General features: G+C 54.9%; 13 protein-coding genes across 15 annotated transcripts; 6 read left to right on the top strand and 7 right to left on the bottom strand.

Annotated features, from left to right (window-relative positions):
* Positions 1-9,084: 9,084 nt before the first annotated feature.
* Positions 9,085-33,200, bottom strand: LOC311195080 (mucosa-associated lymphoid tissue lymphoma translocation protein 1-like). Its single transcript, XM_084268387.1, has 14 exons — positions 33,134-33,200; positions 32,790-32,908; positions 32,324-32,477; positions 30,946-31,124; positions 29,373-29,469; positions 27,128-27,154; positions 26,192-26,395; positions 20,188-20,365; positions 17,702-17,776; positions 16,963-17,090; positions 16,550-16,681; positions 16,259-16,410; positions 11,828-11,953; positions 9,085-9,902 (listed from the first exon to the last, which is right to left on the bottom strand). Exons 1-14 carry the CDS (start codon positions 33,141-33,143, stop codon positions 9,543-9,545), a joined length of 1,941 nt encoding a protein of 646 aa, XP_084124513.1. The 5' UTR covers positions 33,144-33,200; the 3' UTR covers positions 9,085-9,542.
* Positions 33,201-39,635: 6,435 nt separating this feature from the next.
* On the top strand, positions 39,636-79,572 carry ALPK3 (alpha kinase 3; the record flags this gene model as incomplete). Of its 2 annotated transcripts, XM_084268383.1 has the most annotated exons (14): positions 39,636-39,844; positions 49,171-49,209; positions 52,392-52,513; positions 63,933-64,050; positions 65,326-66,355; positions 70,478-72,344; positions 73,599-73,746; positions 75,141-75,268; positions 75,492-75,527; positions 75,634-75,908; positions 76,873-76,961; positions 77,187-77,404; positions 77,605-77,653; positions 77,824-79,572. In XM_084268383.1, 14 exons carry the CDS (start codon positions 39,636-39,638, stop codon positions 78,143-78,145), a joined length of 4,650 nt encoding a protein of 1,549 aa, XP_084124509.1. In that variant the 3' UTR covers positions 78,146-79,572. The 2 variants fall into 2 exon arrangements, with proteins under 2 accessions (XP_084124509.1, XP_084124510.1); XM_084268384.1 differs by lacking the exon at positions 49,171-49,209.
* A 302-nt stretch (positions 79,573-79,874) lies between these two features.
* Positions 79,875-89,146, bottom strand: LOC311195079 (sodium/nucleoside cotransporter 2-like; the record flags this gene model as incomplete). The annotated part of the gene is made up of 17 exons (XM_084268386.1): positions 79,875-80,216; positions 80,300-80,411; positions 80,826-80,924; positions 81,408-81,489; positions 81,936-82,133; positions 82,305-82,473; positions 83,143-83,273; positions 84,482-84,607; positions 84,774-84,854; positions 85,201-85,281; positions 85,635-85,712; positions 86,092-86,205; positions 86,914-87,055; positions 87,350-87,539; positions 87,951-88,042; positions 88,905-88,999; positions 89,078-89,146. The coding sequence occupies 17 exons, from the start codon at positions 89,144-89,146 to the stop codon at positions 80,093-80,095; spliced, it is 1,983 nt and encodes a 660-aa protein (XP_084124512.1). The 3' UTR covers positions 79,875-80,092.
* A 20,639-nt stretch (positions 89,147-109,785) lies between these two features.
* SHF (Src homology 2 domain containing F) lies at positions 109,786-130,257 on the top strand (the record flags this gene model as incomplete). Of its 2 annotated transcripts, XM_084268388.1 has the most annotated exons (7): positions 109,786-110,274; positions 117,520-117,649; positions 118,515-118,733; positions 120,270-120,407; positions 123,628-123,799; positions 124,118-124,237; positions 129,769-130,257. In XM_084268388.1, the coding sequence occupies 7 exons, from the start codon at positions 109,786-109,788 to the stop codon at positions 129,953-129,955; spliced, it is 1,455 nt and encodes a 484-aa protein (XP_084124514.1). In that variant the 3' UTR covers positions 129,956-130,257. The 2 variants fall into 2 exon arrangements, with proteins under 2 accessions (XP_084124514.1, XP_084124515.1); XM_084268389.1 differs by lacking the exon at positions 120,270-120,407.
* Positions 130,258-139,354: 9,097 nt separating this feature from the next.
* LOC311194879 (mitotic-spindle organizing protein 2B-like) lies at positions 139,355-151,710 on the top strand. The gene is made up of 3 exons (XM_084268116.1): positions 139,355-139,508; positions 139,596-139,735; positions 151,491-151,710. The coding sequence occupies exons 1-3, from the start codon at positions 139,363-139,365 to the stop codon at positions 151,649-151,651; spliced, it is 447 nt and encodes a 148-aa protein (XP_084124242.1). The 5' UTR covers positions 139,355-139,362; the 3' UTR covers positions 151,652-151,710.
* A 7,051-nt stretch (positions 151,711-158,761) lies between these two features.
* Positions 158,762-169,222, bottom strand: LOC311194705 (uncharacterized protein; the record flags this gene model as incomplete). Its single annotated transcript, XM_084267905.1, has 3 exons — positions 158,762-159,757; positions 167,832-167,836; positions 168,298-169,222. The coding sequence occupies 3 exons, from the start codon at positions 169,220-169,222 to the stop codon at positions 158,762-158,764; spliced, it is 1,926 nt and encodes a 641-aa protein (XP_084124031.1).
* Positions 169,223-177,279: 8,057 nt separating this feature from the next.
* On the bottom strand, positions 177,280-178,221 carry LOC311195007 (olfactory receptor 12D2-like; the record flags this gene model as incomplete). The annotated part of the gene is made up of 1 exon (XM_084268273.1): positions 177,280-178,221. The coding sequence occupies one exon, from the start codon at positions 178,219-178,221 to the stop codon at positions 177,280-177,282; it is 942 nt and encodes a 313-aa protein (XP_084124399.1).
* A 5,057-nt stretch (positions 178,222-183,278) lies between these two features.
* LOC311195010 (olfactory receptor 12D1-like) lies at positions 183,279-184,220 on the bottom strand (the record flags this gene model as incomplete). Its single annotated transcript, XM_084268276.1, has 1 exon — positions 183,279-184,220. The coding sequence occupies one exon, from the start codon at positions 184,218-184,220 to the stop codon at positions 183,279-183,281; it is 942 nt and encodes a 313-aa protein (XP_084124402.1).
* Positions 184,221-187,810: 3,590 nt separating this feature from the next.
* Positions 187,811-188,752, bottom strand: LOC311195009 (olfactory receptor 12D1-like; the record flags this gene model as incomplete). The annotated part of the gene is made up of 1 exon (XM_084268275.1): positions 187,811-188,752. One exon carries the CDS (start codon positions 188,750-188,752, stop codon positions 187,811-187,813), a length of 942 nt encoding a protein of 313 aa, XP_084124401.1.
* Positions 188,753-193,526: 4,774 nt separating this feature from the next.
* Positions 193,527-194,468, bottom strand: LOC311194704 (olfactory receptor 12D1-like; the record flags this gene model as incomplete). Its single annotated transcript, XM_084267904.1, has 1 exon — positions 193,527-194,468. The coding sequence occupies one exon, from the start codon at positions 194,466-194,468 to the stop codon at positions 193,527-193,529; it is 942 nt and encodes a 313-aa protein (XP_084124030.1).
* An 8,438-nt stretch (positions 194,469-202,906) lies between these two features.
* LOC311194703 (olfactory receptor 10A2-like) lies at positions 202,907-207,016 on the top strand (the record flags this gene model as incomplete). Its single annotated transcript, XM_084267903.1, has 2 exons — positions 202,907-203,869; positions 206,954-207,016. The coding sequence occupies 2 exons, from the start codon at positions 202,907-202,909 to the stop codon at positions 207,014-207,016; spliced, it is 1,026 nt and encodes a 341-aa protein (XP_084124029.1).
* A 2,252-nt stretch (positions 207,017-209,268) lies between these two features.
* On the top strand, positions 209,269-210,210 carry LOC311195008 (olfactory receptor 12D3-like; the record flags this gene model as incomplete). Its single annotated transcript, XM_084268274.1, has 1 exon — positions 209,269-210,210. The coding sequence occupies one exon, from the start codon at positions 209,269-209,271 to the stop codon at positions 210,208-210,210; it is 942 nt and encodes a 313-aa protein (XP_084124400.1).
* Positions 210,211-223,482: 13,272 nt separating this feature from the next.
* LOC311195011 (olfactory receptor 12D1-like) lies at positions 223,483-224,421 on the top strand (the record flags this gene model as incomplete). Its single annotated transcript, XM_084268277.1, has 1 exon — positions 223,483-224,421. The coding sequence occupies one exon, from the start codon at positions 223,483-223,485 to the stop codon at positions 224,419-224,421; it is 939 nt and encodes a 312-aa protein (XP_084124403.1).
* Between the last annotated feature and the right edge of the window lie 3,120 nt (positions 224,422-227,541).

The raw sequence follows: 227,541 nt of genomic DNA, 5'->3' as shown, positions 1-227,541 counted from the left end.
GGTTGGGTTCTGGGACAGCTCTGGGTGGCACAGCCTGAGCTGTGGGTTTGGTGAGAAACTGCATTGTGTAGCAACAGCTTCATAGATTTTTTGCTCTAAAGTTCTGTTGGCATTGTTATATTTTAGTAAACTGTCCTTATCCCAACCCATGGGCTTTTGGTTTCTTGGTTCTGGGGTTGTTATTTGCCCCTTCCTTTTCCCTTCCCTTGCCTCACACACACACACAACCCTTCCCCTGCTCTTTTCCTTTAAGGAGCAGGCAGCTGAGTGGATCTCGGCTCTCAGCCAGGGTAAAACCATGACAGAGCTCTGTGATCCTTGGGGTCCTTTCCAGCCCAGCCCAGTCTGTGATTCTATGATTCTAAGGAAGATATGAGTGTGGGGAAGCCCTGGCACAGGGTACCCAGGGAAGCTGGGGCTGCCCCTGGATCCCTGGCAGGGTTCAAGGCTGGGTTGCATGCATCTTGGGGCACCCTGGGCTGGTGGGGGGGTGTCCCTGCCCATGGCAGGGGGTGGCACTGAGGGAGATGATGACTCTGAGGTCCCTGCCCACCCAAACCATTCTATAATGCTGTGATTCTGGTGCTGAGGTTGCCTGTGACTCTAACACTCATTTAAAGACAGGTATTGATTTACCATCCCCCACAGAGGCAGGGACATGCCGGGGGGCTCTCCAGGATCATCCAGGATGTCTCTGGTGTTAGAGGTTGTGCCAGCCTGTCTTGGTGCTCTGCTTTTCTCTGGAAAGCAGTGGGGTCACCACCTCATCACACCCCCCCAGTGCGACATGGGGGGCTGTTTCAGGGCACCAGGGGATGGCTGAGTGAAAACCAAGGGGAAACAATACAACCCCCCCCCACCAAAACACAGGCAGGAGAGGGAAACATCCTCTGGAAGCACCTTCCCAGGGAGCAGAGCAAGGGGAGGGCCGTGGCTGTTCCAGCCATCTCCAGCTTGTGAGCTCCGCGTCCGCCCGGCAGGGTGGGAGCCCGTCCAGCTGGGCGGCTGCAGCCGGCTGGGCGCCCAGCCGCGTGCGCCCAGGCGTGTGTCCGGCCGCCGGCGCGCACGCAGATGCCTCGAAGGAAGGAAACCCCAAAACACATCCCCAGGGGTGCTCTGGAGCACAGCTGTGCCCCAGGGACCACAGCCAACCCATGTGCTCGTGCTCCACAGCGCTCAGCCCTGCGCCCTGCACGTGGCAAAGGCACTGGCATCAAACCCTGTTGGATTTCCAGAGCTCTCTGCTGCCCCAGCTCCCCTCCTGACCTCTAATATCACAACACAGAGGCATTTCCTGCCCTGGTCTGGCCCCACCTGGAGTGTTGTGTCCAGTGCTGGGCTCCCTGGGATAAAAAAGCCAGGGATCTCCTGGAGAGAGTCCAGAGGAGGCTACGGAGATGATGAAGGGCCTGGAGCATCTCCCCTCTGAGGAAAGGCTGAGTGAGCTGGGGCTGTTCAGCCTGGAGAAGAGACTGAGAGGAGATCTGATCAATGGTTATCAATAGCTGAAGGGTGGGACACAGGGGGACATGGGCAGCCTCTTCTCAGTGTCTGTGGGGACAGGACAACGGGCAATGGCTGCAAGTTGGAGCACAGGGAGTTCCACACCAATCTGGGGAAGAACTTTTCCCCAGTGAGGGTGAGGGAGCCCTGGGACAGGCTGCCCAGGGGATGTGGAGTCTCCTCCTCTGGAGATATTCCAGACCTGTCTGGACCCCGACCTGTGTGACCTGTCTCAGAGACCCTGCTCTGGCAGGGGGTTGGATCTGATGAGCTCTGGAGGTCCCTTCCCACCCCTACAGCTCTGTGAGTCTGTGATTCTGTGGTTTCTGTTCCCCAAGGGTTTTCCCTTCAAAATCAGCCCCAGGACCCCACAAGCAAGAACCCAAGGAGCTGTGGAGGCCTCAGACACCTGGAGATAACAGCAGTCATTAAAAAAGCATAAACAAAGGGCATGGTGATAGTTTTGCCACATCTTCATGCTCGAGAGGGGGCTGAAATAACCTTTCCATAATCCCATTAGCATTTCCAGTGAAAACAATGGCATTTTAGGAGGCAGAACAATGTCTTTTCTTATCATTCCGAAAGGTCAAAGGTATTTATCTGATTTAATATTTTATAATTGATACTCAGCAACACAGGAGAAGAAGGCAGACAGGGAGGAGATGGCTTCAGTGACATTGCTGAAGCTGCCCTCTCCTTTTCCAGTAACGTATCATCCAGTGGGGCTGGGCAGGAGCTGGGTCAGGGAGCAGCAGCCCTTCTCTATTGACTCTGCCTGAAAAAGGACTTTGTGTCACGCCCTGCCCTGGGAAGGACCCCAAAGGCAGCTCCCTCCATGTTCACAGTGTCACCACCACGTCTCCGTGGGAGCTGGTGCTCTGACCGCTGCAATCCCAGGGGATGAGACACCCTCAGAGTGCCTGTGGACTTCTGTCATAGAATTGTGGAATCCCAGACTGGTCAGGGCAGGAAGGGACCCCAAGGGTCACAGAGCTCCAACCCCCTGCCACAGGCAGGGACACCAACCTCCAGGCCTGGAGCTACACAAGGTTGCCCAGGGACCCAGCCAATCTGGCCTTGAACACCCCCAGGGATGGGGCACCCACCCCCTCTCTGGGCAGCCCCTTCCAGCCCCTCACCACTCTCTCTGGAAAGAACTTCCCCCTAATATCTCCTCTCACCCTTCCCTCCTTCAGCTTCACCCCATCCCCCTTGTCCTGCCCCTGTCTGCCCTTTAACAAGCTGATTCCCCTCCTGTGTCTCTGCTCCCTTCAGGGACTGGAAGGCTGCAATGAGGTCCCCCCACAGCCTTCTCTTCTCCAGGCTGAACCAGCCCAGCTCCCTCAGCCTCTCTCCATAGGGGAGCTGCTCCAGCCCTCTGAGCATCTTTGTGGCTCCTCTGCCCCCTCTCCAACAGTCCCACATCCAATCCCTCCTCACCCTGGTCGGGATGGGTGCTGGCACGGGCTGGCCAAACTGCTGCATCCTCCACGCTGGGAAGGGGTGAGGCACAGAGAAACCTGAGGAGAAGAGACCACCATGGGTGGGGGAAGGAGGATGGGGGATGATGGGGTCTCAAAGGCAGGTCATGGTGCCCATCAGGCCCCGTGGCAGTGAGCAGACATGAGGACATGCAGCGATGCTCTCTGTGACAACCACTCTGCATCCAGAGCAGCAGCAGGTCAGGACCAGCACCCCTCCTCTGGGTTCACAAACTGCCCCATCTCCTGGGCCCCACAGTCAGACAGGGACAAGCTGTTGGCATGGGGTGTCTCATGGCCACAGGACCTGTGACTTGTGTTGAGTACCCCCTGTACCCTGTCTCTGGTAGGGAATGGAAACCAGGGGGTTATTTCCTGGAGCATTCTGGAAAGGCAGAGCTGAAACCTCTCACTTGTCTCCTCCAGCTCTTTATTTTTACCACTTCAGAACACGTCTGTCTCCTCAACTGCTCCTGGCAAGAAAAGCCAGCCCAGTGAGGACAGCTTTATCAAAGGGACATCAGCTCCTTGCTGCTGTGTGACACCAGCTCAGCTCTCCTCCTGTGTCATGAAGTCTGGTCTGTAGTATCAAAGAGCATCTCCCATCGCTCTGAGGAGCCGCTCCGACCGATGGCCTTTGAAATCCTTGATTATCATGCCAAAAGGTTATCCAAGCTGTGAAGATAAAGAAGCAGCTTCAAGCTCTTCAAGGGTTCCCATTTGCTTGGTGAGAGGCTTTTCTCTTCTCTGCTGTGTGATGCCAGGGGCCTCGTTGGAGGTGATTAGTAACGGTGGCGAGACCGCTGCTGAAATCATCTCTGACAGGGGAGACAACTCAGGGGCCTTATGGAGATGCTGTGGTATCAGTCATTTCTCACTGTTAATGACGTCATAGGATCACAGTCTGGGTTGGAAGGGACCCCAAGGATCACAGAGCTCCAACCCCCCTGCCACAGGCAGGGCCACCAACCTCCAGGCCTGGATAAAGCCCCTGCAGGCTTCACCGTGGCACCAAACCTGCTCCTGCCTTTGCTTTCCAGAGGCACCCCAGCTCGGTGCAGGGGGGTGGCTTCCCTGAACAGAACCACCAGTGGTTCTCTCCCTTTTAATTGGAGTAAATCCCATTTCCAGCTGTCCTCCTGGTGTCACTGCAGAGCATCCCCACATGCTGGGGGAGCCTGGGACAACTGAACCCCACTCGATTCCCGCTTTGAAATGAATTCTGGAACCACCTTTCCCTGAAGGTTTTGGGTTTAAAAGCTTTGGAACCAGCCAAGCTGAACCAAAGTCCTCCCTTGCTTTTTGAACAGAGAGCTTGGATCTTTCTCTCAAGCAGAGCCTTGCATGTCCTAGTTTGCTGCTGTGCAGAACATGGAGTGTGTATTCTGGGAGCAGAAACATGGAAGTGTTGGTTGGAAGGAACTTAGTCCAACCTCCTGTTGGAAGCAGGAGGGTTGCCAGCCTTGGGAGAGAGGAGAGCACAGCTGTGGGTGTCTCCATGTGTGTGCAAAGCATGATGGAGAAAGCCATCTGGGACATGCTGCCTTCGATAGCACCACCAGGATCTAACAGCCCTCCTTAATTTAGGCAGGTTTAACAAGACCTCCTTACCAGTCCCAAGCTGGGTATCTCCAGTCCTGGTTTGTGTATGGTCCTGGCCTGCTTATAGGAATTAGATTGCAGCTACCTGGTATTTCAGAGGTGATCCTCAGGTAATGACCTAAACCATGCCACTCCTCTACCAGATCAGTTCAGGACATCACCCCATCCAACCCTTGCCCTCCAGAAAGGCAGCATGACTGCTAGAGAACATGATCACCTGCTCTTTGGGAAGGGATGGCCACCAAACGCCTCCAGGATCTCTCCTGCTACTTCCAGAATCCAGGGGAAAAGGGCCAAAACTACTTCTGAGCATTGTAGGTTCCCTGTACATCCCCCTGTGTGTCCCAGTATACGAAGCATCCTTCCCAGAAAGGGGCCACCCACACCCAGACCTAGGGTTCCTAGGGACCCTGCTCTGGCAGGGGGTTGGACCCGATGATCTCTGGAGGTCCCTTCCAACCCCTGTGAGTCTGTGGTGCTGTGATTAGGTTCCCTGCATACCAGGAGGAACAGCCAGGCCCAGGGGAACAGCCTTCAGCTGCAGGAAGGGGATGGAGAGGGGCTGGGAGGCAGAAATCCTTCCTGGGGAGGGGGGCACAGGGTGCCCGGAGAGGCTGTGGGAGCCTCTGCATCCCTGGCAGGGCTCAAGGCCGGGTTGGATGGGGCTTGGGGCACCCTGGGCTGGGGCAGGGGGTGTCCCTGCCCGTGGCAGGGGGACACTGGGGGGCCCTGAAGTCCCTTCCCACCCAAACCAGTCTGGGATTCTATGGTTTCTGTGTGTGCCTGATTCTTGAGGGGCAGAGAGACCCCTGTTACGCTCACCTCTCTCTTTGGTTCAGGCTGGAGAGTGGCTGATCCAGGACCAACCTGCCCTTTCCTTGCTCTGGTCACCAACAAGCTGAGTGAGACCCCCCTGAAGGGCCCTGCTGCTGCCAGGTGTGTGACACATGGAACAGGCTTCCCTGCTACATGCTGGGCCAGTGACTTCCCACTCACTGAACCAACTGGGCAGAAACTGCCATTTGTAGCCTCTGGGCACAGAACAGCCCCAAACCAGAAGCAGAGGGTGATGGCCATGGGCATGGAGGCAGAGAGGGAAAGTAAATGGGCTTTGCCTGCAGTTGGGCATCTCATGAAGGACCCTTCAATGGGTCTTGTAGTCCTCCTGGGAGAACCAAACCAAGTCAGGGAGTGGTTTTCTTACTAGAGGTGGGATGAAGAGGAGGCACAGGAGCCTGTCCACCCTGCCCAGGCATGGGATCTGCCCAAGCTACGGCCCTGCAAAGGAACTTAGTGGCACCCAGGGGATTTCCAGGGTTTGATGTTTGGGGGTATCACCTGCTGCTTCAGAAAATGCATGAAAAGGCACAGAAGCTGCTCAGAATGGGTGGCAGTGCAGGGGAAACCTGAAAGGCCACCATGGGATGGCTGGGACACATCATCAGGTGAGAAAGGGGAGGGGTAGGGTGAGTTATTGTTCAGCCTGGAGAAGAGGAGGCTGAGGGGAGACCTTCTCCCCACCTCCCCTGCCCTGCCAGGAGGGTGCAGAGAGGTGGGTGATGGTCTCTTCAGCCAGGGGACCTTCAGAGCCCATCTAGTGCCACCCTGCAGTGAGCAGGGACATCTTGTGTTTTGTTCAGCAGTAACAAGCTCAGTGTCCCCAGGAGGTGACATCAGCTGTGATGACCTGAGCCAGCACCACACTTTGCCCCAGGGGTGGTTCCACCCCCCTCACAGAGGGAACAGGACTCCCAGCCCCTCTGGCACAGCCATTCCCACCGACCTGTCCCAAGTTCCTGCTGCTGTTGAGTTGATCTTTGGTTCTTCCTCCCATGAGTTGGTTCTCCCCTGGTTTAACTTCTCTACCAGCCCATCCTATTGGAACCAAACCCTGGAGTTTTCTTGTTCTGAGCTTTACATTTTTTTTCCTGAGACCTTCAGGACTTCAGCCAGATGGGGCCTCTCTCCTGCTGCTTGGGTCCCACTCCTGGTGAGGAGAATAAAAGCCTCCTCTGTTCTGCCTGGACAGCTTTCCAGCACTTGTAGGCTGATTTCTCTGGGAAGAGCATTTCTTCCAGGCTGGAACACTGTAGACAGAGACACAAGCAACTTTGCTGCTGAAGGAGAACCAAGACTTAGAAAAAGCTCTTCTTCAGTCCCTCTTTTTGGACCAAGAGAGAAGACAGAGCTTGGCCACTCTCCCCATCCCACCATCCTTGACCTCTCAAGAATTCTTTCATCTCTGGGTTGTGCCTTTCACAGCACAACAGCCAGGAGGGACCTCTGGTTGGCCCTAGTCCAGCAGCCTCACAGCTTGGAGCAGCTCATCAGTAATTTCATCAGTCTGGGGGTGAGGGATGGAGATCCCCCCCCCCCATCACTGGGGTGACTGGTCCCTGTTGGACTATTGGGTCACCCTCTGGGGCCCTTCCTGGGCAATCACCTGGAGCTAAGCTGAAACCTTTAGCAACCAGGTGTTAGAGAAGCAGGTGGGAAGGGACTGTGCCCATTCCAGGCATCCTTTGGGCCCTGCTCACCTCCATCTCCCTGGGCAGCTGGTTCTCCATGCAAGGCAGTGCTTGAGGTCCCCCCCCCAGCACAGGCAGAGACAGGCACTTAGAAATGAAGCTTTCACTGAGAATGACCTTTTTTGGAGGTTCTTCCTCCTCCATCTTCATCTCCTCTGCTCCCCACACGCAGGAAATGCTGCTGCTGCTGAGAGGAACTCACACAGGACCTGAGAGCCCTGAACCCCCCTGTGCACCATACCAAGGGGCAGCTGCCTGGTGGGCAGGGCTGCTGGGAATGCTGACTCTGCTGGAGACACACACTGGTTATGACCTTCCTGTCCCTGGTGTCCTGGTTTTGGCTGGGCCAGAGTTCATTTGCTTCCCCAGCAGCTGGTTAGTGCTGTGTCTGGGGGCTGAGAGGAGAGCAGTGCTGAGAACACATGGAGACCACTGATGGGAACACATGGAGATCACTGAGAACATATGGAGAACACTGATAACACATGGAGATCACTGATGGGAACACAAGGAGATCAGTGATAACACATGGAGAACACTGATAACACATGGAGATCAGTGATAACACATGGAGATCACTGCTGAGAACACATGGAAGTTTCTAGATGCTGCCAAGCAGCCAAGGGATTTTGGCTCCTCCCATGGCCCAGCCAGTGAGAAGGTGGGTGGGATCCAAGGAGCTGGAGTGGTTGAGGGGACACAATGGGGACAGCTGACCCAAGCTGACCAAAAGGATGCTCCATGCCACATGACATCCTGCTCCATACATAACCAGGGGATGGGCAGGAGGTGGTGGGGCTCAGGAACCAGCTGAGCCACCGTGCTGTGGCCATTCACTCAGCTTTATTACCACTCTCCTTCTGCCCTATTGAGCTGCCTTTACCTCAGCCCATGACTTCACTCCCCATTTTGGGTGGGTTTTGTCTTGTTGTTTTCTTTGGGTTGGTTTGTGATTCTCCTCCCCCCACCCCAGGTACCAGCTGGGGTTAAACCACAACCCCTGGCAAACACCTGGTATAAATACACCCCTTAGAAACACAGAACCACAACCCTGCCCCAGCACAGGCTGGGATCCCAGGGAGAGATAAAGGAGGAGGGTGAGATGAGATATTGGGAGGAAGCTCTTTCCAGAGAGAGTGGTGAGGGGCTGGAAGGGGCTGCCCAGAGAGGGGGTGGGTGCCCCATCCCTGGGGGTGTTCAAGGCCAGGTTGGCTGGGGCCCTGGGCACCCTTGTGTAGCTCCAGGCCTGGAGGTTGGTGTCCCTGCCTGTGGCAGGGTGGTTGGAGCTCTGTGACCCTTGGGGTCCCTTCCAGCCCAGCCCAGTCTGGGATTCTATGATAACCACTTTGGAACCTCCAGAAGAAAGCTCAGACATTCACAGCTTTGCTTGGGTCCTTCATTGTGTCACTGCACAAGCGCAATGAGAACTGGCAGTTGTTGGGTTTTGAGGTGACATCACCACTGTAGCACCACTCTGTAGTGTTTGGGGGGTTCCATGAGCCAGCAGTGTGCCCTGGGGGCCAAGAGAGCCAATGGGATCCTGGGGGTCATCAGGAGGAGTGTGGCCAGCAGGTCACAGGAGGGGATCCTCCCCCTCTGCTCTGCCCTGGTCAGGCCCCACCTGGAGTGTTGTGTCCAGTGCTGGGCTCCCTGGGATAAAAAAGCCAGGGATCTCCTGGAGAGAGTCCAGAGGAGGCTACGGAGATGATGAAGGGCCTGGAGCATCTCCCCTGTGAGGAAAGGCTGAGTGAGCTGGGGCTGTTCAGCCTGGAGAAGACTAAGGGGGGACCTTATTAATGTTTATAAATATCTGAAGTGTGGGATGCAGGGGGAACTGGCCAGCCCCTTTTCAGTGTCTGTGGGGACAGGACAAGGGGCAATGGCTGCAAGTTGGAGCACAGGAAGTTCTGCACCAACATGGGGAAGAACTTTTCCCCAGTGAGGGTGAGGGAGCCCTGGGACAGGCTGCCCAGGGGGTGTGGAGTCTCCTTCTCTGGAGATATTCCAGCCCCGTCTGGACCCCGACCTGTGTGACCTGTCCCAGGGACCCTGCTCTGGCAGGGGGTTGGACCCCATGGGCTCTGGAGGTCCCTCCCAACCCCTGTGAGTCTGTGTTCCTGTGGTTCCTGACACCTCTAACGCTGCAAGCTTTGCCTCCAGCTCACAGCAGACATCAGCTGGTGGCCTCACTCGAAGCAACGTTGGGTGACAGCTTGTTGGGTGGCCCCATCCTCTGCCAGGCAGCACCACGACTCCTGGCCGCTCCCATGGGATTGGGGTTATTCCCAGCAGGCTCCAGACCCCATATACCACACGTGGGGGAACCCCCTTTGGCAAGGCAGCCCTGGCCTCGTGCAACGGGGTGACTGCCAGGGCTGGGCAGGACCTGAGGGTCCCCAAGGACCTGTCCCCTCCAGGTCCCTGGGGGTCAGCAGGAGTCCCTCCCGTGGCCAGCCCGGGGCAGTGCTGAGCAGAGCTCACTCAGCTCGTTCTCATCGTTCTCCTCGGGCTGGCTGCTGGAGTGGGAGGGGCTGGTGCTGGGCAAGCTGTGCCCAGAGCCTGTCCTCAGAGATGTTTGTCCCCTGGGGTCCCTCCTCAGCTCCCACGTGTCCCCGAGGCTCGAGCTGCCTGTGTAGTCAGTTCTCTGGGAGCTTGGCTGGGTGTAAGTCCTCTGGCTGAAGAAATGCCCCAGGAGAGGTTGCTGGAGGGTGGTTTGGAGGCTTTCACAAGTCCTCTGCTTGCTGCTCGCCTGGGTGTAATGTAAATCCAACCGCAGGACCACGTCCGTCTGGAAAGGGAGAGCAAAGGACCCAGAGTGAATCGGAGACCAAGAGGAGAAGCAGGAGCTGTTTAGGCTGGGCTGTGTGTTAGGCTGGGCTGTTTGTTAGGCTGGGCTTGGCTGCTGTCTGCAGGCTCACAGCCCCACGCTGTGGCGGGATGGAGCAGTGCTGCCGCCGGGGAAACCCAGCTCCCAGGCACTTCAAGGCGCTGATGAGCCTGAGCCACCCATGGCTTCTGGTTTTCAGGACTTCTCCTGCCATCAGGCCACCTCCCTGAGACCCCACGAGGGCACTGGCACTGACAGCATCGCCCCAGAGACGCTGGCACAGGGGAGCAGGAGGGGAGAGAGGCCAGCTGCCCAGGCAAGCTGCACCCAGGAGAGGAACACCATGGGGATGCTGCATGAGGGACAGGAAAGCCTGCAAGGAGGGACAGGGACCCAGGGGATAAAGCACACAGGGAGAGCCAGCAGCTCTGAACAGTGGTGCTCTGCAGGGATCTAGTGGCAGTCTGGCTCTATTTTAGGGTTTCCTAGAAGATGAAGCAATCAGGGAAGAACCAGGTAGGTGGCAGCCAAATCCCTGAGCTTCCTCCTGGTAGGAAGATTTTAGCAGTTCAGGGTCCAGGTGTCTGGTGTCTGCACTTCAAAGCAGCACTGAAAGCTTGGGATGGGTTCAGGAAAGAGCTCCAGGAAGAATCAAGGACTGGAGGAGTTGCCATATGCTGAGGGATGTCACACACCCAGCAAGCTGCAGGCAGATCCAGGCAGCAGCTTGTGAGCAGCGTTGGGTGTCAGCCTGAGTGGAGCAGAGGACAGAAGCAGCTGGAAGATCCACTGGCTGGGGAAGGGAGAAGGAAAAAGGAATGAGCTGAGAAAGGAGGTTGCACACTGCTGCCTGGGGAGAGAGGATCTGCTGGAAGAGCCAAGCCAGGGGACCAGCAATTTCACTTCTCTCAGGGTCTTTAAACAGCCTGGGAGTCTTTTGAAGTGTGGATCAGGCTTGGTGGTGACACCCTGGTGGTGATGAAGCCTCCCCCTGCTTGAGACTGTGAGCAGCCTGTGAGCCCATCTCCTGGTGAAACAGCCCTCAGCTGAACTGTCCAGGCTGGTCTGATCTCCCCCCAGCTGATACAGGCAAAGAATCACAGGGTCACAGCGTGTGTGAGGTGGGCAGGGACCTTCAGAGCCCCTCTGGTGCCACCCTGCAGTGAGCAGGGACATCTGCACTACAGCAGGGTGCTCAGAGCCCCATCCAGCCTGACCTTGAATGTCTCCAGGGATGGGGCCTCCCCCACCTCTCTGGGCAACCTGGGCCAAGGTCTCACCACCCTCAGAGGGAAGAGCTTTTTCCTAATACCCAACCTAAATCTCCCCTTTTCCAGTTTAACCCATCCCCCCTCATCCTGTCACTCCCTGCCCTCAGGAGCAGTTCTTCCCCAGCTTCCTGCAGGCACCTGTCAGGGACTGGAAGGGGCTCGAAGGTCCCCCCAGAGCCTCCTCTTCTCCAGGCTGAACCAGCCCAACCCTCTCAGCCTGGCTGCACAGGAGAGCTGCTCCAGCCCTTGGATCATCTTTGTGGCCTCCTCTGGACCTGCTGAAAGAGGTCCATGTCCTTGTGCTGAGGGCTCCAGAGCTGGACACTGTAACCAGGTGAGGTGTCCCCAGAGCAGAGGGGCAGAATCCCCTCTCTCCATCTGCTGACCACACTTCAAAGAACAGCCTCCCTGGCCTGGCAGCACAGAACAACAGGGTGAACCATGAGAAAGACACTGGATTTTGTCCCCTGGAGACCCACCAGCTCCTCTTGACATCGATCTGGATGTCACCCTGACACAGGGCACAGTCAGAAGGGCACATCCAGCTCAAGGCTGGGACCTGCCAGTCAGAGGAGGCTGCAGGAGAACCATGATTGTCACCTGGCTGTTCCCTACCTGGATTTTCTGCAGCCCACAGATGTGGAGGACACAGTCCAGCTCCTCCTGCTTGCACACAGAGGTCAGCAGGAAGCCCACCTGCTCCAGGCAGCTCTCCTTCAGGGCAGCCACCTCTGGGGTCTCCTGGGTCAGAGGAAACAAGAGGAAAGAAGACATGTCAGCCCCCAGCCCAGGCAGGGGGGGGTGCCCACCACCCATGGTGCTCCTGCAGTGCTGGGCTGGCCCATGTCCTGGGTGCTCTGGCTGGTGGGAACACTGGGTGCCCCTGTGGAGGTTCCACAGAGCACAAGACAGACAGGGCTTCACATGCTGCCTCCCTCTAGCAGTGGGAAGACCAAGCTAAACACCCCCTGATGGCATCTCCTGGGAGGGCTGTGGTACCATGGGGCTCCAGCAGCAGCCACCTGGCTTCACAACCAGCAGCACAGGCAGTCTGTGGAGGTGGGAGAAGGTTCTTCAAGGCATGGCTGGAGGAAAGCCCTGAGCTGTGCCCCTTCACCCTCTCAAGGACTGGTCATTCTTGCTCAGTCACTCAAACTTGCCCAAACAGCTCCATCTCTACAGGATCCTCTTCAGGAACACCTTGTCTTGGAGCTGCTGGCAGCACAAGGAGAAGGGAAGAGGTGCCTTCCAGAAGACCACCTTGCTTTGGGTTTGAGCCCCCTAGGGCAGGTGACAGCCCCTCCTGTGCAAAGACACTTCCCTTGGCCACCACAGCCCATCCTATCCCCCTGCCTTGGCCAGTGTGCTGGCCTGGCTTTGGCCATGGGAGCTGAGAAGCCCACAGCAGCCACACATAAAGCTGGTGGCACAGGAGGGTCCCACCCTTGCAGAACTTCCTTGCTGTTGGCAGAAGTTGCACTGGGTGATGAGGGAGGCTGTTAGGACACAGGTTAGAGAAGCCCTGGGAGCCCTGGCTAGCCTTTCCAGACCTTCCCTGGACTGGGACTGCTGCCTACAAGCACCCAAAGTCATTTGTTTCTGGCCAGGAGAACGTTGGAGGTTGAAGCTAAAGTGTTGGAGCCCAAATGCTGGCTGGAACCTGCTGACATCTGGAGCCACCCTTGCTTGCAAGGCAAGGAACAGGAGGAAACACCCCTGCTGATCCAGTAGGATCAGGAGACAGGCTGAAGAAATACCCTTTATTCTCTGTCCAGAGCAAAGCCAAATGCCACCTCTGCACTTGATGACTCTTTACTGGAAAGATCAGCTGGGAGGAGCTCAGGGAAGAGCAGGGCAGTGAGTGGAGCTGGCAGGTGGGAGGACACAGCTCAGGGGGATGAGCAGCTCTTCTGCTGGACTGGAATAAAGGGGCAGAGCAGCCCCATCACACCAGCCAGCTCCAGCCTCCAAGGGCACGTGGTGTGTGCTGCCAGCCCTGCCCAGGGTGACCCTACCTGCCAGCCTCCTGCCAGGGGAAAACCAGCCTTGTGCTGAGTCTGAGGTGGTGCCTGGGCTCTCAGGAGCCTTCATGGGCTCCTACAAAGGTGTCAAAGGTCAGTCTGGAACCCTGCTGGACTTGTAAGACCTACAACACCCCAATCACCAGGACAAAACTAGTCCATGGCCTGAAGTCTTCCTCAGTCACCCCACCTCTAGTCCCCTCTCTTCCCCATGGAAGTCCTTGATCTGCCTCTCCACAGATGGTGTTTGCCAAGTGAAAACACAAGGCTGGCAAGACACAGGGTGGGAGAGAACTGGACAACTGGACAACTGGAGAAAATGGATCAAGGCTAGAAAACCCCATCCTAATTCTCTCTGGCAAGGCTGAAAGCAAGCACAGCCCTCTGCTTAGGTCACTCTGCTGGTGGGAACTGGGTTCATTCCCCACACAGGGAGCCTGGTTTTGGTAGCCCTCAGCTCCTGCATCTCAGCAAGGCAACTGTGCCTCAGATCACAGAGTCACAGGTTAGGAGCTGGAAGGGACCTTGAAAGATCATCTAGTCCAACCTCCCTGACAGAACAGGATCACCCAGACTAAATCCCACAGGAACACATCCAGGTGGAGTTTGGATGTCTCCAGAGAAGGAGACTCCACACCCCCTGGGCAGCCTGTCCCAGGGCTCCCTCACCCTCACTGGGGAAAAGTTCTTCCCCAGGTTGGTGTGGAACTCCCTGTGCTCCAACTTGCAGCCATTGGCCCTTGTCCTGTCCCCACAGACACTGAGCAGAGGCTGCCCATGTCCCCCTGTGTCCCACCCTTCAGCTATTGATAACCATTGATCAGATCCCCTCTCAGTCTCTTCTCTCCAGGCTGAACAGCCCCAGCTCACTCAGCCTTTCCTCACAGGGGAGATGCTCCAGGCCCTTCAGCATCTCTGTAGCCTCCTCTGGACTCTCCCCAGAGAAGGAGACTCCCCAGCCTCTCTGGGCAGCCTGTCCCAGGGCTCCATCACCCTCACAGTGACAAAGTTCCTCCTCTCATTCCCATGGAGCCTCCTCTGCTCCAGCTGCACCCGCTGCCCCTTGTCCTGTCGCTGCCACCCCTGAGCAGAGCCTGGCTCTGGCCTCCTGACCCTCAGCCTCTGCATATTGACAGACAGTGATGAGGACACCCCTCAGTCTCCCCTTCTCCAGGCTAAAGAGCCCCAGCTCCCCCAGCCTCTCCTCCCAAGGAAGGGCTTCCCCTCCCTCATCACCCTGGTGGCCCTGCCTTTGAGGCACCCTGTGTCCTTCTGGAGCCGAGGGCCCAGCAGCTTCCCTCAGCATCCCCAAGGAGGACACAGCCAGCTTGCCCTGACAGACACCCAGCTGTCCCTGGTGCCTCTGGCAGGGCTGGTGGCACCAGGCAGACGTGACTGCCACCCAGTGACAGGCTGCGCTGCCACATCAGCAGCCGCCACTGGAGGTCAGTGCGAGCCAGCCCGGCCGCGGAGCAGGACAGGGATGGAGATGCTGTCACCCTGGCTCCATCGAGGTCCCTTTTTGGCCTCCCTAGTCCCCTCCTGAGCCAGCTCCAGAGGCAGGAGCAGGCAGCAGGGACCCCCTTTCCCCCCAGCTGCTGACACACAGGCGGTTTCCATGCGTGGGCAGGGAGCTCACGGGGGAGAAATGATGCTCCAGCTCTGCAGGGGGTGGGATCAGGCCCCAACCTCCAGCTGGAGGCACCACCCTGCACCAGTGAGCACAAGGGGACCTGAGGGGCATCACCCCTCCAGGGGAACCACTGGTTCAGCCAAAGGACTACAGGAAACCAGGGACACAGTCAGCAGCACAGGAAACCCCCACAGGTGGCATGGAGACCACCAGGAGAGACCACACTGGGCACGTGGGCTGATAGGAAAGGGGGGACAAGGGGAGCAAGGGAGGTGGTGGGAGCTTCACTGCAGAGGGTATGGGGAAGAGATCACAGGGTCACAGAGTCACCAGGCTGGAAAAGCCCTTTAAGATCATCAAGTCCAACTGTTCCTGTCCTGTGCTGACCCAGAGCCCTGAGCACCTCATCTCCCCTCTGTTAAACACACCCAGGGGTGGGGACTCAGCCCCCTCCCTGGGCAGCCTGTGCCACAGCCCCACAACTCTGCCAGGGAAGAACTTTTCCCTCCCATCTGCTCTGACCCTGCCCTGGGGCAGCTTGAGCCCATTGCCCCTTGTCCCATCTCCTGTCCCCTGGCTGAAGAGACCATCGCCCACCTCTCTGCACCCTCCTGGCAGGGCAGTGGAGGTGGGGAGAAGGTCTCCCCTCAGCCTCCTCTTCTCCAGGCTGAACACCCCCAGCTCCCTCAGCTGCTCCTCAGAGGATTTGCCCTCCAGCCCCTTCCCCAGCCTGGTTGCCCTTCTCTGGACTCACTCCAGGACCTCAGTGTCCTTCTGATGGTGAGGAGCCCAGAACTGGACCCAGCACTCGAGGTGCAGCCTCCCCAGTGCCCAGTCCAGGGGCACAATCCCCTCCCCAGACCTACTGGCCACACTATTTCTGACACAAGTCAAGATGCCATTGGCCTTCCTGGCTGCCTGGTCACCCTGCTGGCTCATGGTCTGTCACAGTCACCCAACACCCCCAGGCCCTTCTCTGCCTGACAGTCACATTAAGACCCAGTAGTGCAGCAGTCTAAGGGTGGGAGTGTTGGAAAAGCCAGATCTGCTTCCAAGCACAGCAGAGCTCTTCCCCTCAATCAAGTGAAGTGCAGTAATTTAATCAGGGAGACCAGAGCTCCATCTGAGGAGTCACTGGTTAAAGGCACTGGGACTGGCCCCAAATGTGTTCTGGGATGCTCTGGGAGCAAAGCAAGAGCCCCATTTGTGGAAGGAGCCCTCAGGGAGGTGTCTGCAGAGAGGGTTATCTGCACCAGATGGACTGGAGAAGGGGCTCCCTTCCCATGTGGGGCCCTGGGGCTCATCCCAACCCCCTCCCAAACTCCACCCCAGGGTAAGAAGCCCAGTGGGAACTGAGGGGCAGGGGAGCAGCAGGCAGTGCAGAGGACTCACTGTGGGCCAGCAGAGCTGGAGCTGGGTGTCAGGGCTGTGAGCTGGGGGGCTCTGCAGCTGGGCACACACGTGCAGCACGTTGGTGAAGAGGCGGTGGAAGCGGAGCTGCGCCTGCACCCCACAGGGGAACCTCACCCCCCTGCTCTGCACCTCTGGGGGGGGAAAACACAGCAGGGTCAGCCCTCTGCTCCTCAGGGGAGGGGTCCCAAAAACACCCCCTCCCCCTGCAGACCAGCAGGGGCATGGGGACTCTGCCCACCCTGTCCCTCCCCACTGCCCTGCGCAGCTCACCCTGGGCACGGCCCCAGCGCTCGGCGGAGGCTCCCGAGGGGCAGATGGGGTCGGTCAGGGAACGGGCTTCCTTCAGGGTGTGCTTGATCTCCATCACCTGCTTCCCAGCCACCAAGGGGTCCCTGCCAATGTCTGGAGGAGAAAAGTTCAGAGGCACAAAGGTCACCCCAGGCTCCTTACCCTGTCCCACTGCCTTCCAGACCCTACGTGAACATCTCCATCCTGCTACCAGGGGATGAAGAGCTCCCACACACCACAGCCTGTGAGTTGGTTTTTAGGGACCCTCATGCTCACTCCCTGCTGGGATGGGTGGGGTGGGGTGGCACAGAGCCACCCAGTGTCTGCTGATGCCTCTTCACAACACAGGCAGTGAAACAAGAGGTTCCCAGCTTGGGTTAAGAGCACTCCTTTACCTTCTAACACATCGTCCAGCATGTGTGTCACCTTCTTCTCCTGCAGAATATGTTTCTTCAGGTATTTCATGAAGATCCCAGAGCTGAACTCCCCATCCTGCAACTCATAGGCTTCTGCATCTTCACTCCTGCAAGGGTAAAGGACTCATCCTCACAGTTCTGCAGTGGGCACGAAGCCCTGGGGGTGGCTCAGGGCTTGTCAACTCCTCCTGAACTCTTGTTTGCCAAGCTTGAGTTAGCTCCTCATGCAATGGTGCAAAGGGCTTGGTTTTGTCCCAGGAGAGGGTGGGAAAGACATGGGGTGGGTAAAAGCAGTCAGGGAGGGGGGTAGGGGGAGAGCACAGCCTCTTCTGCCAGCCTGTGTTGGTGACAGCAATGAAAAAGCCAGCAGAACTGGCACTGGAGCAGGTAGTAATGCTCATCCTTAGCTCAGGAGGCTACAGGTGGCACTGGTGGCACCTCTGCTGTGGGAATCAGGTTCAGGAATGGAAGGACAGATCACAGGAGCTGATGGCACCTTCACACTGTAAGGTGGCACCTGTAAATGACACACAGGCTGCCACTGGCCATGGCAGGAGGGGGGAAACATGTGTCTGAATGGCAAAGGCTGGAGATGGAAGGTGAGAGCCAAAGTGAAGCATGGGCAAAGCTCTCTCTGCACCTTCCAAAGCCATCAGGCATAAAGGGACATGAGGAGACGTGGCTGTGCCAGGCTGTGGGCAGGGCAGAGGGCACTCACGTGGCGTAGCCGTACACGGTGTTGCCCCAGGGCTCCAGGGGCTGTATCTGGGACAGGGCACAGTCAGGGTTGTACCTGGGAGAGGAGACAAAGGCAGGACTCAGTGGTGACAACACCCACCCCACTGGTGTGTGTGCTGGGAGGGGACAGAGCCTGGGGGCTGCACCAAGCCCACCTCCCACACGAGGCAGGAAGGTCAATCCCCACACGGGACGGACCCGCCCACGTTCCTTGGGTGGCTGCAGAGGCTCCAGCCAGGAGTCCCACAGAGAACCCAACCCATGGGCAAAGGAGCAGACAGGGCCAGCTTTCACCTGTCTGGGCTGGTGAGCTGCTCCCTGCCCTGCAAGCAAGGCAGGAGGTGCAGCCATGCCTCCTCCTGAGGCTGGTCTGTCACCAATCCAGGCAGCAGCTCAGTGTGGAGCACCCAGAAGGGACACACCTCCAGATCATAGAATCCCACACTGGGCTGGGTTGGAAGGGACCCCCAAGGATCACAGAGCTCCAACCCCCCCTGCCACAGGCAGGGCCACCAACAGATCTCACAGAGATGGGAGTTGGGTCTCAAAACCCAAAACTGGTCCCAGCACCCTGGTCTAGATACAGCTCAGTGAGCAGAGAGCCTGTTTGTTCAGAGCTCAGGTAGGTCCAGGTTTGCATGGTTGCAGTGAAGGGCCAAGCATGGCTCATCTGACTGCAGCCAGACTGGTCAGCACAGGGACCAGCTGCCTCCAGTTTCCACCAGTGACTTGGAGCCCTTCCCAAATCACACAGGCATCAGCCACAGAGGGGGTGGGACTGGGTGGCATTCAGTTCCAGCACTGTTTCCTTGGCTCAGAGCTGGCACACCAAGGAGAGCAGAAGGGACAGTGGCACTGCCAGCAGCTTCTGGTGACACCAAGAGACCACTGCCACTCATGTAAGCAGCCTCCACAGCCCCACACTGCCCTGGACAGGCTGCACCAGCCACCCAGAGCCACACACCAACCAGCCCATCTCCAAGAACTATGTGGCTGGTGGTGGGGACAGCAGCAAAGTGCCACCATGTCTGCTGGGATAGTATTTGGCTCTCAGGGGCAGCAGGGAGTGAGAGGGAGGAAGGGGATGGTCACTCTGGGGCACTCAGGGTGGGTACCAAGGGACAGTGTGGACACACTGAGTGTCCACAGTGCTGCTGGGGACTCAGTCCCAGCACAGCCAGCTTGTGGCTCTCCAAAGGGAGGTGTTCCTACCTCTGCAGCTAAAAGGTATCAAAGGTTTAACATCCTTCAGCAGCTCCTTCCTGGCAGCAGGATCAAAATCCTTGTCATCTTTCTGGTTGTTTTGTCCAGGAACCACAGAAGGAAGGGGGAGACTTTGCTGCATTTGCTCTCCAGGTATTTTCTGACCTGTGAATCTGCCTCAGGAGGCCAAAAGAACTGAGCTAAAGGCAGCTTCTACTGAAATAGTCTACCTCCTTCTGCTGGAAATGGGCAGATAATGGATTTCTGCAGCCCATGAGCTGCAGGATGGGGATCTGCAGGCCAAGGGAGGATGGTTAGATATTAGGGGGAAGTTCTTTGCAGAGAGAGTGGTGAGGGGCTGGAAGGGGCTGCCCAGAGAGGGGCTGGGTGCCCCATCACTGGGGGTGTTCAAGGCCAGGTTGGCTGGGCCCTGGGCAACCTTGTGTAGCTCCAGGCCTGGAGGTTGGTGTCCCTGCCTGTGGCAGGGGGGTTGGAACTGTCTGATCCTTGGGGTCCTTTCCAGCCCAAGGAATTCCATGATTCTATGATGGTCTTTTCACAGAGAGAAATAGCTGATCCCTGACCTCAACAGCAGCCTGGGTCCCACTTCATGACACAACCACTTCACAAGTGTTTAAGGCCAGTAAAACCCAAGCAGCACAGCTTGAAGTATGTCCCTAATCATGCTGCTCTTCTCACTGAGACATCACCAAAACCACAGCCAGAAGAGAGGTCAGCTGAACCATCTCAGCCTGAGCACCTGAAAGCCCCAAGTCAGCAAGATGCTGCTACAGCCTGGCAAGGCCACAGAGTCCAGAAGGACAAACCCCACCCTGAGCTTCAGCCAAGACTTTATGCCAGGGCAGAGCCAGCCCTCTGGAAGCTTTGGGTGACTTGTCTGCATTTGCCAGGCTTCTTCACCCTGAAAAACCAAGGGAAGGTCTCCAGCCCATCCTCTCCAGCAGACCTCAGGCAGCATCTGATGCTCCCTGCAGCTAACAAGTGACCAGCTGGGCTTCCCAGGAGCTCCTTCAAGCCCTGCCAGGTTGCTCATTTCCTGGCACAGCCTGATAGACTTCCATCAGGGGCTTGGGTTCTGCAGCACAACGTGGGGACATGGCCCCAGCAGTCCACAGGCACAGCCCACATGGCTGTGCAGAACCTCTCTGCAGAAGCAGGGCCTGGAGCTGGGAGCTGGTTCCCCCCCTCCCAACCCCTCAAAACCTCATGTGCTGGGTGAGGAGAGGGGCAAGAGCACCTTACCACTTCCTGCAGGTGTCCAGCAGGATGAGGTTCAGGGCTGTCTGCTGGCTCTGCATCTTCTGGAGGATCCTCTGCACGCTGATGCAGTTCTCAGGGGCGTAGGGTTGTGGAGCATCAACAGGGACCATGTAGTTCCTCCCTGAATGTTCATACCCGTGACCAGCGTAGTAGAACAGAGCTGGGAACAGGGAGAGGAGAGGAGGAGTCATGATGTGACCCTGCAGCTCTGGGGAACAGCTCCCCATGGCCATGTCCCACCTCCTGAACTGAAGGGCAGGGCAGACCCAGACCCCATGAGCCTGGAGCTATGCTGACCTCACAGCTGGGACCTTTTTCTCCAGCCCAATCCCTTCAGCAGGGTTGGAAGGAGCCCTGAGAGCCTCTCCTGCACTTGTGGTTTCCAGCACCACTCAACAGGACACCCCAAAGTCACCAGCTTCAGACATTTCCATGATCACCTGAGCTACAACACCCAAGCTCAGCATCTGCCAGGCCCAACACCACCTTTACTACAAGTTCTGGTCAACCACCAGCTCACTGCAAGAACATGGCAAGAGACCAAGTACTTTATACATTAACAGCCTTGGAAGGAGGAGTTCCTCTGCTTCCTAATTTGGGAGGAGGAACCAGCCATGGATTAGGTGATGGGAAGCACCCTCCAGTTTTCAAAGGTCTGCTTGTATTTACACACCTATAAGCTGGTGAAAAGTAAGACAGAGAGATGAGTTCTCCAGGTGTGCAGAACACATGGACCAAGTGCTTCAACTACCTTAGCCCTGTATGGCAGGAGAGGACTCAGACTCATCAAGGTGTCTGCTGGGAAGTCCAAGAAGATTGGTGGATACCCAAGAAGAATTTTAGTTTCAGAGTTTTACTCTCAAGCACATAAAACTTCATCACAAGGGGGTTTTGCCTTCATGAGGTATGGCAACAGGGGGAGGTCCACCTTGGAAAGCCACCACTGAGGAGCTCAGCACAGCCCAAGCTGGTGCTTCTCCCTGCCCCTCCTGTTCAACCAAGGGCTTTCTGGCTGCCCAGGGGTCTCCACCTGGGCTGGAGCCTCCTGAAATGAATCCACCCCTCACCAGCACTGACACAACTGCTTGGGGGATGCTGGTGAAAGCCCCCTGGGGGAACTGAGAGGGGTTAAAAATCACCCAGGGAGGTGAGACAATGAGTTGAGGGACAGCTCATTGTTGAGGGACAACTCACTGCAGTTGAGGGACAGTGAGGAATGAGAGGTCAGGGACAGGAACAAGCAGCTAAGAGGCAGAAGCAGGAGAAATCCATCAACTTCAGCTGCTGCCTTCCTCCACTGACCTCACCCCTGATGCTGCAAGGGGCACAGTGAATGGGGCAGAAGCTGGAGGACTCAAAGCATGATCTCATCATAAGGGGGATGGAAAGCATGACCTCAGAGTAGGAAAGGCCTCAAGTCACCTTGGGTTCCTCCTCCTGGGGACAACGGAAAGTGACTCAAATGGCTGTTCTCACAGGTGCCCACAAGGTCTGGGTTCCTCTTCTGGTGGATCACCAGCCAGACACAGTGGGCTCTGGTTTGCAGAAGTTCTAAACTTTCATAATCAAAGCCACAAACCCTCCTCTGAGACTAGAAAGGAGCACAGGGTAGGAAGCCTGCTGGAAAAAATCAGATGCAGGCACTTCAGGTTTGGCCCCCACTTTGGTTCCCTGCATGCCAAAGGGAGGGAGGGGGTGACATCTGCTGCCAGCCAGTGTCACAGGCACTTGGGAAAAACTGAAATGTCCAGGAAAATCCCAGACTGGGCTGGGCTGGAAGGGACCCCAAGGATCACAGAGCTCCAACCCCCTGCCACAGGCAGGGACACCAACCTCCAGGCCTGGAGCTACACAAGGTTGCCCAGGGACCCATCCAACCTGGCCTTGAACACCCCCAGGGACGGGGAACCCACCCCCTCTCTGGGCAGCCCCTTCCAGCCCCTCACCACTCTCTCTGCAAAGAACTTCCCCCTAATATCTCCTCTAACCCTTCCCTCCTTCAGCTTCACCCCATCCCCCTTGTCCTGCCCCTGTCTGCCCTTTAACAAGCTGATTCCCCTCCTGTGTCTCTGCTCCCTTCAGGGACTGGGAGGCTGCAATCAGGTCCCCCCACAGCCTTCTCTTCTCCAGGCTGACCCAGCCCAGCTCCCTCAGCCTCTCTCCGTAGGGGAGCTGCTCCAGCCCTCTGAGCATCTCCATGGCTCCTCTGCCCCCTCTCCACCAGTCCCACATCTTTCCTGTACTGGGGGCCCCAGCTCTGGACACAGGACTCCAGCTGGGGCCTCAGGAGGGCAGAGCAGAGAGGGACAATCCCCTCCCTGTCCCTGCTGCCACCCCTCTGCTGATGGAGCCCAGGGTCCCATCACCCTTCCAGCTGCCAGAGCCACTGCTGGCTCATGGGGAGTTTCTCACCCACCAGCACCCCCAGGTCCTTCTCAGCAGGGCTGCTCCCCAGGAGCTCCTCTCCCAGTCTGTGTCTGTGTCTGGGATTCCTCCATCCCCACAGCAACACCTGACCCTTGGCAGTGTTCATCAGGCTCAGCCATGCCCACCTTTCCAGCCCACAAAGAACCATCCAACCATTAAAACCTTCCAGCTTCCCAGGTCTGTGCTGTGCACCAAGCTGCACAAAGCTTCACCTTCAAACCAAAACAAGGTGTTTCCCATCATCTGAGGAGCTTCACAAACCTCCCCTGGACTGAACCTCTCCTCCCCCTGCCTTTCTGACAGCCCTGTGCCTCAGGACACTCAAAATAACACGTGGAGGGGGGGATTCCTCAGTGGCCTGAGGGTTGCATAATGAGACCCCCCCACTTCAGTGGGTGTTTGGGGCCTTCAAAGACCCTCCACAGCTTTTCTGAGATGAGGTGTGGAGGAAAAGGGGCTGGATGAGCCACCACCTCCACACATGGTGAATGAGAGGAGCCTGTGGATCACCCTGCAGCCACACACACTCTCAGCCTGGGCCTGAAAAGTGTCTCAGAGAAGGCTGAACAACAAGAGGAACAAAGTCCTGCATGGGGACAGATAACCCCAGGGAGCATTTTGGCTGGGGCTGTGCACTGCTTGAGCAGCAAGCCTATGGTCAGAGTGGACACCATGCTGAAGATGAGCCAGATTGACTGGGGACAGAGCTATACTAGAGATGTAGGACCACCAAGGAAGCTGTCCCCACTCTCCTCGACCCCACACAGATCCTGTGTCCACCTTAAGTGACCTCAGCTCCAGAGGAAGGGGGAGAAGCTGGGAAAAGCAGAGGCTACCAAGGATTTGGGGCCCAGGGGCTGGGAGAAGAGGAGGAAGGATCTGGGCTGGGATGTTCTAGAGATGTGGGGGGTGAAAGGAGGTCTAACAACAGCCTACAGTTGCTGGAGGGGCAGTTACAGAGACAATAAAGCCCAACTCTCCTTGTTGGTGTGGACCACCAACTCATGGAGAGTCATGTTTGACAGGAGGAAAGACTTCTCTGGAGGGTGGTGCAGCCCTGGGATGAGCAGGTGGAGACTTCCAGCCCTGGAAATCTTCAAGACCTGATAAGGAGAGCCACTACCAATCCCCACCTTGTACTGAAGACCCCAAAGTCCCCTCCCACCAACCCCTGCAGACAAGTAAATCATAGACAAGTCAGCAAGGACACACAAGGGAGGACCAGCCACCCAGAGAAGCCTACAATAACAGAACAGCCTGGGGAGGTCACACATGCCTTCTTCAGCTCTTAGCAGCACCCTAAAGCTAAATGAAACTCTACAAGGCAACAAGCCCTGTGCTCAAACACTAACCCCATGGCTGTGTCCTCTCTTCTGACCTGCACCAGCAGAAAGAGGTTCTGAAGGCCCCAGCATCTGCCACTGGAGTTAAGAGCTTCAGAAGACAGCCAGCTTCCCTTCTCAGGGGTGCTGAGCAGTGTGCCTGTGTTACACCAGCTCCCCCACTTCATCCCAGTGATGCCTCTCACCAGCCAGTCCTCTCCCCCCAGCTCCCTGCTTTCCTCTCCTGACTTCAGCTGTGGAGGTTGCCACACAGGAGATGGCACCTCCAGGTTCCTTGAGCAAGAAAAGCCAGGTGGAAGCACCAGGATGCCTCTGTGCTGGTGGATGTACAGGACCAGCTGGATGTACAGGACCAGTTTCCACAGGTCTTTGCAGCTTTAATACTCTGCCCAGGTTGTTCCTGGAGCTCCTGTCTCCCCACTGCTCTCCCATGTGTATGTTACGTGAATCCTAAACCTCCTGGTCAGTTCTAGATGTTGATCCTGGAGCTCTTGCCTTGAGAAATTGCTATGTAGGGTGTAGGAGGAGTTGCTAGCTGCTTCTAGATGGTTTTGGTGGGGTTTTCTTATTAAAAAGACAAGTTAATGTCAAGGATTTGCAGTTTACAGGAGGTAAAAGGAGTGTGGCCAGCAGGTCACAGGAGGGGATCCTCCCCCTCTGCTCTGCCCTGGTCAGGCCCCACCTGGAGTGTTGTGCCCAGTGCTGGGCTCCCTGGGATAAAAAAGCCAGGGATCTCCTGGAGAGAGTCCAGAGGAGGCTACGGAGATGATGAAGGGCCTGGAGCATCTCCCCTGTGAGGAAAGGCTGAGTGAGCTGGGGCTGTTCAGCCTGGAGAGAAGAGACTGAGAGGGGATCTGATCAATGGTTATCAATAGCTGAAGGGTGGGACACAGGGGGACATGGGCAGCCTCTTCTCAGTGTCTGTGGGGACAGGACAAGGGGTGATGGCTGCAAGTTGGAGCACAGGGAGTTCCACACTGATATATAGAAGAACTTTTCCCCAGTGAGGGTGAGGGAGCCCTGGGACAGGCTGCCCAGGGGGTGTGGAGTCTCCTTCTCTGGAGAGATTCCAGCCCCGTCTGGACACCGACCTGCGTGCCCTGTCCTAGGGACCCGCTGAGCTCTGTGGGTCCCTCCCAGCCCCTGTGAGCCTGTAAAGCCCGAGATGTGAAGGGGATTTCAGAGAGTGACCACAACAGGAAGCCCCAAGTGGGGTGCCAGGAATGTGCTGTCTCAGATGACGTGCTCAGCCAGCGCAGCAGCCGCCCTGCGCTGCCCCTTCCCCTCCCCTCCCCACCAGCTCCGGCTTCCCCAGCGCGTCAGCGCTTCCCGGAACGGGGCGGCTCCCAGCAGCCCTGGCCCCTTCCATTGCACAACCTCCCACTCAGCACCAGTCTGGCACTGGGCTGGGGGTGGCTTCTGCAGAGCGTGCCAGAACGCCAGGCTGCTGGGAGGGCTTCCCACAAAGGTTGGGGAGCAAAAGGTAAGCCAACCTTCTGCTGGGGGGTGTGTTTTTAGGGTATCCCTCAGGTTGGGAGAACCTCAGAAGCCCTGGAGCAGCCACGTGCACCTCCAAAGCTGAACACCTGCCCTGAGACACAGCAGATGTGCTGGTTGGCTTTGTGTCTGAGGAACGCTTCCTACTGAGGAGAGCGCTGAGCTCCAAGCCTAACCTCAAAGCCACCTGCAATAGGGAATGTACTTCTGCAAAAAAAGGCTGCTGGAGGCTCAAATTAGATCCTCAGGAAAGAGAAACCAGGAAATTGTGGCTGGCTGTAGCAGTCAGAGCTCAAAAGAAGCTCCTCTCCTCACAAAGGAGCGCAGCGGGAACAAAGGACAGGACAATCTCCTCACCATTTCAGCTCAGGAAAAATCAAGAGACCTTCTCCCTTCTCTCCCACTTGCCATCAGAAGTGCTGAGACCTCAAAACCTCAGCCTGAGACCATGCTGTTGGAGCTGAGCCACCTGATGGGGAAACACCTCCAGTGCCTGCCCACAACCCAGCCAAAACGGAGCGGTGAGGAGCTGGGGGCTGCTGCCACGCCGGGCACAGGGCAGGCTGTGCCACAAGGTCACCCTACCTCACCTAAAGGAAAGTTCAATGTCTTCTAATCCAACAGCTCTTCAGAGAACTGCCAAATCCCTTCTCCTCCTCCTCCCTGGCACCACCTGCACAGTGAACCCCCCCTCCCCAAACTTCCCAGCTTGGCCTTACCATAGACTCCCTTTCCCAGGAGCTGCAGGAACCGACTGACTGCTGTCACCATCTCAGCTTTGTTCAGGTCCAGGAGGGAGACAACCTGGAAGCCCAGCTGCTTCAGGAGCCCACTCAGCTCAAACACATCTGTGATGGGAGCCATCAGGTTGGGGTGATGCTGGTAGCAGTTGTTGCCCACTAGAAGTGCGATCTTGCCTGTAGCTAGAGGGAACACCAAGCAACAGAGGTGTAAGTGCTCAGTAGGGAAGGTCTCCCCTCCTTCAGCTGAGCTAGGATATGGGACATCATTCCTTACATCCAGGCAGAAAGGACAAACCCTGTGCTGCTACACGCCTGCAGAGCCCTGCAGAAAGCCCTTGGCTTTCCAAATACTTGGACAAAACACCCAAAGCATCACTTGGAAAGAAAGACTTGAAAAGTCTTTACAGAGAAACCAAAATCCCAGGAGGGCAGGAGGATCTGTGTTAGCAAGGTTTATTTGGCACCTGCCCTATGGTGACCACAGGTCTTGTGTGGCAGCAGCACCCAGGAGAGGGGTGCACTGAGCCAGGACAAGACATCCTTTCCCTCAGGGGCTGAAGGAGAGAATCCCTGGGTTCCTGCTTTCACTCTACCCCCAGGAGAACTGGATTTGTGGTGCTCAGCAGTGGTGGGAGCAAGTTTTGCCCTGCTCTGAGGAGGTTAGTTCAAGGAAGGGAAAAGGTGGCACTTTTTAAACTCATGGAGGTCAAGACTGGGCTACTCCACATGCTGAAGCTGATGGGGGCTTGGCAGGGAAAGGGGCTCATCCTGTACCCTGCAACTCTAATCCCAAAAGCCAATAAAGGCTTGAAGCAGCCCGTGGAGGAATAAGCCCTGTCCTCCCATCCACCCTGGAGCCTGGCTTTTAATTAAGGGACTAATTGCTCAGGAAGGTAAGCTGACAGTACTCACCAAAGAACTTCTCAGAACGACATGTACCTGGAAAAGAAAGAGGGGAAACACTAAACCTGTGCCCAGCACACGGTGCCAGGTCCCCTCTGAGCTGTGGAACCTGCTCCAACATCCCCCAGCAACCCAAAACTGGATCAAACAGCACACAAGCAAGGCTCCTCCAGCAAGTCCTTCACAGTCTGACTGCTAAACTTCAAGGGGATTTTGGGAGGACTGATGAAATCCTGCCTGACATATGAAATCCTGAGCAGCTGGGAAGCAAAGTCTGGAGAAGGGGCAGGCCAAGGGAAGGAGGACCAGTGTGGAGGAGCTTTTACCCATCAGCTGCTTCTACCAGCCTTGCCTGAGCTGCTGTGCTTCCTGAGATGACCTGCCTGCTCCCTCCCTGCAGTGAAAGCAAGGGAAAGATTTAGGTTGGATATTAGGAAGAAATTCTTCAATATCAGAGTGGTGGATCCCTGGCCCAGGTTGCCCAGAGAGGTGGGGGAGGCCCCATCCCTGGGGACATTCAATGTCAGGCTGGATGGGGCTCTGAGTGACCTGCTGTAGTGCAGATGTCCCTGCTCACTGCAGGGTGGCACCAGAGGGGCTCTGAAGGTCCCTGCCCACCTCACATGATTCTATTCTATGAAAAAAGCAACAACTCAAGACCAGCAGCAGCTTCACACCAGAGAGCTGCTCCCCAGCAGCGGGGAGGAAGCCGACTGTTTGCTCTGCTTTGTGGTAACACTCCCAGAGCCTCTCACCACCCTGCTCTGCCTTTCCCTGCCCTGGAGCAGTTCCAGCTCAGGAAAGACACCCTAAGTGACTCACTTTCAGGAGCTGCACAAGCTCCCCTGCCCCAGTGCTCCCAGCCTCTTACAATCATCATCACCCTGACCGACTGCTCCAGCTTTTCCTATTTTAATTACAAATGAGAAGAAAGATCCAGCCCAAGAGAAAACCCTAAAGCCCTGTGGGCTCTAATGAAGGAAATTAAGGGCCTATTTGGAATGGTGTATATCTCAGAGACGTGGAAGACCTTTAGCCCCTGAACCAGTGCTGCTAATGCTTCAGGGATGCCTGGAAAGCCATCAGAACAAGCCCATTTATCCTTCTCTGCCTCTGACAGAGCTGCCTGTTGGATGTTAAAGTCACCCAGCCGTAACATTTTGAACACAACCTAATCCTGAGCCCCTTTCTCACTGCCTGTCTCATCCCAGATGCTGTTTTGGCAGCTGGGAGGAGGCAGGGAGAGCGCTCTCTGGGTACACAGGACCCATCTGCCCTGGGGAGCAATTTTCCAGCCAGCTGAAAAGGTGAGATGAGAAGCTTGTGACACAGAAAAAACTCTAGATGGAGTAAAGAGTCAGCACATCCAGCCTGTGCTATTCCTGCCTCACAGCAGGGCAAAGGCAGAGAGCCAACCATCCATCACAGTGAAGCTGGAGCACACTGGAGGCTCTGGGGACCCATCTTCTCCCTGGGATCCATCAAGCTCACGCAGCATCAGGCCTGGGCTGCCAGCCTGAGGGGCCTGAACCTTCCTGAAATAAACCACCATCCTTTCCAGCTCTGTGCTCCTGAGCACATTCCTTCAGCTCAGCAAGGCTGTTGATGAGGTTCAGTGAAGGACCCTGCTGTGATTTGGCCCAGGAGCCTCAGCAAGGCACGAAAACCCCAGTGAGCATCTGGGGGGTGCTCAATCTGCTCTATGGCAGCAGGTTTCTGACAGGCTGCAGGGCCCAGCAGCAAACCACAGCCCAGCACATCACAGGGGCCTGGGGTTTGGGTTTTTCCCCCTTTTACAGCCTCCACTTCCCTTGCTACCCCTGAACCCCCTTAACAAGGAATCCTACTCATCACCTGTGCCTGCTGCTCTGCTGAGACCATGGCACTCAGGGTGAGAAGCTGCTCTGCAGGCTGCTCCTGTGCCAGCCAGGACACTCCTGCTTCCCTGCCAAGCCCCACGCTGCTTTGCTATGCAGGAGTGTCTCCCATTCAGCTCCCTGCAGAAGCAGGGTTGCAAACCAGCTTGGTGAGATCCAGCCAAGCTGGGGCAAAGCACAAGTGGCAGAGCCAGGCACCCTACTCCCCCCTAACCCCCCACCCCAGAGCCCAGCTCCCCCTGCACCCACGGAGCCGCAGGGTGACACGGCAGCACCGTGCTCCTTCAGCAGCCCACTGAATCCCTGTCTGCCCTCTCATTTCTCTCCAGGCCAGAGGGGGATGTGCAGCACAGCAGGGGTGGGTTGGCTCTGCTCACCTATGTGGACATCCACAGCGCTGGTCCAGTGCTCCCCGTGGCTGTTGGAGGCACAGCAGAGGTACGTGCCGGAGTCACTGGCCTTGGCGTGGGGGATCTAGATGGATCAAAAGTGAAATCACATTATTTATGGGAAAAGTCCATGCCTTTCCCCCCTCCACACACACACACACACTGATATCTGCCAAAGGCACCTGTGTTCCTAGAATAAACAGCCTTTTTTCCTGCTCTATGCCAAGACTTCATTCATTTCCTCAAGGCCAAGAGCTTTCCTGTGACTTTTCTCTGCCTAAGAAACTCAGGAGAGCCACATGCTGAGGTCTGCTGCTGACCCCAGCTTCTAGACCACAAGAATCCTCTGCCCAAACGTGTTCCCTTCTTTTCCTGGAAGCCCCCAAACCTTGGGCCCTAGCCATGCTTTGCCCCAGGAGCCACGCTGGGAGGATGGTGCATGGATGACACCAGAAGGTTGCCTGTTTTTCCACTGAGGTGACACTTCCTAGAGCTCTGGTCATGCCCATTGCTCTCTTCTGGCAAGTTTTCAACACTTACCCATTTCTCTTGATGTGGAACAAGAAGCAGAGCTGTACTAGCTGGTGAGGACCTCTGGTTATCCTGCTCAGAGAGGTACTAAGGCCACCACTGGGCCAGGTTGGCCAGGGCTTTGTCTAGTTAAGAATTGAAAACCTCCAAGGACAGAGATCTCGCTGCCTTTCTGGTTCCAGAATGAAGAACCCACCTCCAAATGAAGAACCTCTTTCTAACCCCCAGCCTGAACTTCCCTGTGAAATATGGAATCTGGGGTCCCTATCCCCTATAAAGTCATCTATTGGTACTGAGAAGAAATTGGATCTCATCTTGGTTCCCCTCCACTTGATGGCCCAGGAGGAAACCTGCCTTCTCCCATTAAGGAGACAGCTCTGGTTCCCATTCAGCCAGCCACCCAAAAATAAATCCAAGCCTTCTGCTGTCTCCTTTGTCAGGACTAACCACCTTCCTCCCTAGCTCTGCTGCAGGCAGACAGCCCTTCTGCAGCTCCATCACCCCACAGGCCCCTCCACAGCCACACAATAGTGGGGCCACCGCTGCACAGGGGCAGGAGAGCCGTGCTGAGAGCCCCTGATGCCCCTGGGGATGGGTTACTCCTCAGAGCACCACCCCCAGCTGTGTAAGAAGCCCACAAAACACACTCCCTGTTCCCCCAGAGTCCTTCACTCAGCTCTCAGAGCGCCAGGGGGGAGCAGTGAAGTGCTTCCTCACAACCCCTGCAGCGTGGCAGGGAAAGGCAGCAGAGCCTGAGGCTGCTTCTCTGGAGGGACAGGGAGGACAGGCAAGGACACAGGGCTCTCTGCTGAGAGACCACACAGATCAAAGCATGACCCAGCTCTGGCACAGGGACACGAGCTAGGCTGAAGGACTGCTGCCCATCACATCCAGGATGACAATACCACACCTTCCAGCAGCCCTCCCCAGGGCTGCTGCAGCTCTCCCAAGCCCAGCACCCAACAACAAGCTTCTCCCATCCCCTCCCCATGGCACCCAACGTGTCTGAGCTATGACAAGGCAACATTACCACCAGCTTTTTTCTCTTCTGGTGTTCCAGCAGGTTCCCGTTGCGGTACCACTGGTAGGTGGGGGCTGGGACGCCCATGGCAGCACACTGCAGCTGCAGCAGCTTCCCCACCTCCACCCTCTGCTCCGTGGGGTTCAGCACGATGACTGGTTCTCCTTGCCAGAGCTGAGGGGGCAATCCTGTGAAGCAGGGACACAGGCTTGGTGTTCCTCTCAGCACAGATAGGAAATGGTGTTGATTCCCTTCCCCCACCCCCTCTTGTGTGTGCTGCCAGGAGAGTGAGCTTTTTATCACACAATCACAGAAGGGTTTGGGTGGGAAAGGACCTCAAAGCACAGCCAGTTCCAACCCCCCTGCCATGGGCAGGGACAACCCCCCCCAGCCCAGGGTGCCCCAAGCCCCATCCAACCCGGCCTTGAGCCCTGCCAGGGATCCCGGGGCTCCCACAGCCTCTCCGGGCACCCTGTGCCCCAAGCCCCAGGAAGGATTTCTGCCTCCCAGCCCCTCTCCATCCCCCTCCTGCAGCTGAAGGCTGTGGGAGGACATCCTGCTCTGGGTCTGGCCCTCCCTGCCCTGGGCACCAGCCCCTCTCCAGCTCTCCTGGAGCCCCTTGAGGGCTGGGAAGGGGCTCAGAGCTCTCCCCAGAAGCAGCCTTCTCTTCTCCGGGCTGAGCCAGCCCAGCTCTCCCAGCCTGGCTCCAGAGCTGAGGGGCTCCAGCCCTCAGATTACCATTTTTCCAGCTGCCCCCAGAGATGCCATCCCACACAAGGTCACTGGTGTGCCCTTCTGCTCCGGAAGCAGGGAATCTTTGAGAGTGACAGTGTAAATGACACACCAAAGCCCTGCCTCTGGCTTCCCAAACCTGACGCTTGTTCTTTCCTGCCAAGGGTGCAGTCACCCCACTGAGGTCAACCACACCCAGAGTTAATTTTGCTTGTCTTTGAAATAGCCTCTTCCAGTCCCTCTGCCCAACACAAAGGGGCAAATGCCCAGTGTAAGTCCAGGAAACCCACTGTGAGTGATCAGCAGCACAAGCAGGTGTGCATCCCTGTGGCTGAAAGAGGGGAGGAACCCAGGGATTCCTACTTTCCCTGCTCTTACCAGGGACCTGCTGGTGCCTTCTGCTACCAGGCAGGTAGCAGACCAGCAGCACATGCAGCTGGGGTGACTGGGAGCATAACAGGGACCTGAACCAGCCAGAGGATGGACACAGAGGTCTGGCTTAGACCTGCAGCCTCAGTCAACATCGCTGGAGCAATCTTTCTGTATTGCAATATTCAAGGTGGGAGGACATCCTGCTCTGGGAACCACACAGGATCACTGTTCCAAGGGTGGGCAAAGCCTAAAATACAGAAAAAGCTAGAAGATGTGCTTGTACCTCTGGCCACACACTGATGGACCTCCACCTTCACCCAGTCAGAGAAGACGGCGTTTCTGTAGAGGTCGTTGACTCTGCAGGTGTAGAGTTGGGTCTTCTGGGCAGTGATGGGCAAATCCTCCTTGGTGCCACCAGGGATCTGGCAGGAGGTAGACTAGAGGGAAAACATGGATGGTGGGCTGTGAATCCTCCCTCATCGCTGGCAGCAGAAGGCACCAGCAGGTTCCTTGGTAAGAGCAGGGAAAGTAGGAATCCCCAGGCTGCTGCAATCCCAGGGATGCAAGAGAAGGAGCTTCACCATTGCATGCTCCCTCCCAGCATCTGTAGAAGCCCTTGGCATGCCCATACCCCCTTATCCCCCTCTTCTCCTTGCCTCCTGGTTCCCACCAGGCCTGCCCGCTCCATCACTGCGGGCAGGGACCCAGCCTAGTGCCATGCCCAGGGCCACCTCAGCTCCAGCTCTCACCTGGTACTGACAAAACCACTGGTACTGCAGCGAGGTGCGGCCCTCGGCCCTGCACCGCAGCGTCAAGGAGTATCCCACCGGCACGGAGGCGGAGACGGGCTGCTCGGTGATCACGATGGCTGTGGAGGAACGGGGAGCAGAAGGTGGGACCCGCCAGGTAGGCGCAGCCCGGGAGGCGCAGGGATGCTGGGGGCTGCCGCGCCCAGGGGATGCGGAGGGGCTCTGCGGGGCCGCTCCGGAGCCCCGGCCGGACGGGCAGCGGTGTCGGTGTCTCGGTGTCTCGGTGCGGCGGGGCAGGGGGATGGGGATGGGGATGGCCCGGGCCGAGCAGCCCGCGGACTCACCTTCCTGCATCGCTTCGCCGGCGGTTTCAGCCCCAGCGGCCGCCGGCCGCACCCGCCGCGGCTCCTCTCCCGGGGAAGCAGCAGCGGCACCTGCGGCGGGGTCGGGGGGGGATAAAGCAGCGCCCGGAGCTCGGGGAGCGGCTCGGGACCGTCCGACGGGGCCGCTCAGCCGGTGCGCTGCCGGCCTGCGGGCCGGGCCCAGCGCCGGGGCGGTGTAGGCCCGGGCCTGGCTGCGCCGGGACGGGGCCTCGGCGGGCAAACCGCCCCCGTCCCCCCAACCCCGAGCGGGGCCGGGCCGCGGCCCCGTCTCACCTGCCGCCCGGGGAAGGCCCCGCCGGGCCGCACTTCCGCGCCGGCCGGGCCCGCCCCGCAGCCACGGCGGAACCGCGCGGGGCGGCGCTCGGCGAGGCCGGGGCTCCCCCCTCCCCGGGCCCCGCACGGCCCCGGCCCCGCGGGAGGCGCCTCCTGCTCGGGTACCGAGCTCTCACCTCTCTCCCAAGGCTCGTGGTGGAGCCGCAGCTCTGCTGCCCGCGGGGGATCCGGCCCACGGGTGCCCCCCCCGCCCTCCCCGCCGGTGGCCTCACAACATCCCCACGGCTGTCCTTGCCCCCGCGCCCATGGCTGTCTTCACATCATCCCACGGGTGTCCTTACCCCGTCTGTCCTCAAGGGAGTCCTTGCCCTGTCCATCCCCACGGGTGTCCTCCCTCCATCCCCACGGGTGTCCTCATCCCATCCCCATAGGTGTCTTCACCCCATCCCCCCATCCCCACAGGTGTCCTCATCCCATCCCCATAGGTGTCTTAACCCCATCCCCACATCCCCACGGGTGTCCTTCCCCCATCCCCACGGGTGTCCATCCCCCCATCCCCACGGGTGTCCATCCCCCCATCCCCACAGATGTCCTCCCCACATCCCCACGGATGTCCTCCCCCCATCCCCACGGGTGTCCTCCCCCCATCCCCACGGGTGTCCATCCCCATCCCCACGGGTGTCCTTCCTCCCATCCCCACGGGTGTCCTCTCCCCATCCCCACGGTGTCCTCCCCCCAAACCCATGGGTGTCCTCCCCCCATCCCCACGGGTGTCCTCCCCCCATCCCCATGGGTGTCCTTCCCCCCATGCCCACGGGTGTCCTCCCTCCCCCCCCGCCATGCCCATAGGTGCCCTCTCCTATCACCACGGGTGTCTTCACCCCATCCCCATGCCCACAGGTGTCCTCACCCCCATGGCCACGGGTGCCCTCGCCCCTTCCCCACAACCACAGCCATCTCAGCCCCACACCCATCCTTCCCCCCTTCCCCCGGGGCCGCTCTCACCTCTCTCCCAGGGGCAGCAGCCCCAAGGCTCATGGTGGAGCCGCAGCCCTGCTGCCTCCTCTGCAGGGCCGGGAGAACCCCTGCCAAGCTGCTTCCTCCGAGAAATCCCCGCCGCTGGGCTGGGCATCACGAGGGCCCCTGGGGAAGTGGTGCTGAGCCTGCCCAGAGGTTGCACAAGCCCCTCTGGGACAGGGCAGAACCCGGACAGCAGGGACAACGTGGTGGAAAGTGGCATGACTCATTACAGCTGTGCCCCTGCTTTTCATTTGCAAAGCTAAGGCAACGTGAAGTTAGGCTCCTTAAACCAAAACCTGGCACTCTCCAAGAGATGGGAGGACCTCGTGGAAGGCAGCTGGAGATCTGTGAAATGGCGAGTGTTGGGGATGGAGTGTGAACAGGGAGCAACTGGCTGATGTGCCCAGAGAACCAGAGGCGACTGGGTGAGGATGGAACAGGTCTGTGCTCAAGATGTGGGTGATCTTGCTGACGGGTTCCCTGCCTCAAGGCAGACAAATGACCACCAGACTGGCTTCTCCCCAAGCCAATGGTCCTGGGAAGCAGGTCTCCACAACACCAGGAGTGATGAGGATGAGGACTTGGGCACAAAGGAGGCCATGGACCATCTGGAGAAGAAGCTACAGGAGAGCCCCTTGCTCCTGTGCTGATATTTCTCCCCCCTCGGGGCTGCAGCAGTGGTTGTCACAGTAGCAATGGTGGGACTTGACCACCAAAAACATGATTCAGAGCAACCCCTGCTCCTACAGGGACTGGTCCTGTCCTTTCCTGGATACAGGGAAGGGGATGCTTAGCATAGGCTAGAAGGACCTTCCTTTGGGCTCCTCTCCCCAGCTGCCTCTGTGATTTCTACAGGGTCCAGCTGAGCATTTGAAAAGAGACCCTTGTAGGTGTGAAACCTGGTGCTTTCAAAGCACCAGAACCCGTGGCAGCCCTGCCTGTGGCACAGAGCTGTTGTAAGTGCAGCACGAGCAGCTAAGAAACATGATCACTGAATTAACCCCAGCACCTTCCCAGAGCTAAAGATGACACTTGTGGTGGATGCAGCATCTCTTCCAACAGCCAGAGGTTGCTGTGGGAGATGGGATGCTGTGTTCCCCACAGACTGTTCCTCTGGGCTTCAGAGAGAGCTTCCTCCATCAAATCCAGAGCTGAAAAGTCCCTCGTTGTGCTTGTCCTCTGCCAAGAGCCCTGCCCTGGCCCAGCCCACGTGGGTATGTGGTGAAGATCCAGGGCTGAGAGCTTGTTGATGTCATGTTAGAGAGCAGGAAGAAGCCCGTGATTTCAGAAAGGAAGGAGCCTCTGGGTGTGCATGCAGGCTGGGAAAGGGAAGGATGTTCTGGGTGAGAGGAGGCAGAGAACATCTGCAGCTCTCGCTGTGAGTCAGCAGGAGGTGGGGGAAAGCTCTGCTAACCCGGGGGGGAGCCTCCTGGCTGACTGGCTTTGACAACTAAAGGGTGAGAGAAGGCATCTCCTCACAGAGACAGGAGCAGAGGGCACTGTCACTCTGCACACACAACGATGGGAGAGTGGAGACTGTGAGAGGAAGCTCTGTCTCAGCCAGGCAGTGGGCACAGGAACCATTCAGAGCCGGAGAGGAGAGGAAAAAGTGCATCCCACGTGCAGCTGGGGGAAGGATCAAACCCACAGCAGGCTCTGTCCCACCACAGCTGAGCTCAGCCTGCGCTCACCACCCAGGTTTCCCTCTGAGGCACAGAACCTCATTGTGACTGGGGTGGGAAGGGAGCTCTGGGTGCCTCTGGTTCAGCCTCACACCCCAGCAGGACAGAGATCAGTTGCTCTGCACATTGTCCCATCCATACCTGACCGTCTCCCACGGTGGCTGGAGATCACCCACCTCTCTGGGAACCTGTCTGCACTTTCCTCCTTGTCACTTTGTTTCCTCTCAGCCCATCACTCTGCACTGCTGGAAGAGGCTGGCTCTGGGCTGCACCTTCCCTTGGGGTAGCAGAAGAAAGCAAGGAGGCCTCCATTAGCCCTCTCCTGATTACACCCAGCTTCTCTCATCCTCTCCTCCTATGTCATGTGCCTGAGCTCCCTCAACCACCTCAGTGACTTTCACTGGACTCACTCCAGTATATTAGTGTCTCCCCTGTGAGTTGGACACTGGACACAGTTCCAGGTCTGACATAGAGACCCACCTGTGCCAGACACCCTTCTGAAGATAGTCTGGGCTGTCCCTTCTCTCCGATTAACACCCTCAGAGACAGGGCTTTGTGGTGATGGGATGGTAACATAACATGTCATTCCCATGCTGGGGGTTGAGTTCAGGTTTCCTGGAGTTCAGGTTTCCTGGAGCTGTGGGACCCCAAAATCCTCCTCTCAGAGAAGACCAGGAGAGTGCCACCTTGGGCCCTCCCAGCCTAGCATCACCTCCCACACCAGGCAGCAGCTGGGGCGCAGCAAAGGGTGTGACACACACACAGAGTGAATATTCCTTTGCAGCTCAGAGACTTCCAGAACCAAAGGTAGTATCTGTGTCCTGAGTCAAGCTCAGGATACTTCCCTTCCATGGACTTGTCCTCTGGGATTTCTTAACCTCTACTGGCATGGAACAACCACAGCAGGGTGTAGAAGCAGCTTCATGCCAAAGTGCATGAGAAAGCACCTCTGCTTTACTGATTCTGATCTCCTGCTGCTCTCACTTGATGCCCCTGATCTTGTTCTCCCCATCCCTCACAGCTGTGTATGCTCCAGCTGTGTGTTCCTCCCAGGCTGAAGAGTCCCAGTCCTTGCAGTTACTCTTGGTGCAGCAGCCAGTCTGGACCTCTGGTCATCCTTGCTGCCCTTCTGGGAGTTTTGGGTTCCCTTTTTTCACTCCATTCTACTGGAGATGGATCATTCCTGAGGGGCATTAGCACACGCAGAGCCCATGGCTGCCTATCACAAAACAAGTAGCATCATTTCCCCTGTGGATTCATTAATTTTATGCAATTTCATCTGCAATTTTACTGCCTAGTGAAGGTGAGATCTTCAGTCAGCCCTCTGGGGCCACCTTCTTCCCCCACATTTCTTAGGACCACATTCAAATGTCTTAGGCGGTCCATCTCCTTTGCGTTTGCCAAGACCAAGTATCCTCTCTGGTGTCACAAATCCAGCTATTTACATGCCTGATCCTGTCATCACCTGCCATGCTGGCCTGCAAAAAGCAAGTCAAATCCAGTGCCTGCACCTGAGATGACAGAAAGCTCCTCCCTAAACACTGCTCAGATGCAAGACTGAGATCCGAGCTGAGAACAGCGTTTCTCCGGGGCTTGAGTGGATGAACTACAAGTCTGATAAGGCCACTGTCATGAGTGGATAAAGCCAGATTTGGAATGCTTGGGGCACCACATTGTAACTTCTGCAACCAAAAAGTATGTCTGACACAGTATAGACTGACTCTGACAGGTCACCAGGATCCAAGAAACCATATGAGAGTAAAATTCACATAAGGGTCCTGGCTTTGGACCTGGTGGTGTCTGCATGGCTGAATCCCCCACAGCCACCACCTCCCCCTCCAAACCTCTCCCAGACCCCTGGTCTACAGACATCACCCCCCTCCCATGCGCCCTGGCTTGGGCATCTGCTGGACTTGGCAGTTCTCCTGGTGGACATCAGTTTCTCCACATGCAGATCTCTGACTCAAATTGTAATCACGCCCCTTCCCTTTAGGCCAAGGTTTGATATACCAGTGACAAGAGCAACTTAGGCCAAGGCTAAGCCATATCGCCCTGATCCACACCCTGTGTGTGTCCGTGCACACCCCAGGCACACTCCTGTACCCACGTGCAGGTGACACACACAGTGCATATCCCTGCACATCCCCCTGCCTGTGCACAGGTGACACACACTGTATGTCAGTCCCTACCCAAAGTCACCTTCCAAATCACCATCTGTGCTGGGGAAAGGGACTCAGGGTGATCCCCGCAGCCACCTGCCGTGCTGTTTGCTGCCGCATTCATTATCCCTCCTTCCCCGGGGAGGCTCAGCTCAGAGCCTGCTGTCCTTGCAGGTCTGGGGCTCTCTACCATCACCTCCCCATCCCTGCAGCCGCTGTGCAGTCACGGGCAGGCGGCTGAGCCGCAGCAGATCGGCTCCATCCGTCAATCCCGTGCTGGAGAGCTGCGGTGCCACCAGCGACGTGCCTGGTGCATGACACAGCAGCTTGACAGGCGAGACAAAGGCTGGAACAAGAATAAATCCCCTTTTATTACACATTATGCTTTCAGTTGGCATTAAATCACTGCTGGTAATAGTTTGTGACATACAGCCACCTTTTATAGCCCTTTCCCGCGCTGTCCTTTTCACGGAGATGGAACAAATTACCAGCACAGCTTGGAAGGAAACCCAGGCAGCCGTGGCACCAGAGGCTCCTGATGCTAATGGAGGATGTGGCTGCTGTGAGGGTGCTGAGCGGTGCCTGGAGCCTGGTGCCTGTGAGGTACCGGGGACTGTCTGAGGTGCGAGAAATACCCCGTATCAAGGAGAGGAGATCATAGAATCACAGACTCACAGGGGTTGGAAGGGACCTCCAGAGCCCATTGAGTCCAACCCCGTGCCAGAGCAGGGTCCCTGGGACAGGGCACACAGGTTGGTGTCCAGATGGGGCTGGAATCTCTCCAGAGATGGAGACTCCACACCCCCTGGGCAGCCTGTCCCAGGGCTCCCTCACCCTCACTGGGGAAAGTTCTTCCCCATGTTGGTGTGGAACTCCCTGTGCTCCAACTTGAGCCCATCACCCCTTGTCCTGTCCCCACAGACACTGAAAAGGGGCTGCCCATTCCCCCTGCATTCCACCCTTAAGATATTGAAACATTAATAAGGGGCCCCCTCAGTCTTCTCCTCTCCAGGCTGAACAGCCCCAGCTCACTCAGCCTTTCCTCACAGGGGAGACGCTCCAGGCCCTTCATCACCTCCATAGCCTCCTAAATCTATGGATTTTAAGGGAGAGGGGGAAAAGGTGGAGCTTGTCATGAAAAGAGGAAACCCCAAACCCCGCTTTCTCCCAGAAGGATGGGCTCAGGCGGCCACTGGCGGGAGCAGCAGGAGGACAGCGCGAAGCCAGGCCGCAGCCTGGGCCCCCTGCCCCGGGGAGGCCGGGCCAGGCCGGGCAGCGTCACGCCGCCGCCGCCCCCGACTGACAGCGGCATGTGCGGGGCGGCTATAAATGCCGGCGGTGAGTGACGGGCCGGGCAGCGGCGGGGGCACGGGCAGCCGCAGCCCGGCCGCCGCCATGGGCTCGACCCGCCGGGCCCTCGCCGGCCTCTACGGGCGGGGAACCGGCAGCGTCGAGGGCGCGGAGGAGGCCGAGAACGCGGCCTGGGCCTCCCGTCCCGACCGGCGCAGTTACCTGCTGGGCATCCGGCCCCAGAACAGGTGAGGGCGGCCGGGCCGGGGGTGGGGAGGGAGAGGGGCTGCCGAAGGTGGGTGGCCCCCTGCCTGGCCGGGGGGTGTGAGGACGGCCCTGGGGTGGGGCAGGGGACCTTCCAAAGGCAGATGGAGGGCCGAGGTGTGGGGGGACAAGCTGGAGGTGAAGTGGCAGGAGAGCAGGCTGGCAGCAGCCCAGGCTGTAAGGCAATACCCTGTCCCTGAGCAGAGCGGGGTGGTGGCAGAGCTGGAAGCCCCGTGGCTGCCCAGACCTTTCCCCTCCCTGGGAGATCATCCCCGGGGTGGAAAATAAAAGCCCCATCTTGGGCTTTCCCAGGCAGCTTCACCTGCTCTGGGACAGGTTTCTGCTTCCCAGAGGAGGGCTGGTCTCTGGGTGGGTGTTGTTGGGGTGTGTGTGGGGGGGGTTGCATTGTTTTATAGCCAGGCAGGTGTGCTGAGTTGACTGTGGGCATCTGAAATCCTGATGGACACGGACTTCTGCGTCTCTGGGGTTAAACTGGTGTGTGGGATACAGCGCTGACCTTCCTGCCTTCATTGTGGCTTGTGTTATCGACACCAGGCCCTGAGCAAGGGGCCTGCTGCCTGTGTGCCTTATCTTCTTGCCAAAAAGGTATTTCTGCAATGTAGATAGGGGCTGAGCAGCGATGAGAATGGCATTCCTGGGTCAGGAATGGCCTGAGGCAGGGGGTCTGTGCTGGGAGGAAGGCTTTGTTTGCACAGGAGAAGCTATGATAAACATGCTGCCAACTGAGACTGGCTGAGGTTGGGGAAGATGAGGCAAGGTGCCAGCAAAAGCAAAGGTGTGGGTGATTGTGTTAGTTGTTCAAAAGAAAGCCTGTGGATTGCTTTGAATTCGCTAGGCACGCTCTTCAGTCTGTAAGCTCTTGAAATGAGTGTGCCTTTTCCCTGCTGATGATTTAGAAATAATCCATTTCCAGCGTGTCAAGGGTTGATTGATGCCTCAAAGAATCTGAGATTGAGGGGGAAAAAAACAAATCCAGGACCCAAAGAGATAATAAAAGCGTGCTGCCTGGCAGTCAGATGTTAAAGCTGGGGTAATGCCAGAGTCAAGTTGTCTTAATTCAGTTTCTTTGTGCTTGTCTCCTCCTGCATGTGATCTAACTCCTGTCTGTCTGCACAGCACAGCCTCTCCAACAAATGCCCACACAGCACCTGCAACCAGCCTGTGACCTGGGGCTGTACCACACAAAGGAAATCTCTATGTCAGCCCAGTGCCCCTGTTCTGTGGGTTATAAGTAGCACCTTTGTTTTCCACAAACTCTCCAATCCCTCTTTCAACCCACTTAACATATGTGGTCGTCCAAACCCAGGGTGAAGTAGTTTCATCTTGCCTGTCAGCTTCAGCGACTGCCTCTCCTCTTGTGAGAAGCAAAGTAGCAAAACCGACCTTTCCCTGTGTTTGTCCCATCCTCCAGTTTCTCTAATGAGTAAAGGAGGAGTAATGTGCAAGTCTTGTAGGCGTGCTGAGGGGTGTGTGGGCAACAAGTGCTGAAGACTTGAGCCAGGATGCGTGGCAACTTGTCTGTGATGCAGGGTAAGGGCTTGAATGAAGTGGGGCTTTTTGTCCTGTAATTAAATAATGGATCATAACAATTCTGGAAAGCAACAGAGTGGAATGGTGTAGAGAGAAGGCTTTCAGAAAGCAATTAGGTGCTTAATTAAATCCAGGAACATCTGGAGAGCTTTGCCTGGGAGAGCTTGAAAAGCAGCACGAGCGACGTGCGTAACAGCAGATAAGAGTGAACAGCTCTCCTTAACGCAGAGGGTGTCTCTGTGGTGGGGTTGGAGCTAATTGAGGGCTGGGACACAGGCACAGAATTGTGGTAGGAGGCTGCTGGGGTGGTGAGGAACCAAAATAGGATATTTAGATCTGAAGAAAGTCTGGAGTTTGTTTTTCCAGGCTCCTCTGTTGCTGTCTGTGTGTGTGTTTAAGCAAAACATTTTGCCTGCTCTCTTCACCCCTTCCTAAAGCAGTAGGAAGTGGAGTGATGTGGTGGAGGCACTTAGAGGTGGAAATATCTTGATGAAAAGGATCTGAGGTCAGGAATCCCTGCTTGCTGGGTGTCTCGTGAACCTGCTTCATGACCCATGTAGGTAATAGCCTGGATGGTCTTATGTGGTCTCCTTGACCCTGCCTGTGGCAGGGGGGGGTTGGAGCTCTGTGATCCTTGGGGTCCCTTCCAACCAAGCCCATTCTGTGATCCTATTAGGAGGAAGAGGAAGCTGTGTGAACTGAAGGACACTAAAATTTGGAAAATGGTACACTTGATTTTTGTTAAATCTGTAGAATTTGTCAGAGGTGACATGGCAGGGGCTGGAGGAACATCATCACTTTATTAAACCCAGGACAGCTTCCCTTTTGTGCCCTTGGGAACTGGTCTTTAGGAAGAGTCTTCCCTTGTGAGCAGATAGGTCAGTGATGGGAGATAATTGGCTTTCCTTTGTTGGCCTTTTAACATACCTGATAAGGGACAATGGGAGGAGCAGTTTCTGGTCATGGTGACTTGCCTTCTGTTCTGGCAGCTGCCAGGGTTTTATTGTTTTGGGTAGATATGTGTGTCTCATGTCTCAGAGCACTTTAATGACTTCACAAAGTGAGGGGAGAAGCTTCCAGGGTCTGTTTTAGCTGAGTTCATAGGCCACAACTTCAAGACAACTCCTTAGGTGTCCTTTTTGGCAGAACCATCTGAATCTGGAGACTTTCTTGTGCAGGTTTTATGTAAGAACTTAGGGCAGAGGCTCCCTCTGAGCCCTAGGCAAACTCTTCTATTGGGAGCAACCTTCCCCTCCCATCTCCTGCAGATGTCTGCTCCTCGGCCTCATTACAGCATTGCCTCCTTGCTTAAATATCTCCCTACTGTCACAGCTCCATCACCCACAGATATTTATAGAGCACAGTGACATCGCCTCTGATCTTTTCTTGGACGGCTGTCTCTGGTTGTGGTGGCAGTTTTTGCTCAGGAGAGTGCCTTGCCACCTGGCTTCTCTGGCTAGACACCATTCCCAACCTCCTCCCTTGCTTTGCACGTTGTATCAAATGAAGGTGAAAGATCTGTTACTATAATAAAGGGGGCTGAAAAGGCAGGAGTGCTCAGTTCCTGAAAAGCACATGGAGCTTGCTTAGTTCAGGGGTATTCTGGGCACCTGGGACTTCTTGGGGGGGCTCTCTTGGCAGCAAGCTGTGTAAATCCCTGGTAAGAAACCAGCTGTGGTGTCTGAGGGAATAATTCAGTGTATCCATCTTGTGGGATGGAGGTGTCCCACCTTCTGAAAGGAGGAACATCCAGTATCCACTTGAAAGGCAAAAGTAAAGGCTTTGATGGGGTCTTCACCAGGGTCTCTGGTGGAGAAGTGTCTCTGTCCTGCTGGTGTAACCTTCTGCACAGTTTGAGTGGGGGTCCTTACCTCCACAGCTATGTGCAGTAAGCAATCCCAGCCCCCTTTCTGAAGCCTCCTGGCCATATCTCCTGGAAGGTCAAGGGGACCTGAATATGTAGGCTGATGAGCCAGTAACCTAGGGCCACAGGTCCCAGGTGAGGGGATGGGCTGGGGGTCCCGGGCACGGGGATGGATGGGCCTGGGGCTGGGGGTCCCGGCTGAGGAGGTGGGCAGGCCTGGGGCTGGGGGTCCCAGGTGAGGAGGTGGGCAGGCCTGGGGCTGGGGGTCCCGGGCAGGCCTGGGGCTGGGGGTCCCGGCTGAGGAGGTGGGCAGGCCTGGGGCTGGGGGTCCTGGGCAGGCCTGGGGCTGGGGGTCCTGGGCAGGCCTGGGGGGTGCTGGGCACAGAGGAGGACAGGGCCGGGGGTGCCATGTAAGGAGGTGGGTGGGCCTGGGGCTGGGAGTCCTGAGCGAGGAGGTGGGCAGGCCTGGGGCTGGGGGTCCCGGCTGAGGAGGTGGGCAGGCCTGGGGCTGGGGCTCCCAGGTGAGGAGGTGGGCAGGCCTGGGGCTGGGGGTCCTGGGCAGGCCTGGGGCTGGGGGTCCCAGGTGAGGAGGTGGGCAGGCCTGGGGCTGGGGGTCCTGGGCAGGCCTGGGGCTGGGGGTCCTTGGTGAGGAGGTGGGAAGGCCTGGGGCTGGGGGTCCCGGGCAGGCCTGGGGCTGGGGGTCCTTGGTGAGGAGGTGAGCAGGCCTGGGGCTGGGGGTCCTGGGCAGGCCTGGGGCTTGGGGTCCCGGGTGAGGAGGTGGGCAGGCCTGGGGCTGGGGGTCCTGGGCAGGCATGGGGCTGGGGTCCCGGGTGAGGAGGTGGGCAGGCCTGGGGCTGGGGGTCCTGGGCAGGTCTGGGGGGTGCTGGGCACAGAGGAGGACAGGGCCGGGGGTGCTGTGTGAGGAGGTGGGTGGGCCTGGGGCCAGGTGGGCCTGGGGCTGGGAGTCCTGAGCGAGGAGGCAGGGGAGCAGGCCTGGGGCCGGGGGTCCTGGGTGTGGAGGTGGGCAGGTCTGGGGGGTGCTGGGCACAGAGGAGGACAGGGCCAGGGGTCCCAGGCGTGGGGCCAGGCGGGCCTGGGGTCCCAGGCGTGGGGCCGGGCAGGCCTGGGGCCGGGAGTCCTGAGTGAGGAGGTGGGCAGGCTCAGGGCTGGGGGTCCCAGGTGGGCAGGCCTGGGGCTGGGGGTCCCGGGTGTGGAGGTGGACAAACAGTGCCTGCTGTTAAAATATGGAATATATCAGGTTTGAACTTTGCTCTTCTCTGGAAACCTTGTCAATGGAGGCATTTCAGAGGCCTGGGGTCCCATCTGACTGCATGGGGGAGAGGGCGCAGTCTCCTCTTGTGCCACAGCAGAGGCAGTTTCAAGTAGAGGGAATCAAACCCTACTCTATCCTCACTCAGTTTCAGCAAGGGGAGGAAGATCTTAGCTCATACCAGCTCAGCCTCACACTTCACAGCATTACCTGGTCCATGAAGAGGAAGGTCGAAGAGCTGCTAGGAACAGCTGTATTTCCACCTTGCTGCTTTTCTAACCCACAGCCACAAAACCCTCCTCCCTCACAACCCCGAAGATGTCAACTGCTTTGCTTTCTCCTGTCCTCTTTCATTCCATGATCTCTTTCAGTTCACCACCAGTTTAATTTGGACCATAAAGGCAGCAATAATTCAGAATTAAAATACACAGACTGAGCCATCATCAGAGTGTTACAGGGGCTGATACAGGCATGTGTAACTTAATTTATTGTTTCCCACTATCTCTGTTAATGGAATCTAGCTCTGAATTCTTACATCCAAGCCTGTGTTCATCCCAGCTCGAAGCAAATTACCTGCAGGAAGGAAATGCCATATTTCTCCAGCTCTGCCATCGATTTGTTCCATGACCTTGACAAGGAAAGTCTCAATACATCCTTTTTCCACTCTGTAAAACAACAATGTGTCTCTTGGAGCTCGGTAGCACTCCCAGCTGCTCTATCACAGGCCTGCTGATAATTGCTGCTGTGGTATATGAAGCACAAACAGGCTCATTCTGTGTGTGCATGAAGTGCTTGATAAGGGGTAGGACACATGGCAGGAAAGAAACCTTGAGCATAACTGTGTGTGGACATGAGAACTTCACTGGTGGCTTTTAAATGCAGGAAACAGGCTGCTGCCCCACAGCTGAGAAGACATTTGGAGTGGCTTGTATTGGTCTCAAGTTGTGTTAACCTTGGAGGCAGAGAAGTTCATCTGAAATGTTATACTTGGAAGTCCTCATGTACCAAACATGCCCAGTAATGTCATGGGTCAACGTGCCAGCAAGAGGGAGCATCTGTAGGGGATTGCCAGGGCTATCCCCCTGGCCTCCTCTCAGTGTGGAAGGCCTGCCTGCCTCTTGGGAGGCTCTTCTGAGGAGCTTCTGTGCAATGCTGTTCCCATCACAACATGACTTGGAAGTGTCAGCCTTGCTGTCATCGGTGTGTTTCCTCATTTACTGGTGGCACCAGGCACTCTTCATGCCATGGAAATGCCTTAATGATGGTCACAGCTCAAGCTCATCAAGTCCATGTACTTGTGTGTGTGAGGATGGGGCCATTGTGGAGCTGATTTTGGGGTCTCCTGAGCTTTTGTTGGCTTCCACAGGAGGACATGAGCCTGGAAGGAGAAAGATTTCTTTGTCTTGGGAAGAGGAGATGCAGAAAGAGGAGAACTTAATGCAGCAGCTGCATGGGAGGCCTCAGAAAAGGTGTTGGATTTAAAATCTGTGGTTTTCAAGCAGCTGACCTTTCAGTGCTGGTGGGATGGCCTAGCAACCTTGGCCATCAACTTGAGCAATTCTTTTAGTGATTAAAAAAAATGAGTGATATTGGCAGCTCTGCCTTCTGCCCTTGCAGCAAGACTGAGGTTTGGCAAGTGCATGAGAAATGGGGGAGACTGCCTTCACTTCCAGAGAAAAATGATGGGTTGTTGAAGGGCTGAAGCCTTTCAGAGGGTAATAAAGGTCTGAAGGAGTTTGAAAGCCACTGGTAAAACAGAATTTGAAGGAGAATTGAAAAGGGATATAGCAGAGGGCTGTAATTCTCAGTGTTGTGCAGCAGTGGTTACTAACTGCACCTGTATTTCTGGGGGTGGCTTTTAACAAGCCACATGTCACTTCACAGACATGAGATGCTGGGATCTGACCTCTCTGAGCTTCTCTTCTCCAGCAGAGAGAAACCAGAACTATCAGACCCTCTTTCTATTCCTTGGGGTAAGCATCTGCCTTCATCCAGTACCTGGAATGTCCCTGAGCTTGCTGAGGGAAGCCACATCCAGTGCTGCATTTCATCAGCAGAGCCCTGCGCTGTGTGTGCTAACAAGTCCCTGGGGAGCTGAGGACACAGACAAGCCAGTCCCATAGCACATCAGACCAGGCACACTGGGGCATCTGGGATTCCTGAGCAAGGCATGAGATGTTTCCAAGTGAGTAGAGCTGCTTCAGAGCCTGATATTCAGTCTCTGCTGCAGTTCTGCTGCTGCAGCTCTCAGCAGGTTCTGCTGGGAGTGTAGTGGAAGCAGAGTGAGCTGCCTGCAGGCAGGGCTGAAGGGTTCAGAGCTCCATCTTCATGTCTCTAGGCTTAAATCTCCAGCCTGTCAAGCAAATTTTGCCTGGCTCCTTAGCATATTGAGGTTAAACTTTAGTTAATGTGGGGATCTCTGTGGTGACAGCCTTTTCCTTTTGATTATAACAAGGCTCCCTCAGGAGCCCCTCAGCCCAGTGTGTTCAGTGCTGCATTTTGGGATGTGCTGTGAATAAAGCCCAGGCTGTGTGCTCAGCACTGGGGATTAACAAAGGCACTGACAGTGATTGCTGTTTGATCACAGTGGTGAGCAGAAGGGGGTTGTGGCAGACACCCTTCATCCTGACTCACTCTCTTTCAGTGATTCTTTTCTTTACTTTCAAGCCCAGACACCTTCAGCTTGTCTTAAGCAAGAAAATGTGATTAAAACCACTTCTGCCTACCCTTGTGTTCTCCAGCAAAGTGCTTTAGGATCTCCCCTGCTGCCTCCTGGGTCCTCCCAGGATGTCCCTGGTCAAAGTGACATTTGTCCCTTGCAGCAGTGTGAGATTTTCAGGCTCCTTCACTGTTGAAAAGCAGGGAGTTGTAGTTCATACTTACACCCATGAACCATGTTTCCAGCTAGACAGGGTGGCCTGAGGGCTGCTCAGAGCTTGAGGACATGGTGCATCTGTCACCTGGGGCTGCTGTGCTTGGGAATGTTGTGGGGAGGAGGAAGCTTGACCCTCCCCCAGGTCCAGTTTGAGCTCTCTAGGCTGTAGCATGGGAGGGAGTGATGAGGAGCTGCTCAGTGAGGCAGGTAGCACAAAGGCCATGCCTTGCAGGGCTGGAAGGGCTGTGGGGCTCAAAGGAATGCCCCAGGTGGTGGGGCTCAGCTGGGAAGACAAAGTTCCTCTGCCTGACTTCTCCCATGGGCCAGCACAGCACATGCAAGATGGATCCTCAGCCTGTTGTGATGGGGGGTTGATGTTTCTGGCTGGATAATGCCTGACCTGCTCATCCCCTGGCTGCATGAACAGTGGTTGGCCCTGAGGAGGGACCAGGACTGTGTGGCTGGGGGTGGAGAGGGTGAAGGTGCTGCCAAAAGGGCAAGTGCCACCCATGTTTGTTGGGTTAAAGCTGCTCCTGGCTGCAGCTTGTTGGGTTAAAGCTGCTCCTGGCTGTTTAAAACATCTACTCTGTGTTTGCTGTCTGGATCTGAAGAAGTCCCTGAGCTCTTCAGAGTGCTGGGTTTTTCCCCAATGCAGATGTGCCATTATTTGTGTGCAGTGTCAGGCCTTCAAGCTGAACTCCTCCTTGATAGTCACATGGAGGTTCTGCTTCTGCAGGTGGAAGTGCTCATGGTTGGCAGGAGCAGTTTCCAGAAACCCTCTGTGGGCCTTTTTTAGGCCAAGACTTTGAGCCCTGCTGACTCCTGTGCAGTCAGGACTTGCACAGAGCCTGGCTGTGGTCATTTGGGTGGCACACCTGAAGAGGTACACCTCTCTTGGTTCCTGCTGCCTTCTGCAGCACCCTCATAAAGCACTTGGTTGTTCAGAAGTGGCCTTGAGTGCACAAGGCTGAGGAGATCTGATCTGCCTGCACGTGTCTGCCTTGGATCCCACAGGGGATGTCCGGGCTGTGCAGTGAGCCTGTGGTGTAGGCATCACTAACACAGCTCCAAGCTGTTGACTGGCTGGTGTCCTTGGTTAGCTTTAGGCTTTTGATGGCCATGTGGGCAAGCCCAGGGTCTGAGGAACTGCTCCTGACTGCTGGGGGGGGGGGTGTCAATGCCCAGGGGGTCACTTCCTACAGCCACAAAAAGGCAACGTGGCCTTTTGGCCCTGAAGACACTGGTGGTAAGTAGCTCAGCTGGGTGTCCCTTGTGTAGGGACCTGGGTGATGGGTTTTACTCCTTGAGCTGGTTGCTGCCACAACATGTTTCCTGCAAAGGAAGCAAAACCTGGAGCTGGCAGCTTCTCCAAAGAGCTGTCCTTGGAAGCAGGGAGGGTGAGCAGCCCAGGCCCCCTGTGTCTCCTCCTGGTGTGGAGCTGCCAGCTTTCAGCACAGCGCTGCCCATGCTGCATGGAAGCCTCAGGTGCTGCTTCTTGGAAACCTCCTTCTCCACATCTCCTTACAACTCCTTCTCTGCAGTTAACGACCTGTTTGGTTTCTACAGCCTCTGGTTTGGGCTGACCATGTGGCTTGCTCCTCCTGGCAGTCAGGCAGCTGGGCCACCCCCTAATAGGACCTCTGACCTGTGCAAAACGACTCATTATTAATACATCTCCTTAATGGTTTGTTTCTTTCAGCTCCTCTCCATGCTTCCCTCTCTAATGGGTTTTATGCTATTTTTTGCTTAGCTTATCAAGCAGCAGATTCTCTCCCTCCAGTTTAGGAAGGTAAAAACCTACATTGCATTAAACCTGCTCTGACCAAACACTTGCTGACTCTGACTGCACCTGATTAATCTGTAATGTGTTGGGACTAATGAATTAGTAGAGAGCCCTGAAGTGATCTAACAGCCTTAATCCTGCATGATTGGATCCCTAATACTTGCCTGGACTTCAGTCACAGCAAAGGGAATGTTCCTTGTGATTCCTCTTAAGGTGCCAAAAAAATCTTCCTCCTCCTCCTTAGCCAAAGAATTGGGTGTTCAGCTACTTCATATTAAAGGGAGACTTCCATACAGAGACATTAGACAGGAGATGTACCAGCCCTGAGGCTTCCAAAGAAGGAATCTTCTTCTCCCTCTACTGTCCCATGCATGAAGATCTTACTTCATTTGGACTCAGCCCTGATACACACTTGTAGGGCTGTTCTTTGCTTCTGGCACAGTCAAACACTGGGCAGTTGAATTGGCATTACTGGTTTGCTTGCATAGGAATGCCCATGGAGGGAAAAGCCTCTCCAGAACATCCCTGTAGCTGTGGGATTGCTAACAAACCTGTTCAGGAAAACAAAGATCAAACCTCCTTCTCCTGCAGACCTCTTTTGTATGGAAATCCCTCTTTAATTTAAAAAGGCTACTGAATTCCTGGGCTCCTCTTCCTAGGTTTGCCTTTCTGCAGCAAGGATGCAGGCTCAGGAAGGGCTGGAGGAAGCTGCTGCCTTGGGTCAGGTTTCTGGAATGCTCTGAATTCCTGGGTCAGAAAGCAAGTTGGATTGGCCAAGGCTCCTTGCAGCTGGAGTGAGTCAGCTGAGAGCCCTGCAGTGCTGCAGCCTCCAAACATTCCTCTGAGCATTACAATGGGTTCTTTGAAAGGGTAAATTGACCTTCCAGGGGCTTCCTGCCAAGGGGACTTTGGGTGAGTGTCCCCTGACCCATCTGCTGTGCCTGTGGAGCCCACAGCTCCTGGTGATGCTGCTTTCCTGAGCCGTTCAGTAGCCTTTGCCACCTCTTCACCTGACACTGGGGTTTGTGCTGAAGGGACCAGCCTTACTCCTGGTGCTGCCTGCTGGGACCAGTGGTGTGGTACTGGGATTAAACATGGTCCTGAGTGTCACTATGTGTGTGCACATCACCTTGGTTAAAGACAAATAAACCAAATCCAGTTGCTGTCCTGCTGGGATCTGAAGTGTTCCTTGGTGCTTGGGAAGCTCCTTACGTGGATCTCCAAGGCATTTACTGGTCTAGGGCTGGGGATCTGTATTGGAGGGGCCATCAAAACCCCACCAGTAACTGCCTTGGCACTGGATTGTCTGCCTTGCTCTTTGGAAATGGGAGGTTTTTCTTGTGGGGTTGGAGTATGGAAAGGTTTCTGTGGGTTGGAACAGCTCTTGGCTCCCACAGCCCTTTCCTGGCCTGTAGCTGGGTGGAGAGTTATGTGCCAGGACCAGTCTCCTGGACACCACTTCCACAGAAAAGAGTCTGAGCTGTGGCATCTGACTTCTTTACCTCACCCCACGTGTGTGTTTGGATGTAGATGGTGTTTATAACCCTCACTCAGTAGACAAGTCAAGTTTGCACCAGCCCTGTCCCACCCCCTTACCCAGCACCAAGTGCCTGGGAGCTGGGTGAGGCTCCCACTGCATCCCAGTTGTTTGTTGCTCAGGGATTCATCTCCCTGCATCCTTTTACAACCCTGGAGAGCCAGAGTGAAACCATAGCACTGCAGCCTCCAGGTAAGTCTTCTGGGTGGGCAGAAGAGGCAGCCTTGGTGGCTGGAGCTGTCCTGGCACCTTCAGCCATCTGGGCACTTGGGTCCCTGCTGCAGTTTGGTCCCTGAGCTTGCTGGGTTCCTGCTAAATGTGGGGTGTTTCTGGTTTTCCTGAACAAGTCTGCTCCCTCAGCAGGTAGAGCATGAGGAGGAGCAGCAGCACCAGCACCCTGCCTGCAAGCTGGGGGTTGCTTCTGAGTCTGGGTTCCTCCTCACAGAGCCCTCACCGTGTCCTGTGAGCCCTTCTGCTCCTGGTGGAGCTGTGTCAGGGATGGTTTGGGGGGTTGTTCCACCTCTTGCATGTCTCTAGAAGCTGATCACTTCTTTAAGGAATGTCTTTCACTGCTGAAAATGACCCAAACAGAGCTCCCAGCTGCCAGTTCTCCTGCAATATTTGCTGCTTCTAAAGTCCTTGCACTTGAAAACCTGGGGTCCCCTCTCCTGGTATCCGCGTGTAGTGTTTTAATTGCAGAGGGAATTAAAGGAGCTCTTCCCTTTCAAGAGCCCCAAAACACTATCCAAATGAAGACCCAGCTTGGAATTCATTCTTTTTTACATCTATTTAAGAAATCCTGGATCTTCTGGGGCCACTCTTGGTGCTGTTCCAAGGGGGTTGGCAGTGCTGTATGAATGCACTGCCTTGGTGCTGTCCTTGAATAGTGCTTAAGTGCCTGGAGAATGGAAGGGCCATTTCCATGAGCTTCACAGACTCTTCTGGCTGTTGGAATAGTTCTGGCTGCTTGTGTGTCCCATCCTGTTTGGGGTCAGTGCCTGCACTCAGAGTATGTAGTGTGGGTGCCCACCTGCAGCAGTGAGAGGTGAGACAGGGAGTGGGTGTCAGCATCACGTGCCATTCCTGAGCTCAGGAAGCTGCAAGCCAGGCTCAAAGGCTCCTTCAGCCACCTGCAGCACACAGCTTTCCTGAGGTCAGAGCTTCCAAAGAGGGCTGGTGTGTTCAGGAGGTGTGTTCAGGCCGTGCTTGGCCTGAAATGACCATGTGGAGCCTTCACAAGTGCAGCAGAATCCTGGACAGCAGAAGGACACTTGGAATACGAGGGGTGCAGCAGAGGGATGTGAAGCTGACTCTGTTAGGGTCTTTGAGCCCACAGGCTGATCAGAGGAATGTTCTGGTGTAATGGAGAGTTAAATTGGTTCATGATACTCATAACCCTGGTAGCCATGAGGGCAAGGCAAAGGGACTGTCACCCAAGTGGCACTTTAAACTGACAGAGTCACCTGAGGGGTGAAAAACCAGCCAGATACTCTGACACTGGACTGGACTCACCAGCAACCTGGTGGAGGGATGATGGGAGGGGCAAGAGGGCACTTCCAACAAAGCTTCTGAGAGGAGATGAGCTAGGAAAGGGACCCTTTGAGCCTTCTAGTCCTTTGCTCTCCTAAGAAATGCTTCTTGACTCTTGCAGGAGCACCTTCTGCGCCATCATTTCCCAGCTGACGGAGGAAACCCAACCGCTCTTTGAAACCACCATCCAGTCCCGGGCTGTGTCCCAGGACTCTGATGCTAAATTCACCTGCATAGTGACAGGTAACAGCCTCTGCACTGGGTAACCTGGGCCTGTCCCACCTGCTGCACTTGTGCTACTTCAACTCCACAGCAAGTGGTAACACTTCCACTGCTGCCAGGCTGCCAAGTAAAGGGGCAGCAACTGCATGGTGATTATGGGCTTTAAGTGATGGGGAGGGGGGAGTGGGGGGAAGACCTGAGGCTGCCAAGGGAGAAACCAGATGGGGTTTGACAAAAGCAAGTGGAGAGTCTGGCACCTGGGAAGGAATAACTGCTGGAATCAGGACAGGCTGGGGGTGACCTGCTGGAGAGGAGCTCTGTGGAGATGGACCTGGGGGTCCTGGTGGGTGACAGAGTGGCCATGAGCCAGCAGTGTGCCCTGGGGGCTGAGAGACACAATGGGATCCTGGGGGGCATCAGGAGGAGTGTGGCCAGCAGGTCACAGGAGGGGATCCTCCCCCTCTGCTCTGCCCTGGTCAGGTCCCACCTGGAGTGTTGTGTCCAGTTCTGGGCTCCCCGGGATAAAAAAGCCAGGGATCTCCTGGAGAGAGTCCAGAGGAGGCTACAGAGATGATGAAGGGCCTGGAGCATCTCCCCTCTGAGGAAAGGCTGAGTGAGCTGGGGCTGTTCAGCCTGGGGAGAAGAAGACTAAGGGGGGACCTTAATGTTTATCAATATCTTAAGTGTGGGATGCAGGGTAACTGGCCAGCCCCTTTTCAGTGTCTGTGGGGACAGGACAAGGGGCAATGGCTGCAAGTTGGAGCACAGGAAGTTCTGCACCAACATGGGGAAGAACTTTTCCCCAGTGAGGGTGAGGGAGCCCTGGGACAGGCTGCCCAGGGGGTGTGGAGTCTCCATCTCTGGAGAGGTTCCAGCCCCTTCTGGACACCAACCTGTGTGACCTGTCCCAGGGACCCTGCTCTGGCAGGGGGTTGGACCCCATGGGCTCTGGAGGTCCCTTCCAACCCCTGTGGTTCTGTGAACCTGAAGGCATGGTTTAACCCCACCTGGCAGCTGCTTGTCATGTCCCCCTCAGTGGGATGAGGGAGGGAATCAGAAGGGTGAAAGTGAGAGAGCTTGTGGGTTGAGATAAAGATGCTCTGCATGCATGGCTTTTGCTTCACCACTCAGACTAAGATAAGGAACTTGTTCCCCTTGTCCCATGGCAGGTGTGTGTTCAGCCATCCCCAGGAAATCAGGGCTCCAAGTGTGATGGTGACTTGGGAAGACAAATCCCATCACTCTACATGTGTCCCCCTCTCCTTCCCCCAGCTTTATGTGCTGAGCATGAGATCACATGGTGTGAAATATCCCTTTGGTCACTGGGGTCAGCTTCCAAACCTTTGGAGCACCCCCAGCCTGCTGCAGGTGGGGTGGCCTGAGGAGCAGAACAGCTCTTTGCTCTGTGAGCACTGCTCAGCAGGAAGGAAGACCTCTCTGTGTTAGCAACAGTTTCCAGGGCAAGCCCAAACTGTAGCCCCATGCTGGGCACTGTAACACAGCTAACTGCCCAAACCCCTGCCAAAACCAGCACACCTGACATCTCAAGGCACATTGAAGAGGAGAAACTGGAATATCCTGGTTACTGCTTGGGCCATCTACACTTGATTGTCCTAATCTCTGTTAATAATTCAGGAATATGCAGGTTTGAGGACTGAAGTTGTCATACCTGAGTCAGCTCTGCCCCTTTCCTGGCTGTAACAGTCAGAGGGCACCTGCCTCTGCATCAGGGTTTGGTACCCTCTGAAATGCCAGCTGAAGGCTCAGCTTGGGGAGGAGGGGGCTGGGCTGCTGAGAGGAGAAGGGGGGCTGAACCACTGAGGCATCCATGGTGTAAAGGCAAGCAGCTCCTCTGCTGAGGAGCTTTTGTCCTTCAAATATTGAGACTGACACCTTTCCCCCCCTCCCCTTACTATGTACTCACCACTCTGATCCTTCCTGGAGTTGCATGTGTTATTTGTTCCCACAGGTTACTCAGGGAGAGACATTACACAAGGCTGGAAGCTTTGCAAGGAGGAGGGTCTACCCAGTGAGCTCTGAGTCACAAGGACAGAGTCTTTCTTAAGATGTAGGAGCTCTTGTTTGCTTGTTAGAAACATGCTGTAAATAACCTGTCCAGCAGGAAACACTGAGCTTTGACTTCTTACATCTTCTCCTGTGGATTCCCTTGTCTTACAGGTCTGACTGTGTGAACTTGCAGGGATGCAACTGATACATTGATTTTATTGGTGCTTAAGGGCTTCTTGCTTCTAGGACAAAGGCCATGTCCCTCAGTGAGTTATTAGAAGATCTTTCCCCTTTCAAGTTTCCTAACAGCAAGAGCTTGATACACTGTGTAGTAGCATGGTGCTCACCTTTCTGCAAGCTGGGGCAGAGGCCAAAAGGCTTGTGGTGTTTAGATGTGCTGGGAAGTCCTGAGTAAGCAGATAAAATTGTCTCTTCCACCCTCCCACCCTCCCCCTCCCCTTTCTAAGGACATCTTGGGGGTCCTGCAGACCCATGCTGCTCACTGCAGAGACATGGGGAGCACTGCTCACCCTTGCAGAATTTCTCACCCTTCTTAAAGTTCTCAGTCCTGGCTTCTCTTGCTGGCTGAAGTCCTCACCAGTTGCACCTTAGGGTTGATAGTTCCCTCTAAGGAACTTGAATTTCCAGCAAAGTCCACATGATGCCATCAGCTCTGAGTGGGCTTTGTTGAGGTGAGGGGTGAGTCTGTGCTCTAGGTCCCCACTAGACTGGATGGCTGATGGGGTGGGAAGTGCCCTGCATGTGTGATGCCAACATGCTCAGCTTCCTCTCAAGAGGTGAGAAGAGAGATCAGCCTGGTGAATGCCATGTCTGTGTCCTTTCCAGCACCTCTCCTGGAACAGCTAGAGAAACTCTTCACTGTGTATTGTGCAGGACACATGTTGCCAAAGAGTAACCTCCTCTTCCTGTGCCAAAATCAACATGTCAACAGCTAGAGATGGGCATGCCCCATGGACACTTTGTAGCCCTTCCTGCAGTCCACCTGCCTCTCAGGAGGAAGGATGCTGCCTTCCAGTTTTGGGAGACCTGCTGGTGTTGAGCTGGTGTATCACACTGAGGTGAAACCATGACCTTGATACTGGTCTCACTTTCTCCTCAGTGAAAGAAAGTATCAAATGGACATCTTCAGCCTGTAGCAGTGTTTTGGACCAGGTGAACTTGGCTGGGGGTGTATTTGTGCACTTCAGTTGAACCTACCCAGGCAGAATTTTCATAGAAACACTGGAAAGCATCCTAGACCAGCTCCAGCAGCTGATCATCTCTGGCATGGGGTCATCCAGGGGCTCAGAGAGGAGCATGAGGTGGAAAGCAACCTCTGCCTGCAGAGTCTGAGGGGTGGTTCAGGTATCTCCCCCTGGCTCAGTGTTTTCAGTCAACTGGGGCACGTTTTGGTGTGAGAGGAAGTGCTGGCTGCACCCCTGGCCCCTGACCAGCATGGAACCAGCCCAGTCCCACTGCTGTGGCTGGAGGCCAGGGACACTCTGGTTCCTGGATGTGCAGGAGGCAAAGGGCAAACTGTCACCTGCTACTGTTTTGACTCTCAAGCTCCAAATACAGACACATGACCTACAATAACACCTTCATTCTTTTCTTTGCTGCTCCTTCACCAGGAAGGAGAGTTGCAGGGTGGTCCCACAGTGGTGATACCACTCACTGGGCCTGTCCTAGGAGGGCAGCAAGATGCAAGTGTTTGAGGACCCATCCTCTGACATGGGCTGGGTGATACAGGAGGGGGGAAAACAAGTAATTCCAGGAGAAGCAGGTTCCTGATCACAGAATCACAAGGTTGGAAAAGACCTTTGAAGATCATCAAGTCCAACCAATCCCATCCTAAGCTAAACCAGATCCCTGAGCCTCTCATCTACCCTTTTTTTAAACACATCCATGGATGGTGACTCAGCCCCTCCCTGGGCAGCCTGTGCCACAGCCCCACAACTCTGCCAGGGAAGAACTTTTCCCTCCCATCTGCTCTGACCCTGCCCTGGGGCAGCTTGAGCCCATTGCCCCTTGTCCCATCTCCTGTTCCCTGGCTGAAGAGACCATCCCCCACCTCTCTGCACCCTCCTGGCAGGGCAGTGGAGGTGGGGGGAAGGTCTCCCCTCAGCCTCCTCTTCTCCAGGCTGAACACCCCCAGCTCCCTCAGCTGCTCCTCAGAGGATTTGCCCTCCAGCCCCTTCCCCAGCCTGGTTGCCCTTCTCTGCACTCGCTCCAGGACCTCAATGTCCTTCTGATGGTGAGGAGCCCAGAACTGAACCCAGGACTTGAGGTGCAGCCTCACCAGTGCCCAGTCCAGGGGCACAATCCCCTCATCAGACCTGCTGGCCACACTATTTCTGCCACAAGTCAGGATGCCCTTGGCCTTCCTGGCCAGCTGGGCACACTGCTGGCTTATGTTCAGCCTGCAGTCACCCAACACCCCCAGGTCCTTCTCTGCCTGACAGCTCTCCAGCCAGTCTCCCCCAGCCTGTAGCGCTGCAGGGGGTTGTTCTGTCCCATGGGCAGCACTCTGCCCTTGGCCATGTTAAACTTCATCCCATTGGTCTCAGCCCATCGGTCCAGCCTGTTCAGATCCCTCTGCAGAGCCTCCCTACCCTCAGGCAGATCAACTCTTCCTCCCAGCTCAGTGTCATCTGCAGCTGATGCTCTTGGGTGGCTGCACAGACCCTCCTTTCCTACTGCTGCCTAGTTCTGCCAGCTGCTGGTGTCCCTGGTATGTCTGACTTGATTGTTTGGGGTCAAATCCTTCACCAGTGGTGACATGTTTTCTTATTTTAGACAAAATGAGTTCAGCCTTTGTTCTCTGAGATGTGAAAAAGGGAAGGAGAACATTTCCACTCACTGTGCAGTTTCTTACAGAGCAGAGTGTGCCCTGCTTCTCTGTGCCAAGTGTTCTCCTTAGTGGGTCCCTCAGCACTTCAGGATCTCAATGTTCATCACAGACCCTTCCCAGTGAGTGGATATTGAGCTCTCCTCTTCAGAGAGGGGCCCTTATGGGAGTTGCTACTACAAGGGTTTTACTGCTCAGTCATTTCTGTGTAGTGCTGCTTGGGAAGGAGATGAAATGTCAGGGCTGGGATGAAGGGCTGAAGGGCCCTGGGGCTGGAGTTACTTATCAGAGAATGAGGCCAGCTGGGAGAGGTGAGGGCTGGATCTCTGGTCTAGGCCATTGTATGTCAGTACCAGGTCCTGCCAGCAGCTCTTCAGCCCCATTTCATTCCTCCTGAGGCTGGTTCAACCCCTCCAACCCACCTACCCAAATCACAGCATCTCAGAGTTATCACAGAGTCACCAGGTTGGAAAAGCCCTTTAAGCTCATCGAGTCCAACTGTCCCTGTCCTGTGCTGACCCAGATCCCTGAGCACCTCATCTCCCCTCTGTTAAACACACCCAGGGGTGGGGACTCAGCCCCCTCCCTGGGCAGCCTGTGCCACAGCCCCACAACTCTGCCAGGGAAGAACTTTTCCCTCCCATCTGCTCTGACCCTGCCCTGGGGCAGCTTGAGCCCATTGCCCCTTGTCCCATCTCCTGTCCCCTGGCTGAAGAGACCATCGCCCACCTCTCTGCACCCTCCTGGCAGGGCAGTGGAGGTGGGGGGAAGGTCTCCCCTCAGCCTCCTCTTCTCCAGGCTGAACACCCCCAGCTCCCTCAGCTGCTCCTCAGAGAATTTGCCCTCCAGCCCCTTCCCCAGCCTGGTTGCCCTTCTCTGGACTCGCTCCAGGACCTCAATGTCCTTCTGATGGTGAGGAGCCCAGAACTGGACCCAACACTCAAGGTGCAGCCTCACCAGTGCCCAGCCCAGGGGCACAATCCCCTCATCAGACCTGCTGGCCACACTATTTCTGCCACAAGCCAGGATGCCATTGGCCTTCTTATGGAATGATTTGAGTGGGAAGGGCCCTCAAAGCCTCCAGTGCCCCCCCTGCCACGGGCAGCAACACACCCTCCCAGCCCAGGGTACCCCAAGCTCCATCCAACCCAGCCTTGAACCCTGCCAGGGATGCAGGGGCAGCCCCAGCTTCTCTGGGCAGCCTGTGCCAGGGCATCCCCATGCTCCCAACAAAGAATTTCTTCAATATATCGAAGCTAAACCTGCCCTTGTGCAGTTCAAACCCATTCCCCCTTGTCCTAGCACAACACTCCTGATAAACTGCCCATCTCCAGCTTTCCTCCAGCCCACTTTGGGGACTGGAAGTGGCTCTGAGGTCTCCCCAGAGCCTTCTCTTCTCCAGGCTGAACCAGCCTAAGTCTCTCATCCTGTGTCCAGAGCAGAGAAGCTCCAGCTGGTGGATCATCTCTGTGGCTTCCTCGGCACTCGCTCTGAGAGGTCCATGTCCTTCTTGTCTTGGGGACCCCTGAGCTGGATGCAGCACTGTGTGGGGGGTGTGTGTGTGTCTCTCTCCAGAGCAGAGGGGCAGAATCATCTTCCTTGACCTGCTGTTCATGCTGCTTTTAAAGCACCCCAGGATCCCATCAGCTTTCTTGGCCCCTGGGGCACACGATTTCAGCTTCACCTCATTGCTTTAAACAGAGGGTCTCTTTCCCTGGCTCATTTTGGGTAGCTCTTGCAAGAGCTGTTATGGATAGGGTCACTAAAGCTTTTAACAGCTTTTGGGGAAGAAGAATGGTTAAGCTAAACCTGGTGATGTCCATGAAGAAAGACCCTTGCTCAGAGAAGTCCCTGGGGGTCTGTGGTCATCGCGCGGGAGCAATGCTTCCAGCCAAGGAGCTTGCTGGGCTCCCAGATGTGCAGGGGGCTCCTGCCCCCCTTCCCCAGGCACAGCCAGCACCCCATGGTCTGTGCCTGCAGGGTGCTGGCTGGGGAAGGCAGATGAGCATCTGCTGGCACTTCTCCAGCTGCACAGGGTGCCTGGGGGAGCGACAGGTTTCGGAAGGGTGAGGGTCTGGTGTAGGAATGGGCTCTGTCTCAGAGCCTGGTTGTGTGATGGGTGGGCACCCAGCATAGAGCCACCCCATCCCTCCCACAACTGGCCCCTTGGGACAGTCAGACAAGCTACAGCTGTACCAGGAGTGATGCCTGCCCCTGGGACCAGGAGAAGGTTAGCTGCTCTGCAGATGGATGCAGCTCCCAGCAGCTCCCCCTCCCCAGGGCGGAGCACAGGGCATGCCAGGGAGCCTTGTCCCTGCGCAGGCATCTCTCCAGCCCCTGCCTGGCTCTGGTTACAGCCCCTGGGGAGGGACAGCTGGTGTTCAGAGGCAGCTGGGGCCACTGTTTCAGCCCAGGAAGCTCTTCAGCATCCCTCTGCCTGCAGGCTGCCTGTAGCTCCCTTGTTGCTGCAGGCTGGAGCGTGTCAGCCACCGCTACCCCCTAGTTGCCTGGGCTGGGCTGGGCTGGTGGTTGCCCTTGGTAGGGAGCAGGTAGCCTCAGGGACACCCAAGGACACAACTGAGCCAGAGCAAAGGGAGCTTAGGTGTAACAGCCTCCAAACCCACCCATCCCCCCCCCCCAAAAAAAAAGCAGCTACAGAAACTGCAGCTCTTTCTGGTGGTTGTCAGTTGGGAATGGGAATCAGCTGCAGAGGCCCCAGGGGGACATCACAGGGCTTCTCCAAAACCACATACTCCTGCAGTTTCTGGAATGAAGAGCTGTGATTGCTGTTTGCAGGGTGTTAGGAAGATCTGCCTGCTGGCTCCCTGTGTTATGGACCTCCTGAAGGTCTCCTCTGTGGAACAGCCCTTGGGATGAGTAGGATTGCTCTGGGCAAAGTGTGTTTTGTTTCTCATTCCTGGAGGAGAAAGAAACCACTTAGAGGCTCATCCAGCCCAAGGTCCTGCTGCCACACATGGCCAGCAGCTATGGAAAGTATAAATAGCAGCACAGAACCTTGCTGATCCCTTTGTGACTTCCTCCAGTGAGGAGTTTAGGGGTCATTTGCTTCATCCCCAAGTACAGCTGGCTGAGGGGGGAGACCAGTGGATGTTGTCTACCTTGACTTTGGCAAAGTTTTTGGACACCATCTCCCATAGCATCCTCCTAGGCAAGCTTAGGGAGGGTGGGTTTGATGAGGGGACAGTGAGGTGGGGTGAGAGCTGGCTGAAGGGCAGAGCCTGGGGCGTTGTGATCAGCAGCACAGGGTCTAGTTGGAGGCCTGTAGCCAGTGGTGTGCCCCAAGGGTCAGCACTCAGGCCAGTGTTATCCAACACCTTCATCAATGACCTGGACAGGGGACAGAGAGTACCCTTGGCAAGTTTGCTGGTGAAACCAAAACTGGGAGGAGTGGTGGACACACCAGGAAGCTGTGCTTACCATTCAGAGAGATCCAGACAGTCTGGAGAGTCAGGCAGGCAGGAACCAAGTGAAATTCAGCAAGGACAAGCATAGGGTCCTGCACCTCAGGAGGAAGAACCAGTATAGGGTAGGGGCTGACCTGCTGGGAAGCAGCACTGTGTGGAAGGACCTCAGAGTCCTGGTGGGTAACAGGGTCTCCATGACCAGCAGTGTATCCTCATGGCCAAGAAGGTCCATGGGACCTGGCTGCATTGAGAAGAGGGTGGCTGGGATTGAGAGAGGTTCTCCTCCCCCTCTGCTCTGCTCAAGAAAGATAGGGCACTGCTGGAGAGAGTCCAGTGAAGGGTATGAGGATGATGAGGGCCCTGGAGAATCTCTGGTGTGAGGAAAGACTGAGGGAGCTGGAACTGGAGAAAAGAAGACTGAGAGGGGATCTCATCAGTACTTAGCAATATCTAAAGGGGGGTGTCAAGAAGATGGGGTCAGATGCTTCTCAGGGGTGCCCAGTGACAGGACAAAGGGCAATGGGCACAAACTGGAGCACAGGGAGGCCCATCTCAAAGTGAAGAAAAAATTCTTCACTCTGCTGGTGCCCAAGCCCTGGGACAGACTGCCCAGAGAGGCTGGGGAGTCTCCTTCTCTGGAGGGATCCCAAACCCACCTGGACACCATCCTGTGCCACCTGCCCCAGTTGATCCTGCTTTAGCAGGAGGTTGGACCAGGTGATCTCCAGAGGTCCCTTCCAACCTCTGCTATTCTGTGTGATCTGAGGACTTGGCACTTCTGCTAGGAACTGATTTGGGGGGGGGGGGGGGTCGGGCAGAGCAGCAGCCTGTGGTGAGATGGGCACTGAGGGGAAGTTGGAGACCCTTCCATGATGGGCTTCAGGGAAGAGTCCTGACAGGGCTCCCTGCAGAAGAGGAATGAGGCACAACAGAAAGCCAAAACTGCAGGTGGCAGCAGTGGGTGGGAGAGATGTCCAGGCAGCGAGTGGGGTAGGTGCAGAGGCAGCAGCCCAACACAACCCAGCTGAGGCTGGAGCTCTCTTATTTCCTACTCAGCAGAGTAGGAGATGTCAGTAAGGTCCAAAGAGATTGGAATCAGATGTAGAGTGTGGGGGTGTCTGGGCTGTGGGCTGCCACTGGTGGAGGAGGAGGAGGAAGTGAAATTCCTGAGATGATTTCCTCAAGCCTGTCTAGGGCAGCAGGCTGAGTCCCTTGCAGGGCCAGAGGACACCAGAGAAGCTCAAAGAGCAAGGGGATGGGACAGGGGGTGTGTAGAACAAGCAGATGGGAGTAAGGGGGACCAAGTGATACACCAGGAGATGGGGCATGTGCTGCTTTTCTGAGCGAGGGAGTTATGAATCCCCCAAAGCCAGGGGAAATTCCTGCTGATGAGTCTCTGTCACTCCTGCTATGGGACTTTCACAGGAGCAGGTTTAAACTGGGCCCAGGCACTGGTACTGGCTCCCAGCACCTCTGGTCCTAGCAGGACACTTCTTACCCTGGAGCTCAAACTCATCCTGGCCAGCCCTGAAACCTGTGGGTCAGCCCCTTGGGAGTATCTGGGGTAGGTAGGCAGTGCCCTGTGCCTGCCCCCTCTCATGTGAGCCATCAGGTCTGGAGGCTTTGGATGTTCCTGGAGAGCCCTGGCTGCCCCTTAACAGAGCTGTCCATGGGTGCTGACCCATGGGAGAGCCCTGGCTGGCCCTTAGCAGAGCTGTCCATGGGAGCTGTCCCATGGGAGAGCCCTGGCTGGCCCTTAGCAGAGCTGTCCATGGGTGCTGACCCATGGGAGAGCCCTGGCTGGCCCTTAGCAGAGATATCCATGGGAGCTGACCCATGGGAGAGCCCTGGCTGGCCCTTAGCAGAGATATCCATGGGAGCTGACCCATGGGAGAGCCCTGGCTGGCCCTTAGCAGAGATATCCATGGGAGCTGACCCATGGGAGAGCCCTGGCTGGCCCTTAGCAGAGATATCCATGGGAGCTGACCCATGGGAGAGCCCTGGCTGGCCCTTAGCAGAGATATCCATGGGAGCTGACCCATGGGAGAGCCCTGGCTGGCCCTTAGCAGAGCTGTCCATGGGAGCTGACCCATGGGAGAGCCCTGGCTGGCCCTTAGCAGAGATATCCATGGGAGCTGACCCATGGGAGAGCCCTGGCTGGCCCTTAGCAGAGCTGTCCATGGGTGCTGACCCGTGGGGTGGTGGGGGGCTGCTGGTGGTGAGCAGTGTTCCCAACTCCTTCACTTCAGCAGCACAGAAAGCCATGGGGCATTGCAGGAGAGAAGGTTTGGATATGTCCCTTGGGTCTTCCAACAACTGTTGAGTGAATCAGCTCAAGAGGAGGCATGATGTGACCACTGAAACCTGTGTCCCTTGCCCTTAGGGGCAGCGTGGCTGTGCCAGCAGCCCTGTGTGAAGCACAGGAACCCATGCTGACCACTGCCTCCAGCATTTTCCCCCTGGAAACAGCTCTTACTCTGAGGTAGAGCTGCCACAGTTGGGAGAGGAGAGCTGTGGCTAGCTTTGGTCCATGTGGGGCACTCCCAATCCACATCCTGACCCTGATAGGCGGTGGGGAACGTGGCTGCGTTCCCAGCCTGCTGGCCAGCCAGTCACACACATCATGATGTCACTCTACTGAAAAGGCAGGTGACATCTGTTGTCAAGTGACATTTGTAGGACACCAAGCTGGCTGTGATGCAATCAAGGTTGTTTCTGTTCAATGGAAACTTTGGGATCACCTTACAGGCTGTGACACGTGGCGACACGCTGCGAGCTCCATGGAGGGGCGACCGCCTTGTTTCTAACCTTAGCCTCAGGCTCTGCAAAACATGTCTCTTCACATAAAAGTGTCAGGCTGCTCACCTTCTCCTCCCAGCCAGTGTCACAGGAGAGGATCATCGTGTGATCTTGTTCCCCTCTGGTCAGGAATGAAGCGCTGAGATTTTTTTTTTTTGCTCCAAAATAGCCCCATTCCCAGGAGTGAGAAAAGACTTGGACGAGCCCACCAGCTTTTCCACTCACAATACTTCTCCTGCTGTGCAATCTAAAGAATGCCCTGAGCCCAGAATAACCCCTATCCTATTCTGCTCTTGATACCTTGTCCCCAGGGGACCAGGCTGGGATGTTTCACACCCTGCTGTACCATCTCCTCCCCCAGGGTACCCGCAGCCGGAGGTGACGTGGTACAAGGATGACGAGGAGATGGATCGCTACTGTGGCCTCCCCAAGTATGAGATCCTCCGCCACGGGAACCGCCACACCCTGCAGCTGTACAAGTGAGTAGAGGGGCTGGATTCGGTGATGGGAGCTCTACAAGTGAGTAGAGAAGTTGGGTTTGGGGATGGGAGCTCTCAGTGTGCTTCCAGCACTTGGAGGAACTGGCTGGCAGCAGGGATCTCCCCACCAGCACCCGTGCTGGCCCTTTCTGCTCCCCGTTGTGATGTTCCTGGCTATGCCTTCCCCTCCAGCTCTTGGCTCTGATGACTCACAGATCATCACATCAGGATGGCTGCCTGGAAGGAAGAAGAAGGTCAGGAGAAATCCCTCTCTCTGGAGCCTTCCAGTGCTGGTAGCAGCTTGTGCTATGGCTGCACCAGGCAGGAGCTGAGTGTTAGGGCTGGGCAAAGGGGAGCACAGGCACAGGCTGCCTCCAGCATGATGGTCCAGGGAATCAGGCAAGGACAAGGACAGAAAGAGTCCACAGGAGTATCATGAGCAAGGGCAAAGAGGGGAACAGGCTGCAGCCTTGCCCCAGGAGGGCTATTCCTAGCTCTCCCCATGAAGTCAGGGAAGGGCTGCTTTGACGCTCAGCTGATGGAGCCAAGGGCTTTGTTCAGCCCTGGCTACCAGCTGCTTTTAACATTAAATAAGGACTGTGTTTCCGGAGAGCCAGCCACACCGTGTGCCCAGCAAGCAGAGACCTGTCACACCTCAGCTCCTGGATTTGGGATGTCAGACAGGTGTAGCACTGTCTGAAAGTGCTGGTAGTCCTGTCATCCTCATGCTTCTAGCCTGGGCTCTTCTGCTGCCCCAGCTGAGCTCCAGGTTTCTGTCAGAGGCTGGCTCACCTCTCGCAGCAGCAGGGATCTCTGTGGGCCAGGCATCCCCAAGGGGTGACAGCAGAGACAGCATGCAGGTGCTTGTGCTGGTGCCTGTGAAATGAGGTGGGAAGGCTTTGGTAAGGCAGTAGGGTAGAGGAAGAACAGAAATGTCATGTAGGCTGTGAAGAGCTGAGAGAAGATACTGCAGAGGAATGTGGCCAAGAACAGTCAGGAAGCCTGGTGCTACCTGTTCCTCCTCCACCTCAGCCCAGGGGAGACCCAGGCACTAATTTAGTGCTCAACATGCCTATCTGCTAGTCCTCAGAATAGGCAGAGCCCAGGGAGGGAGACCAACCCCAGGCCTCCAGATCTACTGTGGGCACCTCAAGGGCCACGTCTTCATCTTCTGGCCCCTCTGGAGCAAGAAGTGGGGGAGCGTGCGTGCCGGTGTGCCCAGCAGTAGTGCCTGGGGAGGATGGGCAGGTCTCACACAGAGCTTTTGGTTTCCAGGTGCCAAGAGGAAGATGCAGGCATTTACCAGGCCTCAGCTAGAAATAACAAAGGCATCGTGTCCTGCTCTGGCGTGCTGGAAGTGGGAACCATGACGGAGTTCAAGATCCATCAGAAGTGGTTTGACAAAATTAAGAGGAAAGCGGAAGAAAAGCTCCGAGAGATAGAACAGGGCAAGAAACGAGGGAAGGAGAACGTGGAGGTGGAGAAGTTGCAGGGAATGAGCCCGGATCGGCTCCAGAGAAAGAGGAGGCTGGCCAGGGATCTGAATCTCCGGCCCGGCGCCTCCTCGTGGGAGAAGGATGCAGCAAAGGTGCACGTTGCTGATTCCCAGTCCAGACTGCAGGAGGATATCACTGAGCCCAGGGAGCAGCCTGTCAGTGTGATGACAGGCTTCCCAAACAAACTGATAGCACCCTTGAAGGCAGAGGTGACCACCAATGGAGATGCCTCTTTAGAGAGCGTGGAGGAGAACGGGAACGGCTTTCTCGCCTACCTCTACGAGACGGTGGAGGACCTGGCAAGCAAGCCCATTGTCAAAGACTCTGCAGCTAAAAAGAAGAAGAAGGTGGAGGATCCTCCAGCAGCAAAGCAGGAGGTGTCCAAGAAAGAAGAGAGCGGGCGAGACAAGGCCAAGCCTTCCTCAAACCCAAGGTTTGCCCCTCCCGTCCCCTTGCGCAGGAACGCGCGTTTGAGGCTGGAGAGTGGTCAAGAGATGGAAACCAGTCCCAAAGTCAAAGAGCCTGGGAAAGCTGTGACTCAGGACACTAAAATCAATGGCAGTGTGCACTTCTCTCTGAAGGAGATGTATTTTGATAAGCATGAGAAGCCGGTGGTGGGGAAGGAAGAGGAGAAAGCCAAGGAAGAGGATGTGAGCAAATCTACCCTGCAGCCTGTGGCGGTCGGTGCACAGAGAGAGGATGTTCCTTCATCCTCAGAGGTGGTGGAGGCAGGATCTGTGCCATCCAAGGAACAGAGAGGCCAGCACCAAGCACAGAAGTCAGAAGGAAACAAAACCACCAGTCCAGAGGTAACTAGGACAGAAAGCAGCCAGCACACAGGTTGCAGTAAGGTTGTGTTGTGGCATCGGCACTGGGAGCCTCTGTGTGTTCCACGGGAGCTGCTGCTGAGGCTTTGTAGTGCTCCACTGGCAAAAGCACAGAGGAAAAAGGCTTGCAGGGCTCTTGCAGGGCTCTTGCAGGGCTCTGTGCACCCAGACAGCAGAGCAGAGCTTGCAGCCCATCCCCAGATAAATGTCAGGCGAGGTGGCGAGGAGAGATGTACGTCAGGGCGCTGGGGCCGAGCAGCTGGTCTCCCGTGGCCTGGGGCGGGCGCTGAGCTCTCCTGTTTAATCTGCAGGCTGACCTCATGCAGAAATGTTTCCAAATCAGTTAAGCAGGGAGCACTGAATGGGTATTTATAGCTGGGGGGTGGCTGCCTGGTGCACATGACAGGCAGCGAGACCGATGACATCTGGCCTGAGTCGCAGCCGGGTTTGAATCACAGAATCCCAGACTCACAGGGGTTGGAAGGGACCTCCAGAGCCCATGGGGTCCAACCCCCTGCCAGAGCAGCTCCCCAGCTCATATTGCACAGGTGGGTGTCCAGATGGGTCTTGAATATCTCCAGAGAAGGAGACTCCACACCCCCTGGGCAGCCTGTCCCAGGGCTCCCTCACCCTCACGGGGGAAAAGTTCTTCCCCATGTTGCTGTGGAACTTCCTGTGCTCCAACTTGCAGCCATTGCCCCTTGTCCTGTCCCCACAGACACTGAAAAGGGGCTGGCCAGTTCCCCCTGCATCCCACACTTCAGATATTGATAACCACTGATCAGATCCCCTCTCAGTCTCTTCTCTCCAGGCTGAACAGCCCCAGCTCACTCAGCCTTTCCTCACAGGGGAGATGCTCCAGGCCCTTCATCGTCTCCGTAGCCTCCTCTGGACTCTCTCCAGGAGATCCCTGGCTTTTTTATCCCAGGGAGCCCAGCACTGGACACAACACTCCAGGTGGGGCCTGACCAGGGCAGAGCAGAGGGGGAGGATCCCCTCCCATGAGCACAGCGTGCCCGCTGCACCCCACAAGCTGTGCCACTGCCAGGGCAGGGCATTGAATTTTGTTTACACTGCAACGTGTATACAGTAGTTCTCAGCTATTTTTTTGGCTCTTCCCCTCTTGGAAAAATCGCTGTTGCAGGACTCATTGTGGTGGTGATGCAGCGCCAGGACACAGCACCTGCTCCTGACCCTCACCCCATCTTTAAGTCAACTTCTATTTTGGTCTCTTAACCTGAAGCATTTTCCATGAAAACGTTGGACTAGAAGCCACCAGTCTTTTATTTTATCCTCTTTTCTCCTCCTTTTTTCCTTTAACCACCCCTTCAATGGTAAAGGGTTATCTGAGTCCAATTCATGGGTGCCACCAGGATTTGGCACTTTGAGCTATGGTAGGTGGGTGCTTTGAGTACAGACCAAGGCTGTTCAGAGGAGGCACTCTGGCTTATCTACAGATAATCCAAATCCTTTAGGATGTGGAAATACCTGTCATATTTAAAGTGGGACTGCTGGGTGCTCCAGTGGGAAAACTTCTAGATTTCTCTTAGGTAGGAACACCACTTCCCAGTGGTGGAACAGAAAGAAACCCACAGTGGAGTGGACATCTGAGTCCTGGACTCCCCACAGCACAGTGCCCTGAACCCATCTTTAACCTGACCCATCACATACTGCGGCAGGAATCACTGCGGGGTGTGTGTGAGCCCATTGCTTTGCCAGAGCAATTTGTTTCCTCCCTCTCTGCTCAGTTTTAGGCCCCTTGCTCTTCAAGGAGGGTGGGAAGTGTTGCTGTGAAGCAGCCAAGCTTAGGCTCTCATCCCCTGAGCCTTTGACATGCAGTCAAGGTATTTTCCTCTTCAAAAACCCACTCACAGAGGGAAACCTGCATCTTGTCAGCTGGTGTGCCTTTGAGCCCACAAAAAGGGAATGCTTTTGATTTGAATTTGAATGCTTCAGCTAGTTGGGGATGCTGGGGAAAGCTTTTCTCAGGCTTTTGTGTGACCCAATAAGCTATTTTAAAGCTCTTTAAAGCTGACTCCAGGCTGACTTGAGGATATTTTCACTCCCCAGGACACGGGTTGCTTGTCATTTCCTTGTTTAATCTTTTCTTTAAACAAGACAGGGTCGTAGCACCAGTGTTTTCCTGCCTGTGGGACCTTATTTGGCCTCATGCTCAGAACTTCTCCTTTCAGATGGATTTATCTGTAGGAGAAGGGCTTTGCAAAACCCCCAGACTATAGCCAGGCTCTGAACATCCTCAGGCACAAGAGCAGAGAAGAAAGTGGATCTGTGTGATGGTCACTCTTGCCTAACTTTGATTGTTTTATTCGGTTTCTTTTTGGTGCCCCTAGTTTGAGTGGTTTGCCATGACTTAAGGAGCAAAAAGCTTTCTTGAAAAGCTCCCAGAAAGCTTTGCTGAATAAGCTTTGGCTCTGCTGTGTGCATCCCCATCCCTTTCCATGACACACAGGGCCAAATGCTGCAGTAAACCCCAAGGGTTCTTCACTGCATGAAGCCCAGCAGTCTCCTAAAATCAACCCTTTCAAGCCTGAGGATGCTCTGTGATGTGACACTCAGCCCATCAAAGCAGCCTAGGCTGGAGGGGAGCAGCAGCAGGGACATGTGGGGTGCCTGTTCAGCCCTGTGAACTGGGGCCCTGCTTCTGCACACCCCCTGTGTGGAGACAGAAACTGCCTGGCCTGCAGCACCCTTTGGGGGCTGCCCAGGAAGCAGGTTCATGTTGTGTGCAGGGATGGCCCCATAATGCTGCATCCCTCCCCTTGGTCCTCTGATCCCCACACTGTGGTGCCTGCTGCTTGGGGAGGCCTGGAGACACCAGCCTTGCCTTGGCTTCTCCAAGCCCCTCAAAATCCAAAGTGGCACAAGATAGAAGGGCTGAGTGCTGCAGCTCTGCTTTCCCATGGGTCTCACTTTGGAGGCTTCAAGCTCAGGTGTTCAGAGACAATTCCTTAGCAGTAGATGGTCTGGATGGGAGGGGAACCTGTTGTGTGTGGTTCCCCTGCTGCTGCACTGAGCTGCATCAGCCATATCACTGCCTCTCCCCTCAGTCTTATCAACAAAAATAGACAGTGCCCCTTGGTTGCTGGGTGTTGCCAGCTCTCCTCAGGTTTGAAGCTGGGCTGGCTCAGCAGGCAGCTTGCTGACAGCTCTGCTTGGTGTGCAGCTGGAGTCAGAAACACCTTGAGCTTCCTGAATGTCAGAGGAGCAGCAGGGTTGGATAGTGCAGAGAACGTCAGGGGGGTGGTTCTGCTGTCAGTCATCTGGGCAGCCTCATCCAGAGAGCGTGTGACATCCCATCACCCCACCTCAGAGCCCAGATCCTGACATGCCCTTTGCCCCACCTCAGAGCCCAGATCCTGACATGCCCATTGCCCCCCAGATGGCAGCTGGGGTGTAGAAGGACCTGAGGGTGTTGGGTGACTGCAGGCTGAACATGAGCCAGCAGTGTGCCCAGGAAGGCCAGTGGCATCCTGGCTTGTATCAAAACCAGTGTGGCCACTAGGTCTGGGGAGGGGATTGTACCCCAGTACTGGGCACTGGTGAGGCTGCACCTCGAGTGCTGGGTCCAGTTCTGGGCTCCTCACCATCAGAAGGACATTGAGGTTCTGGAGTGAGTCTAGAGAAGGGCAACCAGGCTGGGGAAGGGGCTGGAGGGCAAATCCTCTGAGGAGCAGCTGAGGGAGCTGGGGGTGTTCAGCCTGGAGAAGAGGAGGCTGAGGGGAGACCTTCTCCCCACCTCCCCTGCCCTGCCAGGAGGGTGCAGAGAGGTGGGGGATGGTCTCTTCAGCCAGGGGACAGGAGGTGGGACAAGGAGCAATGGGCTCAAGCTGCCCCAGGGCAGGATCAGAGCAGATGGGAGGGAAAAGTTCTTCCCTGGCAGAGTTGTGGGGCTGTGGCACAGGCTGCCCAGGGAGGGGCTGAGTCCCCACCCCTGGGTGTGTTTAACAGAGGGGAGATGAGGTGCTCAGGGATCTGGATCAGCACAGGACAGGGATGGTTGGACTTGTTGATCTTAAAGGTCCTTTCCAACTGTGTGACTCTGATTCTGTGGTGCTGATTTCCTCTTCTCCTTGTTCTGACTAGGTGGTGGCAGCAGCAGCAGCAGCAGCAGCAGCGGGGCAGCCGGCTGGTGCCCTAAACCCTCAAGTGCCTGGTCCAACCCCAGCAACTGAGCAGCGAGCCAGTAAGTCAGAGGAGCTCAGGAGGGAGAAGCCTGTGTGCCAGGAGCCCAGGGGGGCTGGGAAAAGGGTGAATCCTCGGCTGAGGCCTCAGGAGCCACCAAAGCCACCAGCACCTTCTCCAGACCACGTGCAGTCCAGCAAAGAGCACCTTCCTCCTAGGAAGCAGGCAGAAGGACATTCCCATGCTCTGGAGAGCAGAGAAAGCCAACAAGGACTGTTAAATCAAGAGAACAAAAACCAAGGAGAGGAAAAGCCTTTGCTAAAGACAGGGAGTCCTCCAGAGCCTGGAGAAAACACTCCTCTTGAGCAAACCACACAGCAGAGAGCTGTCAAGGGTGAGGAGAGCAAAGAGGCAGGAGCGGAGCTGCCTGGGAGCCATCCCTGTGCAGAGGCAGGAGGGAGTGGTGCTGCAGAGCCACCTCCTGGGCCTGTGCACAGGGAGGCAGGAGGGACACCTCTGGGATATCAGGAGACTGAAACACCAGCTCCTGCTTCAGTTGGACTTGCCAAGGAGGAACCACCTCCCCCTTCTGCAGTGGGGGTGTCGGTGGCTCAGGAGGCAGCACCTGCGGCTCACGGCACCCCAGTGAGGGAGGCCAAAGCTGGAGAAGTCCCATCTGGAGCTCAGCTACCCCCTCCTGTGAGCAGAGAAACAGAAAGCAGGAAGGCAGATGGATCTGCCCCCCAGGAGCAGTTTTCAGCCAGCACCTCAAGGGAGGAGAGTGCCAAACCGGTGCCTGTGGGACCTCAGGGGGAGGAAGGAGACCACACGGCCACAGTTCCACCCCAGGAACCTGCTGCACCTTCAGGCACTTTTGAAGGAGGTGCTGAGGTTCAGCCACAAGTCCCACTGTCCCTCCCTAGCCCTGAGAGACCTCAGGAGATGTCTTTGGAGGAGAAGATGCAGCACAAAAACCTCGTTTCCTCCTTGAAGAACTATCTGCTGCTGCTTTTAAAAATGACAGATAGCAGCAAGGAGGCTGCAAAAGAAGACACTGACCCCAGGGAGGTGGAGCAGCCTGATGCAGAGGAAGCCATGCTCCCAGAGATAGGCATTGCAGGCCTCAGCCCCCGTACCTCTAGGAGAGTTTTGGAGAAGGTGCAAAACAATCAGCTCTTCCAGACAGCAGAGAACTTGCCCCTGACCCCCAGGACATCCAGGAGGATCACTGGCATGATTAATGAGGAGTTTGTTACGAGCAAGGAGATGCTGGCTGGCAGGCCTGTGCCACCAAGGAGACATACCCGGGCTGCTCTGGAGGCAGAGGGGCCCCCCCAGCTCTCTGTGCCCTCCATCGTGGTGGGCAGTGTGCCAGCAGCAGGGCCAGAGCAGCCTCCTGACAATACTTGTTCTGTCCCTCCAGCCAGCCCTGAGAAAGAGAGTCCTTGTGACCCTCTGGCAGTGCTACCTTGTGCCACACCGGAGGAGCTTGCTTCTGGGGCCCGGCGCAAGATATACCTGCCAAAAACCAAGCAGGTGGGGGAGGAAGAGGAGCCCCCCCCAGAAAGCCCAGGGCACCTGAGAAGTCCCAGCACTTCCCCACGGCAGGCCAGGAAGAGCCAGGCCCTGTTGCCTTCACCCACCCTGGCTCCATCCACTCCCTCTGAGCAGCGCTCACCAACCCTCACGAGGAAGATGGCCACCTTGGAGGTTCCCAAGCTGTATGAGGAGCCCACAGGGGATGGCACTGGTGACCATGAGGTCCCTGAAGATGCAAAGCCAGAGGCGCAGCCAGCAGAGTCCAAGAAAGCAAATAACCCATTTAAAGGTGAGGAAAGACAGGGAGGGGATTGTCCCTCTCTGCTCTGTCCTCCTGAGGTCCCAGCTGGAGTCCTGTGTCCAGAGCTGGGGCCCCAGTACAGGAAAGATGTGGGACTGGTGGAGAGGGGGCAGAGGAGCCATGGAGATGCTCAGAGGGCTGGAGCAGCTCCCCTATGGAGAGAGGCTGAGGGAGCTGGGCTGGTTCAGCCTGCAGAAGAGAAGGCTGTGGGGGGACCTCATTGCAGCCTTCCAGTCCCTGAAGGGAGCAGAGACACAGGAGGGGAATCAGCTTGTTAAAGGGCAGACAGGGGCAGGACAAGGGGGATGGGGTGAAGCTGAAGGAGGGAAGGGTTAGAGGAGATATTAGGGGGAAGTTCTTTGCAGAGAGAGTGGTGAGGGGCTGGAAGGGGCTGCCCAGAGAGGGGGTGGGTGCCCCATCCCTGGGGGTGTTCAAGGCCAGGTTGGATGGGGCCCTGGGCAACCTTGTGTAGCTCCAGGCCTGGAGATTGGTGTCCCTGCCTGTGGCAGGGGGTTGGAGCTCTGTGACCCTTGGGGTCCCTTCCAACCCATGCCATTCTATGATTTAATGAAAGAGGTAGTCTCCACAAAGCATGCTGCCTACAAGGGGAGCCTGGCTGACTCAGCCAGTGAGAGCCAGAGCGGGTCACAGGAGTTTTGTGCATCTGCAGGGTTTTCAGGCCATGTGAAAGCCAAAAGTCTGCCCCAAGACTCCTTCCCTAGAGCCAGGAGGGCAGAGGAATGCAGAAACAGCAGCGCTGGGACCAGCTGTCTCCACAGCCTGGGCTTCCCTGGCTGAAGGAATCACATAATACTCCATTCCTTGGTCTGCATGTCCTGGTCCTCCCCGTGCCTCGTGCTGCTTGGGGGTCCAGAGGGCATCAGCGAGGTGCACGCTCCTTTTCCACCTCCATGGTCCAAGTAGAAGAGGCATGGTCCTGGTACCAAAGTGCTTGGGGAGCCAGGCAACACCCCCATGGAGACCAGTGCTGTTGCAGAAGTTAGGGCCACCTTAACCCCTGTAGATAGATGTCCTCTGCACTGGCTCTGCCCAAGCCCTGCTTGGCATTTCAGTGCTGTGCCCCTCATACCCCACCGTATCGACCCGGGCGGAGCTCTGGGACCATCCCCAGGTTATCAAGCCTATGTGATACCAACTCTGGGGTAGGCTGGCCTGTCCCTGGAGCTGCAGCCCTCACTGTGTGTGTCTCACCACCCCTCTCTCTCTGCCCCTTGTCCTTAGCTCCACAGGTGATTCGGAAGATCAGGGCAGAGCAATTTTCCGATGCGTCGGGAAACCTGAAGCTCTGGTGCCAGTTCTTCAACGTTCTGAGTGATTCCAAGCTGATGTGGTACAAGGATGAGACCCCTGTAGCAGAAGCCCAAAGGAGGTACCCACCCCATCAATCACCCTGGGTCCCTGGGTTAAACCCAGCCCTGTGTGGTCACCAGGGGGAAGGTGTCCCTTCTGTTGAGGCTGCGTGGGAAGCTTGTTGCATGGTGTGGCACCTTGTGAGCTTTATCTTCTCAGTGCCCAGGGAGGGAGGGATGGCCCACATGGGGAACTGCTGCCCAAATTCTCTTGTGGATGCTCCATCTGGAGCCTGAGGGTTGGTGATTAGAGTAGCAGAGCACTGGGGAGGACAGGGGCTGGACCCGAACCTCGAGGGGTGGGTGCTTGGGAAGGTGCTGTGCGCATCTCAGAACCTGAGAGCTGGGTGTGAGCTGCTAAAATGGGACCCCAGTGATAGGTGTGAGGGTGGCAGCTGTGCTGGGAGGGTCCACACCCTGCACCCCAGCAGGTGCTTCCATGCAGCCACCACTGGCAAGCACAAAGCAGCTCCAGCTGTGTCCTCACCATCCCTTGGCACTGCTCTTGCAGGGGGAGAGTGTGTTCCCACAGCTGGGTGGCTTGTGGTATCCTGGATGCTCCTTTGGGTGCTTTGTGGAGAGCAGCTTGTTCTCAAGCCCAGGGGACCTTGTCTGGGAATATCATCCACATTTGATAGGATTTGCCTGGCACCTTTGAACTTCTTCCCTGAGCTCCCACTGTAATGAGCTGGCAGAAACAGGGGCTTCTGGGGCAGAAATTAGAAATTATCTCCTCTGGCAGGTATTTAAGCTGGGTCAGATGGACCAGGAGTGGCCATTGCCTTCTAGCTGTCCAGAGCAGAGCCTGCTTGGCCTGCAGGTCTTGGGGTGGGGGTCCCACCTCTTCCCTCTGTGGCCCCTCATCCCTTTGCTGGCTCCTGCTGGCCAGTGGGGCAGAAACAGGCCTTTGTGAGACCATCTGCCTGGTGCATCACCACCATGACTAGAGGAACCACCAGCCCAAAGCAGGCTGGAGAAGACCAGCAGCCCACCGATACGGAGCTCGTGCTTTGCTGGTGCCTTGGAGAGTGGTTGGCTGCAGGGTGGGCGTGATGCCTGCCATCAGTCATGAGCAGCTGAAATCAGGGCTGGACACCTCTGTGGCTGCTCACCTTCCAGCCATCCCATCCCAGTTAGCCCAGGCACAGCCCAGCCACACCCCCATGCTTTTACCAGCCTGTAGCCTAACCCTGACCAGATTTTGGCAGGACTTGCCCAGAAGATGGGCATCTCCGTGGGTACAAGCGAAGGGCAGGGCGCTGCACGGTGCCAGGGGACCAGCTGGGATGCCCTTGGGCTGGCTTCCTTGGCAGCCCTCTTCCAGCACAGTGCCCACCTAACAGTGCCTGTGTCCGGGCTCCCGTGTGCTCCCCTGTGGCACAGGGGGCTGAGGCGGCGTTTGGGTCTCTTGCAGCGCGGGTGACGAGGGCCAGGCAGCCCTGGCGCTGGTGCAGGCGTCGCAGAAGGACTGCGGCCTCTACCGCTGCGTCATCACCAACCAGTACGGCACCGACTCCACTGATTTCCTGCTCAGCCCAGAAGGTGAGGGGCCCTCCCCACCCTGGCAGCTCCCCCAGCTCCCTGCTTGGCCCATGGTGGGGCGGGGGGGCTGTGGGAGGGAAGCCTTGTGCCTGCCGTGAGGTGCATCTGCCCCCACGTCCTCCTTTGGAAGTGATTGACACCCACCTCCTGGCTGTGGGTGTGCTGGGTGCAGGGTGGGATCCTGGTGGGACCTCAGCACCTCTTTGTGTTCTCTCTCCTCTAGTGCTGTCGGGCTTTATCCTGCGGGAGGAGATGGAAGGTAAGGGCCAGGTGCTGCCTGGGGAGCGGGGAGAGGGGGGCAGGACCTGCCCACATCATCCCCCCCCCCACCCCCTCCCCTCCTCACCATCTCTTCCCTCTGCCAGTTGGAGAGGAGATCGAGATGACGCCCATGGTGTTTGCAAAGGGCTTGGCTGACGCAGGCTACTGGGGGGATAAGCTCTTTGGGCGTGTGGTGAGCGAGGAGGCGGAGGTGGGCGCCGGCTTCCTGCGCAAGGCCTGTCGCGCCAGAGCCATCTACGGGCTGGAGCCCCTCTTCGAGTCCGGCCGCACCTGCGTCATCAAGGTGCACAACTTCATTGTCTTTGGGACCAAGAATGAGAACAGCCTCATCGAGAAGAACTACGACATCACCATCCAGGTGGGCGTCCTGGTGGGGTCATCTCTGCCTGTCCCATCCCCCACACACTTTCCCTTGTCTGGCTGAGCCACGGTCCCCAGCTCTGAGCCCACTTTCTTCATGTCCTTGTGGGATGCTCTGATGTCCTTGTCACTCTTGGCTTCAGCTCTTCTCTCTCAGCTTCCCTGTCACTCATCCCTTGACCACCAGGACAGGGAAGCAACTGGCAGTGCTCCCAGGGCTGCCTGGCCAGGTGGGGGGCAGAGGAACACAGCAGGTCACATAGAATCACAGAGCTGTAGGGGTTGGGAGGGACCTCCAGAGCCCATCGGGTCCCTAGGACAGGGCGCACAAGTCGGCATCTACAGGCAGCTGGAATATCTCCAGAGAAGGAGACTCCACACCCCCTGGGCAGCCTGTCCCAGGGCTCCCTCACCCTCACTGGGGAAAAGTTCTTCCCCAGGTTGGTGTGGAACTTCCTGTGCTCCAACTTGAGGCCATCACCCCTTGTCCTGTCCCCACAGACACTGAAAAGGGGCTGCCCATATCCCCTTGTGTCCCACCCTTCAGCTATTGATACCCATTGATCAGATCCCCTCTCAGTCTCTTCTCTCCAGGCTGAACAGCCCCAGCTCACTCAGCCTTTCCTCACAGGGGAGATGCTCCAGGCCCTTCATCATCTCTGTAGCCTCCTCTGGACTCTCTCCAGGAGATCCCTGGCTTTTTTATCCCAGGGAGCCCAGCACTGGACACAACACTCCAGGTGGGGCCTGACCAGGTCAGAGCAGATCACCTCCTGTGACCTGCTGGCCACGCTCCTTTTGATGCCCCCCAGGATCCCATTGGCTCTTTTGGCCCCTGGGGCACACTGCTGGCTCATGGCCACCCTGTCACCCACCAGGACCACCAGGTCCATCTCCACAGAGCTCCTCTCCAGCAGGTCAGGTCTCCAACAGGTCTCTGACTCCTCTGTTTGCATCCCCAGGAATGTAAAATCCAGAACTCCAGCCGTGAGTACTGCAAGATCTTTGCTGCTGAGGCACGAGCCGTCCCTGATTTCGGAGCAGTGCCTGAGTAAGTAGGGTGCTGTGGCTCTGCTGGCTCAGCACCCTGGCAGAGCATCCTGGGGGGTGATGGGAGCGTTCCCCATGGATACTGGCAACATCCCAAAGGGCAGCATAGTCTTCTCCCACCCTCACTTGGGAGGGATACAGGGAGGAGGGCAGAAGCCAGGGCTGCAGACTGCAGTGGGGGAGAGCTTTGCTGCCTGGGGCTGACCCCATCTGTGCTCCCACACAGGATAATTCCTCTGTACCTGATCTACCGACCGGCCAACAACATCCCCTACGCCACGATGGAGGAGGACCTGGGTGGGCCCTGTGAGCAGTACTGTGTCACAGAGAGAGATGGCAGCTTGGTGGCACGAGGCACCTCAGAGATCGTGCTCAAATGCTGCACCTTCCAGCACTGGGTCTACCAGTGGACAAATGGAAACATCCTTGTGACTGATATGGAAGGTAAAGGGATCTCCCACCTGCTTCCCGTGGCCCCTCACCACCCTCTGGCCTGCAAAAGCAGGAGGAGGAGAAGCCCCAGCTTTGCCCTCCTGCTTTTCCCTCTATGCCATGACACCCAGCTTGCACGGTGGTGACCAGCCCTGGGTGCTGGTGCCTGTCCTTCTCTGGGCAGAGACTGGTTGTCCTCCCTTTCATTGCAGGAGTGGGCTGGAAGATGACCAATGTGCGGATCGCTACGAACCTGAAAGGGTGAGTAAGTCTGAGCTGCTGGTGCAGGGGGGCCCTGGCCATCCCCAGCTCTGCCGCTCCCATGGCGAAAGGCCAAGGTAGTGAGCCTGGCTGGGCTCCATCCTCTGCTCCCTGCTCTGGTGGGACATCTCCTGCTGCAAAGCAGGGACTGAGAACGGCTGTGTTGGCAGGTTCCAGGGGCTGAAGGAAAGCTGCTTCCCCTCCCTGCTGGAGCAGTTTGCGGCCACTCACCAGTGTAACCGTTACTGCAGCATCCTGGGCCTGAAGACGCTGGAGCCAGCCAAGCCTAAGGCCTCCAAGAGCCCCTCCATGGGCAGGAAATCTGCCCAGTCCAGCCCCCAACTCCAGAAGAAGGGGCTGTCAAGTCCCCAGGGCACCCGCAAGGCTGCTGTGAGCCCCAAGAGCTCCCGGAGAGCTGCAGAAACAGGGGAGGCCCCGGCAGCCTCCAAACCCGGGTCCGGAGACAGCGGCAGGTCTGGCCGCCCGCAGTAGCCGGAGCCGCTGCGGCTGGGACCCCCCACCTGCTCCAAGCCCCCAGCCCAGAAGGCAGCACGCAGCCAGGCTGTGAAGGGGAGACCCTGGCAGTGGCCACTGCTGCTGCTCTCTCCCTCTGGCTCTCAGCCCGGCCCGCAGCGCTTGCGGTGTGTGGTGTGTGCTAGTGTGAGTGGCTCGGCCGGGGGCTTGGGGGGGGCTGGGAGCTGTCAGCGGTGTGCACCCCCTCACCCACACCTCTTTAGGAGAGCTGCTGCAGGTGGTGGCACCTGACAGGCTGTGTGTGTCCTACCCCCCCCCCCCCCACCCTGCTCTGGTTCACTTTTCCTCTCTCCAACCTCTCTGTTTGCTTTTTGTGAGGCAGCAGCCATCAGAGCTGCGCCCTTGGGCTTTGCCAGTGCCATGCCCCCTGGCTGGCTCCCCCAAGCAAACTGGGAGACTGGGCTACCCTCCTGGCTCCCAGAACCTCGTGTCCCTCTTTGTGTCCTCCCAAGAAGCCACCGTGCCAGGCCCTGCCAGTGCCCTATGTCAGGGTGTGAACCCCACCCTGGTCCCCTTTCCCTTGGCACACTGTGATTTACAAGGTGTTGCTGTAGAGGGGTGCAGGCCTGTCCCCTGCAGGGTGCTGGCAGCAGTACCCAGCAGCTGCATGGGGATGGGATTCTGGACCCCTGGCCTCCCCCCTGCATGCTGGGGTGAGCCTCCCACCCCCTTGGCAGGTAGATGCTGAGGGTACTGGTGCTGCTATGGGTGCCAGCCAGCACCACGTAAGGACACTCTACCTCACACAGGGCAATGGGGGTGAAGGGGAGACACCCCCTCCATGCCATGCGGGTGTCCAGCCCGCGGGGCTCCCCCCCTCCCTGCCCACCTGCCAGGCAGGCCCCATATGCTCTGCCCAGCCCCACAGCACGACCTGGTCATGCTTGCTTAGCATCACCCCTGCTTGGCACGCGCCGTGCCCCCATGGCAGCTAGCAGCACCCGCTCCGGGCGCGCTGCCCCGCGGCGGGACGCAGCCGATGGACATGCAGCCACGCTCACGCTGGAGAAAGCTCAGCACCTCAAGCCTCCCCTGTGCCCATGGGCTCACTCAGGCATGCAGCAGCCACCAGAGCGTGGCAGCAGGGCTTGCAGAGAGCCCCAGCACTGCCTCCTTCTCCTTGCCACAGAGCACCCCTTTCCCTTTGGAGGAGGGTGCCAGGCGGGATGAGGATGGGGGGGGGCATCCCAAACAGTGGCTGGGTGTGGAGAAGGGAAGGGAAGGGCTGGGAGTGCAGCGTGCTCCAGGGTCTGGGCTGGGAGTGCAGCATGCTCCAGGGTCCTGGTGCTTTGATGTCGTGTCGTTGTAAAATACCAGTGTACATAACGTGGGCGCCTGGGTGATGGGTGCTCGTGGGTGCAATAAAGAGAGAAGGACTGGCCTGGGCCCCGGCGCTGCGCTCCCTGCGGAGACCATGCACCCCAGCGGGGCAGGACATGGCTCGGGGAAGGAAATGGCTTCAAGGAACTGCTTTTGCTCCCCATCAGCAACCCACCAAGGAGGAGAAGGTGGCCTGGCCCAGCCCCTGAAGCTGGTCCCTGGAGGAAGCTTGGCTTGTGAGGTCTGCAGCCAGTGCTGGCACCCGCGGTCACAGGGTGAACCCCCAGCCAAGCACCTCCTGTCACATGGGAGAGGAGCGCTCTGGGACTGGAGAGGGCGAAGGAGCGAGCACGTGGGGGTGGCCATGATTTATTTGGGAGCAGTTCCTTTGTGGAGCCAGCACCCTAAGGTGCACCTAAGGTGCTGGTTGCAAGGCGCAGGGGGCTGTCCATCATCCCTGCAGCGGAGACGGACAGATGCAGGGTCTGTAGTGGGACCAGGCCTGGTGGACCCTGGTGCTTCCCAGCCTGGTACATCCTGGTGCATCCCAGCCTGGTGCACCCTGGTGCTTCCCAGAGTGGGTCTCTACACCGGCCCCGGGCAGGTGGAGTGGTTGTAGTGGCCGCAGCACTGCGTCAGGCACAGCACGCTGTTGGCCACGCCGGCCCAGTCGCCCGTGAAGGACAACGTCCCGTTCTCCAGCACCGAGCTGGAAGCAGAGAAGGTGGTCAGGGTGAACCCCACCACCCTGGATCACCCTGGCCACACAGCCCCAAGGCCCTGGGCACCTACCTGGAGAAGAGCTGTTTGCAGCACGTGTACATGGTGTAGCTGGTAGAGCTGAAGTTGGCGGTGCTGAGGAAGCTCACGCAGTCGCCCACCTCTGTTGGCACGTGAAGTAGACCTGGGGTGGGAGCAAGGGGTCCTGGTTGGGGCTTTTGAGGGACCATGAGTGCAAATCCCACCACCCCAAGGGTGCTTGGAATTGTGTAACCTGGCCCAGCTTGTAAATCCCACACCAGGGACTGTGCTCACAGGTACCACCTCAACCCCCCCCACCACCAAATGTTGTGGCAGGGACCCCAGGGAACTCCTCACAGTGCCCCAGATGTCCCAGTCCCAGCCCAGCTGTGGATGAAGAGCCACAGCAGAGCTGCTGGGCTTGAGTGACCCCTGGCAGAGCAGAGAGCAGAGAGTTTGGAGGCCCTGACAGAGCCCTGGGGAGAACAGCCCAGCTGTCCCCATGCCTGTGCCTGCATTTATAGGGGCCTTCAGCCCTTTGCCTGCCCCTGCCCAGCTGGGAGTGAGAGGGACCCACCTGCGAGGCAGGCGTTGAGCATGGAGACGCAGATGCCGGTGAGCAGCGCGCGCAGCACGACGGAGGCCAAGTCCCCCTTGCGCTGAGGTACCATGGAGGCTGCGGGGGCAAAGCAGAGACCGAGCCGACTCCCATCCTCACTCTGGGGTCAGGCAGGGACACGTCCCAGGTCCCCAGCCCTGCCCACCACAACCCCTCATTTTGGGGGGGGGCACGGTGATCCCAGCCAGCAAGGCAACGCTCTCTGCCCATCCTGGCAGCAGTGGGTGGTAGCAGATGTCATCCCACCCCACACCCATGGGAGGTTAATCAGAGGCCTTGGTTGCTCAGTGCCCTGGAGTCCTTGCTCTTTGCTCCATGGCTGGGTGGCACCAGGGCCTGGGAGACGTGTACATGGCCTTGCCCAGGGGTTTGGTGTAAAATCATCCCTTATCACCTCCTGCAAACCCTGTTCCTTATTACTGCGCTGGCAGAGGCCTTGTGGAGAGGTCATTCCTCCTGCCACAGCTGAGCCTGTGCTCCCTGGGCACAGCATCCCCCTGCGTTGCGCCCGGGCACCCAGGACATCAGGGCCAGACTCACCCAGGCCTCCCAGCATGATCCCAATGGAGCTGAGGTTGGCAAATCCACAGAGGGCAAAGGTGGCGATGCTCTCAGCTCGCTCCTGGGGGACACAGTGGCAGGGGGTGGTCACCTTGGCCCAGGAGCAGCCCCAGAATACCCAGAGCTGAGTGCAACGTTGCCCCCAACCCATCCAAACTCAGTGGATGTAAGTCCCACACTCCAATCCCAGGCAGCTCCTGCAGCCATTCTTGGGAGAGGACACAGGTGGTGGGCAGTCTGCCTCTGGGAGAGGGACAGGGGGCCCTGTGGCACCATGACCTGCCCTGCCAAGGAGCAGGATAAATGGGATAGGGCTCCACTGATTCCTTCAGGATGACCCTGTAGCCAGCAGTGAGTGGACATCCAAATCTAGTTGGCCACAGGTGCCCTCCCACCCCAACACCATCATCCCCTTCCATGCCTATCGCCCATCTGCCCATCCAGGTCCCTTGTCCCACTTGTCTCCATGCCCGCCCCGTGCCCAGCGGGGTGGCAGGTGTCCCTCACAGATATCCACTGCTTCTGGTTCCCATCCCACTCCTCCAGGCCTGCCAGGCGGTTGTTCTTGTAGGTGGCCAGCTGCTGGTACGCCACAAACTCGTTCAGGAAGATCTTGATGCCCAAGAGTTCAGCCACCAGCGGGGAGTCCGCCCAGTCTGCCCCCATGAGAAAGGCAAGGGGCATCAGGACGTAGGAGCAGATCACCTGGGAAAAGCACCCCAGAAGGGACCTGACCATCCCCACAGCCCCTGGCTGGGACGCTGTCTGTCCCATCAAGGGCCTTGGTGGCCAACCGAGGCAGGGGGCAATGGTGGGGATGAGTGGGGGGGACGCAGGATCTGGCAGCCCAGCCCGTGGGGCTGCCCGTGGGGATACCTGGAAGGAGAGCCCCTCGATGTCCACCATCTGCCCGAACCACAGCAGCGCAGCGTTGATGAACTCCAGCACGGCCAAGAAGGCGATGAGGTTGGCTGCAATGTTGGCCACGAGCCCCACAGAGGCGGCGGCCCCATTGCTGGCAGCTTCCAGGATGTTCTGCTCTTCCCTGGGCAGGAAAAGATGCTGATGGGCTCGTGTGGCCACACACAGAATCACAGGGGTTGGAAGGGACCTCCAGAGCCCATCAGCTCCAACCCCCTTCCAAAGCAGGGTCCTTAGGACAGGTCACACAGGTCAGTGTCCAGATGGGGCTGGAATATCTCCAGAGAAGGAGACTCCACACCCCCTGGGCAGCCTGTCCCAGGGCTCCCTCACCCTCACTGGGGAAAAGTTCTTCCCCATGTTGGTGCAGAACTTCCTGTGCTCCAACTTGCAGCCATTGCCCCTTGTCCTGTCCCCACAGACACTGAAAAGGGGCTGGCCATTCCCCCTGCATCCCATCCTTAACATATTGATAAACATTAATTAAGTCCCCCCCTTAGTCTTCTTTTCTCCAGGCTGAACAGTCCCAGCTCACTCAGCCTTTCCTCACAGGGGAGATGCTCCAGGCCCTTCATCATCTCCGTAGCCTCCTCTGGACTCTCTCCAGGAGATCCCTGGCTTTTTTATCCCAGGGAGCCCAGCACTGGACATCCCCCATGTGAGGTCAGCTCTGGCTCTGTGGGTGTCCGTGGCCACCAGCAAGTTGCACTTCAGCCCCCCAGCTGCCCCCACGGCTTCCCTGCACTGCAGGATGTGCATGGTCCCATTCCATCACCCCTCTCCTCACACTCACCCACTGGAGAGGTGGATGCTTCCTTTGCCCTTGAACTTGGACTCTTCCACCTCAGGGTAGACAAGTTTGGACATGGCCAGGGCGCAGGGCGCAGCCATCACGGAGGCCGCGATCAGCGACGCCGCGTCTATCTGCAACAGGCAGACCGTGGGCTCAGGCACCTTTCACAGGGCTGTGCCTTGGGATGTGCCACCCCAGGGTGTCCCAACGTGGGTCTGTCACCAGCCAGTGATGCTCAGAGCAGCTCAGGGCTGTCTGTTTGCTCCGGGTGGGAGAGAGGTCCCTGCTTCTCCCATCTCCGCTGGCATGTGGAGCAGCACGCCTGGCTGGAGGCATTGCTGGAGCCACGGGGATCATAGCCTTGGAGATGTTTATCTTTCCTGCTCATTGACCTAATTGCAGTTCTGGGCCCTTCCTCGTGCCTTTTTATCTGGGTCAGAGCCATAGGTTGGACAACATGGTGAACTTGTCCCCACCGCCAAGGAGCCAAGCTCCTGGCCTCACCCCTCCCTGGCTCCCTGAGTGGCAACGTCTCATTTCTCAGACCTTTCACCCTTGCCTCCTCATTTAAGGAGACTAATTAATGGTTAAAGAGCAGGAGCTCAGCCAGCATGTCGAGGGGAAGGTTTATTCCCTGTTAGGCAGCACTGATGAGGCCACGTCTGCACACCGTGTCCAGGGCTGGGAACCAGAGGGGGCATTGCCTGGGGGGGTCAGGGCACAGGACTGCCAAGGTGATGCTGGAGAAGCAGGACTTGCTTGGCTGGGAGAGAAGGGAGGGGGGGCCAGGAAGGTGGGGAGGGGGGTTGTTGCCATTCCCAACTACTCCGGAAGAGGATAGAGGGAAGACACTGCTCAGAGGTGCCCTGGGAAAGGGTGAGAAGCAACGCCATGGTTTCAGTGGGGAAATCCCAATTGGATGTAAGGAAAATCATTCCCTTGTGACTAAGGCACCTGTGGGGCAGACCTGGGAGGTGGGGGGAGATCTCCATTCATGGGGATGTTCATCGCCAACCTGGACAAGGCCCTGGGTACCCCCTTGGGCTTTGCCAGCAGCTCATGCGGGCAGGAGGGGGGATCAGAGACCACCAGAGGGTCTTCCCAGGCTGAAGTATCCCATGACTCGGTGAGATTTGCCCTGCTGGCTGTGGAAGGACACAGGGGACCGGTCCCCTGGCAGTGTGGGGCTCTGGCCAGGCAAAGGTGGACACGCTGCACTCATCCTGCTTATGGAAGGGGACTATGGAGCATCTTCTGGGGGGGGTCTTCTCCCACCCAGGAGTCCAAGGCAGCTCGTGTGTGTCAGGACCCCACAGCATACACCCCCATGAGCACTCACCCCAAAGGAGATGTAGGCACCCATCACGCTGCCTGCAATGGTGGCAAAGCCACCAGTCATCACGGCGTGGATCTCGGAGCGGGTCATGTCTGCCAGGTACGGGCGGATGAGCAGCGGGGCTTCTGTCTGGGGCAGAGAGAGAGAGGGAGGGAGGGAGAGAGAACCCTGTTCTCCTCGGGATGGGGACGTGCAGGGCTGCAGGTCTCCTGGGAAGAGGGGAGAAGGCTCTCCCTCCAGGGCAGGCACAGCTGTGGGGGCTGAGGAGATGGATCTCCTCCACCCAGGACCTCACCTGTCCCACAAAAATGTTGCCTGCCACGCTCAGGGTCTCAGTTGGAGTGGTGCCCATCGAGACCTGGAGCACCCAGGAGATCTGGGGAAAGACAAACCCACTGTGCCCACAGAGGCCCCTGGCACCCTGCCACCCACCCCGTGCAGCCGGGCGCTGTTGGACCCTCGAGCTGCACAGAGGTGATCTTGGGAAGCCTCAGCAGACCAGGCAGCCACATCAGCTCCAGGGCTGGCCTTTCTCAGGAGGACAGCAAGGAAAGAGGGGGGGGGGGGGGGGGCTTATGTCTATTCTCTTAAGCAGGACAGATCTCCCCCATTAGTACTGTGCCCCGTTTCCTGGGACATAGTTTCCTCAGCTGGTCACAGTAGCCAGAGAACCCACCAGGTTCTGCTCCATCCCACTGCCAGAGCCAGGGGCAAGGCCCTACCTTGACGATGAGCCACTGCATGACACCGAGGTAGTAGAGGATGGACATCACACAGCTGAAGAAAACCACGATGGGCAGCGTCTGCGGGCAGGGCAGCGGGGCACAGGGTCACAGGAGAGACAGGCAACACGTTAAATACACTTGGGGACCAGGCCCCTCTGTCCCATGGTGTGCTGCTGCACAGCCAGCACAAGCTGTTGGGCTGCCACGACCCTGCTCCAGCCTGGCAGGAGGGACAGGGACCGGTACAAACCCCTCATGACACCAAGGAGGTCCACGGGTGGGTGGAAAGCTGAAGGAGCCCCATCCTTGAGCTGGTTGAAGTCAGCTGCAGCAAAGCTGGCTGTGTTCAGCTCCACGCTCTCCAGGACCCAGCGAGGCCAGAAGAGAACCAGGCTCTGCCTCTCCCTCCCCACCCCATTCCCCAGGCTGACCTGGAAGGCGAAGACTTCTTCAATGAGGGTGTTCCCAAACACGAAGCTGGAGCCAGCTTTGGTGTAGCCCAGGAAGATCTGCAAGAGGAGAAGTTACAGGGTAGAACATCTTCATTAGCCCCTTGCCTGGCAGCTCCCTTCTTACCTACCAGGTGTCTGTGCCCCCAGCCCCACAGCTCACATCACTACCCTGCCAGAGAATGCTCCTCTGGAACCTAAGCTGGGAACACTGGTGGGGTGTCTCCCAGCATGGGGCACGTCTCCAGCCCACACCAAACAGCCTGGGCAGTGGCAGAAAGCCAGGGAAGAGGTGCCTTTTCTCCAGTCCCAAGCAAAGATGAGTGTGTGTGGTCCATGAAGCTGCTGTGCCCCGTGCCACCCTCTGCTCTCCTCACCCATCCCAGGGGGAGCTCCATGGGGGTGCAGGCCCTGGGGATGGGGCGAGCAGAGGCAGTACCTGGATCTGGTCACCCAGCCACCGGAAAGCTTGGACACCGGGGCTGGTTCGGAGGACGAAGAGTCCAAATAGGAACTCCAAGCCAAGACCCCAGAAAACGGCTCTCCAGGAGACCTGAGGACCAAGAGCAGAATGGGAACTGAGACATCAGCAAGGCCTACAGACTCCCCTCACTGGTTTCTGGAGATGAGATGGTGAGACTCTGGGGCTGGCTGGTGGAACATGACCTGACAGGGTTACCCAAGAGGAGACAACCCCAGAGCCCTTCTGGTGGTTTCACTGGCAGTACAGACCCTCTAGATCAATCCTTCCTGCTCATTAACCCTTCAGAGGGGCAGGTGGAGGGATTGCCCAAAACATTGAAGCCACTGGGTTGGGTTGGAAGCCACTGGGACTTCAATCCCTTTGGCCAAGTTACCCAGGGCACCCAAAACTCAGGCCCACCCTCCACCCATGGGCACCTGAAGCTCAGGAATGGGATCCTGTGCTGGGTCTCAGGGTCTGACCCACTATGAGGGACATGGTAGAAGACAGGATAGAGGCATCATGAGGAGCCCTGGGTTGAGCAGTGGGAAAGGAGCCCTGGGTTGAGCAGTGGGAAAGGAAGCCGGTGAGGCAGCTTTGGGGGTCCATCCTCTCAAACCAGCTTGGCTCCCCCAGGCTGTGCCCAGCTCTGCCCTGGACCCCTGCTGGGATTCTGCTCCCCCCAGGGAGCTCCAGCAACGGGCACTGAGGGGACACCAGTGGGAAGGAAGCCCTTGTTCCCCAGGGGCTGGGTGGCCACCTCCTGTGAGAGGACCTGTGGCCACCTGACACACATACTGCGCCGTGGTGCTTGGAGCAGGCAAACAGGAACAGCACCAAAACGAAGAAGCCAGCTAATGAGATGAGCTGCTCTGGGTTTCGGGAGGTGTCCAGAACCAACCAGGTGATCAGGCCTCCCAGGAGAGCCACCCACAGCAGCCTGCAAAGGAAAGCCCAAGCTGTCACAAGGGAGTGTGTCCCCACGGGGAGCGGCTCACGAAGGGCAGGAGCTCATCACTCAGGATGCTGCTGGAAGGTCCATGCACTGGGAGAACCCTGGGGCTTGGGTGCAGATTTGGGGGGGGGTGTCAGTAGCCATCACGCCACTGAGGTGGAGTAATAAGGTGTTTCAGTGGTCTCCAGGCTGGGCCATGCATTGTCACTGGCACTGGGTGTCAGCCTGGCAGGGCCCTGGGTGCTGGGAGGGGTCTGGCCTGGGCTGACCCCAACTCACCATTTCAGCCATGGCCAGGACTTCTGGAAGCATTTCCAAACGGGGCTGAGGAGCAGCAACACCTTTGCCCCACAGTACTTCTTGAAGAGGCTCCAGCAGATGAAGAAGACAACCACAGCAGTGATGATAACCAAGGCAAGGGCTCGCTGGAAGTTGAGCCAGCAGGCAGCAATGAAGTAGCAAAGGTAAGCTGGAGAAGGGACACCAGGGCTCAGAGACACCAGGGACATGGGATCACGGATTCATGACGTTAACTGGGGCCACAGCCTCCAAATGCTCTTCCCTGGCCACCCTCAAGGCTCCCATCTGTGCTTGAGGAGGACCCAGGGAGGACCACCCAACAGCCAGGCCCAGGGGTGGCAGCAGCTCAGCTGTCCAGGGGCACAGAGAACCCGTTGGGTAGGTGGAGAAAGGGGAGGGGGAGAGCGAAGTGCAGGCAGCCCCCATGGACGGGGTGGGGGAGGAAGGAAGGGGCAGTCAGAGGGGGCTGGTGAGAGCAGGTGGAGTCTCCACGCGGGTGGCCGGTCCCCGTGCTAAGGGAGTGGGGAATGGGCAGCCAAAGGGATGGGGAGATGGTGTCCCAGTGCCAGGAAGTCCTCACCTACTCCAAGAAGCCCCAGGATGACCCTTCTCAGCACCTTGGCATGATTCTTGCAGAAGCACCTCACCTTGGACACTGGCTGCAGGGCCTTCCTGGGGAGAGTCACACGCCACCAACGTGAGAGACAGTGGATGGATGGAGGGACGGGTGGATGGATGGATGGATGGATGGAGGGATGGGTGGATGGATGGATGGATGGATGGATGGATGGATGGATGGATGGATGGAGGGATGTATGGATGGATGGATGGATGGATGGATGGATGGATGGATGGATGGATGGATGGATGGGTGGGTGGGTGGATGGATGGATGGATGGATGGATGGATGGATGGAGGGATGGATGGATGGATGGATGGATGGATGGATGGATGGATGGATGGATGGATGGGTGGATGGATGGATGGATGGATGGATGGATGGATGGATGGATGGATGGATGAGTGGATGGGTGGGTGGATGGATGGGTGGATATGATTGGTGGATGGGTGGGTGGATGGATGGATGGATGGATGGATGGATGGATGGATGGATGGATGGATGGATGGATGGAGCTAGGTCATGCCTCCCTGAGGGCACCTGCTGCAGCTGCACCGTGGTACAGGTGTGCCATGGCCACCAGCAGCTCTGCTGCCCATTCTCAGTGGGAGCGAACTGGCCCATTGTGGCAAGGGAGATGCCACCATACACTCCAACACCTTGGGCACCGTGAATGGAGGCTTGCTTCTAGGTGGCTGCTACAGGGACAGAGACCTGCCATCACCATCCTATGAAGCCATATGGAGCCACCAGGTACTGTCCCCTCTCTGTGGTCAATGTGACCCTACTTTACTCCTGCACCAGGTACAGGAGGTAAGCCTGGTTTGGCTCCAGAAGAATCACTGGCACAAGCACTGCAGACTTGCTATGGCCACTGGACATACCCCACACATACATCTCCAGGGGTTATCCTACCTGCAGTAGGAGGAGAATCTCCCTTTCTCTTCTCTCCTCTCCTCCTCTATCCCACCAGGTGGACCATCACATTCCTCATAGAATCTCTCCTCCCCCTGGAAAATATCATCAATTGGAGCACCCTGAGCAGCTCCTGTATCCCATTAGAAGGGGAAGGTGAAGATGGGACTTACCTCTGAGCTGAAAGCTGGGTTATCTTCACCCTTCTGAAGGTTGCCCAGGGTTATCTGGTTTTCTTCCATCTCCAGAAGTGCCACAGCTTCAACTCATTAAAGAGGTGACAGTGTGAGGGGGCAGCGGTGGCTGAGGAGAGAAAGGGGGATCAGCTCTGGGAAAGGCAGATGTCCAACCCTGATCTCCTATTTGGGGTCTCTGAGAGGAGAACACCCTTTGCATTAGGATCCAGAGCAGCTCCTGCACCAGCACATCAAGGGCCCGTCCCATGGTGCCCTCAAACTATGGGGCTGGTGCGCTGATGTCCTTGTTCTGTAACAGGGAAGGTCTCTGCTCTTCCAGGCTTCCAGAGAATTCCAGGATGGGGTCAGGCACAGCAGGGAGAGCTGGCACTTCTCCTCCAAGTTGGTGGCAGTGGCCACTGGCCTCCATGAGCCCCTCTCTAAGGGGGATTTCATGAGAAAATAAATCCAGCTGCGTCCCTCATCGAGAGCTCTTGCTGCAACCAGTTCATTGGTGCAACCAACTAAGATAAGGAAGAAGGTTCTTCCCTTGTGGGAACTAGTACAGTGTGGGAGCAATGAGTCAGAGTAAGTGGGGACTGGTCGTAAAGAAGGATCATACTGGGAGGACTGGCCCAGCAAAGCCAGAAGAACCAGTGTTATACCAGGGCAGGAGTCCTTGGAGCACCCCAATTGGACGTCCTCCTGATTTCCCTACCTGGAGAAGGACAGGGAAGAGCAGAGAAATCACAGGGAAGGCAGCAGTCAGCTGTAGGAGCACCTCTGTGTGAGGATGGAGGCAGTGAGGGGGTCTCCTTGCTTTGGTGGAGACTTCTGGAGGTCTGCATGGAGAAGGTGGAGACAGCAGCATCACTGCCTGCTTCCCACTGAATGGGAATGGGAGTCCACTGAAGGCAGCAACCCAGCCCCAGCTGAGAGAACATCCCCCTAGGGTGAGACCTCGAGGCAGCTGGAGGTGGCAGTGGGCTCCATGGGCCAGCAGACCCACCAAGGTGGACCACTGAGGTGTGCTCACACCCAGCATGTCCTTGGGCTCCGGCCTCCTCAGCAGCAGGGCAGGACCCAGGACCATGGTAGGAACTCAGGACCCCAGACCTCCACCAGTGCCCCTGTGGGCTCAGGGACCCCTCAGCAGGACCCTGGCAGGGACCAGCAGGACCATCATCCCCAAGCCCACCACTGTTTCCAGGGCACCCCCCAGAACTCCCCTGGGCTCAGTGACCTCTCCAGCACCCCCAGTGCTTGCAGACATCTCCAGAACCCCTGGGGCTCCCAGCTCTCCCCACCCCTCCCAGGCTCCCTGCTCCAGGACCCCCGGGCTGATGCCACCTCCATGGGCCCCCCACCAGTGCCTCATCTACCATTTGTTTTGGTGAAGCCTTGTTGGCTTCTCTCCCCTTTGGGGGGGTAGAGCCACATGGACCAGCAGCCAATCTGTGGGGCACCATGTGGGTCCCCCATGCGCCCCTCATCCCGTGGTGCCCCATGTCCTCACACCTTGCCTGTATCCCCCCCCACTCCAGGCTCTCCTGTCCCACACGGACATGGTACAGCGTGAGTGCACACCCCTCTGCCCTCCCCACCATGCCCCTGCGCCCCATGCCCTCACCCCCCCCCCTCCTCCCAGTACTAGATGGCTCCCCCCCGTCCCCGCCCCGGCGTCCCCTGGCCCCCCGCGCTCACCCGCGGCCCAGCCGGCGCTGTGGCTCCCCGGTTACCGATTAACAGCTCAGTCCAAAGAGCTGGGGTGGGTGCTGCTGGCTGCAGCCGGGGCGTGTGGGGAGTGTGGCTGCGCTGGGCCCCGGCCCGCCCAGGAAGGGTTTGTCCCAGGGTACCTTCACCCCAGGTGTAAAGAGCCTCGACGGGACGGTGTTAAAGGCCAAATCCAAGCTTTACCTCAGAAGCCCTTCCTGAGAGGAGCCTCCGGGCCTGCGTGGCCTGCAAAGCGTCCTGGGGCCGCGTCGCGGCGCCTGGTCCCTGACCAGCGTGGGATGGACAAGGCCGCGGGCAGCGACTGCGCCGCCGGGCAGCGTGTGTGGGGCTGGGTCCCCAGGAGGGACAGCGGGGTCACCACGTCCCCACACCGAGCTTGGGGGGGTAGTTTGGGCGGGGAGCGGCGGAGCGATGCGGCTCCGAGGGTGCCGGCGCTGGGGATGGGTCATGAGGGGGCTGATTGGTGAGGACACAGGGTGCCCACGCACCGTGGGAGTGGACACTTCCCACGCTGCCTCTGCAGTGCGGGTGGGTGGCACCTTCTCACACCCCCCTCCCCCGTGGACTTTGCCCGGCCCTGGTGCTGCAGCTGCCAGGGTTTGAGGCTGGTGCAGTGGGAGGGTGCCCGCGTGGCACGTGCGCACAGCAGGCAGCGTCTAGGGGGTTGTGCAAACACGGGGGGGATGTGCAGAGCCTGGCACGGCAAACATGGGTGGCACACGCAGAACCTGGCACAGCAAACATGGGTGGGAGGTGCAGAGCCCATCACTGCAGATGCAACACTGGTGGGATGCATGGAGCCCAGTGCCATGAACATTGATGGCATGGACAGAGCCTGGCATCACACAGACACCACTAGTGGGAGTTGTGGAGCCCATCACTGCAGCCACTGATGGGATTCGCAGAGCCCAGTGACAGGAACACACCATGGGTGGGACACTCAAAGCCCAGCACAGCAAACATGGGTGGGAGGTGTGGAGCCCATCACTGCAGGTGCAACATTGGTGGGATGCATGGAGCCCAGTACCATGAACATTGATGGCATGGACAGAGCCTGGCATCACACAGACACCACTAGTGGGAGTTGTGGAGCCCATCACTGCAGCCACTGGTGGGATTTACAAAGCCCAGTGACAGGAACACTCCATGGGTGGGACACACAAAGCTCAGCGCAGCAAACATGGGTGGGAGGTGCAGAGCACATCACTGCAGATGCAACACTGGTGGGATGCATGGAGCCCAGCACAACAGAGACAACACTGGTGAGAGGAGCGGAGCCCATCACTGTAACCACAGGTGGGATGTGCAGAGCCCGGCCCCAAGAGCAAGGATGGGATGCACAGAGCCTGGCATCACCCAGACAGCACCAGTGGGATGTACGGGGTCCAGCACCACACACACCGGGGGGATGTGCAGAGCCCGGCACAGCAAACATGGGTGGGAGGTGTGGGGCCCATCAGTGCAGATGCAGCAGGGGCGGGATGCATGGAGCCCAGCACCACCATCACAGCTGGGATGTGCAGGGCCTGGTCCCATGGACACAACACGGGTAGGAGGAGCAGAGCCCATCACTGCAGCTGCTGGTGGGATGCGTGGATCCCAATGCCATGGACATTGATGGGATGGACAGAGCCCGATATCACACAGACAGCACTGGTGGGAGGTGTGGAGCCCATCACTGCAGCCACTGGTGGGATTTACAGAGCCCAGTGCCACAAACACAATATGGGTGGGACATGCAGAACCTGGCACAGCAAACATGAGTGGGAGGTGTGGAGTCCATCACTGCAGATGCAACACTGGTGGGATGCATGGAGCCCAGTACCACAAGCACAGCTGGGATGCAGGGCCTGGTCCCATGGACACAACACAGTTGGAAGGTGCAGAGGCCATCTCTGCAGCCACTGGTGGGATGTGTGGATCACAGTGCCATGAACATTGATGGGATGGACAGAGCCTGACATCACACAGACACCACTGGTGGGAGGTGTGGAGCCCATCACTGAAGCCACTGGTGGGATTCGGAGAGCCCAGTGACAGGAACACAACATGGGTGGGATACACAAAGCCCAGCAGAGCAAACATGGGTGGGAGGTGCAGAGCCCATCACTGCACATGCAACACTGGTGGGATGCATGGAGCCCAGCACCACAGGCACAGCTGGATGTGCAGGGCCTGGCACCACAAGCACAGCTGGGATGTGCAGGGCCTGGCACCACAAGCACAGCTGGGTTGCACGGAGCCTGGTCCCATGGACACAACACAGGTGGGAGGTGCCGAGCCCATCACTGCAGCCAGTGGTGGGATGCACAGAGCCCAGTACCATGAACATTGATGGGATGGACAGAGCCCAGCATCACCCAGACAGCACTGGTGGGAGGTGTGGAGCCCATCACTGCACATGCAACACTGGTGGGATGCATGGAGCCCAGCACCACAAGCACAGCTGGGATGTGCAGAGCCTGGTCCCATGGACACAACACAGGTGGGAGGTGCAGAGCCCATCACTGCAGCTGCTGGTGGGATGCACAGAGCCCAGTACCATGAACATTGATGGGATGGACAGAGCCCAACATCACACCCCAGTGCCACGAACACAACATGGGTGGGACACTCAAAGCCCAGCACAGCAAACATGGGTGGGAGGTGTGGAGCCCATCACTGCACATGCAACACTGGTGGGATGCATGGAGCCCAGCACCACAGGCACAGCTGGGATGTGCAGGGCCTGGCACCACAAGCACAGTTGGGATGTGCAGAGCCTGGTCCAAAGGACACAACATGGGTGGGAGGTGCAGAGCCCATCACTGCAACTGCTGGTGGGATGCACAGAGCCCAGTGCCATGAACATTGATGGGATGGACAGAGCCCGGCATCACACAGACAGCACTGGTGGGAGGTGTGGAGCCCATCACTGCAGCCACTGGTGGGATGTGCAGAGCCCAGTGACAGGAACACACCATGGGTGGGACACAAAAAGCCCAGCACAGCAAATATGGGTGGGAGGTGCAGAGCCCATCACTGCAGATGCAACACTGGTGGGATGCATGGAGCCCAGCACCACAAGCACAGCTGGGATGCACGGAGCCTTGCCCCTTGGATACAACACAAGCAGGAGGTGCAGAGCCCATCACTGCAGCTGCTGGTGGGATGCATGGAGCCCAGCACAACAGAGACAATGCAGGTGGGAGGTGCAGAGCCCATCACTGTAACCACAGGTGGAATGTGCAGAGCCCGGCCCCAAGAGCAAGGATGGGATGCACAGAGCCTGGCATCACCCAGACAGCACCAGTGGGATGTACGGGGCCCAGCACCACACACACGGGGGGGATGTGCAGAGCCCGGCAGAGCAAACACGGGCGGGAGGTGTGGGGCCCATCAGTGCAGATGCAGCACTGGTGGGATGCATGGAGCCCAGCACCACCATCACAGCTGGGATGTGCAGGGCCTGGCATCACAAGCACAGCTGGATGCACGGAGCCTGGTCCCATGGACACAACACAGGTGGGAGGTGCAGAGCCCATCACTGCAGCTGCTGGTGGGATGCACAGAGCCCAGTACCATGAACATTGATGGGATGGACAGAGCCTGGCATCACACAGACACCACTGGTGGGAGTTGTGGAGCCCATCACTGCAGCCACTGATGGGATTTACAGAGCCCAGTGACAGGAACACTCCATGGGTGGGACACACAAAGCTCAGCACAGCAAACATGGGTGGGAGGTGTGTAGCCCATCACTGCAGATGCAACACTGGTGGATGCTTGGAGCCCAGTACCATGAACATTGATGGGATGGATGGAGCCTGGCAGCACACAGACACCACTGGTTGGAGATGTGGAGCCCATCACTGCAGGTGCAGCACTGGTGGGATGCATGGAGCCCAGCACCACAAGCACAGCTGGGATATGCAGGGCCTGGTCCCATGGACACAACACAGGTGGGAGGTGCAGAGCCCATCACTGCAGCTGCTGGTGGGATGCACAGAGCCCAGTGCCATGAACATTGATGGGATGGATGGAGCCCAGCATCACCCAGACAGCACAGGTGGGCGGTTCAGAGCCCATCTCTGCAGCCACTGGTGGGATGCATGGAGCCCGTCCCCAAGAGCAAGGATGGGATGCACAGAGCCTGGCATCACCCAGATAGGGCCCAGCACCACACACACGGGGGGGATGTGCAGAGCCCGGCCCCAAGAGCATGGATGGGATGCACAGAGCCTGGCATCACCCAGACAGCACCAGTGGGATGTACAGGGCCCAGCACCACACACACGGGGGGGATGTGCAGAGCCCGGCCTCAAGAGCATGGATGGGATGCACAGAGCCTGGCATCACCCAGACAGCACCAGTGGGATGTACGGGGCCCAGCACCACACACACACGGGGGGATGTGCAGAGCCCGGCAGAGCAAACACGGGCGGGAGGTGTGGGGCCCATCAGTGCAGATGCAGCAGGGGCGGGACGCTCGGAGCCCGGCGCCACGGCCGGGCCGCGGGTGGGTGGGAGGTGCCCGTCCCGGCCCCGCCCGCCCAGCGAGGAGCTGCCGCGGCCGCGCTAAGAGCCGCCGCGCCGCTCGGCCCGCCCAGAGCCCCGGTAGCGCGCCGTGATCGTATAGTGGTTAGTACTCTGCGTTGTGGCCGCAGCAACCTCGGTTCGAATCCGAGTCACGGCATCGCCCCGGCGGTACCACGGCACACGGGCTCCGCTTTTGCACCCCCGGGGCTCTCGTTCTTTTTATTTCAGCCCCTTTTTTCCTCCCCAACGGGCCGGGGGTGCCGGCGCGGGGACCCCTGAGCGGTGCCTGGGGTTGGGGGCGGTGGGGGGGGTAAAGGGAGCAATTGGGAGAGGGGAAGGAGCAGTACGAGGGAGAGTTAAAAGGGGGAAAGAAACAGCGGGGAAACCGACCAACAGCAAAACAAGCAGTTAAAAGTAAAATAAAACCAAGCGAAATAAACCAAAACACAGCAAAGCAGAGGGAAAGAAAAGAGAAGAAAAGGGAAAAGAAAAGAAAAGAAAAGAAAAGAAAAGAAAAGAAAAGAAAAGAAAAGAAAAGAAAAGAAAAGAAAAGAAAAGAAAAGGGAAAAGAAAAGAAAAGAAAAGAAAAGGGAAAAGAAAAGAAAAGAAAAGAAAAGAAAAGAAAAGAAAAAAGAAAAGAAAAGAAAAGAAAAGAAAAGAAAAGAAAAGAAAAGAAAAGAAAAGAAAAGAAAAGGAGAAAAAAGAGAAAAGAGAGGAGAAGAGAAAAGGAAAATAAATGAGGAAAGGAAAGGAAAGGAAAGGAAAGGAAAGGAAAGGAAAGGAAAGGAAAGGAAAGGAAAGGAAAGGAAAGGAAAGGAAAGGAAAGGAAAGGAAAGGAAGAAAATGACGCAAAATAAAATAGGCAGTGACCCAAAGGAAAACAAAACGACCCAGTGAAATGAAAAAAAAATAAATTAAAATAATCAAATAATAAAAAGAAACGAAAATTAAAAACAAAACCACCCCAAAAACCCAAACCTAAAGTCGACAGAACGGGTAGAGCCGCTACCTAACTAGTCAAATAAAGAGCACTAAACTCCTAAATGCAAAGTTAAAGATTATAACAAGGCAAAGGAAACCGCAGGGGACGGGAAAACCCTGTGCCCCCGGCCCGGGGGACCCTGCGGCGCCGGCAGCAAAAGCGGAGCCCGTGTGCCGTGGTACCGCCGGGGCGATGCCGTGACTCGGATTCGAACCGAGGTTGCTGCGGCCACAACGCAGAGTACTAACCACTATACGATCACGGCGCGCTACCGGGGCTCTGGGCGGGCCGAGCGGCGCGGCGGCTCTTAGCGCGGCCGCGGCAGCTCCTCGCTGGGCGGGCGCGCTGAGTGACGGGCGCCCGGCCCCGCCTCCCCCTCCTCCCGCGCCGGGAGCGCCCCTGGGCAGCCGGGCCGAGACCCCGCTCCTCGCCGGGCACCGGCCCTGATTCTCTGGCCCCGCGGCTGTCTGTCCTGGGCCGGCTCGGGTTGGGCCAGGGCTGAAGCTGGGAACCCCGCCTGAGCCCTCCCCTCAGCCCCAGGCTGCCCCTGCCCCTGCCCCGCCGGCCGGGAGAGCCCTGAGCCCGCCCAGCTCACCCTGCCCCTCAGCCCGCCCCGAGCCTGGCTCAGCCCTGTCCCCCCCAGCCCTCACCCTGGCCCCCAGCCCAGCCCTCACCCTGGCCCCATCCCTGTCCCCAACTCTCACCCTGCCCCCCAGCCCAGCCCTCACCCCGACCCATCCCTGTCCCCAACTCTCACCCTGCCCCCCAGCCCAGCCCTCACCCCGTCCCCATCCCCCTCCCCAGCTCTCACCCTGCCCCTAACCCTGGCCACAGTGCTGTCCCCATCCCTGTCCCTAATCCTCACGCTGTCCCCAGCCCTGACCCCAACGCTGTTCCCAAGCCTCACCATCCCCAACTCTGACCCCAACCCTCACCCTGTCCCTAACCCTGTCCCCAGTCCTCACCCTGACCTTTTCCCTGTCCCCAACCCTGACCCCAACCCTCACCCTGTCTCTAACACTGACCCCAACGCTCTCCCTAACCCTCATCCTGTCCCCAGCCCTCACCCTGACCCAAATCCTGACCCTAACCCTCACCCTGTCCCCAGCCTTTTCCCTGTCCCCAGCCAGCCCTTGCCCTGTCCCCAGCCCTGTCCCCAAGCCCTGCCCAGCTGTAATCTCACCTCTTACCCCCAACAGTGTTTGTTTCCTGGGGCCTAAAGCATCCCTTTGCCCCAGCATTAAGGCCTCACACACCAGGTGCTGCAGATGGAGGTGGGGAGGAAGGTGAGGGACTGGGGGTGACATCTCTGTGGCCTGAAACAGCTACAGGCCTCATCAGCCTGTGCTGCTGCTCCTGCTGAACCCCCCCCCCACCCCCCCTGTGCTGACACGTTGCCGTCACCGCTGCTGTTTGCAGCGCTGGGGTATGAAAGGCTGGTTGATCGTCAGGGAGACACAAATAATTCAAAACATCTGGGATCAAAAGGGTTTCTTCCTGGAGAATATTTTTAGAGCCGTGGTGGCACTTCAAGGCAAGTGCGTGGCCCAGGTGACTCATTCCCGTGCTGTGACAGGGAAGAGCTGCTGGCAGAGACCTCTGCTCATCCCTTGCATCATCCCCGTGCACCCCTCCCACGTGCTTTGCCTGCGTGTGAGGGGGTGCTGGGAGGGGTGGGGTGTCACCATGCAACATCCGACCCTGAGCTCCTCCTCGTCTTGCTTGTGTTGGGCCCAGGAGAGCTCGGAGCGGTGGCAGCAGCCAGAATGGCCTTTTGTGTCCTCCCTGTGTCCATGCCCACTTCTTCCTCCCCTCAGCCTCTTCACTGCTGACCTGCCCTGGGCGCTGGGAGGGGTGCTTGGTCCCTCAGCGATGGTGGGGACCTTTGCAATGGGAGATGTTCCCCACAACACCAACCCTGGCTGACCAGAACATGGTGGAGGAGGAGCTCTTTGGTGGTATCTCCAAATGACCAGGGAGGGTGTCTGCATGGTCCTGCCCTCTTGCCCCTGTGCCAGCTCTCTCCCTCCCTCATCTGTCCCTCCCGTGGGGATGCAGGGACACTGCTCTTGCTCATCTGTGGCCAACCCTGTCACCATCTGTTCCCTCATGCTGGAACTAATGTGGGTGTGGCATCCCTGGTAGGAGATAAGCACGTCTCTTCTCTCGTACCCAGGGAGTTGACCAGCATCATCAGCGCCATGGCTGTCCCATGGAGAGAGACCTGACCACGGTGAAATCCACAGGGCAGGGGGCAGCTGAGATGCAGAGGTGGGGCCATCGTGACCTCTGTGTCTCAAGATGGCAGGAAGAGGTCCTTGTCCTACCCCGTGCCTGGCCTTGGTTTCCTTCCCTGGCCTTGGTTTCCTTCCCTCACGCTGAGCTGGTGGTGTCCCAGTGCCACCGAGCTGGGCCGTGCCACTGGCGGAAGGACAATGGCGGCTTCACGCCACAAGGCCCCGTGCGATGGCCGCGTGGGGCGGGTGCAGCTCTGCTGTGAGCACCCAAGGGAGACGGTGGGGCAGTGCGGAGACATGGCGGGGATGGAGGGCCTACGGCGACGCACGCCGCGACCATGGGACTCCTCCCCGGGCACTCGCACGGGCAGAGGCAGCAGCACCCCCTGAGCATGGTGTCCACCACCATCCTGATCCCGGTTCCTGGCCCGGCGCGGGGCAGGCCTCTCGTCCCTGCCGGCGTGTGCCGGGAGCTGCTCACGCGGCGTGCGTGGCACAGGCTCCTTGGTGGGCAGGGAAGAGGCGGCGGGGCTCGTGCTTTGCCTGCTTGGCAGAGGTTTCTGGAAGGGGGAGGCCTGCAGAACAACAGTGATCTCAACTGCTGGCACAGGCGTGAGGCAGATAAACACGGCGGCGGTACCGAGGAGCCGGCCAAACATGGAAGCGAGCAGGGAGGTGGCGGGTGGACACGGAGATAAGCGCCAGGGGCCTGGCCTGTGCGGAAGTGCAGGCATGAAGCTGCTGCCGCCCATCCCTGGCGGTGGTGGTCCTAGCCCAGCGCGGCCTCCTACCCCTGGGCTGCCTTCTTCCCACCCCTGGGCTGCCTTCTTCCTACCCCTGGGCTGCCTTCCCACCTGTGGGCTGCCTTCTTCCCACCCCTGGGCTGCCTTCTTCCCACCCCTGGGCTGCCTTCCCACCCCTGGGCTGCCTTCTTCCCACCCCTGGGCTGCCTTCTTCCTACCCCTGGGCTGCCTTCCCACCCGTGGGCTGGCTTCTTCCCACCCCTGGGCTGCCTTCCCACCCATGGGCTGGCTTCTTCCCACCCCTAGGCTGCCTTCCCACCCCTGGGCTGCCTTCTTCCCACCCCTAGGCTGCCTTCCCACTCCTGGGCTGGCTTCTTCCCACCCCTGGGCTGCCTTCTTCCTACCCGTGGGCTGCCTTCCCACCCCTGGGCTGGCTTCTTCCCACCCCTGGGCTGCCTTCCCCAGCTGCATTTGGGCACAGCCGCTCCTCGTGACACCGTGCCAGGTTGTTCAGGCCCCAGCAGCCCTTTGCTGTGTGGAGCAAAGTCACGTTCAGCCAGTGCAGAGGAAACAGAATGAGCTTGTGGGGGTGTCAGGGCGACCATCTGTCTGCTGGACAACCCAATCCCTTTGGGCTCAGCTCAGCACCTGGGCAGGATGCTTCCTGCTGCTTCAGGCTGGCTCCTCTGCCCTTCCCACCCCCGCTGTCTCCTCGGTGACTCTCCTCCAAGCCCTCCGATGCCCGTGGGTTGCGTTCCACGCAATTGTAAAGGCTCCTGCAGTGTGGAAATGCTGGTGCAGCCAGACAGAGAGTGCTGCTGGGCCCAGACGTTGCCACTCTGTGGCATAAACATAAATCTTCTGGCTGGCAGAGGGACAAGAGCGATTCATCACCGCGCGGCTGTCTCAGCTGCTCTGCCCCTCGAGCGGCCTCTCCAGCTGTTCCCTCGCTGGGGCAGCCCCTGGCCTCCTTTCCCCATCTCAAGGAGGCTGAGTGATCCCCACTGCCTACCCCTCTGCTCCTAAACCCTTACAGCAGCCCCAGGAGCAGGGAGCAGGGTGCCCAGGGAGGCAGGATGGCTGCTGGTGCTGCAAGGAGGTGCTCCCATGCTTTACTGGTGATAGAACACCGTGCCCTGATGCAGGCTGGCCCTGTCATCTCTGGGGGCTGAGAGGCCAGAAACTCAGCACACAGTTTGCTGTGCTGATGGAAGCCCACCTTCCTTCTGAAGGAAATCAGAGCAACTCCACTAAATTACAGCATCTCGCTGTCTTGCTCAGTATCCCAAATTCCCACACCCACAGGCACTGCTGGTTTAGGATGCTGAAGCAGGAGCCAGGGTCCTGGGGCTGGGATAATTTATGGAGATGAAGGTTTAGGTGGGAATTGGGGTGAAGAACGGTGTGTCTGAGCTGGGAGATAGTTGCAAGCAACCTGACACAGCTCTATTCCCCCCATCCCCCAAATCCTCCTCTAGCTTGTGAGACACGTGTGCCAAGGGCTGGAGAAGGACTTGAGCACTTTGTGGCTTGAACGTTCATCTGTGATGCTCTCAAGGGGCTTTATGAGCCCACAACAGTGCATGAGATGGCCCTGGGTCTTACAAAGCTCGAGCTTCCAAAGGGTATTTTCCAGTCTGCCAGCACTATGCAGGGCAGGCTTTGTCATGGTTTGGGATCCCCTTGCCTGTCTCCAGCATTCAGAGGATCCCAAAGCTGTCTGGAGCAGGGATTCACCAAAGCTGTCCTGCCTGACCTCTGGTGAGCACAAAGCCTGGAGCATCCCCTTGAGCTCATTCCTTCTGGGGTCAGCATCCAGCTAGAGATGGGATGTGATAGGAGCATCCCAGGGGAGAGCCAGCTGCCCCACAGAAATGCCAGCCCCCTGCACCCTGCCTTGCTCCTGCTGCCAGCCCCAGCTCCCACTCTGCCTTTGTTCCGGGGCTGGGAGCCTCCTCCCGCAGCAGGGATTTATAGCCAGCACACAGCCACCTCTTAACCCCTCTTTGTGATGCTGAGTGGGCAGAAAACAGGCAGCCACACGCTGCCAGGCGCTCTGCCCAGCCCTCTGCTCTCCCCTCCGAATTCACCTTCAGGTTTCTGCCTCCCAGCCCTTTTGGAGCCACGGGGCTGGGTTGGTGGCAAAAGCCCTTGTTCCCCTCTGCGTGGTGGTGGGGGAACAGCCCCTGTTTTGCTCTCTGCCTGCTGTGCCCATCCCACCAGTGGTTGATGGCGGCCCTGTTAAGGGATGTAAGGGGGATGCTGGGGTGGTTCAGGGCCCGTAGGCGATGTGCAGCCAGTGAGAGCCTGCCTGGAGAGAGGGGCTCAGCTGTGTGAGCGCAGCCACTGCAGCTGGATTAATCAACCAGGCCATTAACACTGTCTGGGGGTGCACAGGTGCCCCCCCAGCCCCGGAGCACAGGCCTGTGGCCTGCACCTTGCGCTGATTGAGCTGCAAAGGCTCCAGCTCCCGGCTCCGCTCTGCCTCCGATCGATGAGCGCAGGCGGCTCCGATCAATCCCACTTGACTGCTTGCTATGGAGTTCAGATCCCTGCTCTCCCAGCCCGTCCCACTCCCTTTGTTCATTCAGAGGAGGAATTCCAGCATCTCATCCCACCTGGACGCTGCTGTGCCCTGGCAGGGTCAGGCCCCCTCCTAAGGGCAAGTGATAACCTACGGGCGCAGATGTTCCCCCCTGCCCCCCTTCCCTGGAGGGCCAGCAACGAAGGGCTTCAATCTGTGCTATGGCTGGAGCCCTCAAAGTGCCAACCTGGCTGGGCAGCGTGTGGAAGACGGTGGATGGATGAGGCTGTGAGGTTTGCATGGTGTAATAGAGCTGTTGCTGGCACCTGTCGTGAGGTTTCCCTGCCACCAGCCTGGTTTTGCCAGGGAGATAGAATCATAGAATCATGGAATCATAGAATCACAGGGGTTGGAAGGGACCTCCAGAGCCCATGGGGTCCAACCCCCTGCCAAAGCAGGGTCCCTGGGACAGGTCACACAGGTCAGTGTCGAGACAGGGCTGGAATATCTCCGGAGATGGAGACTCCACACCCCCTGGGCAGCCTGTCCCAGGGCTCCCTCACCCTCACTGGGGAAAAGTTCTTCCCCATGTTGGTGTGAAACTTCCTGTGCTCCAACTTGCAGCCACTGCCCCTTGTCCTGTCTCCACAGACACTGAAAAGGGGCTGGCCAGTTCCCCCTGCATCCCATACTTCAGATATTGATAAACATTAATAAGGTCCCCCCTTAGTCTTCTCTAGGCTGAAAAAGGCAAAGGCAGCTGCAGGGAGCTCCGGTGCCTCAGTTTCCCCTGTCCTCAATGGGGACCGAGCCCAAATTCAGCCCTCTGGGGCTTGAAATGTTTTTATGGAATGGAAACCAATCCAAACCAAAGAGATGAAATGAACCACCAGAAAGCTCACAGGTTGGGAATTTCCCTCCAACCCGTTCCTGGCTTCTGCCAAGAGGTGTTCCTCATGCTCTGTGTCCATCCTGGAGGGATTCTTCCCTTGTATCTGTCACCCAGCTCTGTCTCTGGCCCGTTTCCAGGGCGCTGTGCTGGGTGTGAGGAAACGAAGCTCCCCATGGCTCTCTACACCTCACTGGGTGTTCATGAAATGATGGATCACACCACAGAGCAGCGATGGCACTCGGGGTCGTGGATGCGCAGAGCGCTGTCAGTGCTGAGGGAGGAGGCAGAAAAGGCTGAGGCAGCAGCTGATGTACCTGGCTCCAGCCTGGCAGATGCCCGTCAGTGAGGCATCACCCTTTCTTTTGGTCAATTAGTGTTGTTTCAATTACATTATCAGCTGCAGAGATAGAAAGGTTGGGGAGCTTCAAGAAGTGTCGGTGAGGTTTTGCTCTGCCTGGCACAGGCACGTGCTTTGGGCATATCCCACATGTCAGGCAGAGAAGGACCTGGGGGTGTTGGGTGACTACAGGCTGAACATGAGCCAGCAGTGTGCCCAGCTGGCCAAGAAGGCCAATGGCATCTTGGCTTGTATCAAAAACAGTGTGGCCAGCAGGTGTGGGGAGGTGATTGTGCCCCTGGACTGGGCCTTGGTGAGGTCCTGGAGCGAGTCCAGAGAAGGGCAACCAGGCTGGGGAAGGGGCTGGAGGGCAAATCCTCTGAGGAGCGGCTGAGCGAGCTGGGGGTGTTCAGCCTGGAGAAGAGGAGGCTGAGGGGAGACCTTCTCCCCACCTCCACTGCCCTGCCAGGAGGGTGCAGAGAGGTGGGCGATGGTCTCTTCAGCCAGGGGACAGGAGATGGGACAAGGGGCAATGGGCTCAAGTTGTGCCAGGGCAGGTTTAGATTAGACATTAGAAAAATAATTTTCACTGAAGGAGTTGTCAGGGCCTGGAACAGGCTGCCCAGGGAGGGGCTGAGTCACCTTCCCATGTCACCACCTGGATGTGCTTAAAAAAAAGGGTAGATGAGGTACTTAGGGATCTGGTTTAGCTTAGGATGGACTTGATTGGACTTGATGATCTTCAAAGGTCTTTTCCAACCTTGTGATTCTGGGATTCTGTGGTCTGGCTGGAGCATCCAACCGGCCTGGACGTGGTTACAAAGCCGGGGTCGGCATCCCGTGTGCAGGGGTGGAGGCAGCAACGTCCTGGTTTGTGATGCTTGGGAGGAGCGACGTTGGGACGGGACCCTGGTCTCTGTGTCCCTCTGTGCTTTCCCCCAGCTACGCTACTTTCCACCTCCACCCAACTGGAAGGGGGCTGCAGAGCACCTCGTGCAGAGCATCCCTGCCACGCCAGCCCGCTCCCTGGGCCAGGCTTTGGATTTAGCAGTGCTCAATGGGAAAGAAGCCTGAGAGGGGATCTGGTCAATGGTTATCAATAGCTGAAGGGTGGGACAAAGGGGGACATGGGCAGCCTCTTCTCAGTGTCTGTGGGGACAGGACAAGGGGAAATGGCCTCAAGTTGGAGCACAGGGAGTTCCACACCAACATGGGGAAGAACTTTTCCCCAGTGAGGGTGAGGGAGCCCTGGGACAGGCTGCCCAGGGGGTGTGGAGTCTCCATCTCTGGAGATATTCCAGCCCTGTCTGGACACCGACCTGTGCAATATGAGCTGGGGAGCTGCTCTGGCAGGGGGTTGGACCCAATGGGCTCTGGAGGTCCCTTCCAACCCCTGTGATTCTGTGATTCTGTGATTTCTTTCTCCCCAGAGCACCTGCAGCTGCCCGTGGCAGGGAGGGCTGGATCCACCATCCCTCCCCACGCTCCCCCAGCCACACAGATCTCTGCTGTGGCACCCTGGCTGTCCCTTCTCCATGCTGGAGCTCCAGCCCATTGCACACCTCATGTGGAAACCCCCTTGATCACCCTGTCACCCTTCTCTGCATTTCCCAGCCCCACTGTATCCTCAGGATTGGGGGGGGGGACAGGACACCAGGACCACACACAGGCTGGGACTGATCAGGGAATAGCAGCACCTCTGACATCATCTCTACCTTTTCCTACCCTTTCCCATCAGTTTTGACTCGGGGGGTTTTGTGTTCTGACCTCTGCTGAGTGCCGTGGGGACACTTTGGGGGACTGTCAGCACTCCAGGTCTTGGAGCCCATCACTCCAGACGTGAGGCTGGGCTTGGTTTCCCTGTGTCTGTCCCTTCCCTGACTCTGGCTGTTGTCTTGTCATATTGCCAGGTCACACTCAGCCTCTGAAACTCCTCCTGCAACTCCGGTTGCTCCTCTGCAGTACCCAGCATGAGCTGATGTGATGAGCAGACTGCTACTTCTCTACTGACCTCACCTCAGCAGAGGACCTGCCTGTGGAAATGCAGGTGACTTCTCCCAGTGGGATCACCCTCAGGTCTCTGCTTTGGAAAAACGGGATTCACTTTAGGAGAGCTGTGTTGTCTCTTTCCCAATATGTCCTGTTTATCCATCTGTCCCCATACTATGCCAGTTTCATTCTCCTTATGCCAATTTTTGTTCATTTGCAGAGAACAGATGTGTCATTTATCAGCCTGGGGCTCCCTGCCTGCCTCCTGGGAAGCATTTTTGGTGTCACAGTTGCCACCTTCCAGTCCCAGGACCACGGGGGAAGGCTGGGGTGTCACCCAGGTGATGTGACATCCTCCCGGTCCCTGCTGCACTCTAGGGACCTCCCGAGGAGGGAAGGGGCTGGAGCCCCCCAGACATCTCCATGCTTCTGGAAATGGCTTTTATTTGAAGCTGGGGAAGAAGCACCTGGAGATTCAAGGGGCTGCAAGGCTTCCCTGCAAGCCAGGCGAGATGCTGGCATCAGGGGTAGCAGCCAGCTCAGCGCCTGACTCCAGTGACACGTTGGCAAGTGTCAAGCGCTGAATTCAGCCCCCACATCACCTGTGGGTGAATCACCTTCCAGCACCTCCTCCAAAGCATGCAGGAACACAGGCCTTCTCCTCTGAGTCACCAAAAGCAGCTGCCTGGGGGACGCTGGGCTGTGTCCACACCCCCCAGGGTTAAACCAGAGGGGAAGGTTTACTGGGATGGTGTGGCCTCAGCCCTCCTCAGACCCAGAGATGGGTCCTGTGTCCCGTTCTGGGCCCAGCTGCCAAAGAGGGCTCTTGTCCCAGCTGTGGGTGAGCACGGGGAGCACTCGGGGTAGCTGAAGCAGCTCCATGCCCCCAGGAAGAGGGCTGAGGGCTGAGGACACACACAGCTCTCCCCAGGGCTGGCAGGAGCCCGGAAGATGCTGCCTGGCTTTTTCTTCCTGGTGCGTGCTCCAACCTGCCTGGGTAGTGTCTGCCCCGGCGAGCAGCCATCGCTGCCTCTGCTGAGAGGAAGGCCTGGGCTGTGAGCTCCTGCTCAGAGACCATGGGGCAGAGCTGGAGACAGCAGGGAAGAGCTGGAGACAGCAGGGAAGAGCTGGAGATGGCAGAGAAGAGCTGGAGACGGCAGGGAAGAGCTGGAGATGGCAGAGAAGAGCTGGAGACGGCAGGGAAGAGCTGGAGGTGGCAGGGAAGAGCTGGAGATGGCAGGGAAGAGCTGGAGACAGCAGGGAAGAGCTGGAGATGGCAGGGAAGAGCTGGAGACAGCAAGGAAGAGCTGGAGACAGCAGGGAAGAGCTGGAGACAGCAGAGAAGAGCTGGAGATGGCAGAGAAATGCTTCTGGACCCTCCCAAGATGGCAGAGAGGGTGGGAGTGAAGCTCCTGGTGCAGAGGTCCCTAGTCCTTGCAGGCTGCTGCCAAAGGCCTCCTGTCTCTGCCATTCCCCTGGTCCATAGGAAAGCAGCCACAGGCTGTTCTTCTCCTGATCCCAGGAGAAGATCTTTCCACTGTCCTTTCCCCCTTCCCAGGGGCTCCACGAGCTGCAGGCAGAGCGAGCAGGCTGTGCATCTCACTGGGGGGGGGTGGGGGGGTGGGGTGTGTGTGCTTCTCGCCGTGGCTGCGCGAGAGAGCAGCTGAACCGCGGAGTCTGGCACGCAAGCGGCGCAGCGTGGTGCTCCCTGGCCTCCTCCTGTCTGCCAGTCCCTCCCCGTGCCCCCTGCCAGTCCCCACACCAGCCACGCTATGCCACAGCCATCTGTCCCGGCGCGCTGCCGTTGCCACGGCGGCTCGCCAGCCGAGTGGCATCGCGGCCACGCTTGCGGCATCGGGGCCGCTCTCCACAGCGCAGGCATCGAGCCCGGGTCCCAACGTGCCTCAGACGATGAGGGACGTGAACAGCCGGGGCTGGGAGCGCCGCCAGCTGCAGTGTGAGACGCAGATGGAGCCTGGCTTTGGCGGTGCGAACACAGAAATCTGTCGCCGCTTCTTCAAGCCCCAGAGGAACCGCTGCGAGGGGAGGGATGTCACCGGTGTCTCCTCACGACGACGGCAGGAAGGGTGGCAGCAGCCCGTGCCCACACTGAGTCACTGCTCTCCTTCAGATGCCCCTTCAGAGGCCCCCCCCAGCACAAGGAAATCTCCCCTGCCCAGCTCTTTTCTCCCCACCCTGCTGCCCTATGTTGCTGCCCCAGTGGTTTGGCCCAGGGCAAGCCAATCTCCAGGGGAAACTCAGTTGGGTCCAGGGATTTTCTTCTTCATGCCCCTCTGGGCTCTGCTGAAGCCTCAGGTGAGAAAGAGATGAGAACAGGGGTACCCTGGGCTGGGTGCCCACCTGCCAAAAGGCCACAGAGGAATTCAGATGAGAAACAGCGAATGGGAAGGATGTGGCTGGGGCCCTAGGTGGCTTTTGACCACAGACCCTCTTTGATCCCCTGCCTGGCTCTGGCACAGCTGCCTCTCCAAAGAGGGAGTGATGGGAGGGATGTGACAGAGCAGGATGGGAAGGAGGGACCGCTGCAGTTCCCCCCAGTATGGCGGTAGTTTTAATAAAAAGCCTCACCACAGGACAGATCCCTCCTCCACAAGGCAGATCCCTCCTCCCTTACCTCTCAGGAGACGCTGAGCATGTGCTTTCCAGGCCTGAGGATTTAACTAGAGCCATCTCATCTCCAACAGATGTTGCTGAACATCCTCCTTGGTTACTGACAGAGGGTGGAAGTACTCTCAATCTCATGTGCCATCAGCCCTGCATCCTGCTTCCTTCCAAGCGCTGCACAGGCAGATTTATTGAGAATCTGTCTTTTTCTGCATTTTAATAACAATCTCATCATCCCCATCTGCTGGGACTGAGGTCTGCCGCTAGACTTCAAACACTGCCTTGTATCCACTCTATTCCTGGCAGACACTTTTCCTGCTCCTTAATGCCTTTTTGTCTTGCATTCCCTGCACTCTGAAATTTCCAGTCTTGGTTTCTGGGTGCTGTGGCTGTCTTCTCCCTAGGGAGGATGCTCTCTTGCTGTCTGGTTGGACCCAGGGGGATCTAGCTGGGTTTCTTGGGCCAGGAGCGTGCAGTGTGGGCTCGCTCAGCAAACCTGGGACTCTGTGGGCTCACTGGGCATTTGGCATGTGCTGTGCTAGGCTGGCTTGGGAGGCTCAGCTCCTCCGGTCTGGAAGGAAAGAGGGTGGATCACCATGACAGGCTTCTTTCTCCAGGCCCTCTCTCCTCCCTGCAGCAGGAACACCGACAGCTGCATCCCAACATCTCTTCCCATCACGGGGCAGGAGCCCAGCTCGTGGTGTGAGGACAGGCAGGGCCACGCTGTGGCACATCTCCCCCTCACCACACGCCTCTGCACGGCTCCACCTCTGCGGTGGTCGGGCTTCTGGAGCACCCTGCCTCTAGCCCCTTCCCTTTCAGGTTTGGTTGGCTTGACCATGGCCTTTGAGGGGGGATTCAGCCTGAGAAGGGCGGTAGTGGGTGTAGGTGAATGGGGAGTGCTCGAGACGGGGTGTGGGCGATGAGGGGGGTGTAGGTCTGGAGGCAGGATGGGGTATGGGCGGTGAGGGGGGTGTAGGTCTGGAGGCAGGATGGGGTGTGGGTGATGAGGGGGGTGTAGGTCTGCAGACAGGGCTGTGCTGGTGGGGGGACAGGGGCTGGTCCTGAGCAGTGGGTGAGCAGGAGCAGCGGTGGCTGGTGCTGCGTGTGTGAGCAGGGTAGGGCAGAACACATGTAAGCGTGCTGTTTGCTGCTGCCTCGGCCTCTGTGGCCACGCTCTTTTGACACCACTTCCCTGCTCTGCACGCTCGTTGCTGCCGGCCCCTGGCCAGCAAAGCCAGCCCTGCACCCCAGGGATGTTCTCCTGCCCATGTCCTGGGCTCTCCTGTGCTGGACTCAGCCCTGGGTGCTCGCCCTGATGTCCCAGCACACCTTAGCTCAGCTCGGGCTTCTTCCCAAGCACCTTCCCCGGGCTTGTCCCTGCTCAGCCGGGTCCTGTGCTGACTGCTGGGAATCCTCGGTGCCAGCCCAGTGTTTTGGGGATTCTTTCGAAGGGCTCATTATAGCTCCGATCTCATTAGCAGCCCCCACACCCCCCCCCTCTTCCCCCTCCCGGGGGTCCTGGTGCCCCGCGGGCCTCTTCCCTCCGCGCCCAGGGCCGGGCGATGCTCCCGCCGCGGAGCAGCCGGGGCTGGGCCGGGCCCACGGCCTCCGAGCTCCCCGGCAAGAGGGACGGGGCGCCGGGCACCCCAGGGCGGGCGAGTGCTCCCCCCCCGCCCCCGGAGCCGGGGCGGGCCGCGGGGCTGCTGGGCGGGAGCCGAGAGCCAGAGCCCGCCCGGAGCGCAGCGGATGGGGGGGGAGGGAAGAGGGTTGGGGGGGGCGGCCCGGAGCGCCGGGGAAGGCCGGGCCGGGCGCGGCGGAAGGCGGGCCGGGCGGTGGGGGAGCGGGGCGGGCCCCGGGGGAGGGGAGGCGGGCCCGTGCCGGGCCGTGCGGGGCCGTGCCGGGCGGCGGGGGAGCCGGGCCGTGCCGTGCCGTGCGGTGCCGTGCGGGGGGAGCGGGTCCGGGGAAGCGGGGCGGGCGGAGCTGGGGGGGGCGAAGCCCCGCTCGGAGCAGCCGGCGCGGCGGCTCCGGCAGGTGGCACTGGCCGCCTCCCCCGGCCGCCTCCCCCGCTCCCCCCCCCCCGGCCCGGGCTCTGCCGCCGCCGCGCTCAGTCCGCCGGCGCCGATGCTGCTGAGCGGAGCGGCGGCCGGCTCGGAGCGCGGCGGCGGCGGGGCGGGAGCCGGGGCCGGGGCCGGCGGGGCCCCGCAGTGCGTGGGCACCATGGCCCGCTGGCTCCGGGAGCACCTGGGCTTCCGCAGCGCCAAGCCCGCGCCGCCCGCGCCGCCCAAGCCCGACTACCGCGCCGGGCCGCCGCCGCAGCCGCCCCTGCCGCCCGGGGGCGCCGCCGAGCCGCTGGCCGCCGCCCAGCCCGACATCGTGGCGGCCTACCGGCTGCAGAAGGAGCGCGACTTCGAGGACCCTTACAGCGGGGCGCCGCCGCCCGCCGCCCCCGACGGGCCCCGCTACGTCTCGCCCAAGCACCGGCTCATCAAGGTGGAAGCGGTGGAGAAGGTGCCCGCCAGCCCCCCCCCGCCGCCGCCGCCGCTGCTGACGCCCGCCGCCCCCGGCTCTCCCCCGGCCGGCCCGGAGCCGCCCGACGAGCCGACGCAGGAGGTGAGTGAGCCCGCCCTGGTGCGGGGCCACCCTGCCGCCCTCCCCGGGGTGTCGCTCTGGGTCTCCCCCGCCAGACCCTCGGCGGGGAGCGGGGCCGGGACGCCCCTCGGGGCAGCTGGAGCCCGAGCACCGAGGTCTCTCCGCGGCCGGGCTCCCCCGGGGGCTCCCGCCTGGCGTTCCCCCCGTGCCCCGGCGGCACCCACACGCCGCTCACACACACACACGTCAGCAGCGGCGGCGGCGCTGCGGGGGCGGCCGCGGCTTCTCCTCCCTCCTGGGGCTCCCGCGGGAGCCGGGGACGAGCCTCGGCGGGCAGCGGCAGCTCGCCGGGCTGCGGGAGCGGGGGGCGGGGGGGGGGCGGGGGGGGTGTCCGGCCGCCGCCGTCCTTTCCCCGCTTCCCTCCTCGCCGCTTCTTTGCCGCCGGGCGCTTGGTGCTCCGCAGAGGCGAAGACGTGCCGGCCCGGGAAGGCCCCTGCGCGGCGTGGGGCCGCCTCTGACACGGGTGGCCCGGGGCCTCCTCCTTCCGCAGCCCCCCCCCCCAACCCCCGGTTTGCCCGGGCTGGCCTGTGCCGGCGGCTGCGGACGGGGCCCCCCCCGAGCGGCCGCGCTGCTTTGTCAGGGCGCCTCAGCGCTTCTTTGTCTGCCGCCTCTCAAACGGCTTCTCGGGGCGCGGGGCGGGGGGGTGAGGGGGGGAGCCGAAAGCCCAGCCCGGCGCTCCGGGAAGGGAGCCGAGCCGCGACCCGGAGAGAAAGGGGAGCACCCGGTAGGGGAACAAACCGGCGGCCGTCGGTGCCGGGCCTGTAGTTTGGAGGGGCTGGTGCGGGGACTGCGCGGGGAAAGGCAGGAGTGGGGGGGAAGGGGGGGTAATGAGCGCCCGCCGGCGCTGCCGCCTGCAAGACGGGGCTTGTCGGGCCGACTCGACGGGGTTGCAGGTCTGGCTGGTGGAGGGATGATGGGTACGGATGGGATCGCCCCGTCCGTCTGTCTGTCCGTGAGCCCGGCGGCCCCGATCGCCGGGGCAAAACCCGCTCGGGCCGCGGGGGGGGTTTAAGGGGGTCGAAAAACTTGTTGCTGGGGGATGTCGGGAAAGTTGGCTTCGTGTTGCTTTTGATGGGGAGGGGGTGTGTGTGTTTCTGGAGGGGTCTGGTGGAAACTGACCCTGTGGAGTGGCTGCTGTGGGTAGCAGAGGAGGAGGGTCCCGGCAGCGGGGCCAGAGGTACCGTTGTGGTGATGCGGTTTGCTGAGGGTGGTTTTTTTACCTTTGGAACGTGTGGTGTGGGGTCAGGGGGAGTCAGGACGTGGGCTGTGATGTGCAGAGGGCTGAGCAGGAGCTGTGGGAAGCAGGGAGTGCTGGCAGGTATGGCCAGGGCCGTGCGGGCATCCCAGGGCCGTGCGGGCATCTCAGGGCCATGTCAGCATCCCAGGGCCAGGGAGTAGCTGAGTGGTTTAGAGAAAAGCTGGGATACCTTTAGGGAAACCCTGCTAGGCACTAGGCTGAAGAAGACCCTTCATTCTGTCCAAGATAGGCAGTGATAAGCTTATCTGCGTGCCTCTGTGGGGAGGAGGTTTCTAGTTCTTCAGGGCTCCTTTAGGTGGTGGACAGAGGCAGGGTTCTGGAGGCTGGGTGAAGCTGGAGGTAAGGTGGGAATATTTGCTAGCACAATATCTGATAGAACATTGAAAGAGTTTCCCTGGAGCATTCACCACGGGGAGCATCTCTCCTGGGCTTGGGTGCCCTTTACAGCTCCCATCTGCTGGCCTGGACCTTGGGCTGAGCGGTGGGAGGGTGCCCTGGTTACTGCAAGGTCGTGGTGGCTCCTTCTGGAGGTCCTCAGGAGAATGGAGGTATCCGCTGAAGCTTGTGGTCCTCGATCCTGGTGACAGCGCCAAGGTGTCCTGCAGGAGGGAAGGGACACCAGGCTGGAGCTTCTGTGGAGCTCTTCAGGCCGTGATGATGGTTGTGGCAGGGGGCTCAGTGCTTCTGAGCCTAGGAAGAGGTGCTGAGCACTGTTCCCCACCTGCTGCAGGGACTGGGACTCCAGAAAGTCTGTGGATGTAGGCTTTGAGTTGTGGTGATGCTGAGGATGAAGGGAGAGGTACAATTCGAGGTACAGGCAAGGCTGCTGCAGGAGTGGAAGGAGCAGCCACCAGTTCCTGGCTGTGTGGTTTGCAGTACAGGCACCGTGTTGAGGTTGGTGGAGTTGCTGTGCTCCCTGGGAGCCTTGTGTCCACTGTAGTGGTCCTTCTGGAGAACTTAGGGTGGGACAGGAGCATCTTCGCAACGGCATCCTTCCTGCCTGGACCACACGCTGCTTTGCATGGCTTGTGACAGCTTTCTGTCTCGCAGACCTTGTGGGGAGACACGGGAGAGCGAGCTCAGCTCGGTTACGAATGCTTGGTGGGGACCAGCATGGGTTCTTCTCCACCTGCTTTGTCTGGGCAGCCCTTTCCCTACAGCAGTGGGCGAGGGACTGGCCCTGTACAGCTCTCCTGAGCACGGTGGGTACCCTGGAGATGATGTCTCCACCGTGTTTGGAATAGCTCTGAGGAGCTGTGCCTCCAGGACGTGTGTGTTGGGGGGAGAGATGCAGTGAGGGTCATCTCTGCCTGGGGACCCCTGTCCTGGGGCACAGCACACTTGGGCACCAAGTTAGGGATCTGCTTGGGGACGAGTGTGTCTCGTGCCCGCTGGGACTGGCCGCTGACATCTCTGCTGGGAGCGCCGGGTCAGCGCCGCGGGGTGTGGGAATGGCCGGCCAGGAAGCTCCTGGGCGTGTGTCTTTCCTGCCAGAGCCTCCCCGAACTGAGTCACGCTGCGCCCTGCCCCTGCTCCCCCCCCCTCCTGCCACACAGCCTGGCTTAGACCGGGGACCTGACGGAGAGAAGGACCCGAGTTGGGTTGTAGCTCGGAGAAGCTCCAGCCTGGAGCTTTATCTCCAGGGCAAGAAACCTGTTTCTGAAGTGCCAGCTCTCCCCAGGTGTCCTCTGGGAAGCAGCTCTGTGGAGTGGAGCATCTTATGGGATATTTGTAGGCAAGATGGGGTGAAGAGCACCTTGCTCTGCCCTTGGATCTCAGCAGCTGAACCGAGGGCTCCGCTGAAGAGCCACTGTCTATTGCCTTCCCTGATGAGCAGCCCAGAAACTGGTTTGCCACGAGAACCCAGGGGTGATCTGGTTCTTCACCTCATTTTTCCTTTGGATTTTTGGGATTTTTTTTTTTAATTTTAACCTTAACAGTTGGAATCAATAACAGAGTGAGGATCTGGGTGTGCATCGCTACAGCAGGTAAACGTGTGAAGAACCACTCCTGTGCGCACAGAGGATGCTGTGTCTGAGCACTGGTGGTGCCTGGCTGCTCTCTGAAGGACCACCCAGCACCAGGAGCTGCCCTGGGACGGTGGCTTTGCATGTTGGGCTTCTGCTCTGCTTTGTACCTGGGTTATTTCAATCCTGGTGAAGCTTGTGCTGTGGATGGAGCAGGCGATGTGCGTCTGTACCTGCGCTGGGACCGGCTGGGCAGTCAGCAGCTCCCTCCACGGCGTGGGAGGTGAGTGAAGCATGGAGATGCCTGGCCTTTGACCCAGCTGAGGAGAAAGGCGGGGTGGGGGGGGTCTGGACACCCCTGGGAGCTGCCCTGCCAGCAGCTCTGGCCCCCTCCTGCACCGGGGGAGCAGCTGTGAGTGCGGCAGCTGCTGCGGGGAGCCCTGTCGCCACTCTGCAGCCGCTCGTAGAGTCCGGTGCTTGGGCTGGGAAATGTCAGGGATGGGAAATGTCAAGAGATGCGGTTTCCTGGGCAACCTTAATTTGCACCCCTCCTCCTCCTCCCTGTGCGAGGGCAGAGTCGGTGGCTGTGTGATCCCTCTAAGAGCCGTGCTGCAAGGACCTGCGCTGGCTGGAGCATCCGGACCCTCCAGCCTCAGGACTCAGGGTACATTCCTGCTCGCTCTCCTGTGCATCCCAAGGCTGCAGTGCTCCTGGACACGGCTGGGAGTTGCCACCCCAGCTTTTCCCTGGCTCCTCACAGTGAGACCTGACCATGAAGGGGGTTTACTGTCTCAGCACCCCATGGGGAGGAGACTTTGCTACTGCACAGAGGCGTTGTGGATGAGTGAAGCCAGTGTGGCCAAACTGCACCAAACCCAGGGAGCTTGGAAACTGATTGGAGACCCCACACCTTGCTCATGGAGCACCCATCTAATTGCTGCCAAGTGCCTGTGCCCCCCCCCAAGCAAAGCACCTGGTTCTGGGGGGGTCTCAACAGCGATGCGCTGGGATTCCCCATCATCCATCCTCTGCTTTCTAGAGCTGGAAATGTTGGAGTGGGGTGAAGCTGAAGCTCCACGTGTCCCTCCCTGGGAAGCTGGACCCGGGAGGGAAACATGGATGGGGGGGTTTCTCTTGTTTGGGGAGCACGGCTGCTGCATGCAGAGGAGCCTCTCAGATGCTGGAGCTGCTGCTGTGTCTTGTCTGAAGCTTCTCAGTGTTTATGGGGTGAGAGAGGGAGGCTCCAGGACTGGCGCCAGCAGCAGGCTGGGGCTCTGTCTGTCTGTTTGGCTGGCAAAATGGGCTTTATGGTAAGTTTTAAGGTGGACAAATTGGGCTTGGGGCAGGGGGGAGCGAGCAGGCAACCCCTTTGTGAGCCCAGGAGGGCCAGCAAACCGTGTTCCACAGCATGCTTGGAGCCAGGAGAGCCCTTTTGGGCATGGTGCTGCCCATCTGCCTGCCCTGCGTGTCGGGGTACCCCCCTGTGTGGTGCCTCCCTTGGCACTGGTGGCTGGTTGAATGAGCTGTCTCTGTGCAGGGCTGGGCTCTGCAGGTGTCCTTGCAGCGAAGCAAGAGCCTCTTTGCAGCTTTCCCAGGCATGGGTGCAGCCCCTGGGATCTCCTGGCTGTGATCTGCTGTTGGGGTGTCACAGGGAGCACCCACCTGAGCACCCACCTGCCACAGGCTGAGCCCTGCTTTGCCTTGGGGGTGAAAAGGGTGTTAGGAAAGCAGAGGGGCTTCCTGTGGGTCAGGAACCAGCCACCCAGCAGCTGCAGAGGTCACCAGTGGCTTAGATTTCCCGGGATGGGGTTTGTCCCAGCAGGGACAAGCATCCTTCCTTTAGGAGGGCTATGGAGATGATGAAGGGTCTGGAGCATCTCCCCTGTGAGGAAAGGCTGAGTGAGCTGGGGCTGTTCAGCCTGGAGAAAAGAAGACTAAGTGGGGACTTTATTAATGTTTGTCAATATCTTAAGTGTGGGATGCAGGGGGAACTGGCCATCCCCTTTTCAGTGTCTGTGGGGACAGGACAAGGGGCAATGGCTGCAAGTTGGAGCACAGGGAGTTCCTCACCAACATGGGGAAGAACTTTTCCCCAGTGAGGGTGAGGGAGCCCTGGGACAGGCTGCCCAGGGGGTGTGGAGTCTCCATCTCTGGAGAGATTCCAGCCCCGTCTGGACACCGACCTGTGCAATATGAGCTGGGGAGCTGCTCTGGCAGGGGGTTGGACCCGATGAGCTCTGGAGGTCCCTTCCAACCCCTGTGATTCTGTGATCCTGCAGCCCCCTTGCAGTCCCCAGCACCTGGCAGGGGGCTGAGCGATGCTGAGTCTCCCTGGGATGACGGAGGTGAGAGCAGTTTTCCTGTCTCCTGCTGCAAAGCCAGGGGCTGGCTGCTCCTGCAGCCCCGTCCCCGCTCGCTGGCACCGGGCCCTGCCTGCAGAGCCAGCTGGAGGTTTTGCTCTTTCCCTCTCATCCGGTGGAGGCTGGTACCCTGAGCAGCCATCTGTCCTGCTGCTGCAGCGCTGAGGGGTGAGATCATTTGCTTGCTCCCACATTTGAACTCACCTGGGCTTGCTGGGAGCCCAGGGTTTGCTCCAGGAATGATGCTCTGCTGCTCGCTTGCACCCCAGTGCAGAGGGGAGAGCTGCCCCGGCTCCCCACTGCGTTACCTGCTTGGGGAGACCAGAGCTGGGACGTGCACAGAGTAGGTGTTGAGCTGGGATGTGGGGAACCACGTTCCTCCCACAGCTTTGGGGGGATGTGAAGGGTTGGGGCCGTGTGGAGGTGTTTACAGCTACAGTTCCTGTTCCCTTTTCCTGCTGGGTTTTGCTGCTTGAGGCTTTTGTCAGCCAGGAAGGAGGAAGAAGTGTTTTGTTTGAAGCTGGAGAGGAATGTGTGAGCAGCCCTGGTCTGTCAGGGCTGGCCAGGAGCAGGGACAGCGTGGTGGTGCCATGGGGGCTTTGGGAGCTGTCACAGCGGGCTGGGCTGTTTGGTCCATGCTTGGGGAGGTCTGTGTGACAAATCCCATCTCACTGGATGGTCCATCCTGGGGGTTGCAGCCTGGTACATGAGAAAACCCTGACAAAGGTGCTTGGGTGCACTCAGACCCTGATGGAAGTACTGGGTGAAGCTTTGAGGCTGGATGTGGGCAGTACAGCTCCAGGCTGGCCAGGGGCTGTAGGCAGTGGGGTGTTCTGGCCAGGAGGCAGGCATGTGGCTCCAGTGCTGGAGGGGATTGAGCTCTGGATCACACCTCCTATCCTGCTGCTGCAGGGTTGTTTTTGCCAGTGAGGGCAAACTGTGGGCGTTTTGTGCCATCCCTGTGACGTGGCACTTGAGGTCCTGCTTCCCAGGGAGTCTTGATGAGACGGAGGAGGCCTGTCTTGCATCACTTGGGATGTGTGTGGGGATGTGTGGTACCCTGGGAGGGAGCAGAGAGGATGCCACAGGCTGTTCTTAGCCCTTTTGTTAAGGAACATCTTCAAACGAGCCCGTGGGAGCCCTGGGAAATAACCAGTGAGTTCCCAGTTGCGCCAGTGCCAGCTGACACCCCTGGCCTGGGATCCATGCCCCTTCTCCACCTTGGCTGAGGAGAGGTGGCTGCGTTCAGGGCGAGCAGCTGCGCGGTGAGGGGGCAGCGCCGGTGCCACGGCGGGGGCCGTGCCGGGGCATCTGCGCGGGCGCTGGTGGTAAGGGGGGAGGCTGGGCTGCCTTCTGCTCTCCTTGGCTCCGTCCCAGCTTTTGGGACAAAGGCTGGAGCGTTTCCACGGCTGAGTGCTGGTGCCTGGAAAGCTGCCTGCTGCCGGCACCTGCTCTGCGGGGCTGCTGCCACGTGGGTCCAGGGTCCCTCCTGTCACTCTGGCTGCTGCTAGGAGAGATTGTGGTGGGGTTTCAAGGGGCTTCAACTGGTACCCTGACTCCCCCTGCCCATCCTCCAAAAAAGGCAAGGGGTACCCTAACTCTTCTCCTCCTGCTCTTCCAGCTGGCTGTCCTGGAGGACTACGCAGATCCCTTCGATGCGGCGCAGGTGGCTGGTAGCCAGGCAGGGCTGGAGAAGGTGACAGAGAACGATGGCTACATGGAGCCATACGAAGCCCAGAAGATGATGGCTGGTAAGGTGGAAGGCTCCGTGCAGAGCTCACCCTTTGTGCCTCTGGTCCCTGCTGTGTGGATTCAAGGGCCACCACACTCCATCCTTTGCAGCCCATGACAGCGCTGGGTGCCCCAGACACAGCAGCTGCCTCGGAGGCAAATCCTCACGGCTTCAGCTGCCACACGATGGGCTTCCCACAGCCAGAGCACTTGCAGAGGCTGCTGAGTGATTAAAGCACCTTGATGCTGCTGCCTGTGGTGCTGCCTGCCAGGTTGAGCCAGGAGAGACCTGACATTTGATGTGTCTGGTGTAAAATGAAGATGGATGTGGGAGCTCTTTAATTTGGTTAGGACCTGGCTGGAGCGTGCCGTTGCTTGCTGCAGCAACGGGGTCCCCAGCGGGTTTGTGCACGGCTGGGCAGCAGGCAAGGTGGGAGCACGTGCTCCTGAAAGCCTTGCAGAGAGGCTGAATGTGTCTGGGAGAGACGTTTGCCTTGCTCAAGGGAAGGGTGATTTATTAAACTGTCCATGCTTGGGTGTCTGGGGAACAAACCCAGTCTCGCTGCTCATGGGCAGTCAGGTTTTGGGATGCTCTGACCCCCCGTGGACCCTGCTTTGCAGTGCTCCCCAAGGCAGGGGATGCTGTATGGTGGGAATAGAAGGTGTCCTGGTGCTGTGGACCCAGCTGCCCAGAAGCTCCCTAAATTCTGACAGGCACTTGCTGGAGGTTCATGGGGGCTCCTCCATCGCTGGTTCTCCCTACACCATGTCACCCTTGGGTGAAATGAAGCCCTGTCCTCTATCAGGACTTTGGGGACCATGGCTGGGCTGCATGGGGCAAAAAAGCTCATGGTCTTTTCCTTCATCCCTTCCTCCTCCTGCCAGAGATCCGCCAGAAGGGCTTACGGGAGGCTCCTGCCCGGCCCCTGCACCTCTACGACACCCCCTACGAGCCTGTGCTGGGGGGGCTGGATGGGGATGGCGACCGCCTGGCCTGCCCCAGGCCCAGGGAGTCCCGCCTGCCCGAGGACGACGAGCGGCCGCCGGAGGAGTACGACCAGCCCTGGGAGTGGAAGAAGGAGAGGATCTCCAAAGCCTTTGCAGGTGAGTGGTGGGAGCAGCCAGAGAGGATGATTAACAGCCAGAAAGTGATGGATGCCACATTGCCTTTTTGCACTGGGGGGGGGTTGGGGGGGTAACCTGGCTCCTTGGGGTTCCTTTGTCTTTTGGGGGTGGGCAGTGCTGGCTTCTGTGCTAACATGGCTTGGGGAACCTGTCCAGTGCCCATCTCCCCTTGCCTCTTTCTCCTTCCTAACTTAGCACCCTCCAGTGCAAATTTACCCCCCTTGAAACCCTGAATTTCAAGGTGGGGAGGCTTGACCCTGGGCTCCAGCAGATCCCTCCTTCCTTGGAGCAGGAGGAGAGCTGGGTGCTGCCCCAAGGAACCTTTGGCCAGGTGATTGTCCAGCCCCCTGACCTATTTATCCGTGCTGCCGGATCGATGGTGTTTGTGTTGGTTAATGAGGAAATCCATGCTGTGCATTAGCACTGGCTCCTCCACCAGTGCTGGCTAATTGCCACGCTCTTATCAAGGATGCCTTTTAATTGCAGCAGTGAGTGCTGGTCCCACAGCCGGGGCGCGCGAGGCACCCGCACCGGCGTTGTGCAGGGCGCTGGCACAGAGAAGCACAGAGATTCGGGCTTGGGAGTGCTTCACCTCGTGGGTTTGGGCTCTGTGAGCTGGAGATGTGTGTGCTGGGCTTGATAGCACAGCATCTGCTCGTGCCTGGGGCTGCACTGGTGATCCTGGGGCTCTGCTGGTCGCGGGGCTGGTGTCCGTGGCGCTTTGGCTTGTCGCGCTCGGTCATGAAACGCCGCGTGTCGCCAGGCTGGGTTGGGCTGAGCTGCTCCACGTCTGGATGGAGGAACCACCTTGCTTGGACATTCCTGGGCAGAGATGGTGTGTTCACAGGCCTGGCTCCTGTGTGGATGCACATGAGTGCTCCCCAGGGTGCTGCAGGCTTGCTCTGAGGCCTGAGGGAGCAAGGGTGCTGGACCTTGGGCCGTGTTGGGACCCGCTGCCTGTTCTCTCCGGCAGCCAGTGCAGGTCCTGCTGTGGCTCGTGGTGCATTTCTCCTCTCCTGTGATGCCAGGATCTCTCTGCTGCCCCTTTGAGGGACTTGTGAGACCCTGTACTGATGGGCACCAGGTACTGGCACAAGGCAGGAACATGAGGGCACCTGGCAGAGGAGTGCAGAGCTGCTGGGCACCCAGGAAGCACCTGGGGCGAGTCGGACACAGGGGCAGGACAGCTGGCAACAATGGGATGCTGAGCCAAGGTCCCTTGGACAGATGTACACGTGAGACATGAGTGACTGCAGACCCCCCCCCAACTCCAGAGCAAGCTGGTGGAGCAGGGTCTGCCCGTGCTGGTGAGGGGACGAGTTGGCCACGCCATCACAGGGCTCCTGGGAATTCAGTCCTCGGGTCTTTCCCCCACAGCTACTCTCCTTCTCTGTGAGCCTGGTGTTGCTGATGGTTTTTTTTTTCTAAGCCCTCTCTTTCTTTCTTTCTTTTCTCTTTCTCTCTCTTCCCCCCTGCCCTTTTCCCCCTTCCCCACCCCTACCCCCTCCCATCCAGTTGAAATCAAGGTCATTAAAGACCTGCCATGGCCACCACCGGTGGGACAGCTGGACAGCGGCGAAAGCCCCCCGGACGGTGAGGCTGGTGCCTCTGTCCCTTCACAGCACGGCCAGCCCAGCTACGAAGACGCCAACGGTGGGTCTCGCGTGCGCAGCGCCGTGGCCTGGGGGGGGCTGCCCCTGGTCCTCACCGTCACCCTTCCTCGCTGCGACGCCTCAGAGCTTGCCCACACCTGGCAGGGTTCTGCCTGTGGTCACAGCCAGGGATCCACCCTCCTCCTCCTCCTCCTCTGTCCCCTAGCTCCTCCTGGCTTCACTTGTCCTGTGTTGGACGCCAGTTTGTCCTTGCTGCTTCTGCATCTTCTGCAGCTCCAGGATGCCTCTTCACAGGCACCGGGGGGGAGTTATTCAGTGCCAGAGTTATTACCTCCTCTTTTGTTCTCTCCTCTTCGCCTCCCAAGCCCCAGCGTTTGATGGCTGCTTTTACAGCCTTCTCAACAACTGCTCTGCGCCTCAGCTGATGTTTCCTCCTGACTCACAATACCCAGGTCCCTCCCAGGCGTGGCACCAGCTGATTCCCATCCCACCACCCGAGTCGGGGTGGGTTTTCCCTCGCTGTGTCACTGCTCCCGTTTCCTCTGCTGGTTTATTACCTCACTGCTTAGCGCCAGGAGGTCCCTCTGGATCCTCTGTTCTTGGGTTTGCTATCCCAGATCTCCCAGGCATGCTTTGGCATCTCAGGCTGGCCCTGCTCTGAAGCCCTTCCTGCGTGCTGAGCAGCAGAGCCCCCCCCGCCCTCACCACCCCCCCCCCCCAAATCCCCACCGGACCCCGCTGGCAGTCAAACGCTGCTGCTTCTCTTTTAACCTGTTATTAATATTTCAAGGGCCTTGCTCTGACACTGTTGTGGATCAGGGGTTTTCCAGGAGCTTTAGGGGGGGTGTGTGTGGGGTTGGGGGGGGGTGTTGTTGAAAGCCACTCTCAGGGTTGGGCCTCTTGGGTGGGGGGCTGGGGTGGATCTGGGCCGGCTCTGCCCGTGCGTTGCTGATGCCGCTCCTGGTAGGCGCCGCGCTGTGCCAGGTGCAGATGTCTGATTTCCTTATCTGCAGTTACCCAGATCCCTGCAGAGCTCCATAAAGGAACAAAACCCCAACCCCAGTATGGCTTTTGCTGCCTCCCAGGTGGGGCTGAGCCCGAGGTTACCTGGGGATGGATGATTTCACTGCTGGTTGAAGGGATGAGGCTGTTCCACTGGGTGTGTGGGGGGTGTTCTGTCCCAAACCCCACAGGGATGCCACAGGCTGAGATCAGTCCTGAAGAAAAAAGGTCTTGACAAGGGGGAAACTTCCTTGATCCTCCTCCCAGGTGTCAAGAAGAATTAATCTCTCTGCTGTGCAGCCTCCTCTCTTCCCCCATCATTTATTATCCCCGCCGTTGCTCTGCTGCGCATCGCGCTCCTGATGAACACGTCAGTTTGTCATTTGTCCTGGTTCCCCCTTCCACCCCCCCCGACTTGCTTTGTTGCTTTTAGCTTATCTTGGCAGAGTTTTGTCTTTATTTTCTTCCTCCCCTGTCTCAGGGTGACAAGCTCCTTGAAGGATGTCGCCTTGCTCCTCAGGGCTTGTTTCTAATACCCTGTTTAATCATGGCCGTGCCTCTGCCTCTCTGGCAGGTGCAAGGTGTTTCTTCTGTGGCTTTGTGCTGCCAGCAGATGCTTTTTGGGGCTTTGACTGGCTGGATTTTTAACCATCACCCCAAATCTTACAGGCAATGAGTCAAAATCATAAACCTGGTACAAGGACAAGCCTGGCTGGTGAAAACCCAGACTGGTGAAAATGCTGGGTGTCTCCTCTGCAGGCTCCTTCTTGAGGAGGTTAGGGGAGTGCATTTCAAGCCATGCCAAGCTGCAGTGGATTTAGGCTGGGTTTCCTTCCATCCACCTTCCTTTCTTCTCAGCTCTTGGGGGACTGAAGACCTGCTTATCTTTGTAGGGCCCAGATGAGTTGTCCCTCAAAAAACCACCTTAGAGGATGCCCTGCTAGAGAGAAAAAAAACCCCAAAACATCCCTCTCTGGGTATTTTTTGGCCCCTTCTGCAGCAGCATGGCCTCAGCATCACCCTGATTTTGCCACCCCTCCAGCAGGTGGGGACAGGGTGATGGGGTAAACGGCTCATCCAGGAGCTGTGGCCCCTGGGGACACCGGCGTCTCCGTGGCACCAGCCACCGTCAGCCCCGCGGCACAGGCAGCTCTGCCCGATCGATAAGTAATTTGTGTGAGGGGGCTGGTGTTGCAGGGGGGTGATAATGAACTCTCTGGAGGAGGGAGAAACAATATTGTTAATGCTGAAATCATCCCACAAGGAAATAACAGCTGGCAGGAGGCTCCCCAGGGCACTGCTCGCCTAATCCCGGGCCGGCACCGCAGGCAGCACGCTGGCTGCTGTGCTTTGCCCATGCACAGGGCCTGTGGCCAGGCTGGTGCTGGTTGGGCAGTGGTGTCACAGCCTGAATATCCACTTACCACCTCAGGGAATTACTTTTCTCACCCTGGGATGGGGGTGGTTTACTTGTGTTAGCAGAAAGGTGTCCATCATTCCCAAACTGACTGTTCCCTTTAGCTCTGCCTCCCCCCTCTTCCACCCACCCCCCCTTTTTTTTATTTTAAATTTAGTTTAATTTTTTTGGCAAGACCAGAGAGCATCATGGACTCACAGACTGATCTGGGTTGGGAGGGACCACAGGGATCACAGAGCTCCAACCCCCTGCCACAGGCAGGGACACCAACCTCCAGGCCTGGAGCTACACAAGGTTGCCCAAGGCCCCATCCAACCTGGCCTTGAACACCCCCAGGGATGGGGCACCCACCCCCTCTCTGGGCAGCCCCTTCCAGCCCCTCACCTCTCTCTCTGGAAAGAACTTCCCCCTAATATCTCCTCTAACCCTTCCCTCCTTCAGCTTCACCCCATCCCCCTTGTCCTGCCCCTGTCTGCCCTTTAACAAGCTGATTCCCCTCCTGTTTCTCTGCTCCCTTCATCTCCTCACTGCTGCTCACTTAGCTCTGAGCCACAGCTGCTGAGTCTCTGGCCGTGGTAGCAAAACCCCTCTGAGGTTTTGAATCCTCCCTGGAAATATATTTCCAGGGACTTGGGTGCTGTGAGGACCTGTTGTGATGTGGTGGATCCCCAAGAGCTGCCCAGCCCTGGCTTAAAGTGGGGACACGGGGCAGCACGAGGGGGACCCAGCATGGTGTGGGCTCTGCCTGTTTCTGTGGGCTCCCTCTGCTGCAGGGTTGGGGGGAAGCTGGTGTGTGTCTGTCTGTCCCTGCCACTGGCTGTGAAGCCTGTCTGCCTTGCAGGTCCAGCAGAGGGGCTGGGGTACGGCTGCACCTCGCCGTGCAGGGAGGAGAAGGCCAGGGCTGCCCTCAGACACGGCTCCAGCAGCCTCAAGAGCGCGAAGACGCTGATCGCTGAGCCCGGCCCCTTCGTGGGGGAGAGGATTGACCCTGCCCTGCCCCTGGAGAGCCAGTGGTGAGTCCTGCCTGCCCTGAGTGCCCTGGGGCACTCCTGCTTCTTCCCCTCTTTCCTGGTCTGGCATCTCTCCCTGCTTGTCCCTGTCACCCCAGTCACAGCCGCGGTGTCCCCATGTGCCTTCTGCACCCCCCAAAGCTGCCTGGCGGACCCCCTGCCCCGTGTCTCCCAACCCCAGTGGTGCCACCCATATCCCTCTCCCCCGCCGTGGCTGCTGTGCCCAGGGGGGTGCTGGGGGTGCTGGTTCTTCCTGGGGGTGCTGGTCCTTCCTGGGGTGTCCTCTCTGCCTGGCACAGCCGGTCCCTCTCCTGCCTCCAGCTGGTACCACGGGGCCATCAGCCGGACGGACGCGGAGACGCTGCTGAGGCTCTGCAAGGAGGCCAGCTACCTGGTGCGCAACAGCGAGACCAGCAAGAACGACTTCTCCCTCTCCCTGAAGTGAGTGAGCCTGGGGGAAGGGGCTGGAGAGGGTGTGGGGGGTGGCTGAACCCCCAGCAGAGGCGGTACCCCACACCAGTGTGTGCCTGGGGGGTGGCTAGGGGGGTGGTGTTGGTGGTACCCCACTCCAACGTGTGCCCAGGGGGTGGTAGAGGTGGTACCCCACCCCAGCCTGTGCCTGGGGGATGGCTAGGGGGGTGGCAGAGGTGGTACCCCACTCCAACGTGTGCCCAGGGGGTGGTAGAGGTGGTACCCCACCCCAGCCTGTGCCTGGGGGGTGGCTAGGGGGGTGGCAGAGGTGGTACCTCACCCCAACATGTGCCTGGGAGGTGGCTAGGGGGTGGTAGAGGTGGTACCCCACCCCAGCGTGTGCCTGGGAGGTGGCTGTGGGGGTGGTAGAGGAGGTACCCCACCCCAGCCTGTGCCTTGGGGGTGGCTAGGGGGGTGGCAGAGGTGGTACCTCACCCCAATCTGTGCCTGGGGGGTGGCTGGGGGGGGGTGGCAGAGGTGGTACCCCACCCCAACGTGTGCCTAGGGGGTGGCTGGGGGGTGGCTGAGGTGGTACCCCACCCCAACGTGTGCCTAGGGGGTGTCTAGGGGGGTGGCAGAGGTGGTACCCCACCCCAGCGTGTGCCTGGGGGATGTCTAGGGTGGTGGCAGAGATGGTACCCCACCCCAACCTGTGCCTGGGGGGTGTCTAGGGTGGTGGAAGAGATGGTACCTCACCCCAATGTGTGCCTGGGAGGTGGCTGGGGGGGTGGTAGAGGTGTCCTGAAGATGATGATGGGTTCACAAATTCCTTCCCACCCTCCTGCTGGATGAGTGTCTGGGCTCTGTGCCTGGCAGATGTGAGCACATCAGCATCACTGCCCAACAAGAGGCTGCACATCCCTCCCCTTTTCTCCACATACTCAACGTTTCCCCAGCAGTCTCTAGACCTGTGTTACTCCCTGGGGGCTTCAGCCTCCCTTGTTTATTTCCCAGGGTCACAACTGGGAATTAGATGCTCAGTATCTTCTCTTTTTTTATTATTTAATGCTTTATTTTGCTGTCTTCAATACCAAACCAGAGCAGATCTTCAGCTGAAAATACCCTTTCATAGAATCACAGAATCCCAGACTGGTCTGGGCTGGAAGGGACTCCAAGGATCACAGAGCTCCAACCCCCTGCCACAGGCAGGGACACCAACCTCCAGGCCTGGAGCTACACAAGGTTGCCCAGGGCCCCATCCAACCTGGCCTTGAACACCCCCAGGGATGGGACACCCACCCCCTCTCTGGGCAGCCCCTTCCAGCCCCCCACCACTCTCTCTGGAAAGAACTTCCCCCCAGTATCTCATCTCACCCTTCCCTCCTCCAGCTTCACCCCATCCCCCTTGTCCTGCCCCTATCTGCCCTTTAACAAGCTGATTCCCCTCCTGTGTCTCTGCTCCCTTCAGGGACTGGAAGGCTGCAATGAGGTCCCCCCACAGCCTTCTCTTCTCCAGGCTGACCCAGCCCAGCTCCCTCAGCCTCTCTCCGTAGGGGAGCTGCTCCAGCCCTCTTCCTTCCTTCTGCACTTGCAGCTTGCAGAGCAGACAGCCAAAAACCCTCCCTTATTTATTTCCTTTTATTTTTTGGGGTCAGAATTCTTACTGATGTTTTAGTTTCCTCAGGACTTTTCCCTTGCCCTGGCTTGCCAGCAACTTCTGCTGGTCAGTCAGCCCCACTGGTGGCTGTGAGAGCCCATCTCAGCCATCACCTCTGGTGTGTTGGGCAGCCTGGGAGGAAGGGTTGTGTGTGTGGATGGGGCTTCTTCCCCTCTCCAGCACGACTTTTCCTTTCTGTGAGCCAGTTGCCTGTTTCTTTGGTTGGGGTTTTCTCCCCTTCTTGCTGCCCATCCTCAGCCTTACAGCAAAAAGGGCCAAATCCTCTTCCCAAACAGCACGTGTGGGTGGGATGTCACCTTGCAGCAGCCTTTCCCCCCCCCTGCAGAGAGCCCACAGCCTCAGGAACATGATTTTTCCTCTGTTGCCTTTCTCTGCTGAGCCTTTTCAAGGCAAATCCCCTGGGATGCTTTTTATATAGCTGGAAGCTCTCTGCAGCTCTGTTTTGGTGGGGTTTTTTTTTTTCCTTCAACTCCTTTTTTTTACCTTGTAGGAGGAGGTGCAGCTGAGGAGGAGGTGTGAAAGGGAGCTCTGGTGCTGACCCTAAAGCCCTTTTGTGCTGCTTTAAAGGGAAATATGCACAAGAGAGAGCAGCAGGAGTGGCTGTACCCGTAGCATCGGGTAGCTGAAGGATTTAACCCTGATGTGACAGTCCTGGCTGGTCCAGGCTTGGCAGCCCTGCATCCTGTTGTGGGCTGAGGTGGAGCATCCTTGCCACAAAATGCTCTGGGAACAAACCCCTCCTGGCTCTTGGAGAGTGGCTGAGGCCGTGGTGCAAAGGTTTGGGTCCTTCCCCATGTCTGGAAGGTGCTCTGCAGGAGCAGTCCCATTGCCCTTGTCCTGTCCCTGCTGCTGTGGGGTTTGCAGAGTGCTCCTCCAGCATCTCCCAGGGTTCCCACCTCAGTCACGTCCCTGAGCTTCTGGCAAAACCCTGTGGAGCGATTTTTGGGCAAAGCATCACCAGCACCAACTCCCTGGGGCTCCTCGAGCTGCCCCAGCTCTTCACCAGCACCCATCCTGCACCAGCACCCTGCACGTGCCACCCTTGCCAGCCCCAGGCCTGGGAGCACCTTGGTCAGGTGCAGCCCTGGCAGCTCTGCCCTGCGCCGCAGCCGCGCGGGGTGCAGCCCGGCGGTCGCGTCCCCTCGGCCCATGGCAGGGGGCTGAGGCTCCCTCTCCTCTCCCCTGTGCCCCCTCCCCTGTGCCCCCTCCCCTGTGCCCCCTCCCCTGTGCCCCCCTCCCCTGTGCCCCCCTCCCCTGTGCCCCCCTCCCCTGTGCCTCCCCTCGCTCTGCCCCCCCTCCCCCCCTCGCTCTGCCCCCCCTCCCCTCGCTCTGCCCCTCCCTCCCCTCGCTCTGCCCCCCTCTCCCCTCGCTCTGCCCCTCCCTCCCCTCGCTCTGCCCCCCCTCTCCCCTCGCTCTGCCCCCCCTCTCCCCTCGCTCTGCCCCCCCTCTCCCCTCGCTCTGCCCCCCCTCCCCTCGCTTTGCCCCCCCTCCCCTCGCTCTGCCCCCCCCTCCCCTCGCTCTGCCCCCCCCTCCCCTCGCTCTGCCCCCCCTCTCCCCTCGCTCTGCCCCCCCTCTCCCCTCGCTCTGCCCCCCCTCTCCCCTCGCTCTGCCCCCCCTCTCCCCTCGCTCTGCCCCCCTCTCCCCTCGCTCTGCCCCCCCTCTCCCCTCGCTCTGCCCCCCCTCTCCCCTCGCTCTGCCCCCCTCTCCCCTCGCTCTGCCCCCCCTCTCCCCTCGCTCTGCCCCCCCTCTCCCCTCGCTCTGCCCCCCCTCTCCCCTCGCTCTGCCCCCCTCTCCCCTCGCTCTGCCCCCCTCTCCCCTCGCTCTGCCCCCCTCTCCCCTCTCCCCTGTGCCCCCCTCCCCTCGCTCTGCCCCCCCTCCCCTCGCTCTGCCCCCCCTCCCCTCGCTCTGCCCCCCTCCCCTCGCTCTGCCCCCCCTCCCCTCGCTCTGCCCCCCCTCCCCTCGCTCTGCCCCCCCTCCCCTCGCTCTGCCCCCCCTCCCCTCCCTTCTGCCCCCCCTCCCCTCGCTCTGCCCCCCCCTCCCCTCGCTCTGCCCCCCCTCTCCCCTCGCTCTGCCCCCTCTCTCCCCTCGCTCTGCCCCCCTCTCTCCCCTCGCTCTGCCCCCCTCTCTCCCCTCGCTCTGCCCCCCTCTCTCCCCTCGCTCTGCCCCCCTCTCTCCCCTCGCTCTGCCCCCCTCTCTCCCCTCGCTCTGCCCCCCTCTCTCCCCTCGCTCTGCCCCCCTCTCTCCCCTCGCTCTGCCCCCCTCTCTCCCCTCGCTCTGCCCCCCTCTCTCCCCTCGCTCTGCCCCCCTCTCTCCCCTCGCTCTGCCCCCCTCTCTCCCCTCGCTCTGCCCCCCTCTCTCCCCTCGCTCTGCCCCCCTCTCTCCCCTCGCTCTGCCCCCCTCTCTCCCCTCGCTCTGCCCCCCCTCTCCCCTCGCTCTGCCCTCGTTCTGCCCCCCTCTGCCCTTGCTCTGCCCCTCTCTTCCCCTCGCTCTGCCCCCCTCTCCCCTCACTCTCCTCCCCTCTCCCCTCACTCTCCCCCGGGGCTGGTGGCCCCTCGTGTCTGGGTGCTGGATGGATTGCAGCCCCACTCTGCTGATGCAGGGACTGGCCATTACGGGCACCATCTCCCTGGGGGGGCTGGGGCCAGCGCTGGCAGCAGCTCAGCATTGCTGATGAGGTCCTGTCTGCTTTTAAGTCATCAATATCTTGCCGTAATGTGCATTCCAGACGCTGCAGACAGGCTGTGGCTCTCCTCAGAGACACAAATTAATAGCAACAGGGCCATTAGCCCGTCACTTGGAATCGGGGCCGGTGGCAGGCGCTGCCTGCGCAGCCTCGCGGGGCTGGGGAATGGCCTTGCGATGCTGAGGGGGTGTTAGGGAGCCTGCAGTGTTTGGGGGGGGGGTGTGTGTGTGAGGGGGTGGGTAATGGGCTGTGGGGCCAAGGAGAAAATCCTGCTTTGCCATGCTTGAGAGGAAGGGCTGGGAGTTGAAGCTGTCCTGTGTGAGCCAAGCACAAGGGGCAAAAGCCTCTGCCCCTCCATCACCTCCCAGAAAAAGCTTGGGCTGCTCCTGCCCTCCCTTCTGGGCTTCCTGGGATAAAAAAGCCAGGGATCTCCTGGAGAGAGTCCAGAGGAGGCTACAGAGATGATGAAGGGCCTGGAGCATCTACCCTGTGAGGAAAGGCTGAGTGAGCTGGGGCTGTTCAGCCTGGAGAGGAGAAGACTAAGGGGGGACCTTATCAATGTTTACCAATATCTTAAGTATGGGATGCAGGGGGAATTGGCCAGCCCCTTTTCAGTGTCTGTGGGGACAGGACAAGGGGCAATGGCTGCAAGTTGGAGCACAGGGAGTTCTGCACCAACATGGGGCAGAACTTTTCCCCAGTGAGGGTGAGGGAGCCCTGGGACAGGCTGCCCAGGGGGTGTGGAGTCTCCTTCTCTGGAGAGATTCCAGCCCCGTCTGGACACCAACCTGTGCAATATGAGCTGGGGAGCTGCTCTGGCAGGGGGTTGGACCCAATGAGCTCTGGAGGTCCCTTCCAATCCCTGTGAGTCTGTGATTCTGTGATTCCATGATTCCCTGCCTGCACACCCCCTCCCCAGCCAGCAGTACACCCCTCACACCGTAGTGTGGCTGCACCTGGGGAGAGGATGCAGCACGGTGTGGCCAGCCACATCCTTCCCTTGTACCATAAGCACCACCCAGCCCTGGCCAGGAGTGGGCTGGTGTGGGCAGAGCTGTTTACTGGTGTGTGTACTCCCCATCCCAAGGGCAGGCTGCCCATTTTGGGGGGGGGTGGTGGGGTGGGGGGGCATACAGATGCTGATGGGGGAGCCGGGGCCAGGCTGCACCACCTAACCCTGCCTCAAACTTCCCCTTGCAGGAGCAGCCAGGGCTTCATGCACATGAAACTCTCCCGGACCCAAGAGAACAAGTACGTGCTGGGTCAGCACAGCCCGCCCTTCGACAGCGTGCCGGAGATCATCCATCACTACGCCAGCCGCAAGCTGCCCATCAAAGGGGCTGAGCACATGTCCTTGCTTTACCCGGTGGCCATCCGTACCCTATAGCCCTCACCCACCCTGAGCCAGGCTGGAGGCCGGGCGCACCCGGAACCGGCCCGTCCGCGGGGCCGAGCGCCGCCGTGCCGAGGATGGACGGGCTCTGGACCCGCAGCCCGCCGGGCACGGCCAGCACTGCGGGGGCTGCTGCAGCCGGACCCCTCGCCCCCCGCTCTCTCTTAGGTGGGTGGGTGGGGGGGGTTCCCCTTCGCTGGTTTGTCTGCTCCCCGGAGTGAGGAGCTGAGCGGGGCTGGCCGGCTCCCACCGGGCAGAGCTCAGGACCTGAGGTCTGGAGCTGTGGCCTTGCAGAGACCTGGGTGGGGTTTGGGGGGTGACGCGTGGGAGAAGGGGGGGGTCAATCATCCACCCACTGAGGGGACCCGCTCCGTGAGGAGGCCCATGGGAGGGTACGGGCTAGGAGGGAGGAGTGGGGGGGGGTCCTGCCCACCCCCCTCCCCTCACCATGGGTGCTGGGTGTTGGCTGCCATCCTTTGCCACATGTACATAGAGAGGGGCCCGGGCGGCGCTGCAGCACCTGTCAGGCGGTGCCCGGTTCCTCCTGCTCCATGGGGATCGCGCGCCCCCGTCCCACCCCGAGCAGGGGGACGGGGCGGCGCTCGGCAGGGGGTGGGGGGGAGATTTAATTACACACCATCTCTCAAGTGGATTGGCTTGTCCTTCCCTCTTGTATACGCTGGGACCTGTGTGCCTGAGCGGTCCCAGCCCGCTCGCTCACCCCAGGCTGGGGACAAGGGACACTGGGGGGGGGCGTGTCCTCGCTACGTCTTTGGGACCCTGTGTGGGTGATGGGTTGATTTTGGATGCAGTGTAGAAGGGGGTGCTCTTCAGGATATTTTGCCTCCTTGTTTTCCTTCACCCCTCCTAAGTCTTGGGCAAAATCCCTGAGTTTCACAGGTCTCCTGTTCTCTGGGAATTTCGTGGCTCCAGCCCTGTGCTTTGTCTTCCTGCCACCTTGACTTTGGCCCTGCTTGCTCTGCCCCTGGGTTCTGCTGAAGTTACTGTGTAGCATTTAATGGTACCTTGCCTTTGAACCTTGTTGCTGATGTTTGCTACTGTATCCATGCACGTACCATCCCTCCATCCCTGCTTCAGCCTGAGCTCAGTCTCAGAACCTGTTTTCCTTTCCCCCTCTGCTCCCCCGGTGGTCCCGTTGTGCTCTGGAGAAGGGGGGGGGGGGGTGACAGCAGCAAATTGGCTGCTGGACCTGTTGCATCAGCAGAGCAAAGTGCTTGCCATGTCCATGGGATGTGTTCCTTAGTGATGGCTTGATGTGAAAAAACCACAAAGCATCCTCCTCCTCCTCTTCCTCCTCACTGCCTGCTCCCCAGAAAGAACTGGCCCTGCAGAACTGCTGAGGGCTGTGTGCGTTGGAGGTGAACGATGGCACCACAGAGGCTGTGTGTGGGTGAGGACCCCCCTGGGGGCAACCATCAGGGAAGGGGGCTCTGGGGTTTTCCAGCCTCAGTCTGTAGCTGCAGCATCACTGTCCTGGCTGTCCATCAGGGTTTTGAGCTGCTGTGGGGGGAGCACTGGGCATGGTCGGCGTGGTGCCCCCAGAGCACACTGCGGTTGGGAGCCTACAGCAACCCTCTTGGTTTGTCCCAGGATGCCTCAGCCTCTGCAGCTCCTTAAAAGGCAGCAGCTTGAGCTCATCGGGCGCCCGGTGTCTCCTTACAGCCCTGCTTGGCTGCTGGCAGCTCCCCAGCTCCTCTCTCCATCCCAGGGAGGCATCCTCTCCGACTGGATGGAGGTGACTGAGATGGAGGGTGGGTTTTTTTCCCCTGCACTGCCCCTCCAGAGCCCCCAGGAAGGGCTGGAAAGGCAGGAATGCAGCTGCAGAGATGCTCCTGGATGCCCTTGCTGCCTCTGGAAGGTTTCAAGTTCCCACAGCAGCTCTGCTGTGCTCTGATAGCTCCAGCACAGAGCTCATCCCTGCGGGATGCTCTTGTGGCTGTGGCTGACCAAGCAGAGGCTTCTCAGCTCTGTGGAGCTGGGGGATGGAGGCAAAGGAGAACCTCCCCTTGTGTTGTGGGGTTTCTGTTCTCGAGGAGCTGTGGCAGGGAGCAAACTGCCCGGCTGCCAGCACTGGCTGTACCAGTGAGCTCACAGCTTTAGGGTGAGGTTCTGCTGAGCTCCCCAGGAACAGCTGTGGACCAAGCAGGACTGCTCTGGGGCTGGGCTCTGTGTTCAGGTATTTCAGCTAAGCAGCTTTCAGTCCTGCCTGTGGCAACTGCACCCCTCCTTGGCCCTCTCTTCTCCAGACTTCCTTAGTCCAACTCCTCAAGCATCTCCTTGTACAAGACATTCTCTGGCCCTGACCTAGTGACCCTCTGCAGGACTCTCCTTGTCCTTTGGATTAAAAACAGGACATGGTTTCCAGATGCCCAGTAAAGGGAAATAACCACTTTGTTCAACCTGGTTACACCATACATGGACTGGAAGGCACCCCAGGAGGTCTCTAGTCCACCATCCTGTCCCAACCAGTGTGGGCACTGGTCAGGGTCAGTAAGGGCTTTTTTGGAGGAGGGAAGCAGAACTGCCCTAGGTTGTGGGTATTTTTCTTTCCCTCTTAGTGTTACCAGGAGGGACTGGACACTGTGGATGAAGAGGGCTGCAAGTTCACCACAACCTGAGGGCAACACTTCCAGCCTGATGGAGCCCCCCGCTCCAGCTGGACCTTGGGGGTGGAGGATGTCCAACAGGAAAGATGTGGGAGCGGGATGAAGGATGCAGAGCCATAGAGAAGGGCCAGCCCACATCTTGACATCAGGCCTGGGATGGGTGTGATCTCAGATGTGGCAGATCTAAGCAGGTTCTGGGTCCTGTTTGGACCTGGAGAAGTCTCAGAGGAGGTATGAGAGACTGGTGTGCTGCATCCTCGGTGCTGGGAGCTGATCAGGAGCTCCCCAGGAAATGTGGGTTGAATCTCACAAGGGTGTTTTAGCGCTGCCTTTTGCCATCCCATGAGGGAAATGAGTGTTGTTTGGAAATAGGAGGGAGGGCAGCCATGTGACAGGGCTAGAGGGGTGACAGGGGTCCCCATTCACGAGGATGCTAATCCCCAGGACCCACAAAGGCCTGAGCAACCTGACACAGCTTTGAGGTTAACCCCATTGGGAGCATGAATGCTGACCAGAGACCTTTGTCTGTAACAATTCCCAATCCTCTTGTCCCACCAATCCCCCTACGTCCCCTCAGCTGCCTCTGTTCCCCACGGCTCCTCCCTGGGAGTGAAAGAGCTCTGTCATTCACGGCCTGATCTCTAGTCCCTTGCTAAGCCCTGGGTAATGGCCAAGCTGCTTTAGCATGCTGCAGAGCCCGGTAATGAAGGCAGGAAGTTTGTTTGCTAATTGGATTAGCGCTGCTGGGAACACGCTCTTGCCCGGCAGCCGGGCTTGAGTTGGCGCAGGCCCCGAGCCCTGTGCTGCTCGGCCTGGTTGGGGGCCAGTTTGGGGCTGTGCTTACTCCTGCACAGGACTTCACTGCCCAAAGGGTGGTAGTCTTGCAGGAGGAAGGCAACCAGGAGGGGTGAAGGGGCTGATTCAGGGCAGAATTTGAGCTGGCCCACGTTGCATCTTGTGCCAGTCGCCAGCATCTCCCACCTGCCGGGAGTGAAGCCCTTGGGTCAGGCCCGAGCCCGACGTTGGCCTGGTCACACTGCCCAGCACACAGCATCCTGAATGCCTCAGAGGCTGGAGAACATCGCTGATCCTTGTGGGACTGAGGTCTGGAAGAGTTCCCTTAAGCCCAAGCCTAGTGATTAGTTTAAAACTTCCAGCCTTGGCAGCGCTTGAATATCAAAACACAGCTCCTTCTTGGCCTCTGACCACAGCCATCTCCAGAAGGCTGGAAGAACCCACCAACTTGGCTGCCAAAGCGTGTAGCAAAGGAGAGCAGTTTGTTCTGGGATCCCTGTGGGCTGCCAGCGAGGCGTGCAGAGGAGCACAGAGGCAGCACACACATGGTGCCCAGCTGACACCTCCTTCCACACCTTCTCATATTGACCAACGTAGCTGACATGAGGGGCAAGTTTCAGCTCCTACCTTAAGAGGCCACCCATGCTCAGTCCCTTCAGTAGGCTTCCCTGGTATCATCTTAAATCAGTTATTTGGTCCTGAAATGCTGCAAATTGTCCCCAAACCTCCATACTTGGATGTCTCCACCTAATTTCCACTCTACACTTGCAAGCAGTTCTTTTCCTTGCACAATTTTGAAGGCATGTCTCCAAAACAGCATGCTTGGGCACATCTTCTGGGTGAGATCTTCCTAGTGCCTTGCTGGTGATGTGGCTGTGTCCCTTCCAAAAAAGCATCCCAGCTGTGATGACTTCGTGCTCCCAGCCCTGCAGTGCATGCTGATAGTGGGGTCATCCCAAGACTGGGGTGGAGGAACAGTGCCAGAAGCACCTCTGCTCAGAGATGCCCCTTTTGATACAACCCATCATTTACTTGGTTAGCCGATTCCTCCTTGGCTACATCCATACCCGTGACTTCCAGCATTGGTAACTGGTGCATATTGGGTGGCAAATGAAACTCCTTCCTCAAACCTAACCTACCTAGATGTGCTGCATCACCTTATCTGAGTTAATTATCAAAGAAAACAAATCACTGCGCTGCACTGAGACAAGGTATCTGTGATAAATGCTGTTCCCATTTGCCTTTCTATCTTGAAGGTGGGTTTCCTTCAAGAAGCCCTCAGAAAGACCTGCAGGTCTAGATATGTTTTGAGCCCTCTTTCCCATTTTCTGGATGTGGGAGGCATATTTGCTGTGTTTTGTTTGGTATTTGAGCCTTACTGAGGTTATCCCAAGTATGGTCCTTTCACAGTGAGGGGGCCTTAGGGCCATGAAGATGCTTAGAGGGCTGGAGCAGCTGCCCAACGGAGAGAGGCTGAGGGAGCTGGGCTGGTTCAGCCTGGAGAAGAGAAGGCTGTGGGGGGACCTGATTGCAGCCTTCCAGTCCCTGAAGGGAGCAGAGACACAGGAGGGGAATCAGCTTGTTCAAGGGCAGACAGGGGCAGGACAAGGGGGATGGGGTGAAGCTGAAGGAGGGAAGGGTTAGAGGAGATATTATCAGGGGGAAGTTCTTTGCAGAGAGAGTGGTGAGGGGCTGGAACAGGCTGCCCAGAGAGTGGGTGGGTGCCCCGTCCCTGGGGGTGTCCAAGGCCAGGTTGGCTGGGGCCCTGGGCAACCTTGTGTAGCTCCAGGCCTGGAGGTTGGTGTCCCTGCCTGTGGCAGGGGGTTGGAGCTCTGTGATCCTTGGAGTCCCTTCCAGCCCAGACCAGTCTGTGGCTCTATGATTCTCTCCCCATTCTCACGCAGCATCTCCAGGTTGACCCTCACCTCCTGCATTCAAAGCCTGTCCTCACCTGGTGGCCGCGCCTCAGGCACTCTCTGCCCTTCCCATCTTGCTCAGCTCTGCACCTGTGTCCCCCTCACTGTCCCCGCACGGCGTGGCCTTGCTGCGCAGGGACGGTGCGGGGTGATTTACAGCCTGTATGCGGCATTACGGCCTCTCCGCGCATGCCCGGCCTGACGTACCGCCCGCGGTACGGGTTACCCCCCTGCCAACGCACAGCACGTCTGCCTGTGCCGTGCTCTCTCTGACGGCACACGGCGTGTCCTGATTTACGGGCAGGGCCCCCGCAGCTCTCTGCCTTCCCGCAGAGCGCCCTGAGTTACTGTTCAGGCTGCCAGCGCCGCTCTGTACGGGGAGCAGGCCGGGCAGCTGCCCCTGGCGCGTCCGCGGCCTTGGCGTTAGCGCGGCCTCCCCGTGCTCGCCACATCCCAATCCGCTGCGTGTGCGCTCGCTGCTTCCCCACCCAGGTGTCTTGTGGCCCCCAGGCAGGTGTTGTAGTGGGGCTTTCTGCTTCTGGGCAAGGCCCAAGCGTCTGGGCCCGGTGTCTGAGCATCCCCCTAGCTGCAGCTGGTTAAGGTCACAGGCTCTGCACCCCACCTAATTTCCCTTTCCCTTCCGCACACGCAGGCTGGCTGAGCCTCCTCTGCCCCCATCCGCTCTTGTAGCCATGTCTTCCAAGAGCCGAGGCACAGCTTGGCACCACCACCCTGGGCTGCTCTGGCTCGTGGCCTGCTCTGGAAACTCTGGGCTGTGCTGAAACTCTGGTTAGCTGGGTGCTGAAGTCCTGACAGAGGTGATGGAGGGTGTCTCTGGTGGGCTGCGAGACCCAGTGACATGTCCAATGTCATTTAGGTGCCCCAGGTGCTGCTCAGGTTGCAGCTCCAGTAACTGAGGGCTTCTCAGGGGATGTTGATGGGATCCCCGTGGGAGCAAAAGGAGAAAAATGGGGTATTGGACCCCCTGGAAATGCTTCATTGGGCAGAGGGGACCATATAGTTCAGAGAAGAGCGTTGTCACTCAAAGGAGTAGCAGGATGTGCCCATCCAGGTCTACACCAAGAAAGGTGAGGAAGGTGACCCACAGCCCTGTCCTATGGTGGTCTGTGAAGGAAGGGTTGGTTGTGACGCTGGTGACCACAGCATGCAGGAACAGCTGCCAGCTGGAGCTGGCTGGGGCTGGGAAGGAGGAAGGACAAGCTGAGGCTTCTCCAGTTTGCTGTAGGGAAGGTGGTTTCTGGTGGTTTTTGGTTTTTTCCAGAGGGGGGTCTGAGCTAAAAAGCATCTCGGCCTCTTCAGCTGTGACTTGTAGCTGAGCTCCCAGATGACAAGGGCTGGGGGAAGTGGTCCAGGTGGGAGCAGGAAGGGCTGGAGAGGGCACCCCCCACACAGTGAGGACTCTTGTCCTGGCTCATGGCTTCCACCCAGTCCCAAAGGAAGCAACACACATGCACCAGAGCAGGCAGGACAGCAAGCAGGGGGGATGCTGCTCGGTCCTCTCTGCATCAGGAACCCCTCACTGACCCACGCTGCTGCTGAAGGTGCCCCTGAAAGCCCATCATTCCAGGTGATCTCAGGCTTGCTGGCTCTGTCAGCCCCGCAGACAGCAGGGTAATTCACACTGGCAGCAGCTGCTCCTGCTATCAGCGCTGCAGTAATTGTCCCTGCTGGGCTGGTCCCTGCTCAGGGCCATTAGCAGCAGGATCCTTCTTTTCTCATTGGCCATCTCTCTTTTATCGCTGCACATCTCATTCGCAGCTTAGGGGCTGCAGTAAACGTCTGTCTGTCTGTCTGTCTGTCAGCCAGGCCAAACACCCCTCTGGACCCAAGGTCAGGTTGCCCTGGGATGGGTGATGATTCTGACACGCTCAGGATGGGGGGTGGGAGCATCTCTCTCTCCCTGTAGCTTGATGCAGGGATGAGACAGGGTGCTGGCAGGGGGACACACCCCCCCTTCATCCTGCCTTCCCCCCCCTCCCCAGCTATCCATTCAGCAGCACAGCCAGTCCATCCCTGATCTCTGCATGTGCCAGGATGGGGGGGTGGGGACAGGAGACCCCTCCCCGATGGCGGCGGCGCTGCTCATTTCCATGTAGCTGCAGGGATTTCAATCTCAGCTTTATGTCTCCTCACCATGGTGCAACTCAAGATCAGGATTTCCAATTTGCTTCCCCACACAATGCCAGATGGTCTCTGCTGGCTTGGGAACCAAGGCACAGGAGAGATGTTGGGGCCCAGCAGGGGCAGACAGGCAGGTATGTGCACATAGATGGTTGTCTCCATGTAGCTCCGTGGGGCAGCTGGCACACAGGGCTTCTCTGCATCCAAATCTGGCCAAATCAGAGCCCCCAGAGGGCTCTGTTGCCACACATTACCCTCCTTCCCTACCCCTGTCCAGGGACAGATTAGAAACCAGCACCCAGAGTTGGCCCTGTGATACAAGACCCACATCTCTTGGGGGTTAGAGGATGGTCACACAAGAAGTTATGCAGATGACCATGACAGGTAGGACAAGCAGCTGTTTCTGTCTTCCAGTGGGTAAGAAGCAAGAAGTAATCTGGGCTTCTGTGAGGCCTTTGACACGCTGCCCCACAATATCCTCCCCTCTTAAGTTGGAGAGATGTGGATTTGATGGGTGGTAGGTCCACTGGATAAGGAATTGCCTGGATGGTCACATCCAGAGGGTAGTGGTCAACGGCTCAATGTCCAGATGGGAAAGGGGTGACAAGGGGTGTCCCTTAGGGATCCACACTGGGATGAGTGCTTTTTAGTATCTTCATCAATGACACAGTGGAATCGAGTGCACCCTCAGTGAGTTTGCAGGTGACACCAAGGTGAGAGGTGCAGTTGATGTGCCAGAGGGACGGGATGTCATCCAGAGGGACCTGGAGCAGCTGGAGAGGTGGGCCTGTGCAAACCTCATGAAGCTCAACAAGGACAAGTGCCAGGTCCTGCACTTGGGTCAGGACAATCCTTGTTATCGACACAGGCTGGGGGTGATGTGATGGAGAGCAGCCCTGCGGGAAGGGGCTTGGGGTACTGATGGGACATGAGCCACCGATGTGCCCTCACAGCCCAGAAGGCCAACACCATCCCAGGCTGCATCCCAAGGAGTGTAGCCAGCAGATTGAGAGAGAGGATTCTGCCCCTCTGCTCTGCTCTGGGGAGACCCCCCTGCAGCCCTGTGTCCAGCTCTGGAGCCCTCAGCACAAGGAGGACATGGACCTCTTGGAGCAGGTCCAGAAGAGGCCACGAGGATGATCCAAGGGCTGGAGCACCTCTCCTACAAAGACAGGCTGAGAGAGTTGGGCTTGTTCAGCCTGGAGAAGGCTCTGGGGAGACCTTAGAGTCTCTTCCAGTCCCTGAAGGGTCTTACAGGAAAGCTGGGGAGGGCTGTTTGTAAGGGCGATGGGCAGAGGTTTTAAACTAGAGCTGAGCAGGGTTAGATGAGACCCGAGGAAGACATTCCTCCCTCTGAGGGTGGTGAGACCTTGGCCCAGGTTGCCCAGAGAGGTGGGGGAGGCCCCATCCCTGGGGACACTCGGGGTCAGGCTGGATGGGGCTCTGAGCACCCTGCTCTAGTGCAGATGTCCCTGCTCACTGCAGGGTGGCACCAGAGGGGCTCTGAAGGTCCCTGCCTGCCTCACACAGGCTGTGACTGTCAGGGTGCTGCCTTCATCGAGTACACGTTCAGCTGCCCATGGCTAGCCGGCGGGGCGGGGGCACAGGCAGGCCCGCCAGGAAGGGCTACCCGAGGGATACACCCGGGAATCGCCCTGAGCGCGGCTCTCCGGGGCCCGCTGTGCCTGCCCGGGGCGGCAGCAGCCACCGGGAGAGGCCCGACAGCCCCGCGGGGCAGCCCCACAAACCGCGGGCAAGGCCGAGGCCTCGGGCCGGAGCGCGGCTGCCACCTGCCGGGCCCGAGCGAAGGGGAGGCGGGACCGGCCGAGGAGGAGACCCCGGGGAGGCGGCGGCAGGGCCGGGAGGGGAGGAACCGGGCGGCGGGGGCCGGGCCGGGGCTTTGGGAGGCGGGGACGCCGCCATGTCGGAGGCGGCGGCGGGAATGGCGGCGGCGGCGGCGATGGCGGAGGCGCGGCTGCGGAGGAAGCAGCTGCTGAGCGCGGAGGAAGCGGAGCTGTTCGAGCTGGCGCAGGCGGCGGGCAGCGGGCTGGACCCGGAGGTGTTCCGGTGAGGTGCTGCGCTGCCCGCAGCTCCCGTGTCCGTGTGTCCCCCCCCCCTCCCTCCGAGCCCCGCCGCTGATGGGTGTCCCCGCAGGGTGCTGCTGGACCTGCTGCGGATGAACGTGGCGCCCCTCGCCGTCTTCCAGGTGCTCAAGTCCATGTGCGCCGGGCAGCGGCTGCCCCCCGAGGCCGGGCCCCCCGCCGCGCCGGCGCCGCTCGCCGCCGACACCCGAGGTAGGCGGCGGGCGCGGGGGGGTGGCGGCGGGCGCGGGGGGGGTGGCGGCGGCGTCGGGCTCTAATCCCCGTGTCTCCCCGCGCAGAGCTCCCCGAGGACGCCCGGGCCCCCGGGCCGCTTCCCCCCGCCTCCGCCTTGCGGCCGCCGCGGCTGCTGGTCCGCCCGTCGCCGCCGTCCCGGGCTCCGCCGGCGTCCTGCCCGCCGCCCCGCGGCCTGCCCGCCCCTCCCGCCGGCCGCGCCGCTCGCCTCGCCGCGGGGAGGGGGCCGCGGGCCGGGCGGCCGGGGCTGAGGGGGAGCTCGGCCGGGCCCCGGGGGGCCCGCTCGGTGTGAGCCGCGGACAGAGGCCGCCGCCGGGCCGCTGGGCCGAGCCTCTCGCTGTCTCCAGGCAGCGAGGGGGCCGGGGGTGGGGGGCGGCGTGTCCTGGAGAGGGAGGGTGAGGGGGGTGCTGGGTTTTGGGCCTACCCAAGCCTTTCACCAACAACCCCCCCCCCCCCCCCCATCAAACCCAAAAAGCTTCGTACACGGGGCTGTTCGGTTCCAAAACCAACCCCAGCACCGTAAGCACAGGATCACAGGGGCTGGGAGGGACCTGGAGAGGTCTGACCCCCAGATATAAAGCGTGTGGTGCATTAGGAACCCCCAGAGAACCAAGGGAGCCGCAGGGCCCCTCTGTGCCAGCCCCACGTCCCTGAGGTGGCTGCTCCTGCCGCTCTGGCAGCGGTTTGGGAGCCCTGGGGATGGGGTTTGGGGCTTGGGAGCCCTGGGGATGGGGCTTGGGAGCCCTGGGGATGGGGTTTGGGGTTTTGGGAGCCCTGGGGATGAGGTTTGAAAGCCCTGGGGATGGGGTTTGGGGTTTGGGAGCCCTGGGGATGGGGTTTGGGGTTTGGGAGCCCTGGGGATGGGGTTTGAGAGCCCTGGGGATGGGGTTTTGGGCTTCAAGTTGCCTTTTGTTACTCATCTGGTTGTGCTGGGCAGTAAGACATGTAGCCCTGAAGCTGTGCCATATGCACACACACACGTATCTTAATCTTTTCCAAACCAGTTCTAATAAAGCTTTTAACTTACTTCCTGAGCTTCCTGAAGTGACTTCTGGCTGGTAGCTCCCACCCTCTGGGGATTACATCCAAAAGGCTTAGAAAGAGGTAACTTTCAAGAACTCTGCTGTCACTAAGCTTGGTTTCTCTGTGAAAAAGGCTCTAATTTTGGGCTAAAAAGCAGCATGGAAAAGGGAGATGGCTGAAACAGCAAGAGTTTGTGGTGGTGTCTGTGGTGGCCAAGGACAAAATTGCCAAAGAAAGGGGGAAATCAACATGGCAAAACCCCAAGAGCAGAACCCAGGGTGAGGGCTGGTGTCAGCACATGAGCTGTGCTGGTACCGTGGGTGTGCCTGTTCAGGAGCGTAGAGGTGGCTGAGGTTGGGTTGAATTGTCTTGCTGTGCCCTGTTCTCCCTTCCTTTCTCTGTTTCAGGGTGAAAACTCTATTGTAGCTGCTGGACCTGTCTTGTCCTGTGGTGAGCTTTGAGGCAGGAACTCAGGGAGCAGGCAAGAAAGAGCAGTTTTGTTGGCATGGGCAACTGGAGCAGGGTGGGAGGAAAAGTAAGGTTTCCCTGTTGCCATACTATGTCCCAAATAGGGATGGAACCATGGAGGCAAAGTGTCTGTGACTCCAGGAGCTTCACCATTGAGTGGTGAAGTTTCATCCCTTTGTCAAGAGATGCTTTTGGTTAAGGGTTTCCTGCAGAGCAGTTGGTTGTATAGAGAACAAGCTTCATGAGTGAGTGAGGATGGACTCTGAATATGCACAGAGGCACAAGGAAGACACCCAGCTGACTTAGTTTTTGCCTGTGCAAAGTGAGAGAGGTACTTGAACATCTGAACCAGGAAGCAGTGTGCTCTTTGGTACTGTGTCCAGAGGAAACACCTTAAAAAAGGCAGTGACTTGGAACAAAAGATATTGTTAAGTTTTGCTGTCTCTCCTTGTTGGTGCTTCAGATGTGATGGGCTGCTTGAGCTATGAGGGAGTTTTGGTGAGGTTTTTGTTCCTGTCTCAACCTTGATCAGCTTTTGTTCTCTCATACATGCTGTTGCTGTGGTTCTGCCTGTAAAAATGAGATGGGTTTTGGTAGCACTGGGCTAGTTTGATCTAGTAGTCAGTGGTCTAGTGGTCAGATGGCAAGTTGTTTGTCAAACAGTGTGAAATCCCTCAAGAGGACAAGCCAGAAACCCTGAGGTAGAGCTGATACATCCTTACCCATTGTCTCCTGCAAGTCTGATGTGCTGCATCACCTGAGAGAGGCAGTGAAGCAGCTTTGGGGGCTGATCTGGGTTGTGCCCACAGCAATCCAGGGTGATTCTGCATCTTTAGCAGAGCATCTCCTGGTCCAGGGTGGTTCCTGGGTCAGGTTGCAGTCCCAGTGTCTCCTCTCAGACTCTCCAGGGTTACTTTACAGATGGATCTCACTTTGAATGAGAACTTAGCTCTTTAATTTGTCACCCTGAGTGATTTCCCTGTCACCCAGTGCCCCTGATGTGCTGGTTCCTGTGTGAGCAGCATCACTGCTGAAACATAACTTGCTCAGAAGATACTTTGGGCAGAGCTTGTGCTCAGCAGGGGCTCATCCACAACCTCAGGCCTGTGTCCTCCTGTCTGTGAGTATATTCAGCACCAGTGAACTCTCATGAGCAGCAAGAGGATGTGGTTTGTTGTCTTGGATGGAAGGCAGGTGTCAATGTGCTCAGTGATGTAGTCAGAAGAGGAGCTCAGTGCCCAGCCTGGACCAAGTTGGGCATCAAGAGGAAGCAAAGAGGCTTTGGCAGCTTTAGTGGCAGCTCTGTGTGAGTTTTGGCTGGTCTGGCTGCACAGTGCTGTGTAGATGTTTGGAATGATGTGCCTGGAGTCTCTGAGGAAGACACCTGGGACTCCTGGTTGCAGGTCCTGGAAAGAAACAGGCATCAGGGAGCTCTTCCAGCCATGGAAGTTCATCTTTGGGCCATGAGTGGCAGCTGGATCAGTGTTTGACTGCACTGCTGTAGGCTGAATTAGGAGCTGAACTGTCTGTAGCTCAGGGCAGGAGCTTGTCTGAGTGTGGCCTGTGGAGGAAGCACGTTGCTGAAGCAGGGATCCTGTGAAAAGCATCTTTAGCTGGGGGGGGTTTCTCTCCTTGAGCTGAGGGGAACAACCAGCAGCTCAGCCTGCAGAGGAGAAGGGATCACTCCTCAAATGCTCAACTTCCCAGCTCTGGGCAGAGTGCAGGTCCCTGGTGGAGAAGCTGGGTAAGTGTGGACTGGGTGGCTGGGGTGTCCTCTGGGCTGGCTCTGGTCTGTAGAAGCTTTGCCTTGCCTCACCTCCTTTCCCTTTAGCAGCTGCTGTGGGGAATGGGGTGGGGGGCAAAGCCACACCTGCTTTTGGCCCCATCATCTCTTGCTGGAAGATGCTGCTTCTGTTGAGGAGGAGCATGGCTTCCAGGCAGGACCAGGCATTTGGGGGTGGGAGATGCCTCCTCTCTGCAGCTGGAACTTTATCTGCTGATAAAGCCAGAGCTCATGCTGATACAGACCCAGGGCTGCCCTGTGTGAGCTTGCCAGGCTGCTTCACACACCATCCTCTGCACTCTCTCCCCTGCTCCCTCCTTTGCCAGGAGACAGACAGGTGGCTGAAGGATTCCAGGTCTCAGTAAAGATGAGCCAAACCTCCTCTGCTTGAGCTGTGTCAGTAGTGATGAGGGAGCAGCTCAGGCTTCTCAGCCCATCGTGGTTCTGAGGGGTTTCTAAAAGCAGCTAAACAGAAAGAAGACTCATTTCCACACAGCTCTTGGTGGTGGGGAGGGGTCTGTCCCCAGTAGTCACTCCAGGCTTGTTGCAGGGAGTCCAATCCAAAGGCCTTTATCTGCCTTGCAGCCAGGATGGTGCTCTGTGCAGAGCAGGGAGGGGATGCTGCAGGAGGGCACCCCAGTTCAGGGTAGGGAGGGGATGCTGCAGGAGGGCACCCCAGTTCAGGGTAGGGAGGGGATGCTGCAGGAGGGCACCCCAGTTGAGGGTAGGGAGGGGATGCTGCAGGAGGGCACCCCAGTTGAGGGTAGGGAGGGGATGCTGCAGGAGGGCACCCCAGTTCAGGGCAGCTGGTGCAAGGTGACTCTGGTTATTGGAGCAGCTCTCTGGCAGGGACAGGTAGGTACAGCTTCATGCTTCAGTTATGGGGCAGGAAGGAGCTGGTTTCAGAGAGAGGGGGGGGTGCCTGGGCTGGTTTTCTCAGTGCATGTGAGGAGGTGGTGTGCTGTCCCTTGGATTTGGTCTAGAATAGGTACATGGACAGTTCACCTTCTGTGGAGCTAAACATGCCATTTTCTTCCATATTCCAGTGCTTTCTCATCCCACCAGCCAACCTCCAAGTGCCTGGTGGTTTCCCTGCAGTGTCCTACCTCTCTGTTGATGTGCTTATGTCAATTTTCTCCAGGGCTGATGAGTATCCTTCAGTGCTGCTCTGACTCTTTGCACTCCAGCTGGGTTCTCCACAGTCCCTGCTTCCCCAGCCCAAGCATCTTCTGTAAGGTTACTTCTAGATCTCTGCCCCAGTCTCATGTTAACAGGCTTGTTCTGGGCTTCTCACCTGGTTTTAAGGCTGCAGAGGAACAATCACAATCCCCCTGCCCTGCAGAGGGGGGGATCTGAATGGTTTCCTGCTCCCCAAACCTCAGCACTGTGCTCAGGTGCCTGTTGGGGATGCTGCTGAGCCCACTGCCACCCGTGGGCTCTTGAGAATCCTGACTTCTCTTCCTGCCCCTGTGTTTGGAACTGATTTCTTCCAGTCTAAGCTTGAACTGCTGGAATCAGGACAGGCTGGGGGTGACCTGCTGGAGAGGAGCTCTGTGGAGAGGGACCTGGGGGTGCTGGTAGATGACAGGGTGGCCATGAGCCAGCAGTGTGCCCCTGGGGGCTGAGAGAGACAACGGGATCCTGGGGGGCATCAGGAGGAGCGTGGCCAGCAGGTCACAGGAGGGGATCCTCCCCCTCTGCTCTGCCCTGGTCAGGCCCCACCTGGAGTGTTGTGTCCAGTTCTGGGCTCCCTGGGATAAAAAAGCCAGGGATCTCCTGGAGAGAGTCCAGAGGAGGCTACAGAGATGATGAAGGGCCTGGAGCATCTCCCCTGTGAGGAAAGGCTGAGTGAGCTGGGGCTGTTCAGCCTGGAGAGGAGAGACTGGGAGGGGATCTGATCAATGGGTATCAATAGCTGAAGGGTGGGACACAGGGGGAATGGGCAGCCCCTTTTCAGTGTCTGTGGGGACAGGACAAGGGGCAATGGCCTCAAGTTGGAGCACAGGGAGTTCCACACCAACCTGGGGAAGAACTTTTCCCCAGTGAGGGTGAGGGAGCCCTGGGACAGGCTGCCCAGGGGGTGTGGAGTCTCCTTCTCTGGAGAGATTCCAGCCCTGTCTGGACACCGACCTGTGTGACCTGTCCCAGGGACCCTGCTCTGGCAGGGGGTTGGACCCCATGGGCTCTGGAGGTCCCTTCCCACCCCTGTGAGTATTTGAGGTCTCTTCTAAATCTTGCAGTTTAATTATTTCCTAAATAACCCCCTCCCTACTCCAAAGCTTGTTGCCATCGTGTCCCCTGGTGCTTCACAGCCTTCCATGCTCACCCCTTGTTCTCCCTTGGGCTTCCTCTCTGCTGCCTTCAGCTCTGGTCAGCCTTTAGGGATGGCAGCTCTTGCTGACAGCCTGGCATCACTCCCTGGTACATCTGTGTAGGCATAAAAAGCTACTTTACACTCCTCTTATCCTCTACTTACTCAGCCTCCTGTTATCTCAGCGCTCACCTTTGACAGGGGGTTTGTAGCAGGACTCCTGCATGAAGGGGATAAGGTGGCTGGGAAGGCTGAGGCTGTGTGGAGGGAATCCCTCCCCCCCAGAGGTGCTAAGGGTCTCTCTTACTTGTATTTAATCAGGTTGGATACATCCCAGAGTGGTTTCTTTTTTTCCCTGTTGGGCATTAGGCTTTAATTGTTGATTAGCAACCTCCATGGGACCTCACTGAGCACCATATTTTGAAGTCATGTCATGCACCAGTGAATGTTGTACTTGAGCTTCAGGGCTCCTATGTCTTCCCTGAAAAAGGACATAAAAATCCCTAGGGAGTGATCTGTAGGGGACTTGGGTGACCCAACAAAAGACTAACATGGTCCTGATTGTGGTTTTCTTTCTTTGCTGCTTCTCCTGTACCCAGGTTTTCTTCAGGGCTTCAACCCCACTCCAGTTAGTCCCTGAGTTCACTGAAGAGCACTCAGGTTGCTTTCCAGATCTTCTTCATCCTGCAGCTCTCACTCCCTCTGATCTCTTTCTGCCACAAGGGAGTGGTAGAGCTCCAGCATTCTGAGGGAGAGGCTTTTCCTTGCTTTGTGACTTGCTCACAGACTCACTGAGTCCTCACATGCCTGAGGTGGGCAAGGACCTTCAGAGCCCCTCTGGTGCCACCCTGCAGTGAGCAGGGACATCTGCACTAGAGCAGGGTGCTCAGAGCCCCATCCACCCTGACACTGAGTGTCCCAAGGGATGGGGCCTCCCCCACCTCTCTGGGCAACCTGGGCCAAGGTCTCACCACCCTCAGAGGGAAGAACTTCTTCCTCATGTCCAACCTACCCCTGCCCTGCTCTAGTTTAACCCATCACCCCTCATCCCATCACTCCCTGTCCTTACAGACAGCCCCTCCCCAAGAGAGGACTCATGTTCCATGCTGTGCCCTGTCCTTTGGGAAGGAATCCATGGGAGGTTTTCTCCTGTCTGAGGCACTTGCAGGACAGAAATGTGCTGTTTGGGAGGCACATGCTTCATGTGTTGGCTTTTGTTCTGGTTTTTTCCTTCTCTGAAGCCTCAGTGTTCTCCTCACAGTGTGGGGGGAGCCTCTTGCCAGCTTCCCAGCTGGTGGAGCTACGAGTGGCTGTGGGAGAAGGTGGTGGCTTTTGAGCAGGGAGATGTATTCCCTGGAGGAACTGGGATCCTTCCAGTGGCCTGGGTGCTTCTGTGTAGCACTTTAAGACATACTCCAGGTGGGAGGGAGCTGGGCTGGTTCAGCCTGGAGAAGAGAAGGCTGTGGGGGGACCTCATTGCAGCCTTCCAGTCCCTGAAGGGAACAGAGACACAGGAGGGGAATCAGCTTGTTAAAGGGCAGACAGGGGCAGGACAAGGGGGATGGGGTGAAGCTGGAGGAGGGAAGGGTTGGAGGAGATACTGGGGGAAGTTCTTTCCAGAGAGAGTGGTGAGGGGCTGGAAGGGGCTGCCCAGAGAGGGGGTGGGTGCCCCATCCCTGGGGGTGTCCAAGGCCAGGTTGGCTGGGGCCCTGGGCAACCTTGTGTAGCTCCAGGCCTGGAGGTTGGTGTCCCTGCCTGTGGCAGGGGGCTGGAGCTCTGTGACCCTTGGGGTCCCTCCCAACCCAGACCAGTCTGGGATTCTGTGGGTGGCCAAACCCAGCACTCAGGCAGCGCTGGCAGCACTGTCCAGTGGGAGCAGAGAGGAGAGGGGATCTCTGGCCTGGGCAGGTCTCTTTCCATAGGGAAAACCTTACAGGAAGGTTTGAGTTTTACCAGGGGCTGTGAGGATTCCTCTCTGCTGGGTGTCATGCTGTGCTGGGGTTGGGGTTTTGTAGTGTGTCTTTTCAGGCTGATTCTCAAGCTCTTTTTTTGGGTTGCTTTTAAATGTTCCCTGAGGCAGGAGCTGCCAGAAGGAAAAGGGGCTCAGAGGAATGTTCTCAATGCCAGGCTGTCATGCAGAGTAAGGAGATGTGAGCCTGTGAGTGACAGCTAATGAATTCTTCACTCTCTGCCCTTTAACAAGCTGATTCCCCTCCTGTGTCTCTGCTCCCTTCAGGGATGGGAAGGCTGCAGTGAGGTCCCCCCACAGCCTTCTCTTCTCCAGGCTTCTGCTCTTTCAAGCTTGAGTTGGTTTTTCTTTTCCCCTCTTTGTATTCACACCTAAAACTGAGTGTTGGCTTGTCCAGGGAGGGCAGCTGGCTTACTGCCCCCCACTTCAGCCCCCTCCCCATGAGACAGAAGCTGGAGTAGGAGTCTGGAGCCTTGGGAGGCTCTGTGGGTGCTGTAGCCCATGGCCACTGCCAGTGTGCCCCACAGGGTGTGTTCTGAGACTGCTGCAGCCCTGACACCCCTGACTGTGTTACAAGTGACTGTTCCAGGTGCTGTTCTGTTGCTGGTGGGAGGAAACTCTGTAGGCTCTGTTAGTGGTCAGGGGCAGGAAGGGATCCCCTGGGGGAGGCAGAGAGGAGGCTGAGAGAGAACAGCTTTAGATGTCCACTTCTGACACCGTATTTAGGGTTGGTTCCTCAGCCTTTACTCACCTCCCTCTTGACTCCAGAAGGTTCTTCTCCTCCTGCTACCCCAGGCTTACCTCCCCCTGCCCTCTGCTGCCCTGCAGACTCCTGCCTCAGTGTCTGGGGGTGGTCCTCCCACAGCTGGAGGTCCAAGAGGTGACTGTAGCCTCTTGGGCTTTGCTGGAGATGAGCTGTGCTGCTGTGCCCAGTGGGCACTGCTGGTCTCAGGGGGAGCTGCAGCCACAGGTGGGTAGGGCACAGGTCTGCAGCTCCTTGCACGGGTCACTTTGGCTCACTGCTGCTTTTGGGGAGGGGGAGGGGTTTGATTGAGGCTCTCTTGGCTTGTCTCTTCCATGCAGAGCTGTTTGGGCTGCAGCTGATCCATGACAAGTCCCAGACAAGGACACCTTGGCCTGGAGGTTGGTGGCCCTGCCTGTGGCAGGGGGTTGGAGCTCTGTGACCCCTGGGGTCCCTTCCAGCCCAGCCCAGACTGGGATTCTATGGTCTTGCACCACAAAGGACACCATCAGTGGAGTGGTGTTGGGTTCTCCTGCTGGTACCTGGCAGCAGTGGGCAGCCCCTGCCTGTCCTTCCCATGGCTGCCTGGTTCAGGGGTCTGGCCAGGATGCTTCTGGAAATACAGGTGTGTTTTACACCCCTGGAGCAACTGATTGGTTTCACTGCAGCTTTTGAGGCTCAGAAGGTGGAAGGCAGGTGCTCTGAGTCCAGCTTCTCTTCAGTGAGGTGGTTCTTTCTCCCCCAGTTGTTCCAGCTGGGTCAGGCCTGTCTCTCAGTAGCCTTTCCTGGAGCAGTGATGTTCCACACACACGTGTTCAGAGCTGAGGACCTGCACTCTTGCAGGATAGGTGCACCTGAGGAAGGGGAGTGCCTTCACCCACAGTGATGTCCTGGACTGCTGAAAGCATCCCAGAGAACTCTGAACACTCTCTGTTCCTGCCAGTGCTCCTCTCAGGTGCCTGGAGACCCTGCCCTGCCTTCCTGTGATGGGTGCTCATGGACAATACTGGGGTCAGTGAAGCTGCTTGAAGTGCTTGAGCTGCACAGGACTGCAGGCTGGTTGGCTGGCTTGGGCTGACAGATCCCTGCTGCTGGATCTCCAGTGTGGCTTTACAGCAGGAGAGGTTTTCTAAGAGCACCTGACTTGGCTGGGATAAGTGAATGTGTTTTTTCTGCCACCCTGGCCCTGCAGAGTTTGGGGACATGGAGGTGTTACCTTGGGGTGTCACCAGGAGTCCCTCTTCTCAGGCAGCTGCTCCAGGGAGCCAGAGCAGTTTGGGAAGGACACCACACACCTCTCCAGTCTGTGCACTGAGCAAGGGGTCAAGGTGGTGATTCCCAAAACTTGCCTGGGCAGCCTCTGATCCCTGGAGTAGCTGCTGGACCCTGGGGATTGCTCTGACAGCCAAGTGACAGCTCAGATGCCACCCTTCATTTCAAGGGGCTGTGTGGGACCCCTGTAGCTGCTGCTGGCTCCAGTCCTGCCTCTTGCTTCCTCCTTGCTGGGACTGATTTTCTCTGATGTCTCCCCTGAAACCTGGGGCCCTCTGGCCTCACCTTCCTTTTATTCTCTCTCCTAACAGGGGTGCTGCCCCTCCCCTGAAGTTAGTTGGGGGTGCTGCTCCTCCCCTGAAGTTAGTTGGGGGTGCTGCTCCTCCCCTGAAGTTAGTTGGGGGTGCTGCACCTCCCCTGGGTGCTGCCCCTCCCCTGAAGTACTTCACTGCTAGGAAAAGTGGAGTCTCCCCCTCTTATCCCCCTCCTGTTGCTTGTCTGCAGCACCCCTCAGGCTGCAGCCCCCCTCAGCACCCCTCAGGCTGCAGCCCCCCTCAGCACCCCTCAGGCTGCAGCCCCCCTCAGCACCCCTCAGGCTGCAGCCCCCCTCAGCACCCCTCAGGACCCCTCAGCACCCCTCAGGCTGCAGCCCCCCTCAGGACCCCTCAGCACCCCTCAGGCTGCAGCCCCCCTCAGGACCCCTCAGGACCCCTCAGCACCCCTCAGGCTGCAGCCCCCCTCAGGACCCTTCAGCCCCCCTCAGCACCCCTCAGGCTGCAGCCCCCCTCAGGACCCCTCAGCACCCCTCAGGCTGCAGCCCCCCTCAGGACCCCTCAGGACCCCTCAGGCTGCAGCACCCCTCAGGACCCCTCAGGCTGCAGCACCCCTCAGCACCCTTCAGGACCCTTCAGCACCCCTCAGGCTGCAGCACCCCTCAGGACTCCTCAGGACCCCTCAGCACCCCTCAGGCTGCAGCACCCCTCAGCCCCCCTCAGGACCCCTCAGCACCCCTCAGGCTGCAGCACCCCTCAGGACCCCTCAGGACCCCTCAGGCTGCAGCACCCCTCAGCACCCTTCAGGACCCTTCAGCACCCCTCAGGCTGCAGCATCCCTCAGGACCCCTCAGGCTGCAGCATCCCTCAGGACCCCTCAGGACCCCTCAGGCTGCAGTATCCCTCAGGACCCCTCAGGACCCCTCAGGACTCCTCAGGACCTCTCAGCACCCCTCAGGCTGCAACATCCCTCAGGATCCCTCAGGACCCCTTTAGCACCCTTCAGGCTGCAGCATCTCTCAGCACCCCTCAGGCTACAGCACCCCTCTGGACCCCTCAGCCCCCGTCAGGCTGCAGCCCCCCTCAGCACCCCTCAGGCTGCAGCACCCCTCAGCCCCCCTCAGCACCCCTCAGGCTGCAGGACCCCTCAGGACCCCTCAGCACCCCTCAGCCCCCGTCAGGCTGCAGCACCCCTCAGCACCCCTCAGGCTGCAGCACCCCTCAGCCCCCCTCAGCACCCCTGAGCCGTCGCTGGGTGCTGCTGGGTGGGCTGCCTGCCCCTTCCCTCCCCCAGCCCCCACCTGTCTCCCTGCTGTTCCCGCTGTCCCGTGGTGCTGTGGGAGCTGTGCCTGGGGAAGGGGAACCCTTCTCTTCTGAGCAGGGCAGGGAAGAGCTGAGAGTGGCTCCTGGGAGGGACCCTGAGCTCCTGCAAGCCCCAGAAGACGAGGGGGAACCCAAACTTGCTCATCAAGACTCGGAAGAGATGAGGAACCTCCTGATGTGTCAGTGTGGGCTTGGGAAGCTGGTGGGACATCAGTTCCCTTATCCCAGCCTGGAGGTGTCAGGTGCTCTCCTGGAGGTGCTGGGGTCCCTGTGCTGAGGGACAGCCAGGTGTTTGAAGGGCTCTGCTTGGAGATGAACCTTCCCTTGTCCCTTCACTGCTCCCACTGCAGCTTGGTTTGGTTTGGCAGCCCTGACACACCTTGAGCTGAGGTCACAGGGCTTGGCTGGCTGTGTGGGGGGCAACACCTGGCACGGGGTGTTCTCACCCTCTGCATGACCTGGTTGTGAGGGGTGCTGGGGGCTCAGGTGCCCCCATGGGTGACAGAAAGGGTTGGGACATGACAATTAACACCTCTCTCTTCTCTTTACTCAGGGAGAAACAGAAGCAGTGGCACTGCCAGTGGGCCCCAGGGGCCTGCAGAGAGGAGCAGCAGGGAAGGCTCTGCCCAGAGGATGCCACGGCAGCCGAGTGCCAACAGGCTGCAGAAGACAGGACCTCCTGGGAAGAACAGTGCTGGGGGCAGCAGCACTTAGATCAGCCCCTGGAACCCATGTGCTTTGATTCTGGATGGTGTATATAAAACTCTGCTTGGTTAAAACTGCTTGGTGTGTGCTTTAACCTGACAAACAGGACTCTGAGGTGCTGGTTCTTGTTTCCCCAGCTTCCTTTGGCATGCAGACTGCTAGGGCTGACCTCAGGGCACCTGGGACAGGGATGTGTGAAGCTTAGAGAAGGTCAAGTTGCTCCAGAGAGCTCGTGCCTCACCTTACAAGCTGGTGCTGCTTGCTGCCTCCTTCCCTAAAATCCATGGAACCACCTGGGTTTCAGCACCTGGATCTGGAAAAGCTGCTGGGTTTGTCATGCAGCATCGTTGGCCAACACTGTGTCCAAGGGGGGTGGGGTGAAGCTGAAGGAGGGAAGGGTTAGAGGAGATATTGGGGGGAAGTTCTTTGCAGAGAGAGTGGTGAGGGGCTGGAAGGGGCTGCCCAGAGAGGGGGTGGGTACCCCATCCCTGGGGGTGTTCAAGGCCAGGTTGGCTGGGGCCCTGGGCAACCTTGTGTAGCTCCAGGCCTGGAGGTTGGTGTCCCTGCCTGTGGCAGGGGGTTGGAGCTCTGTGCTCCTTGGGGTCCCTTCCAGCCCAGCCCAGTCTGGGATTCCATGATTCCAAGGTGTGATGAGCCAGGTTAACTGAGGTGGTTATACCAGGTAAGGGGCAGAACAGCTTCATCCCATGGTGTGAGGTGCAGGCAGCAGCTGGAATGGGCAAGTGGCTTTGTTAGAGCTCAGGTCTTGTCATTCCTCATTCCACAGCCTGGTCTGTGTGTCTGCTGGAGCTCAGGAGCTGTTGGTGGAATCCACCTTCCTCATTAGCAGAAGGTGTCTCCATGCTTTGTGGGGGGAAGATGGTGCTTTCTAGACTCATGGACCTGGTTCATGAGTGCTGGAACCTTCTCCTGACCACCAGGAGAGGCCGCTGGAGAGTACAGGACTCCTTTGCACAGGGGTTTTGTGCACAACATCACGATAACCCTGCTTCAGAGATTCCTCTTGCTCAGTGTTTCAGGTGGGGTTGCCAGGCTGTTGCTCCTGAAGCCTCTGTGCTCACAGCGTGTGGCAGGCAGCAGAGACATCTCAGAGTGGGACAACTCTCCAAGAGCCCTGGATCTGAACTGTTCCACACCAGTTGGCAGCTGCAAGATGAATTTGCTGGTGGAAAACAGCAGCTGGAGGGTGGGCTTAGAAGCATTGTTACTGGTGGTCTTTGGCCCTAGAAGTGGGGAGTCACAGAGGAGGAGGTTCCAGGCACATCTCAAGCTGCCTCATTCAAAATGAGTCAAAATACCTTCTTCATTCTACCTCCTGCCCCTGGACTGGGCATTGGAGAGGCTGCACCTTGAGTGCTGGGTCCAGTTCTGGGCTCCTCACCATCAGAAGGACATTGAGGTCCTGGAGCAAGTCCAGAGAAGGGCAACCAGGCTGGGGAAGGGGCTGGAGGGCAAATCCTCTGAGGAGCAGCTGAGGGAGCTGGGGGTGTTCAGCCTGGAGAAGAGGAGGCTGAGGGGAGACCTTCTCCCCACCTCCACTGCCCTGCCAGGAGGGTGCAGAGAGGTGGGCGATGGTCTCTTCAGCCAGGGGACAGGAGATGGGACAAGGGGCAATGGGCTCAAGCTGCCCCAGGGCAGGGTCAGAGCAGATGGGAGGGAAAAGTTCTTCCCTGGCAGAGTTGTGGGGCTGTGGCACAGGCTGCCCAGGGAGGGGCTGAGTCCCCACCCCTGGGTGTGTTTAACAGAGGGGAGATGAGGTGCTCAGGGGTCTGGGTCAGCACAGGACAGGGACGGTTGGACTCGATGGTCTCCAAGGTCTTCTCCAGCCTGGTGAGTCTGTGATTCATTCAGAATCTCTGCAGCAGGTGAGGCACAGCTGGAGCCCCCATTGCTCCTGATCTTCTGGAGCATCTTGATCCTCTAAGAGCTTCTCCACCAGGTTCTTTTCCCCAGCTGGGCTCCTTGCTGTGGTGTGGGGACTCTTCCTGAGTGCTGTAAGAGTGGTGGAAGCAACTTTGCGCCTTTGAGAAGCCTCCCAGTGTTACCTCCCAGTGTGATCCTGCAGCCCCACGGAGGAGATGGGTGGGTGGACTACAGGATGTGTGGAAAATGGGTGGCTGAGCTGCAGTGAAGTTGAAAGCACCCTGATCCAATGCAGAAGGGTGCAAGGGAGGCTCAGCCCAGCCTCAGGGTGCTCAGGTGTAGTGGTGACACACCACAGGGCACCTTTTCCACCAGGTGTTCCTTCCAGAGGCTTCATCCCAGGCTGAGGTTTGGACAGTCATCACCCTGAAAGGGAAGAGGAACAGCCCACACTGGTGGGGACACAGGGGACCTCACCAACCCAGGGGTAATGGAGGGCTTCACCATGCAAGGACTGCCCCAACTGCACTCACACTGACCTGGAGGCACCCAGGAGAACCCCCCCAGCCCCTTTTGTGGGGGAGTGATGTCAGGGGGTGTGGGAAGCAGCCCAGGCTGACTCAGCATCCCTGGGCTGGCTGCCTGGGGAGGTTGGCTCTGGTCAGAACCAGGACAGGGAGGGTGAGGTTGGACATCAGGACACAGTTATTCAATGTGAGGGTGGTGAGACACTGGCACAGGTTGCCCAGAGAGGTCTGACTGCCCACCTACCAACCTGGGGAGGTGGGTGTGGGTGCCTCCTGGGGACACATGCTCTGCCTTGCTGCTGGCTGGGACAGGGATGTGGCAGCTCCTAAGAGAGCATCCCACAGGTGTTACCCAAAGGATGCTGGCAGTGTCTGCAGCTCATGACACCTGTCAGCTCTGAGCACAAACATTTATTAGGAGCAAAAATAAACCAAAGGAGAGACAAGGTGGGGTGAGGGAAACCTCTCCCAGCTGGCAGGAGAAGCATGGAGCTCCCAGGTGAGTGGTACCATTGGTCTCCCCCCTCCCAGAGCAGCTATGATGGTGATGATGGTGATCACAGGCTGGTCTGGGCTGGAAGGGACCCCAGGGATCACAGAGCTCCAACCCCCTCCCACAGGCAGGGACATCAACCTCCAGGCCTGGAGCTACACAAGGTTGCCCAGGGCCCCAGCCAACCTGGCCTTGAACACACCCAGGGATGTGGCACCCACCCCCTCTCTGGAAAGAACTTCCCCTTAATATCTCCTCTAACCCTTCCCTCCTTCAGCTTCACCCCATCCTCCTTGTCCTGCCCCTGTCTGCCCTTTAACAAGCTGATTCCCCTCCTGTGTCTCTGCTCCCTTCAGGGACTGGGAGGCTGCAATGAGGTCCCCCCACAGCCTTCTCTTCTCCAGGCTGATCCAGCCCAGCTCCCTCAGCCTCTCTCCGTAGGGGAGCTGCTCCAGCCCTCTGAGCATCTCCGTGGCTCCTCTGCCCCCTCTCCACCAGTCCCACATCTTTCCTGTACTGGGGCCCCAGCTCTGGACACAGGACTCCAGCTGGGGCCTCCCCAGGGCAGAGCAGAGAGGGACAATCCCCTTCCTGTCCCTGCTGCCACCCCTCTGCTGATGGAGCCCAGGGTCCCATCGCCCTCCCGAGCTGCCAGAGCCACTGCTGGCTCACGGGGAGTTTCTAGTTTGGGTATCCTGCTTGATCCCATCGGTGCTGCTGTCGGGGTGCTGGGCTGGGAGCCAGGCTGGGAGCTGGGCTGGGAGCTGAGCTGGGCGCTGGTGTGAGTGCTGGGCTGGGCGCCGGGCTGGGCGCCGGGCTGGGAGCTGGGCTGGGCGCTGGGCTGGGGGCTGGGCTGGGGGCTGGTGTGAGTGCTGGGCTGGGAACTGGGCTGGGGGCTGGGCTGGGCGCTGGGCTGGGAGCTGGTTTGGGAGCTGGGCTGGGTGTGGGAGCCTTTCCCTGCAGAGCTGCTCCTCGATGGGTCTTTGCTGTTGGGCCGGGCGCTGCGGGCTGAGGCGAGCTGAGGGGCGGTGTGGGGGAGAGACTGAGGGGCGAGACTCCCACACACAGGGTGCTACCCGCGGGGCTGGGAGGTGCAGGTGGGACCCCCAGAAACTCCTCAAACTACAAACAGGGATTGAAGGGAGGGGGGTGGGGATGGGGGGGCTGCACCCGCGAGTACCTGTATCCAGACAGCAAGATGGTTGGGGCGGCAGCAGAGTGGCGCAGCGGAAGCGTGCTGGGCCCATAACCCAGAGGTCGATGGATCGAAACCATCCTCTGCTATCTGCCTGGGGTATTTTTCCTTCCCCCCTCCCCCCCTATTTTTTCCCTCTCCGTTTTTTCGTTCGCCCTGGGGTACGAGACCCCTGCGAGGAATTTGGCGGGTCCCTTTGGAATTCGGAGGGTCCCTTCGCGCTCAGTGCTGGGCGAGAGGAGGGGAGAAGAGGAAGGGGGGGCAAAAAAAAAAAAAAGCCCCCACCTGTGGCCCGTACGGGGATCGAACCCGCGACCTTGGCGTTATTAGCACCAAGCTCTAACCGACTGAGCTAACCGGCCCGGCCGGGGCTGGCTCCGCGCCGCGCCCCGCTGTGCGGCCGGGGCTGGGCAGGGGCAATAAAGAGACCGACTAGCAGAGGATGGTTTCGATCCATCGACCTCTGGGTTATGGGCCCAGCACGCTTCCGCTGCGCCACTCTGCTGGTTCGTTACCCTCTTTCCAGGTATCCATCCTCAGCGGTCCTCGGGATGAGGTGGGGGTGGGACTAGAGATGTCCTGGGGTCCCGTCACCCATCTCCGGGTTGTTGTCTCTCAGGAATTGTGTCCATGCGCTCTGCTCCCCTGTCCCTGGGAGCTGCGCTCATGGTCCCAGCTCCTTCCCCTGGGAAACTCTTCACAGTCACCGTTCCTCCAGGTTTTTTCCATCTGCTGGAATCATGGAATCCCAGACTGGTCTGGGCTGGAAGGGACCCCAAGGATCACAGAGCTCCAACCCCCTGCCACAGGCAGGGACACCAACCTCCAGCCCTGGAGCTACACAAGGTTGCCCAGGGCCCCATCCAACCTGGCCTTGAACACCCCCAGGGATGGGGCACCCACCCCCTCTCTGGGCAGCCCCTTCCAGCCCCTCACCACTCTCTCTGGAAAGAACTTCCCCCTAATATCTCCTCTAACCCTTCCCTCCTCCAGCTTCACCCCATCCCCCTTGTCCTGCCCCTGTCTGCCCTTTAACAAGCTGATTCCCCTCCTGTGTCTCTGCTCCCTTCAGGGACTGGAAGGCTGCAATGAGGTCCCCCCACAGCCTTCTCTTCTCCATGGCAGCGCCCAGCTTAGGGGGCCTATCATACAGCAGGTGTTTTCATTGTTTGCTCTTCAAGACTGATATTAGATGGATACACAGCATGGAACAGCATTTACTGAAGGTAAGTGACCTGTATTTACTGTTTAAAATGAGGGAAATTTCCATAATTTCTACTCTTTTCAGGAAAATTCTTCCTCCTCTAACCCATTCCCTGTCCAACAGTCCCAGGCCTGTCCTGACACCTGCTTACCTGTGGAGACACAACAAAAGATGATTCCTTTTCTTCTCAGCATTCTTTTTTTTGTGTCTAGCCTAGGACCTCCCCTAGAATACCCCCTGCCCTGATCTTCTTCACACTGTTGAGGCTCATTTAAACGAGCCCAGCCAACATGGAGACAAGGACACAGAAAACAGGCATGTGCTCACATTGCCATCCTAAGTGTCCACCAACCAGCAATCCTTCACCCCCTTGCCCTGTCTTCCCACCTGCAGTGGGTGGCTTTTCCCCATGTCACAGCCTGACAGCCCAGGCAAATCCTCTTCTTCAAGGCAAGTCTTCCCAGAGGTAGATACTTCGTGTTTCATCACTGTTGCCTCCTGAAATGCTGTTTCCTTTCATACCCATGTTCCTCTACTGCACAAACAGGTCTGGAATTGTACCACTCTGATGTGGTTTTTAGCTACTCTTGAGTAACTCTTCCTAGTAGGAGGTTGAAAGTAGCAGTGCTCACTTCTAACAGCTTGTGGGATCACTTGGGAGGTATTTGAAAGCCATCTGGACATGGTCTTGGGCAACTGGCCCTGCTGAGGTGGCCCTGCTTGGGCAGGGGGGTTGGGCAAGATACCTCCAGCAATCCAGCAATGTCCACCCACGCTGGAAAGATGTCATGCTCATGTCTCCAGGGAAAAAAAAACAACAACCCCAAGATACAAGGCCCTGGACCCTGGGTTCAATTTCCTGACACTCTTTTGCTGTGGCACCTGGAGCCCTTTTGTGTCCACCAGAGTGCACATCCCTTCATGAAGCTGCAGTGTAGGTGTGATCTGGAAGTCCCTTGGCTGCCTGCACCTCCCAGGGTTACATTTGGGTTGGCAGATATGACACAGGCTTCTGGGACACTCAAACCTTTTCCCCCTAGAGCCAACGGGTATCTGTGTTCAAGCAGCCAAACCCAGCTCCCCTCAGTTGTTCACTCCTTAAATGCAGCTGATTGTGTTGACTGATTGTCACTGACTTTGACAGACATGTTAGTGCTGACTCGTGATACCTGTGGTCCTGTTGTCATCTCGAACTGGATCCCATTTCCATACCCAGCCAAATGAATCTCTCTCCTTACTCTGTGCTGTCTGGTGGGAGAACCTGATTCCCACAGGATGAGCTATATCAGTGTGCTGGCAATCTCTTGGTGTCTTTTTTCCTGAATATATGCACATTTTTTCTGACTTTGCTCTCATTTTGCTCCACGTTAGATCTATGCATGCTGGTGTCGTGTGTTCTTCAGGCAGTGGTTTATTTGAGACATTCTTGAAAGCTAACTGGTATGTAGAAGAAGGGGAGAAGACTTAAACATTTTGTAGTCAACAGACAGGTTTTATAGCTTGTTTCTGTAGTCTGTGCTATTTTTGACAGTTGCATTAAATCCACCCACCCACCCACCCACCCACCCATCCACCCATCCACCCACCCACCCATCCACCCATCCACCCATCCACCCATCCACCCATCCACCCATCCATCCATCCATCCATCCATCCATCCATCCATCCATCCATCCATCCATCCATCCATCCCATGTTATGTACACTTCCCAGTATATTCCAGCAAAAGTGAGGATGTCCAAGCCCTTTACAGACTTCCAGGACCACATTAATTCTTTGATTTTTAACCTATCCAGCCTGAACGATTCTCAGAACATCAGTGAGACTGTCCAGGCAGAGGCACCTTGCTGAAGAACCGTCTCCTCCCAAATGTCTTCCTCAGAGCATGCTTCACTTCTTGGTTCCGTAAGCTGTAGATGATTGGGTTCAGCATGGGAGTTACCACTGTGTAAGAAAGGGCCACCAGTTTCCTGCTGTTTGCCAAGAGACTGGACTTTGGCTTTAGATGTATCACTCCAGTTGTGCAGTAGAACAGTGTCACCACCACCAGGTGAGCAAGGCAGGTGAAGAAAGCTTTGCGCCTTCCTTCGGCGGATGGCATTTGGAGGATGGTGTGGATTATCTGGATGTAGGAAGCTGCTATCAAGATAAATGGGATCAGAACAATTATAACAGTAGCCACGAACACCAGAAGCTCAAATAAGTAGGTGTCTGAACAGACCAGGTCTAGGACAGGAGCGATGTCGCAGAAGAAATGTTCAATCTCCTTGGAGCCACAGAACGGGTAGCTGAACAACCAGCCAGTCAGTCCTAGGGACAGTGGGATGCCAGCAATCCAGCAGGCTGTCACCATATGGAGACACAGCCTCCTGCTCATCGTTACAGCGTAGTGCAAGGGCCGGCATATGGCCACGTATCGGTCGTAGGCCATGGCTCCCAGGAGGAAACACTCAGAAGTGATGAGGAATATGACAAAGTAAAGCTGTAGGGCACAGGCTGAGAAGGAGATGACCTTCCTCTCCAGCAACAAACCCACGAGCATCTTGGGCACGATGTTTAGAGTAAAGCAAATTTCAATCAAAGCCAGGTTCTTGAGGAAGTAGTACATGGGGGTGTGCAAGGCGGGGTCGGTGGTGGCGACGACGATGATAAGACAGTTCCCCGTCATTGTGATGAGGAACATCAGGAGAATTGCCTCAAAGAGGAAGACCTGAAGAGCAGCGAGGTGGGAGAAACCTTGCAAGATGAAGTAGGTCTGGTTCCTGAGCTCTGGTGCTTCAACTGCTTCCATGTGAAAGAGAAACAACACAACCTGTGCGAGCCAATGGGGAAGAGATGAGAGGAAGGGTCTTCGTAAGGTTGAAGTAAAAACAGTGAGCTGAAGCACACACACACACAAACCTCAAAACCAAGACAAAAATGAGATAATAAAACCCAGTGAGCAGAAGAACTAGGATTTTCCTTAGTTTGGCTGCTTTCCTTTTTAATTAAGCTAAAATGTTGCTGATATTCTCTGAAACGCCTTTTCACCAGCAACTTGCTTCTTTCATTTGCTGTATGCAAAGTGTGAATTCCTTTCCCCCAGAACTGAGATCTGATTCAATTCTCTGCTCTGTTTCTAGAAGGAAAAATGTTTTGCCCTGTTTTCAGACACACACACACACTTATTTATGTATATGCCCATTTCAAATAAAGAAAGGTGAATAAAATTGTTGGCAGGGCAGTCATACATTTGAAGCCTAAAGGATGGACAGAAGATATATATATATATCTTTATATATATATATATATATATATATATATATCTTTACTATGTGGTCTTACTGCTGCTAAAATATAAAATAACAACCTACTACTTTTGTGATTTGTTTTAAAGCTATAGTCATTTTTCATGCAGTGCCACTGGACAACTGCTGGTGAATTCAGTAATATAAGAAACTTTCCTCTCCTAGACCACCTGCAGTCTTCCTGTCCATATTTAGGTATTCATGATGTAAATAACCATATCCAAAATAAACACTTGAATTCCCTTCTCAGTTCACATTTCTTTATGCCATCTATGCAACTAAATCAGGAACCTTGGCTGTATTTCTCACTGAACCCAGCTCTTTTTATTGGTGTCACTACGTGAAAGTGCTGTTCATTAGCACAGAAAGGAGCAGCTCCCTGCACTGAAAAGCTGGGAAAGATCCTCCCTGACGAGCTGCAGTCAAAGTACCCTCCAACCTGCACTCTGATTGCCAACACTGGTTGACCTTCCTGTATTCCTTCACAGTTAAGTGAAGTGGAAAGTCTCCAATGTTACAAAATACAACCTCTTTCAGTATGTTACCATCTTGACCTCCCTTGTTCCCTCTGATCATCTTAGTGGTTCTCTTCTGGACCACCTTCTATTTATCCATGTCTTTCTTGCTCAGAGGGATCTCAAAACGGGACACCTTCTTTCTTGCAAGAGGTAGGCAGAGGGCACTGGCTGCACTCCTTTGACCAGAGGACTGCACTCCTTAGGACCAGACTCCTACCCAGTGCAGGCACACACTGCTGGCTGGCGTCTGTCTTGCTCACCAGGGACCCCCACATCTTTTTCTGCAGAGCTGCAGATCAGTCCAAATCTATTCCTATGCCTATTTTGTACCACGGCCAAGATTTGGCATTTGTCTTGAACTTTAAGAAGTTCTTGGGTGTGGCCCTTCCCCCCAGGCCTGAATTGTGGGGGTTTTTTTTAATGGGGAAGCTCCTGAGGATGTTCTCCATCACCTCATCCCAGTTATTGATAAATATGTGAAATAGCATTAGTCCCAGTATCAGCCCACTAAGAATGCCTCTCATGGCCAGCGACCAGCTAGCCTCAGCCTTGATCATTCAGACCATTGTAATGTTTTCCCATCAAGTCCAGATCTTCCCAGTCTGGCTACAAGGTGACTATGTCAAGAATTGCTGAAGTCATTAAATGACATCTACCCCTTTGCCCTCACCTATGCTGAGCCAGTCACCTCATCATGGAAAGGTGTCTTTTTTGTCAGGCAGAATGTGTTGGTTTTCAGTAAATCTGTGATGTTACCCATCCTTTCCTGCTCTTTATGTGCCTGGACATGGCCTCCAGAAGGATTTTCTCCATATTCTTCCTTGAAGCTGAGGCTGACATTCCTCAAGTTCTCTTGGCCTGAAGACAAGCACACTTGCTTTTCCTCTGTCACTGGGCACCTTGCACAGGAGTTGGTGGGGCTCAATGAAAGACCTTTGAACTAGATTTGAAGGGGGAAATGGATAAAACAAGGCTTGTTAGAGAGAAACCTGAGGGTGCCATGTTAAAGATTGAGGGATGGTGTGCTAGAGTGAGGTCCTTCAGTCTGCCATCTCACTGGAGGCAGGGGACAGAGATCCATATGGCAGCAAAGATACAAGGTTAGACACCACAGAAATGTGGTATTGGGATCAGCAGCCCAACCAAAGTTCATCTACAACAATGGGCAACTAACAGGAGGAGCAGGAAAACCTTGTGCAGTGGGAAAACTATGATATACACTTGCCATCAGGGAAACATGGTGGGATGACATGCCCAACTCAACTGCCACAACAGATGCAGTTCTTCAGCAGGGATATGCAAGGAAGGGGAGGCAGTGGAGAGTCCTGTGTGGTAGGGTGTGTAGATTGTCTAGAGCTTGGGGAGGGTGATGGTAGGGTTGAGTGTTTATGGGTAAGAACCAAGGAGTCCCACAAGGCAGATACAGTGGTGGGAGTCTGTTACAGACCACCTGATGAGGATGAAGAGCAGGTGAAATATTCTATGAGCAGTTGGAAGAAGTCTCACCATCACTAGCTTTTGTTCCTGTGAGGGGAGGACATCAACACATCTGGTGTCTGCTGGAAATGCAGCATGGCAGAGATGAAACAGTCCAGAAGGCTCCTAGAGTGTATGGAAGAGAACTTCCTGACACCGCTGGTGAGGGACCCAACTGAGGAAGGCATCCCACTGGACCTGTTGTTTGCAAACAGAGAAAGTCTTGTGGGTGATGTGATGGCTGGAGGCTGTCTTGGGGACAGTGAGAATGAAATGATAGCATTTTCAATTCTTGGAGAAGTAAGGAAGGGGGGTCAGTAGATACTGCCTTGGACTTCCAGAGGGCAGACTTTGACCTGGTTGACAGGCCCCTGAGAGGCAGTCCTGAAGGCTAGTGGAGTTCAGAAAGGCTGGACATGCTTCAAGAAGGAAATCTTAAAGATGCAGGAGCAGGCTGTCCCCATGTGCCAAGAGATGAGCCATTGGGAAGAAAACCAATCTGAACTGAGAGCTTTGGCTGGAACTCAGAGGAAAAAATACTTAGGAGGGTTTATGACTTTTGGAAGAAGGGGAAAGCCACTCAGGAGGACTGCAAGGCTGTCATGAGGTTATGCAGGGAGAAAACTATAAAGGCCAAAGCACAGTGAGAACTTCATCTGGCTACTGCTGTAAAAGACAATTAAAGATGTTTCTATAAATAGATGAACAAGAAAAGAAGGACTAAGGAGAATCTCCATCCTTTATTTGATGCAGGGAGGAAATATAGTGACAAAGGATGGGGAAAAGGCTGAGATACCTAATGCCTTCTGCACCTCAGTCTTCAGTTGTAAGACCATTTGTCCTCTGGGTACTCAACCCTTTGAGCTGGAAGACAGGGATGGGGAGCAGAAGGAAGCCCCTATAATCCAAGGGGGAAGTTGTTACTGATGCCCTACACCACTTAGACACACACAGGTTTATGGGGTCCACTCAAGGGTACTGAGGGAGCTGGCAGATGTTTTCACCAAGCCACTTTATTTATCAGCAGTCCTGGCAAAATGGGGAGATCCCAGTTGACAGGAGGTTAGCAAACGTGACACGTATCTGCAGGAAGGGCTGGAGGGAGGCTCTAAGGAACTAAAGGCCTGTTAAACTGACCCTGGTGTTGGGGAAAGTAATGGAGCAGATCATCTTGAGTGCCATCCCATGTACAAGACACCCAGTCGATCAGGCCCACAGAGCACGGGGTTATGCAAAGCAGGTCCTGCTTGACCTGATCTCCTTTTATGACAAGGTGACCCACTTAGTGGCTGAGGCAAAGGCTGTGTTTGTTTACCTGGACTTCAGTAAAGCCTTTGACACCATTTCCCACAACATTCTCCTAGACAAACTGGCTGATCATGGCTTAGATGGGTGTATGCTTCTCTGGGTTAACCACTGTCTAGCTGTCCAGTTGTGGTGAGTGGAATTAAACCCAGTTGGTGGCTGGTCACAAGTGGTGCTCCCCAAGGCTCGGTGCTGGGGGCAGTTCTGTTTAATATCTTCATCAGTGATCTGGACAGGGGACCGTGTGCCCTCTCTGGGAGTCTGCAGACAACACAGAGCTGGGTGGGAACGTTGACCTGCTCAAGGGCAGACAAGGTCTGCAGGGGGATCTGGATAGTCTGACACCAACTATATGAGGTTCTACAAGGCTCAGTGCCTGGTCCTGTGCTTAGGTCACGACAACCCCAGGCAGTGCTACAGGCTGGGGCAGAGCGTCTGGAAAGCTGCCTGGGCTGAAAAGAACCTGGGGGTGTTGGTTGACAGCTGGATGAACATGAGCCAGCAGTGTGCCCAGGTGGCCCACAAGGCCAACAGCATCCTGGCTTGTGTCAGGAACAGTGTGGCCAGCAGAACCAGGGCAGTGACCGGTCCCTGTACTGGGCACCCGTGAGGCCACCCCTAGAGTGCTGGGTTTAGTTTTGGAGCCCTCACTACAAGGACATGGAGGTGCTGGAGTGATTCCAGAGAAGGGCAATGAACCTGGTAGAGGGTCTGGAGCACAAGTCTGATGAGGAGAGGCTGAGGGAACCGGGGGGTGTTTGGTCTGGAGGAGGTTACCAGGAGATCTCTTCACTCTCTACTACTACCCAAAAGGAGGGTGTAGTGGGATAGATGTCATCTCTTCTCCTAAGTAACAAGCAATAGAAGAGGAAATGGCCTCAAGTTGCATCAGGGGAGGTTTAGATTTGATATTAGGAAAAATTTCTCCACTGAAAGGGTTCTCAATCATTAGAACAGGCTGCCCAGGGAAGTGGTTGTGTCACCATCCCTTAAAAGACATGCAGATGTGGTAATTAGTGATATGGTTTAGTGGGGGATTTGGCAATGTTGGGTTAATGGTTGGGCTCAATGATCTCAAAGGTCTTTTCCATCCTAACCTATTCTGTGATTCTATGACCTCAGTTTGTACATCACTAAACTGAACCCACCCAAAGCTATGGATGCAGCAGAAGGTGCTGAGGGAAGAGACTGACATCATTGCAAGGCTTCTGATTGTCATCATTGACAGCGTCAGCTGGTTATCCTCTGTTGTGGATACCACATCCCTTTCCCAACCATGTAGCTACTTTAAAAAAAGAACCATTTCAGAGATTTTTTTTTTTTTAAATCCACATTTTTACAACTTAAATATTTTCATGAATGATCAAGAAAAGCTTTTATGTTGTTCTGCAAAGATCCATACAGCAAACAGCAGCAGCCAAGATACCCATTTGCATTTCTCTTGCAATCTATGAATAGAAACAACCACCAGATGCTGGTTTGGTTCATCCTTCAGAAGCAATCAAAAATAAACCAAGATAATTGCTAGCAGTACTGAATTCTCTTACATCCCCATGAAAGTCTTAACATACAGCTCTGACATCTGAGTTCTCAGATACATTCTCTTCCACCCTTTAAAGACATTAATTTCCTTTTTCTTCAACCATCTATACTAATAAGTATTTTTCTTGCCAATTTTCATTACCAAATAGTATAGAAAATATGAGTATACCTCAGTTTTCATGAGAAGTAATCCAGAGTTTCTGATATGATGCCTTTGTTCATGATTTCAGATACTGGGATACTTTTTTTCTGTCTTTTGGGCAACGCTTCAGGACTATGAATAGGATCCCAAAGAGAGAGTGAGGTTCAGCTGCTCTGAACTACATGCTATCTTACATGACTTCCTGAGGCAAGAACCCCTCTCTGGATTCATTACTGAGTATACTCAGAAGACAAACCAACTCTCTTGGTATTGCAGCAGACTGTGAACAATTTCAGTTCATGAAAGTTCTCTCTCTTTTTTTTTTTTTTTTGTTGTTACATAAATAGAGGCAATAAAGTTTATTGTAATTTGGCTAGAATTTAAATTTAAAATAGAGTTTAAATAGAAAGTGTGATTCTGCATTTGAAGGTACTGGGGGTATGAAAACACCCTTCGGTGGATGCCTTGTTTGACTCGTTGATGGAGTCTGTTTTGATGGGGAGAAAAGAACCCCAAACCAAATCAGACCATCTGTCTGAGGATGGGTATATCATCTTCTGAAGACAGCTCTTTCTTTTTATGACCAGGCAGGTAGTAGCAGTATGTCATTTAGCTACAATGTCTAAATCTGAAAGGATAAATTCTGGTGTAATGGAGCCTTCAGTTCTTCAGAAAATTCGAAATGGAGCCTGAGGCTTCAAAAACTAATTTTTGAAGAGCATTCTAGACCCACATTGAACAAAGTCTTTTGTGCAAGGTAAGGAAACCTGAGATCGAGTCAGAGCTGCCATACCTAACTTCAGACATCCACAATTCAGTGGTTTGATTGTTGTTGACATGTCTCGTGACTTTTAAAATGCTCTAGAGTATCCAAGCCACCTGCTTAAGTCCAGAAAACATGATAGAGATCCATAGGCCGTTTATCCTTCTCAAACATCACTGGAGAGCAGCCAAGATGCTCCTGGGTGTCTCAAATGGAACTGAAGGGTTATGCTTTTCAAATGGTTTGAGTCCAAAATTTCTACACCTGAGGTGGTCGTAGAGTCATTTGCCCTCTAATCAAAGGAAAGGGGCAGACACTTCTGAGACTTAATTCATCATAGCCTCAAATTCCAAAATGTGCCATGTAGAAGTGCCCTTCTCCATTTAGTATGTGGGGTAACTGTTAAAGTAAAATAGAATTTAGTATAAGTAGTATGTTATAGTAAATTGTTATTATGAAGGAATAGGGTTAATGATGTGGTATTTACAGCAATGTAATCATAGATGTTTTTAAACAGCAAGTTCTAATCATATTAAGCTGCCTCAGTGTCCTGTGTACAGCCCTTTCCATGGAGGAGTTAGTCCTCAGCTGAGTTAATGAGTAGATAGTTATAAACAAAGGATTGACTAGAGTAGGTGCACAAATATGATGGAAATTATTGAGTAAAGTATTTCAGTTTAAGAGGAGAATAAGGTATTTTATGGTTAAGTAGAGTTTTAAAAATTTAGATGTTTAACATAGAATACTGAGACCTTGGGAAAGAAGAAGAGGAGATGGTGACCTCTGAGATGGATCAGCAGGTCCAAAGCAGAACCGAGACCGAGTCATCACTGGTACCCAAAGAGAAGACAAAGGCAAATGATGGATGGACTTCCAGCCAACCAAAACGGAGGACTTTTGTCTATTCAAAATGAGGGACTTCATCTGTTATATAATTGTGTTAAAAGAGTATCTATAAGAACATAAACATAACGTTTGGGTTGCCACTCACTGAGGCAATGGCCCAACTCTGAGTTGTTAATAAAAGCAAGCCTAGAGTAACCCAAAGTCTAGTGAAAATCTTTAACAGTGACTAGGTGACTGGCACATCCATGACAGCAAATAAAGGGATACAAACATTTCTGGGACCAATTCATTCGGCCTATTGCAGATATATGTCTATTCTTGAGTTCAGAGCTCTATTTGCCTAAACTTAGCCAACACATGAGAAAGCTCTTCCTGTCTCAAACAGCTTTGAGTGGCAAGTTGTACCCACCCCTCCCCATTTCTGCTAATCCCCTCTTCAGTTGTGCCCTTCTCCAGTCTCCAGGGATATTTCCCATCAGGCATTTATTGCACTGCTAACTGCTCTCAAAAGATGCATTTCCATACTGTTCCTACGTTGTCTTGTCTCCACTGGAGAACCATTACAGTGAAAGGTGAAGCTTGACTAATCATCATTTATTTTTTTAAACCATGTTAAATATAAGAAGACACAGAAAGATCACAATTCCATAATCTGCAGAAGATTTCTTAACAGCTTTTCCTATTTTGTTATTAAAGAGAATAAAACTGCACATGAAAAATGACCTAATTTCAGGTTGGTAAAGATAGTCCTTTTGATTTGTCTCCCTTTCTCACCCAACAAAGTGGGCATTCTTCTTTGTAAGACGTTGCCATGCTGTGGGAGTTTTGCTTTCTCTTTAAGGTTTTGTCAGTCCAAATACGGATAGTACTTAATTAATTTTAGACTGGATGTCTACATTGTGTGTTCTTCTGAGAGCTGGCAGCTCTTTGGTATGTTGAACTCAGCCCTATTAACCAAAACCAGACATCCAAAATAGATTAACTGCATTCAATTAAATGTTTCTTACTTCATCTGCAATCAAGGGAGGGCATTGGGTGTTGACATCTGCACCACAGATGTAAAAGCTAACTGTAATCCAGAACCTAACTCCGACAAAGAAATGGTCTATCTGTTACAAATTGAGTTTCAACTTACTCTGGACTGAATTTCAGCTGCATTGATACAAACAGGCAGGTGAGAAGAGATCATACACATACAACTACACACACGGATTTATTTTGCTTTCTTCAAAAATTCCTTAGCAGTATTCACTACATATTCATGTTCTTTCTCCATGCCACCACCCAAACTGATAGTTATTTACCTGTTTTGTTCCTCTCCTTATTTATTTTTAATATGTTTCCAAGCTTTATTCAAATCAACTATATTCACATGCCATGTTATTGTGTCTGAACCTGTAACTCATTAAGGGTAATTACCCCTCCCCATGCCTTTTTTAACAGAAATCAGCCCTCTGAGTGCCAGAAATTTACTTGTCTGTTTTTGCAGAGCTTTCCTTACCGCTTTGTTTCTCAGGCTATAGATGAGAGGATTGACCAAGGGAGTGAGAATGGTATAAAAAACAGAGAAGATTTTGTTTGGAGATACTTGGGTGTCATGATGAGGAAGCACATAGACAGTTAATATTGACCAGTAGAAAAGAATCACCACAATAAGATGCGAGGAGCAAGTGGAAAAGGCTTTTTTCCTTCCAGTGGCAGAAGGAATTCTCATGACTGTGACGATGATGTAGAGGTAGGATGAGAAAGTCAACAGAAATGGAGGCAGTGAGCACACACCTGCCACGACAGAAATGACAAGTCCCACCACACGAGTGTCACTACAGGAGAGCTTTATCATTGGGAACGAGTCGCAGAAGAAGTGTGTGATTTCGTTAGGCCCACAGAAATCTAAACTGGAGATCAGGAACGTTAGGATTGAATTAGCCAGAAAGCCACCTATCCAAGATGTGGCACCCAGCTGGAGACAGAGCTTCCCATTCATATGGGATGGGTAGTGCAGGGGTTTGCACACCGCGAGGTACCTGTCGTAGGACATGGCTGCGAGGAGGTAGCACTCTGCAGCTGCCAAGCAGCCAAAGAAATAATACTGTGTGATGCACCCACTGACTGAAATACTTCTGTCTCTGCACAGGTAGCTCAGCAACAGCCTTGGCAAGATGTTAGAGCTGTAGCAGATTTCCAAGCAGGCCAAATTGCCCAGGAAGAAGTACATTGGGGTGTGAAGGTGCTGATTAGCCACCACCAGCACAATGATGAAGATGTTTCCAGTTACGGTCACGATGTAGATTGACAGAATCATCAGGAAGAGGAGAGAATCCAGTTCGGGGCCATTCCCAAACCCCAGGAGGATGAACTTTGTAATAGTTGTTCTGTTTCTCCACTCTTGCTTTGTCATAACTTCTCTTCCAATGAGAAAGCAGGAAATGGCAGCACTGATGAAGACCTTCACAGTTAAGACTCAAATAATGGAAGTTTCTTCACAGAAAAGATAAGGAAAGAGTAAAAAGCCTTTGCATTATCAGACCTGCCACCTGATTTCTATAAAGATTTTTCAGATACTGAGATTCACATTACTTATTACTCCACATACTGAGAAGAACACTTAAAACTAAAGTAAAGCACATGTTGCTTCTCTGGGACAAGGGTACTTCCTAGCATGTTTCCAGTCTATTAAAATTCAACTTATTTCATTAGATGTCATCACAAGATCTTCCATATTTCTTTATGTTGCTAAAAAAGGGAAGTATTTGGTTTGATTGCTTCAAACAGGCATATTTCTGTCAATAGTATGTATTGATGCATATGATATATTCACTGTATACATTTTTCTTATATGAAGGAGGCTGAAATAAAATCCAACTTCCACCAATGAAAATAAATATGAAGGATATCTATACCATTCTCAGAATATGTTCTCCCTGCCAATTACCCCCCACTCCTGTCCCCCAGTACATAGAAAAGCACCTTCCAGTTGCCTTGTCCTTCAGTCTTGTCAATTGGTAGAAGGAAAGATTCTGGATTGAAGCGATTTAATTCACCCTCAGACAAGATGAATCATCTTGTGAAAGTACCTATTTCCTGTCATGGAAAACTCAGGGGAAGTTTAGTCACCAGACCCTTCATCAGAAAAATTCTGTTTAGATAAATCCTAAATCCATCATAGTGGTCTTTTTTATTTCTCTTCCATGTGTACTAAATCACCAGATTCCCTAGATTTCATTACAAACCCCATTTCCCAAAACTCCTGAGACTTTGTCTGATTATCTCTGGATTTATTTACTGCAAAAACCACAAATAAAATAAAATAAATAATTCAGTGGCTAAAACTAGACACAATACTGTCATTAAGGCTATCTTGGAAGAGGAGCTGAACAGAAATTCAACTTTTTGGTTCTGTATAGACTCTTTTTTGTCAGCTCTGGTTTTATCCAGATGTTCATGGAGTTCAAGAAGTATTTACAATGCATTAATGGGATGTATTTTTTAAGCCCATGCTCCTGGGAACACAAATTCCAACTATGACTCCACACAGGCTGGGAGGGATGGTCTTCAGCCCTGGGTTTCCCAAAACACATCCTCTATTACCAATACAAATTTGGTGGTGGGGGTTTCAGCCCTTGTTTTCCCAGATCTAGCACTTCAATTTGGCAGCATCTGTTTGAACCATCTTCAGGGTCACCCACCTTGTGAGGTACATCTTTAATATCCATCTGCATCTAAAGCACTCACCTCAGGTTCCTCTTACAGTCTACAGAGAGAAGGGTATGCTCTGGACTGTAATTCATCTATTTTGGAGATCTACTTTGTATGAGCTAAATAAACTATCCATTTCTTTCCACTGACAATAGCAGGAGTTCAGATATCACCTCAGAAGTCATCTTCTCCCTTGCAGACCTCACCTCCTTCTTGAAGTTGCTCACACCACATGTAGGTGCTACAGGGATGTGACCAGACACTATGGCAGTGAAGGCCATATAAGGACAACCACCCACTAACTTACATCTGGACCACTTATGATGGCATAACTTTGTATGACTTACAAATTTCTTTCCACAGGTCTAATTTTAAATTTTCCTTTAAACTCTTATTCATTCAGGACCCCATTTTTTTTTGCCAATCTGACACCTGAAGATGTTGGAAGTATGTCCTGTTTCTGCCTCAATCAGTAAACCTTTCAGACCAACATTGCTCCTTACCTGGAAGCACAGAAACATTGAAATCCAATTAAAAAATATTTCATTTCTCAAGGTTTTATATCCATCTTCATTTTCCTTATGAGCTGGATTTTCTCATGAAAAACCCCAAACCAGTGTTCTTTGTTTGGCAAAGACCCTTCACCCTCCAATTTCCAATTTTTTCCATTTTGTATTTTAGTCCACTGAATACATCAAGTCTTCCATTGTCAGATGGAGTGTGTTCCTCCCTTCCCTTTAGCTTGCTCCTTAAAAACCTTTTCTGAGCTGAGGTGAGTGAAACACGCCAGGGGATAATCAAGCAAACAAGAGCCTTGGAGAGGATGTTGTCATCACCATCATATGCACCTAAATAACCATTCTTTTCCTGTGTGCTCTGATTTGAATTATAATTCTTACCCCACATTTTGATTACTTTTGGGGCTAAATGGAACTATATTGATTCAATTCCAGGCAGCTACACAAGTGCCAGACATTTCAGTAATCCATTTCCCCTTGTCCTTGGATTAAAGGTAAAGGAAGGAAGGGTTAAATTAGATATTAGGGGGAAGTTTTTTACAGAGAAAGTGGTGAGGGGCTGGAAGAGGCTGCCCAGAGAGGGGGTGGGTGCCCAATCCCTGGAGGTGTTCAAGGCCAGGTTGGATGGAGCCCTGGGCAACCCTGTGTAGCTCCAGGGGCAGGGGGTTGGAGCTCTGTGATCCTTGGGTTTCCTTCCACCCCATACCATTCCATGATTCTATAATTCAGTAATCCTCTGGAGCTGCTTTTCCTGCAAGGTGTCTGTGTTCCTAACCTTGATATGACAGATGAGATGATTGTTCCAGGTCCTGGTTTCTAATCCCAACTTCCTAGCTTGCATTAAGAGGGTCAGGTAGACTGTAATTTCTTAGCCAATGTTCAGACTGCTTAGTCTCCAAGGCCAGAGAGAAACAGCTTGATGAATAAATACCTCTCAGCAGTATCTCTGGGCAAAGCTCAACTTTGCAACAGCTTGGTGAGCCCCCAAAAGAAAAATACACAGGGAAATTCATGACCACATGAAAAAAGCAGCATTGAAAAAGAAGGGGAAGTTGTATTATGCAGACACCACTAGATGGAACTGTAGTCAAATAATCTGAAACACCAATTTAATTGCTGACTTTGGTCTTTGCAGGTGCAGATTTGGTCCTTGCTGAACTACAGAGCCTGAAGGTCATCCGTTTGGATTCCCATCATGAGATGGAGTAAATCTGTCTCCAGAATACAAAATCTACCTGTTGACTTTCACACGGGTTACCCTTGATTTCTCCTCCAGGTAGCAGCTGCATCAGTTCTCCATAGAAATAGAAATAAAATGCTTGTGGTCAACCATGTAGCCTCAGCAACATCACTGCCACGGTTTCTGTGTTTCAGTGTCACATGGAGGCTTTAGTTTTGAGGGCAAGACACACCATTTGGAGGACAAGACACATCAGAAGACAGCTTTCTGTTTTGGTTGCTGAATTGACTTCATATAATTAATTCACACGTGATTAATTCGTACCTAGCCTCAGGTAGTGAAGAGAAGTTGGGCAATGTGAGTCTTCCAACATCAAAAATTGTCATCTGACGAGGCTATGGAAGCTCTCAGAAGTGCCTGTCTCTCTCCACTGAGAGATCTACACTATCCAGTTGGTTCTAGATATCCAGATACCTACTTAAAATCACAACAAATGTTCAAGAAGCTAAATTTGTGGGAGACGATACCAACTTCTAGGTAACTAAGCAGATTCCTGTCTTCCTTTTTTAAACCTGAGAATGATTACAGCACTTGCTCAGTAAGTAAAACACTTGAGTCCAAGCTGCCCTTTAGCTCAGAGTCATTACCCCCAGGTCCCTTTCTCCCATATGATCCCTCAGTGCCCAGCCTATGCCACAGTCCATCACAGGTTATTTTCCACCTGACCCAGTGAGTTCTGCTATGGTGTGGAAAGTAATGCAAGTGTCACGAGTGCTGGGAGGGGCTTGGCTGTGGACTGTCCCTGTCTGCAGTGATGCTCTGCACATACTGTGTTTGCTGTAAAATGTATTATCTGGGGCTGGGGAATGAAAAAGGGCAGGTCACCAGAAGGAGATGGAGCACTTCCATTTGTGTACATGGAAGGTTTATATCTGGTGCTCTTGTAGGTTAAGGAAGAGAGACTAAAATTAAGATTTTATGAATTATGTTTCTTCAGAAGCATTCATATTGTAACCATAGAACAATTTTGCTTTTGAATATTGTTTTAACCAGTGCTTAGGCTAAGGATCATAGAATCATAGAATCGTAGAATCATAGAATCATAGAATGGTCTGGGTTGGGAGGGACCCCAAGGGTCACAGAGCTCCAACCCCCTGCCACAGGCAGGGACACCAACCTCCAGGCCTGGAGCTACACAAGGTTGCCCAGGGCCCCAGCCAACCTGGCCTTGAACACCCCCAGGGATGGGGCACCCACCCCCTCTCTGGGCAGCCCCTTCCAGCCCCTCACCACTCTCTCTGGAAAGACCTTCCCCCTAATATCCAATTTAAACCTTCCTTCCATTAGCTTCACTCCATCCCTCTTGTCCTGCCATTGTCTATGCTTTAAAAAAGTTAATTCTCCTAATCAGGGGAAAGTTGATTACCCTAACCAGGATCATCTTCCTGGGACAGATAGCATTTTCCTGATGGATTTATTAAAATTGCAATTTGCTTTTGAGGTATGACACAATACCATATGCCAGCCATACTGAGCATTAGCAGTGAGCAGGCTGTGAAGACAGGTAACAAAAATGAATGCCTTTAGGCTGTATGGAAACAGAATTGCAGAGACATGTAAGAGCATCCCACCTCACCTGTTTGGTGTGGGAGGAAACCTTTGCAAAGATCAACTTATTGTTTGTGAAGTTGTTTATCATGGATAGACAATGGCAGGACAAGGGGGAATGGATTAAAGCTAAAGGAAGAAAGGTTTAGAACAGATATTAGGGGGAGGTTCTAAAATTGCCATGCCTTGTAAATGCAGTGGGTGACTCAAGAGATGGATTATAAGAAAAACTGTGTGAAGATTGGTGGTGGAAACTGATATGATGTGACCACAAGCTATGGCTGTGCTTAGGTGCAGGTAGTTTTGAACACCTTTCCCCATATTGGCATAGCTAACTGATCTACAAAGCAGCATAAGCATAGAAATGTATATCCAGAGCATAAAAATATAAGATTGTGGTATGCCTCAACAAAACAGGGAAACAAGCCAGGACACAGACCTTCCCAAATGGCATGTTACCACCCATACTCCTTAGAAAAGAAAACAGCCCTGTCCCTGAGGCACTGACACTGAGAGTGGGATCTTGGCCACACTCTGAACAGAGCTGTATGGTGGGCCTGGAACAACTGGGATCTACAAGCTGTCACCACCAATGGAGAGCTGAGGAGCACCCACACGTATCTGGAAAGCACTGGGATCAGTCTGCTGAGAGTGGGAGTTCAGGGGTTGCAGGGACAGACCATGAAGCAGTGGGGTCTGGTGGGGTGGGGATCTGGCTGTGTTTCAGCAGTGAGTAGCAGTGCTTGAGGCTGGGGCACACGAAGGAGGATGGCAGCCCCAAGCATGGGGCAGCAGCAATGTTGGGGACAGACTGACACCACTCTGCTCAGGATCCTGGGTGCCTCCTCTGAATGCTCCATGCTGAGCAGCAAGAAGCAGAAAGAAGAGGGGTCATCTGGGGATTGGCACCCAGCCCCTTTCTGTGACAGAACACATCAAAGGCACTGCTTGGTGAAATCATTTATTGCCTCCTTCATTTTCCTGTAGCCTTGCTCTGATTTTCTATTCTGATCAGGCCCCTAAGAGGGCCACTTAGCCTTCCTGAAGCAGCTTCATCTCTAATAGCCTCAACAGGCCCCATTAAAACTCCACAAAACTTTACTCCCTTGATGGCCTTTCACACTGCTTGATTTTTACCCAAGGGCTTGATGGGCTGAAAAAACTGTAACAAGCTTTTTCTTGCTAGTAATTCTCTGTACAGTCATCAGGTGGCTAATAGGAGAAACAAGCATATGATGCAACAGGAGATTTCTTGTTTTTTATTCTAGCCTAATGATGTTAAATTGGTATGCCACAAATAAATTCAATAAACATCACTTTCCAGTGGGTACTGGTGCTGTGAAAGAAAACCAAAACTCATTATATTTGTGGTCAAGCACCTTCAGCTGTTTCCCTCAGGAGTCAAGAAGGGCAAAGCTTTACCTGATAACACTGTCTCCAGAGAAAACCCTGCACTGCAAATCCAGTTACAGCCTCCCAGTTCCCCCCACCCCAGCCCCTTGTAAAATTACCTGCACATTTGGTTAGGATGAAAAATACATTGCCATAGCAGTAATCACCATAAATACAAAATTATTCCAAAAAAACCCCAACAAATAACATTTTATAGCATTTTGAAGATGGGTTTCCAAACTTTTTAACTTGACTATAAGGTACACCAAAACAACCAACCCTGGATGCACTGCTAGACATGGGTGTATGATTGGACACACAGTCCAACACATAGGTACCTGCATCACAAGATGAAAGAAGATCAAAGGAAAGGATCAGTGATGGTACATGTCTAGGAAGTAAACAGACAAATATTAGATAGGAGAGATCTCAAGCTGATGGAAAAAGTATTTGATAGGTATGCAAATGAGCATTTGTATAAACAGAGAAAGAAGAAGACAATTTAGAGGGTAGAGAGCTAGCTAAAGAACACAAGTAAGTGTCATGCATATACAGACTTTTTTCTTTCAAAAAATTAAGAGTATAAATAATTACAGATGCATGGGAAATATTTGCCAGATTTCAGTCAGTTTGAGAAAAAACACATTTCTTGAAACTAAATTAATGGATTTTAACTCAGGAAAAGTGTCGACGTTCATCGGGATTGAAATTTCCAATCACTCACTGATTTTAAGTCACTAACCAGATATGAGCAAGATAAAAACATTTTGCTTCAGGGTGACTGACAGCAACAAACCAGAGTTCAAAATTAAAATAGGGAATGATCTGACTTGTAAGAAACACAGAGTAGCAGGTGGATGGGTGAGATGATCACTTATGGTCACTGCCATGCTGCTTTCTCTAGCTCATATGAGGTGACTTCTGTGAGCCTGCAGTATAGCTACTTGAAAAGGGGGGTTTCCATGCTATTTCCACGAGGGCTGAATTATTTTGCCCTTCCTATGCTCTTCCTCTGACCTGAGGATGAATATAAGACTTAAAGGTCTTGCCTGATGTGAGAGGAGAATTCAGTGGGATGAATTGTTTTTCTTTTGTTCTGAGGGGAAGGATCTACTAACCAGACCCAGGAGTCCATAGGTTAACTGTTTTCTGAAATCCCTAGCATGTTATATCACAGATGTCTGTGCCTGAGGAGGAAGGCCTCCATGTTCTCCTAAGGAGTAATTTGTACTAAGCTTGTCTGTAGGAAGCGAACTGCAATCTCAGTTCACTGGAACGATGTTCCTGAAAGAGAAAATCTCAGATCTTCATGTAACACACAGAGGGAGAAGTAAAGTGGGATTTTTGTGGTGAGTCACCAGAACTCCACTTCTAAATAACAGAAAAAGAAACTTCTGGAAGAAAACTCATCTGATCACTCTTTGCTGTAGCTGGTTGTAATCAGACATAATGTAGGAGTGTTTGAATCCTTTCATATAGGGATTTACCCTGGGTGCTGTTTGGGGTTTGCATGGCCAGGTTTTGGGAGTGGTTGTGGGACTGGAGGGGTATCTTCTACAAAGAGCTGCTAGAAGTTTCTCTGAGGTCCAACAGAGCCCACACCAGCTGGATCAAGGACACACTGATAGCAAATGCTGAGCCAATCAGCAATGGTGGTAGAACCTCTGCGGTAACCTTATCATTAATGGAAAGAGACAGACCTTTCCAGAGGGCTTACTCAAGTCCAACATGGACAATGCCCTTCTCAGGGTATGCCCACACAAAATGTAACAAATGCTGGCATTCTTCAGTCCCACAGGAGTGGGACTTCCATATTGGAACCCAGAGATGAGCTGGGGCACCACAGGGCATCTAAAAACAATGGAAAAAGATTCAGTCCTTGAGTATCTTCCCTGATTTTGATCACTGTAATTACCCTCTAAATGTGATAAACTACTTGATAAATGTGATAAATTACTTGAGTTGCTTTTCAGTCTCTTGCAATGTGGTGTGCCTTTGACCTCTTTCCATACAAATAAGGGAGGTGGATTAAACCCATTCTGAGCCTTTTCCTTGTTTTACTCACTTCCCTTCAGGAAAGAGTTTTCTCCATAAGACTTTTTTTAAGGCAGATGTCACCTCCTGGTTCCTAAGAGTGTAGATCAAGGGGTTCAGAGCTGGAGTGACAGCACTGTACAGCAGAGACACTGGCACATCTCTTTCCAGGGAGCTTCCTGAGGAGGGCTGTGCATAACTGAAAAGCACTGGTATGTAAAACAGTACCACAATGGTGAGGTGGGAAGCACAAGTGGAGAAGGGCTTCCATCTTCCTTTCTGGGAACGGACTTTCTGGACAAGAAAGGAGATGATGTAGAGGTAGGAGAGCACTGTGAGAATGAAGGAGCCTAGAGCAATAGTTGGGGTGACGATGTTGAGGAGGCTCATATTGAGGCTGGTGTTACTGCAAGCCAAATTCAACAGTGGCTTGATGTCACAGAGGAAGTGATGAATGTGGCTGTGGCCACAGAAACTGAGCTGAGAGGTCATGACCAAGTGCATCAGGGCATACACAAAGCCAGTGGACCAGCAGGCCCCAGCCAGCAGCAGACAAGTCCGTGGGCTCATGACAAGGGCGTAGCGCAAAGGATTGCAAATGGCCACATAGCGGTCGTAGGCCATGGTGGCCAGGAGCACAGCCTCTGTACTGCCAAGGAAGTGGAAGAAGTGGAGCTGAGCCAAGCACCCTCCAAAAGAGATGGGCTGGTGGCCAAAGAGAAAGCCAGTCAGCATCTTGGGAACCGTGACAGTGGAGTAGAAAATGTCCAGGCAGGAGAGGTTCCTCAGGAAGAAGTACATTGGCGTGTGGAGCCGGGGCTCACATATCACCACGGTCACAATGGCCCCATTTCCCAGAAGACAGGTCAGGTAGAGCAACAGAAAGGTGATGAAGCACAAGTGCTGCAGCCCCTGGACATCGGTGATGCCCAGCAGGATGAACTCGCCCACTTGTGTCTGGTTACGCATTGCTGGAAGAATAAGAAGCAAAGGGAACTGTCAGGGTTCACAGCTGAGAGCAGGAACACAACTGCAAAAGCCACTGGCTTCTCTGCTGCTTTAAGACAAATTGATGCAGAAACAAGCAAAACATGACACATGGCACCAAACCTAAAAGCTGCACAGAGACTCCATGGACATAAAGAACTTTAATGTTGCCTTCCCCTACCTTCTGTCTAGAGCAAAGAGAAGAGTATTCCAGAGGAGGAGATGCTTCTTTCTACTGTTGTGCCTACATTTCACTAAGCCAATTCTAATTTTCACATTTCTCATCATTTCCATCTCTTCCAGACACGTCTTTGACCTGAAAGAATGCACAATTTCCATTTTTTTAACAAAAAAAGCAGCACATGAATGGGGCATAATATCAGCATATCCCCTCCTACAACACTAAGGTGGAGCCAGACTGAGTTTGCAGGAGCTGAGTTAATGCTGCAAGTTGCAGGCACTCTGGCTCATCATTCTGGAAGCCGTTTGTACTGCCCACCAAGAGAACACAGTCAGCTCAGTCAGCATCTCTGGTCTTCTAAAATGCAGTGAGCACACACAGCTTTCACTGGTTTCTGCTCCAGATGAGCTGTGTATTGCTCTGGGTATGTCCAACCTTACGCAGTGAAGAACCAGGTGCTGAGACTGTGTTGTAGGGCAGGCAGGCACAGGTAGAGTTACAGCTGCACTTCTCCACGACATGCAAATGCCTCCATCTCTGACATGTTCTTTGCTGCCTTCAGGGACCAAAGCCCTGCTCACCAAAACCTACCTGCAGAAAGACATCACTCGGTTAAGTTGTGCCCCCCAACCTCCCCTGATGCTGCCCGTTCCTCCTACTCAGCCACAGGTGACCTGATCCCTTTCCCCTTTCCCTCCTCAACATCTTCCTGTCACTTCCCTTCAGTTTCACAGATGCTGACAGATACTTTCTGCCATTGGCTGATCAACACATCCAGTCAATGTCCTGATGTCCTTGGCTGTATTTTAAGACTCCTGCTTAAATAGAAATGCAAAGAAAAGACTTTGCTTGCTGAAGCTTACTTTTTTTTCCCCAACTGTAAAAACACTACTATAGAATAGGAAAAAGGCCCACCTCACTACCAATCAGCATGTTTCTCCTTGTAGTAAGGCCCCCTGATAGTCAGCTTGACAGAAAAGCTGAGCACGAGACAGTGTATTTTGTGGAGTGAAAAGACCGATGGTTTCTGCTCCTTTTTCTTCTCTATGTCCTTGGCATTCCTCTGGCTGAGCCATCAATACTGCAGCCCTGAGGACAATGACCGGTGTGAGTCCGTGGGCTTTGTGGGTGGTCAGGTCGGATGCAAGGTGGAAGCTTTACAAACAGGACCATACATCCCTAATGACCTAGGTCGAGGGGGAAGAAGTATTTATATCACTTCCAGAATGTTCAACATTATCAGCAACATCAGGGGGGCAGCAATTCTCCTATTGCTTTGATCAGTCTCCTGGGATGGGATTTGTGAATCAGTGGTGTGCTCAGAGCAGTAAGTGTTGCCTGAACATCATGCACAGATGAGCCTCCTGCAAATCAGAGGACACCAAGCAAAGCAGCCCATGGAGACTAGCTAATAACAACAACAATGCAAACCACTAACTCAGCCCCCTCCAAATTAAAAACCCTAGAAACCAACATAAGTGTCTTCTCAATGCAGAGAGCTTTGGGCTGAAATTGCTACTGGCAATTGAGGCCTGGCTTTGCAACCTCTGCTGAAGCAGAGCACTGCTTGAGTGACTTTTCGGGAATCTCTTTCAAGTATTAGAATTTGTGAGACCAAGTATGGGTTCCATCCATTCTGATGTGCTAGGATTTTCCATGCTTAATGTTTTGGTTTTTGTTTGTGTTTTTTTACTCTGCATATAAGAGGAGGTTATGATGTCTTTGTAGTCAAAAACATCCCAAACGTGCATCAATTTTCAATCCTGTGGAAAAATTTCCACCACAGTTTGGAGAAGTACCATGTTCAATTCTAGTGCAAGTGTTTCTGATGTTGGTGTAGAAATCCCACAGGACCTTTTGAATCACAAAGATGCCTCTTTCTGGGAAGGTGGCTTTAACTTTTTCTCCATAAAGTTCCTAGCAGCTCAGCTCCAGGTTGATCTTGGCTTTGAAGAGCCATTTTGTTCAGTACAGTTTTGTAGACACACAGAAACATGGAGGCTGGAGGAAACCTCTGCAATCTCTGGTCCTTCCCCTGCTCATAGCAGGCTGACGAGGTAGGCTCTTGTCCTGGAAAGACTCTTTCTGGGGGGCCTGTTCCAAGTGTGACTACCCTCAAGGTGAGTAAGTATTCCCTAGGATCTAACTCAGATTTCCCAGGTTTCCACTCGTGCCCTTCACCTTGCATCTTCTCACTGAGCCCCTCTGAGAAATATTTGTGCCCGTTCTCCCTAAGAGACTCCACCCCGGCCATAAGCAGTTGCAGACAGCAATACACTCTCCTTGGCCTGGAAAGGGACAAGGATGAACAAACGCTGTCTCCCAGCCCCTCCTTGTCCTCAAGGTGTGTCAGACCACTAATCACCCTGCTGTCCCTCTGCTGGACCTGTTCCACCCAGCATTGTCTTTCCAGTACTTGGCAGTCCCAGACTGGATGCGTTCTTCCCGATGGGATCTCAGGAGTGCCCAAGAGAGGGGAAGGCAATATGCTGAGAGGATGCTCTGTTCCAGCATTCAGGTTGTCAATCAATGGAATAAACTGCAGCAGCCACAGCACTGGTCCCTGAGAAATACCACTACAACCTAGTTGATAGCAGGACCAGAACCAGTGAATGAGAGTCAACATTGGTGAGGATGTTCCTAGTCATAGTCATCACCATATACATTATCAAATGTACCATCATCATATACATTACCAAAAGGAATACTGTTCTTGTTCTGTCCAGGCCAGAGTCAACCTCCCCAAGCAGCCAGCCCAGGTGAGCTGGGTTAGCCCAGGTTGTTTTCCACACCACCTGACATCACTCCCCCATAGAAAGGGCTGGTGAGGGAGGGGTGCTCCTGGGTGCCTCCAGGGCAGTCAGAGTGAGGTTGGGGTGTTGGGTCAGTCCTTGCATTGGTGCAGTACTCTCTAGGCACTGGGACGATAAAGTGCTCTGTGTTATCACTGGGTGTAAGTGAAATTTGCCATCGGCTGTTACTGTTCTCCTTGCACAGTGATTTAGTCAGTAGACTGTCTTTATCCCAACTCAAGCTCTCTCTGTTTCTCCTCAGGGAGTGAGGAGTGGCTTGTAGTTCTCAGCCCCTGTTTGGGGCTGACCCACCACAAAGTGAGAGTAAACCGAGAGTAAACATTGGCTGATCCAAGGCCAGAGGTGCTGCTGTCCAAGGCTGAGCCAGTCGGCGGTGGTCACAGCGCCGCTGGGAATCACATTTAGGAGGAAAAAGTATCAGGAATCGGTGGGGAGACTGACCCATGCTGCAGCAGGTTTGCTGGGGGACTTGTGACTCTGGGGGGCACCAGGCCAGAGCAGTCTGGGCCTGAAGGTCAGCACCCCATGGAAGGGAGCTGTGCTGAGGCAGCTGGTGAGGAGATGCTACCCCGACAGAAAGGACTCATGTTGGAGAAGTTCATGGAGGCCTGTCTCCCATGGGTGGGAGCCCACAGCGCCGCAGGGGAAGTGTGTGTGTGTGTAATGGGCCTGCCCAGCTAAGAAGGAAACCAACTCGGGAGGAACTGACTGAAACCCCCCTTTCCCTGACCCTGCCCGTGCCACAGTGGAGGGGGAAGAAGGGAGCGAAGTTACTACTAAAGTCTGCTAAGAGGGGAGGGGTGGGGGGAAGTAGAGGTGGTTTAAGACCTGGAGGAGGAAAGCAGCTTGTGAGGAACTGACCAGAAGCCCACTGCCCATTCCCTGCCCCTCCCCATGCCATGTTGGAGAGGGAAGAAGGGAGTAAAGTCATGAATGAAGTGAAGTCTGCTAAGAAGGGAGGGGTGGGGGGAAGGTGCTTTAAGACCTGGCCGGACTTCTCATCACCTGACTCTGGGTCACTGGGTGTGTAGTTGTAGTGTAATAAATTAGTTTTCTTTCCTTTATTCTGTCTTGAGTCTGTTTTGCCCATGACACTGATTGGAGCCTCATCCCTCTCTGGCCTTATCTTGACTCCTAAGCCTGCCTATATATATTTCCTCCCCTGTCCAGCTGAACAGGAGAGTGATAGAGCAGCATCGGTGAACATTTGGCCTCTAGCCAGGGCCAAACCGCCTCATGCTGCTTGAAAAGTATGCACTTCACAGACATGATGTGTGACAAAGTACCTGCAACAGACCAGTTGTGGATCCACTGGCCAGGTCTGGTTAGGATACTTGAAGACATTCAACATGTCTGTAGCAGTCTGTGTAAATGCAAATCAATCATTTCATGATTGGCCTTAAAGGGAATCCGGAAAAGTAGCCAGTCACATAAATACATTGAAGCAGCAAAATCTAGGCAAGATAAACCACACAGCTAAAAGTGTTAGAGGTCAAGCTCATATCTGGTTTTGAGTCTACATTTACATCTAGGGTCATTAGTGAGGTTCACTTTATCAGTAATGGAAAGACACAGATCTTTCAGAGGGCTTACTCAAGTCCAACGTGGACAACACCCTTCTCAGGCTATGCCCACACACAATGTAACAAATGCTGGCATTCTTCAGGTCTAACAGAAAGTCTGAATGATGAGTCATTCGTCTGCTTAAACATAGGTGCCATGTTATCATTTCATATCTTAGATAGTCCAGGAGATCCAGTTGGGACTGTCAGCTATGCCTCAAGTCCTAGAAGAGACAACTACACTTCCGTACTGCAATCCAGAGATGATCTGGGGCACCACAGGGCATCTAAAAACAGTGAAAGAAGCTTCAGTTGTTGACTATCTACCCTGATTTTAATTGATGTGGTTAGCTTCTAAATATGATAAACAACTTTAGAAAACCAGTTGCTTTTTAGTCTCTTGCAATGTGGTGTGCCTCTGACCTATTTCCATAAAATAGGTGCGGTGCAGTAAGCCCATTCTGAGCCTTGTCCTTACTTTACTCACTTCCCTTCAGGAAAGAGTTTTTTCCATAACATTTTTTTCAGGGTAGATGCCACCTCCTGGTTCCTAAGAGTGTAGATCAAGGGGTTCAGAGCTGGAGTGACAGCACTGTACAGGAGAGACACTGGCACATCTCTTTCCAGGGAGCTTCCTGAGGAGGGCTGTGCATAATTGAAAAGCACTGGTATGTAAAGCAGTGCCACAATGGTGAGGTGGGAAGCACAAGTGGAGAAGGGCTTCCAACTTCCTTCCGAGGAATGGACTTTCTGGACAAGAAAGGAGATGATGTAGAGGTAGGAGAGCACTGTGAGAATGAAGGGGCCTAGAGCAATAGTTGGGGTGACAATGTTGAGAAGCCTCATGTTGAGGCTGGTGTTACTGCAAGCCAAATTCAACAGTGGCTTGATGTCACAGAAGAAGTGATGAATGTGGCTGTGGCCACAGAAACTGAGCTGAGAGGTCATGACCAAGTGCATCAGGGCATGCAGAAAGCCAGTGGACCAGCTGGCCCCAGCCAGCAGCAGACAAGTCCGTGGGCTCATGACAAGGGCGTAGCGCAAAGGATTGCAAATGGCCACATAGCGGTCGTAGGCCATGGTGGCCAGGAGCACAGCCTCTGTACTGCCAAGGAAGTGGAAGAAATGGAGCTGAGCCAAGCAATCTCCAAAAGAGATGGGCTGGTGGCCAAAGAGAAAGCCAGTCAGCATCTTGGGAACCGTGACAGTGGAGTAGAAAATGTCCAGGCAGGAGAGGTTCCTCAGGAAGAAGTACATTGGCGTGTGGAGCCGGGGCTCACATATCACCACGGTCACAATGGCCCCATTTCCCAGAAGACAGGTCAGGTAGAGCAACAGAAAGGTGATGAAGCACAAGTGCTGCAGCCCCTGGACATCGGTGATGCCCAGCAGGATGAACTCGCCCACTTGTGTCTGGTTACGCATTGCTGGAAGAATAAGAAGCAAAGGGAACTGTCAGGGTTCACAGCTGAGAGCAGGAACACAACTGCAAAAGCCACTGGCTTCTCTGCTGCTTTAAGACAAAGAGATGCAGAAACAAGCAAAACATGACACATGGCACCAAACCTAAAAGCTGCACAGAGACTCCATGGACATAAAGAACTTTAATGTTGCCTTCCCCTACCTTCTGTCTAGAGCAAAGAGAAGAGTATTCCAGAGGAGGAGATGCTTCTTTCTACTGTTGTGCCTACATTTCACTAAGCCAATTCTAATTTTCACATTTCTCATCATTTCCATCTCTTCCAGACACGTCTTTGACCTGAAAGAATCACAATTTCCATTTTTTTAACAAAAAAAGCAGCACATGAATGGGGCATAATATCAGCATATCCCCTCCTACAACACTAAGGTGGAGCCAGACTGAGTTTGCAGGAGCTGAGTTAATGCTGCAAGTTGCAGGCACTCTGGCTCATCATTCTGGAAGCTGTTTGTACTGCCCACCAAGAGAACACAGTCAGCTCAGTCAGCATCTCTGGTCTTCTAAAATGCAGTGAGCACACACAGCTTTCACTGGTTTCTGCTCCAGATGAGCTGTGTATTGCTCTGGGTATGTCCAACCTTACGCAGTGAAGAACCAGGTGCTGAGACTGTGTTGTAGGGCAGGCAGGCACAGGTAGAGTTACAGCTGCACTTCTCCACGACATGCAAATGCCTCCATCTCTGACATGTTCTTTGCTGCCTTCAGGGACCAAAGCCCTGCTCACCAAAACCTACCTGCAGAAAGACATCACTCGGTTAAGTTGTGCCCCCCAACCTCCCCTGATGCTGCCCGTTCCTCCTACTCAGCCACAGGTGACCTGATCCCTTTCCCCTTTCCCTCCTCAACATCTTCCTGTCACTTCCCTTCAGTTTCACAGATGCTGACAGATACTTTCTGCCATTGGCTGATCAACACATCCAGTCAATGTCCTGATGTCCTTGGCTGTATTTTAAGACTCCTGCTTAAATAGAAATGCAAAGAAAAGACTTTGCTTGCTGAAGCTTACTTTTTTTTCCCCAACTGTAAAAACACTACAATAGAATAGGAAAAAGGCCCACCTCACTACCAATCAGCATGTTTCTCCTTGTAGTAAGGTCCCCTGATAGTCAGCTTGACAGAAAAGCTGAGCACGAGACAGTGTATTTTGTGGAGTGAAAAGACCGATGGTTTCTGCTCCTTTTTCTTCTCTATGTCCTTGGCATTCCTCTGGCTGAGCCATCAATACTGCAGCCCTGAGGACAATGACCGGTGTGAGTCCGTGGGCTTTGTGGGTGGTCAGGTCGGATGCAAGGTGGAAGCTTTACAAACAGGACCATACATCCCTAATGACCTAGGTCGAGGGGGAAGAAGTATTTATATCACTTCCAGAATGTTCAACATTATCAGCAACATCAGGGGGGCAGCAATTCTCCTATTGCTTTGATCAGTCTCCTGGGATGGGATTTGTGAATCAGTGGTGTGCTCAGAGCAGTAAGTGTTGCCTGAACATCATGCACAGATGAGCCTCCTGCAAATCAGAGGACACCAAGCAAAGCAGCCCATGGAGACTAGCTAATAACAACAACAATGCAAACCACTAACTCAGCCCCCTCCAAATTAAAAACCCTAGAAACCAACATAAGTGTCTTCTCAATGCAGAGAGCTTTGGGCTGAAATTGCTACTGGCAATTGAGGCCTGGCTTTGCAACCTCTGCTGAAGCAGAGCACTGCTTGAGTGACTTTTCGGGAATCTCTTTCAAGTATTAGAATTTGTGAGACCAAGTATGGGTTCCATCCATTCTGATGTGCTAGGATTTTCCATGCTTAATGTTTTGGTTTTTGTTTGTGTTTTTTTACTCTGCATATAAGAGGAGGTTATGATGTCTTTGTAGTCAAAAACATCCCAAACGTGCATCAATTTTCAATCCTGTGGAAAAATTTCCACCACAGTTTGGAGAAGTACCATGTTCAATTCTAGTTGAAGTGGTTCTGATGTTGGTGTAGAAATCCCACAGGACCTTTTGAATCACAAAGATGCCTCTTTCTGGGAAGGTGGCTTTAACCTTTCCTCCATAAAGCTCCTGGCAGCTCAGCTCCAGGTTGATCTTGGGTTTGAAGAGGTTCAGTACAGTTTTGTAGACACACAGAAAAATGGAGGCTGGAGGAAACCTCTGCAGTCTCTGGTCCTTCCCCTGCTCATAGCAGGCTGACAAGGTGGACTCTTGTCCTGGAAAAACACTTTCTGGGGGGCCTGTTCCAAGTTTGACTACCCTCAAGGTGAGTAAGTATTCCCTAGTGTCTAAGTCAGATTTCCCAGGTTTCCACTCGTGCCCTTCACCTTGCATCTTCTCACTGAGCCCCTCTGAGAAATATTTGTGCCCGTTCTCCCTAAGAGACTCCAGCCCGGCCATAAGCAGTTGCAGACAGCAATACACTCTCCTTGCCCTGGAAAGGGACAAGGATGAGCAAACGCTTTCTCCTAGCCCCTCCTTGTCCTCAAGGTGTGTCAGACCACTAATCACCCTGCTGTCCCTCTGCTGGACCTGTTCCACCCAGCATTGTCTTTCCAGTACTTGGCAGTCCCAGACTGGATGCGTTCTTCCCGATGGGATCTCAGGAGTGCCCAAGAGAGGGGAAGGCAATATGCTGAGAGGATGCTCTGTTCCAGCATTCAGGTTGTCAATCAATGGAATAAACTGCAGCAGCCACAGCACTGATCCCTGAGGAATACCACTACAACCTAGTTGATAGCAGGACCAGAACCAGTGAATGTGAGTCAACGTTGGTGAGGATGTTCCTAGTCATGGTCATCACCATATACACTGGCCAGGTCTGGTTAGGATACTTGAAGACATTCAACATGTCTGTAGCAGTCTGTGTAAATGCAAATCAATCATTTCATGATTGGCCTTAAAGGGAATCCGGAAAAGTAGCCAGTCACATAAATACATAGAAGCAGCAAAATCTAGGCAAGATAAACCACACAGCTAAAAGTGTTAGAGGTCAAGCTCATATCTGGTTTTGAGTCTACATTTACATCTAGGGTCATTAGTGAGGTTCACTTTTTCAGTAATGGAAAGACACAGATCTTTCAGAGGGCTTACTCAAGTCCAACGTGGACAACACCCTTCTCAGGCTATGCCCACACACAATGTAACAAATGCTGGCATTCTTCAGGTCTAACAGAAAGTCTGAATGATGAGTCATTCGTCTGCTTAAACATAGGTGCCATGTTATCATTTCATATCTTAGATAGTCCAGGAGATCCAGTTGGGACTGTCAGCTATGCCTCAAGTCCTAGAAGAGACAACTACACTTCCGTACTGCAATCCAGAGATGATCTGGGGCACCACAGGGCATCTAAAAACAGTGAAAGAAGCTTCAGTTGTTGACTATCTACCCTGATTTTAATTGATGCGGTTAGCTTCTAAATATGATAAACAACTTGAGACAACCAGTTGCTTTTTAGTCTCTTGCAATGTGGTGTGCCTCTGACCTATTTCCATAAAATAGGTGTGGTGCAGTAAGCCCATTCTGAGCCTTGTCCTTGCTTTACTCACTTCCCTTCAGGAAAGAGTTTTTTCCATAACATTTTTTTCAGGGTAGATGCCACCTCCTGGTTCCTAAGAGTGTAGATCAAGGGGTTCAGAGCTGGAGTGACAGCACTGTACAGGAGAGACACTGGCACATCTCTTTCCAGGGAGCTTCCTGAGGAGGGCTGTGCATAATTGAAAAGCACTGGTATGTAAAGCAGTGCCACAATGGTGAGGTGGGAAGCACAAGTGGAGAAGGGCTTCCATCTTCCTTCCTGGGAACGGACTTTCTGGACAAGAAAGGAGATGATGTAGAGGTAGGAGAGCACTGTGAGAATGAAGGGGCCTAGAGCAATAGTTGGGGTGACAATGTTGAGAAGCCTCATGTTGAGGCTGGTGTTACTGCAAGCCAAATTCAACAGTGGCTTGATGTCACAGAAGAAGTGATGAATGTGGCTGTGGCCACAGAAACTGAGCTGAGAGGTCATGACCAAGTGCATCAGGGCATGCACAAAACCAGTGGACCAGCTGGCCCCAGCCAGCAGCAGACAAGTCCGTGGGCTCATGACAAGGGCGTAGCGCAAAGGATTGCAAATGGCCACATAGCGGTCGTAGGCCATGGTGGCCAGGAGCACAGCCTCTGTACTGCCAAGGAAGTGGAAGAAATGGAGCTGAGCCAAGCACCCTCCAAAAGAGATGGGCTGGTGGCCAAAGAGAAAGCCAGTCAGCATCTTGGGAACCATGACAGTGGAGTAGAAAATGTCCAGGCAGGAGAGGTTCCCCAGGAAGAAGTACATTGGCGTGTGGAGCCGGGGCTCACATATCACCACGGTCACAATGGCCCCATTTCCCAGAAGACAGGTCAGGTAGAGCAACAGAAAGGTGATGAAGCACAAGTGCTGCAGCCCCTGGACATCGGTGATGCCCAGCAGGATGAACTCGCCCACTTGTGTCTGGTTACGCATTGCTGGAAGAATAAGAAGCAAAGGGAACTGTCAGGGTTCACAGCTGAGAGCAGGAACACAACTGCAAAAGCCACTGGCTTCTCTGCTGCTTTAAGACAAAGAGATGCAGAAACAAACAAAACATGACACATGGCACCAAACCTAAAAGCTGCACAGAGACTCCATGGACATAAAGAACTTTAATGTTGCCTTCCCCTACCTTCTGTCTAGAGCAAAGGGAAGAGTGTTCTAGAGGAGGAGATGCTTCTTTCTACTGTTGTGCCTACATTTCACTAAGCCAATTCTAATTTTCACATTTCTTATCATTTCCAGACAAGTCTTTAATCTTAAAGAATGCAAGGTTTTTAACAAAAAATAACAGCAGCACATGAATGGGGCATAATATCAGCAGGCCCCCTCCCACAACACTAAGGTGGAGCCAGACTGAGTTTGCAGGAGCTGAGTTAATGCTGCAAGTTGCAGGCACTCTGGCTCATCACTCTGGAAGCTGATTGTACTGCCCACCAAGAGAACACAGTCAGCTCAATCAGCATCTCTGGTCTTCTAAAATGCAGTGAGCACACAGAGCTTTCACTGGTTTCTGCTCCAGATGAGCTGTGTATTGCTCTGGGTATGTCCAACCTTACGCAGTGATGAACAAGGTGCTGAGATTGTGTTGCAGGGCAGGCAGGCACAGGTATTTCTAGCTTACAATACAGACTGCAAATTCTGCAAGAAGGAATTAGCCCACCCCTTGTACTGGGACTCCCTCAGCCTCTTGTTTCACTGTGAAAACAATAAACACACAGAAAACTTCTAACGTGATTTCACAGCAGAGGAATGTGAGCACGTAGCCTAAAGGCAGTTTGTGCACAGAGGCATCATCTCTGCACAGCTGGTCATGTTCTCTCAATATACTTTCAGCCTGATCTCTGAATAAGCTCTGTTGGAAATGGTAGAACTGATAATATCATGGACATCCTAAATCTTTAGTCAGTCACCTGTGTTGGAAGAGTTACAGCTGCACTTCTCCACGACATGCAAATGCCTCCATCTCTGACACGTTCTTTGCTGCCTTCAGGGACCAAAGCCCTGCTCACCAAAACCCACCTGCAGAAAGACATCACTCGGTTAAGGTGTGCCCCCCAACCTCCTCTGATGCATCCCATTCCTCTTACTCAGCCACAGGTGACCTGATCCCTTTCCCCTGCCCGTCCTCAACATTGTTCTTCTCTTCCTGTCACTTCCCTTCAGTTTCAGAGATGCTGACAGATACTTTCTGCCATTGGCTGATCAACACATCCAGTCCAAGAGAAATAGTTATCCCAAAGTACTTTTCTGTATTTTAAGACCCTTGCTTAAACAGTTTAAAGAAAACACTTTGCATGCAGAGACTTGCCTATTTTTCCAACTGTAAGAACACTACTACAACATAATGGGAAGCAGATAGTTCTGTGCAAGCCTCACCTCACTACCAATCAGCATGTTTCTCCATGTGGCAAAGCTCTCTGAGAGTCAGCCAGAAAGCAAAGTTGAACACAAGCCAATTCAATTTATTTTGTGGAGTGAAAAGACCGATGGTTTCTGCTCCTTTTTCTTCTCTATGTCCTTGGCATTCCTCTGGCTGAGCCATCAGTACTGCAGCCCTGAGGACAATGACTGCTGTCAGTCCACGGGGGCTTGTCAGTCGTCCGGTCGGATGCAAGGTGGAAGCTTTGCAAACAGGACCATACATCTCTGATGACCTAAGTAGAGGGGGAAGAAGTCTTTATATCACATCCAGAATGTTCATCATCATCAGCAACAGTCCCATCTCAGTCTCCTGGGATGGGATTTGTGAATCAGTGGTGTGCTTAGAGCAGCAAGTGTTCCCTGAACATCATGCATAGATGAGCCTCCTGCAAATAAGAGGACACCAAGCAAAGCAGCCCATGGAGACTAGCTAACAACTATAGCAACAACAAAAAGAACAATACACCAATGCACTCCCACCCCAAAGGAACAAAACAACAAACCAAACACAAACATCACTTCGTGCAGAGTCTTAGTGGAGAGGATTAGTTGTGTTGTGAAATACTGTGGTGGTTTGGCCCTAGCTAGAGGCCAAATGCCCACCAAAGCCAATCTTTCTCACTTTTTGCCTGAAAAGGGGAGAAAATATTTACTGGGAGGCTTAGGACTTGAGATAAGGACAGAGGAATCACTCTCCATTTAGTGCAATGGGCAAAACAGACTCAGCATAGAATAAAGAAATGTGATTTATTACTACTACAACTACACACCCAGTGAAACAGAGTCGGGTAATGAGACGCGTGGCCAGGTCTTAAAGTACCTTCCCCCCACCCCTCCCTTCTTAGCAGACTTAAACCTCATCACGATTTTACTCCCTTCTTCCCCCCCCCAAAATGGCACGGGGAGGGGCAGGGAATGGGCCGTGGGGTTCTGAAAGTTCCTCACAACCTGCTTTTCTTCCCCAGATCTCAACACTTGTACTGCCCCCCACCCCTGGCCTCTTGGGACACTTGACTTGGATCATAAACTCGCTCCCTTCTTCCCCCCATCGCAGCACAGGGAGGGGCAGGGAATGGGGAATGGGGGTTTTCAGCCCGTTCCTCCCGAGTTGTTTTCCTTCTTATGTGGGGGGGGCATTCCACACACACACTCGCTTTCCCTCCTGCACCGTGGGGTCCCCCCCACGAGAGACATTCCTACCCACGAACTTCTGCAGCCTGAGTCCTCTCTGTGGGGGAGTCATCTCCTCACCACAGGCCTCTCAGCAGGACTCCCTTCCATAGGGTGCTGACGTTGGGGCCCAGACTCCCCCAGCCTGGTCCCCCGCAAAGTCACAAGTCCCCCAGCAAACCTGCTGAGGCGGGGATCAATCTCTGCACAGGCCAGAGATGTCTCTGCTCCCCGTCCTCACCCACGGGCTGCGAGGGGACACCCGCTCCACCATGGTCTTCCCCAGGACCTGCAGGGGAATCTCTCTTTCCACATTCTTCCCCCCTCCCTCCTTCGGGCCTGGCCTCGGTGTCCACACAGCTTGTTACATCTTCTCACTCCCTTCTCCGCTGGCAAAATGCATCTGCCTGCAGGTTTTTTTCCCCTCTCTGTGATTCCAGAAGCGCTGTGACCATCCCGATGGGCTTGGTCCAGGTCAGCAGCAACTCTGGCCTTGACTGGCTGATGTTTACAGTCTGGGGCCTGCAGAGAGCTGCTGGCTGCTGCTTGCAGAAGCCATCTCAGCAGCACAGCTACACAAAACTGCAACAAATACTGATTTTGTTTCTTGTCCATTCCTATGTGATGAGGTGGTTCCTTGAATACTGTGGTTAAGTTTTGGCATACTGAGGTTCTGCAGTGTATCCAGAGAAGAGCTAGAAAGCTGGTCTAGAGAATAAGTTTTAAGAGGAACAGGGATTTGAGGCTGTTTCATCTGGAGAAAAGGAAATTCAAAGGAGCCTTATCACCCTCCACAGCTTCTTTACTTCCAAGTGCATTACAAGAGATTGTTACAATCTGTGTGTCTCAAGGTCAGTTGTTCCTCATGGCCAAGAGTGATGAAAAGAGCAAGTGAGTGTTGAGGGTTGGTGCAAAAATTCTGCCTGCTTGTTCACTGAGAAACTGTTGTGCTGCCTGAAAGAACACCTGTATTATTCATAAGGGGTACCAGAAAGATCATCTAGTTCCAAGCCCCTGCCATTGGCCAGGATAACCTCCACTTGCCCAGGTTGCCCAAAGCCCCATCCAACCTGGCCTTGAACATTGCCACGGATCCAGGGGCAGCCAGAGCTTCTCTGGGATATGTGTGCCAGGGCCTCCGTACTGTCATCAAAAAGGGGTCTTGTAGGAGTGGGCAGAATCCACGCCCTTGACCTGGTGTTGGCTGAGACCAACGGGATGAGGTTTAATAATGCCAAAGGCAGAGTCCTGCACATGGGACATAACAACCCCATGCAGCACTACAGGCTTGGGGGAGACTGTCTAGAGAGTTGTCAGGCAGAGAAGGACCAGGGGATGTTTGGTGACTGCTGACTGAATAGAGCCAGCAGTGTGCCCAGGTGGCCAGGAAGGTCAAAGGCATCCTGGCTTGTATTAAAAATAGTGAGGCACTGAAAGAGCTGTTAGGACCTGGAACAGGCTGCCCCGGGAGGTGGTTGAGTCACCATCCCTGGATGTGTTTAAAAAAAGGGTAGACCAGGTACTTAGAGATATGGTTTAGAGTAGGACAGGAATGGTTGGAATTGATGATCTTAAAGGTCTTTTCCAAACTTGTGATTCTGTGATTCTATTCATGCTGCTGAATGCAGCCCAGGACACCACTGACCTTCTGGGGTGCAAATGCACCTTGTTGGGTCGTGTTGAGCTTCTCTTTCCCTTGTACAGCCAATTCCTTCTCCTAAGCACTGCTCTCTTCAATACTCTACCCAGCCTGTCACTGTGCTTGGGATTGCTCCAACCCACGTGCAGAACCTTGCTCTCCAGAAATGCCTGAAAACAGACCTGTACCCAGGAGTTTGCCCTCCATTCCCTGCCTCCGTCAGCTATTCCTCAAATCCTGTACAAAACACACACACACTTCTGTATTGGAAACCAGAAACAAGGTGGGGCACCACAGGACATCTAAAAATGAGGGAAGAAGCTTCAGTCCTGGAATATCTCCCCTGTTTTTGATCCATCCAATTAGCTTTTAAATGTGAGACAACAAGTAGTTCAGTCTCTTGCAATGCTTTTGACCTCTTTCCTTATAAACAGTAGTGGAGTAAGCTCATTCTGAGCCTTGTCCTTGTTTTAGTCACTTCCTTTCACGAAAGAATTTTCTCCATAACATTTTTTTCAGGGCAGATGTCACCTCCTGGTTCCTAAGAGTGTAGATCAAGGGGTTCAGAGCTGGAGTGACAGCACTGTACAGGAGAGACACTGGCACATCTCTTTCCAGGGAGCTTCCTGAGGAGGGTGGTGTGTAATTGAAAAGCACTGGTATGTAAAGCAGTGCCACAGTGGTGAGGTGGGAAGCACAAGTGGAGAAGGGCTTCCATCTTCCTTTCAGGGAATGGACTTTCTGGACAAGAAAGGAGATGATGTAGAGGTAGGAGAGCACTGTGAGAATGAAGGGGCCTAGAACAATAGTTGTGGTGACGATGTTGAGGAGGCTCATGTTGAGGCTGGTGTTACTGCAAGCCAAATTCAACAGTGGCTTGATGTCACAGAAGAAGTGATGAATGTGGCTGTGGCCACAGAAACTGAGCTGAGAGGTCATGACCAAGTGCATCAGGGCATGCAGAAAGCCAGTGGACCAGCTGGCCCCAGCCAGCAGCAGACAAGTCCGTGGGCTCATGACAAGGGCGTAGCGCAAAGGATTGCAAATGGCCACATAGCGGTCGTAGGCCATGGTGGCCAGGAGCACAGCCTCTGTACTGCCAAGGAAGTGGAAGAAATGGAGCTGAGCCAAGCACCCTCCAAAAGAGATGGGCTGGTGGCCAAAGAGAAAGCCAGTCAGCATCTTGGGAACCGTGACAGTGGAGTAGAAAATGTCCAGGCAGGAGAGGTTCCCCAGGAAGAAGTACATTGGCGTGTGGAGCTGGGGCTCACATATCACCACGGTCACAATGGCCCCATTTCCCAGAAGACAGGTCAGGTAGAGCAACAGAAAGGTGATGAAGCACAAGTGCTGCAGCCCCTGGACATCGGTGATGCCCAGCAGGATGAACTCGCCCACTTGTGTCTGGTTACGCATTGCTGGAAGAATAAGAAGCAAAGGGAACTGTCAGGGTTCACAGCTGAGAGCAGGAACACAACTGCAAAAGCCACTGGCTTCTCTGCTGTTTTAAGACAAAGAGATGCAGAAACAAGCAAAACATGACACAGGGCACCAAATCTGAAAGCTGCACAGAGACTCCATGCACAAAATGAACTTTACTGTCACCTCCCCCACTTTCTGTCTAGAGCAAAGAGAGGAAAATGTTAACATAAAACCTTCCATCTGAGCAGAACCACAGCTGATGTGAGCTATAAAACATTGCTGCTGCTTCAACTTCAGCCATAGTGTTCTTTCTGTAACTTCCTGCTACAAAATTTGATCTCATCCATACAGCTTCCAACTCACAATGTGAATCAGTCCTGAGGGTTTATTTCTACCCTTGTGCCTACACTTCATTTAGCCAATTCCAACTTTCACATTTCTCATCATTTCCATCTCTTCCAGACGGGTCTTTGATCTTAAAGATTGTGCAACTTCCATTTTTTTAACAACAGCCACCAGAAGGTGCTCCCAGGAACCACACAATCATCTGCCTGTCTTTTGCTTAGTGCTGAGAGGAGAGCATACCTTATATGTGATTTGCAGCTCTTCCATTGGACCATCTCCTTTGCCTAAAGGCTGTCTTTTTGTTGAGCAGCAGTGAATGAATGGGGAAAAAAAATCAGCAGCTCGCCTTCCTCAGCACTGTGGTTGAGCCATGACTGAGTTTGCAGGAGCTGAGTTAGCTGCTGTAAGTTTCAGTCATTCTGGCTCATGACACTGGAAGCCGATTGTACTGCCCACCAAGAGAATAAAGTCAGCTCAGTCAGCATCTCTGGTCTTCTAAAATGCAGTGAGCACACACAGCTTTCTCTGGTTTCTGCTCCAGATGAGCTGTGCATTGCTCTGGGTATGACATAAAAATCACTTCCAAATGATTCCCTGTAAAGAGTTAGGAAGTTCTGTTGGAAACATTTGGTATTGACTTGCCAAAATATTAGTCACCTGTGTTGGAAGAGTTACAGCTGCACTTCTCCACGACATGCAAATGCCTCCATCTCTGACATGTTCTTTGCTGCATTCAGGGACCAACGCCCTGCTCACTGACAAACCACCTGCAGAAAGACACCACTATGTTAAGGTGTGCCCCCCAACCTCCTCTGATGCTGCCTGTTCCTCCTACTCAGCCACAGGTGACCTGATCCCTTTCCCCTGTCCCTCCTCAACATTGTTCTTCTCTTCCTGTCACTTCCCTTCAGTTTCACAGATGCTGACTGATACTTTCTGCCATTGGCTGATCAACACATCCAGTCAGTGTCCTGATGTCCTTGGCTGTATTTTAAGACTCCTGCTTAAATAGAATGCAAAGAAAAGACTTTGCTTGCTGAAGCTTACTTTTTTTTCCCCAACTGTAAAAACACTACTATAGAATAGGAAAAAGTCCCACCTCACTACCAATCAGTATGTTTCTCCTTGTAGCAAGGCCCCCTGATAATCAGCTGGACAGAAAAGCTGAGCACGAGCCAGTTTATTTTATGGAGTGAAAAGACCGATGGTTTCTGCTCCTTTTTCTTCTCTATGTCCTTGGCATTCCTCTGGCTGAGCCATCAATACTGCAGCCCTGAGGACAATGACTGCTGTCAGTCCACGGGGGCTTGTTGGTGGTCAGGTCGGATGCAAGGTGGAAGCTTTGCAAACAGGACCATACATCTCTGATGACCTAAGTAGAGGGGGAAGAAGTCTTTATATCACATCCAGAATGTTCAACATTATCAGCAACAGTCCCATCTCAGTCTCCTGGGATGGGATTTGTGAATCAGTGGTGTGCTCAGAGCAACAAGTGTTCCCTGAACATCATGCATAGATGAGCCTCCTGCAAATCAGAGGACACCAAGCAAAGCAGCCCATGGAGACTAGCTAACAACTACAGCAACAACAAAAAGAACAATACACCAATGCACTCCCACCCCAAAGGAACAAAACAACAAACCAAACACAAACATCACTTAATGCAGAGAGCTTTGGGCTGTAATTTCTACTGGCAATCGAGCATGGGTGTCTGGTCAAGGACCTTTTTCAGTGTGATAAGCTTTGATACGAAAGGGAGGTAGGAACTTACAGGGACTATAAAGAAATTAGCACAATGTGAACAAATTAGGCAACTATTTCCTTGCCACCTTCTCCCTAATTGATGTTTGAAAAGGAAATATTTCACCCTAGGTTTTTTTTCACCAGATAAATGTTTGTCATTCATTGAAGTTAAACTAGTAGTAGCTAGCTGTGGTAAAGAAGCCTTCAGATATATCTGGATAGACTAGAGAGCTGGGCAATCATCAGCCATGTGAAATTTAACAAGAGCAAGTTCACAATTCTCCACCTGGCATAAGGTAATCCTGGTTCTATGTACAAACTGCAGGATACAAGACTAGAGAGTAGCCCTGTGGAAAGATATCTGGGGACTGGGGTGATGTCAAGTTGAACAAGAGTCAATGGTTTGCCCTGGCAGCCAAAGGGGCTAATCATCTCCTTGGGTACACCAAGCACAGCATGCTAGCTGATCAAGGGGGGGGGGGGGGGCAATAGTCCCACTCTACACTGCACTGTTGGGTGGTTTCTGGGAAATGGTCACAGCACCAAGCCTGTCAGAGTCCAAGGAGCACTGGACAATGCTCTTAGTCATGTGACTTAGTTTTATTTAGTCCTGCAAGGACTAAATATGCTGCCATGCCATTTGACATGTGTGTGTTCAGGTCATCCAGCTCTCTCTTGTGACACTGTTGGGCCTGGCAGGGTTTGCTCCCACCCTAATACATAAATAAGCTATGTCACTTCAACAATAAGCATAACCCTAGAATTATGTTTTCCCTGCTGTAGGTCTGTATTTCTTTAAATACAAATGGTTGTTACAGGTTTTTCTTGTTTGTCAAAAAAAACTAACCCAACCCTTAACAGTTTCCTTTCATATTGAGATGACTCTGTTTTCTCTTGCAACAGCAGTGAGATGGTTGTGACATCATCCTCCCTGGTGCCTCAAGGGTTCCTAGCCTCTACTTGCCTTTTCATTGCACTCCTCCAGTGCCTGGAGCTGTGTGTGCATGCATTTGTGTGAGTGGGAGTTTTTTTGATCAGCCACATGGGTATATCCCCTAAAGTATCTGGCTGGCAGTTTGCTTGATTAAAGTTCATGTTAAAAGTTATTATTTTTAAAATATTCATGCCCTGTCTGAGCATGCAGAGATGCAGTTATGAAAGCCAAAGCTGAAATCAAATTGTATCTGGACAGGGAGTTCACAGACAGCACAAAGGTGCTTCCGTAAGTAGGTATGTGAAAAAGGCAGACTAGGCACAATGTGGGGCCATAGCTGAATGAGCTGTGGGACCTAGTGACACAGGATGCAGACAAAGCTGATGCCTTTGCCTTGGTGAGGCAGTTTTGTGTGTCTGGGTTCTGGTGGAGAGCGGGGGGCTGCAGGGGTGGCTTCTGCAAGAAGCCGCCAGAAGCTCTCTGCCGGCCTCAGAGAGTAAACGTGGGCCGATTCCAGGCCGGAGTCGCTGCTGACCAAGGCCGAGCCCATCAGCGATGGTCACAGCGCCTCTGGGAGTCACAGGAAGGAGAAAAGAAACCTGCTAGCAGCTGTGTTTTGCCCCCAGAGAGGGGAGTGAGAAGATGTGAGAAACTGTGCAGGCACCAAGGTCAGGGAAGGGGGGATGAGAGGTGCCAGAGAGAAAGATTCCCCTGCAGCCCGTGAAGGAGACCATGGTGAAGCAGACTGTCCCCCTGCAACCCATGGATAATGGCAGGGAGCAGAGATCACATCTACAGCCCATGGATGACCCCACGCCAGATTGGCTGAAACACCTGAAGGACTCTGTGACCCCACAGGAAGCCTGCATTGGAGCAAGCTCCTGGCAGCAAAACTTGCAGCCCATGAAGAGATCGACCCATGCCAGGGCAGGATTGCTGGGGGACTTGTGACTCTGTGGGGGACCAGGCTGGAGCAATCTGGGCCTGAAGGTCGGCACCCCATGGAAGGGACCCCATGCCATTGCTGAGGCAATTGGTGAGGAGATGACTCCCCAACAGAAAGGACTCATGTTGGAGAAGTTTGTGGAGGACTGTCTCCTGTGGGTGGAACCCCACGGTGCAGCAGGGGAAGGGGGTGTGGAATGCTCCCCCCAGCTAAGAAGGAAAACAGCTCATGAGGAACCAATGGAAACCCCCATTCCCCCAGTCTCTGCCCCTGGCCCTTATAACAAAGCTTGGACATGTCCTTGGGTTATAGAGTCCGAAGCTGCTGCTGCTGGGATGATTCTTTCACTACTGTCATACACTAAGTACTGGAAATGTTGCAGCTTCATATTGCAGCACAGGGAGAGTCTGAAGCTAACCTATTAATTTTAGCTGTTTGAGTAAGGCGGCTTCATCTGTGGCTGAAAGCAAGATGTGCTTTCCTGGGCAATTCCATCCAGAGCACCAGAGACAGTCATTTTAGGCAGAAGGGTGCCACTACGTACAGGTGAGAAAGAGATTGGTGCCTGCTGGTGAAGGGAACTCAGCTATGGGATTCTGTCAGTGTGAGATACGTCATCCCAAAGGTAGGCTTCTAAATCAGATTTTTAAATCTGAATTACTCACTCATTCATCCAAGTGATTGAGCTAAGCTATTAATTTTAGCTGTTTGAGTAAGAAGGCTTCATCTGCACTTGAAAGAAAGATGTGCTTTCCTGGGCAGTTTCATTATTCTTTAAATACCAAAGGTCAGGCTTGAATTAGAAAGAAAATTCAAAAGAAAGAGACACTGCACTACAAATAGGAAAGGACAGTTAGGCAATTCCTGGTATCTTGGGTGTACCTGCAAGGTTTTGGTGACAGGGAACTGCTGCTTATGGAAAGCTTATTGTGAAAGACTGCAGCCCCAGAGAGGACCCACACTGGAGCAGGTGTAAAGCATCAGGAGGAAGGAGCAGTAGAGGCAAGAAGTTGTTTCATCTTATATTCTCCCCTGTCCTGTCCTGTCCTATCCTGTTGAGGAGGTGGAGTGAGAGAGCGGCTGGCTGGAAGCGGGGCAGCCAGCCAAAGCCAGGCCACCACACGTGGCTAAGGCTATTTGCATTCACACAGCTAGGAGAATGAGTGGCAAGCGAGGAAGCCACTTAACTCATGGCAGACCAGAAGCAGGACAAGATCCTGCTATACACAGTGTGCAGTCGAGGAGCTGGGGCTCATGTCTGAAACCTTTTGCAAGAGGGGAACATGAGTGTCACCTCTGGGACCTTTTCCAGCTGTGATGCTCTCGTACAACTTCTCGCTTCACTTGTTTGCTTGGTCTTGAGTTCACCTGAGTTACCATACCATCGTGGGGAGGGCTTCAGATGACCAGCAGACATCTGTCAAAAGAGAAGAATCTTTTGTTTTGAGATTGTAGTGGACAAAAGCAGAAACAAAAAAGAAAACTGTTTCTTATAACAGCTGGCATCATACTATTGTGCGCCATGCCTGGGGGTGTGAAATAAATCAGTATCTTATTACAAAGCTCTACATTCCTCAAGTATTTTTCATGATCCTTTGAAAGTCTCTTCAGCTACTAGGAAATATGCCAAATTCCATTTTTTTTCTCTAACTTTAGTGAACTAGATAAGAAGATGAATCAGGGAATGTCCCAGTAACTCGTACAGCTCTGAGAAGGTGGAAGGAAACTTTGCTTATACTCAGACTGCTAGTATGTCCTAAAACATACTGCACATTTATGTAGAAGATGGATAAAAAAATATCTTTTAACTGATCTTTAATGATCTGTTGATCTCATTATTTAATTTCAGCTCAAAGTTGCTATCTGGAGACCTGATCCTACTGGGAGCACATGAACATTCAAATACCTCCACCCATTAGCAGTCGGAGCCTTTGGAAGCTGAGAGCAGATGCTGCCTTCTGCAGCAGGAAACAAAGCAATTTCTGCTTTTTGTTTTGCTGCTCCATTCACAAGTTCTCTTCCCCTCTGCCTTTGGAATTATTGCCTCTACTGAACAGAGAGAGAAAACTCTACCACTTTTAGCAACGTAAGGTAATATTTCAATTTCTCTGCCTCATTCTTTGTTGGTTCCTAAGGGAAAGCCAAGACATTAATGTGTTTCTGTGGTTTGTTCTTGGGCTATACAAGAGGAGTCTGTCCCACCTGTCTTAAGGCACCAGCAGTGCAGATATTTACATCTGAATTACTCACTCACTCACTCACTCACCCCAGAGAAATAGGCACCTTGCTGGAATCAACAATTTGAATTGTCTTAGACATCTATGGTGGAGAAACATAGATTGTGCTGACAGTGTCCTTGCTTCTTTCTATTGTCTGTAGGAAACTCTGGCATCTGTAGCTGCTGATTTTGCTGATAAATGCCTTGACTGGATGAATCACAGTGTCCACAGCTTCTCATCTCCTCTGTTTCCCTCTCATCATTGCTAAGGAAAAGGAAAAGGCATTTTCAGAAGTCCTGAAAGCCCAAAGACTGTGAAATCTGAAGCTCCTTTCTTGTTATTACTGATACAGTTTGACTAGTCTGTGGAGGGAAGCCAGAATCCTGCTGGACATGCACGTATCTTCATGGAAGTCTGAGCAATTTGTTCTCATTATTAGTTTGGAGTGTTTATTACACACATAGGTAGCTATGTGGGTGGATGGATGGATGGATGGATGGATGGATGGATGGATGGATGGATGGATGGATGGATGGATAGATACTGTCCCTGAGAGCCATGAATAAACCCTGTAACACCAATGCACTGGTAAAAGGCAGGCATTCTTTGTTGTAGCACTGGATGCACAGGGGCTGACTCTGCCTAACGTGCATGCCACACAGTCAAAAGCATTCAGGTTATAGAGAATGAACAGGTTCTATATAGAACACAGAATAAAGATACACATATTCATATATTTCTAGGAAGTTATCTGCATATTCTTCTCCCCGTCACACAGTGCCAGTGACTTGAATTCCTGGGCATGTGCCATATCACCAGCTTTATGCAATGTAATTCACCTGCCCAGAACAACCTGCTTCACGACCAACATTCCTTGGCCTGTTATCAAGGTGGGGTAGAACTGTACAGCATCGTTGTGCAGCAGCATTGTTCACTGCCATGGTCAGATAACTTCATCCCCCATTAGCTCATCCACCATCATCTTGGTACCAAAATTACACATTAAACAAGCTAAGATGGATTGTCTTGGATACAAATAGACAGATTGTCAGGCACAGGAATCCCAAAGCAGATGTTAATCCTTAGTTCTCTTACAGTTGAACTGAAGTCCTGATCTTGTGGGCCACATAATCTCAACGCCAATGATGGGAATACAGAAGGAAGATATGCCTCTATTCTTCTACCTTGGCTGAAACAGGCCAGGAAGTTTTCCAGACCAAAAATTCTGCGCAGATGCTGGAAAACTCTTTGATGGGGACAGCTGTTTGTACGCTGAACATCTTTCTACTCCCCAGAGCTCACCTCAGAGGAAAACTCACAGTATGCTGAAACAAATGGAGTTGAACGTGAACCCAGTTATCAGTTTAACCTTGTGTTGGTTTGGGTTGTGCTTTTGCAGAGTTAATGACAGAGATCAGGTAGGCAGATGACTTCAGCTTGAGTCAAACTGGTAGGTTGAAATCCATGGCATCTCCATATCACCCAGCTTAGAGAACTGATAATTAAATGGATTGCAGATAATTCCAGCAATCCCACAGTTGGGTCACTGTGTATATAATACATATAATACCTTTTTATTACTGCCAGTCCTGGCACTCTCGGACACTCGTCTCTGGAGGAGAGACGTTGTACTTCTCTCTTGTGCTTCATGTCTCACCATGAAATAGAAAGTGATTCTAGCTCAGGAACTATAAAGTGATTCCAGGAGGACTGGCTGACACTCAGATGCCTGTAAACAATGAGATACTGAAGTTACCTGAGAGACGTGCAGCCCATCCAACGTGAAATTCTGTCTCATCATAGAGACCACTCTTTTGCTAAGGTGGCTTTCCCGTTGGAGGTATCCATTTCTTTCTCTATACAGTCCCCACAGAATGGGCATTTGAACTTTTGATGGCTGGAGATATTCAAGTCTCGTCTGGATGCCTATCTGTGTAATATGAGATAGGGAGCCTGCTTTGGCAGGGGGGTTGGACCCGATGATCTCTTGAGGTCCCTTCCAACCCCTAAGATTCTGTGATTATGTTCTGTTCAGCTAATTCAGAGAAGGTGAGTCCCAGCCTCAGACTGTTGAAGATGACCTTGTAAAGGTTCCCCAGCAGGGAACATTGTCATTGTCAAATCTCATCCAAGTGCCACCTCATGCTTTAAAGCCCATTTTGCTTGCAACTGTGGCTATTCCTGGGACCACACGTCTCTCCCAAGCAACTGATGCTATTTCAGCAGGGTGTTTTTCTCTTTTAGGATGAGACGTGTTGAGGAAATGAAGCCGGGAAACCAAACTGTCACTACTCACTTCTTAATTCTGGGGTTTGTCTTCCAAGGAAAGGTGCAGGTCCTCTTTTCCATGCTGATTTCCATCATGTTCCTGGCCATCTTGATAGGCAACTCTCTAATTGTTGTGATCACCACCATTGACCCGGTCCTACACGTGCCTATGTACTACTTCCTAAAGAATCTTGCCTTGACAGAGATTTGCTACAGCCTGAGCATTGTCCCCAAGATGCTTGCGACTCTGCTGGTGGACAGGAACACGATTCCCTTCGCAGCTTGTGCCTTGCAGCTCAGCTGTGTTATTCTTTTTGTCACCTGTGAGTGTTTCCTCTTAGGTGTGATGGCTTACGACCGGCAAGTGGCCATATGCCACCCACTGCATTATGCCACCATGATGAGCAGGGATCACTGCTTCAGGATGGCTCTTGGGTCTTGGGTATCTGGTATCCCTGTGGCTCTGGGCTTCACCACATGGTTGTTTCTCCTGCCCTTCTGTGGGAGCAACATGGTTGACGATTTCTTTTGTGATGTTTCCCCTGTGCTGAAGCTGGTGTGTGCAGACACAGCCTTGTTTGAACTACTGGTTTTTATTGCTATTGTCATAATAGTGATGATTCCCTTTTTTCTGGTAGCCATCTCTTACCTTTGCATTATCCATGCTGTTCTTCAGATACCCTCAGCTGTGGGCCAGAGGCGTGCCTTTTCCACCTGTGCAGCTCACCTGGTGGTAGTGACTCTTTTCTACAGCACAACTGGCATCATTCACCTGCGACCCAGGTCCAGCCTCTCACCCAACATGAAGAGAATGGTCTCCCTGTCTTACACAGTTGTCACCCCCATGCTCAACCCCATCATCTACACCTTGCGGAATCAGGAAGTCAAGCAAAGCCTGAGGAGATGCATTGACAAGGGGTTACTTAGGAAGCAGATGGCCGTATTTTTTCCTTCCAGGTTAACCTTCCAGGCTCCTTCCAGTCTCCTTGGAGCTGCACAGTGTAGAATTGTTTCCATAATAACAAGAAAAAATAAAATAACTGGAGTTTGTTATGAATGAAGCTAAATGCTGTTAGAAAAGATCTGGGGTCTTTCAGCAATTCTTTGCAGTTAAACCCTTAAGATATCTGACCTTTTTACTCAGTATATTGGAATAAATTACCCTTGTTGTAACTCTGGCCTTGCAAACAAATAAATAAAGCTGGCTCAGTGTATTATTAATTTCTTATCCTCTTCTATCAAAGAAAAGGGATAGCCTGGCACTTCCCTCCACCCCAAGTAATTAAATTTCCCCAAGTCCAGTCTGTTTTGCCTATGGTGGTAATCAGTCCAGGATGTCCCAGTGCTTAGCTCAAGCCAAGAGTTTCTTCATCTTATTTTTCTCCCCCTGGCCTATCTTGTGGAGAAGGAGGCATGAGAGAGTGGCTGGGCAGGTGTCTAGTGGCAGTCCCAGGTCAACCCACCACAGCAGTGTAAGTGACAAGTGTTGGTAAGATGGGATTTTTGGAATAAGAAACAGGTAAGATGGGAAATAATTCAAAGTGTGGGGGTCAAAGGATGGAATATTTTAGTGTGGTGTGGATTAGGTGAGTGGAAAGGTTTGAGCAGGCTATAGAATGAAACAACCTATAATGGGATGGCCAGAGGACAATTCAGTGTGTCAGGTAATGTTGAACCTGAGCACAATGCAGCTGGTATAGGATAAAGGATGGAGACTGTGCTGTGTCTGGCTGTGATGGAGTCAATCTTCTTTGTAGCAGCCTGAATGCTGTGTGCTTCTCCTTGGTGGCTCAGAGGGCATAGATAAAACACCAATATTACAGCTATTGCAGAGCAGAATCAATCCTTGCTCTCCAGTCCCACTCCCCACATAGACTGGTAGGCTAGGAGTAGGGAAGAGGCTTGGAAGAGACACAGGAAGACAACTGACCCGAACTGCCAAGGGCTTGTGTGGTGGTTTGACCCCTGTCTGCACTAATATTAGAGATAATTAGAAGGGCAAAAGCTGTCCTCCATGGTAAAGGACAAGAAGTAAATGAGGTGGATGGAGAGCAGCTCCTCTGCACCCTGCAAAGCAACAAGGCTGCCCCCTCGCTCCGGGGTTCCTTCAGCTCCTGCAGAGTCAGCCTGGGTGGTCAAAGAGAAAGTCCTGTCCCAGGGTTGTGGGCAGGAACTATGTGGAGAAGGCCAGAGTGAGGCCCTCGTGCTTCCCACCACAGGAGCACTGCCAGTGAGCTTTCCAGGGAGACATTTGTCCTGCCCAGGAGAAGGCACAGGCCAGGGCAAAGGAAAGCAGCATGAGCACAAACACTGGTGCTGGCAGTGCCAGGGAGCTTCAGATCAGGGAGCTGGGAGGTGCCAGGTGAGGTGTGAGGGAGCAGGGGGGCGCAGCGGAAGTGTGCTGGGCCCATAACCCAGAGGTCGATGGATCAAAACCATCCTCTGCTAATGGATTCGGCTTCCCACCTTTCCCTGGCATCAGCACAGAGCTCCCCCCACAAGGAAGTCGTGTCCTGGGCATCCTGAGCTTTCTCCCTTCCATCAGGCAGATCAAACCCCAACTTCCCAGCCACAAGCAGAGACCTCAGGGGCTCTGCAGGTGGGGAGGAGGACAAGCTTGGTGCTACATTTGGAAACACCAATGCCATTGATGTGCACATCCAGGGGTTTCTCTGTCCTGAGTCTGTTTGCAGCCGTGCCGATGTGCAAGGTGCTGCCTCCACCCCTGAAAACCCACCACACCTGGAAGGACTGAGATGTTAACTCTAATGTCTGTACTAATATTGACATCTGACCAGTTGGGAGGCTGGTTACCTTTCCATGTAAAACCATTCTCCTAGAGAAGCTGTCTGATTTTGGCTTGGATGTGCAACCTCATTGCTGATTGGATGACCTGGACCAAAGAGTTGTGTTAAATGGAGTTGAATCCAGATGGTGGCCGGTCATGAGTGGTGTTCCCCAGGGCTCAGTGCTGGTACCACTCCTGTTTAACATCTTTATCTGGATGAGGGGATAGACTGCACACTCAGGAAGTTTGCAGGGGACACTAAGCTGGGTGGAAGGGTGGATCTGCTGGAGGGGAGGAAGACTTTGCAGAGGGACCAAGACAGGCTGGCTGGATGGGCCCAAGGCAATATGAGTTACCACAAGGCCAAGTGCCGGGTCCTGCACTTTGGCCACAACATCCCCCAGCAGCACCACAGGCTGGGGGCTGGAGAGCTGCCCAGCAGAGAGGGACCTGGGAGTGTTGATTGACAGCTGGCTGAACAGGAGCCAGTAGCCTGCCCAGGTGGCCAAGAAGGCCAAGAGCATCCAGGCCTGTATCAGCAGTTGTGTGTCCATCAGGGCCAGTAGGTGACCTTACCGCTGTACTCAGCCCTGGTGAGGCCCCACTTCAAGCCCTGTGTGCAGTTTGGGTGTCACAGTGTAGGAAGGCCATCAAGGTGCTGGAGAGGGTGCAGAGAAGGGCAACCAGGCTGATTGGGGGTCTGGAGAACAGGTCACAGGAGAAGTTGAGGGATCTGGGACTGTTCTGGAGAAGAGGAGGCAGAGGGCAGACCTTAGAGGTCTCTACAGTTACCTGAAAGGAGGTGGCAGTGAGGTGGGTTTTGGCCTCTTTTGCCTTATAAGTAGTGACAGAACAAGAAGAGGTGGGTTCAAACTGCACCCGGAGAGGTTCAGAGTGGATATCAGGAAAAATTTCTTCACCAAAAAAGAGCTGAATCTTTGGAAAAGCCTGCCCATGGAGGTTGTGGAATAGCCTTTACTGGAGGTGTTCAAAGAATGTGACAACGTGGCACTTCAGGAGATGGTTTAGAGTTAATGTGGTGTAGGGATGATGGTTAGATGTGATGATCTCAAAGGACTTTTCCAACCTTGGTGATTCTATGATTCTAAATGCCTGGACATGTGCCTGATGATGGGAAATAGTGAAGGAATGCCTCTTTGGCTCATGTGTACAGCTTTGATGCTCATTACATTGTTCCATGAGTCTTTTCACTTCACTTTGATTTTCTCCCCACAGGGAAGAGGAGATGGCAAACGGGTGGGATGCTTCTACATTGCAGTAAATTTACGGATGAACTGAGTCACTTGGCATTTTGCAGTTCAACCACTTCCTCATACAAAGAGTTTTCCACTTTTACTTCTGTGTGTGGTACCAGACTGGGGTGGATCCAGAGGTCCCTGCAGCCCACACCTCCAACACTCTAGTTCTCCTGTGCACAGTGAGGCTTCTGACCCCAAAGACAGTTGAGTGACACGAGCCATTAAACAAAGACAGCAGAGGCTGTGCAGACATGGCCTGTGTCGTGAAATGATAAGAGAGATGGAAATCCTAGCACATCAAAATTCATAGAATCACAGGGATGGGTTGGAAAGGACCCCAAGGATCATATAGTTTCAACGCCCCTGCCAGAATTGATGGAACATTGCCCAAACACTGCTCCAGTTCAGTTGCATGACTCCTACCTCTATTGTCAGAAGAAATTTCAGTCTAGATCTATCTGCACTGAGAAGGAAACACTTGTGTGTGTTTGTTCTTTTTTTCCTTTGGGGAGAAGGTGGAATGGTGCTTTGGGGTCATTATTTTGTTGTTGTTGTTATTAGCTAGTCTCTGTGGGCTGCAATGGTTGGTGTCTTCTGCTTTGGAGGCAGCTCATCAAAACAAGAGGAGATTTACTGCCCCCATGATGTTGCTGTTATGTGGCACATTCTGGACATGATATAAAGACTTCTTCCCCCTCTACCTAGGTCATCAGAGATGTATGGTCCTGTTTGCAAAGCTTCCACCCTGTATCTGACCTGATTACCTATAAGCCCCTGCGGACTCACACTGGTCATTGTCCTCAGGGCTGCAGTATTGATGGCTCAGCCAGAGGAATGACAAGGAGATAGGGAAGAAAAAAGAAGAGCAGAAACCATCGGTCTCTTTACTCCACAAAATAAATTGAATTGGCTTGTGTTCAACTTTGCTTTCTGGCTGACTTTCAGAGGGCCTTATTACAAAGAGTAAAATGTTAATTGGTTTTGAGGTGGGCCTTTTTCCTATTGTTAATTTTTCAACAGTTGGAACAGAAGCCAATCTTCAGCATGCAAAATATTTTCTTTGAACTGTTTAAGCAAAGGTCTTAAAATACAGAAAAGTACTTTGGGATAACTATTTCTCTTGGACTGGATGTGTTGATCAGCCAATGGCAGAAAGTATCTGTCAGCATCTGTGAAACTGAAGGGAAGTGACAGGAAGAGAAGAACAGTGTTGAGGAGGGACAGGGGAAAGGGATCAGGTCACCTGTGGCTGAGTAGGAGGAACGGGCAGCATCAGAGGAGGTTGGGGGGCACAACTTAACCGAGTGATGTCTTTTGCAGGTGGGTTTCGGTGAGCAGGGTGTTGGTCCCTGAAAGCAGCAAAGAACGTGTCAGAGATGGAGGCATTTGCATGTCATGGAGAAGTGCAGCTGTAACTCTTCCAACACAGGTGACTAATATTTTGGTAAGTCTATAATACATCAATACCAATGTTTCTAACAGAACTTCCTAACTCTTTACAGGGAATCATTTGAAGTGATTTTTGTCATTAGTTGGATTCCTGAACATTAATCAGCACCACTCTTCCTGAGGAATTTGCAGTCTGTATTGTAAGGTAGAAATACCTGTGCCTGCCTGCCCTACAACACAGTCTCAGCACCTGGTTCTTCACTGCGTATGGTTGGACATACCCAGAGCAATGCACAGCTCATCTGGAGCAGAAAACAGTGAAAGCTGTGTGTGCTCACTGCATTTTAGAAGACCAGAGATGCTGACTGAGCTGACTGTGTTCTCTTGGTGGGCAGTACAATCGGCTTCCAGTGTGATGAGCCAGAGTGTCTGCAACTTGCAGCATTAACTCAGCTCCTGCAAACACAGTCTGGCTCCACCTTGGTGTTGTAGGAGGGGAGCTGCTAATATTTTGCCCCATTCATGTGCTGCATTTTTTGTTAAAAAATTGGAAATTGTGCATTCTTAAAATCAAAGACCTGTCTGGAAGAGATGGAAATGATGAGAAATGTGAACGTTGGAATTGGCTTAGTGAAATGTAGACACAAGAGTAGAAAGAAGCATCTCCTCCTCTAGAACACTCTTCTGTTTGCTCTAGACAGAAGGTAGGGGAAGGCAACATTAAAGTTCTTTTTGTGCATGGAGTCTCTGTGCAGCTTTTAGGTTTGGTGCCATGTGTCATGTTTTGCTTGTTTCTGCATCTCTTTGTCTTAAAGCAGCAGAGAAGCCAGTGGCTTTTGCAGTTGTGTTCCTGCTCTCAGCTGTGAACCCTGACAGTTCCCTTTGCTTCTTATTCTTCCAGCAATGCGTAACCAGACACAAGTGGGCGAGTTCATCCTGCTGGGCATCACCGATGTCCAGGGGCTGCAGCACTTGTGCTTCATCACCTTTCTGTTGCTCTACCTGACCTGTCTTCTGGGAAATGGGGCCATTGTGACCGTGGTGATATGTGAGCCCCGGCTCCACACGCCAATGTACTTCTTCCTGGGGAACCTCTCCTGCCTGGACATTTTCTACTCCACTGTCACGGTTCCCAAGATGCTGACTGGCTTTCTCTTTGGCCACCAGCCCATCTCTTTTGGAGATTGCTTGGCTCAGCTCCACTTCTTCCACTTCCTTGGCACTACAGAGGCTGTGCTCCTGGCCACCATGGCCTACGACCGCTATGTGGCCATTTGCAATCCTTTGCGCTACGCCCTTGTCATGAGCCCACGGACTTGTCTGCTGCTGGCTGGGGCCAGCTGGTCCACTGGCTTTCTGCATGCCCTGATGCACTTGGTCATGACCTCTCAGCTCAGTTTCTGTGGCCACAGCCACATTCATCACTTCTTCTGTGACATCAAGCCACTGTTGAATTTGGCTTGCAGTAACACCAGCCTCAACATGAGCCTCCTCAACATTGTCACCACAACTATTGTTCTAGGAACCTTCACTCTTACTGTGCTCTCCTACCTCTACATCATCTCCTTTCTTGTCCAGAAAGTCCGTTCCCAGAAAGGAAGATGGAAGCCCTTCTCCACTTGTGCTTCCCACCTCACCACTGTGGCACTGCTTTACATGCCAGTGCTTTTCAATTACACACCACCCTCCTCAGGAAGCTCCCTGGAAAGAGATGTGCCAGTGTCTCTGCTGTACAGTGCTGTCACTCCAGCTCTGAACCCCTTGATCTACACTCTTAGGAACCAGGAGGTGACATCTGCCCTGAAAAAAATGTTATGGAGAAAACTCTTTCCTGAATGGAAGTGAGTAAAGCAAGGACAAGGCTCAGAATGGGCTTACTGCACCGCTCCTATTTATAAGGTCAGAGGCACACCACATGATAGTTGCAAGAGACTGAAAAGCAACTGGTTGTCTCAAGTAGTTTATCACATTTAGAAGGTAATTACATTGATTAAAATCAGGGGAGATATTCCAGGACTGAAGCTTCTTCCCTCATTTTTAGATGTCCTGTGGTGCCCCACCTTGTTTCTGGTTTCCAATGCAGAACTGTGTGTGTGTTTTGTGCAGGATTTGAGGCACATCTGACAGAGGCAGAGAATTGTGGGCAAACTGCTCTGTACAGGTCTAATTTCTGGCGTTTCTGGAGAGCAAGGTCCTTCACATGGATTAGTATCACAGCATCTTTCTGGACAAAATGTCCACCATACAAGTAGCCACCTTTGAGAGTCTCCTGGTAAGGATTAAGGGACAAACAAATAAAGGGGATGTCGTTGTGGGAGTTTACTAGAGATGCATGGCCAGCATGGGTATGGCAATGAGATCACTGTTACTCAAGGAGAGAGGTCACATTACTAATAGGGAAACAGACGAACCAGAGGTGTTTAATGCCTCTTTTGCCTCTGACTTCAAAGCAGGTACTGGGGTCTGGGATGCCCCCAGTTGGAGGACTGTGATTGCTGTAATGATAAATTCCTAGTGAACTGCAAACTTGTGGGTGATTTGCTGCTCCACCTGGATCCATATGAGGGGGAGCAAAGCTGATCTCCTCTGTGTGATGTCCAGCAATAGAACCCAGGGAAGCAGCATTAAGATGTGACAGGGGAGGTTTAGGATGGAGTCAAGACACAAGCCATCTTCTGACTTCTAATCCCTCAGGTAACAGGGAGCTCCCATGCTGACAGCCATGCCACCTTCCTGCCTTCAGCTGATGAAAACATTTGGACAAGGAGAATCTCTGGAGGATGCTCCTTACACTTGTCTTGGAAGCTTCACTGAAACTGTAATGTCATGGCCTGGGAAGGGATGAAGTAACCTGGAGCTCGGTGTCACTCCTGTTTCCAGGATGGCATGAAGGAGTGCTTGGGGAACTGCAGGATGGTCACCCTCCTCTTGATCTCTGGGAGTGGGAAGGGAAAACTTATCCTGGAAACACTTCCTAGGCAGATGAAGAAGAGGAAGGGCATTGTTTTTTTCTTTCTCTACACTCTACTCCAAGCTCAGTTCTGTGTGAATGTGCTCTTCTTTTTTTTTGTGGCAAGGTGTGTGTTTGCATCCACGTGTTAGGTGTTGGCTAAGATGTCTAAAGCTGCACAAGCCAGTGAGTAGGGTGGATTGGCATCAGGGACTGCTGAGGGTGCTAAAGGGAAGGAGAAAGAAGGGGCCAAAGGTCGGTGTCCGGATGGGTCTTGAATATCTCCAGATATGAGATTCCCCAAGCCCCCTGGGTAGCCTGTCCCAGGGCTCTGTCAACCTTCTTGTGAAACATTCTTCTGCAGATTGGTGAGGAACTCCCTGTGCTCCAACTTGAGGCCATCACCCCTTGTCCTGTCCCCACAGACACACGCCCATCAGGCGTGCCAGGGATACCAGAGCTCACAGTGCCAGTGGGCCAATTTCCTCAAGGGCATTTCCACACAATTTAGCACCAATCCCAAAAAATCTGGCACTTCCGTGTGATCTCGTGCTGCTGGTGAGAGGGCAGCCAGGGTGCAAGCACTGGTGAGAAGATTCCAGGTTATGCTGTAAGAGCTTCAGGAGGACAAAGAGTAAATATCAGGATGAGGAGGGGAGGCTCCATTTGGCTTTTGCACTGACATCTGTGCTGAGACAGAGTTTTCCTCCCCTATGTGAAACGCAGAGTAGGTACCATTCCTTGCACACAGCCAGCTCCTGTGCTCTCCCTGGTGCCACAGAACACACTCCAAACTCCTGGCTCGCTCAGAGGTCCTTTCTAGCCATCAGTGTTCTGGGGTGGACTGAGTTACATGACCCCCTGAGCAGTGATCCAACCACAATGGTTTGGAGGGGAGCAGCAGCATCAGAATGGATGGAACCAGGAAATGCCCTTGAGGGAAGCAGCGCTCTGGGAGAAATGAGGCCACGAGCTCTGCTGGCCCTGGTGCACGTGAGGCCAGGGCACTGTGTCCACAGCAGGCTGAGCCATGTTTGCCTGCAGCTCTGGGCTTTTCCCAGCTCTTCCACATCAGAGGTGACTCCTGTGTGCTCTGGGAAGTCCCATTCTAGGATTAATTAGTTGGAATTGGATACCATATCCCTGACCCAGAAAAGAGACCCATGAACTTTTAACTCCCTGGCCCTCAGCTCTCCTCAAAAGCAGGTCATTCAGACCTTTGGCCACTGACCTGAATCTGCTGAGCAAAACATGATGTTTTGGATAAGGGCCTATTTAGGCAAAGGCACAGGAGTTACTGCACAGCTAGCCTGAGACCTCTAAGTCAATTGGTCTCAGTAGGCCTGGAGACAAAAATTTGTTTGATTTGAGAAGATCTGCAGTGGGAGATGGTTTGTACCTGCTGCAGAGCACCTCACATCAATGTAATTAATTTCCTTCCAGGACTGCTGAGACCAATTGGCTTGGAGGCGAGTTGTGTAGAGAGATTAAGGCCCCGGCACGGCTGAGGCTGGGGAATCGTGGCCACTAAAGTCCACAGCACAATGACCCATGTTTGCCTGGAGATTTTCCCAACTCTTTCACATGACAATGATGATGTTTGAAGTGTATGGGATGGGCCCTGACCCAGGAAAAAGAGCTGTGAGCTTTTGGCTCCCTTTTCTGCACCTCTCCTCAAAACAGGGTATCCAGGCTTTTGGCCTCTGAGGTGAGCTTGCTGAGCAAAACAGGTCAGTTAGAGCGTGGGAAGGACACAGGAGTCTCTTTGATCATCTTCCTCAACACCAATTTGCTCTTTTCCAAAAGGTTCTCCACTTGTCAATCTGAGGCCACACTTGTGGTTGGAGTAAGAATGAAGCCCTGCTCCAGCCACCAAGGGACATGGCTATGGAGATCCCATGGAGAGGTCCCTTGAAAGAGACCTGCCTGACCCTCTTGTCTACTCCTCATTGGTTTGAGCTCATGGACAATAAAACCAGGCTGGGGAAGAGCCATGGTGACCTTTGCTACCTTCATCATGCCCTAGAATGGCCTGGTTTTGTGATCAAAGTGATGTCCAGGTCCAAGTCCTGCCCTGATGATAACCCTCCTCACTCACACTGACCTCACTTGCCTTGTAAATTCATTCCACAGGCCTGGATGGCCTGCTTTGGAGGACAAGCTCAGGGCAGACAGCCAAAAGCTCATGGCCTTTTTGCCTTAATCAGACATGGGGTGGCACATTCCATGCACTTCAAACATCAAAGAGACATCCCATCAGCCTCCCAGAGCACCTGGGAGTCATGGTGTTGTGGAAGAGTTGGGAAAATCCCTGAGCTTCAGGCACTTGGGAATCATCATGCTGTGGACTTGAGTGGACTGAGTGTCCTAACCTAAGGCATGCCAGGGATACCAGAGCTCACAGCTTCATTCTTCTCAAAGGATCATGTTCCTCTAGGCTGTTTCCACACGTTCTAGCAGCATTTCTGAAAGAGCTGGTGCTTCTGTGCAATCTCACCTTGCAGCTGCCTTGTGTGGGCTACCTTGGGAAACTGCCCTCACAGACAAAGGATGTAAGAGCTGGGAGATGCTAAAAGACGTTTTTCTTAAGGCACAAGAAGTCCTTAGTTGTGACGTGTGAGAAGATGAGCAGGGGAATTCGGGGGCCAGCGTGGTGAAGACAAGAGCACTTAGCCAGGCTAAAACACAAACTGAAAATGCACAGGCAGTTCAGGCAGGGAGATTCATCCTGGAGAGATGAGAGGGAGAAGGCCCAGGAGTGCATTTGGCACAACAACCTGGTCTCTTAACTTGAAGACACATAGATTTCATGGGTTGGCCACTTGCTGGATAAGGACTTGGCTGGGTTGTCACCCTCAAAGAGTTGTGGTCCATGGCACAATGTCCAGGTGGAGACCCGCAGCGAGTGGTGCCCCTCAGGGGTCCGTATGAGAACCAGCATCATTGAGCATTGTTGTTGGGGGGACATGGACAGTGGGATCGAGTGGCCCCTTGGGGTGTTTGCTGGAGACACGGAGATGTGTGCTGCTGGGGATACTCTGGAAGGAAGGGATGCCATCCAGAGGGACCTTGAGGGGTGGTCCCGTGCAGACCTCATGAAGTTCAACAAGGCCAAGTGCAAGGGCCTCCACCTGGGCCAGGGTGCTGTGGGGACACCCCACCTTGAGTAGTGTGTCCAGCTCTGGAGTACCCAGCAAAACATGACATGATGTGGACCTCCTGGAACAAGTCCAGCAGATGGCCATGAAGATGATCTGGGGACCTGAGCACCTCTCCTGTGAGAAAGGCTGAGAGGGCTGGGGTTGTCTAGCCTGGAGAAGAGAAGGTTCTGCAGAGGTTCCTTCCAGAACCTAAGAGTTCTTACAACAAGACAGGGAGTGACACTTTATCAGGGACTGTAGATATAGGTCCAGGTGTAGACTGAAAGAGGGCAGGTTTAGGTTAGATATTAGGAAGAAATACAGTCTTATGAGGGTGGCGAGACACACTTATCCAGACAATTTTATGATGCCCCATCTATGGAAGTCTTCAAGGTGCATCCAGGTTGGATGTCCCTTTGAAGCAACCTAATCTACTGGAAGACATCCCTGTGTATGGCATGGAGCCTGGAAAAGGATGATTTTGAAGGTTGTTTCTGACCCAAAGTCATCTCAGATGAAAGAAGCAAGGGCTTAGTCACCAGCGAGGCCTTGGCAAGCGGCAGCTGCTGGGTGTTTCGGTGCTTCATGAGCAAGGAATGCTGGTGGCCCCACAGGGCTCTGGGACACAGCATATAAGCCTGCGCTGCTCCAGGCTCTGCATCGTCCTCTCTGGCCTCCCTTTCCTCCAGGAACGAGGTAAGCCTGAGTGCGCTCCATCTCTGCCTGTGGGCTGAACTGCTGCCACGGTGGCTACTCAGGGGGATGCTTGGGCTGCCTCAGCTTGGCCCTGCACTCCAAGTGTGCGAGGGCTTGAGCAGCGTCCCTTTGGATGGGGCTGGCAGGGGAGAGCTGGGCAGAGGGGGAGTCTCTCAGGCAGCAGGGGATCAACGGGGATAAGCCTGTTTTTGCTGGGCTGATGGCATCAATCTTCATGCCTGCTCTTGCCCCTTCCGAGAGAGCTGCAGAGCAGGCAGACTGACGCTGAGTCTCCGTTTCCTCTGTGCTCTGTGTTTCAGCTCTGCCTCCCTCCCCCAGAGATGTCTTGCTTCAGACCCTGTCTCCCACGGCCCTGTGGCGCCTCGGGCCCAACCCCACTTGCCAGCAGCTGCAGTGAGCCCTGTGTCGCCCGCTGCGCTGACTCGACGGTGGCCATCGAGGCCTCGCCGGTGGTGGTGACCCTGCCAGGCCCCATCCTCACCTCTTTCCCTCAGAGCACAGCCGTGGGCTCGTCTCTGTCAGCTGCTGTTGGGAGCTCCCTCAGCGCCGGGGGGGTGCCCATCTCTTCTGGGGGCTCCCTTGGCCTGGGGGGGGCCGGGCTGTGCCTGCCTCTCCCCCGCTGCAGTCTGAACTGCTGAAGCCGCCGCATCATCCCCTCTGGAGCAAGAAGGAAGAGGGGCCCCTGCAGCACCAGCAGCGTGGCCACCCACGGCTTGCAGAAGGGCTGGGTGTCCTGCTGCCACCTGGCAGGGGGGACACGTGCCCACTGCTGCGGGCTGTGTGACAGGCCTCGCCGTGCCTCCTCTGGCTCTGCCTTGCTCTGAGCTCCTCCAGAAAGGGCTCCTTCTCCTCTGCTTTGCTGACCCTCCTGCTGATGGGGGCAGGCGGCCCGAGTTAAGGCCTGCTCTTGCTGGGCTGGGATCAGCACCAGCTCCAGCAGAACGGGGAAAGGCAAGCGCTGTGTCTGGAGCTTGTCCTTGGGAAACGGGCCGTGCTCTGTGCCTGCCTGAGCCCTGCAGACGTCTCTCTTGCTGTCTCTTCTGTGCCACTGCCTATCCTCCTTCTCATTAAAGACTTTGTGCAGCGCAGCTCCAGACTCGTGGTGCTTTGTTCTCATCTTCCCTCAATGGTCTTTGTGCCCTGCAAGATGGGCGCTGTCTTATGTCCTTACTGTCACACCAGTTGTGCCCTGAACTTATAACAAAGCACCAGAATGGTCTCAGCAGCAAGATGATATGGTGGGGGGAGCATATAGAAATAGAAAGAATAGCTCACAAGATTTAAGTCATGTAATTATGTAGCTTAAAGAAACAGATAAGGAGGTCCACAGGAACTGGCTTGTAGGGAGGTAGATTTTGTAGGGAACAGCTGTAGAAATTTAGGCTTCAGGAAACAGAATGGGAACAGTATAACATCCATCACAGAGATGTCAATTATCTCTTTGCTAATGAAGGAACAGATAGCTGGAATACATCCATAGGTCTCCTAGGGACATAAATTAGTCCAAATGGATAAGAACACTGCAAGTTGGCAAGATGCTTGCGTTCCAGGCAAGAAAGTTGAAAAGTACATCGTGAGGAAGACTCGGGGCCTTCATCCCATGGACCACCAGAAACCTGGGCCCATCATTTTTTGAAGGATCTGTGCAAGCGTGAAAGATGATAAACTAATGACCATATGAGGCGAGGGTAGGCTGGTACAGGTAATTAATATGTATAGGCGTAAAATGAATATTCATTATTATATTGTATAAATACACGAATGCCTTGCTGTGTGGGTGTGCACGTTTGTGGTGGAGAGATCCCCCATGCACCCAGCACTGAATAAACATACCTACTTTATAACTTTCGAGCTATAGAGTCTATTTTCTGCATGTCATAGACAATGACCAAAAAGCCTTGAGGAAACTGAATGTGCTTCTGTAGTCTTGTGATCATGGCCCTGTCTTTTGGTTCAGAAATGCTCTATGACTCAGTTTTGGAGATTTAGGAAGCAGCAGTTCTGACTGAAGCTCTGGATGCATGGCAGATCACTCCAACCTCACAGACATACTGTTGGTTGCAAGAGCAAAACCTTAACCATTCTAATACATGCATATTATCTTCATTTCCTGGAGCTAATAATAATATTTGCCTATTCATTATGCATGTGCTTTAAGTCTCTGAGGGTCTCCTGTGAGGGTCTTTGCTGGTCCTTTCTTGGTCCCTTGTGGTTCTTTGAAAGTGTCCTTTCCCATGACCTTCTTGAAGCATGCTCAGTGTGGATGAATCCCAGTGGCTTGTTTCTTCTCTGAGAGTTATCCAGTCTTGACTAACTTCTTGTTAATTTATCTGCACCCTTCCAGTATGGCTGTGAAATATGCTCCTTGGCTCTATCTTGGCTCCTGGCATTCCTCCTCTTTCTGTAGCCATGCACAGTTCCACTGCACAGCAATATCTCAAGGTTTATTGTGTCTTCTATTTGTACCAAAAGTCTGAAAGTTTCTCAAGCAAACACAATAGAATCACCACCAGAGGCGTGGTGGAGTCTTTCAGCCTTTGTTCAGGAATCATCTGCAATGCTAGAGCTTGGACAGGGTAGGTTACTGGCTCTGTACATGGGCTGGGGGCACAGGATGGCTGAGACATTCAGTCTGTTCGTTAAACAGGTTATTTCAAACCATGTTACAAAGTACCAGGATCTGTTAACTGGAAAGAGTGCAACAGAGGAACTAAACCTTGGGTCTGAGGACTGGTCAGCATTCCCTTGGAATGAGATGAACTCCCACATTTAACCAGCCAGCACTGAAGCCATGGAAAAGGTGGAGGAAGCTGGAGGAAGATGGAGAGCAGCTTCATTCCCGTGTGACTTTGAAACATTCCATAGAGAACAGGCATCCATCCACTGTGCCCCCAAATTGCATCTCTGGCCACAGGAAGCACCATGAGCGCTTCACCATGGTCCCCACCTGGGCATTACTGATCTTTACATGCACCCTGCCACAGCAGCATGCTTTTCTGGCCAGGCACAAACACCAGCATCAGCAGCAGCAGGTCCAGCTTTGGGCCAGACCACAAATGCTTCTCAGCTGGCTGCTGTACCACCACCAGGGAAGACCCACCCTGGAGCCAACCCAGCAGGAAGAATACCCTGGCCTCAGCTGGCTGTCCTCCAGAGCCCCAGGCAGCTGATGCTGCGTCCCTATTTCTGTCCAGCCACTTTATCTGGGGTCCCTGATAAAGAAACTGGGGAGCACCAGGGATTTCAAGAGAGCCTGTGCGGACACGTGGATGCAGCATGGGAGGGAGTAGAGGACCAGAGTGGAGGCTGTTGCCTCTCATGCAGGATTACAGGGACCCTGCCTCTGTGCTGCTCTGATCACAACAGTCCAGGGGTGCATAACCGAGCTTACAAGACCTGGGGGTGTCCTTGAGGGACCCAGGAGCAGGACTGAAACTTTCCAACCCTGAAGGGCTGGGAACAGGCAGAGATGCTCTGGAGCTCATGGGGTGTTTCCAGAGGCTGTGCTGTGTGGGGCAAGGGCAGCTGTGGGCGCTGGGAGGAGCAGTGTGCCTTGCAGCTTGGATGTCCTCTGCGCGGCAGAGGTGCCGGCCAAGCAGCTGCTCCGTGCTTTCCCCCTTAGTGGTGGGAGCTGACCATGCCATGGGACGCTGAACGGGCTCGTTAGGAAGAGGAGATGGCAGGCACCCCGGAGACCCACTAAACAAAAACCATCTTGCGTTGGCCGGGAATCGAACCCGGGTCAACTGCTTGGAAGGCAGCTATGCTCACCACTATACCACCAACGCTGCTGGCTGCACATCTGCCTCCTGCTCCTGCACTGCCCAAACTCACCTGCGTCCCGCCCATCCTCCACCCTCCCCACAGGACAGGCCCTTAGCTCTTCTCACAGCGCCCTGCAGCACCCAGGCTCTGCCCCACACCCGAGAGACAATGCAGTGCCCACTGGGAAGCCCTCTTGGGCCCTGCTCCTGGTACAGCTGTGGGTTTCCCCTGCCACCAGGCAGCCTGCCAGGGACTCAGAGAAACCCCAGGTCCTTCTCTCCATGACTTCAGTGGTGCTTGTGCTGCTCAGCCCTGCTTGGGGTGGAGGTCTCTCCCAGTCATCCCTAGGGCCAGGGCTGGACTGGCCAGGATTGGGCATGCAACAGCCTGAGCTGCTGGGAGATATTCCAGACAGGTTCTGGGCTGGGTGAGCTGGAAGAGCCAGTTGGTGAGGGCTGGAGATGAGGTGACAGAACTGACACCTTCGTGCTTGTGCTCTGTCAGCTGGTTCCCTTTCCCACCCACAGGCCAGCGCATGCAGCAGGCAAGGAGAGGGAGACCTCGGCAGGCTGGAGAGCTGCGGCCAGCAGGTCACAGGAGGGGATCCTCCCCCTCTGTTCTGCCCTTGTCAGACCCCACCTGGAGTGTTGTGTCCAGTGCTGGGATCCCTGGGATAAAAAAGCCAGGGATCTCCTGGAGAGAGTCCAGAGGAGGCTACAGAGATGATGAAGGGCCTGGAGCATCTCCCCTGTGAGGAAAGGCTGAGTGAGCTGGGGCTGTTCAGCCTGGAGAAAAGCATAAGAGGGGATCTGATCAATGTTTCTAAATATCTCAAGTGTGGGACATGGGGAAATAACCAGCCTCTTTTCTCTGGTCTGTGGAGACAGGACAAGGGCCGATGGCCTCATGTTGGAACACAGGGAGTTCCTCACCAATATGGGGAACAACTTCTTCCCGGTGAGGATGAGGGAGCCCTGGGACAGGCTGCCCAGGGGGTGTGGAGTCTCCTCTGGAGATACTCCAGCCCCCTCTGGATACCGACCTGTGTGACCTGTCACAGGGACCCTGCTTTGGCAGGGGGTTGGATCTGATGATCTCATGAGGTCCCTTCCAACCCCTGTGATTCTGTGCCTTGTGAAGGCAGTTTCCCAAGGTAGCCCACACAGAATTTGTTGAGTTCCCCCAACACACTCCAGTAGTCTCCTGGCCCGTGCAGCTTCTCCAGCACTTGTCTGGGGGGCTGAAGTCCCCTGTCAGGACCAGGCCTGGGAGCGCTCTGCTTGCTGACATCAAAACGATTCATCTGTGAGCTCTGGTATCCCTGGCATGCCTTAGGTTAGGACACTCAGTCCACTCAAGTCCACAGCGTGATGATCCCCAAGTGCCTGGAGCTCCGGGATTTTCCCAACTCTTCCACAACACCATGACTCCCAGGTGCTCTGGGAGGCTGATGGGATGTCTCTTTGATGTTTGATGTGCATGAGATGGGTCCTGACCCAGGAAAAAGAGCTGTTGTCTGCTCCTCATCATTATGAATCTACCTTTTCTGTCTGAGCTTGTGGACAATAAAACCAGGCTGTGGCAGAACCTGATGACTATAGGCAAAATCCTCATGTCCCTCCCTCTTGCTGTCCTGTTTTCAGCTGGGATAAGGTTAATTCTCACAAAATGGTGATGGGCCACAGCCAGGAGAGGTGACACCAACGATCCAAATTGGCATTCCATTTATATGACATCATGCTTAGCCCCTGGCCAGCTGGGCTGCAGGAGCCACTGCTACGGGATGGGCTTGGCATCAGGCTTCTGAGCAGTGAGAAGATGGCTTTGTGTGTCACCCACTTTGTAGATTCTTTTACTACAATTGCTGTTGTTGTTTCCCTCTCCTTTTGCTTTCCCTGAAGAGTGTTTTAGCTCAAACCATGAGTTTTAGCCTTTTCCCCTCATTCTCATTACCACCCACAGGGAGGAGAGAGTGGCTTTGTGGTTCTTATCTGTCAGCTTGGCTAAATCACAACCTTTTTCATATTTCCTCTTCAGGGAGAGCACGGCCAGCATTCCCAGTGAAACTGAGCCATGAGAGTCATGTCAAGTCAGCTGTCAAGGGTTTTCAGCACAAGCACTCAGGCTAAACCTGAGGGACAGTCTCCCTGCAACTCAGACACCCAGGAGACTGTGCACAAGTTCAGGCAGGAGGTCAAGACTGCACAACTGTAGCATCAAACATCAAAGAGACATCGCATCAGTCCCCCAGAGCACCTGGGAGTCACTGTGATGTGAAAGAGTTGGGTAAATCTCCAGGCAAAACGGGTCATTCTGCTGTGGACTTTAGTGGCCACGATTCCCCAGCCTCAGGCGTGCCAGAGATACCAGAACTCAATGGTGGTCCCCAGGGCTCAGTGCTGGTACCACTAAGCTGGGTGGAAGGGTGGATCTGCTGGAGGGGAGGGAGGCTCTGCAGAGGGACCTAGACAGGCTGGCTGGATGGGCCCAAGGCAAGGGTGTGAGTTTCAACAAGGTCAAGTGCCGGGTCCTGCACTTTGACCACAACACCCCCCAGCAGCACCACAGGCTGGGGGCTGGAGAGCTGCCAAGCAGAGAGGGAGCTGGGAGTGTTGATTGACAGCTGGCTGAAGAGGAGTCAGCAGCCTTCCAGGTGGCCAAGAAGGCCAAGAGCATCCAGGCCTGTATCAGCAATTGTGTCCCCACCAGGGCCAGTAGGTGATCTTACCCCTGTACTCAGCCCTGGTGAGGCCCCACTTTGAGCCCTGTGTGCAGTTTGGGTGTCACAGTGTAGGAAGGCTATCAAGGTGCTGGAGAGGGTGCCCGTGCCAGAATTGATGCAGCATTGGCCAAACACTGCTCCAGTTCAGTTGCATGACTCCTACCTCTATTGTCAGAAGAAATTTCAGTCTACATCTATCTGCACTGAGAAGGAACCATTTGTGTGTGTTTGTTGTTTTTTTTTTTCTTTGGGGAAATGGAACGGTGCTTTGGGGTTATTATTTTGTTGTTGTTGTTAGCTAGTCTGCATGGGCTGCTTTGCTTGGTGTCCTCTAATTTGCAGGAGGCTCATCTATGCATGATGTTCAGGGAACACTTGCTGCTCTAAGCACACCACTGATTCACAAATCCCATCTCAGGAGACTGAGATGGGACTGCTGCTGATAATGTTGAACATTCTGGATGTGATATAACAACTTCTTCCCCCTCTACTTAGGTCATCAGAGATGTATGGTCCTGTTTGCAAAGCTTCCACCTTGCATCCGACCTGACTACCAACCAGCCCCTGTGGACAAACACCGATCATTGTCCTCAGGGCTGCAGTATTGATGGCTCAGCCAGAGGAATGCCAAGGAGACAGGGAAGAAAAAAGGAGAGCAGGAACCACCAGTCTTTTCACTCCTCAAAAGTAAGAGGAACGGGCAGCATCAGGGGAGGTTGGGGGGCACACCTGAAGGGAGTGATGTCTTTCTGCAGGTGGGTTTTGGTGAGCAGGGCTTTGGTCCCTGAAGGCAGCAAAGAACGTGTCAGAGATGGAGGCATTTGCATGTCGTGGAGAAGTGCAGCTGTAACTCTACCTGTGCCTGCCTGCCCTACAACACAATCTCAGCACTTGGTTCTTCACTGAGTATGGTTGGACATACCCATACAGCTCATCTGGAGCAGAAACCAGTGAAAGCTGTGTGTGCTCACTGCATTTTAGAAGACCAGAGATGCTGACTGAGCTGACTGTGTTCTCTTGGTGGGCAGTACAATCAGCTTCCAGTGTGATGAACCAGAGTGTCTGCAACTTGCAGCAGCTAACTCAGCCCCTGCAAACTCAGTCTGGCTTCACCTTGGTGTTGTGGGAGGGGAGCTGCTGACTTTTGCCCCATTCATGTGCTGCTGCTCAACAAAAAGACAGCCTCTAGGCAAAGGAGATGGCCCGATAGCAGACCGCACGCCAAGGTATCCTCTCCCCTCTTTCTCACCACCAGACAAAGGACAGGCAGATGATTGTGTGGTTCCTGGGAGCACCTTCTGGTGGCTGTTGTTAAAAAAATGGAAGTTGCACAATCTTTAAGATCAAAGACCCGTCTGGAAGAGATGGAAATGATGAGAAATGTGAAAGTTGGAATTGGCTTAATGAAGTGTAGGCACAAGGGTAGAAACAAACCCTCAGGACTGATTCACATTGGGAGTTGGAAGCTTTATGGATGAGATCAAAGGTTGTAGGAGGAAGTTACAGAAAGAAGACTATGGCTGAAGTTGAAGAAGCAGCAATGTTTTATAGCTCACATCAGCTGTGGTTCTGCTCAGATGGAAGGTTTTTTGTTAACATTTTCCTCTCTTTGCTCTAGACAGAAAGTGGGGGAGGTGACAGTAAAGTTCATTTTGTGCATGGAGTCTCAGTGCAGCTTTCAGATTTGGTGTCCTGTGTCATGTTTTGCTTGTTTCTGCATCTCTTTGTCTTAAAGCAGCAGAGAAGCCAGTGGCTTTTGCAGTTGTGTTCCTGCTCTCAGCTGTGAACCCTGACAGTTCCCTTTGCTTCTTATTCTTCCAGCAATGCGTAACCAGACACAAGTGGGCGAGTTCATCCTGCTGGGCATCACCGATGTCCAGGGGCTGCAGCACTTGTGCTTCATCACCTTTCTGTTGCTCTACCTGACCTGTCTTCTGGGAAATGGGGCCATTGTGACCGTGGTGATATGTGAGCCCCGGCTCCACACGCCAATGTACTTCTTCCTGGGGAACCTCTCCTGCCTGGACATTTTCTACTCCACTGTCACGGTTCCCAAGATGCTGACTGGCTTTCTCTTTGGCCACCAGCCCATCTCTTTTGGAGGGTGCTTGGCTCAGCTCCACTTCTTCCACTTCCTTGGCAGTACAGAGGCTGTGCTCCTGGCCACCATGGCCTACGACCGCTATGTGGCCATTTGCAATCCTTTGCGCTACGCCCTTGTCATGAGCCCACGGACTTGTCTGCTGCTGGCTGGGGCCAGCTGGTCCACTGGCTTTGTGCATGCCCTGATGCACTTGGTCATGACCTCTCAGCTCAGTTTCTGTGGCCACAGCCACATTCATCACTTCTTCTGTGACATCAAGCCACTGTTGAATTTGGCTTGCAGTAACACCAGCCTCAACATGAGCCTCCTCAACATTGTCACCACAACTATTGTTCTAGGACCCTTCACTCTCACAGTGCTCTCCTACCTCTACATCATCTCCTTTCTTGTCCAGAAAGTCCGCTCCCAGGAAGGAAGATGGAAGCCCTTCTCCACTTGTGCTTCCCACCTCACCATTGTGGCACTGTTTTACATGCCAGTGCTTTTCAATTATACACCACCCTCCTCAGGAAGCTCCCTGGAAAGAGATGTGCCAGTGTCTCTCCTGTACAGTGCTGTCACTCCAGCTCTGAACCCCTTGATCTACACTCTTAGGAACCAGGAGGTGACATCTGCCCTGAAAAAAGTCTTATGGAGAAAACTCTTTCCTGAAAGGTAGTGACTAAAGCAAGGACAAGGCTCAGAATGGGCTTACTGCACCGCTCCTATTTGTATGGAAAGAGGTCAGAGGCACACCACATGATAGTTGCAAGAGGCTGAAAAGCAACTGGTTGTATCAAGTAGTTTATCACACTTAGAAGCTAATTACATTAAAATCAGGTGAGACTGAAGTTTCTTTTATTGTTTTTGGATGTCCTGTGGTGCCCCACCTTGTTTCTGGTTTCCAGTAGAGAAGTGTGTGTGTGTTTTGTGCAGGATTTGAGGCAGAGCTGACAGAGGCAGAGAATGGAAGTGTCCAAGTCTGACTTCTGGCATTGATTCCTTTACTCTGTTGTCCATCCATTCACAATCCACAGATCTTGGAAAGATTTGAATCTTTCCTGTTTGACAGTTCAGATCCGTGCAACTGCACTAAGCATCTGAAAATGAGACATTTAAAGCAATACTTGCTGTTATTTTAACAGGCTTCCCCTGAGGCAGACAGAAAACTCAACCCCCTGTTCTAATAACCTTGGGTGTAATTATACGTTGTGGCATAATGTTTTGCAACAGGACATGTAGGACGATGTAAGACTTCAGCTTCAACATCACCTTCATTGCAATGCAGGTTGAATCAGAATGAAGCCACTCTCAGCACTGAGGCTTTGCAGCCCATGAAGAGTTGCTTTTCATTTCATCTTGAATGTTGTGAAGGAAGGTTTTGTCTCACTGCATGATGCAGCCTGGTGTTCAGCTCCACGCTGGTCCTGGCAAAGGCTGTAAGTGTGTTTTCTTTGTGGACCAAACCAAGGAGTTATGTCTGCTAGTACCTCAGAGCAGACTGGCTTTTGCTGAGTAAGTCACAGTTTGCACCCTGTAGAATAAATGTCCCGTGGCCCCATGGCATGTTGTTTATGTTAGATCTCTTTTGGGTCTTATCTTGTATGTAGCTTTCCAGCACAACTCACAATATATGGATGTTGGTTTTCAGTTCTCAAAGGTGGTTTGTGGCATCTCAGGGAGAAATGCTGATTTTCACTTTTTTATCACTATTTTGCCCTGTATCTCTGTTCTGTGACCTGTGAGGTAACAGAAAAAATGAAAACAGTGTTTGAGAGATCTGGGGAAAAAATAAATTTAAAAAAGAGGGAAATGCATATTTACCATATAAAGAAACCAATTCCCTTTGGTAGGTATGGAATTTGAGTGGTATCATGACACAATGTAAGGTAGTCTGTGCTCCCTCTGGCCACTGTACCAAAGGGATATGTGGGACCAATCAATAGTTTCATGGAATAGTTTCCACCTGGTGGAACTTCCTCTTTCTTTGTGCCAATGAAATGTCAAGTGTATGTATGTGCTAAAAACCTGTTTGGGAAAAGTGAGTTTCCACTCTGTCTTGTAAACAATGTGAGTCTGTATGATCAGACCGAGCCTGTAATTATGGCTGGGGTGCTGAGACTAGAACAGGAGTTTCCAAACAGGCATAAACTGGAAATTTGGAATTACCAAAAACCCCACCCAAACCCTCTAAGTGTTCCCCATGCCCAGACATTAGTCATTGACAAGAACTAATGAGAAAATGTTTGCATTAGAATAAATGGATATGAATTTAGCTGCTGCATCTCACAGTCAATTTCAAATGTTATTAATTTTAAGAGATTCTGGACCTGTGGTTAAGTGTATATTAAGAGTAGCTGAATCCTGTCTTCTAAAAGAGCTGGGGGGGTCCTGTTGCCCTGGGTGGGGGAGTTGAATGCTCTCTGCCCCAGTTTTCATGTCGTACTAGAAACACAGAATCATTAAGGTTGGAAAAGACCTGTAAGATCATCGAGTCCAAACATTAGCCTAACACTGCCAAGTCCACCACCACTAGCAGTGAGCCTGAGCATGAATTCCTAACAGGCACATGTACACAGCCACACACTACAGACAGAAGGACCTTTACAGGTCTACATGTAGATTTGTGGATTTCTCTTTCTACCAGACCTTTTGCCTCCCTGGTTTTGGTCTTGCAGGACCTCATCCTTTTCTATCCCTGACATCCAGAGTTCCAGTCTGTCCAGGAGTTGGACTTCAGACTTACAGTATCTCCAATATCTCACTCCCTGACACAAGTCTTTCTAAACTGTGGCCTCTCAACTTCTGTCCCTTCCAAATCTGGCTTTTGGGCCTCTTGTCCTACTCATCACAGTATTATCAAATTACTCATCATTACTGGAGACTTTCTGATGTTCCTTCCGGTCCTGGGACCCAAAGGACATGCATATGCTATTTCCATTAGGTCAATTTTAACAGCTTCCTTTTCATTCTGTGAAAAATAATATTGCTGGAAAAAAATTAATTTCCTCCTAATACAGGTGTCTGGATAAGGACAGACCTGTCACATCCTAGGAGATGGCATCTGCTGATGGCAAAGGGTGTGTAGAGCACTGACTCAGATGTAGTTGTTCTCATTTCTTTGCTCCTTCACTGAGGGCAAAACTGTTATGAACTTCTGTTATCTTAGGCAATCTGGATCATCACATCAAAGTAAAGTGCTAAAATAATTGTGGGTTGTTTTTTTTTTTAAGGAAACAATAGTATTGAGAAGAAATGGATACTCTGTTTCTGTCCTTCTGTTGCAATCCCTGTCCTGCCACTTTTCTCTCTTCTCTGGGCTCTCACATCACTTCTCTCTTTCTTTTGCCTTCCCTCTTTCCCCTCTATTTATCTGCCATCCCCTGCAATTTTTAGGCATATCTCTTGCAATCCAACTTTGCAAGGTGTCTAAGCAATTTACTTTCTAACTGTAAGAAAAGGGAACCACCACATCTTCAATATATTGTTGAAAAAACCCACAAATGCACCTTTTCCACGTAAGAGACTATAAAATGACTTTGTTACAAAGCAAAAGGAAACATTAGCTCTATGGAACCATGAAATAGTGGAGTTTGAGATCCTGGGAGGGAATGAAAAGCAACAGGATAGTACAGACCCTAGATTCAGGACAGTGGACTTCAGTTGTTGTTCTGTTTCCTGAATATCAGGAAATGGGCTTGGCTACACAGGAAACACAGTTGAGTTCCAGTCCAAAAAGTCATCACACAGCAGATGGAAACAAAGCAAAGGTTTAGAAACTACAAAGCAGGGATTTAGA

Source organism: Gallinula chloropus, assembly GCF_964237585.1.
Source record: "Gallinula chloropus genome assembly, chromosome: 9".
Taxonomy (NCBI): domain Eukaryota; kingdom Metazoa; phylum Chordata; class Aves; order Gruiformes; family Rallidae; genus Gallinula; species Gallinula chloropus.
Note: the sequence above shows the minus strand (reverse complement) of the source record. Positions and strands in the feature narration are given on the sequence as shown.

Coding starts and splice junctions, on each gene's coding strand:
- LOC311195080 (XM_084268387.1), bottom strand. Junction 26,396..27,127: donor TCGTTCTGAGAAGTTCTTTG/GTGAGTACTGTC, acceptor TGTTCCCTCTAG/CTACAGGCAAGATCGCACTT. Junction 11,954..16,258: donor TCCAGCTCTGCTGGCCCACA/GTGAGTCCTCTG, acceptor CCTCTGACCCAG/GAGACCCCAGAGGTGGCTGC.
- LOC311194879 (XM_084268116.1), top strand. CDS start 139,363: ATGTCGGAGGCGGCGGCGGGAATGGCGGCGGCGGCGGCGATGGCGGAG. Junction 139,509..139,595: donor CTGGACCCGGAGGTGTTCCG/GTGAGGTGCTGC, acceptor GTGTCCCCGCAG/GGTGCTGCTGGACCTGCTGC. Junction 139,736..151,490: donor GCTCGCCGCCGACACCCGAG/GTAGGCGGCGGG, acceptor CTCTTTACTCAG/GGAGAAACAGAAGCAGTGGC.